This window comes from Gymnogyps californianus, chromosome 5 (assembly GCF_018139145.2).
Source record: "Gymnogyps californianus isolate 813 chromosome 5, ASM1813914v2, whole genome shotgun sequence".
Lineage (NCBI taxonomy): Eukaryota > Metazoa > Chordata > Aves > Accipitriformes > Cathartidae > Gymnogyps > Gymnogyps californianus.
The window spans coordinates 27,856,827-28,088,543 of NC_059475.1; the positions used below are offsets into that span (position 1 = coordinate 27,856,827).

The 231,717-nt window shown below is 43.2% G+C and overlaps 2 protein-coding genes and 1 non-coding gene across 10 annotated transcripts; 2 read left to right on the forward strand and 1 right to left on the reverse strand.

Annotated features, from left to right (window-relative positions):
* Positions 1 to 443: 443 nt before the first annotated feature.
* CREB3L1 (cAMP responsive element binding protein 3 like 1) lies at positions 444 to 46,964 on the reverse strand. 3 transcript variants are annotated; one of them, XM_050897167.1, is made up of 12 exons: positions 46,848 to 46,964; positions 21,965 to 22,193; positions 17,031 to 17,191; positions 15,271 to 15,349; positions 14,159 to 14,316; positions 13,392 to 13,541; positions 12,527 to 12,585; positions 10,560 to 10,628; positions 8,062 to 8,161; positions 3,874 to 3,994; positions 3,159 to 3,405; positions 444 to 2,757 (listed from the first exon to the last, which is right to left on the reverse strand). In XM_050897167.1, exons 1-12 carry the CDS (start codon positions 46,953 to 46,955, stop codon positions 2,721 to 2,723), a joined length of 1,518 nt encoding a protein of 505 aa, XP_050753124.1. In that variant the 5' UTR covers positions 46,956 to 46,964; the 3' UTR covers positions 444 to 2,720. The 3 variants fall into 3 exon arrangements, with proteins under 3 accessions (XP_050753124.1, XP_050753125.1, XP_050753123.1); XM_050897168.1 differs by having other exon boundaries at positions 3,880 to 3,994; positions 14,159 to 14,319; XM_050897166.1 differs by having other exon boundaries at positions 14,159 to 14,319.
* Positions 46,965 to 90,914: 43,950 nt separating this feature from the next.
* On the forward strand, positions 90,915 to 225,903 carry PHF21A (PHD finger protein 21A). Of its 6 annotated transcripts, none has more exons than XM_050898115.1 (20): positions 91,248 to 91,265; positions 103,503 to 103,633; positions 103,710 to 103,929; positions 123,295 to 123,335; positions 127,970 to 128,105; positions 132,759 to 132,791; positions 134,940 to 135,026; positions 196,693 to 196,893; positions 201,197 to 201,451; positions 203,238 to 203,324; positions 205,546 to 205,842; positions 207,649 to 207,747; positions 208,859 to 208,910; positions 209,736 to 209,815; positions 210,274 to 210,334; positions 212,767 to 212,930; positions 220,075 to 220,230; positions 221,863 to 221,938; positions 222,267 to 222,370; positions 224,316 to 225,903. In XM_050898115.1, exons 5-20 carry the CDS (start codon positions 128,052 to 128,054, stop codon positions 224,568 to 224,570), a joined length of 2,061 nt encoding a protein of 686 aa, XP_050754072.1. In that variant the 5' UTR covers positions 91,248 to 91,265; positions 103,503 to 103,633; positions 103,710 to 103,929; positions 123,295 to 123,335; positions 127,970 to 128,051; the 3' UTR covers positions 224,571 to 225,903. The 6 variants fall into 6 exon arrangements, with proteins under 6 accessions (XP_050754073.1, XP_050754072.1, XP_050754076.1 ...); XM_050898119.1 differs by having other exon boundaries at positions 134,961 to 135,026; XM_050898120.1 differs by having other exon boundaries at positions 134,961 to 135,026; positions 203,241 to 203,324.
* Positions 135,348 to 135,510, forward strand: LOC127017455 (U1 spliceosomal RNA). The gene has a single exon (XR_007766589.1). It is a non-coding gene; the product is annotated as a U1 spliceosomal RNA (small nuclear RNA).
* Positions 225,904 to 231,717: the final 5,814 nt, after the last annotated feature.

The following is a 231,717-nucleotide window of genomic DNA, read 5'->3' on the forward strand; positions in this document are numbered from 1 at the left end:
AGCAGCTCTGCTTTTACAGTTAACAGAAGGATTTAAGTATTCTTTCAGACGGGATGGGACCAGAGCCACGGTGCTACTAGCAATGTCTTTGTTATACAGACCCCTGCACAGCCCCTTCATCAGAGGAGCTCATTGCACCTCATAAACTTTCTTCCATGATCTTCTTCCTTCGGAGAGCATGATGTTAGCAGTATTTCGGAGGGGGAGAAGAAACTGAGGCAGAACAGTTCTGACTTGTTCAGAACTGCAGAAGAAATCACAGTGCTGCTGGAAATGAAACACGCAAGTTCGCTTCTAGCCCCTGACACCGAGCATGAGGTCCCAGCACTGAACCAATTCTGCATGCGGCCAGGGAACGGGACAGTCAGGAGCAGGAGGCGAGGAGCTGTGCATGTGGGCTGGCGTGACAACCACGCCTCAATGAAAGGACCCATCAACCCAGGGCTGATGCTGCATCTTTTTATTTTATTTTTATTTTGCTTCACTAAGCAAATGCAGAGCAAGTGATAGGAGGAGGGGAAAAGGTGGCTTGAAAAAAACAAACAAAAAACCCAAACAAAAACCAAACAGGAGGGAAGAGGCAGCTGCTGGAGTATAAGGGGAAAGTGAGCTGCTAACAAGAAAGAAGTTCATAGATGCCAAGCCCGCACTAATTCTTAATAAAATACAATACTGAAAATAGGATCTGAGAGTCTCCAAAATACAATATCTTAAGGGATCGGCAATAATACAAAATAAGGTTCATTATGTACAAACGAGTTCTGCTCTTGGTCTCTGTACAACGGTGGGAGTGGGAGGCACGGGGACATGCTCAGTGGAAGTGTTGGGGTGGCGGAGGGTGTGCTTGGACCCGGCAGTGGTTCTTTGTGCTGGGGTGGAGGCAGAGGATGGGGAATGCAGTGGTATCTGGTGACCAGCGGGTCCTGTGTGAACCTCAAGAAGAGCAGAGCTATGCTGAAGGCTTTCCTCTTCCTCACCCCACTGGCTACGCATGTATGGTTGCAGCTAGCTGTGTCCAAATTCATCCTAAATGGCTTCAGGGGGCAAAACCAGTTTTCAAAAGGGAGAAAAGAGGGATGCGAGGGCCCTTCCCTCAATTCTCCCAGTCATTGAGCAAGAGCCATCCCATCCTTCCTCTTCAGGGAGCCATCTCCACTCCCAGCCTGGGGGGAGAGGAGAGGCTGGGGCAGTGCAGAATGAGTCCAGGGTGCTTGAAGAGAAACAAGCCAAAGAGGAGCCTGCTGTGAGACCTGGCAGAGTGCACAGGGACTCCCATGTACAAACACAGGGCAACCTGCCACATCCCAGATCTCCGACACTCATGTCCCACATTGTCCTTCCATCAAATGGCAGCTGAGGGAATGGAGCAAGGAGACACTTGAGCCTTTCAGCAGGGCTTTTGCCGGGGAGGAAGAAGGGTCAGAAATGGGTGTCTGGGTGCTAAAGAGGATGGCATAGGCTTGAGATGAGGTCATTTCAGCACCAAACTTGGCAAGTCTGGCCTGAAGGGTGGTATGGCAAGAGTTTGCTACCTTTGGTGCCAGCACTTAGAAGGAAGAGGTCTAAACCAGTTTTTGGTGACCCTGGCCAATTCCAACATGCCACCTCTTTCCTGACAGATGTACCTGTCACCAGAGATGCCAGTATGTCCTCAGTGGCTTTCACAACACTGCTGTGCACATGGAGGATGTGAGGGGAATGATGGCTACCTGACAGCCCTCCAATGGGCTGCAGAGCTCTCCTTGGTGGTTCCTAGAAAGACCCCATTTGGCATGAAGCACAACTGGGGATGGAGAGCTGGGATGGGGATCAGGTTATGGGAGCAGGTTTCTCTCACCCACTTTCAAAGGGGGAGGCCTGCAGAATGGAGAGTGAGAAGGCCACTGACCTGGTTAGCACTGCACTGTAGGGCCCAAGCTGGGAACAGAAAGGGAAATACCACCCCTGCCAAAGCAAGGATGCCGAGGGTGAGGAGAAGTGGGTTGTGGGGGAAAGTTGTTCTCTGTTTCAGAGCTCTGGTTGCCCAGAAGTTGCTGGCTAATTTTTACGGTTGTTTATCTGTCTGGGATCTGTCTCCCCCACTCCGTTTGTGTGCAGATCTTTGCAGATAGTTGGCATGGAAGTTATGTAGGCATGTCCATCAAGAGAAAACTAGAGCAAGGAAGAACTAGGTTTTCTCTCAATGGAAGCAGAAGTATACTAACAGATGGAGGGGAAGGAATGAGCTCAAACTCTCCAAGCCATCTCTCCAGCACCATCATCACCCACTCCTAAGCCCCCCAGGCAGGACAGTAAATCCAGCACTCTCTCTCTCTCCTTCAGGTGCATCTGATGTAGCCAAGGGGTACACGCCTGGGGACAGCCCCCTTGGTCTGGAGGCTTTGGGGAGTGAGCTGAATAGTTTGGGGACTTCCCCTGATCTCCCTCCACTCCAAGGTGAGCCCACATCCATAGGGTAGTGCTCATTTAAGCAGGAGGTAAGGCCAGGAGAAGGGGGTGTCTCAGGGCTTCACCAGACATTTATTGCTGGTTCTGGCAGTCCTGCGACTCCCCTCAGAGAGATCAGTACTAATGGGGGGGCATGGGGAAGGGAGGAGCTGAACCCAAGGCCAGTTTAGGAGTGTCTGAATGCAGCGTCCTCTCCCGCCAAGTCCCCTCAGTTGCTCGGTGAGGAGGGAATCCTGCAATCAGACAGATGAGGCCTTGAGGTCCAGCAGCTGCTACAAGTATTCAGCTGTCTCACTGGAGCTTGTCTCCCTGAGGAAAAGAAAAGACAAGGCATCAGTCAAGGTTCATTGCAGCCTCCTATGCAAATTCGCCTCTCTGTGTGTGCAGCTGGTTTGCTCTGACCAGGATGGAGCCCTTCCCCAGGGCACTGAATGACCAGCAAGCCTGGGACCACCTGAATCACCCAGTCCTCCTCAGCTGTATGCCGGTGGGACACTGCTTTATGGAGTCCCAAACTTTTGCTCTAGAAAATAAACTTAGTCTTATGTTCCCTGCCAGCATTGGCCTCCTCCAGCCACTGCTCTGTAGCTAATTGCCTGTCCCGGGCAGCTCTGCTGTCCTTAGCTTGCAGCAGAGGGGACGTGCCTGCTGCTCACTCCCAGATACCATGCTGTGTTTTGGGGCTCGGAGGGTGGCCCCCACCTGCTTACCTCTCATGGAATTGCTCTTTGAGGTGGGCGAGAGTTGGGTCAGTTCGGTTCTGGTCAGGACCCTCCAGCTGGGATTTGCTCAGATATTTGGCCGTCTCATGTGTCCTGGCCAGATGAGGCCTTCCCTCCTCAGACTGCCCTTTTTCAGCCTCCCACCCCTCAGGATGGTCCATGGTTAGGAAGGAGCTATAGCTCTCTTCTAAGGAGCCAGCACCCTCATCATAGAAAAGGAGGCTCCGTGACTGAACTGGAAAAGAGGAGAGCATCAGTTAACAATGAGGACAAGGTCTCTTGCAATAGGTGTGGGTCACAGTGGTGGTTTCAGCACATGCTCACCCCGCTATGGCGTTGTCCATGTGTAACTGTGCAGGAGGCCTGCTCTGCAGGATACCCACCTCCCCCCAGCCTCAGGAGGCAAATGGCCGCCTGGACACACAGCCTCTTCAGAAAATGCTGCCCTGGGACTTTTCCCTCATGTTCCTTCCTTTGACGCTTGTCATGTTTTGGGACAATGGTTAGCAGAGAACGACAACAGGCCCAAACAAGGTGCTGTTATCAGAGTTTGTACCACTGACAGGCCAGGAACTTGTCCTCGCCAGAGCCCAGCATATGGGACAGGCACTGAGGGGAGGAAGCTACCCCTGAACCAGGAGTGTCGAGAGAAGAGCTGGAAATGGTTTGACAGGGTGAAATGGAGAAACCATGTTAGACTCACTCTTACTAGTTGTGTAAATGTCTGGTGCTGGTGTTGCTTTCACTGTCTGTGATGCTGAAGAGAACTCAGGGAGACAGGGCATCAGGGATCCCAGGATCAGAACGAAGCAGAGTGCCAGCACCTAGAGAGGAGATCAGCACAGAGTTAGTGCTGCTAGCCGTGAGGAAACACTCCCCCCGCAGCACACAAACACGAGGCTGTGTGAGAACATGTGGTCAGGCTGACAACTGGGTCGCTGTGGTCCCCCAGGGAGGGAAAGGGCTTGCTCTGCTAATCTCTGCTGCAAATCTAAGAAGAGAAGTCAGAAGCTTCCTCCTGTTGCTTTATTTAAGTATTTCTGGTTCAATGGTGAGAACTTGCCTGTCCAGTTGACGAGAGATGGTGGAAGGCATAGCTGGGGAACAAGCTGAGAAAGAGGGAGACTCAACAGAAGGGATGAACTCTGCCTTGACCAAAGGGAACCTGACCATTTGCTCAGTAGGAGCTGTAGTGGGCTGTAAGAAAACAAGCTCACAGGGAGAAATCTGTGAGGTACCACAGCACATAGCAAAGTAAAGCTACTGTCCATGCGAGGACAGAAATGACTGCAAAACTGCAGCCGCCTAATATCTGATAGCAAGGATGGAGAGTCCAAGGAAAGGGTTAAATTTATGCTTGACATGCATGTATGCAGGACCATGTGTCCGTGCCTTCTGCTGTCAGGCAGACCAGTCAGAGCTACTGGGCAGTGATAAAAGGAGAGAGGCAGATGAAAAATCCCTGGAAATCCCCCTCTGGTAGGTCTACCCCTGTCTGTAAATTCTGCCATAATGGTAAAGCTTCAGAGTGAGATGCCAGTGCTGACCGTAAGGGACTCTATAGAGTTTAGGGAACTACCAGTACAGAGCGAGAGGGGACACATGGGAAATGATACAGAGCCAAATGCTTATTACCTGAATACCCACGTGCCATGGGTGATATATAACTAGCTGCTGCCAGCTCAGTGCTCAGACTAAGCACGTCAAAGAGGCAATGCATCTGTTGGTGATTTCTACTACCTATGTATAAACTAGCGAAGTTTGACCTGTGGGGACAGCCAGCAATTGCTTGACTGCTTTTCAGAATAGCCACCTATTTCAGAATAGCCATCCCTAAGTAATGCACAGAAGCTGGTACATCAAGGTAATTTTCACCACCAGTGGATTCCAGGAGATGTGGAAGATCAAATAATAGCACAGGGATACTACACTATGTAAAGAGGGATTTTAATTGTCCAGACTCTTCATGGCTGGTTTTAAAGTAAGGAAATTAAATGTGGACAGCATAGATGCTGTCTAAGCACATCATATCAGGCACACAAGGCATTTAGAACACTTATTCCACAAAAACAGGGGAAAAAATAAATTCTGAATAGATGTTGCTTGGAATTATCACAGCCAAACACACAAATTCCAGAAAGGGGAGCCAGCCCTGTGAAGCCTGTTCTTCTTTTCTAAAACAAAACAGGCTTTATGGGCTGGGAAAGAGCAGTATACTTAACATCTTGCTTTAACATGGCTTTCAACTGGGGCTTTGCAAACCAGCAGTGTTTTTACTCTGTTTTGTTTCAGGTTAACTCTGATTGATGCTCTGATTCGGTTCCAGTTCAAACTCTGTGACGCTTGATAACAGTAACTCTTGGTTTGACTCTGAGTACCATTCATCTCAGAGCTTTTGACCATCTCACCATTTTGACCTCTTAAAAAGCGAGGGAAACTAAGCTAGAGGAAACTACTGCAAAACCAGTTGGAAAGGTGGAGGCAAAATTAATCAAAAAAAGACGTCCTGAGAGCGTAGTTATCAAATGGTTCACTGTCAAACTGGGAGGAAGTAGCAGATGGAGTAGCAGAGAGATCCGTTATGGCTCTGGCAAGATTCAACATTTTTAAGCCTGACTTGGATGATGGACTGTATCAAATCTGCAGATGGGAGAGACTACAAGCAGACTGGCTTTTGGTCAGGATTCAAATTCAGAATGATCTTGACTATGGGAAGAAGTGGTCCAAGAGAACAGCAGGCAGATCCATACAGACAAATGCCGAGACCTGCTGAGACCTGCGAGGTGGCAGGACTGATTAACAGAGGAAACACGTCAGTGACTATGTGGCCAGGCAGCTGTTCTACAGAAGAGGATCTGGGAGTTAAAATGGAGCACAAGGAGGGCACAGGTCAGTGTCACTTTGCAAAGGGCAAATCTCAGCCTGGGCAGTATGAACAGGCTTTCTGGCTGGCTCTGTACTGGCCTTCAGGTGGAACACTGTGTCCAGCTTTGGGCCTTGTACTTCCAAAAAGATGTGGGGCAATCGGAGAAAGTCTGGAGGAGAGCTCTGGGAACAGCAGTGATTCAGTAACTCAGCCTACAAGGGAAGACTGAAGAAATCATGGTGATTTAGCAGAGCAGACTGAAGGGAGTTGCTTGAAAACAATAGTTTTCAAATATGTAAAAGGCAGCTGCACAAAGGGTGGGCAAACTGATCTTGCTTACAGTGGGCAGAAGAAGTTGTACTAGGCTTAAGCTGTTGCAAGGAAGATTGAGATGAGATAGCAAGAATGGTTTATCTGGGAAAGATAACAAAGCACTGGAATGGTTTGCCTGAGGAGGCTGAGGACTGCTCATTACTGGAGGCCTTCAAGAACTGGCTGGACAAATATCCAGCAGGAATGACACAGGGCTAAAAAGAAGGGTACTCTGCTCCACTCCCCTGCTGCAAGGCATGATGATTCTACACATCTGTCGCGATAAGGAGTGCTGTATTTGAAAATGGAAAATGGGAACTTGGAGGCCTATGAGAGAACTGGCCAAAGATAGAAAAGCAAATTACAAATTCTTGAAATGCTTCAAAGCTAGGAAGCCTGAGAGAGTTGGTGTGTGGGCTGGGATGCTGTGGAATGAAGGGAGCAGCAAGGAGAGATAAGACATTGTTGGGAAGCTAAATTAGGTATTTTATCAGCCTACAGCACAGGGGATGTCTGGAAGCCACCTCTTCTGGACTTGCTCATTCCAGGTAGTAGCGATGAAGAATTGCTGGAGCCAGGGGTGCTCTGATGAGCTGCTGCATTAAGGAGCAATGAGTCACTGGGCCCAGCTGGGTCACACCCAAAAATGTGGAAAGAACTTGGGAATGAAGCCACAGAGCAGCCAATAGAAAAGTCAGTCAGTCATTAAAATCTGGTCTGACATGGGGGCAGCAAAGAGTAGCAAAAGTCTGAGCAGATTTTGAAAGGAGAAAGTGCTGGAAATTACAGAGCAGAGGCTCTGGAACCCAGGAAACTGATTGAACCAAGAGCGAAAAACAACCCCTCAGGACACTGAGGGTGCTGAGAAAGTGGGGCAAGCACCTCACCATCTGTTTGTATTTCATGACTGTTAACAGCACAGAAGTGATAACTAAATATAGGTAACTAACTATGACAAATTTATCACAAGCAGCTACTACGACAATCCTGCAAAGACATCACAGGGTTGAAGGTTATATTTTTACCATGGATCAGAAACTTTCCCCCTGGCAAAAAATGAGATGAAGAATAAGCAATTGACTCTATGGCCACACACTGGCATGCCCCAAAACTCCACAGTGAAGCCAATATTGCTTAACCATGATCCTCCACTATAAGAAATGAGAGGCAAACAGGGATTACCAAAACCAACAGACAACCCCCAATCATTTTGCTTAGTCAAAAGGGCAAATGAAGAGAATTCCAACTGGATTTCACAAAGCCTGATGTGCAGACATAGCAAGAACAGATGCCATTTCTTCCTGATAAACACAAGGTAATGCCCACTAGGAGGAATACTTGAACTGTTCATCTGCCCTGCTGAGTTAAACATTAAGCATTACCAACTCAGCACAAGAAAACTCTACCCATTATGATGGAAGCTCATTGAAGATTTTTGCCGAATGGCTGATAGCTAATGAAAAGCAAATAAAGTGCTGTTTTGTCCAAAGAACAAGACAGTGAAAATGCAGGAATTATTCTAATGCTGTTGCATAAACAACTGACACTACTGATGTATGTATGACACAGGGCCCAGTTCTGGTGACTCTAACACAAAAGGAGAGAGCAGACTGGCAACAGAGCTGGACAGTAGGGAAGAGGGCAGAGACAGGCAATCGACAGAGCTGTCTGGGGAAGCATGGCCAATAAGGAAGATGGAAATGAAGCTTATACCATTAGGCAGGTCCCGGTCTGCGTGGAAGCCATTTTGTAAGGTCTGGAGACTTTCCCAGCTACCAGAGCCTGCAGCTTCTGTAACTGCTGGAGCAGAGTCCTGGGACAGGAAATAACCCAAATCAAAACTTGATAAGGAGGTAGCAGCCAGTAAGTGATGCAAGAATACCACTACCCCCTTCATATTTTACCCTGATTTTCCGTTCTTGTGAAAACAAGTATCTCCCCCTTGCTATATCTTGCCCAAGTTCTCCGACCAAACAGGCTTGGGAAGCAAGAAACAAAAAAGGGTGAGTTTGAGATATAAAGTGTGGAGGAACTGTGGGAGGAATGCCCCAAGGTGCTGTTACGTTGAGGTAACACTCTCCGTCTCCTCACCAGTAGATCCACCACAACCTTCACTGCAACTACCCACCATTATGAATGTCCCATTCATTTAGGACTCCTGGGTGCCTCAAAGCCCAGCCAGTCATCTCCCAGAGCAATGGAGAGGCAGGCTACCATGAAAACCAAGCTCTGGGATGGAGGCTGAACTTTGTAGTCAGGTCAGACCTTGAGCACAAGCCTGCCTGCTCCCACTTCACTCAGACACACACTCTGCAGCTCAACCTGTGCCCTGAACCACATGGTGGAGAGAGAATTAAAAACCAGTTTTGATCCCCTCCAGCTTCTTCAGTCTTGGCAAACTCTGCAGAGGGATGTGGGCAAAGCCAAATCTTGATTTCAGCAATTAATTCATTCTCTGGCTGCCCTGGCTGGAACACGTGCTAAGGTCTCTCTGCCCCATTTAACTGAACATGGGCATCAGCACAAACACAAAACAGTGGTAGGTGTGTCACCAAGAGCCACCGAACCCTTCACTGGGCTGGTGAAGAAATCTGGGATGAGGGAGACTACAGAGCACACAGTTCCCAAGGGCTGCAAATTACTGAAATGCAGACTAGTGTGTGTTTCCCCCTGGGAGCACTGACTGTTTTACACAAATATGTCTGAGCTTTTATAAAATGCCAGGTCCTGGAGCCAGGAGATTGCAGGAGAATCCCAGCTTTATCTCTTTCCAAATCCTCTTCTGCTCCTTGTACATGTGGAGAGAAGCACAGAGCGTCCCACTGGCAGCGCTCAAAAACCAAACCCAATTAGAAAGAACACAATGTGTATTTTGAAAAAAAAAAAAAAAAAAATCTCCTGGCTTTTAGGCCAATCTCGATTTTGCAGGGTGAGGCTCATGCTTTTTCAGCAGCAGGGCTGCCCGCACTCCCAGAGAGGCTGGGCGGCAGGCTGTGCCCCGTGGATGAGAGCAGCTGGGCAGCCGTGTCTCCGGCAGATGGGAGGCTCTGGCCACTTGCACACCTCAGCCAGACCATGCCTGACAGCCCCCGGTCCCAGCAGCAGTGGCTGGCCTGGAAGCCAGGGCCACAGCATTTGTGTCATGGATGGGAGGAAGGAGTGTGGCAGAGCCTCAAGGGGTACTCCATGAGCTGTAGTGGCAGCAGAGGGGTGGGGTGGGGGGACTGGCTCTCTGGCTGTGGTTCTCCCCTTCAATTTGAGCTGGGGGTGATAGAAACAGGGCTATAGAAATGAGCATCCCCCTCACTAGCCCTGCAGCTGACCCTGCCCTTGCTCACACCTGCTGCACCCAGTAAGAGGGAGCAGAGCTGGGCTCTCCTCCAGCTCCTGCTGCCCATCCCCACTGCAGGGGTGGGAGTCTTCATTATTTGCTTCCAAGGAAGCAAATTCCCCTGGTGATCAGTCAGCCAGCTCTGCATATTAGGAGCACAAGCGCTCACCAGATTCTTGGGCGAGGGAGCCAGGGCCCTGCTTTGGGGCTGTGGGAACAGCTTGCTCCTTTCAGGTGAGCAGCAGCAGCAGATGGGAGGGAGATTCTCTGGGCTTGCTTTTCAAGGGGAAGAGGCAGGGCAATGGCCAGGGTACCACATGCACAGGGAGTTGCCCTGGATTTGGTGGGAGCTGGGTTCTCTACCTTTATTAGAGGAATGGGCTTTCCCTGTATTCACCAAGTCTGTTCAGCTCTTTCTCAAGAGAAACCTGAAACAGCCACATTATGCCCGGGGCCTTGTATTCCTCCAAAGAGCCCAAGAGCAGAAACAGTGGGTTTGAGAGGCTGGTGTGAAGGGCCTCCCTCGATGCAGCTGCCCTGGAGACAGCCAGAGGCCTGGAGGGCAATGGGGAGGGCAGCATAAGCCCAAAGGGCTGCAGGGAGAAGGAGGAAGAGACGTGAGAAACGCGCCTTCCCTCCCTCCCCTCGCTGCAGCGCGGCCTGGCCGTCCCAACACAAACATTCCAGGCTCGCTAACCAAACCCAGCTGCCTCGCTGCTGCCACGGGCTGAAAACCAGCGACTCACCGAGCAGCGCCCATCCCACCAGGAGCTGGGGGAGCCTGTCTTTCTCTTCTCGCCCCCCTGCCCCAGCTCTCCCCTGGCTTCCCTTCCTGCCCACCCCGCCCTACCCACAGAGGGTCAGGTCTAGCCCCTCTTACCTGTTTGCGTTTTCTAAGGTCTCCACTTTTTTCCAGAGTTCATTGTTTTCTGTCGTGTATGTCTCAACCCTGCGGGAATAACACCCATAGCCAGTTAGTTACAAAGGCCAGACATAAAGAAAATGTAGTCCTTGCCTCTCTCGGGGTGTGGAGGCTCAGTGGCCTCATCCATCACCTGCAGATATGGTCCTGGAGCCAGATGGTCCTGGCCCGTCTGGTTGTAGCCAGCCCCGACGGACCAGGGATGAGATTGCAGGTGGACAGTTATGTGTGACAGTTCCCAGTTCAGGCTTTCCTGAGGGCTGGGAGAGCCAGTAGCCCCCTTGACAGGCAGGTCAAGTCAGGACAGACCCAAAGTTATGCAGGCATTTCCATCACTTCCAAACCCCCCTAAGGAGCATGGAAGAGGAACAGGGGGACATATTCAAGCCTCTCCCACTCAGACTGAGAACCTGCCCTGGCTGCATGCCTTGCATATGAAAACCAGGCAGTTCTGTGCAAATGCTGAGACAGCTCCGACTGCAGGCACTTGAGGGCAGCAGAGAACCTGCGGGCTCCCTCCCACTGCTTCGGAAGGGAAAGTGGTTAGGCTGCAGTTGGGACGAAGGAAGGGGAACGTCTCCAGGCCCGGAGGAAGGCAGGCCAGGGACACAGCCTGATCCTGCTGGAGGTTTCCAGCACAGCCTCCGAACCAGGCGTTCCGTGTAAAAACTGGGCTTGCAGCAAAGGTGTCAAACTGAATGGTGAAGGGCCCAAGTACAGGTTTTGACAAACCAGCTCTTACAGAAAGCCAAGTTGACCAAAGACTTGTTCCATTAAAAAAATTCACTGAATGCTGCTTTTGGTTCACATTTAAACCTGGCATTGTTTGAAAGCCATCTGTCACAGCAATGTTACTAGCGTAACAAACCGCTGAGTACATACAGGCACCACAGCCACGTCTGGGGAAGAGGCCCCAGCACAAAAAAGCCCTGGACCTGCCACTTGAGCAAGGCCAGCCAACTCCCCAGCCCCGGCTTGAAGGATCTGGCTGTCAATGTGGGACACTAGCTGGAGGTGATGTGCTCTGATGCCTGGACACACACATGCATGCCAAGGTGCTGCTTATGGAAGGGCATGAGAAATTGAAGCTGCCTTGAGTCATCTGTTTTTATTCAGCATTTCTGTGCACTTAGAGAAGATAAATAGCATCAGGGAGAGAGTTAATTAAAAAGTTAGGTTTGTTTTTTTTTTTTTTCCATTTTGCTGATCTCAGGTGGTGTTAATAAGAGGGAAGAAGATGGTATTTAAACAGAAATGTGAATTTGCACCTGGATCCCGGCATTCTTCTTTGCTTGGGAATGCCCATCAGGGGCTGCTACTACAGAGGGGATCACTGGATCAGGCCCTGAAGAGTTATTTGCTACCCTGTCAGTGTCATGTGATGTCACCTTAGGCTTATGCCTGCCATACATGCAGGACCTCAGGGCTGCAAGGAGAAAAACAAAGCTCATGCAGGGAACAGTGGAAAGGGAGGGAGTGTGGGGGATAACTGTAGTGCAAGGTTTTTCTTGCTATCAAATGCTTGTGTGTCCACCCTCATGGGAAGAGAGGGGGAAAAGCTGTGGTCAGTGCCCTCAGAGGGCCTGCTGCTTATGGGACAGACAAAACAGAAGCAACTTCTACTGGGGAAACATGACTCTTACCCAAAATCCCACCTTGCTGGCAGCCAAAATGGCCTGTGTTCTGCAGGGGACTCGCCAATCTAAGCAGTTGGAAACACAAGGCTTCTAGAGCAATCTTTATTCTGCAAGAGGATTTCTAGGAGGGAGGGGAGTAGGGGCAGGATCCCAAAACAAACTTCTGTGCAGCCAGCCTTGCAAGGAATCGTACTCTCTGAGCAACCCAGAGACAAAAGCACTAGAAAGGGGGGCTGTACATGGACAGGACTCCTTTTTCAAAGGTAAGACTGAGAAGAAGAAACTTACTTTTTCTCTAGACACTCCACATATTCTTTCTTCTTCCTGCGACTCTCCTGAGCAGAGATCTGTGAGGGGGGCAGCCATCAGAGAGGAGTCAGTATCATAAGCCTCTAGACATTTCTTTGTGGCTCCCTCATCTTGTCTGTTCCCTGCACACACAGCACCCTAAAGGTAAATGGGGAAGTTGCCTTCCAGTCTGCCATTCCTACTGGTCTCCAGGCCAAAACTGGGAGGGATGGATGCTGTAGGTATGCAGCCTTCTTTGGCCTGTAGGCCACAACCATTTGTTGCAGTATGCCTGACCCCCTCGCTGCTGAGAGCATCTTTAGGGTTGCTTTGAACTCCTCTGACTCACATGGGTATGTGCTGTGGCCATCTGGGCAGATTCTGCCCCAGACCACTTTTGAGTCACTGGGTGACTAATTCAGGGTCTCATCATTTCTCCCATGGGATGCTTTCTAATCACAGTCTAACATCTCCCAGCCTCTGCTTGGCTAATGAGCTCTGTGCATCACCCATCCTGCACCATGCAATGGCTCTTGTTTCCCTGCCCCCACAGCAAGGCCTGACCAGGCTGGTTTGTCTGATCTGTGATGCCTTAGCTTGTGGGCCCCATCCCAGGCCACACACTCCCAGGAGCTGGGGTGGAAGCCACACTTCCCAGATAACGGCTGCATGCACAGCATGCATGTAGAGATGCCCCATGGTACCATTTCTGTGGGTTGGGAGGCTCGTGCCAGTGTACGAAAGGCAGGATCCCACCTTTTCTGAGCTGCTCTGCAGCTGAGGAGGCGAGGGTAACTATAGCACTGGTCAGCTGAGGATGCTCTGGGATCATGGGAACTGCATGGTTACATTTTTTTGCAGTCACCTTGTTCTTGATTTTCCTCCTGACCCTCTTCAGTGCTTTCTCCTCTGCTTTGGTGAGGGGCAGCTTGGTAGGAATGGGGTATCCCTCAGCAATCAAGGTGCGTTTCTCCTCTTCAGTCAAGAGCAGCGGGCCAGAGGTCCCTTGTAACTTCTGAAACACACAGAGAGCAGCTGTCAGCATCAGCAAGGAGTTCTATCACAGTGATCCTCCTTAAAGCCTTGCAGAGGAGCTAGGGGCTCAGTACAAATAGGTGCAGGGCAGTGCTCTTTCCTGCTCTCAACCTGATCCTGGGGGCACAGCTCAGCAGCTGCCTTCCTCTTTTACTTGGCAGGGCATCTGCTCCTTCATGGTGAGACTGGCTACACACTTGCACTGCAGGACCCTGCCAAAGAACTTTTGGGTAATGGCTAAAACACCGTCTGGTTATGGGAATTCTCAGTTATTCCTTTCTCTTCCATTAACCTCCTCAGAAAGTCCTCCAGTGCATAGGCCACTTCCCAAAGTACAGGGTGAAAGACAGCACTTGCTAAAACAAGGTAGCTGCGGGTAGGCATTGTGCAAGACTCATTGCGCCTCTCCTCACTCCTCTGAGCACCATCCTGTCCCCACATTCCTGTGCTAAGACATCACATCATCTCCTTGCAAGAGCATTTCAGCTTGGAGACCTTAACAAGGGCAGGATCCTCCACATGAGCCTCGGAAAGCCTCCAACCCCCTCTGAGCACCAAGGAGCCCTGTGTCCCAGTGACGTCCTGCTGCCTCCTTACGTGTGGTGCTGTGAGGAGAGGTGATGAGGAGATGGCAGTAGAAGAGCGAGCAGCAGGTCGGGCTGGGCTGGAGGGAGGCAGGGACTGGGGGCTCTGAGATCCGTCGCTGTCACTGCCATGGCTGCTGGGTGGAGTTGGAGGCATCTGCACCAGGTCATCTACTGAGAAATAAGGAGATCAAGTCAATGGCTCTCATGTCAGCCTGTTGGTACACGCATAGGGCCCTGAGTAGCAACAGGAAAAGGCACTGCCATAACACAGGACTGAAAGGAGAGGGTGATGACTCTCACAAGACGGGGTGGGTCTGAAAACAAGGCTGGACTGAGCACTGCCCAAGATAGAGGTGAGGCTGACCTCAAATGTGCTAAACTAGGAACTGCAGGAGTCAGAGAGCTGGCAGGGGCTTTGCCAAGACAGTGAAGGTATTTACAAAGCAATAAGGTATTCTGGTGTCAAACAAAATGGAGTACAAAGCCTGTGATGTTTTGCTCCATAGCCTGTTCACAAGTACAGGAAGCTCTGTAAGGGAAGAGCTCTTCCAAAAGCACCGCAGGGCTCACACACTTGCCAGCACACTTGATCCAAAGGGGCTCCGGTCACTCAGTTGGTTTCCAAGCACTTGAAAACTGTCCCCACTTTGTACTGGTGAGCCCTGGGGGCCTTAATGGAGGTGGGAATATGCCTAAGGAATGTCTCTCTGTGGCAGTGGGAGTTCCTATAGTGCTTTCATTTGTGCATCGGCAGATTTTCAGATGCTTGGGTTTCTTTCAAATTAAACTGTATCCTGAATTTCCTGACTTTCAGATGGTTGTTTTTGGATAACGCTACAGTCTCTCTGAGGATTTTAAAGGCACTCTTGCATATTTCCAACTCTGAAGTAGCCTGTTTTGCCTGGGAGTCCCTGTCTGAACAATTCTGTGCATGGCTGCAGGTCCAGACACTGATCTGAGTTGGAACAGTGCAGCACTCACTCCTCTATTGGTCTGTGCCTCAGTGCTACCTTATATGCATGGCTCTGCTGTCAGGTGGTGTCTTTCCTCCCTGTATAGTAATGATCTATATCTGAGTAATATAGAGGGATGTAAGTCAACTAGCAAATTCTATCTTCTTACCTGCAGGTACATTTAGAAACTGGTTCACTTCTTTGGGTTCAGCTTTGATCACAGGTGCTGGAGTCATTTCTATGGGAGCCTGTGGAGGAGAAGCAGAAAGAACTCTTGGGCGTTGCCACCTCCCCTGCCCAGAGGGCTCCCACCAGTTCTGTTCATAGCCGCTGCTCCCCTGCTCTCTGTCCTGCCCCATCTCACAGCTCTGCCCCAAAGCAGCCTCTCACCACACATAACAGAAACCAAGAGTCCAAACATAAGCCCCCTGAAGTCTGTGTTGCTGGGCACACAGAGTGCAAACACATGTTTGCAGAGGAAGAGGCAGTGGCAGATGGATATGCTGCCAAGCAGTGCACTGAGTACCTCCAAAAGGGAGATGACTTTTATCCTTGGCAATTCTTCCCTTGCTAGACCCAGACAGTGCAATTTAAAAACCCTATGCATTACCATGGGAAGTCCCTCTTTGATCTGCCTTCATTAGAAATGGGAGTATAGAGGTTGTACAGAAACAGAAACAGAACAAACCTCCTGTCCTGCTCACATGATTTTCACCAGGGCCGCTGGGCAGCTGTTTCCAATCGGAGGGGACTGAGAGTTAAATAAAGAGTAGATTTATTCCCATCTGGGCTACGCTGCCCCTCAGCTCCCTGGCTCGCCAGCCCCCAGCCCACCATAGGCTGGGGGAGATTTTACACTAAACAGACACATTGCAAACTCCTCCAGACTGTAAACACAGCTGAGAGAGCACCATGGTACAGCTGCTGAGCACACACAGCAGAGCTTCGAGGGCACAGCAAGTTCAAGCTGTGTAAATAATGGAGGAAGTTTGTGCACAGTTTTGGCTGGAAGTACCCATTTGTTTTGGATGGTTGTTTAAATGGGAAGATGCTCAGCATGAGTGAAAAAAGGAAGTGAATCCCAGAGATGCTCTACTGTTATCTACTGAGCTGCTACAAGATAGCCAAGGTCTGTGTGATACTGGTCAGACCTTCCCATCCAACACGGCTGGACTCAAGGCCAGCCGAACTGAGCCCCCAACTTACACCCACGTACCAGTAGCGTAAGTGAGCCTCCTTCAGACAAACAGACTTCTTAAGAACTTAGATATGACCAAAAGACTTGACCCCTTGTTTCTTAGAAATAATAATTCCTGCTGCTTCATAGGAAAAAGCAAGCAGGACCTGGAGTGGGACCTCCATTTCCAGTGAGCAGCTGAGAAAAGTGAGAGGCCATATGATAAGCCCAAGGCCATGAAAAAGACAGTGGCAGAGCAGGGGTCTATACTCAGGAATAGTGGGGTCACTGGCATCACATTAGTTGACACTGTTCTCTGAAAAATGAAAATAAACCAAGACTGGCTATAGAAATACCGGCAGATTGGAGGGGACAGGCCTTCAGCAAGTGCAAGCTTAAAAGCCTTTGGCTTTTGTGCCAAGGAAACATGCTTGTATTTAACCAAGATTGTAAAGCCTCCTGTGCTGGAGAAAACCCTCCTTCCACTGTTTTCTCTGAAAGGATAAGCTGTCTTGTAGCTTCACTGCAGGAATCAAGAACACAGTTCTAGCTAGATCAGGAGTGCTGCTCCTCTGACTGCCATTTCAAGAGAATGACAAATAATGCAGTATCTGGGCTTCATATCACCTTCTCCTGTCTGTCCAGCAGGTAAATCACCTAGCAGGACCCTGCGGTCACATGGCTGGGTCCGCATCACCAGGGGTGCCACTGTGTGAGAGCCCAGCTTCCCAATGGATCTTAGACGGGCTCACCTCCTCGGGGACTGGCAGTCTCTGCAGAGGGTTGAGGTTCAGCACTGGTATGGAGCTGGCAGCTAGCTGGGACTCAGGCAGGTCTAGAGCCAGGTTCTGTTCCTGTTTCACCATGATGGAGCAGAGCTTGGGCCCCAGCGACCACACTCCATTCTCCAGCTCTGAAACATGCACAACGTGAAAGTCAAACTCCAGCAAGAACAGGACAAGAAAAAAAAAAGCCATGCAGACAGCTTCCCCCTGTCTGGGGAGGCTGCCTTTCCAAGTTTAGCACTGTCACCACACAAGCATGTGCAGGCCCACAACACAGAGTACAAAAGGGAACGAACCCCCAGCGTGCGGCGAGCAGACAGGACAGAGCTAGAGGGATTGCGTCTCTGCTCTGCTCTGACTGTGCAGCCCGAGTGCTGGAGGACAGCTGCAGGGTTTTTTCCCCCAGTGATGTCTCAGTCTCGTCCTCTGGAGCTTGTTTATATTTAGAGCTCAGTGAGAGGAGGATGCTGGGCTGTTGCTCCTTAGGCAGCATGGCCAGCATCACAGAGCTGCCAGGTGTGTTACCAAGAATAGCACCATCTCTGTGCTAGAGAGCTGGCGAGAGGGCAAGCACGATGGCAGTGAAAGGCTGACAGTGCTGCTTTGGCCTCCCGCCGATGTTGTACCAAGTACCAGAGCTTTGTTGCATGACAGGAGAGGAGGAAGGTCCATTTCTGTGGAAGGCAGTCCAATGTGGCACCTGCTTGTGAGGCTGCTCTCACGGCTGCTCCCCTCAGTCTCACCTCTGAGGCTCCCTCCTCCACCCCGTGCTGCTCAGGCGGACTGCTGCCTATAGCCATGCCCCACTGCCATTGCTGGCAGGGACAGAAGCAGCAGTGAGGGAAAGGACGTGTCTGAAGAGAACTGAATGGAGCTGTGTGGGCACGCTCCCCTCGCCCCCTGCCTGCTCTGTCCCATGCACATTTGTGGTGTAAGCCTGGCTTATCACTGGAAGTAGAGATCTCAGGAGCTGGGATTCAGGCAGTGGTGGATAAGCTGCAGCTCAGATGGGAAAAAAACATGCTAGGCAGGAGAGCTGCCTGGGCTCTGCTCTGAAGTTTTGGTCCCCTCATTGCTCTTCAAACACTTCAGCCTGCCAAAAAGCTACTCCTAGCTGGCCTGGAGCCTGCATCCTCCTCCCTAATCCTCATCCCTTCCCTTCCCCTTTTTATCTGACAACCAGAAATGCATTTGGCTTGACACAGGACAGACTATGGCTAAGCGTGTCACCAGATAGTGCCCCAGTTGGCTCAACATGAGGCCACAGTCAGGCTCACTCCCCAACCCCTCTGCACTGCTCTCTGCATACAGCACTCACAGACCCAGGGATGTTGCCTAGCTGTCTGCTGCTCAAAGCAGCTCTAGAAGATGTCCTGGCAAGAGGAGAGGGGGAGAAAGGTCCTTCTCAGCTCCAGAAAAGCCTGCACAAAGAAGAGTAGAAGCAAGCAGCTGTTCATGTGGGAGCTGCCATCTGAACCAAACTTAAAGGTAGCTTAGTATCATCTGTGCCGAACTCAGTCTCTGTTGCCCTCAGGAGAGGACAGGGCAGAATCCTGCCTCTGGTTTTTGCTTGGACACGGTGGTGTTAACGCTTGGGCAAGAATTATATCAGTTAACAGTGTTGCCCTTGCCAGTGGAATATGTTGTCTTCCTGTTTTTGATGTAGCACCTCTTATTTTGCTACTTAGATAGGTCTCTCTAGCAGAAGCTCATTCCTTCCAGCTGCCTGTGTGACTGGACACCTTCAAGCACAGACACGAGTTCCTGCGGCTGCTCCCTGTGCTTATCAGCTGTGTGCACTGCTCTCAGTGCTGCTGGATCGCTTGCTAGAGCTTCCCACAATGCACTGGGGCCAACGTCGTCAGGCAGCGTCTCAGGCAGGGGTGCACTGCACAGCCGTGATCGTGGAGAGGCTGCTGAGCAGACACAGACTGAATTGCCTTTTCTCTGTCCTGCTAAGGACACCAAACCCGCAGCTGGTAGTGAAGTCTCAGTTACCCCTGGTATGCAGACAAGCCCTTTCTGATGGAAGGAGGCAAGGTATTACACAGCCACAAGTGTTTGCAGCCAGAAAACTTGGACTGACTTCTTCTGCCTGATCACAGCCTGTCACAGAGATGAGGGACCTTGAGAGGTCTTCCAGTCTATCTCACTGCTCTAGGCAAGTTCAAATAAACCTGTGTCAGTCCCGACAGATGGTTGTCTGCCTTGATCTTACCCCTCTGAAAAGTGACGAAGAGTCCACAGCTTCCCCCGTGACATCTCTTCTATGGTTTCACTATGCCCGCTATGGGAAGGTTTTGCCTACTGACTAATCTGAAGTTCCCTTACTGTGATTTTAAGCCTCATCTTCCTCATCCTCCCTTTCTGTTGCAAAGTTCTGCATTTCTCTTTTTCTCAGAGGCGTGGGGCATCCTCTGCCTGGGAGGGCTGCTGCTGAAGCAAGTTACCAGACAAGAAGAAGCAGACCACCAACGGTACTCCCCGTTCAGACTTGACTCAGCGAGAGAGCAGCACCCAGTGCTGTCAGTCCAGACAGTCCATGGAGCAGACACTCAAGTAAGTATGCAGTGTCCTCCCATTTCCTGTCTACATTCTGACCCTGCTCTCTTTCCCACCCTCGGAGATTTATCTGGGGAGCGATTGGGTTACAGAATCAGAAACACATAAGCCATCAGAGGGTCAATGAGGGGCTGAGGAGGAGGCATTTTGTGTGGACACATCTATGTTCTGCTGCCTGAGAGGATGTTTCAGAGGTATTGCCAGTCTGTAACCACTGCAGATTTCACTGTATGTTGGTGGGTGAGGCATGCCAGGAAGCTCATCCTCTGCTCCAGATACTCTGTACATAATGGGAAGAAGTACGGCTGAGAGATATTTGTAGCTGCCCTGGGTTGAGGAGGTGAGGCAAAGAGCAGTGAGGAAGCAGGACCTGTACAGGAGTTCGGGCACTAGCCCGAGGCTGGTCCAGCATCCGCTATTCTGCACAACCCTGGCTCCCCCTGCTCCTGGCATCAAATCATGCCCTGCAGAACTGAGAACTGGTACTGAGAACTGAAGCAGCCAGTCCGTATGCACAAACCATCTGGAAAGCAGACTCCACTGATAAGCAGGGTCACAATGCACCCAGTGGCTTGCCCTAGCTGACCCATGTTAGTGGGAACAATGTGGGAAGGGGCAGGATTTGGAAGTGTTTTGGAGATCTGCAGAAAAACTGGGAGAAAGCTGTTAAATAGCAAGCCTCAGCCAGCTCCAAGCCTAGACAGAGCCCAGGCATTCCTGAGGAGCTCTGCAGACCAAGCAGAGCTTGCTTAATGTTAAAGAAAAGCTATTCCTGGATAATTAATTTGAAGTGAATGTCTAAAAGGACTGAGACTGGATGGAGCTGTGCCAAAAGGACTGCACAGTGTTGCAAATACTGGACCTGACTCAGGGCTACACTAGAATATGACTCACATCCAATTACGAGCCAAGATAGCCCTGGAAAGATGGGTTGAATTATCCCACTGCAGGACTGGGTGCATAGATACCCCTATACCTGCCACATTACTTCTAGGCCTTACTCCTTGTATAGAGCTGATCTGCACTCTCAGAGTGCAAGTGCCAGGTCCGTCTCAAGCTCCCCTGTGTTATGCGCTGTGCACCCTGTGCTGGCCTCTGCCCAAGGATCAGTGTCACACTCCATTCAGGAGAGTCATGATCTTGCCTTGGAGACACTGCAGCTGAAGCAGTGGCATGTCCAGACACAGAGGACAGGAGCAGAAGTGGTGACAAATGTCTCAGAGAGGAGTCCCTGAAGTAGCTTCACGCAGGCAGACTTCATTTCACTGCTTTCTACAAACTCATGCTTTTTGCTTCTCTCATTCCCAAGCCTTGTCTCCTCCTATTCATTTGCAGGGGCAAAATAAAGATGTGTTTATGCACTCATGCTGGTTTGTTTTTTGTTAGTCGCCCGGTTGCCTGTATGGGCTGAGTGCCCTCCAAGACTGTACTGGGGTTAAAGCTAAGGAAAAAGAAATGTAAATGGAAAGCTTTTTTGATACTAAGGCAGAGCTTGTTTGGCCTGCCATGAGCCTCTCTCCCAGCACCTCTCTGAGTGGGCCCTAAGGAATGTGGCACTGATGGCTGCGCCCTTTGCAGGGACCAAAGAGGCAGTGGAGGCCAGCTCCTTTCCTCCTGCCTTGGCATTTGTACAGAGAGCTGGGATCATTCCTGGCCATGAGAGGGAAGCCTCTGTCCCAGGTCTCACTCTCGCTCAAAGGAATGGCTTTCTTGTGTGTATACTGAGCCTGTGCCACTGCTTTTCCAGGCAGCCTGGTGTCCATCAGCTGTTGGGACACCCACACAGTCCCGCAAATTACAGGACTCTCTGCAAGGATGGCTCTAAAAATATCCAGCCATCATAAATTATCCAGAAATGAATTGTTTTAAAAATAGGTTTTGAAATGACTGTTCCTCTCTGTCTCCTGCGAAAAGATCTGCTGGTAAAGAAGACACTTAGCTTTCGACATGTACCAGCACTGGTTGCAGCCAGAGACTCATGCTTCCTATATTCAAGCCAAAACCCCGCTGCCTGATGCCAAAACAGACCTGGATCTAGGGCATCCACACCCAGGTTTGCAGGGTCCTAAAGAGACATTGCCTATTGCTTGCCAGAAGTGAACCCCAACCAGTTATCATCCTCGTAAATAACAGCCCGGCAAAGGACCAATGTGACTGTCAGAGCACAAACTGAAGGAAAAAATGTGGGCTGTATTTGACAACGGCAGATCAAATTCTTCCCTGGATTAGCCATGCGCATGCCCAAGGAATAGCCAGTGTGTCCTTATATATGGAAGCCAGCCAGAGCCTCTGCTAACAGATGTGCCTGAAGCTGTGCAGTGTGCACATCTCATGCTCACCGTTAGCATTATCTTCAGTCTTGACAGGCACGAGGGGGCTCTGGGGAGCAGAGTCTCCACTGAGGGAGTAGCTGTGCTCTGCCTGGATGCCTGGAGTGGGTGGATCCAGGTCCATGTCCAGCAGCGGGTTCTTCTCAGCCAGTACTGGGTCATCGAAGAAACTGCTGAAGAGGTCATTGGAGAAATCCTCCATGTTGTCGGAGAAGTGATCCAGGTTCTCTGAGAAATGCTGATGAAAGACAAAGGGAGAGAGAGTGTTAGTGTCAACTCCAAGAGGGATCTGAGAGCCTTCCTCTGCACTGAGAGCCAAACCTCAGCAACAGCCCTTTTTGGATGGGAAAAAGCAGTTCCTATCCCTTGCCTGCATCAGTTTGATAAAAACACCTTAAATTAAGATAGAAAGGGCCATGGTGCTGTACATCTTCTCCACCTGTTTATCTATGCCACAAACACTCGTGAAACTCTTCTATATTCTCACATCTCCCCCTTCCTCTGTGGGTACCTATCTTTGGCTTCCTAGCATCATCTCACCGTGACAACAAGCCGAATAGAGCACAAGGCAAGAAATCCCTGTGATGACAAAATGCAAGTGTGGCAGAAAATCACGGTCTTCAGCACCTGTCCTTGGTGACAGACACTTTCTCGTGTTCTCTGCCAGCAGCAATAGGCACTCTGATGCCCCAGAGAACATCAACCCAGCTGCTGATTTCTATCAGAGAAAAAAAGATCAGTTGGATCAACATAACAGGAAGGCCCCCTGTTGTATTTAATTTCCTCTGGGATTTCACAGCCCCTCTGTGGACCATATGAGGCTGTCCTCCAGCCAGATAATGCCTGTGAAATTCGGCTCCCCGATGAAGTTTAAACACTACAGATGGGCTGTTAACAACAAACAATCATTCCACTAATCATTCCAGTAACAGTCAGTAAATCTGGCCAGTGCTGCTGCAGAGCTGGGCTCCTGATGCTACAGGGAACCTGTTTCCTTTGAGGCATATCCTCCTATTCAGAAGTCAAATCACTAACTTTTCCATTTGCTACAACAAAGCATTGGTTAGGCAGGGAGAAAAATGATGGTTGCCAAACACTAGCTGAAAAATTATCCCATTTGTTGGCAGATTGAGGCTTCTGGCTCAGGGAGAGGAAAGAAAAGACAGATACATTCAAGTGACTATATTACACAGACGGAACTGTGTAACTTAAATGAACTGGAGAGAGCTCAGCAGAGTCAGACTGTGTCCCCCCCGCCTGGAAAAGCATCAGGGTGGGCAGAAAGGCATTGAAAGCAGCATATTGAAATATCAAGAGCAACAGGGTATGGATGAGAGAGAGTGGGAAAGAGCACGCAGGTCCTAGAGTGGAGACATGAATGCCAATGAATTCCAGTGTGAGAGCTGAGCTCAGGAAAGAGCCTGGCTCCTAGAGGAGCATGGGGTGCGTGCAGTCCTTTCTTTCCCCAGCACTAGGACTGAGGGAGGAGTTGGCCAGAGGACCCCGGATGCTGGAGCCTGCAGGTTCCTGCTCCTACAGGAAGGTATATTTGTTTTACCTGAGGACAGTATCACTCTGTCAACATTACGCTGGCTGTCAGAGGGTTGGGTCGAGGCTGGGGAGTGAAGTAGGCTCCAGCTGAACAGACCCACGCTTCCCGCCAAGTGGGGGAGGGAGATGGTGAGCTCCAGCAATCTCCAACATGCTAGTGCCCTTCACCCTCCAACATCATCCCTCAGCCACTCAATTTAAAAACTCAGATGCCCACAGAGCATGCTGGAAGTGTGTGGGGGGGGTCCCTTCCGCCTGCATTCTGCCTGACACGGGGTTTCTCTCCCTTCGCTTCCTTCCCCCTTGTCCTGTCCTCCCACTGCCTGGAGTGACAGCCTGACACACCACCATCTGAGGCTCCCCTGGGAGGGCAGACACTGCATGTGCAGGTAAGGTGGAAAAGGCACACTCATGCTAAATCCCAGTGCTGAGGCCCTCCCTGGGATGTCTGGGCTAAAGTTTTCTCCACTTGTTCCCACACTGGAAGCAGAGTTGGCGGGCTAGCTTGGTAAAAATCTACCCAGCCATTTCCAAGCTGCCTCAAAGCATTTCTGCACTTGAATCAAACAACAGAAAACACCTTCCATCTGTGCTGAGCATAACTGGTCTTCAGAGGGAGCTGAGTCAGCAGATGGAACTGGGTTAGATATTTATCTAAAAAGCACTGGAAAACCAGGTTTTGTCCTATCCTACAGCACGGAGGGGTAAAGAGTTTGGAGTCCTGAGCATTAACCCCAGAGAGTGCCTGCTCATGTAACAGCTGTTCTTTGTCTTGCTTTCTCTAAACAACACAAGCAAACACAGGATATGAACACCACAGCCTTACGGTAAGGGTGAGAACATAACCGCAGAAAAGTGAAGGGATTCAGAGTTCTGGCTGCCAACGCACCACAACAGCACAGCAGAGCCGGGATCCAATAGGAGGCCATATATACTGTTGTAACCATCAAAACTAGAACCCTCATGTAACCCTGGAAGAGAAGCAGAGCTGGATGGACAGCTGCAGGGAGAACTGTCTGCGACTCTGCCACGTGCTTCAAATTTCTTTCACAACTGTGCATTAACAAAGGCAGAGGTGGGAGTGAAGAGAGTCAAGAAGATGCATTTATGCAGTAGTTCCACACAATATCTTTTAGTGGCATCCCACTCACGCTTAGAACAAAAATCTCTTGGTCAACAGTCTTCTCATTGTAGGACAAACCTACCCAGAGGGAAGAGGCGGAGATGTGCCTCTGGTTTTATTCTGAAACCAAAAAATCTCCCAGCAGTGGCTAAGGGGTGAGAGATGAGTAATGAGTGCAAGGGACTGAGTATCAGAGCCTTAACACGGGCACCTGTTAAGGTGTAATTGCAGATTGCTGGTTCTTCTTTTAGACACCACACAGCAGGCTTGCTGGAGGAAGTCGCTGCTTGGAAGTGAGGATGAAGGCAACACTGTTCTCCCAGAGATGCAGGAATTCAGGTCCCCAAGAGACCACTCTCTTCCAAGAGACAGAGACCTACTGCACAGTATGGGGAAAACACGGGTGATAAGCAAGAATGAAACTCACACCCTCCCTGGGAATCCAGAAATGTTGGGGCACATACCCCTCTCTGGGCTCCTGGGTCTTATCCTCCAGCACAACTAAATCCTGGCAAAGCCTTCTCATCAAAGCAGCCCCCTTTCAGCTCTCACCAATCATACATACACCAGTCCAACATCTCCAAACACAGACGGTGGAGAGAAGGGAGCTAGACGATGAGACTGGGAATAACTATGGTTATTATCAAAGGAGGCACCAAGGATCAGACACCCTCAAAGAGAGAGAGCACCTAGAGCGGTCACAGAGCTGGAGATTGCTATTTTACTCAAAGAAGGTGGCAAGAGGCAGAGGAAAGGAGAAGAAGGAAGGGTAAAGCAAAGATAATGACATGGCTTTGTAGCTGGCTATATCCACAAAGGAAACTACAGGACAAGCAGGAAGCTAAGCCACCACATCCCAGGAAGACTGCTGTATTTCTTGGGTTGGCTCTGTTCTCTCCTGACGCCAACAGGTATTGTCAACTTTAGATTTCTGATTAGTAAAGACAGCCATGCATGCAACCACATAGTAATAGGAAAAAGTGTCCTCTTGTCCAGATCCAACTGTGATGGGCATAGTCAGGAGCAGCCCAGAGCTTATTTTGGACAGATGCCATCAAAACCACTGCTAATTAGTTTAGATCGAGCCTGCTAACCCAGAATATGCAAACTCTGTCCCACCCAGCCTCGTTGGGGGAGCTGCACCTATCTGGCAAAACTCAGAGAAGGCTTCAGCCGTACTGTTCCTTAACGTGTGTGAGAAAGAAGGCTCCAGGGAACTGCAGGTCCCAGGGTACAGTGTCTCAGGGCTGTGTGGATCATGGCAGAGCATGGCAGGGTCAGTGCTCCAAGTTTCTGAGCGATAAACAGAAGCAGGCTTATCACCTGACCAAATGGATGGTAGCTTTATCCTGGCTGGAAGGTCACATGCCAAAGGAGGCGCTGGGCAGCCACTAGCCCTCCCTTCCCACCCAGAGTGGGGCCAGCACACCTAAAGGCCTTCATGTGCTGGCACTAAATGAAACGACTGTGCTGGGCTTTGGGGAGACTTTTGCTGATGCCGTGGCAGTGAAGATCTCAGCAGACGAGAGGCACGTGTTGATGGAAGGTCCAAGAAAGAGTTCACAGGACTTGGACATGAATGAAGGTGGGATGGACAGAGATGCACGAGCAGAGCAGGCTCATCCTCTCACAGCCTCTTCAAGGCCTAGACTCTCTCCTTGAGAGCACCTTCCAGCCAGGCTGAGATCAGCCAGCTCCCGCTCCTCAGAGAACTGGCCGAGAATTTCTAACTGTGACAATGAAGGACTCTGCAACTCTGCTGAGATTCTCCTTTAAGATATCTCAAGTAGCTTTCACACAGATGGGCGTGGCTCGAGCAAGGGGGACCAGTCAACTGGGAAACGTGAGCCTTACCATCCTGGCCCAGAGGGAGCGGGTGTGAAGTGTACTGGGGGAAAACAGCTTCCAGATGGGATACGAAGCTCGCAGCACAGTCTCATTTTGCATTATTCGCTCCTGCTATCTCCCCCTCCCTTTCACACCCTCCTTCCTTCTCCTTCTAACTATGCTCCAAAGCCAAGAAATAGCACGAGATGTGTTTCCAAAGCTGTATTACCAGTGAGCGGTCAGGGAGGGGGCAGCCAAGGGACAGAAACGCAATGGCGAGGATGTGCTGGATTTCCTGATCCAAGCCCGATTTCTGGCTGCCCGTCCCCCCACCACAGTTCTGGGAGGACGGGGAGGCAGCGCCCAAAGGGGACAAGGCAGTGTGCACAGGTACAGGGGAGGCAATGACCACTGCATCTCCAGGCCCAACAGAGAGCCTTAAGCTGCTCCAGTGCCACAGGAGAATCTGCTCGTGGCAAAGCCACCTCAGCCACGGGAAGAGAGTGCGAATCTGTCAGCTGCTGGCTCCTGCTCGCTCCCACTCCTGGTGACCGACATAGGCCTGACTCTTCCAAACATATTTCCACCACATGTTTTCATCCTGACCTCATGCTTAGGGTTGTCTAAATAGCACACTGTATGTGCGTGCGTGTACTTCTCGTTCGAACACCCTTTCCTGTTGTACAACAGTTATCTTGGGAGCTAATGTAAGGCATCCAGACATCCAAATGCAAGCTCTCTATTTCCCCCCACCCAGAGCTGGTGTTAGACCTCTGGGGGCCGCAAGCAGAGGCATTAAGCCTTTTCCCTGCCTGGTTGCACATGGGATGCCTTAAGGTGCCACTCTTGTAGCCCAGTGGTACCACGCATGGCTGAGGAGGGGACGGTTTTCTCTCCCTGCATCCACTTCTCCTCTGTGGTCACCATGGCTGCATCTGTCCCTCCTCTTCCCTTTCACGCTGTCATCCTTCGACTGTGACTTTCCCCTTCCCACCTCCAGCTGAGTTGTCTGGAGACAATCTCCCTTCAGGATCAGCCTGGTTCTCACAGCCTCCCTGCTCCCACCACAATGGTCTCACTCCAAAGGGAAAGCAGCAAGGGGCTAATCCAGCTGGGCGGCAGCCCAGGCCCAAGAGACGAAGGGCCTTTGCAGGTTGGAGGTTCTGCTCGTGCTGGCAGGCAGTGCAGATGGGGAGGGGATTCTTCTGAGTTTTCTCTTTTCTTTTTGAAAGTATTTTTCCTCTTTGCTTGCCAAGATAAATCTCCTGTCCCAGCTGTGACATCTGCATTTCCCTTCTCTGCTTTCACTAAGGAATGAAGCCCCCTGCACTCCAGCTGCACAGCCGAGGTTTCCTTTACATTCCAGGAAAGAAGAGCCCATACACTCCAGACAGTCCTCCTGCTCTCTTTAAAATGCAGTGAATTTTAGACCTTATGAAAGTGAAGGTCTTGACAGCATTAACAAGATCCAGGCAGGATGGACAGATGCTGCGCACACTTCTCCTCAGAATCTAGTCGGTGCATGTGCATCCCAAGGGCCACAACTGATCATCCAACCACCTCTTGGCTCTCTCAAACCCCTCCGGTGCCCCTCTGTCCTGACCTGTATTGCTCTTGGTCTCTCCCCTCAGGTGGACAGCTGCTCCCCATAGCTCCCTGCTGCTCCATGCCTGGTCTGCCCAGGCCCCTGGTCTGCCTGGATAGCTTGCCACTGACCTGCTAGCCCTTTGCTGTTCCTACTTCTCTGCATGGCATGGCTGAAGCCGTTCAGGCCAAACCATCTGCAAACCCCACTGCTATTTCCCTCCAGCAGCAGGACAGCATCCTGACCAGCAGCAGCACCCCTCAGTCTTTCTCAGAGACTGCCAGCAATGCTCAAGTCACCTGTGATTATTTTCAGCATCACGAGCTTGGACTGTATGGTGAACCAAATGCTTCCCTGACACCCAGCCTCCAAGCAGCGGAGGGTTTGACTGAACCTGATCTGGAACCAGGCCCAGAATTTATTGCTGTCTGTCGAATAATGTAGAATGACAGAAAGAGGGAGGGTTTATGGTCACTGAAAGCAAGGCAGGTGACCTGCTCCCCCATAAGCCAGCTGTGCCACCAGCTCCCTCCCCACAGGGACTGCAGACCCTCAGACCAAAGGTGCTACAAGCCGTTACTCCTCGGCAGCAGAGCCGCAGCCATTTCCCCAGTGCCTTGCGAACTCCCAGCAAGGCTCGGGCACAGCTCGCTGTGGAAACCTCCTTCCACCGCGCATCCGTGCCAAGGACCTGGATTTACAATTTCCAGCACTAGGCGCCACAAGACCGAGGAGGGACGACAGAGGCTCAAGACACAATCAGGGGAAGGCGATTGAGGGAGCGGCGCCAAGGCAAGGCGCTACCCTGAAGCGAGGGAGCAGCACCAATCCGGGCCGCCGAGATCCCCGCCTGGGCCTCGGGTGTCCGCAGCCGCTTCACTCCCCGCCACCCCGTCAGGCGGAACGGCCCGAAGCTCCCGGCTGAGCGGGGCGCCCAGCGCGTCCCCGCTGCCCCCGGGTCCGAGGGGCGGCCGGCGGGTGCGGGGAGCCACCTGCCCCTCCCCCGCCGCCGGCGGTTAACGGTCGCCGCGGCACGCTTCCAACTGCCGGCAGCGGCGGCCGCCCATTGGCCGACGCCGCCGACCGGCGGCCAATGGGAGGCGGCTGCCAGCGGAGCCGTGCGAGGCGGGCGGGAGGAGTGCAGGGTTAGGACGGAGCGGTCCGCGGCCCGCCGCGCCTCACGACCCTGCTCCGCCGGGTACCCGCTGCCGCCCTGTCCCGGCTCTCCCGCGGTGCCCGGCTGCCGCACGGCTCCGCTGGACGCTGAGACCGGAGGGGACGCTGAGGTCGAGGGGCAGAGCCCGCAGGGAGGGGGGCGCAGCGGGCTCTGTCCCGTGAGGAGGCCTCGCCTCTGCCCCTTCATGGCTCTTTCTCATCCTGCGATATCTTAATGAGTGCCTCAGAGGACATCGTCCCAGCCTCTCTGGGAGACTTACTTACCCCTTTGGGTACATACTGCTGCCACGGTTTGCAGTAACCTCCGTGGCAGGCAGAAAGGTTTTGTGTTTCCCCCCCCCCCCCCTCCTCCCCTACAACCCCAGCAGGGGGAAAAAATCAGCTGACAGAATGGGTGATGTTGTTAAAAGCATATGCACAATACAGAGCACATCAAAATTCCGTGGCTGTGATTGTAGCCGTGTAATACCCAGCTCAGAGTTTGCGAGCCTGCTGTTCATTGGGGAGGAATCCTGGGAGGCACCCAGGCACGGGGGGAGTGGGCGAGTTAAGTCTTTAGCTTAAATGTTTTTGCCCCTGAAAGGGAAAAAAAAAAGAGAGAAAAAGGTATGTGGAAAGCTGAAATGTGCCAGCCTCTGGCTGGGTTTCCCAGCGGCCCTGAAGTAGGCACCGAAGGCACCTGCTGCTGCAGTGGTGGAAGAGTCATGGACACTGGTGTACCCACACCTGAGTTTAGTGTGCTCAGCATAAATGGGATTAGCAGCTGGCACAGGCAGTGGTGATGCAGAAGAGACTGGAAGCACCCTGTGAGGGGAACGACTGTGGAGCAGGGCAGAGCCCAGGGCAAGGTGAATCAAAAGACAAGTGGCATCACAGTGTGGCCACGCTGATGTGGCCATCTGTGTGCCCTCAAACCACCTGCAGATGACAGGGTGTGGAGCAGGTATGCGTGTGCTAGGGAGGAGGGGGAACATGTCAGTCTCCTCTAGGGCAAACCAGGCTCCACTGGCTCAGGGTGGAAAGCAGCTACAGTACACAGTTTGCCTGTTGCACGATACTCGCTGAATCTGCAGAGACAGAAGCACCTCTCCTCCCAGCTGCAGCACCCTGGAGGACAAAGAGGAATGCCTCTGCTTTCCAGCGAGCTTTTGCTGCGTGTATGCTACATATGCAATGAATGTCCCAAATTTCCTTTGGCTTACGACTGACTCCCTTGCAGCCGACTCTGATAAAAAAAATTAGACCAGGACTTAAACCATACGCAGAAGTGGACACAACCCTCTCAGGATGAAACATTTAGATCAGCTGCTCTTAACCCTCATTTGGCAGAAGCTTTGGAGGCTATTTCTAGAGTCCGTGAAAAGTAAATAAAAAGTTTGTCCTTCAAGGCCTTTCTTGAGCTCGGAGAACTGAAGACACCTGCTTGCTACAAAACAAAGCCACCTTTATTTCTGAGCCGTTGTGGTGGCAGCTGGGCCGCGTTTGAACGGAGATGCGTGGGAGGTGTTCTCCGTGGGAATGCAGGTACCCCTGGACAAGCTGGCAGGGGTCTCTTCCTCTTCTTTGCTCCTTCCCAAGCCGAGGTCAGTACAGTCTCCGGGCAGAGACTTCACACGAGCAGTAGCTCAGAGAAAGAAGCTGTATCATCATCACTGCTCCCAGGTCTCTGCCCTCCTGACTGAATTGGCGCTTTACCTCTTTGTGTTAACTTGGCAGCCTCAGCTGAGTTTGCAGCAGACTCCCAGTGACACCCTAACTCCACACCATGACTGGGGGCCAGGAGTCTTTCAGCTGCTGTAGCATCAGGGGGAGGGGGTTCATGTGAACTTTATCTCCTTGTGTGTGAAAATATAATCCATCGTCTTTGGGAAGGCCCTATCTGCTATGTTACCCCGATCCACCTCCACCCAGGTGTGCCCTTTGCAGAGCCCAAACACATCCATCCCTTCTCAGTCCCCACAGAGGCACAGCAGCCAGAACACAATTGGGTTTTCATAGACATGCCTGTTGGTGTGCAGCACCCCGGCACAACCTAGGGATGCAGCTCTGGCCCAGCCCTGCAAATCTAGAGGCAAATCTACCCTACATGGAAAAAGCCTACATGGATTTAATAGTGTGTGGCATGTATGCCTGGACAGTTTAGGGAAAAATTCTGTTTGATGAAGAGAGACGCGCGGTGCGATGAAAGGCAGCAGGCAGGTCAAATGAAAGAAAATACTGGTTTACTCTGCGTGACTCTCTGTGAACTATACTGCCATGCTGCAGTGAAGCTGGGTCACAGTATCATCAAAAGACATGAAATACAGCATGAATGTTCAATACAATTAAAAATAAGAGAGGTGCAACTGCTCAAGGCAGTCACCAGCCAGCGGGATGGGGAAATTTATTCAATAACCAAAATAAACTGGAATAAACGCCACTCCAACATTTCTTGATCTTTCTTGGAAGCTTCTGGCCCTGCCCGATGTGGGGTTGGAGCCACCAGAGTTGGCAGATCTCTCCTTTTGCACAGCTTGTCACCCCCATGCCATTATGGGCCTTTTTTCTGCATCTTGCAAGAAATGCAATCTAAGCAACGAGAAAGGCACCCTGGGAGATAGAGGAAATGTGCTTTGGGAGATAACTGGAGAAGGAGGAAAGGTCTGTATTATCTTTACAATCAGCTTCATTTGTCTCATTGAAACTGTTTCTCTTTAGTGCTCAGAGAGCAAAATCAGAGATAATTCACATTTTGTCCCCTGGCAGGTCCCTGGAGACCCATAAAGAAAAGCAGGCCTTGGAAGAGGAAGATAGCTGTACTCTGTTCAAGTCCAAAAGCTGAGGCATGCAGCTAATACCAAACATTACTGGTGGCTTTCATTCCTTGGGCCTTTGTAAAGGGCAATTACAGAGCAACTAAGTCTGGACTAGCTGCTTTGTGACTCAAGGATGTGAGGGATTTTCACCCAAAATATTGAGAGAGCAAGAGCTGGGACTCTCTTCAGTGGCCAGGCTGGGCAAGAGCTGGGTTTTGCAACCAGCAGACTGAATGGGGTCCTGCACCAGGACTGTTTTCAAAGCAATTCAGCTTGGAATGCAGATTTCTGACCTGCTGCCAATATCCCAGCGGAAAATCTGTGCCCTGAGCAGCAGATAGGAAATTAAACTTCAGCTCCAACGCTGAGGGTATCATTTTCACCTCAGCGGTGGCGTTGCAGAAACCAGAGTCTCTGGAGAATGGGGAAATCCTTCCTAGCCTGTGAAGGGCAGTAACACCCCTCGGACCATTCGTCACTACTGGGGCAGCCTGGATTAACACCATCCTGGGGGAGAACGAAGGTGTGATGTTGGTGAACGAAGGGGTCAAAGCCCTGTGTTTCCAAAGACGAGGATGGAGATCTGACTGGTCAGAGATAATGCAGTCATTTCAACCATGGGATGAAAATCAAGGCTGAAGGAGAAAGGCAGCCTGTGAAAATCCTTTCCCAACACCTGGGTCTCCAGCTATCCCCTCTCCAAGCTGGACTTCTCCACGACAAGGCCCAGCAGCTGAGTACCCTGTAGCTGGTGAAAAGAAGTAGAAACGTGAAGATGCCTGGGATTGTGTGCTCAAGTAAAGTCAGAAGCTGCTGGGAAGAAAAGATCCCATGTTCTTTCGAAGACAGGAAATCTGTTATGCCCTGAAAACCTGCCCTGAAAGCTCCTGTGTCTGAGATCAAGCAGGCATCTTCAGCCCAGCATTGGAGGGGTGTCTGCAGAAACCAGTGAATTTGGGAGTCCATTCTCTGGACATCCCTGGAGCGGCACAAGGAGACGATGGATGGCTTCATGGGTTTTAGGGCCTGGAGGAACCAGTCTGGTAATCAAATATGGTTCCTTACATAGCTCAGTGCAGGAGCTATATTCATGCCTCCTGATTCAAACTCATCATCTGCAACTGAGCTTCACAGAAACATCTCATCTCAGTTTCAAGGCTTCAGCTAAATCCACCCCTTTCTAAAAAAAAAACATTGTAGAAGCTAACTACAGTCACCAAACATATGAGTCATTGCAAAGAGGGACTATCTAGCTTAAGCCTCCAAAGTGTTTTCTCAGGCTTTTTGCTCTTAGATGAACAAGTCCTTACTACCAGAGGTCTTTCTGAGAACAAAACCAAGTCACCTTTTAATCTGTGGAGTGTGGTATGGCATGGCCACCTTACTGGGTTATTCTGCAGACAGCAGAAACAACACTGGTCTCATTGCAGGCAGGGAGAACTTGAGGACTTATTTAATGATGGCAGGTTGTAGTCATGTAACTCCACGTTAACAGCAGATTCAAAGATTAAATTGTCTTTCTGTATAATTAATTGCTAGATTTTAACATAATCGAATCACAGGTGGAAGTGAGTGATTCCTGTGGCAAAAGAAGTTACAGCCCTGCCATGGTGGCCAGTGCTGCAAAGCAATAACAAAGGCTGTGCAAGCCCTACAAAATCAAGATAAAATCTACAGTGGTTTGGCTTCTGGGCATCCTTTCAGACATGGCCTTATTACGGAGGTATATAATCCAGGACCAGAAGCAACAATAACCTCTTAGTATCCATCATGGTTTTATGTGCAACAAAAAAGAAAAAGCATCAGTGAGATCTTCCCCTTCTGTCCCTTAATCCCGACACCAGGTGAATTTTCCTAAGTTCTCCGTATACATGAAATCCTTCACAAGTGCCCAGTGTGTGTCCCAGCACAGACGCACCCAGCCCCTGTTCCTGCCTGGATGCTCACAGCACCAGACCTTCTCATGCCATCCTCTTCCCTCATGCCTCTGCCACCTGATTCTCCTCTGCTTTGCTCCTCCAGTGCCTTCCTCCCATCTCCTCTCTCTGAAAGGGTGCACGCATCTGGCTTGCCTTTATTGTGTGATAAATCTCACCCTGCATCTTGGGTTGATTTTCTGAAAGTTTTGAATGGTGTCTTGGAAATGCTGTTGGACAATAGGAGCTCTTTGAACCCAGGCCAGCTGGACGGGACTCCTTGCATTGCAGCTGACATGCAGGCTTTGGCGGTTTTTCTCGACTCTTTCCTCTCTTCTCTTTTCTTTACAGCATTTGAATTGTCCTCAAACTTTATTTTTGGAGTGGGCAGTGTGTTTCTGAATCTTTTCATCATTATATTATTATTAATTATGGTCATGACTATTTCTCTTTCTGCTGGCACTCCTGGGTGGATCTCTCCTCTCTCACTTAATGTCTTGGGTAAGACTACCTTGGCCGCAACCCACTTAAGCAGTGACTCAGAATCCCTGGCCTGCTCCCAGGAGAGATGCAAGAGTTTTGCCAGTCAGTTTATAAAGAGGCCATCGTTTTCCTCAGCTACTCTCTCGCTCAGCAGAGCTGAGTCGGGTGGAAAAGCTCAGCTCTGTGGTTCCAGTGAGTCCATCCCTGGTGGACAAGCCGTCCCTGGGGTATTATGAAAGCAGAGCCGTGCTCCCTCTGGATGCAACCAGGACAACTTCTGAACCAGGCAGTAGGATTCTCCACCGAACAAAATTTTACTCCCTGGGGGTCACTGCACTCAACTTCCCTGTTCCCAAGCCCCTGGAAGAAACAAAGCTAAAAGCGAGGCATGTGGGCAGGATGAGGCATCATGAGGGAGGGAGTACTGTGTGCTCATGTCAAACTGTTGCCTAATGGCTCATCACGCAGCTACCCACATCTCTTGAGTCAGAGTGGAGAATGGCGTACTCTGAAGCAGGCCCCTCGCATCGCTGGGTTTGAGGTTTGCTTGCAGCAGTGGTATGCTGTAGAGAAATCCCATCCTCATCCTCTAGGCATCTCAGACCTTTCCAGCCATGTGGGAGGGTGGGAGTTGCTCTGTTTCTGGAAGCAGGAGGGGACCTATGGCTCTACTGTTTGCCCCTTCACACATTGAATTTATGTCGTGAAGAAGACCACTTTGCTCCTGTGTGGCTCCTGTAACTTAAAGACATTCAAACAGTGTGCTTTTATGGAGGCGGACGTGCAAGCCCTCTTCATTTCATGTGCTGGGAAGGACTCAAGAAAAAAGAGATGGCTGGTCTTGGTGAGGCATGGCTGTCTCCCACAGACCATGGAGGGAACATGAGTCTGAATCCTTCCCAAAAGACTGCACTGCCTCCTGGAAATGGCACTGAGTGATGGAGGGAAGGAGATCACAGGCCTTCCCCTAGCAAGGGTCGGCGCTTGGCAGCGTCGGACCACGTCCTCCCCAGCTCCCCTTCCCACGTGCTGGGAAGCCTACCTGCTTCACAGGGCAGCTGAGAGCCCTAGTGCTCCCCAGTGCTGGCGTTAGCAAGGGAGAGGAACTGAGATCATTGGTTGCTTTTTACTCACATCTACCAAAGGGAAGAATAGGTCTTGGGCCAAATAAAATTCTCCTTCCTCCCGTTCTGCTGCAAGACCCAGCAGGGCAGGGAAGCCCACAAGCGGCCGGGAAGGGTGGTCCTGCAGGCCCTCTCTGTGCTGGTGTTGAAGGCTGAGCTGACTCCTGAGCTCAGCTGCAGTGGCCCAAGCACCAGGCAGAGGTGTCACCCTCTCTCCAGCCGCGGCATGGTGCAAAACACAGCTGGTTCCCCGTGTGGGGCTGCCCCTCCCCGGCCAGCAGGCTGGCCACAGCTGACCTCCACTCTGCACCGGCGGGGTGGCATTGCTTCTTCAGCTTGAGGAATGCAAACTGCCCGAGCTGCTCTTGAGGATCGGCCAGGAAAAGTCCACAAATAGCAACAGGAAATCAAAATGCCCGCTCCAGACATGCACCAGATACGAGGCCATCCAGCGCAAGGAGAAAAATCAAATGCTGGACGATGGAGATTACATCATGCTCTGGATAAACCTGTGAGCCCGTCCAGCTGGGGCCATGCCAACAGGTCCAGATGGCTCAGGAATGCTAACTGCATAGCTACCTCTCTCTTGTCTTTGCTTTTTCTTCCCTCTTTCTTTCCCTATTCTCCATCCCTCCTTGCCTCCTTCCCTCTTCCCTTTCCCAGAAAAAAAAAAAAAAAAAAAAAAATCCTCTGGCAACTGTACATAATCCCATTTCATCGAATATCAGAAAGGCATCTGAGACCAGTGGATGGAGCACTGGTCTGGACATGGATCTCTGGCACTTACTTGTAGATATCGAGGCTGCTGGGTGACCTCACCACACTGCGTAGCTGCTGGGGTTGACATAGCAGTGTGTGCCTTCACCTCACCTGGGACTTCAGCCCGTAGCTACAAAGGAGGAGGTTGCCAGGGCTGCTCCCCTGGAGCCTGAAGCACGCAGGAAAATTAAGAAATGAGCATTGCTCCTGCTCTGCTGCAGCTCACCCCAGCTGCTTACAGCTGCCACTGACTGCTCGCCGTGCCTGCAGTTACAAGGGGAGGGAGAAAACAGTTTTGCTCTCGCAGCTAGCAGCCCCTAGCTACCACCCTGGTACTAATTAGCGACAAAGAAAGGAGTGCAGCACCCTCTGTTCTGTCCCCAGCATTGACCAGAGCAGCATCTGGTACTCGGCTCTCTCCCAGTGTGATAAAAAGAGGGCTCGAAGACATATAAGAAAAGAGTGAAAGGTGTGTACTTTGCTGGGTCTGAAAAAGGGCTGCAGGCCATTTGCTCATTATTTAATGCTAATCCAGCTGCTGGACTGCTGCCAACTATATTTGACAAATCCTGAAGAGCAGGAGAAGCGCCAGAGAATGAGAAAGCAACCTTTGCGTTGCCCTTCCCAGTGGACAATGGCGATCCTAACTCTACAACAGGTCAGGCAGACTTACTGTGGGGAAAAGGCACCTCCAAAGAGAAAGGGAATGAGCAAAACCATGCGCTGAGCAGCAGGAGGGACTGACATGGGTCTTGAATGCCCTGCTAGGGGACTGATAAAGCAAGCCATGGCACTCTGGTACTTTCCGCTTGTTACTTCCTTCTCAGATACAAACCAGATGAGACATAGTTTGGGAGCCTGGGAACTCGGCACAGCCCTGACCATGCAGCAATTTCAGGCAGAAATGTAACGGGGTGCTCTCAGCAAGTTGCGCCAAACCCAGGGAGAAGTTAGGTTTTGCGACTGAGCCAGGATCTGGTTGTGGAGGATGAGGTATGAGTACAGCCCATTCACTGGATTTATAAAGCACAAATTGTTTGGTTTTCAGTAAGGCCCAAAGAGGTCAGGCCAGCAACAGCATGGGCCAAGTACGTTAGTTTAAATCCTGATGCTGACCAACACAGTCATTCAGACTGACACAGAAAGATTACTCTGGATTAGCCTGAAGTATCTGAGGTCAGAATCAGACACGTGCAGTCCCCAGGGATAAGGAACAGGAGAGGGGTGAAGGACAGCTGGGACATCAGTGGAGGATGGACCTGCCAAACTGAAAACGTTGCAAATATCATGTATAGCTGCAAAGTCATTCGAAGAGACTAACGGAGGAAGCAAAGTAATAGCTCCTATGGACCTTTCCTGGCAGATACCTACTAGCAAAACCCCACCCCGGTCTAACTTTTCATTAATCTGCTTCACCCATTGATGGCACTGCCCCATGTCAGTAAGAATAAGGATGTGCGCTACTTTATAGCGAGCAAAAGCTGCATCACTGCAAGTGACACCCTGAGGATCACACGCTAAGTAACTGGCAGAGCTGGGACTAAAATACAGTTCTCCCATTCCCAACAACCTCACTACACCACTGTCCATAAGGAGAGAAAAAACACAACAAAAACAAACCCAACATCATTCAGTTGGCAATTCAATATTTGTGGCTCAACAGCACCTCATCAGCTCTCAGAGTCTGCCACATTTGCTTGGAAAGAAGAGCCAGATTTCCAGCACTCCCTGGGCAAAGAGCTCTCAGATCGAGAGACTGAAAAGGCTTTGAAAGAAACCTTCCATCAACAGTCTTTACAAATGTCAGAGCTGGTTTCCTCCTCCCTGAGCTGCCTGGCTTGCAGTCCCTCCCCAGGGCAGCAGTGAGCTCAGCCAAAAGCACCTGCCCAGCTCCTTCCTTCAACTGTCATGAATTTATGGGACTCATTTAACATGAAGCTGCTATCGAGGCTCTGGACCTGGGTCCTCTTCTTCATCCTGGTCTCCCTCTGCCCCAGCTACCCCTTCTGGAGTGAAAAGTTCTCCTCCCAGCAGAGGGAGGGCTGCAAATACTGAAGAGCCAGGAGCAGGTTCGCAAGGTAGACCCCCTGCGCCTCAGCCAGCAGAGATGTGTTATTCCTGAGCTGCAGTGCTCCCACCTGGACATGCCATGCCATCAGGAGGAGAAGCCAGTGCCCCCGTGACACTGTGTTGGGGAGCTCAGCATGGGGGAAGTTCTTTGGGCATCCGTCTAAGGAAGCTCACCTGCAGGAGGGATGCTGACAATCCAATACAAGTGTCCAAACCTAATGTTGTGTCCAGCTCCCTCCTGTGTAACGTGCTTGGTGTCAGGCCCAAGCTGTATTTCTCCTCCAGCCTCAGCTGCCAGGTTCCTCCCAAGGGAGCCCTGACATTCCTGTTGCAGGGGAACTCCTGACACAGATTGCTGAGCTGAACGCGTTACGTTGCATCTATTCTAGGAAAAATGTTAACTGTGTTTTGAGCAGGCTTTGCTAATCGGGTCAGCCAGACTGACCTAAATGAACATTTTTCCTAATCAAGACAAAGTCACAGTGTAAAGAAGCCAAAAGCAACTTTGCTGAGGTAGTCAGGGGTGAGTTTCCTCTGGAACAGGCTGGACAGGGATGAATGACCTCACATAAGGCATAACCTTTGGGCCCTAAAGATCGTACTAATTACCCCAGCAGTGGTTTAAATTACATACTAGTTTCAGGGAGGACAACCGTGCACATTGCTTCCATCCTGTATGAGGAATTTCTGCAATCTTAGAAAGTGAGAAGATAAAATAGGAAGAGAAAGAAAGGAGTGAAAGAGTGTGGATATCTGCAGTTCCAATCTTCATGAGACCTTGTTCTGGCTGAACAATGTGTCAAGATCAGTGTCAAGCATCTATCACTTGGACACTGACCAGACCAGAGCAGCTCCACATGATTTCAAAGGCAGACAGCCCTGGAGACATTTAAGAAAATAGGAGGAAAAGGAGAGATGCAAAGAAAGAGAAGAGAAGGTGGGTAAAGAAGTCAGAAAGGGGTGGGTGAGAGGGGAAGGCTGGGGTGTTCAGGTCGGCTCAGGAGACTACAAGAAAGGAAAACCTTAAATGATGTGACCCTACAGGAAAGCAGAAGCAAAAAAATTAGTTTTCTTGAGCAGCTGGGAATAAGTTAGATAGATGTAAACACTGCATGGCAGACATGTGGGGAGCAACTGGGTTGAAAGACACAGCCTGCCTTTCAGCATGCTATCTGCAGTCCCCTGCTGCTCTGGCCATGCCCTCGGCTCTTCACAACCTTTCAGCTATTTCTGCTCTGAGGGACAATGCAAAACATGCAGGCACCAACCCAAGAAAACACCTAACAACTCACAACACAAGGTGAGCTCCAAAGACAGGAAAGAGTAAGAAAAGGGCTCCAGGCAAGCACCCACCTTGTCCTATGGCCAGCCTGAAAACAGAATTGATGATTTCAGCCAGAGGATACCAAACTACATTAAAGTTGCATGCACAGAAGTGATCTGCTGCAGCGGGACAGCCGTGGTGCCAGCATGGGGGTCAGCTGAGAAACATGGCTTTGGTTCCACCCTTGCTCTCACTTCTCATCTCCCATGTGGAGACATGAAGTCCCAGCAGTTCAGATGTGTAAAGGAGGATAAATACAGTCCCCAGCAGAAAGCTGGGATCGGTGGGATGTAGTAATCCCGGGACTGAGACTGGCCTGGAAGTGAGGACTAACACCCTTGGCTCCTCCAACAGACACCTCTCCTGAAGAAGAACAATGCTGGCCACAAGGTTGCCTGTGAAGCATAGGTGACTGCACCTGACCTTGCACCTCCACCACAGACCTGGAATTTCCCTGGGAAATCTCCCAGCCAAATCAGGCCAAGAGACAGCTCTTGGCCATTTCTTAGTTGAGCTGTAATGGTCCGCTTCATCCCTGGTGCCCTACCTGTTCCCCTGTAACTCTGCAGCAAGGAGAGTCACCAACTGGCTTTTGCGAACCATCTGGTTTCCTGCAGTGGACTGTCCACAACAGTACAAGGACACACAGGCTTTAGTGGGTTGACTCATGCCTTCCTTGAAATGCACTGGTACAAGTCAGTCTTGAGAATCAAATCTTCATATCAAGCACAATCCTACCTGTGGCTGTGAGAAGAGTACCTGCCATGTGGCCGTCACAAAGACAACTCCAGAGAGTTAAGCATTTTCATTCGCTTCCTTTAACACAGAATTCTTTAAATAGTAAATAAGTAATATACTAAATGCTAATTAAATACTACAGTCTTAAAACCTACAGGGAAGTGCTAAGAAAAAAAGGAGGAAGCACAGGAGTAGACCTTTCTCAGAGGAAACAGGAGTACGTCGCAGAGGTGTCAGCCTATCCATATTTTGAGTAGTGGGGCTGCACCTATGGCTATGAAATCCCTACTTCTAAATTTCCCTTTAAGGGGCTGCTTCAGAAAATGCTCTTCTTTCCAAATTTCCCTCTCTACCAGAGACAGCTCCATTCCAGGCTTCAGCGAGACCAGCGCAGCACCAGATGGGACCAGCACAGTGCTGGATGAGACCAGCACAGTGATGGATGAGACCAGTGCAGCACCAGATGGGCTCCTGGGCAGCAGAATACACTTTGCATCGATGAACCCGACACTTGTCATGGGATTTGGAAGTCACCAGACGCCATGCTTAGGCACTCATACTGGTACCAGGAGGAGGTCCAATGGGCCACTCTCAGAGGCTTTCTACAGTCTCGTCTGTACCAATGAGACTTCAGGTTTCCTCCTCTCTGAAAGTGGTGGTGGCATTGAATGACTGCCTTATGCCAGAGGGGATGGGGATCACCTGGCAGACATGGCCCAAGCTGTACACAACTCCAGCATCTCCCAGCTGGTGCTGCTGACACCCTCCCTCAGTGAGAGCGGACTGTATGCACAGATGTGCTTCCATTTTCTGCCAAACCCTCCCTTTGTTTACTCTGCAAGCACTTCACCAAACTCCTTCCTGCTTCTCCCCACCAAGATGATGGCTCTGTCTCCAGTGTTTAACCCTGTTTTGGACGCATGTCTTCCTGCACTCCTGCTCTGAGATGCAACCTCTCTCCTAGCTCTGGCCTACCAGCGCAGTTAAAGGGTTCTCCCACTTCGGCTGAGATGAGCATTTAGGCCAGTGGATCCCCAGCACATGGAGGCAGTTGTCCAACAGATAGACGTTTTTATTTAGGAAGAGTATCCCAAATGTTTATCAGTTTCTTGGCAGCTAGGAGGGACACACGAATGATCTCCAGTCTCTGTGGAGAAAGTATTGACCTAGAGTCTTCCAAAGGAAGTTCAAGTCTCTCCCCCAATTCGTTACCAAAATGGAAATAATGTTTCCTGGTGATGACCCTGTGATGATGATGCTGTAGGCTCAGAGAGCCCATGAACAACTGTGTTCAGCTCTGGTTTCATCCTGCAGCTAGCACTTCTGCAGGTGTAAGTCCCACTATGAGACAGTAAGGAGCAGCATGGACATGAAATGGAGGAACCGTGAGATGGATCCAAGGAGACTAATGAAATAGGAAAATCTGGGAACTATTATTTTAGGATTCATTCCCATCAGGCTAGGTCTGGTGGCCCCACCAGGTCTCTCTGTATCCGTGCTCCAGATCCCACAGGAATCTCTGACTGGCAAGTTCCAAGAAAAATTTAAAGAAAAAGGTCTTGCCTTACCCAGTACTTGGCTGACTAACCAGGGATGTGTCACTGACCAAATTTTACCAGGCATGGGAATAGAGGGCCAAAATGCTTGCTGCATGTGTCCCCATGAAGGACTACCATCAGTCCCAGAGACCCAGCCTCCCATTACAGCAGAGCTCCCCTGTCTAGCAACTGGAAGGGATGAGAAGTGGATGACCAAATCTGCCTGAGCTCTTCATCCTCACTGCGTGCGGAGATGGTGAGAAGGAGCTTACACAGCATGAAACTCACTCAGACCAAAGGTCAGTCCAAGACCTAAGCACCACTTAAGTGCTATTTATGTCCGTGTAGTAGGCATAAGAGGAAGAGAAGTGTGTACAGGCTTCCTGCAAGAGCGACGGTCATCTATGGTGAATAGCCTCTCTTTATCTTCAGGCAAAGCTCCCCTTACGAGTTGCACCAGCACTGCTCTCAGCCTGTGCACTACATACAGTCCTGCTACTCTCCTCCTTTCTGCGGGCCAGGACAATATTAAAGGAAAGAGCACACGGTAGGCATAAAACCCAGTTTGCACTCAAGAAGCAGCCCACAGAGACAAGCAGTTCTTCTCCCATTCTGCTGTACCCCAGTAGGCTCCAGAAGATGCCGCTTGTCACATTGCCCAGGAATATAGGATCACACAGTGAAAGAGCGCGTTACTGTGCATTCCCCAAAGGAGCTGGGTTAGCCCTACTGAGACAGCCTGAATTGCCATTTTGCAACTTCTAACGGTGGAGACCTCGACTAGCATGTAGGCTATTTTTTTGCCTTGATGTCTCTCTTTTAGAAGGAGGTAAAGAATATGCTTTGAAAAACATAGAGTCAAAATAGAGCTGTGTTTACATGAACATCCAAAGTCACCTTTGAAGGTATTTTTCATACTATAAAATACAGAAACATAGGGAAGAAACAAACCCACTGGGGTACTGGGTTAAAAAGAAACACATGACTCCTGTTTGGCTGGTTTATTCTGGCTTCGTTCTGACACCAGAGTGTCACAAACCCAGTGAAGCACAGTGGTGAATGACTCAAAAGATAAGGCTTTTGAAGAGTTTCACAGCACTGATAAGAGCTGAGAGAGAAAGTAGGAGCTCTCTGAGTGCAGCTGTAATAGACCATAAGTGAATAGATGGATGCTCACAGGAACGACCAGAAATGCTGGACTGGGCAGGAGACAGACAGGTGAAACTGATAAGCAGGCACTGCATGAAGGATTAGCTTGATTTATGGTAGGTCCTTCTGGCAGAAAAAGATGAGCAACGTTGCCTAAGTTCAAGAGCAGTAGGTGGCCTCCTGAGCAAAAGGAGACTGATAATGCTGTTAGTAGTCATCGTATGTAAGTCTGGTTAGCAGAAGCTAAGTGAAGTAAAAAGAAGCATTTTGTGTCCCTTGGAGATTTCCCCTCCAAGTACCAAGCAGACACCACTCTCCTTAAGATTTTCCAAAAAGCCCCAAAACCCATCATATAATCACAGATTCATGCAGGTTGAGCGGGAGCTCAGGAGGTCTCTAATCCGACCTCCTGCTCAGAGCAGGGCCAACACTGAAGTTGCTCAGGGCTTTGTGCAGATAGGTCTTGGAAACCTCCAAGGAAGGAGCTTCCACAGTGTCTCTGGGCAGCCTCATCCATAACTAATTCTCCTCACAGTGAGAAATTGTTTCCTTATACCCAGTCTAAACCTTCCCCGTTCCAATTTATGACCGCTCATCCTCCTGCCGTGCACTTATGGAAAGAGCCTGGCTCCATCTTCTCAGTAACTTCCTCACCAGTGCAGGGAGGCTTCTGCTAGGTCCTCCTGGAGCCGCCTCTTCTCCAGCTGAGCAAGCCCAGCTCCCTCAGCCCCTCCTCACAGGAGAAGTTCTCCAGCCCCCAGCTATCTTGGTGACCATCCCCTCCACACACTCAGATTTATCAACATCTTTCTGGTACCAGGCAGTCCAAAACTGGACACTGTATTTCAGACGTAGTTTTATGATTGTCAAGAAAAGGGGAATAATCACTTCCCTCTGTCTATCTACTGCCAGCCTCCTGTTGCTAGCTGCCTTTGCTACCGGGGCACAGCACTGCCCCATGACCCCTGGTGGGTCAGTCCATCCATCCCAGGGGCAGGAGTTGGTATTTGTCCTTGCTGAATTTCATGAGGTTTCTGTCGACCCATTCCTCCAACCTGGCTAGGTCCCTCTGCATGGCAGCCCCCACATTTATTCAAATTAATTTTTTTTTTTTCTGTTTCAAGCACACAGACCTTTTTGAGGATGCGTCTACAGACGTGCCTCCATTACTTCTTTGTCACAACTTTAGATGAACAATACAGAGAACCATTTTTTAAAGACCAAGATGATTCATTAGGAGCGCCAAGGTTCAGGAAAGGAGAGTAGTTTAGAGACATGTAATTCTTGCCCCAAAGGAGCACAGCCTCTGCAGTAAGGTTCATCCATCTTTTCTTTCCGCCTCCTTTCTGAACAGAAGAAATCATCCTCAGAAAAAGTTTCATACTGGCATTTTATGGCCAAAATTCCTGGCCTGCTCTACGAAAAATGCTTGCTGAACAATATCTGGAAAAGTTTGCCCATCTTTGAAGCAAAGGCACTGGCAACTTTGTAAGCTATTGTGCATGGTGATGCTTTGCACAGTTCTATGTAAAAAGAACTTCTCAACACATCTCAAGATCCCAGGAGGTTTGCTGGATTTAGTAAGAAAATGTAAGTGTATTCCTTCCCCCCATGTTGTCATGCAGAGTGAGAACAAAGAGGGTGATGTATTATGTTCTGGCTCTTGTATCACCAACAGATTTGGTAGGCGAGAAGTGGCTACAGAATCTCTTATATTTGTCATCTGCAGGAAGAGAAGGTATCAGCTTGACTCTCATGCTCCAGCAGAAGCTTGTGGTGCTGGCAGTTGGGAAAAAAATCCACACACAAAAAAATCCTTTCTACTTGTAAGCTGAGCACAACGATGGCTGAGTCACTGCAACCTAGTTAACGTGAAGGCAAGGGTAGGCTACTTCGAGAAGCAGCTCTCCAAGCAGAAGGGCCATTTAAATGAGGCAGGACAGAGCCAGCCTGCACACAGCCACTGCACACTTTAAACACACTGTCCTGTCAGGTGGCACCAGATGGCACTCTTACACAAAAGCTTCTTTTTCACAGGGTCTGCTTGCAGGCAGAAGTTGTATTTAAGCTATAAAGAGGTACCACCTACATGGGTTAGGGGTTTCCTGACTTCTGACAGCAGCCCATGTTGCACCTAGGTAAAAGGGCTGGTGCCAATACATACTATTTTCACTTCGGTAAGGGAATAAACGGTCCTGGCATAAAGCACTTCATATCAGCATAGCTTCATCCACACTGGATGTATATGGACTTAGGGAAAGCACAAGACTCCTAACAACAGGTCTCTCAGATATGAGCAGGTAAGGCCTCACAGTGCGAGCAAGCGCTCCATCTTGGGGTGACGTGCCATTGGAAGGTCTGCCTGAACACAGTGGGACTCTGCTGCCTCCCGTAGAACCTGACCAGAGCCAGTCCTTGAGGCACGGTGGTATCTTTGAAATTAGGCGCTGGCGAGATTTCTGAGAGATGGGGCTGCCTGCATTATCTCTTTCCCAGACCCGGTGTGTCTCCACAACACCAAGTGTGGTGCACTTAACATTTATGCAAATTCTGCATCTCTACTGTCTCCTCCACAAGGGAGGCAGCATAAGAGGCTTTAGATATCTTTTGCGTAGCAAAGCAGAAGTGGATTCATCAGGTGTTTAATGGCTACAGCCCTCCTCTCCCTGTCCCCTCCTTCTGTGTCATGGTCCTGGCATCTCCCCTGCTCCCGTTGCAAGGGTAGTCCTCAGAGACACTCACAGTGCTACACTGGGAACGCAGAAGGTGCCAGTATTGTGACAGGGGAGTAACAAGCCATGGCTAAAATCTCTCTGTCCGGGGCAGGCACACGGCTGCAGCTGCTCAGAGGCCGGTGGAGCCCCGAGTGCAGGCAGTGCCCCGCTGCCCAGCGTTGGATGATGCCCTCACCCCAAACCACCTCTGGGGTGGGGCCCTTCCCCCTTCTGCCTCAGGGCTGGGTCCTCCCTGGCAGAGGGGCTGCAGGATTCGCAGCACAAACTCCCACAGAAAGCTCAGGCAGGACAGCAAAGAGCCTGTAAGCGCTGCTCAGGGAGAGCTGCTGGACTGGGGACTCGCATGACTCCTCGGAGAGGCTGGGCAGTTTCCCTAGAGGTGAACAATGCCCCTTTGGTTTCTTGCGACTGGCAACACATTTTCCTCCCAAGTCACTCTTCCCCCTCACCTTTCTCTCCAAAGTAAATCAGCCCAGCCTTAACGCCAAGCAGGAGATGCTTCATCTCCCAAATGCCACTCTGAGGAAAAGTTACAGGCAAAGGAGAGCAGAGGCGCTGAGCCCAAAGGTCTCCTGATGGCACCCGGCCGTGCCTCCAGCGCTGCCCGAGCCGAGCCACGGCAGGTTGTGCGCTCCCCGCCTGGGACCGCACGCTTCTCCCCCAGCCATCAGTCTCAAAAAAGCGCATTGTAAGAAAAAAACTGTGGTTCCCCAGCGGGGTCGCCTCGGGGTGCCCGCGGCAGGACGCCTGCGGGCGGCGGGGCCGGTCCCGGGGGGCGCTGGCCGTGTGCGGCGAGGGGCACCCGGGTACCTGCACCCCCGGGGCACCCCGCGCTCAGGGGCAGGACCCCGGCACACGCAGCCCCGGGGCAGGCGGGGCGCAGCGGGGGCCGCGGCGCTCCCGCCGGCATGTCCCGGCCCCGCTGCCGGGGCTGCGGCCGCCCGCCCGCCCGGGGCCGCCCGCCGGGGAGCGGGGGGGGGGCTGCCGGCGGTCCCTTACCACATTGCTGAGGAAGTCCGCCTCGCTGAAGTCGCCGAGGTCGAGGAAGCCGGTGCCGGCGGCGGGGAAGAGCCGCTCGGCGGGGAAGGGCTCCAGGATACTGTCCATGGTGCCCGCGGCGCGGGGGCTCGGCCGCCCCCCGCGCTCCGCCGGCCGGGCTCACTGCGGCGGCACGCTCCCGCCCGCCCCCCGGCGGCGGCGGTCCATGGGGCGGCGGGGACCGCGGCGGGGAGCGAGCCGCCTGCCGGGGCCGGGAGCGCCGCGCCGGGTGCCCGCTCGGGGCAGCTGTCAGTGCCCCGCTGCCGAGGGGCCGGGCGGGCGGCGCCGCCGCCGGCCGCGGCACGCCCCCGCCCGCGCACCGGGAGCCGGCGGGGAGGGACTTCCCTCGCCGACACCCCCTTAAGGCAGCGCGGCGGCAGCGGCGGCGGCGGGCAGCGCGCCCGCCTCCCGGGCAGCCCCCCGCACCGCCGGGGAGGAGGAGCCCGGCAGCTGCCCGGGGCTCCCGCGCTCCTCCCGGGGCTGCGGAGGGGGCCCGAGGGTGATGCTGATCCCCGGCAGGGAGATTTCGGTTTGATCCACTGAACAAACCCTCCCTTCGGCAGACGTCCCGGCCGGCTGAAAGGCAGTGGCAGTCTCTGGTGGCCCCTCTGCATCCCTCGGGGAGCAGAGCCGGAAAAGATGGGTCTTCCGAGGGGTCAGTGCCCGAAGGGGAGCCGCGAGCCGGCGGGGAGATCTCCTTGCCCCTGCTCCCCACAGCGGGCTTGCAGGTAGGCCTGGCTGCAGCAGCCCATGTGGCTGCTCTGTAATTAAAGAGTTGGGCACCATTAAAGAGCTTCAGGAAGATTATATGGCTTCAGATAAATAGGATTATGGATCCCTGTCCTCTCTGATCCTTACTCCAACCAACACTCAGGAAAACCACTTATAATAATCCTGTTGAAGAAGCCCTGATGTTTTGTTAATCTGTCCCTGCTTTCATGGCTCCATAGAGAATGGACTGGAGTCCCAGCCCCCAGCAGGGGCTTTCTTGGTCACAGGCATATGGAGAAAAAAACCCCAAAGGCAGTGGTGCATCTCCCCTGGAAGAAACCTGGCTGAAAGTTGCTAACAGTGAGGGTCCTGGTGGAGAAGTGCTGATTTGAGGCTGGCTGGAGCCTGTGCTTGCACCAGACACTGCGTTTCCATCCATCCAGGCTCTTACTCCACGCTCCCCACGGGTCTCAGGACTAACAGCACAACCCAAGGTGCTCCTTGGCTACTCGTTGCACAAGCTCGTTGCACAAGCATGCTACCTCCTGCACACAAAAGCCTTTATACTTGCACACACAATGGGCTCTTTCAGTTACATTTACTTTTACCTTATGTTTCAGTCAAGTGTAAAGAGCCTTTGGGTAAAAGGTCAGAGACATAAATTCAGCCAGGATGGAGTTGTGCTGAGAAAATAATGCTGTTCCTCCTTCCTTAATGGTAAAGAAACCTCTTTGTCAATGTGAGTGCCAGTGGGTTTAAAGGGGGGAACACAGAAACCTTTGCCACTGTAAGATGGGGAGAAGAAATATGTCCAGACCCTTCAGCGAGAAGCGAACCTCTATCTCCAAGCAAGGGGAAAGACGTCTTTCCTTTAATATCCCAGTCAGCAGGGTTCTCAGCTGCGAGGGGTAGAAGGACGGAGCCCTGCGGTAGCAAAGGGGTGACAGCCCAGGGTCACAGAGCACGGGCAGAGCCACAACAGGGGCAGCTTCACCTCCCGCGGCTAACCAAACACGGATATCGCTTCCCTAAGTGCGAAGACTTACTGGTGAAACCAAGAGTTTCTGGTTCAGTGCCTCGCCCAAGTTAACACAAGGAAGCCTCTTCTCAGGACACATGCTGTATTTATCCTCAGCGCCAGGCTGAGGAAGCTGAGATGGTGTCAGCTCCAGCGACTGTTTGCACAGCATGGGTGGCAGTGTCATCAGACAAGGTCAAGCGAAGCAAACCTCACTTGTTTGTCTGCGCTCTGAAGGAAAAATGCTTTGGTACATTCAGATAGGGATTGTGAAGTCCATTTGGAATATTAAAATATGTCGGAAAAAGTGAAATTGCCTGCTCTGAGACCCTGGTTCTATTTAATACTTTTACGACTGAGCATAACTGCCTGGACGCAGCTCCCCTGTCTATTGCTGCTGCACCTCTGCAGGCAAGGAAGGATTATAACAAACTTCCCTTTTTGGTATTGCACTGCAAAGCTGCTCTCTCCCGTTTTGGAGAGCTCTGATAGGGACCCCCATCCCTGGCACTTGTGTAGAGCTTTGAAATGGACATTTTCCCCATGTCAGACACAATTGCAGTCCATTAACAGCAACGCAAACGTTACCTCTGTGTTCAGAGAGTGTCGCTGCTGACCCTCTGGAGCCAAAAAGGAGAGGTATTTCTGCAGGCGAGCAGTTTTGTGCTCCAGAAGAGACCTGGGGACAGGGAAAGTGTTGATGGGGTGAGGAGAGGTGATCGCAATTCAGAACGACTCGGACGTGCTGCTGCAGCTGGCAGGGGGTGTCCGCAGCAAGGGGGGCAAGCACAGGCTGAGCAGCACTGCTGCAGCAGAGGCCTGGCAATGACAGCGCTTGCAACACTTGAATGGTGTTAACAGCATTACATTGGCCGTGAAAAAGGCAAATGCCACACTGGGATACAGATGCAGGAATCCTCTTACAAAACCTTTACGATGCGAAGTTCCCCTTCTGCTCTGCAGAGGACCAGTGCAGAATACGGTGTTAGCCAAAATAGCATGCCTATCTGAGGTGCCACCCCTCGAGCAAGATGGGGGCTAACTGGCCTGGGTCCAGAGAGGGCAGTGGGAACGACTGGAGAAAAAGTGAACCCTAAAAAAGGACTGAGGGAATTGGTCTAAAGAGATGACTCTCACGCCAACAGTCTTTAAGCACTTGAAGAGCTGCAGGAAATAGGAAGGCAAGAATTGCTCTCCGTTGCCACACGGGAGGGGACAAGCAGTAACAGACGAGTGCCTGGGAAGTGGCAATGTCACCCTCACCGGAGCATCTTTAAAACCGAGTTCTGCAGCCATCTCTTGGGACATAGATACGGAAGATCAGGAGGCAACCTTGGGGCAGGGGCTGAATCACATGATCGCTCAAATTCCTTTTCAGCCCTATTTTCTCTGATTTTATATTTAGATTTATTTGCAATCTGATCACAGCAGGAGACTGAAACAGCAACCAAGTGTGTTTAGATTGAACAAGTCTCAAACTGACAGCAGATAAGCCTTCCCGGCCTCACAACATTTGATACTGCAAACGCACATGTATGACCAAGCTCCTTTTATCAGTGTTGAGAAGTGAATCATCAACCCAGTTCTCATAAGAAAGGGATCCCACTCTCCTGTGCTCCATCCTGCCTTGTCTTGCTGCCACTGCCCGCCTTTATACCCATGGAGAGAGAACTGCAAGTCTCAAATCGTACCACTTTGCATTTGCTTTGCCTTCACCCTGCACCATTGTGAGCAAGACATGCAAGACACGGGAAGCAGCCCCTGGGCTTGAACACGTGCACAGCAATCCAGGCCATTTTGCAGCCTGCAAAGCTGAAGCTTTTGGTTCCCCCCCACCAGACTGAGCCAGGAGGTTTCACAAACTCATCGAGGATGAGTGTTTCTTGAGGAATGTGGCGCGAATTGCCTGTGTCGGTGATTTTTGGTTTGCTGTGTGCAGGCTCCGTTGTTACAGGAGGGGTCGTCTGCCTGGGGTTTGCCCTCATTTGCAGCCTAGAGAGCTGGTATGGGAATGATTCACGCTGTTAGAGCTGCTTGCTGTGGGGGTCAGGCTGGCTCTTTAGGACTGCCACCACAGCAGAGCTTTTACTTCAAGTCTGGCAAAAGATAACATTTGTCCTGTTTATTTTTCCAGCTTTGGTATTCATATGGATGGAATAGCTGGTTTCTGCCACAAGCCATCTTCCTAGCCACGAAGGCTTTCTGGAGCCGTGCAGGCTCCATACTTTGGCCCTTCAGTAGCTCTTTATAGCAGTCCTGCCTTTATTTCTCTCCGGCTTTTCTCTGGATTCGATTACCTCTCAGTGTATTGCTTGGGGGTGGTTTTGCTCACTGTTTTGTGCAACACAGACAGAGGGAACAACTGCTGCGTTGTAGGTCCCCTCTGCTCCTGAAGTCCCACTGAGAACAAGGTGAGGATGGAAACGGGACTTTCAGCCTAGTTCGAAGAAGAGGCACTGCAGTCCCCAGACAGTCCCTTAGGAGTCAGGCCATGTGCGATGGCACAAGTAGTTACATATCCAACACTTGGGCTGTGATTTCTTAATTTAGGTTTTGTGGGAGCAATTCAAAACCCATGAAAAAGTCAAGATAGGAGGGGAGGAATCCAGCAAAACGTCCTCTAGCAAAAGGTAACTTTCGAGGAAGGACTTGCAGATGCTGGAGCCTTTCTCTGCCCTCTGCTCCACAGCCCCACCTCATCTGGGAAATCTGGCTCCCTTTTGATTTCCTTCCAGCGGCTGGTTTAAACTCTCTTCTCACACACACTTCTCCCTCCAGCCAGCTTCAGCTGCTTTCCAGTTCCTCCTTCCTCCTGGGTGCTGTCCCCCAGCCAGGTACCCAGCACACCTCCTCCCACCGCCAGTGAGCAGCAGTGGGACAGGGAGAGGAGCCAGCAAGGAGATCACAGCTATCTCAGCTCCCTGCTAAAACCAGAGAAGGGGGGACACCTGTGAAACCAGAGTGTTCATAAATCTGCTGCCACAGCTGAAAGAGGGAATGAGTTGTGTTCTGCGTGTTGCTTTGCGTGCAGCTACACAGAACTGGTGCTGCATCAAATTAAATGTCTGCTTTGCATCAGTAACCACCAAGTCCAGATAGGTGCGAGCCACGCTGGAGCACTCGAGCGAGGTGCACACACGTGTGCGTGTGCTAAGGGAATGTACACCACGACTTGTGCTTTTTTTGCCCCTCTTGCTTGGGAAGTAGAGGGGAAAGTGAAGAGCATATTAATTGCATGTTTGCATATGGCAAGGATCCATGAATGCTGTGGTTTCAGTGAGCACCCTAATGCTATGTGGGGAATGAAAGGGAAGCCGCAGAGCTCAGCGCTGCAATTATTATTCTTTCTGGGGTGAACTTAGGGCCCTCGGATAGATCTAAATTGTCCTTGCAAACAAGGAGGCAAGGCAGGGAAGCGAGGAATGCAAGACCTAGGGAAAGGAAAGCCCTGAATACAAGACACCAGACCCTAGGAACATCCCTCCATGGAACCCCTTCAGCCTCCTGGGAAAGTGGCTGAGCTGCCTGCAGCAGGATTAGGTATGTCAGAAAGCAAAGTCCCAAAATAATAAATGGGTACTATAACACAAGATGAGAACTGAAAACTCACTACTTTGAAGGTAACTGATAAAGGGGGAAAAGTCTCTTTGTACCTCCTTCACTTCTTCATGGTGGGCTAAGAATGTTTCTTTGCCTTGTCACACACAATCTGCCCTCCCTGCTCTGTACCTTGGAAAGAGCAGAGACTCTCCCCCTTTTTTTTTTGCTGGCAATCTCCCTGTAGAACCAGACAACTTTCAAGGTGACTAACTGAATGAAGAGTAACTTCAGTATGAGGGCATCTCCCTCCAGCAGTTTGTTAGCATTTGAAGACACTGTAAATAACTCCCCTTCAGGAAACTCAGGTGGATGGGAAGCTGCAGGACAGCAGAGGAGGGTGGCTGCCTCAGCTTCCCGTGCACTAATTTTTATTTACTCTACTCTACTAGGCTTCTAGCCTGCATAGTTGCAAGGCCAGCTTGCAAAAGGGACCCAGGCAGCCTTCAAGGGTCTGCAGACAACCCAAAGAGTCATTCCGAGGGGGCTGTATTGTCTCATTTCTCTTAACTGTTTCCTACATCTCAAACCTTTTCCTAGGAAGGATGAGTGGTATAGCTGCACACGCCGTTTGACTGAATTTTACCCTAAGAAGATACCTTGCATCAAGGAGCCAGAAGCAGACGGCTTTGGTGCGGGAGGGAGCTGAACAGCCGCCGGAACAGGACTAGCCGAGTTGGGGCAAGGAGACTGCAACAGCTCTGCTTTGACACACTGCATGCGCCATACGGAGTCAACTCCAAAGCCCCAGTTACCCACATGATGACTAGGGGGCAATTCCCGCTGATTTGTGCCACTTGACCCCTTGAGCATGGCGGAAAAGTCGGACACTCACATCTTGGCTACGTCCAACAGGATCTGCCCCGATCACAGCCAAACAGATCCGGCGCACACAGGCTGGTCGGAGGAGTCGGAGGACAGCGTTCCCTGCCGTGCCAAGGGTTAAAAGCAAGGTCCAGATCCACAAGCAGTCCTGCAAGAAGAAAAGCACAACCCAGCAATTCAGGCATGTCTCACCCCCCCGTTCAAATGACATTGTTTCAGTGCTGTCTGCCTCGCCCCTCAGTGGTAATTACAGACTTTCACTACGGGGGAAAGAGAGACACGGTGGAGGAAACCTTCATTACAGACATCTCCTAGAGCAAAAGCAACCCCAGTGTAATGTCTGGGGCACGTTGCCAGGATCAGCCACCAAAGCAAAATGCTTACATTTAGGACAAAAATAAAAGAGGGAGAAGTGTTAAGTGATTTGGGAAGATCAGAAGCCCACCAGGTTGGCTGCTGTACAGCGCTGGGTGTGGGGAGCGCTTTGGAGGAACTGGAAAGCCGCCCTGGTTTTAAGTGGTGTGGTTTGCATCTTACATTCTTCCTTCCTTCCTCCCTCTCCGCGTGCTCGTGTCCCCTGATGTCTGCGTGTGTCCCTTTGTCACCCCTGGCAAACATCAGCGGGCCGGGAAGGAATGGTTTCCCTAGGCTTCCCAGCTTGACTTTCCTCAACGGGGCAGATAAAGCTGTAGGTGTCCTTGGCTGACCCCTCTCTCCTTTGCACACCTAACTTACGATATACACTCAAGAACAGGCTTCTTGTATCCAAAGCTGGGGGCTCCTTCTCACCTTGTCTATATCATGGGAGCCCAAAGTTTGACCTCTGTTAGAAAGGATGCAGGAAGGATGCAGGAGGGTTTTTCTTTCCAGTAGGACACACCTCTGTTACAGCCCACGACCGTTTCGCGTTGCTGTGGTGCATCTCTCAGGGTTGGCGTTGACCTGCCCACAGGTGGCTGACACCTCTGGCAATCATGGTCTCGTTCCCACTGCTTTCTTCCTCATCCCAACTTTCTGTTGGCAACTGACATAGGTTCCAGCTAAGTTGTTCTTCTTACCCCCGGGCATTCACATATGTGAAACTGGGAACCGCTATCGTGGCACCGTTAGCTCAGTGTTTGTGGGAGAGCTCATTTCAGTCACAGAGTTTTCCTGCAGAGCCCATTTTTGCTGCCGATGGTAACACCTTGTCCTTGCAGGATCTGGGGTTTAAGGCTGCATTAGAAAGATCTTCAAACCAATAGGCCTTGTCCCCAGGCAGCTAACGACAGGGATGGGAGAGGACTGGGAGGAGAAAAGCATTCAATCAGATTGCTGTTAAGATGTGTGTAGGGAACTGGCTGAATGTTAATTGTGCTTTCCCACTCGGTGAGCGAGCACAGGAAAAGATTTACCTTCTGGCCTTTCCATTTGGGCATGTTGACATTTCCAAGCAGCACCTTCCTCTGATGGAGAGGTTTGACGTCAGGTGGGCTGATTAAAGCCTGCAGTGCCTCTGACTCATTTGGCTACGGTCTGCGCAAGGGGATTTGTAACATGTCTCTTCTCTTTCTATCACTCGTTATGGTTGGTTTTGAATAAATAAAGCTAAGCTCAATTCACAACTTCAGGGAAGATGCAGCTCTGCTCAGGCTCAAATACGCATTGCCATGGCAACAGATGCTGTCAGGCGCACACAGAAATGTCACTCTAGGCAGCGAACTCCCCTGCCCAGCTCTCCCTGCCCAAGCGGCGCATGGGGCTGGGGCTGGCAGCAGGAAGGCAGGGTGAAGCTGGCACTGCCCACGCCGCTTGGGCACACAGCTGCTCTTGGGAGCAGCCCGGCGCTGGCCTTGCTGCTCTCCCAGCCTCGGGAGAGCTCACCTGCACCAGCCAGCCGCCCTCTCGCTGAGCAAGAACCACTTTGAGGGAAGCCCTGGTAAGCAGGGTTTGCAGAGCTCCCTGCTTGACCGTCATTTCCAGGCTGAAAAGCCCTAGTGTGGCTTTTTCAACCTGCAAAAAGGAAGAGAGGGAATTCCTGGGTCAACAAGTCTCATACAGCTGCAGCCAAGCGTGTAACGCAACCATCGTCATGCACTGATCAAGCTCCGAAATAAAGAGATAAAAATTATCAGCTGCCTTCCAGGAGCCCCACTGAGCAAACCCCTCATGCTTGCTAGATAGAAGCCCAGCAAGGAAACAGAGATGCAGAGAGATGTGGTTTCTCCAGCTGACTGGGGGGTAGATAGTTTAGGCGAGGCGAGGTGAGGCGAGGCGAGGCGAGGCAGTAGAGTCCCTGGCTCCTCTGTCCCAGAGTAGCTGTCTCCTTGGCATGCTGAGCATGGTCCCTTTGGTGCTGCCGTGTCCTGTACACCTCTTGATTCATTGAGAGCTTGAGTATGGCAGCAGCCCAAAACGTGAAGCATGAAACATGCCCAAAGGCAGCAGCACTAAGGAAAAAGCTCTTTGAAGTGCTCAAGAACTCACCGCCCATGGCACTGTGCCCGTGCATCTCTAATGTCCACTGATGTACAAGAGAAATGAGAGGTTCTGGTTTGTGTGGCAAATGGGGCTAACAGCATTGCCAGATCTTTCTTTCTCCAGGCATCTCAGGACATTTAGTGGTTTTCTTAAAGCCTGAGCACCCGGAGTCCTGGGAATGTGGAAGTTTCTCACCTCCCCTGCTCTTTTCTTAGGTGACTTCTGATGGTTACAGGGAAGCAGCTGAAAATGCACCCCCTTGGCTACGACACAGGCGGGCAAACCTAAGAAACCATCAGTTATTGATTTCAATCCTATTATTTTTAGACCACCCCCATTGACTGAGCTCTGAATTATGGTTTTCATTTTGGATTTTGGGTGAGTACAACGCACATGGGGAGGCACTTGGGTGCTCTCCCACTGACCTGAGCTGCACCAAGAGGCAACATATGCCCCATTGGACACTTTGGAAGGGGCAGAAAACAACTTGGGCCAAGAATCCAGTCTTCTCACATAGATCACTAGGATTGGGGAATGGTTTCTAGGTTAATCCTCATTTTGTAGGTTTAATGCTTCCCCAGCTGGGGTGCCAAGTCATTTTTCTACCACAGCTGATTTGAAATTAACCTTACCTCCTACAGTCACTGTACCCTGCCACATCGGGGAAATTAATAGCACGAGAAGAGTTTGAACATGTGAAATGTTTTTATGACTGCATAGATTGAGCCACATTTCCATGACAAATCACTGAAATCTGAGAAATCTAATTTACAACACAAATTCCTTTCTTTTGTGTGTCTTTCCCAACTCAAATTCAAGTCACAAACTCTCTGAGTTCTGCAGTAACTCTAATCTAGCAAAACTGTGGGTGTAAGAGAGATGAAAAACAATTGCATGAGGTCTCCAGGGCTGGTCCACAATGACTCCAAACCCTAAATTGCTCATCCCTTGAGCGTGGTTTACGACTGCAGTGGATCCTGGTGGAGCTGTGTAACCAGCACTTAAATAAAGGGGAGGCAGCAAGCCCTCCTGAATCAGTGGCATCTGTTCTGGGAAGGGCTGACCCAGAGACAGCCACAGCAAGAAGGTACTGAAACCCACTGTCTCCTCCTAGAAACAGAATTGAAGGTCACAAAGTAAAGACCCCTGCAACCAGCGCTGGCCTCTGATTAAAAATAAATCCCTTTCATGTACAGACAGTGGTTTGACAAGGGGAAATACTGAACTGCGGTGAAAGCTTGGAGAGTTGATGGCTGGGCATCTTGGAATGGAAACACAAGTGGCATCGATTCAGGTACAGCTCTATACCCCCAGCCATTGGCATCAATGTACAGGCGTGCTCCCTCCTCTTACACTTAACTTCTTTCACAGTAAAACTGATTTTTATGGTGCTTTCATCTGGGAGCAAATGTGAAAGCAACTCAGTCTTAGGAATGATAGAGATGAAAGGCTGCTTGGTGTCCTACCCGTGCCACCTCTGGAGCCAGGAAAATCATGGTCCTCTGTGGACACTTGATGCTTTGCCCCAGTACAAGAATTAGCATCATTATTGCCAAGTGATGGGGGCTGCCACTGTCTCTCGCCAGAATGATAAACAAAACCAGCACTGTGGTGTGGTCCTCCTACCCCTTGTATTGTACTCTCAGGGCTGGCAGACAGCGGAGATATTTGAGCACTTACGAGGCTCACTTCTTCATTTAAAATGCACTAGAGGAAATACTGGTAAAATACATTATATGACTGGCCCACGTAACTTACTGCTGTCAGTTATAACTGAGAAGGAACTGCGAGGAAAGGATCCGACATTTATAGGGGTGAAAACATCCTCCGTTATACCATGCAAGGGAAGGGCATGGCTTGCAGCCCCATGAACCCTTTGAAGAAGACAGGTTTTCATAAAGTACCTGAAGCAGGGGATTGAAAATGGAGAATCGTTAAAAAACCTCAGCACCCTAAACTCCAGATGAAACCAGAAATGTTCTTCATGAGCAGGTTAATATATAAATATACTTCACATCATGTCTGTATTTCTGTGGAAGACCATTAAATTCCCGGCAAGCACCCAGTGCCAGCCCCTGGCAGAGGCAGGGCTACCGACCAAAGGAGGCTGTGACCCCGAACAGTAGCTCTTATGATCCCATCACAGACAGAAAATCTTGCAGTATCCTACACAAATATTAGTCCTGGTGCCAGCAAGTAGTTTTGCCTGGTCTTTTCCTGTCTGATCAATCCCGTGTAAGTCACTCTTCCCTCACTGCAGGCTGCCATCCTCTCCTCCTTGACCAGATACCCAGTGGATTATTTTTGTCTTGGATCACATAGTCCCAATGTTACAATTACACGCTGACCTCAAAGACTTGCTTTTTAAATTACCCTTCTTTAGCAAACCCTCTGTCTAGTGGGTTGGGTGGTTTTCTTATTTTTTATTTTTATATCTAAATGGTTAAATAGTGGGTGTGGTTGAGGAGAGAGGAAAAGAAGAAAGAGTAAGAAGCAGACAGACCAAACAGTAGGGGGGAGGGTTGTGAGGGTTACAAGTGTCCTCCTCAAGATGGGGAAGTCCATGTGCTCCGGAGAGGAGACACTTGGCTTCCTCTCTTTCTTCAGCAGCATCTTCTTCTGGAGGGTCGGTTCTCCTTGCTGACAAATGTCATTTCACCACAGAGACAGTGGCAGTCCCTCTTCCTCATAGCTACACCTAGGGACTTACTCTTGCAGCTGCTACCTAAACCCAGAGACCAAACAAACCAGCGTCCTTCAAACATGGCGTGAAAATTGGGACTTTCCTGTAGACACTCACTGATGTTAAACACTTTCTAAACAGAAGAGACAGAAAAGCAACTCAGAAGTGCTCTGAAGGGCCTAAAGGCGAACAGGACTAGGACAGGGATAGGCAGCCATGACTGTAGAGATATGTTCACAGTGAAACCCATCTAGGATATGTGTCACCTGTCCATGTTGGTGCTCAGCTGACAGTTCCATCAAATCCATGCAAAACTTCACAGAATGCACAGAAACCTCTTCAGGAGAGATGAGCATCTACTTCAATGATGGAGAGTAGGAGGGAATGGCACACCAGTCTGTCCTAGCGAGGAAAAAAAGGGAAGCAACTCACAGGCTGACAGAAGAAACTTCAAATCTGCAGCAACATCTCACACCCAGGGTGCACACACAACTTCTTCAGTTTGCTACACACTAGGGCTTTCCTTCGATGCTCTAAATCGCTTTAAAGCCCAGCTGAAATGTTTTTAAGGCTGACTGGAGCCACAGTGAATTGGCTCCAAGGGATAACAAGGAGCTTTGGCTGGGCTGGTTGTGAAAGCTGACCTTTTAACAGTCTTCTGTCACCTGGCCAGTGGCTGCTCCTTCAGCCACCTTGTGCTCATAATGGTCTCCTTCGTCTTCAGGCGTGCATATCGCTTCCACACTGTTCTGCATACCTTATCTTCCTGTAGCCTTTTCCACACACTGGCTATGTCTCAGTCCTGACAGGGTAAGCTTCCATCATGTCAAACCTCACCAACAAAAAGCCAAGAGCAGCACTTGCAGACGAGACCTGCAAACAGTGCCCCGAGCTGCAGGTATTTGAGAAAGCGGCATCTGTCACTCAGGTGAGTGAGCCTGAACCCCTGCTCTGGGTGGGAGTTCAATTGCATAAGACAGATCTGAACACCATCAGACTGGAAGTGATCTCAGCATTTTTGGTAAAGTCAATGGTCCAGATGTTTGGGAGAGGACGGTCCTCTTCCCTTCGTTCTTCCTGCGGCTCCCCTTGGACACAACATCTTTTCCCCTTCTCCACTTTCTACACAGTTGTGTTGAGGTGTTGCCCTGTGCTGCCGCAGAGCTGGCCTCACCCACGCCTGCAGTGGCTGCATTTTACGGTGGGTGAACTGATTTTTGGTTTGGTGAGGGTTTTTTTGGTCGATTTTGTGAAATGCTTTTGAAGCTTGTGAAACTGAAATGGATTTGATGATACCCACTGGAACAGACTACAGGCTGGTTAGCACAGCCCAGGCTGGGGCAGAAAGTAATATCAGAGCTCCAGTTAAGTGATACCTATAAATGCTGGCAAGGGACACGATGATGATGAACAGGCATCTGAGGACTCACCACTTCTCTCACTTGGATTTAAAAAGCCAAATCCACCTACCAACATTTGCTGAATAGTGTTTGTTTCACTAGTATCAGTCATCAAGGCATCAGTCAAAGGTATTCATCTCTGAAATAAAGAAATTCAAATTCCAAACTCTGCTCTTTTAATGAGCTCTGGTAAATTTGCTCCCTTTTGCAGTCCTGGGGTCAATCAATTAGTGACTGCCTAGGGAGAAGCTTAATTAAGCTCAAATAACACAACAGAGGTTTCACCCCCTTGCCCTCCCTCTATACACATCCTCCTTTACACATCTGGATAAAAGCTTTGCTGCAAAGCCTGGAGAGAGCAATCGCTTCAAGCAGAGTCTCCGAGAGCACATCTGAGCTCCCGAAAAGCATTGCAAACTCTTGCATCATGCAGAGGCAGGAGAAGCCAGAGCGGCTAGGAAGTGAGAAGATCCACTCTGGCAGCTGCTGCCACGGGGATAGGGTGTCACTGGGAACAACAAAAGGTGTTTTTACTGAGGAAACGTGGTGCCACGAGTTATTAATCTTCTAGCAGAGGCAGGAATCCTAGGGCTGCTCTGATGGGGCTGCTCTTGCAGCAGGAGCGAGCCAGCCATTCAGGACTAGTCTGACAAATCTGGCTCCAGCTGCTCGGCTTTATTAACGACAGAAGCCCTCGAGGGGTGGGATCCAGAGGCATCACAGAGATTTTTTTTCCCCTTTCCTAAGCACAAAAGACAGAAGTGGAATGTAGCTGAGGAATGCTTCGCCCTTGGAAGGGATGTAATAAATCTCCTTGGATGTGATATTTGGTTTATTTTGTGGGAGTCATTCAAAAGGAAAATGCAGATTGTGGGGCTTAGCGCTCAGCCTATGCTGGCAAAGGATCCCTGACAAAGAATGTCCATTGGCAGGGAATTTCCTGACTTTGCAAGTGAGCAAACGCCTCTTTTTCGGTTACTCTAAAAGCTGTCTTGCTATTATGTAAAAGGTTGCTATGAGGCAGACTGTGATCGGTTCTTCTCCAGATCCGCCAGAAGAAGGACAAGTCATAATCGGCCTGATTTGCAGGAGGAAAGATTTGGGCTGCGCTCAAGAAAGTGCTTTTTTCCCAGGAAGGTCTCCTGGGCCGCAGGGGGCTGCTGGGGAGGCTGCGGCATCCCGATCGCTAGAAGCATTTCACGCACGCGTCAGGCACTGCTCCTGGGTGACTCCACCTCAGAGAGGGGGGGATGGCTTCAGAGACTTCCTGAAGTCCCTGCCAGCCCTCTGGTGATTATTACTGTACGATTATTATTTAACAGTGGGAGTGCCGCCTTTGGGATAGGGGCTTAAGGAGGATTCTTCCTGCGCTGGAGGCCACTGGACCTAGGGATAGGTTAGCAGGCAGAGGTCGGGGAAGAAAAAAACAGAAGGGAACAGATGTGCAGATGGACTTGATTTACTGCAGCAGCATGGCAAAGAAAAAGCCCAAAGGTGACTGTGGACCTACCACAGAGCAAGATGAGGCCAGGCTCACTGACAGAGGTGGGCAGGGAGGAGGGAAGGGATTACTTCTGGGGTCTCAGATCTATCAGTGAACTCCTTGGGGAGGTCATGACGGAGGCCAGTCGGATGGCAGTAAGCCATCTGGGAACCCTAAACCAGGTTTAAAGGGGACCTGGTGGCAGAGGAGCAGACTGCATGGAGCCAACCACAGCTGCCTGCAGCGGTTCCACCCTTAAGGGAATCACCACGGTGGAAGGTAGAGGGGGCTATCAGCCATTAGTGGTATACCAGCTATTTGTAAATGATAGAGTCTTAGTTATTGCCAGTGGTGGTAAAGCCCCAGCTATAAAAAGCCCGAAGCCCTTCCACCTGCCTGTTTGGACAGGAGTGGGGTAGCCCGAGCGGGCAGAGCTGCCATTAGAGCTGCAGGACGCCTGGGGAGAGGTGGAAGCATGGTCCCTACACACACTCGGTGACCCCTGCTGTGAACCCCCGAAACTGCCCAGGCTACGCCCTACTGCAAGCAGCTGAGTGGTGGCATCACTGATGGAGGCCAGAGCTCAGAAGGGTCAGCCACACAAGCCGTCATCTCGTCGCTCTGTGCATCCTCCAGGAACGCAGTTTTGCTCACTCCGTCAGGTTAATGGAGATTCCCCTTTCTCGTGTGCTTGTGAGAAGAGATGACAAAAAGGATACCATTAACGAGGAGATGTTTGTTAAGATTTTAATTTCCTAGGAGAGGAAGTGTGTTTGCAGCGCTCAGTGGAGGGGCTAAGGCCCCCACAAGAGATTTTAAGAGTCCTTCAGGTCGTTGCCTGCCTTTGTCACCTGCTGGAAATTACATGTTTTCAGTGTTTCCTTTCTTGTCAGGGAACACAAGTATCTTCTGTTCTGCACCCTGTGTTTTCACATGGAGAGGAGGTGCCCGTGTAAAGCAAGTGACCTTATCAAGAAGTTAGCAGTCTTGGGTTATTATCAGAGCTGGACTAGGCACTTTGCTGCTGTTATCATTGCTATTGATTTTACATTTATAAAAAGCTGCAAATTTACACAGTGCTTAATAAACACAAAGTTTCCTGGACTGCAACTAGTGATAGGAGAATTGGGAGGCCTTTTTTTTTTAAAAACCACAATTTTTTAGAAAACAATTACATGATATTTCTATGTTATTTTTTCCACTACAGTAATAGGCTGAAGATTAGAGGAGTTGCTGCCATGCTCCTGTACAGCCACACACATCAGGACATTGTGACAGCAAATGTATCTAACATCGTCCCAGACAGAGCGGCCATTTTTTATACCACTTATCCCACTGACGTCATCCAAAGTTTTGGACAGACAAGTCCAAATTGTGCTGGGTAACAGTGAACCAGCAGAAGGCCTTGGGTTCTACTCTTGCTGTGCCACTTAAGATTTCACCCAAGTTTTCCAAAGATGCAGCATTTTCCTCCTGCAAGAGTGGGGCTGTGAGTCTCGGTCCGGGATACAACACGGGATATTGCTGGACTGATGTATCTGCGAGCAGGAAAGTCACGTAATATAGGATAGGTGAATGTCATGGTTTAACCCCAGCTGGCAACTAAGCACCACACAGCCGCTCGCTCACTCCCCCCCTGTGGGATGGGGGAGGGAATCAGAAGAGTAAAAGTGAGAAGACTCGTGGGTTGAGATAAAAACAGTTTAATGGGTAAAGCAAAAGCTGCGCACACAAGCAAAGCAAAACAAGGAATTCATTCACCACTTCCCACCGGCAGGCAGGTGTTCAGCCATCTCCAGGAAAGCAGGGCTCCATCACGTGTAATGGTTACTTGGGAAGACCAACGCCATCACTCCGAACGTGTGTGTCCCCCCCCCTTCCTTCTTCTTCCCTGAGCTTTATATTGCTGAGCATGACATCATATGGTATGGAATATCCCTTTGGTCAGCTGGGGTCAGCTGTCCCAGCTGTGTCCCCTCCCAACTTCTTGTGCACCCCCAGCCTACTCGCTGGTGGGGTGGGGTGAGAAGCAGAAAAGGCCTTGACTCCATGTAAGCACTGCTCAGCAGTAACGAAAACATCCCTGTGTTACCAACACTGTTTCCAGCACAAATCCAAAACACAGCCCCATACCAGCTACTGTGAAGAAAATTACCCCAGCCCAAACCAGCAGAGCAAATTAATTCCCTCAAGGCACAGCACCATTATCAGCACCAATATTTTGACTCTGGACAAATTATTTGTTCATCAGCTTAAAAATGAAAACCTTTTGGCTTAAATCTTTGCGGGCATTTAAAGAATGTTTTTTCTAAAGGAACCTCTGAGAGCAGGATTAATGTCCCCTGTCCCCTGTCCCCTCCACCGTACATCCAAAAGTATCACTTTGTGCAACACTTTGTGGCAGAGAAACTCCAAAGAAGGAAAAGGAACAGCGAACAACCATGGGGACAGGGAGGTTGGAAGATGCAAGGGAAGAGTGGAAGTCATGCGGCCTTGAAGAAAGGGAAAGGAGCACACGCTGAATCCAAATAATCTCCGATGAATTGAAGAGGCAGGCTGAACGATTCCTGGATGAAAGCACTGCATTAGGCCTCAGGAGATCCGAGTCATCACATATTGGTGCTCAAAGGGGACTAGAGACAGCAGTAAGGTTGAGCCCAGTGGTTGGGAAGCACTCAGGTAAGGAGAAACAAATACCTGAAGGTGATTTTTGGAAAAAAAAAACAACCCACAGCTTTAAATGCAGAGATGACATGTGCCAAGGCTGTGCTACGGCAGAAACTCTGGCAGGAAACCCCTTGAGATACATGCTCCCTGGAGGTGGGAATATCCTCCAGGAGTCTGGGTCCTCCGCTGCAAGTTCTGTCTTCAGCTCCTCACAAGGAGTTAAAGTTCTGCCACTCTTCACTCACTGCTTTTGCTCTAGAGATCTGGCTGTAAAGCGAAGCGTACTGCTCATGCAGTTTACCTTGGCAGGCTGTGAACGTCCTACCGCTGGCTACAGGGTGCGGCCGAGTGTGCCCAGGCCCTTTCTGCGCAGCTTCTCCATATCCTCTAGAGGCTGGCATGGACGAATGGTCCAGCCTTCGAAAATATTATCGTCTCCCAGAGAACGCTGGTCCTGAGCTGTACCCAAAGGAAGCCAGGCTGCACTCGGGGAAAACTTAATGAACGGCTGGGTGAAACTCCTGGGGCTCTACACATGGAGAGAAGCAGAGACCTCGGCTTTTGAGAAGTTCACCTGAGAATATTCCCTTACATCTTAGCCCTGACACTGTGCTTTCAGCCCACTACCTGCCTATGTACCATAAACATTGTGTCCCCCGATGTATATTTTTGGAGTGCTGGGCATGTGTGGATGTAGCATATTTGTCTGCCTCTTCCACCTGATTATCCCAAAATACCTGACAAGGCATTAAGGGCTTGAGACTCCAAGGTCCCACAGCAGTATCTTCCCACCAAGTATTGCTTCTAGTGAGAAGGACCCTGAAGCAGGTTTGAAGCCCCTTGGCCTTCCTTCAGGCACACCCACGCGCAACTCTGCAAGGCCATCTGTCCAGGTATCTTCCTGAACCTCTCATGTGGAGGCCAAAGGCATTCTGTCCAGTTCTACGTCATGATCACACAGGGAATTGCATATTCTTCTAAATATGAATTTTTCCTCTGTATGCTACTGCAGATCTTAAAAAAATAATCATGAGGGCTAAGCCACGGTGGTTCTGCTGCGTGCAACGTTATTGCAGAGTCCTTGCCAGTGCTCTCCACAGAACATTTCAACTTCACTTTAACCCACCATTGCTCCATCTGTACATCTCAATGCATCTGCCAGGCACACATAATGTGATTCAACTTGATCTTGGAGTTTTTCTACATGGGCCAGTAGATACCAGAGTCTGAGTATATGAGTTATTTTCAGCTCGTCTGTGACATCCAATTCCACCCACCAGGCTTGCAGAGATATATAAATCATGGAGGTGTCTAAAATAACAGGCCCTGAGTAAACATCTGTCACCTCCAGAAGCTTGTGAGGGAGGAGGATGAAGCATTCAATTCAGCAACTTACTGAATTTTCTTTGAGCTCCAAGAAAGCAGAAAGCAGCAAGTCTGACACAGCCCAGATGCCCTGGCAGTTAGATTTTCACGTTGCCTTCACACTGCATTTGACCTGTGAACATAATGCAGGCAATACAGAGATGCTCAGCAATTTGGATGACATTTGTGCCACCTCACCTTTATCTTCAGAAGGAACGGATTGCTTCAATTCCTTTTTGTTTCTGGATTTTTTCCCAAAAATTCACTGGTGGTTGGCCCTTTCCACCCAATCTCTTAATCAAAGGAACACAGAACTTGCCACGCTACAACCTACTGATGGCTGCTCTAGGCCTGCAACCTGCCAGCTCCTGCACTGGTGAAGCATGTGCGCCAGAGCCTTGCATATCCTACAGCTATTAACCTTTTTACATGAAAAATCAGGAAGAGAGCCGAGAAGTTGTATTTTCGCTCTCTCCCTCCTCCCTTTCGAAGCGATCTGATTCTCTCTCTCGGACCCCAACTCCACTCATTCTTTGCTGCTCTTCATAGTGGAGAAAACAGCAATGGAGCAGTGGAAGAATTGGGGAAAAAAAAGCAAATTACACTCTATGGAGTGCTACTTATAGGGCGAATGCTGGCAATTTGTGAAGCATGTAGGTTTTGGAAAAAAGAAAGCAGAAGACAGATGGTGCTGCTCTCCTTATGCTGGCAGAGGCAACCACTGGAGAGGAAACGGGGCCAGGCTCAGCTCACAGGACTGGGCGTACGGCTGGGGGAAGGCAGGATCCATCTTGACTTGCCGCACTCGCCTGCCGCTGCAGCAGGCACCTGTTCTCCCTGCCCCACGGGTGCAAATCGGGGAACGGGCAAACCCACGCCCCTCCCACCTCACCTGCCAAATATTTACGCTACGGTGGGTGGAAGTATCACAGAGGGCGAGTTCCGCGGGACGGATCGCGGCGCAGCTCACGGCCCAGGGGCCTGACCCCTGTCCACAGGCCGCTTCGCCGGGGCGTGAGGGCCGCCGGGCCGGGAGCAAGCGCCGGCACCTCCCCGCTCCCCCTCCTCCCGTCTCGCCTGCCGGGGGCTGTCTCCGGCGAAGCCGCCCGCCGAGGAGCCCCCGCCCGCCCCTCCACAGCCGGCCGCAGAGCCATCGGCCTCCGCCCGCCGCCTCCCTCAGCCCCCGGGCCGCCATGAGGCGACGCGCCGCCCCCGCCCCGCACGCGCCGCTGACGCTACCGAGGCGCCGCGCGCGCAGCGCCCGGCCCCACCCGGCCCAGCCCGGCCCGGCCCGCGGCGGCGCTGCCCCCTGGCGGCGGGCGGGCGGCACTGCCGTGTCCGCGTCCGTGTCCGTGTTCGCGTCCGTGTCCGCGTCCGTGTCCGTGTCCGCGTCCGCGCCGCGGTTGTTTTGGTAGATAAACCTGCAGGAAGGGACCCACTTCCCTGGATGTAAAAGGCAAGCTGAGTATTCCCTCCTCCCGTTTATTCCACGTCCCCAAAGATATTGGTGATTTTTTGGAAAGTTTGCGCAATTTCCAGTAAAACCCGCTGGTATTTAACGTCATTTTATTCAGAACCTCCCCCCCCCCACTTCTCTCTGCGGTACCTCGGGGTGGTGATGACAAACTTGGGGGGGGGGGGGGGGAGACGGCGCCGGGCGGGCCCGGGCAGCACCGGCAGCGCGGGGCCGCCCGCAGCCGGCACGGCCGCCAGGGGGCGTCGCCGCCGCGGCCACGGCGGAGGAGGGCGGGCCCGCGGCCGCCGCCATGAGCCCCGGCCCGCCCGCCCTCGATGGTTGCTGCTGGGATAAAGAAAGAAGGGGGTCGGTTACCATTTTTTTTCCAAGAGGAAAGGATCGGCCACGTAAAGATGCGCCGCCTGCATAAGACTGGGAAGAGCGGTTTTCCCCTAACTGCCCGGAGCGTTTGAGGTTAGCGCCTCGGAGCTGACGAGCCGGGATTAAACCTGCCACGGCCCTCGCCCCAAGTTGGCCATTTCAGCAGAGGGATGCCTCCCCCGGGGATCTCCTTCCCTGCATCTCAAAGCAATGTAGCGGTAGAGCAGTCCTCAAATGTTTGCTCGGGCTTAGAGACCAGCTCTTCAGCTCAAAATTTACTGGTTTTACTCAGCCTTCTGTACTGGGTTTGCACGGCAAGGTTTCCGTAGCTGGGGGGCTGCAGGGGTGCCTTCTCTGAGAAGCTGCTAGAAGCTTCCCCTATGTCTGATAAAGCCAATGCCAGCCGGCTCCAAGACAGACCCGCCACTGGCCAAGGCCAAGCCCATCAACGATGGTGGTAGTGCCTCTGTGATGATAACATATTTAAGAAAGGGGAAAAGTTACTGTGCAGCAGCAATTGCAGCCAAAGAGAGGAGTGAGAATACATGAGAGAAACAACTCTGCAGACACCAAGGTCAGTGAAGAAGGAGGGGGAAGAGGTGCTCCAGGTCCCAGAGCAGAGATTCCCCTGCAGCCCATGGGGAAGACCATGGTGAGGCAGGCTGTCCCCCTGCAGCCCATGGACGTACACGGTGGAGCAGATATCCACCTGCAGCCCGTGGAGGACCCCACGCCGGAGCAGGTGGATGCCCGAAGGAGGCTGTGACCCCGTGGGAAGCCGGTGCTGGAGCAGGCTCCTGGCAGGACCTGTGGACCCGTGGAGAGAGGAGCCCATGCTGGAGCAGGTTTGCTGGCAGGACTTGTGACCCCGCGGGGGACCCACGCTGGAGCAGTCTGTTCCTGAAGGACTGCACCCCGTGGAAAGGACCCACGCTGGAGCAGCTCGTGGAGAACTGCAGCCCGAGGGAAGGACTCACATTGGAGAAGTTCATGGAGGACTGTCTCCTGTGGGAGGGACCCCATGCTGGAGCAGGGGAAGAGTGTGAGGAGTCCTCCCCCTGAGGACGAAGGAGCAGCAGAAACAACGTGTGATGAACTGACCGCAACCCCCATTCCCTGTCCACCTGCGTCGCTTGAGGGGAAGAGGTAGAGAAAATCGGGAGTAAAGTTTAGCCCAGGAAGACGGGAGGGGTGGGGGGAAGGTGTTTTTAAGATTTGGTTTTACTTCTCATTATCCTACTCTGATTTGACTGCTAATAAATTAAATTTTTTTTTTCCACAAGTCGAGTCTGTTTTGCCCGTGACAGTAATTGCTGAGTGATCTCCCTGTCCTTATCTCGACCCACGAGCCTTTCGTTATATTTTCTCTCCCCTGTCCAGCTGAGGAGGGGGAGTGATAGAGCGGCTTTGGTGGGCACCTGGCATCCAGCCAGGGTCAACCCACCACACCATCCAAGAGGGAAATTTTCCTTGGGGGACGTAGGACAGAGGCGATACTAAAGCTGCCTCTCATAGCAAGAGGTCTTTGGATAGGGGATCCTATACACCTTTGTATCACTGCACTGATATATGAGCACCGGCCTCGTCCGAATGCCAAGACAGGTCCAAGATGTAAATAAGGAGGAAGATCTTGAAGGAAGAGGTAACTGAGGATGTAGGTTAGCTGTCCAAGCTGGCTGTTTCCTACTGAATAAAGCTGACTCTATAACTCGGATGTAACAGCAGTTCATATGGTAGAGCTGGTTTTCACTGACAGCTTGGCTGCTACCCGGTATGTTGTGAGCAGCGTGATATTTCATGCCAGCTACAAACTCGCTGAGAGGCTGGGGAAAGACCCGGGCACTGAACCCGCAGTAGCCATGGTAGGAGTTGCTAGCTGGCAGCTGGCTTCAGTCTGTCTCCACTACCCTGGCAGCAAGGTGGCTGTGCAGTGAGAAGCGCTCCTGCTCACTGTGTGCCAGTATGTTGATGGTGTCGTGTCATCTGTTCCCTGCAGGAGCCTGGGGTTGCAGTGCAGAAGGATGGGATAAGTGAGGAATTCATTCTTTCCACTTCTGCAGCCCTTTGCAGACTCATGTTCTGAATTGCATCGAACACCTACCTTTTGCAAAACCACCTAGTATTTAAAACAAAATCCAAACAAAGCTAGGAAACAAAATATAAGTGCAGAGTTAACCCAGGTTAGCTCCCCGCCCTTGTGAAAATTAGGATTTATAAGGGGTTCATAGCACTTGGCTAAAGGGAAAACTCTATATACAAGAAGTGATCAAACTTGTAACAGGTAGTGGATAATTATAAGAACATGGAAACTTTCACAGGCATTAATGTTCTTGGTGACAGCAGACCGAACTGGCAAACATATATACATTTGGCAAAGTGATGTAAATGGTAGCAGATCACCTTAATCAGATGGACGGAAGAAAGAGGTGCGTAAGGACATCCTTACAGATTCTTCACATGTGCAAGAGCTGATCGCCAGTGCCATTGCTGTGTCAGTATCTTTAATGTTTTATCTTTGATGTTGGCTCAGCTCACTCTAGGACCTGCGGTTTCTGCATAGAAGCGGCTCCTTAGGCTGCCTTGGGCTGCCAAGCTGTCTCCAGGTCATGCAGAGGAAGGAACATCCACAGAAACGGGAGTGGAAATAAGTGGAAAATCTATAAAGGGATGCTAACTAATCAAAGATCTGCTAGAAAAAGGGGTTCAAAATGTGCCAGTGAAGCTGAGCACGCTAAGTTTGTGTATTGCATTTGGTAGGAAACTATACAGAAAATTGTCTGTGGACTGAAAGCACAGAAATATAAAGGATTATAAAAGGCATATCAGGGCTGCGCTGTCTGCTTCATGGAGGGAAGGGACAGAGCATTCCCAGCCACAAGGCACTGCAGAGACTGCAGCGAAGTGCAGCAAGCGGAGTATCAGACATGGAAGACTTCAGTCTGAAGTCCAAATCATGGACACATGAGCTGACGATGTGAAAGAAAGAACCAGGAAGCTGCTTGTCCTGGAGCAGTTCACCAAACATCCTGTCCCTTTTAACAGATATTCCACAGGCACTTTCCCTCTCACATGTAGCGCATGCTTATTTAAAGGGGGAAATACCTGGACAATCGGCCAGTTCTTCAAGAGATGGCAAACAAGTTCAAGCAAATTATATACTGAATAAAGATGTAGATTCCACTGAGCTCCTAGTGACTGCAGATTTTGATTTGGTTAAAAAGTAGTCAGAATTAGAGTCTGGAGATATTTAGCCCTGGAAGGTTTTTTTTCTGTCTACCACAGTACCTGATTACTGTTTCTGATATTATCATCGGCTTTAATAAGCAAATTCCCTCAAACAGCAGTTGGCCCTAATATATCCCTCTTCCATTCCCATCTCCTTGGCCACATATTGCTTACTGTGCTAAGTGCTAAATGGCTCTTGGAAAGTGCTAAGAGGGTGTTGTGAAAGGGCTAAGCCGAGTTTCACAAACAATTGCCTGTACAGAGAAATAGTCCCATCGGTAGGGTGGTGCCAGGAGGCCCAGCAGCGGTCTGGTTGAAGACCCTTGTTTTGACAAGGCTGGAGTACTGAACGTCATGGTTGCCTTCTTAAGATAATTTAAATGAGACATTTTCACCTTGTGGAAGTGAAGGTTTTTTGACCCTAACTGAAATGAAACCACGGGATACTTCATCAGGAATATCTGACAAGATCAGTATGTTCCTGCTAACCAGGTCAAGTTCATCCGCTCTGCCTGCTCCACCAGAAACCAGCTCAGCCAGCAATCTCGGCACTCGATAATTCTCAGAAGTGAAGAGCAGTTCCTGGAAGACGATGGGAACAAAGCCCCAGGCCCACCAGCCCTGGCATGAACTTGGCTGCTGAAGCCCCAGCCAAAGTCAGGAAGAAACCCAAAGCATCCATCCTGCAAAGAGGTGCTGAGTCGCCAACACCAATTCAAACGTTCCCCAACTAGTCACCATTGTCCGGCCATGGGCAGAAAATAAAATGGACCAATGTTTTTTATCTTCTCCAACAAGTGGCAGCATCTTGGGGCCACCAACAAGCATTGGCCAGTGTACAAACTTCGACCTGCAAGTAGAGGAGAAGCTTCACCATACGAGAAGCCACTTACTTGCAAGAACGTTTCAAGAAAGGAGAGTGGACGGGGTGTTTTAAGCGAAGCAATTTCCTGGGTGAACCATCTCAGTCTGCGGTCGCAGCTTGTTTATCTGCTTAACTGTTGGAAGATGTGGATCTTGCCCTGCGTGCACATGAATTGGGATCACAAGACACCTCTTTGCCCCGTTAGTCACTGTCACTGGGGGGACCTCTGTTACGCTGGGCTGTGGCACGTGGATTTAATCCAGTGAGTGCTGGCATGGACTGGCTTCCAGCCACTCTGTGACTAATGGGTAAAGTTACTTGTTTTAACTCTAGCCCAAAAGGTGTGCAAAAAACCTGCCATCTTTAGTTAGTGATTATTTTGTTTATTTTATAGGGTGCTTCAGATGCTATCAATTTCTGTATAAAATAGATGTAGTATCATGAACATTGAGGGCTGCCTTGCTAATTGTTTTAATTCTGCAATTAAATTTTTGCAATTAAATTACTGCAGGTTAGATGCTTGCTAATACATTTAAATCAGTCCAATGAATTGGTTTTTTATACTAACAATACATTTTGAAAGCACATTTCCCTTAAGAAGCATAGCATCTGTACTGTTTTACTGAGCTATTTGGGTTCAGAAATATGTCTGTTACAAAAAATGCCACAGAGCCTGTTATGTCCTATGTAGTATTTCCCATGTAAGCTATTTATAAGGCAAGTTATTTATAAGGAAAGTCATTCATAAGGAAAGTTAGTTTGCGTTATTTATAAGGAAAAGCCAGGCTCATTATCTCATTTTATAGTTGAGATGTTGTGGCACAGGGACAGGTGAAACAGTTTCCCCACTGTCATGCAGCAAGTCCGATGAGTCCCAGCTCCCGCTACCCGCCCATCCAGCCCTCTGCCCACTGAGCCACACGCTCCTCTGCGGTGCTATTTGTTCTTCTCCCCCTCACTCCACAGCAAACAGGGTAGTTCAGTTTTGTTGCATCCTTCCAGCTACAGGTCTACTGCAGAGGATACAGCTTCCCGAGTAACGCTGGATCTCCACAGAGCTTCCCAACTTCCCAACTTTTACCAGAACCCTATGTTTCTTGATTGATTTTCAAGACCAATATACATCTGCTGGTCCCATTTAATCCAAAAGAAAGGAGACATTAGTCACTAGATTTGGCTGGTGGAGGTTAGCAAACCCATGTTTGCCACTCACCGTTGGCTGGAATGCTGGAAACAGGGTGAAAAACTCCGTGGGTTCCAGAATTGTTCTGCGGTTTTGGTTGTTTTGTTTCCTCAATGAAATTCAAAGCTCTGGTACTCAAAGCAAGTGCAGCCAAATCTACTGAGAATTGAAAATGCGGAGGAAAATATTGTCAACTTTTTTTTCCCAGTTAAATCACAACAGAAACTAGCAGCTACTGAAACGCAAAATGTCCACATAGATGTAGGCAGACAAGCAGAGACTGCCTGCACTGACAAGAGCTTAGGCACTTTATATTGCCTCCTGGAAGCCTCCCGGGATCTCCTCACCAAGATGTTCAGAAACAGCTCAAAAGGAGAGGCCGGGGACATAATTCATGGCCTTTTTCCATCAGCTGCCACAGGGTTTCTCCATAACTTGGTAGGTAGGAGGAAGTTGCTCTGCTTTCACTGTCAAATTAAATGTTGGCATCTCAGGGGTTTACAGCAAAATAAGTCATTTTGTCTTCATTTCTGGGGTGGCACAGTTCAGCTGTGGCCACCCTGAGCAGATGCCTTGAGCTTGCTTCCATCTGCATCCTACATTCGCTGCCCACTGGCAGGCCTGACCATACCTACAGCACCCCTGGATGAAGTTGGTCACAACATGGTGAAGGACACTGTGCATGGCCACCTCAGTAGCTCCCCAGCTTCGTTCCCTTATGCCTAAATGGCAGGGGTTTTCATATCTTCCCGGGGTCTCTGTTTTGAAGCAGAAACGTCTTCTTGTCCCATTCCCAGCAGTCAGTGAGAACATTTCATCTTTACAAGCCAACAGTTACCACATCATTCTCTAGTCTTGTCCTTCTTAAACAAACCTTCTTCATCTTTCTTCACGGGACGTGCTTTCAAAGCCTCTTCTCAGGTTTGCTGCTCGGCTGTGAAACCTTCAGTTTGTGTCCGGCCTTCCCCGTGCCAGGAAGAGCAAACTGGTCACCTGCTGCGTCCTGCACCCAGCACCCCGCATTAGCTCTGCCTTTTTTTTGGAACAGCATCATTCTGTTGACTCCTATTCAGTTCATGGTTCACACCCCGAGCTGCCTTTCTGCAGCACTGCCGCCTGGCCACTTATTCCTCATTTTCTCTTTGTGCTTTTGATTACGTCCTCTTAAGTGTAGCACTTTGCACTTTTCTTTACTGAGTCGTTGATTTTCTCCAATTTAGCAAGATCATTTTGAATTCTCAGTCCATCCGCCAAACTGTTTGCATCCTCTCCCAGCTAGATGATGTCTGCAGATTTTATGAGTACTCTTTATTCCCTCGTCACAGGTTGTTAATGAAAATACTGCATAAAATGGATTCCACACAGATGTTGGAAGGACCCCGTTCAAAATTCCTCTAAGTCTGACAGAGAACAATTGATAACTGGGTTTTAAAGCTATTTTTTTAACCAGTCGTGCACCTACTTTATGAGGATTTCACCTAAACTATATTTCCTTTGTTTGCTTAGGAGAATGTCGTGTGGAATGGTGTCAAAACCTTGTAAGAATCAAGATGTATGACAACTGTTACTTCCTCCTTACCTGCAAAGAAGGGTTTATAGAGCCCACACTGGCCTAAGCCGAGAAAGGTATTTTTATACAGGCTTGAACTGCTTTATCAGTTTCCAATCTTCAGTTCAATCGCTGCAATTTTGTGTGTAGCCATAGCCTGAGTAATTGTCTCCAGTATCTCAGTGATTAAAGCTCATTCAAAATTCCAGCAAGCTTTAATAAAACATTTTCCTCCCTCACTAGGACAATATATAGTCAGAGATCAGGGATTTTTTTATAATTCCAAATTCAGTGAGGGAGAAGTTGGCACTAATACACACGTAGCAGTGAAAAACTCCTTTGCAAAACCACAAAGACGTAGGTAGATTCTTGAAGATATTTCCTACTTTGTAAAATCCACATTCAAGGAAGCACACTGATGTGCACTAATAGTTGTGTATCCCATCAGTCTAATGATTTTAATTTATGTACTGTTCTGCACTACTATGAAATTCCTGATGCAATCAGTATCATTGCAAGAAAGTAAAGCTGTTCTTACAGATGAGTTACAAATCCTCATTAGCCATCAGATGTTACATTAGACAAGCATTTGCTATATCCTCAATATATTATGCACTTTTTAGTGCTGTTTATTGGTCACCTCAGTACTTAATAGCCTTCATCACCCCAGTATCTAAGCAACTTGATCCTGCATATCCTTGTGTTAAATAGTGGCCCACCTCTCACAGACGCTTTTCTTTTTAGGGAAACTAGTACTTCATCTGAAGGAATGAATGGTTATGATTCTGTAATATTGGAAGTGACTAATCCAGTGTTGTAAATGGGATAAAGGGAAATGGAATGTATTTTGAGAACAAACAGTAATCATTGACACAGTAATTTGCATCCTTAGATGTTATAATAATGACTAAGTATCACTTCCCCTTGTTTGCATAAGGAAGAGTAGGCAGAGAAATCCAGTGATTTGGCTAGCGCACCACCAGCGAGCCACTGAAAAAGAGAAAATCTGAACGGAGATCTCGTTTCTTGCAGCTTGTTTTCCTGTTCTCTGCTACATGTTTGAAATACAGCGTTACAAAAGGTGTGATCCCTTCCAGTACTAAAAACTCTGTAAGGGCTTCACTAGTTCATGCCAGAAATAGCCAACAAGAGTTGGTCAAGACTTGTGGCAGATTTGAGAGAGACAGGGCGCAGTGCATTGCCTTCAGAAGAGCTGGTTTGGATGGGTGACTTGGGATTCCTGACAATTTACATATATTAAGTGCCAACAGCCTCAATCTGTGCTGTCTTGCTGATGGAGCTAACATATTTTTGCTGCCTAAGGAAACTTTCTGCTCTTCAGAAATTGATTGCAATTGTAAGGACCAAAATATATTCAGTGACCCTTCTGCTTCATGACCAACTTACGTGGATTTAAATGGGGAGTACTCGCTACGAGTGGATCCTAAAGGTGTATTTGTACAGTGAGCAGCTCTGCACAAACATTTCTAGACATGCAGTCCCCAGGAAGTCAGAACCACTGCATCAGAGGGATGGAGTGTTCACAAGCTGAAAAGCAAATATGTTTAATGTCTTAATTTTTTTAGAAGAAAATTAAGCACCTGAGGTACGATTTGCTTTGTACTAAATAAAGGGAGTGCAAAATACCATCAGTAGGACCCGTGATAGCATTCTAAATTGTCTTTGAATTTCACACTGGCTGCATACCACAGGACCAGGGCAAATAGCAGTTAATACAACCTTTACTTAGCTTCTCCTGACAAATATAAAGTAAAGGGTGAGGCAGTCTCACACTGACATACGGCCAGATATAGGCAAGATGTACCTAGAAAAGGTAATCGCTCTTTATCATAACTATTTATTTTCATGGGTTATGGGTCCAAAGAGAAGAGCAAAATGGCTAGATCTTACAGACTTCACAGTCTGAGAATATGATAATCTTTAACAAGGGTCAGTCTCGCACTTCTCTCTAGTTCACATATCTAAACACAGGGGTTAGACTTTACCGAATACACAAGGTAAGAGCTATTGGGAGCGTGTAGGGTTCAGTTACAGGAAGCAAAGGGCAGAGGAGCAGAATATCTAGCTGCTGGACATCTCTCAGGCCAAAGAGGAGTACCAGAGCTGGTGAGGGCCAGGCTCTCCTGCCAGAGGGGTCATCCTGGCTCATCTGTGGGCAAGCATCCTCATGTGTTTCAGGTTTGGTGGAAAAAAACCCAAAAAACCCAACCAGTTATTAACCCCCCTGCCTGACACCCGCCTGACAGTTTTACAGGTGTGCTGTACCCTCCTGCTCTTTGCCTTTGCGTTACAGCAAAAGTGCTGCCAGGGTTGTGAGGTCTCTCGTGTGCGAATAACCCTGCTGTGCTGTGGGTTGATTGGCACCCCTTGGGCACCACTGCAATAAAGATGAAGAAATATTTGTTTACATTTGAATAGGAGATCGGAAACTCAGTGATTCTGACTCATTGCCACAGCACCAGATAACTAGGAACACCCTTATCTTTTCTACTGCGTTTTCCAGCTGGTTGTTTTTTGTTTTGTTTTATTTTTTTGGTCTCTCTCTCCCCCTACCACGTCTGAGTGTTTTTGTGACTCTTAGTTCTTCTCTCTGGTTTTGCCTCCCTGGTCTCATTTCCCTTCCTTTACTTTCTTCCTACACACTTCGCTTCCTCTTCACCTTTCCTCGTGGCTTGTTCTTCTCAAGTTCTCATTGTAAGTCCTTCTTTTCAGGCTTGTCCCTCTCACAGGCTATCCCAAGCCTGTCTTCCCACAGGGAGAAGGAGAGACGGAGACATTTGGGTTGGAGGGGGGCATTGGCAGGAAGGGAAAGCTGGGGGCCAGGGGAGTTGCAAGCGAGCAAGGAAGAGGGTGGAGGGAGAGGAAGGCAGGAAGGGACACTCACTGGGATACAGGCAGGAACAAGGAGAGGGAAGAAAAATGTCAAGGAAGGATGGGAGAAAAAAGATGGGAAGCTAGGGAAGAGCATATGCAAGAACAAGGGGAAGAAGGAGGATGTGAGAGAGAATATGCATTAGGAGGCAGGAGAGAAGGGAGATTTCATGGAGGGGAGTAATTAAAGGCAGGATTACACTTGCAATGAGGAAAGCACTTAGGGCTGAAGGGAAAGAAAGGGGGAAAAGAAGGAATGAAAGAAAAAAGAAATTCAAATCCTAAAATAGGTGAGTCCCTGAGAAAAAAAAGGAGCTAGAAAACAAAAGACAACAGTAATCCTAAAACATAGCATGAAAAAAGGTGAAGATTGTTTGAATCTTGGGGGAAGACAGAAATATGGGAGGAAAGGAGAAGAGCCTCTGAGTATTTCAGAATTCCTCCCTAAAACAGCTCTAAACTGAATCTTTATAAAAATATTACAACAACAATATGAACACACACTTTTTTAAGCATTGAAACGTTTTCAAGCACACTCAGTCACCTTTCCTGGTCCCAGCCCTTACCGCCTTTACTTCACTATAAAATCCTTGACATACCATAGAGCCCTTCCCTATACAAAGGACATAATGTAAAGCCACACACTTGTTACTGAAACAGCAGTAGGGAGGCAAGAAGATCCCTCCATGTGTAAACCCCATTATCCTCCCCATTACTTAACATAATTTGCCTCAGGCAGCAAGTCAAATCCTCCAAATATTCACTGCAGTGAGAGATAGGGAGTGAGGAACTCACTTATCTTTTCAGGTGGATTTCACAGTCTGGTTTTCTCTCTTTGTTCTCACTTTCTCCCTGGTTGTGTTGTTTTTCTTTTATCTTTCCCTTTCACGTTTCTCAGCCCAATTTCACTTTCTGCCTACTGTTCTCAAACAACTTGGTTTCAGATTGTATTTTCCTTACCCTATTCTGATGCCCTCTGGGGGTCCTTTTGTTGCCCATGCCTCCTCTTCATCTCTCTCCCTCTCTCTCTCCAGGTGCCCACCTCCAGAAGCCATCTCCTACCTGCCCCTGCCAACACACGTGCCCCGCACATATCACCAAGACTGGGTGCTCTCCCTGATGATCTCATGCAACTTCCCTGGCTACCATCAGTATTTCATTCCTTCTCATCAAAGGGAAATATCTAAAACATTACAGTTCCCCTTTGAACACCAGTAGAAAGGATTATCCCCCTCAACCATGTGTAGGCCCATGACACGTCTATTCTCTATTCGCTTTCAGCACTTGACTTCATGGTCTCTGGTCCCCTCTGCTTCATATTCAAACTTCCCTAATCTCTTTTGACCTGTTCTGATCCAAATATTTGATCTGAATCAGGAAAAGTGCACGTCCGTTTTTCTCTTTTTACCCCGTTATTGTTGGCAGGCCTTCCCCCACCCTGGGGAGCTCTGCCATGCTTTTGAACTGCAACGAATGGTAAGGCTGGAAGATCAGGAGCCAGGCAGGAAGGACAGTGCCTCACCAGGACACTTTCTGAGCCTCACCGTAGCTTGCGATGCAATCCCCCACCTTGCTCTGCAGCACGGGGACTCATGCACAGCAACCACCCTCTTGGCATTGACCATGGAGGTGCTTGCCATACCCAAGAGTGCTGCTCAGCCCTGTATTTCCCACCCCTCGGCCAAGCTCCACTTCTAGGCCTGGGTGTAGGCACGGGAAGCCCATATAAATTTGGACTTCGATATTTTCCTACACTCCTCCCATCAACTGCATAAGGGTTGCCGGAAGTACTGTTTGGACCGGGGGTTTCACAGGGGATGAAGGCACAATGGATCCTCCCAAATTAAGAAGCCAGCGACACAGTGGAGATGGTGCTCAGCACCATGTGTGCCTTCCAGCTGAGTTGCCTGGTACCCTCCCAAATCCAGACACCCAGAGACCTCCAAGCTCTGCTCTTCTGACACCCACCATACTCGGGTATCCCGGCAGCACCATGGAGGTGCCCTTGGCCAACCTCTCCTCCACAAACCTCTCCTCTGGTCCCCTCTATATCACACAGTCCTGCACTCCAAAAACTGGTGTGCCTTGAGCTAACGCCCCATCCAGACGGTTCTATCCTCACCCTCAATATTGGCATATTGAGGCCAATGGACTGAGGTCTGGAGACCTCCCTGAATGTCGAGTGCCCCCTGTGTCGCCCTCACAGAACCAATGCCCTGCAGCGAATCTGAGGTGTCCTGTCAATGCCAAACTGAGATGTCCCATGTCACCCCAAATGGAGACTTAAGGGACACTTCTGAACTGTGGCAGTCTGGAGTCTCTTTCTTGAGGCATCATCCATATCCCTGGGACTGAGGAACCTCAGCTGGTCCCAAACCAAGCATCTCAGTCCCCTTGTAACTGAGGTGACCAGTCCTCACCTTAAAATGCTGGGGAATCTCAGCCTCCACATTACTCTCTTCCGGGCCCCACCGCATGGCAGCACCCTGGACCACTCAGATGCAGGTGTACCCCCCAGGCACCACCCTGCCCCAGCCCACACACTGTTGAGATATCGCAGACCCCCACAGATGAAAGTGTCACAGGGACCTTCCTCACCCCACACCACTTGGAGTCTCCCTCAAAGTGATACCACCTGAGACGCACCCAGCTGAAGTCAACAGAAAGGAGCCTCCTGCGTGCACTAAGCTGTGGCAATGTGGAAAGAAGCAGCCATCAGTTGTAGAGGACTCCTCATTACTGTGTTCAGTTTCTTTTTCCAGGTGAAGATAAGGACCATATCTGAATAATTCTAATGCTGCACACTCTGTTCTGGCATAGGCATATCCCCTCTGCAGATGCTAAGCCCAGGGTTAGGGGTGGCAGTAGCAGGAAGACAGGTAATGGCAAAGGGCACATTTTCTCACTGCATGCAGTTTCAGACTGAGATAAGGGCTGGAGTTTGTTAATGCTGATGCTGTATGTTATGTTTTCAGGGGTGGAAATAGTCAGTCTTTTCCTTAACTGTTTGCACAGCACCGAAAAAACATGATTCTCATCTGAATCAGGTGTTGGTGCTGCTGTACCATGACAAACATTGTACATCTGGGACAATCCCACCTTGCAGTGAAGAATCCTCCTGCTTCCCAGCACAAGCTCCTGCGCCTGTATCATTTCAAAGCACATCTAGGGGGCAGCTGTATCTTGAGCCAGAGGATGCAAAATGACACTATTGTTTATCTATCTAATCACACCATTTTAGCCTCAATATTGAAACAAAGAAGAAGCCTCTAAACTTTTTGTATGTGTAGCAGAGAAGCAGGACAGACTGGCCTCAGAGGCAGATTCCCCACCAAGCAGTTCACACCAGCAACCAAAGGAAGAGACCCAATGAACTAGGAAGCCAAAAAATCAGCAAAAAAAATCTCTGCTGCTTCTGCAGCTGCCTGATGGTGAAAAGGAGCCATCTCGATGCCAGAAGGAGATAATCCGCTGACAGCCTGTTATGCTAGTAAAGATAAATAAACACAAGCTATTCGATCCCCTCTAAGGACTGCACGGTAGAAGGGGTGTAACTTCCTACCCCTTAGCTCTTTACAAACAGCAGAGAAACATTTGTTTCTGGGGAATAATTAATTTCTTTCAGTTCTGGGTGAAAGTAGAATTGCTGAGGGGCGTGGTGGGCTGGAAATGGTCTTTTAGCACCTTTACGTATTTTGACATTTTCCTTGAATTTATCTCTAAATCTGTAGAGGAGGCATTTCTTCTCCATGAGGACAGGCAGAGTTTGAGGTCTCTCATTTTATCCATCAAGGTTAATATTCCTCATACAGTCTTCTCATCTCTGCCAGGAGGGATTCCCTAAAGAATTTTAAACTTTGAGTGAATTCCCCAGAAATACCCATTGATATAATTACTCCCTGGCCCTGTAAGTTCAGTTTTGCTCGTACTGAAGCCCTAGAAAGCAGCAAGCATCCCATGCAAGCGAGGGAAGACATGGTTCATATGAAACTAGGGAGTTAAAAATATATTTTGCCAAGTCTCAGTATTATATTTAGTAGTGCTGTTGTTGCCATGGTCTAAGGATAAAGAAGGGCAAGTCTTGAAGTTAACATATATATATTATGAGATCAACCAGTATCGCTGGAAAACACAAACAAGCTTTTAGGCACACAAGCCTTTCTTTAGGTCCAAACTGAAGCTGCAAATTTCATACGGATATTTGTAAATAGAACTTCATTTTTGTTATAACATGCACTGCTTCCTCCCTGAAGTGCTGTCGCACAGGACATTTCACGTCCCTGACCTCAGATGTCCCCTCAGGAACGAGGGATCCGCTGCTCCTCTAAGTTCACATGGTGCAGGGAGAAGGGTTTGGAAAGAGGGGTGACTTTTCAGTCCCTGCCAGTAACATCTCAGGTGGAAAGGAACCAGCCCCTGCAGCTCCCAGTAGCCATCCCTTTTCTCTTGTGAGCCCCAACAGAAACAGTAGTACTTCATACACATTTGCCAAGCCGTTTACAAACAGATGTCCTCATGCCTGGAAATAAAACCTCAAGACTGTGATGCTTTCTGAACTCTTCCCTCTCCTCTTCCTCTTCCTCCTCCTCCTCTATGTAGCAGTGGCCCCTAGTGGAAGCTGCTGGCTGGGTTGACCCTGGTCTTCATCTCTCCAGGGAAGAGGCTGGCTGGGATGGGAGTGTGCTGGTGGGTGGCTGCAAACCCACCTCAGGGGCCCGGCAGAGCCACACCGGGCACGACTGGGCACCACCGGGCACCACCGGGCAGTCCCCCAGCCGGCTCTTGCCTTGCACCAGCTGCCTGCAAACAGTACTTCAAGCAGCGGAGAGCAAGGATGCTGTTTTGGTTTAGTAGGGACGTGTAGCCCATTTCCTCCATGGCCTTCAAACAGCCCCCTTATGTGATTCCCGTTCCAACAGTGTGTTTTTATTAAAAGATAAACTGCCTCTCATTCCAATAAATGTGATATGAATGACAATGTAAGGCCTGTTTTCATTCTCAGAAGAAAAAAACCCCAACCCACAGTACAAGAAGTTTCACTCTATTCAAGTAAAAAGCAAAGTCTATATACCGTTGGCACACATGAATACAGAAGAAGCCTCTTGCACTGATTTTTTTTTCTCCTCCACCAAAATATTACTACTTCCTTTATTCCTGAACTCATAAAAGTGACAATACTGAAGGAGACCAAAGATGCATCATCTAGCCCAGCCGTTCTCTGATAATGTCCCAACTCGGGTACTTAAGGAGGACTGTAAGAAATGGGGTGCATCCAGAAGGATCTTCCTCCTGGAAGCCTCTGGCAATCAGTGGTAAAAGGGCTTGCTGAGTCAGATGTTGCATCCTTCACTAGATGTTTCATGCCTTTCTGAACACATTTGTACTTTCAAGCTCCATGAAATCTTGCAGCAATGAGTTCCAAATGTAATTATGCAGTGAGCGAAAAAGTATTGCTTTTTGTTTGTTTTAAACATTGTCTAATCATTTCACTCAGTGCCACTTACTCTTGCATCTTGAGGAATGGTGAACAGTCTCTCCCTATTCTCCTTCTCCATGCCGCTCTCCATCTAGCAGGCCTCTTATGTTCCCCCTCAGTTTTCTCTTATTTCAGCTGAAAAGTCCTAGTCCCCACGTTTTTTTTTCTCAAGGTGAAAGTTATTCCCTATCCCTTCTGCTGCCTTTCTAATTCTAGAGTATCTTTTTTGAAACAACGTCCTTCAGCTTGCTCTGAGGGGGTGGGCACGCAATGGCTTCATAAATAGGCAAAACACAAGCTTCCATTGAATTTTATAGACTTCGGATAACTTCCAACTCCTTGTTTAACTATCTGGCTGACGGCAAGCACTGAGTCGACGCTTTCAGGACCCCCACTGATATTACCAGTGAGACTAAGGTGACCTGGAACTTTGCAATGTTTTCAAACTATCATAGGCTTTTATTCAAATCCACTATGGTGTTTCCAAGTCCACTGCGACAGCAACTAATCAAATTATGTCATGTTTCCACTTGATTGCCTAAGAGAGTTTTGAAAGAAACAGCCTTTTCATTCTGTCCCTCCTAGTGAGAGAAAAATATGTTTATGCTTACTTGTACTATTCATATAGGGAAATGATGCCAATGAGATATGTGAATATATTGACATTATCTAACTGTCTTTTAGCTGAAAAGCATAATGGTGGTGTATCTTACTCTTATTAATCAATTTTGAACACAAAGAATGCACAAACAGGCTTAATTGCCGAATTCCCTAACTCTTGAGTGATATATTTTGCAACTTGCCTATCACTCAAACAACAGAAGACTTGAGTGGAAGATGTTAAAATCAATTATAAATAAAATATCTGTGTAGACCTCTCTCTACAGAAACGTGTCTCTGAATTTATGATGTGGTAGCTGTATTGTAAGACATGACTAAGTAAAAAGGGCATCGTCTCGCTGTGCGGATGCCTTCCATGTCCGTCAGGTTTATTGACTCTTTTTTGATCTTTACTTTGCTCCTTCCCATTCCATTCAAAACGCAGCCGCATTCAACTCCGGATTATCCGAGAAAGTGGCAAGACGAGATAACACAGCCAAAGCAGAAACCCAGAAATAGCCAGACCTGCCCAGGAAGCTCGGAGAAGAGGGTGTCACGCCATCGGGAAGGATTGGTGACTCCAGGGGCTGTGAAGGGCAGGGGGCCACAGCTCCTCAGAAGATGTGATGCTGTGTGGCACGGTGCTGCGTGAGCACAGCAGCGCTCCCACAAGCCCACGCTAGTTCAGCATCGGTCACCTCGGGGGTATCTGCACCCACGATACGCTTAATCCCAGATAATCTAGAGTTGACTAACACTATTTATTGTGAGGCCATGAAAACCCACTCTGAATCCCTGCACTGGCACTGACCTCTCTGTCCACTGAGTCATCGTTAACTCTTATTCTCGCATGCAAAGCCAGGCACAGCTCTGCTCCTGGATTCCCCTTCCCCACCCCTCCTTCATAACAGTTGTTTCACAGCTCCTCTTTCCTCCCCTGTCTCTGTGCCTATGCTGGACTACTTTTCAGCACAGTGAAGTCAGGACAACATGTAATAAATACACGGGATTCCAGTAGTTCAATACTTCCCAAAGCTTACTACTTCTGCACTGCTCTCAAACACTGATATTCTTCTTGCTACATCATTCTATAGAAGAAGATGCTGCTCAGCTGGTAGTCCCAAACTGGCGGCTCAAATATATGCCTAGTTAAATACTTACAGAGAAACGAATTGCTTTTTAGGTGCTCCATCCACTCAAACCCCAGGCTCTTTATGTATCTAGTGACACGGAAGGATTTAGGGGCCAAATTTATGCAAATATTTTTGAAAACCACAATCAGTATTTATATTCGAAGTACTTAACATCCTGAAATTATCATCATCACCTAGTTTTCCTAAGGCACCTCGGCTCCCCGCCTCTCCCCTGTAGTGACCTTTTACACTGTATGTTCCTCGGGGCAGGCTCTGCTTCATCACGTCTCTCCTGCGAGGTGCCAAAATGACCATTCACAACTTAAAAGAACTAAAAAGACAAGACATCCTGTCTACTGGTGTTGTACCGTTTATAGGAATGGACTTTTTTTTGTGGACGCTGTTTGCCACAATGTCTGATTTCTGTGCATGTGGGAGATCTACCTGTTAAGACGTCTATATGCCTGCGCTACAACCTGGTAGTTGCTGTCACGGTCTATGGCTTGTGCCCTTGGTTTACCACTCTGCACTTCTATTTGCTTATCAGGTTAGTGACACACTGAAACGCTCTGTTACAAAAGTTGTCATTTCCTTTCAGTGGGTCCCTGAAAACTTGCTCAGCGGTTTCATTTCCATCCACAGCTTTCCAATTCTACTAAACTTTCTCCAGTCCAAGTTCCTCAAAAATAAAAGTGAGAGAATTCTGCTGAAGGCATCTGGAAAAAGGTGTTTTGGTGGAGACTAGATATCCCTGATCACTAGTGGTCCAACAATCTCCAGCTAAAAAATTTACCGGGGTGACCAATGTTACAACAAATCAGCCTGAATTAGGGGGCATTATGTTGTTTAACAAAAAGGGCGATGAGCCAAAAAGAGCTTCTTTTACCTGATAATGGAGCTGCAATTGCTCCTAGGATACTTCATACTGCTGGCTTAAAAATGAGAAACTGTTCCCTGGACTGTTTGCATCTTGGCACACAATTTCTAGCTCATTGTGATTCTAAACAGTGTACGGCATCCGTAAGCGTGCTTAGTCAGCCTGGCCAGCCACCTGAGAGCCATGAGCAATGTCCCCTTTATGACTGCTCACATCTACTTAAAGAAAAAAGATAAAAAAAGGGCACGGAAACCCATTCCTCTTGATACCCAGAGACAGTATCGCTGCTCAGATCTTCCTTCAATCTGGAAGCGGCCAGACCACCAGACTCTCTGAAAGCAGATGCACCTCCAGAAGCAGAGGGCAATGGCTTGTGAAGGGTAAGATACACTCTGGCCTCCCCAAATTGCAGATCTGATACAGAATTACTGGTTGCAATAGGCAGCATTTTGCTGGAGGTCAGATCAGATAAGGAGCCACCAACCTTCCTGACTTTACATACCGAAACCTTAACATGACTGAAACCCTAAGAGAGGAGCCAAGGAAGAAGAGCTCTGGGAGCTGCCGGGAGGTACGAGACGATGGTGGGTCCTCACAGGTCCCCCCTCCTCTCTGGTGCAACAGGCCAGGCTGGACCCTCTCAGCTACAGTCCTCTACCTTCTGTATGAAATAACCGGTATCTCCAGTAAGCAAAGCAGTAACTGATCAGGGGAAGAGAAAGAGAGATGGAGTCATCCTTCCAAGGCTAACCTCGGAAGAGCTCACATTACCAGTGAAATCCCACTACAGACATGATGCTGTGCGGTGCTGACAGGCCTTCCCTGGCTCTGCTGCTGGGGGCAGCCTGGAGAACATGAATTTTGCAGAAGGAACAGGGCAGCCCAAAGGCTGAATTACCTTTCCTGTAATATAGATCCCAGGCAATGCCCTCCTACGACCATTTTTAGCTCACCCAGTCAACTGCTGCCTCCCAGGCAGAGCATCAGAAGAGCGAGATTTGCGGCTGCACCGCTCCCAGCCGGACCGACCTACAGCTGCCGAGTGAGAAAGCCCTTCTGGATGGGCCAGGGTAAGCAGGGGTCTGCTTCATCGGCTGCTATACACAATAGCTCCTATGTAAGGCAATAATTCGTGGTCGAAGTCGGAGGCTGTTGTGTTAAGCAACACAGTTTGTACTTAGGCTGGTGTCCTTAACGGCGAGTGTCTCGTGTGCATCATGTTTTCAGGCTCTGGCCCCAACCAGTGGACTAAACCGTCTGCTTAATTTTCCTTATCGTCTGGAAGTGAGTGATGCCCTATCCTTCCCTGACCCTGGGAAGAGGAAGGTATTTGCTTGTAGAAGGAGCTCTTTGCCTGGATCCTGCTGGAGAGATAACCCCGTGTTCAAACACTGATGAGAAAAACAGGCAGGTTCCTGACAGTTTTCTTAGGCTGGGGTATGTCTTGCCCAAAATGGTCTTACAGCTTTCTCTTTTAAGCACAGCTACACAGGCTATCTCCCCTCTTATTTGCAGCCATCTAGCATCCCTGCCAAAAGCACAGTGAAAAACAGCAATAGGCAAGTAGCTAACTCTTGGTTTATTTTTTAAGGTAGTCTTGTTGCTGAAAACCAGGGGAAGAGAAAGTGCTATGTGGCTACTCTGCTGTCAGCTTAATCTGTGACCTGTAGCTTAGGAGCCTTTGCACTTGCTGCTAATTCCTTTTAACACGAGTTGCTACAAGACTGTTTCTGCATGTTAACTAATGACTTCTTGGATTTTGCTCTAAGTATTCTCAGCAAACAGCACTGTAAGATGGGCTTGCTATAGCAAAGCTAGCACGTTATGATGTAACTTGTTATTTCGAACATTTAGTACAGTAACTGTCAGTAATAACAATTGATTACTCGAGATGCCCCTGCATTAATACTTTACATGGACTGTGCTTCTTTCTCTGAAATTCACCCAAACTGGTGAAGCAACATTGAATGAGAAACATCATCGAGCAGCTGCTTGCGAGTTCTCATCGAAAACCTGTTATTTTTGAGAGTTCTCCACTAACTTTGCAAAGGCTTCGGATTTGCCTTGTAAGTGCTCTTAGGAAACAAACTCGGCAAAGGGGACTGGGTGAGCATCCCGCGTGATGTGATCAAGCAGAAAGTGGAAAGTCTGGACACACCGAACTATGACTTTTGATGAGCAGCACGAACACCACATTTGGAGGCAGAGGTGCGGAGGGCAACTTTGTGCACAAAGACTCAGAAAGCAAAGGAGGGATTTTTTTTCCTAGGCTTCTAGCAAGATTTCCTTTCACTGCAAGGAAAGTATGCTAGATATCTCTGTACGAAGGCAACAAACAAAACCAGCCAGTTTATTCAAGCATTTAGCTGTGCATCTGATGGTACCGTTGCTTCCAATTTTGTACACGAAACCACTTATAATGCTACTAGAAGGTGAATGCTACATATACACCTATGGAGGCCCTTTTTGCTGACATGGAAGTGAAGCTAAGTAGCACGGAGGCTGGGACCATTCCTCTTCATCACTGCAAGTCTGAACGAAGGAGTAGTGCAGGTGCGCTGTTTTTAAAGGAAAAACTTTCAGCATGTCTGTGATAATCAGGATCTGTGGCTTAAACTGCTCATTTCAGGGTATAAAATGGTCTGAGCCACTCTACCCAGCTGTGACCCGAAGATCACTGTGGGTAGCGTGCACTGAATATAACTGGTATCGCGAGATACCCATCATGGTCTGAGCTCTAAGACAAACCATGTAAAATTTCTTTGCACATCTATGGTCACAGCTAATGATTATTTTTTTCTTTGAACGTTGTCCAAAGTTCATCTCTAAAACAAACTTTAGTCAAACTGCGCGTATTGACTCCTCAGCAGAATAAACATGCCGAATCTCTAATAACGCTTAATCACTCGTTCTAGCTTCTTTTAACTTGCTTGTTAACCCGAAAGATAAAAACCAGTGAAATAAACAGGCTTTACTCGGTATTTATTTTTCTGATGCCTCTGTCAAAAACTCTGAAGGACAAAAGCAACTCTGGTCTGATTTTTTTCAGAGTAAGCTGACTCCTCTTCTTGCTTCAAACCCTAACTGAAGGTAAAATTAAAATCCAGGCTGTTGTCTGGGTTGTAACACTCGGCCTCCATGGCTTGAACTGCCGACAGTAAAAGTTTACAGGGAGGGGGAAAAATCTGAGTATCTGGGCTGGTATTTTCAGAGGGGTTTAAAAATTGGTTAGGGAATCGAGACTGGAGGGGTGAGAGGAGGGAGTGAGAGGACAGTCCCCCAGCCCCAGGAGAAATCGCAGTAAACTAATGTGCAGATCTGACAGTAATCAACCTGATCCCAGTATTACTTGATCTATTGAATGGCTGTAGCAGTAGAAAGAAGTATAAAAAGCAAATACATATTAATTAAAAATTGTGTAATATTTTTATTATACTAGCCATAACACTTCTTGTCACAGCTGGACACGTTAGAAAACCTGCTGTGGTGGCTGTTAGATTTTTTGGTAGTCCTGTGCACGTGACCTTACCTGTTAACCCATGAACTGTGCACCTGTCAGTAACTATTTGATGAGCACCCTGATATTTTCTGTGGTTTTATTTTTTTAGTACTCCATCAACCCTGCTGTTCAGAATCATATCCGGCTTGCAAAAAAAAAAAAGGGGGGGGGGTGTAGGAGACATTGCCTCAAAAAGCCGAACAATGTGACATTAAAAAGAAAAAAAAAAAAAGGGGCATTTTTGGATGAGACTATTTGCTTCGTACCTTTTCCATTTTGTGCCTTTAAGGTTTGTGTCTTCAAGCTCGTATCTACAAGCCCACAGGCTAGAAACTTAATTAAAAAAAAATAAACCCGAGTTTCTTGCATAATTGTATGAGTCCAGGAGCTACAGCTTTAAGAAAGGCACCAAATGTTGTAAAGTTCACAATTAAATCACACAGAACTTGGCAACCAACTGATGGAAAAGAAGTGGAAAATTAACAGTAATTAAATAAACAATGGCTTGGTAGCCCAATTTTTTGATAGTTGAGAGGGAACCTTGCTGTAAATCCCCGCTCACATTGAGCACACCAGAATCCTCCAGATGATAAAACTGTGCATTACTGCCCAATTACGATGAGTCCCTGAGTTACTCATCATGACTGCTTTATGGATTTAGTTTCACAACATAATAATGAGTTCATCGTGGTTTCCTGAAGCATCTGCAGAGATAATGCAAACACTTACTTTTCTTCCCAACTTGTGAACATTTTGAAGAAATAAAGCGATGCGAGAGGCTATTAAAAAAAAAAAATCGGTTTTGCATTGCATCAAACCCCGGCTTTCTGTGAGAGCTCATGCAAATCCCGCAGCGTCCAGAACATGTCCCACTGCTTTAGCAATGGTGGCTCCGATACAAAGGCGAGGTTTTAAGTATTTCCGAGACTCTGGAGACTTTCAGAAGCTAGAGACGCACAGGGGGTGCACGCCATGCCTGTAACTTAAGCTAGTTTATCGCAGATAAGGACTGATCCTGCATGGGCTGGCTGCGGGGGTTTGGGCAGCCCCCAGCAGCCTATTGTGCTGTGGCTGGACACGGGGCTGGGGGGGACGGTCCCCGAGCTGCCTTCTCACGCGGACCCAGAAACATACGTGGGTCTGAGCAAGCGAGGAGCCTTGTACGCTCTAATATCTTGATCCTGTTGTTAGCGGCCCCCCCCAAGTCGGATTCACGTCTATTTGCCTCTCACGTCAACAAGGCACCGCAGAAACGTTCGAATTCATGATATGGAACTTCACTGCTTTGAACCTGCCTATGAAACTTTCTGACTCGCCACGATTTTTTTCTTTTGGGAGGGGAATTAAAAGGGGGGGGGGGGGGGGGAAGGCAGGGAAAGCTGATGCGCCGCCGTTCCCCGCTGCTCTCACGAAAGCAAATGGCAGCATCACCCGGCACTGGAGTAGTAAGTTAATAAATAAATAAGCAAACCCCATTGCACGAGCGGCAAGGCGGAAAGCAGCGGCGGAGGCCAGCGGAGAGGCGAGGAGGAGACGAGGGGAAACCCTCCCCGGCCGCACGGCGAGCGGGTGCGCTATTTCTGCGAATAACATGGCAGGGCCGGCGATGCGCCGGGGAGGGAGGGCAGGGGAGGGGGGGGGAAGGAGGGGAGGGCGGCTCTTCCCGGGCGCCCGCGGGCTGCCGTGGGCGCGGGCCCGGGCGGCCCGGCCGCGCACCCGGCCGTGGCGCATCAGCAAAGCCCCTTGCATGGGGATGAGGATGCCGCGCTTCCTCCCGCCCCCCCCCCCGCCGCGGCGGCAGCTTCCTGCGCGCGCCCCCCCACCCCACTCCCCCCCCCCGCGGCCCTGTTGCATCAACTTCCTGTGCGGAGCCCCTCGCGGCGGGGCCCCGCGCGGCTCCTCCCGCCCGCCCCAGCTTCCTGCGCGCGGCCCCGCGCCCGCCCGGCCGCGTGCCCGCCCGGCCGCGCGCCGCCCCCGCTGAGCCCCGCGCGCCGGCCGTCCGGGCGGGGGGAGGGGAGGCGGCGGGGGGGGGAGGGGGGGGTGGCCGCGCGCCGGCCGAGGGCCCCCCTCCCCCCACTCCCTCCCTCATCTGCGCGCCCCCCCCCCCCCCCGTCCGGTATCGGCGGGGCGGCGGTGGCGGTGCGGTGCGGCCGGCTGGTGCCCCCCGCCGCCGCGGCCGGCGGCGCCGCTCCGGCAGAGTTTGGTGCCCTACTTCACTCTACTTTAGTTTCACTCACTTTACATCCGGGCTTTTTCCCTAGGCAATGGGTGCCGCAGCACAGCCCGTTCCTTAGGCAAAGGGAAATAAATTCGCCGCACCGACACGTCAAGTAGTCCCCCTCAGGAGAAGCCGCCGAGCCCGCCCTCCCGGCTCCCCCCCTCCCGGGCCCGGCCGGCGGCGCCCCGCCGCCGTCGCGGGGCGGGGGGGGAGGGGGGCGTGGGCGTGGGTCCGTCGGTCCGGGCTCCCCCCCCCCTTCCCGCGCGGGTCTCCGGCGGCGGGCCGGGCCGGGCCGGGCCGGGGCGGGCGGGGGCGCGCGCGGCGGCGTGTCGGGAGCGCGCCGCAGGCAGGCAGGCAGGCAGGGAGGCCGGCGGCGGAGGGATCCCGGCGAGCGGTGCTGCGGCCGGGCCGGGTGAATGGGATTGAAGAAGAGTTCAGCTTCTCGGCTTGTTTTTGTGTCACAGTTTCTCTCCTCCTGCGCCTCTCCGGCTTCGTGCCTCCCTCCCCGCCCGCCCCCTCCTCCCCGCCGCAGGAGGAGCCCCCGCGGAGAGGGGGAAGGAAAAGGACCCCACAGAGGCGAGAGCGAGCGAAGAGGAGGAGGAGAAGGGAGCAACCTACCATCTTCCACTCCCCGCTTAGCTTAAAGAAAGTGAGAGGAGGAGAGAGAGAGAGGCGCCCAGAAGAGGGGGACAGGGAGGCCCGGAGGAGCGGCGGCGCCGGCACCCTCCCCCTATGAAGAAGAGTCCTCCCCCTCACAGAGAGGTCCTGCCAGGGGGACCCCGGCCGGCCCGCAGCAGCACCGCCGCCGCCAGCAGGGTGTAGTATCCCACCTTTCGGATTCGCCTCCTCCTCCTCCTCCTCCTCCTCCCTGCCCCCCCCCCGCCCCCCGGGCGCCGTCCCCCCCCCCTCCCCCCCGCGCCCCCCGCCGCCGCGGGGCTGGGGGCGCCGAGGATGGCGGCGGCTCGCCCCGCACTCTCCGGCCAACTTGGCGATGAGGAGCAGCAACTTCGCCGCGGCCCCCGGCCCCTCCCTCGGGGGGGTGGGGGGGAAGAGCGGAGCGTCCCGGGGCGCCGCCGCGGCCCCCCGGCCTCCCCGGCGGGCGCCGGCAGAAGTTTGCGAGCGGGAGCGGGAGAGGTGGAGGAGGGTGACACTTGGGGTAAAAGGAGGAGGTGACACATTGGGGTTGGGGGGAGGAGCAGGGGAAGGAGATGACACATTGCACTGGGGATGGGGTGGGGGAGGGAGGCTTATCCCCTCCCCTCCGGTTTCCTTCAGGATGATTATTTCCAGGCCCTTTTCTCTCGGTTGGGTCCTTCGCCGCGATGCTGTCGGGGAAGTTTTATTATTATCTGGGAAATGATGCCGCTTTCGGTGATGGATAATTCGTAGTAAAGCCGCTGCTGCGGTTTTGGTTTGGTGTGGTTTTTTTTTTTTTTTTTTTTTTTTTTTCCTCCTCCTTCCTTTCATTCGTCTTTGTGGCCCGAGCAGCGCCGGGAAAATTCCGTTTCTTCTGCAACTTGTTATTCTGGAGCCGGGCCTGCCCCCCTCGCCCTGGGGCTGCCCTTCCCGCACAGGTACGGAGCTCGGGGCCGGGGCGCTGCCGGGGTTTCCCACTCCTGCTCCGGTACGGCTGCCGGCATTGGGGACGGCTACTTCTTTATTTTTGTTTTTTCCCTCCCTCCTGCGTCTGTGTAGGTGGAGTGGGGCTCTATGTGGGACTCTGCCTTTTGGTCTGGTCCTCTTGTGTATGCTCTTTTCTTCACTTGCCTTCCTGCGGGATTTTTTTTTTTTTTGTGGTGTTGTGTGTTTTGTTTTTTCTTTTCTTTATTATTCCGGGCTTCGCTGTTGGTAGAGCTTTTCCCCCCAACCACCTCTGCAGTTTGGTGGGTGCTGGCGGGATTGTACGCCAAGGTTTTTAGGTGAATTCGTATTGGATTAATGCATGGAGCTCTTCATTCAACTTCTTCTCAAGTGTCAAAAAATGAGGCTATGAACAGATGTGTTTCAATATGGAGAGATTTCCAAGTTCCTAATTCTTGGGGGTGGAGGAAAGAGTGCCATTGGAGAGTGGCTTTTGTTTTCGATTGGTGAACAAATGTCATCACATCTCGGTCACGTGCTGTAATATTCTTTGTTCAGCTATCAAAGTATGATATCTGCTACACCTGTTCCCACTTTTTAATTGTAAGTAACGGTGATTGCCTGCAAATCTTATAATTGTGGATAGGAGCACTTCCCCTCTTTCTCCCCCTCCTACCCCCTGGATGTTTGTTTGGGCCCAAGCGCTGAGCTTGACAATGAACTTTTGTTCACTGTGGAGACTGCGTGTAAGAAGGTCCCACTGGGGGTAATAACTTGCGTGTCACGAGAAAGTTGTGTACTGTGATGTACGGTAGGTCTGAGTGTGGAAAAATCGGGTGGGGATGTGCGCTCAGTAATGGCAAGGCTCTAGTAAGGGGTAGGCTCCTTTGGGCCAGTGAAGTTTTCTTAACTAGATATGCTGTTGCTTGTTATCAGGTAAAGGACAGATACTCCTGTACGCCCATATAGGTAGATAGATAGATACCTGAAAATCTACAGCTAAGCAAAAAAGATGTATCAGAAATAAAAAGGATTTTGGTTGTCTGTTTACCTTTTTTTTTTCCTTTTTTTTTTTTTTTCCCCTCCCCCATTGTGCTCACTTCTAGCAATGAAGACACCTGCTTAGTTTCAGTTTTGTAAGCCAGCTTCCTCTGTCTTTCCTGTGCTTGCCTGGAGCTAGCTGGTGAGGCTGGATATGCTACATAACGGGGGAATGTTTAACTTTGATGTAAAGAGTTTTATTTTGGGGCTTAATTTGTGAAGAAAATAGCATGCTTTTCAAAGCCTTGGAAAAAAAAAAACAACCAACCCTAAAAATCTAAAATTCATGACTTCTACCCGGTTAACGTGTAATGGTAAAACTTTTATATTAAGCTTGTTAGTGATTGTGTATAATATAGCTTTATAGTTTATGTTTAAATAGCGACATTAAATTACTAGTAAGAACAAGATCTTGAAAAAAAGAAACAAAACAATGTGCATAACTACCCATATTAGTTGGAGAAGTTAATTACCACACTTTAGTAGAAAGATCACAGGCTTTGAGAATTTTATTTGTATCTGGGCATGTTTCACGATAGCTAAATGAAACTGTTTCTTTGGGGGCATTTTTTATTATTGTTTTCTAGAAAGGAATTCTGTAGCTTAGTAAATGAAACTTTAAAACTGTATTTAAAAAAATAGATGAAGTGCTTCTCACACGTTTTTAAACCTTTCAACCTTACTGTGGTAGAGAAATTAGATTATTTTATGATAGTTACATCAGCTAGAAGTTTGAGCTGGTACAGAGGGAGTATGAAGCAACCTCTTTATCCATTGATTTTATGTTGCATAGTAGCATGTATAGAGTATCACTTTGAGGTCTTAAGAGACCCGTTGTCCAGCAGAAGGTAGGTGCTTGCTCACTGAGTACTTACCACCAGCTGGATGTCAACTATGTCATACCCCCAGTTTTTAGCCATACTGACCTGAGCAACAAGAAACTTGGAGTGGATCCCATTATGAGTTTTAGTGATTTTTCTGTTAACTAACAAAGCTAACATGGTATATAATTCAGAATGTTGTATTAAGGAATATTTTGTTATTAATAATTATTCTACCATTAGTTGTCATAAGATTTCTACCTGAAAGCTTTTAATCTTTGCTCTTCTCTATGTGCATCCCGAACTGGATTTGTTGTGAGGCGGAAGAAGGCATTTGAAAGTGGTTTTCTTCCTTTAGGGAATGAAAATACAAAACTTTCCTTCAAAGAACTTAATTAAAGCAAAAGTAGGAAACTGAAACTTAGGCTGCTCAGAGAAAAATGCTGTTGTGTTTTCCAGCTTCAACAGTAAGATCATTGCTTTCAGTTTAAGTTTTGTAAAGATCTCTCTTCACCCTAGGCCATTCAGCTTCAGCTATGTTTCAAGTATTGGGCCTAAATAGTTCTTATTCCAACTTTACTTCTCTTTTAGAGATGAGGTTTTGTGTGTGTCTGTTAAACTTCACTGTAGAAATGATAATTAAAAAAAATCCTTGGACTGGATTTGTACAAAGGAGACAATTTTCATGCTTTTTTTTTCTTTTAAAGGAAAATAAAATGTGTTTTAATGGCTTCTTAGAAAGTTGTGAAATTCTGTGTGCAGTTGGAAAGCTTTAATAGCGAGCCTGGCTATCACTTGAGTTGTTCATGCAGTTTGTTTATAATGGTCATAATTGCATATGAACACATCATAGCTGTTTGGTTCCTTTATACTTATTCTTGGAGTGATGAAGAACTTTATTCAGTCAAATGAATTGATACTACTGGAATTTGTTTACAATGGAGATTTCTCTTTCATTTCAATACCAGTTTGTAGGAACCTTGATGGACTGTCTTATTTCATATGTTACGGGCATTTTGCACAGGTACCAGAAACTCAAGATGAAGGTCATGTGAGAAACACATGTTGGTGACTTAACCTTTTTTGTATTGTTTCGGGTTTGTTGGTTGTGCTTAAGATCTTCCAGAAGGAACTTCATAGTGTGATAGGTCTTTACTTTTTTGGAGGGCCATCGCAGAGTCATGTGAGCTGTAAAGCAGACCAGCCTTCAGGAGAGGCTTCTTGTGTAGAAGGGGCAGTGCTAAAAATCTATTAAGCTTCTAATAGTATTTCTTCACTGTCCCCTTCACCCTTTATGCTCACAACTGTGCAGTCACATGCGTAGCTGTATACTGGAAGTGTAATACTCCACAAAAGGCCTGGCTCCTGTACGTTCGTGAATTGCCCTTGTTCAATTACTCTGTGCCAGAAAGCAGCTCACATCCTGTTTCTGATGTATTTTAACTGCACAAAGGGTATTTAGGAACAAACCATATACTGGAAAGGTGGGGCAGTGCGCAGAAGGGTTTTGAGATGTCTGCTGAATGCAAGGGGCAAGATATTTACTTCTGTACCCTGTAAATAGAGGGTGAACTGAAGAATAGTTTTTATAGGTATCTTACATTAATATTTCATGTTCAGTATAGCACAAAGCCAGTGTCTGGCTTGTGCTGGTGGTAGGGATATGCATTATGCAGGCAAAAAAGAAGTTTATTTACATTTGGGGGGGCGGAACTTTGTATTTTCTTATTTTCCTTTCTTTTTTTTCTTTGCAAATACAGTCTCATTAAAAAAAAAAAAAAAAGCCCCTGTGTTTCTTTTATAAGTTTTAAATAATTCATGGCTCCTGCACCTTACCAAGTTCCTCACTGGATTAAAATTGGTAAAGTATGATTTTAAGTTTGTTTCACTCTGCTCTTGTGATGTCAAAACCTCACAAAAGCAAAGTGGCGAGTGTAGATATAGAATGGCTATAAAATGTACAAAAATCAAAAGAGTTTTTAAAAATGTACTTAGTGCTGAAGAAAGGTGCACTCAGGTGACAATCAGACTTTACAATTAGAATCACGTGTCTTTAAAATAATTTTTAAAGCTGTAGAAAGTTCTAAAAGGTCCCTTCCTTCAGCCTGAGAGGATTGCCAGATTGCTACTGCCCTAACAAAGCCCCAACTTTACCACAGAATCTTTTGTTTTAATACTTTGATCATCCTAGGCTTTTGAGGAAAGAATGCGCTACTTGATATAGGCTTCTCTGCAGCATTTATTTTCTATTTTACTGTTTGCATCATTTTAATCTCTCTGCTGGAATTACCAAGTACCCAGTGCCTTAAAAGCTCTTTGCCTAGGTGGTTTGACCTATTATTCATTCCCTCTTACCTGAGATTTCTTGTTCACTGTCATTGCAAACACTCACTCTTTGATTAGAGATTGTATGCTTAAAGCATGCTTTAAAAAACCCACACCAGAAAACAAACACCACCACCCTCAACACTACTACACCTGCCCCCCCCCCCCCCCAAATGTTTGTTGTTACTGGTGGGAATGCATTTATAGATAGTTCATAAGGAGTGAGGCTTTGCTTAACGTGGGCTCTGTTGTAGGCCACGTTCACACAGCTTTTATGCTTTTTTAATGTCACATTTCTTAAAATGTGTTTTCCAGATTCTGCCCTTCCACCTGACAGTACTGTGCTTGTAGGACAAAAGGGAATGTTACCAAGTTCACTTGATACAGAAATTGTGTTGCGTGCCTCTTAAGTGAGGGCCTCTACCATTGCATGTGTGATTAGAAATATGTTTTGAAAACGTAGCCGATGTGTTTCTTGAATGGGAGTACGGGTAGGTGAATGGTTAAAACAAACGAGGGCAGATCTGAGCCTGTGACTCTTAAGATGGCCTGTGCTTGGACTCAGTTTCCAGGCCTGCGAGAGGAGAACTCTAGCAGAGCAGCCGAGCTTATGGTCGGTTCGGTTTTGTTTCTGCCTGTGAAATACAAGCTGTCAGTACAAAAAGGAGAAGGAACATTGATTCCTTCCCTTGTTCCCCTCCAACCCTGCAGATCCATGCATCGTTAACTATGTGGATCCTGAAGGCAGCGTAGTTGCAAACAGTTAATTGAAGAGATCAAGTGGTATCCTATTGAAGCTTTAAACTGTTTTAACAAAACTTCTGAGTAATCACAATAATTATTTTCTGATAAGCTGGCTGATAGTAACTATGGCAACAGCTGTCTTTGGCCTATGGACAGTATTGCTGTATTGACAAAACCTTTAGATGCTCCTGAGGCCTCTTGCCTCTATAGGGAAGTGCATCAGGATGACTTTCAGGTGACTGAAGTGTCACTGTTTGTCTTGCTGTTGCAATGGGATGCTGTCTTTCTCTTGGGTCAGAGTCTTGGTCTTTTTTCTTTTACATGTTTTTGCGGGTGCTGCCTGCTAGCCTGGAAATGCTGCAAAGACTGTCTTGTTGTACAAGGACCAGTGAAACATATAACTAAGTAGATGGAATTATATATGCATATTTTTTTAAATAATAATAATAATCCAGAGCTCGGGGAAAAGGGAGGGAAAAGAAAGGAGGACTTATTCATTTTGATCCCTGGTTGTTTCCTTCCTCAATTAAAACCTTCTTAGAACAGACTGGTAGGGGGAGCTGCCCTTCCCTTTACTGAACTGAAGTACAGCGTATTCTTCTCTGAGGCCTACGCTGAGATACAGCTATTTAATTTTCAGCTAAGCTCTGCTTCTTTTTTGGAAGAGAGGCAAGCTCCTGCTTCAGTATGTTGTAGAAATGGAGGAAGAGAGTAATTTGTTTCCAGATTACTAAATTCTGGGCAGGGAGAATATGCCCCTCACCAAACATACTTTTCCTATTGCTATTCAGAAGAGCGCTCTTTAATGTTAATAAATGTAGCGGTCTTGTGGGGGGGGAAATTCTTACTGCACTTTAGTATAAAGATGTTAAAAAGCTATGGCCCAATCTGTATGTTTGAAAGTAGCTAAACTGCTGATTGTTCTTTGGGAATTATTGATTAGCTGGCATTTATTTTTGCTGAAATCTTTGTCCTCTTAACTTCGACATATGAGAACTGGATATTAATCCAGCTTACCTGATGATTACTAGCAGCAGTCTCCCTGTACGGTATGTGTATGTGGTTTGCTGGCCCGTGGAAGTGTGCAATATGGCCTACATCTGGTCTCATCTTCAGTAAGAATGTGGCTCTTGGAAACTACAGGCCCCAGTATGCAGTGCTGTGTTTTTAGCTGAATAGCCTGCCTGGATTGTGATATACTAGTGCATCCTGGGACTTGTAGTTTTCCTGAGCAGAAGTTGGAGATTCGGGGTGACAAGTGAAAGATGCTACAATGTTCTAGAAACTGAGTCGTCGATACCTTATGCAGTTCTTGGTTGGTCAGCTTAAACCTGTGCCGCTATTACTGTGCAGCAGCATGTATTGTTATTTACAAGTCGAAGACAGTTTATAGTTGTGTAGCATGTTTAGGGAAAAGCAGTCGATGAAAGAAGCCTTCCAACTGCCTGTGTGTTTTTGTACAAAGAATATATGAATAATTACACTAATACCTTGCTTCATCTGTGATTTGCAAGTATCCTGTTTGATATTCTGGAAATTTTTAATCTTTCAAGGCAACATTATGGATGGAAATATTCGGCAGAAGGAGGCTTCCGTTACTGGCAATATGGCTGCCATGTTTTCCTTTCAAACTGCTGCCCAACTGTCACAGTGGGTTTCTCTCAAAGCGAAAGGGGATTTGAATGGCCTTTTACCTGCCGAGATCTCACTTCTCTGCTCTGTTTCTTGAGGTCGAGCAATGATGTAGCCACCTTATGCAGCAGAGCAGGGGAGCCGGTTTGTGTTCCTGCTGTGGGGGTTAGTGACGTCATTGCTGGTTACCAAGGAGACGCAGGGTCTCAAACTCAGGTATTGGCAGGTGCAACCAGAAGCAGAGCGCATCTGGCGGTTTTTGTCCGGTGTGTTTGAGCCCTGACCACTACGCTTGAACTCGCATTGAAGTCGCATCAAAGCAGGTGAAGTGTTTCCAGAGTAGGGGGTAGAGGAATAGTAACTTTCAGAATGCTTATTTTTTTTATATCCATCAGAATTGTGTATTTTCACACAAGACGTTAACTAATAGAGTTCAGTGGGATTTGCTAAAGTTAACATGGACGTTAATTTGATTTCAATTGTTAGGCCAGTAGCAAGTTTAGTATTCGCTGTAGTCTTGTCTGCCGTGTTTTGGATACTGCAGTTGTCTTAATTTTTAAGTAAGCAAACACTTAAGTTTAACTGATCCCAGTCAATTTCTTTGTTCTTCAGTTTGTGTGAGATAATAATAAAAAAAGGTTTATATTGAAGTGGCATACAATATGAAAAAACCTTTTTGATGTTTTTGGAGAAATTAATTAGAGCTCCAGTCTTGCAAAAAGTCATGTGTATTTTACTTTATGTCTGCAGAAGTCAGAGAGAATATCTGAATGCCTAAAATCAGAACCTGTATAAGTAGTAGTAGTGTCAAGACCTCCAAACTTCTAATGTTGGAAAGTAGCTTCTTTGTATTGACCATAATTAGCTCTCGTCTAGGTCTGTGTGGCAAAATTTTTCTTTCAGTAAGCGTCCGGAAATTCCACTCAATATAAATTTAGAGTTCATATTTGCTTCATAGTTGTGCAAAAAAAAAAAAAAAACCAACAAAAAGTTGCTCTCTCCTTCACCTGTACAGATTATAAATATGACAGATATTTAGGTGGTAATAGCTTCTTTGAGGCAGGGAATGTATTTTGTCAGCACTGATGCATTGTACACACTGTACATTGCTGACACTTCTGTTTAAAACTGATACAAAAAGTTAAATCTATACAGAGATTCATCTAAAACCTTACATATGCTGTAACTGTAATAGGGTTTGTAAACAGTTAGTAGTATAGTTTTCTTTAAGTGTTCCCAGCCCCTTTACAGCCCATGTGGAGCAAATTGCTGACAGGACACACGGTTAGCTGAAATAGTTACTATTAGTATATTGACACAATTAGAAAGGCTGTCATTGTTGCTGTGCAAGGATGAAATTCCCTTTCATTGGCTGGCTGGGCCTACACAACAGGCAGGAGAAGAAACCAAGATAAATCTATATGTAGTGGAACGATGATGTATCTTGTCCTTCAAGGACGTTTTACCCTCTGTAGAGAGCCTGCGACAGTGCCCTTTGTAACACTGCTGTATCAGGGTATTCTAGATAAGGAACATGGGTAATAGGGATGTACAAAAGGATTTGATGCATAGTTGTAAAGAAAAACTCTTCTGTAAGTACTTCTTATCTTGTAAGAGCAAATGTGTCCTGATCTGGGAGGAAATCCTGGCCCAGCTCAAGTCGATGGGAAGCTTCCCAGTTGAATCGAGAGTACCAGGATTTCATTCTTTTCCCCCAAAAAGGTAGTTTTAAGTGGATTTTGCAGGGCTGAAGCACTTGACAAAGTTTGAAGAATCTGGCATCTGTTTAAGATGCTGCTGCTGGCCCTTGGGGGATCTCGCACCAGGTACTTCATCTCCTAGTGTCTTTGCTGCTCCTTTAAAAAACGGGTAATATTGAGCTCCTGCAATGCTTTGTAAGAACTTGGAATCTATTTATTCAGGGCTTTTGCTTAATTTGCTAACACAACAAAATCTTACATGAAAGCCAGAAATTAGTCCTTGATGTATCCAAGGAATACTTTTTGTCTCTGTCTCTTCCTTCTTGCCAGTGTGACAAAACTGCCCCAACTGAGATGTTCAGTCTGAAATTTGAATAACCTGACTTGTGATGGATTAAAAAACAAAACAAACAAACAAAACCCCAACAAAAAAACAGCCCCCCCCCCCAACCTTTTTCATAACTTTATAAAGGACTACAATGGCCTAGATTACTAATAATGAAGCTTTTTGCTAATTTGCATCTGGCTGGAGCTCCAGATACCTTACTATTTCACTGCTGCTTAGCTTGCAGTAATTGTCTCTGATAGGCATCTTTATCATGTAAATCTATTGTGTGTAGTATGAATTTGCTGTATTAAGGATGCTCTTGTCAGTGACCCCAAACGGAAAGGATGTGGCTACCTGAGCTTCCCTTATTACCCTTTCAGAGAGTACATTCTGGTCAGGAATAAATTGGGAAGCACTAGCAAGGTTTGCGCTGTTTCTGAACACCAGGTACCTGTCCTTGAGTCAACTGCAATTCTCCCAAGGAGGAATCCCACCATACTATACCTCTTATTTTGTATTCTCAGAGAATCCTACTGAAATCAGTGCATTTGTCTCTGATTCTGAAACAAGTTTCATGGTGACTTAGTTTCTATTTCCCACCTGCATCTTGGCATATTTCACCAGCTCTACTTTTCCTTTGAATTTCATGCTCTAAAGTAAAGGTGGAAGTCTCCCCACTTCACATAATTCTCATCCCTGTATGGCAATTTCTTCTTGGCTTAAAACTTGCAGTGTCTTCTCCCAGCTTACTTCTTGCAGGAATTATATTTGGATGCCTGGCTGTTGATGCAGAACTCTAGTAGATTGTGCAGTGTTTAATTTAATCGAATGGTTTTTCCTGTGATGATGAGCTGCAGTTTTTGCAGTCAGTCAAAACCTGATGTTGTTGGCCTGTTAAATGCATGCTCCAGGTTATTTCCTCAGTGTAGTAACAGTATCTTCTCAGCTGCTGAGTTGATTAGTTCAGCATAGGTCTATGACTGTGTGAATACCAGTACCTCAGATTGTTGTTTTGCATTGACGTTGTCGTTGCTACAAAATTGCATGAGCGAAAATACTGATCTTAGGTTGGCTCCTTCCTGATGTAAGATAAACATGTACGATTCCTCAAAACTTGAGACCTTCTTTCTGCTTTCCCTTTTCTAACTTAATCTACACTTCTCTGCCCATGATTGGTTTTGTCCCAAAATGCTGATTTTTTTCCTTATGCTGAATTTATTGTTAATATAATGGATGATTTCATCATCATGTATATAAGCCACCTTACTCTAAGGCTTTTGAAAACTTAAACTAAGGAAGGGGACAAGTATCTGTTAAACCCCTGTTTGTTTGTGTGTAGAAAGTACTATATATGAGACATGCCTGTATTTTTCTCTCGGGTATATCAGAAACTCGTGCAGCTTCTTCAGAAACTCTTGCATAATACAGGAGAGGTGATAAATACTATCTGCATATTTTTTCCATGATTTTTGCTGTTTTCCCACATGTGCAGGATACATTTTAAGCCTTCAGCTATGACACCTCCATTGTGTTATGATTAGATTTTGTTTTCTCCACATTGCTTTCCATGCTGTGGTCTTTGGTAGTCCAGTAGGCAGTAAGACTCGTATGGGCTTCTTGGGGATCAGAAGTTGTATTAGAAGGGACTTAAAATCACGCAACAAACTTTCATGTATGTGTCTGGTCCTCATATGGCTTTTTTTTCCCCTCTGCTGTGTAATAACCAGAGAATAAATTGAGAGGAGCTGGGATTTTTCTCAAAGGCATTTTAAAAAGAGCAGCAAAAAAAAAAGGCATCCTTGAAACAGCAAGGAGAGGAATATGTAAGGACGATGGAATGAGAAGAGTGCATGAGAATTTCTGTGTGTGTGTGTGGAGAGAGATGTGTTTAAACATCTTTTCTGGCACAGCAATAGGACCATTATTATATTATTATAATAATGCCTGAATCTGGGCATTAATTTTTAGATAACAGAATTTTGTTAAAGAGTAACTTTGCAAAGAAGTTATTGTAATGATGGGCACTACATTGATACCACAGTAGTGCTGTGATTGTAAACATATTATTGTGAGTGTTGGTCTTGATACTACTGTGGCATATGCAGTAGTAGTTTAGCGCCCCGTACCATTTTGTCTCAGCTTAGTCTCTGCTGTTATGGTAAGCTTTCTTGCCATGTGGTGGCTGTCTTCATCTCCTTGGACAATGTTGGAGTGGGACTGTTGTGTATGTGGAATCAGTAGGTCCCAGGAGAGCAGGTGAGGGTTGTGTTGGTGTGAGGGGATGTGAAAGAGGAGTCTCCCTCAGCAGCACATAACTGCCTTCTCCTCTGGGTGAAGCATCCTGGGGATAGGTACTGGCTCCTTGGGAATAAAAATATTTGTGGGAGAGGGAAAATTGACTGCCACCAGCAGCCTCCTTCAAACTGCCGATCCTTTTGTTTAGAAAGCATAATCATACCATGCTCCATGATACCCTTTCAGTCTCTTATCAGTATTGTGAAAGTTGAAAATGGTATTGCCTTTCAGTTGATTATAGTAGCCACTAAAAATAAAATAAATCTACAGTTTAGTCTTCTTATTTTAAGTAAGCAATCATTAAAAATCCATGGCAATCAGCGCGAGTAAAAATGTTTTGGACACTTGGTTTTTCTTGTAGCTGAAGTCTACTTCCATTGTACAGCAGTCTTGCACTCAGCATTTCTTCCATTAAACACTAATTGTATACTTACGTGATTCCATGTTGGATTGGCACAGTGATTGGCCAAAGTGTTACATTTATGTGATATAGTGTGTAAATCTCTTTACTTATATTGAATAATCATGGTTTTGAGAAGAAAGGAACTTCTATTAAGTGTATGGTTACTTGAATTCTTCCTTTCAGATTAGTGACTACCATCAGTACTCCCACACTGAGTGTGACTACCCCAGCTACAAATACCATTCTCCAGATGCTACAGTTCCCGTTTGTGTGCTTTTGAGGAGAAGGAAGAAAAAAAAAAAGGCCTTTAAGGGGTAAGGAGGGAGAATATAATAAAAGGGGAAGGGAAGACAGAATTTGAGGTTGATACCTGTGCCTGTATATTTTCAGGGAGCAGCAAGAGTGCCAGCTGACTGGAATGTAGGGGAAGGAAGATCAGAGCACATCAGTGTAATAGTTTTGGAGTGCTTCCTGTTGACTTGTTAATACTGCGTGGAATTTGGCCCAGGCAGTCTGCTGTTGTGAATCAGCATAGTTTATTCACTTGAGTATAGGTGTGCCTGTTGTTATTGGAGAATCTGCTCACCTTGAAAGATAACAGGTCAGTCTGGTAAGTAGTATTATTCCCATGTTTCGGATTAGAAACTGAGGCAGAGAGAAATTGATTTATTCTGCTTTGCGGTAAATTTATTGAAGACCTTAAGCTAGGAATGAAGGCCCTCACTTGTGTGTTTGATGCAGTAAACTGCCTTCTTCCTTCAAGTCCTGAACGTTGCTACGATGTAAGCAAAAATGAGCCTAAAAATGATTTACTGATTAAGTACGGGTGGTGTACAAATAGGTAGTGCTTGCCCGAAAGGAGGTGAGATTCTTGTAAAACTGGTTGTACAAAATAAATACAGTACTTTGTTTTTGAAGTTTTGGATATTTTTTTTTATTAGGCTGTCTTGGGTTGAAGGAAGAGTAGAGGTTTGCATGGGGATAGGAGACCTTCTGATGCACAGGGGAGATAATGATCAATAAATGTAAATTTGAAATCCAGTGAAATCTGAGTTGCATAGGTAAGCACTGGTGCCAAGAAACAGTCCTGAGTTAAGTTCTGCAGAACCTGAAAAAAATATAGAAGAAAGATGGTGGTGGTCATTGTTGCTGTTGAAATTTTTTTGTCCACCTTTCTAGCTCCGTTGCATTACCCTACAATTAATGCAAGAAATTGCATATTATCGTGTGGGCATGATTATGTTTTTACATATACTGTTACATGGGCACACACCCTAAATGTATCCAGAGGGTCAGAGTTAAGGTTAGTGCTTACATTTAGCAAATTGAAGCATCTCCAGAATGTACTTTGTCTATGACCAGTGTGTGAATGAGGTTCCAGTAACTTTACTGTATGATATCACTGTTTCTGTATCATACTTTCTGAGTCTGGTACAAAGGACTTAACATAGCTAGTTGTGTGGCATGGTTCAATGCACGGTAAGAGTAACACTGAGTACCTAGTGTCGTCAGTGCTGAAGTCTTAACCACTTGTGAAAACTATTTTGTGTACAGCTTATGTGAGCAGAATTCTCCAATCCTCCCAAGTGAGTACTGTTCAGGGACAGATATCTTGTTCTGTTAATTTGGACAAATGCCTTTTCCAAGTGGAAGATCAGCAGAGTCAGCAATACCCAAATTTCTGCATCTGTCCCAGTTGGCTGGGTCCAGTGTTGCTTCCACTAACTCTTTTAGTGCTGCTTAATAAGGACACTATATTCCAATGCAAACATGAAAGGTATGGCTCCCTTTTTGTTATATGCCTCACTGTCTACTGTAAATAGCTCACTTAAAGGTGTGAGTCCGATGCTTAGAACTCCATGTGATTGATTCTGTGACTACCCATGGCATTAGGCTCTTGGGCTCTGGTGGGATATTGAATCATGATCTTTTAAATGCATGTTTCTTGTTCTGGAGTATCTCCATTTACAACCCTTAATGGCACTACTTGTGGTGTCTCCTGGTGTCTTAGAGTATTTGTGGAGCTCAGGAACTTTGACAAATACCCCTCTAATGTTTCATGAGAGTTGTTCAGGTTTTGAGACTCTGGTTCTGCATAAGCCTGGGGTTGACTTTCGGCAGTAAGCTGGTTTAGTACAGCCTCTTTACTGACGTGTTTTTATGTTGTGACATCTTAACTCTGTAACTGTGGAGACGGCTTCAAGGCCAAATACAAGGCAACTTCAGTAACCATCGCGTCTCGTACTCTACAATGTGACTTCTGTGAAGTAGAATTCTGGTTTTGGTGATCTCTTGATTAATAGATGGGTGTAATGAAACTTCCTGGAGTATCTTCTTGTGTTAACAGTTTAGTGATGGGCATGCTTCTCCTGTTCATGTGCATGTGTTCATGTTCATGTAAGTCCCACTTACATCACCACTGCTTAATGAAATGATGTTTCTAAAATAATTCTCAGGTATATTCCCTTGGCATTAAAGGCCTGAGATCCAAAGAGATAGTGTTGGCTGGCACTGCGTTTTTCAGAGAGAAGACTTTCAATTCTTGTTCTCCATGTTGCCAAAGGAAGCAGTTCTGCTTCATATGCAAGTGTCATGGAAATGTGAAGTAAACCAACATGAGAACTGTACTGCACTGGAAGGGTCAGCCTGCATCATCGCTAAGACCAATGGCTTGGAATTGCAGGCAAATGGGCATAAATGTGGAGACATCCATACAGTTGTCCAGTTCTTCCTCTGTCTCCACGCAGCCTAATGTGTGAGAAAAGTAGATGCATCAAAATCATTGCCTGTATTTTGGAATATATCGAAATCAAGTGAGTTTTCCTGTGTAATAGTTGAAGTATCAGCAGATACGGAAGAGAGCAGAAACTCCCCTTGAACTTAGGAGGAGAGCAAGAGGATAAGCATTTGGTTTTTATTGTGAGCAAAAAATGTGAATGAGATTTGAGAGGTTTCTGGTATTGCTTAGAGCTCTTTTATATCTTGCTTAGTACTAGAATTTGCCCTCAGGGAGAGATGGGGCACTTCAGAAGAAAACTTTCCAAGTTATGTATCTGGAAGACAAATTATGCATCTGTGATGGGTGTTACTGGTGGGATGCAGAAGAGAGAAATGTTGCCCCATGGATGATCAGCAGAAGCACTGAAGCATGAATAGACTCAGTACACACCCCCCCCTTATGATTAAATCTTCTTGCGGTTCTCTTGGGGATACCAGCAAATTCAACCTGAAACATTCAGCCTATGCCAGCATGGAGTGAGAAAACATCTAGTAAATCTGAAGTTCCCAACTACAAATAAGAGTGCCAATTTCCTTGAATTGTTAGTTTGTAGTGCTATTTGTTGCCGGTGTAGTTTGCACAAATGATCTTTAGGATGACAAGGGCGTTTTGTTGCTGTTTTCTTTCAGCAGGACCAATTTCAATGCTATTACTGGCCTAGGTAACAACCCCCGCTCCCAAAACAAAACAAAAGAACCCCAAACCAACCTGTGTGACTCTGTAAGCAGAAGGTTATTTAAATAACAAAATGATACTACCCCCTGTGTGAAATGAAAACAAAATGTAGCGCAGCCTGAAATTCTTATTTTGTTGTCTTTTTGTGTGACTTAACGAGATTTCTCATGTAAAATGGATCGTGGTCAGCTTTCTCACCAGTGTAGCTGAGCAATAATTTTATTGAGGCAATGTCTGCATCTTCATGAAACTGATCACAAAGCTTCTGCTCTTTTTTTATACATTTTTATCCTTGATACTTGCTTGTTCCTGATAAGGATGATAAGCTTATTGGGTACATCCATCTTCATCGTACTGCCTACAGCAGTACTGAAAGGTGGTGTATACCGGACACGTGCTTTGTTTTCCAGACCCATTGTAATTTGGGCTCTAGAAAATGAAACTTCTGTGTTTCTCACAGATTGAGACCTGCTTGTTTATCCTACATGGCTTTCAGCTTGGCTATCTTCAAAAGCTCATCTGTCAGAAGAGAAGGAAGCTGACAGTGATGAGAAAGCAGACATTCACCAAATTGTTTAGGCAGTGCTTTCTAGCAGGATTAGCAGTACTTCCTAGCAGAATTCTGTTTGATGTTTGTCCTGGGCCTCAGCTTGAGGTTATGCATTTTCTGCGACAGTAGTACTTCTTCAGCTAGACTTCCTTATTAAAAAGGAGAGCATCCAGTACTGCTCCAGGGTCAGACAGGACCTGATGACTTTGGCAAGTTCAGTTTTCTTGGAGAGGAGTCAGACATTCATCTACATGTCCCCTTTGAATCCATTGGTTCAGGAGACCTTTCCTCTGGTCAGCTGGGAGGAAGCCAAATTGTTGCCAATCTTAAATGGGTCTTGGCAGTTTTTCCAGCAAACATCCATGGCTTATGTTTAGTGCTGCTTTCCAACTTTCTGGGCCTTTCTCGGTTAGGAGAGACTAACTGCCTGGATCTCCTTGGGTTGACATCCTGATTAGTAAGGGGCTTATAGGAGAATTTTTCAGCAGTCTGATGGGTTATATAAAAACAAAAAAACCCCACACCCTTGAATATTTGATCATGTCTTTCAGTGTTGCATTATATTATACAATAAGCGTAAACCAGTTTGATTTCTGCTTCAGAAGTTACAATTTCTGCTTTTAACATTACATGCTTGAATTATAGCCTGGTTTATTTACCAGAAGAACCAACCTCCAAAGCAACCCAAGACATACACTGGTATGGCTGCTCAATGTGATTAAATGTAAGAACTAACATACTGTGCTGGACCAAATGTCCATCTAATCCGGCATCTTGCCTTTATCGGTGGCCAGCAGCAGCAGCTGACTGAACGGCGTAGGAAATGGGTGAATTCTGTCAGCTGCTGAAATATTAACAGTAAATTTCTGACAGACACTTGCTTAGGCGCTGCCTGAGATGGAAGCTACATTTGGGCTATTGCACTGTGAATAGCAACATCAAACTATTTATAGGTGAATTTGTTTGCTGCCTTTTTGAACTCATTTATATCCGTGGCTTCCATAGTGTTCCACAGCAGCAAGTTCCATGCAGTTTAACTGCATTTTCTGTATGCATGATGGATTGATGTGAGAAAAATAGTTTCATTTGTTTTAAACATACTCCCTAGTTGTCATTCCTCTACGTAACATTTCTAGCTCTCCCCTTTTTGAGGTGGAGCAGCCAGAACTACGTGCAGCGTGCATCACAGCAGAATGTTCCCTGTTTGTTCTCTGTTCTGTTTCTAATACCTTCTCAGATATTCTCTGACTTCTTGCTGCTGGGAGTTGAACTGTTTGCTTGCAATAATCTCAACACTTTTTTTGTAAGTAGTAATGCCTAGTTTAGACTCATCATTGTGTACTTATAGCTAGGGTTATTTTTTCCTCTGAGTATGTTACTTTGCACTTGTCGACACAGGACAATAAAATGACAAATGAAAATCAATCATTTGGTATTATCAGATCCCATATAACTCTTTGAAGTTTGCTTTAATTTTAACTATCTGGAATAATGGAAAGCATCATAATGTCTGCAGCCTCCCTTTTTGCCAGATCAGTTAAAATATGTTCACGGACTCAACCCTGATCCTTGTTGTGGTAACTTCCCTGCTTTTTGGCTGTTTAGTGCTTTCTTTCTTTTCAGTCTTTTAATATTCTTAAGAAGGGGAAGGTCCTCTCATTTATTTTGCTCTAAGGTGGTGTGAGGTATACAAATGGGTTCACCTTCCTTTTTGTTTTTGATGCAACATGGTGTATGAACCTTCTGCTGTTCAAGATGTATATATTCCAGTGTCCCTTTTCTTTTGCTTTGAAGTTGGATGTCCAAAAGCTTCATTTCATTAAGATTGCAATCTTCTCTGTGAATGCTTAGAAGAGAGTGTTCCTCAGAGATGTGAATTTTTTTTTTTTTTGAATGATAGTTTAAATGGCCAGTGCTTTGTAAGCTTAGAACCATGAACTATATCACCTCCAGTAGGTAGTGGCATTCCCTGCCTCTTTTTTTCAGTTCTTTCCTCTTCCAGGTTGTGGAAGTCCCTGTCTTGCCTTTTTAACCAAGTCTGTCATGTTTTTGTTATGACCAGCTGTAAGCTTATTTTTTGAATAAATATAAAGAATCCACTGCTTATCTCTTTTTGTCATCTTAGGAGGATTTTCATAGTTTTTATTTGAAACTCTGGTTTGAAAGACAAAACTTCTCACTCACCCAGCATTGATCTCAATGAGGGATATTATGATCAGTTTTAAGGCAGTTTGACTGTCAGGCAAAGGGCAGGTGTTAACTCTCATAGGTTTAATCCTTGTTTAACTAGAACATCTCAGTTTGATTTTTGGGGGAGTTTGTATTAACTAGTTGAATTTTTAGGAAAGTGGGAATAGACACTTCTCAGAGAAGAAATATTGCTAGAAAATAATGCTTTTTATTATTATGCTTCTACATGTGAATTTACCTTTCCCTTGCTGCTTTACGTATTGATTGGGGATTAAATAATTAGAGTGACAGTCATACATGTGTTCTTTCTTATCATATCTGAGGGGTAGAAAGAAGGGCTGCGACAGACACTTCTGTCCAGAAGACTTCTAGCCTGGAGGATAAGACGACTAATGCTTCATGTATGAACATGCAGATGTGAAATCCAGACTGTAACGATTTACCCGTTGTAGGAATTGCATCCTTTACTTCAGCTTTGCTCAATGTGTACAGATTGTACAAATTTTCAGCTATCTAGGTGGTTTAGATTATCGTTGGGGGAATCAGCCCCCTTTCAACTTCCTTGCTATTTGTGCATTTGGTAATTTGAATTATAATTTTACATTATTATATTCAGAAGCTCTTAGGAGCTTTTGCTTTTGTGTGGGTGCATACTTGTGATGCTTCGCAAGTTGTGGAAAAAAATTTTTTTTTTGGTAGGTTAGTATTAATCTCTGGTGGAATTTGGACAGTCTCTAGTGTACTGTGTGACTGCAGCAGGAACTTAATAACTACAAAAAGTTTAATTCATAAAAATTACTGTTATCTTGACTGCTTGTATAAGAACTTTTATGCAGATTTTGAAAAAGTAAGACTGACAGTTTTACATGTTCATGAATGAGAAGTCTCAATAATGTGTTTTGGTTTTGTAGCACATGTGAACTAAGCAGCTGAAGCTTGCCTTGGTTCTGTCTTTACCTGGACAAACCATTGTTTTGTGTATTAGTGAACTTTATTCAGACACTTCTAAAGACATACAAAGCCAAGAAATGAATACTTGCATTGTTATAAACCAGGTATCATTATTGTGTGCTTGTATTTGGAAGATGAAACACTTTAAGTGACTTGACAGAGGCTGTTCAAATGAACTAGTTCTGAAATTGGCAACACATGCTACTGCTGATCCCAGGGTCCTTTGGTCTGTTCACTAAACAACCATCCTGTCCTCTTCAGAAAAAAAGTACTTCTCAGCGTTCTGTCTTCTTCCAGGACTGGAGCCGGTAGTGTGTATGAAAGGATGATATGCAAGCCACTTCCCCCACAGAACATGTGCCAGATATAATGTGCTTGTTAATGCAACTTGAGAAAATAGAAAGGGCTGAAATAATTGAAATTCTTAATGTTTCTCCAATAAATGATTTGAAAATATGCCATTTAGCACAGGTTAAAATGGCAGTAGGAGCTATTATTCACTAGGAGTGACTTCCGAGACATTAAATGCCTCTTGTTTTAGAATTCTTTAAAATGCTTGAGTTTGTTTTGGGAACTTAAATACCTCCTGCCTGGTACGAGGATATATGTTTTCTTGCAGCAGAGGAGGCTGAAAAAGGTGTGGAGAGTGGTGTACTCCTGCTTTTCCTTCCTTCTAGGGCAGGTGTTTCTTGGAAGACAAGGGACTGAAATAAACCTTGTAATTTAGTTCAGGTATATTGTGCAGAATAGACAGGGGCAAACAGCTGCTCAGATTTTGAGATCAGAAAACAAATCTGTAATGGGGAAGAGAAAACAAGTGTTTCCAAGGTGTGTATATAAACTTGTTCTCATTTGTCCATCTTTTTGGTTGTTGTCTAATAGTGAATTCTTTAGGACTCTGTCATAAATGTTTTATGTATCAAGTGTTGTCAGGGTTTCCATTACAATGAGCTAGTTAAATCACTGCTTAAGTAATTACATATTTAAAAAAAAAAAAAGTTGCATATACTCTGGATTGTCTGGGAAATCTTTTGGTTTTGAATTGCTGTGGACCATTCCCTGGAAGGAACAAACTGTGGTGTTTTTTTGGAGGGGTTTGGTTTTGATTTTTTTGTGTGGATTTTTTTTTTTAAAGAAAAAGTACAATGAAACCATTTTTGTCTCCAGTATTCAAGTAAAGTGTATGTTTCTGTACTTACCTCTAAGTCTTGGTGTTCTTTAAAGTGTTTTGGTGTTTTCTGGGGTTTTTTTAGTGCAGTATTCTGATATGTTTGACCTCCAGAATGTTACCCCTTTTTGTTTGGCCTGGTGAAGATGAATTTTGAGACTTCATTATACCTTAGTTCATGCTGTTGTGTTTCCCCAGTAGTTTTGTGTCAGTCTCATGAGACTGTGTTGCATCAAGTACTTTACTCAAAATGTTATTCAGGGTAAAGCTATTAGAAAATGTGGTTTTTGTCTCGGTGTTGTTCCATCTTGTCTGGATGAGAAAGTTCATGCTATATAGAGACAAAAGTGGGGTTTTTTGGTTGTTTTTTTGGTTGTGTGTTTTTGGTTTTTTTTGTCCTGAACCTGGGTGTTGCAAAGCTACAAGGTAGATTAGGAATCCTAAGAGCGGGAAAAATGCTGAATTAGATAAAGTAAAAGGCTTAAAGTAGTTGTCAGAGTGGGATTAACCTGGCAGAGAAATCAAGTTCCCTATAAGAGAACACTTGAGGTACTTGGGCCACCACTTAATTGCACTTTTATTTAATAGCTTTGTATGAAAATAAACAGGGGAGTAAGAAATTGGTGTTGAAAGAGAGAGAAATGTGTGAATATTGAACCAGTGTTGGACTTGTGTATCTGTTGAGAGAATGGAGAAACGTGAATGTTCAGAGAGCCCAGCAGGAAGCAAGTGAGAAGAGGGGATTTTTTTTCCCCTTAGAGGTATGCTGTGAAAACAGTGATGCAGCCCAGCAGACTAAGTCCTGTTGCATTCAAGGAACAAAAAACAACAGCTGCTGATGGCTCAGAAGCTGCAGGGTGGCTGATGCAGTAAAGAAGAAAAAAATTAGGGCCAAATCTTGCACAGTAAATTGTGATTCCCTCATTTTTTTAAATAGAGACACTACAGCTAAAGGAAGCAGAGAAAAAAAGCTGATGCTGGAATGATCTGGTAGTTTATATCTGAAGGGAAATGGGGAGAAGGGGTGGACTCCTGCTCATCTGCAGCAGCACTGCACACAGAGCCTACCTGATTTAGGCCTAGCGACAGTTGCGTTGGAGGCCTTGGGAAGGCAGATAGCTCAGCAAGCGTGTTTTCTCAGTGTGACGTACTTGGGAGTGTGTACAGCCTGCATGCTAAATGCGAGTGGCTGGATTTGACTTCACTTATAACAGTTTTAAGAATGTAATGAAATCCCTTCTCACTCACGCTTTTATTTTGGGATGGAGGGGGAGAGAAAGGAGCTTTCAATATTCTGTTTAGTTCAGAGTTTGAAACGAGCATGTTTTACCTAATACTGTTTACTGCCTTTTTATTTAGACTACTTGTAAAACATGTTGATGCCTTTAAGTGCTCTATCATATCAGTACACAAAACTAGAAACTCATGAAAACCCTAAAGCTGTTTGTTTTCTTTATTTAAACTATACACAGAGCATACTGTACTTACTGTCAGAGGGTCTTAAGCTGGTCTTTTTTTTATTTCTTTTTGGGTTTGTTTTTTTTTTTTTGTGGGTCTCTGCTCAGGAGATCAGGAATGCTGAAATGACAACATAGTATAATGAAATAATAGCTGGTGAAATAAAAAAAGTTTGACTAAAAAGCAAATCAAATTCAAATGTAGAATGAGAATGTTTTTTAGTAAATGTTAGCAGGCTGTACTTAGAACAGGTGTTGTATTTATTCAAGAGGAGAGGAAAATGTGATACCTTTCTGGTAGCAGCAGAGGGTCCCAGCTGCCTTTTACAGGGTTCATAGCACCCAACAGAATCAACAGAAGTCTGAGACTTTTTTTGCATGGAACTGTGTGAAATTAAATTGCCAGTATTCTTTCGAGGAAAAAAAAATCACTTCTAGCAGGTGAGAAGCATTACCTTTTTCATCTTGTTCTTAAAATCTAAAGACAGATTAAGAAACAAGTGATTGTTCTTTGATACTTTTGTCATGTGAACATCTGTTCACTAACAAATCATTTTCATATTGTCTTCTGACAATTATTCAGAGGCCTGTGACATAGTAGAGCCAGTGATCTGTAGTGTTGTAAAGGCAAGAAATTATGTATAGTTTCTCATTTTGAGCCATCTTGCTTCCTGTTAAAACCGAAGTTCTACAAAAGATAAAATGAACTCCTGTATTATTTTAAGTATTTTTCAGTATCATAAAATACAGAACACAAGAATGTCCCTTAGCAGCTAATTTTCAAGTTTATGCTGCTGTACTTTGTATACATGAAATGGCTTATTTTTAATGCATGTGCTAAAATAATTAAATTGAAGAGGCCAGTTTATTACAAGAACTGTGCCAGACAGGAAGTGTGGACCAGTACTTGTTCCAGTATATTGACATGAAAGTTGACCCATAGCAAAACCAGCACAGGTTGGTTTAATTTTAGTGTTTAAAGTACGTCTTAAATGATGATTTTTCTCCTTGACCTTTTTACACAGTCTTTTCCTGGATGATACAGTAAACAAGTAAAGAACTGTTATCCTCTGTGCCATCATGAGGATAAGCAGAAAATAATACTGGTTTCTATTCTGCCTGTGTAACAAGCAGAACAAACAGAATTCAGATACCTGGCAAACTCAGATGCCTCTTTTTCCCCAGTCGTCCTGTAGGTCTTCCAGTTTCAAAATGAAAAGAACGTGTCTACGTGACTGGATCACTGAAAACATAACTCAAAAACCAAACTTCTGACCAGGTGGGGAAAGTGCAAGATGACTCCTTGATGATTGCTTTAGTTAAAAAGAAAAGCAGCAAAGTCCTCGGTCTCTTACCCACTATAGCACACTATGGAACTCAGTGACTGCTGAAGGAAGGAAGGTTGTCTCCCTTCTGCTGCTAGCCCAATGCTCCTGCTGCTTAAGCTTGTGCTTGGTGCTCCCCAGACCTATCTGTGAATCACTTGAACTTTCTGTGGAGTGTGACACCCCCTCACACCCCACTCCCCCCAGAAAAAGTGTGGGGACTGCTGGTGGTAGGACTTCACAGCTGGAAGAGAACATAAAGGGGAGAGCCTTGGTCGGATAGATTAGCTGCCTGTGGGAGTGTTCCAGCTGCAGGATAAATTAAATGAAAGTGGAGAAACTGGAGGCAGAACTATAAACTCTGAGCAGAACTGGGATTTACTTAAACCTCTTGATGTACTGTTAGTCTAATCTTTCCTTGTGCATGCTTGAACAACTATCATTCAGTTAGCAGATTTCATGGACACACTGAGAAAAGAGCTTTTCTGAAAGTACAGCATCTGATTTTGAAAGAGCTTTATAAATACGGAAGTAAAAAGATTACCTGTTGTTGTAAGGTGCCCTACCATATAACCACTAATCACAATTCATCTGCATCTTTAAATGTTTCTTTATTATTACAGGTGTACCTAGCTTCTGTCTGATATTTGTGGGAAGGTAACATCAGTAGAAGCTTGTGTAGCTAATCTCCATAAATCTCTCACTGAAAATCTCCCCGTTGCTCCTTGTGATTCTTAGCCCATGATGCTTTAAACTGAAAGTCCTTGTGATTGCAGGGCTTGTCTTTTTTTCGTTGTAAATGCATGTTAAATTTCTTTGTTCAGCAAATTTTCACATTTTGGTTTTCTATTTCTTAATTTTGAAATGCATTGTGTAATTGTGTCTGTTTCCTGTCTGTTGCATGCAAGTTGCCCTTCATCAAAATATGTTTAACACGGATTTATTGCCTTAACTGATACTCCTTTTAAGTAGTTTTCACTGTACTTTGTAACCATGGAAATGGTGTACAGATAATATTTATAAGGTAGAAGGAAAAACAGGGTGTCTAATGGGACCCCTGCTGTTCTGAAACCTCTTCAGCAAAAAAAAAGTCTAAACTCCTGGGATTCTGTATAAATGTAATGGGAAGTCTTCTGTAATGCAGAATGATTTTCTAGAATATATGTATTCACTTTAAATAAACTAGTTCATACATTCATGTTGGATAGTCCTTTAAAAATTCATATTCTTTCATTTTGGTTCTCTCAGTTGTATAATCACAAAACTTTGCTCTTCATTGAAACGCTAGATTTAAGAAAACTTTAATTGATTTGCAGTTGCTCTGTGCTAACACTGAAACCGAAAGCTTGTTTTTGCTTGCTGGTGCTGTTCTTAAATGCTTATATTTTGGACTAGTACTTTCACTGTTTCCTCTCTAAAGCCTGGAAGAATGAGCAAAATACTCGGTTACTTTGAGTCGTATATACTTCCTTTATCCTGCCTCCCCTCTCCAGGAGCAGAATCTTTCCCTTCCTTAACTGCTGAGGATATGGGGGGGGGGGGGGGGGGGGGGGAATTGGTTTGGTTTGTTTAATTTTATTCCTCATCTTTAGTGTTTTGCTCTTTTAACTTTTTTTCACTTGTTTGGCATTTCCCCCTGCTGGCAGATTGAGTTAATAGCACTTCTTTCTGCTGTGGAAATGGAAGGCCGTAGTTGTCCTTGAATGTCACTGTTTTGTGGTTGAGGCATTGGCTGCTTTTCTGATTTTTTTTTTTTTTGTCCTCTGAACGTCTCTGGTAGATAAAATTCAAAGAATAGTTTGTACAAGCAGGGAATGTGCACATACCTGAAGTTCTCCCCATCAGAAGTGCAGTAGCACTTCCAGTGATAGTCAGATACCTCTAGTTTTGCATTTCATGCCTGCAGTCTTGCAGCACTACCCAGATCATCTCCTTTCGTACTCTGGACCTCTTCCCAAAACTCTTAAGGCACTTCTGCCTCACTAATACATCGTTCCTGCAAGCCAGTTCTTTCCAAGATAAAATGGATTGCTAGAACGGGAAAAATAGTTTGGCACTCAATATGAAATTTCTCCTCATGTTTAAAAGAATAAAACAAGAAATCAGAGATCCCTCCATTTTTAATGGAATTTGAGGGGGGAAAAAATAATCAGTACTGGAGCAGAGTTTTCTTAATTTTTTCTTGTTCCTTGCATCTTCAGTTGCTAAATCAATTACTAGGATTTACTCTGTGTGTTCTTTCTAGTAAGCAGTCTTCTCTTCCTCGCCACTCCTTCTCCTCTATCTCCTTTTCCCCAAATAGTCTTTTGTCTCTGAAGGATGAAAGGAAGGCAGAAACTTCTCAGTGACTGGAATGAGAAATTTACAACACACCTTAAGAACAGTAGAGGTTAATGAACTGATTTTTCTAGGCATGTTATTTAAAAAAAAAAAACCAAACCAAAAAGCCAACCTCCAAATAACTTCCCTTTGCATTTCTTATAAATTTTGAGACAAAACAGTGGGCTAGTACAGCTAGGAGGGGACAACTCCTTCTGTTTTCTATTGACCTTCCATCTGTTTTTCCCTCCCAGCTGTATGCGTACTTTGTTAATAAGTTGAAAATAATTAAAAAAGAAAAATTCCAGTTTTAAGACTTAACAGATTAACTGACATTTTTTGAAGTTTAATTAGTAAACTTTGTTTTCTAAAAAAAAAAAAAAAAACCAACACGTTTCCAGCAACTTTATGGAGTATGGCAGAATGCAGCAAAAATCTTTGGAAACAAACGCCAGACTTTGCTTTCCACTGATTTATATCTTTACATCATGTAAATCTTTTAATTTTTGCAAAAAATTCTCTAGCTCCCTGCTTCAAATATGAAACTTTGCTGTTGCACTGTTAGTAAAGCATAAACTTATAAACTTAATTAGGACCGGGGGTTCCTCTTAGTGTATGTATAGATAAACAGTCCTTCTAAATAACAAAGTAATTCACTAAAATAAAAGTTCAGGTCATCCAGCTTTTTACATGAGCAGGAATTTAGCCATGCTGCATAGAAGGTGGTTTTGTGTTTATCTAAAAACTGGTGAATGGTAACTCGCTGAGCAAAGTGAGGCTTACTGTTCTTGTTCGTATTTCTGTCTGCAGCATCACAACTTTTGAATGCAACAATGCTGTAAAACATCCCCATACACTGGTTTCTGGGTACAAAAAGCAGAATTGTACTGATGGTGATTTTATGAATGTTAGAAGGGGTTAGATGGGGAATACCTTGAGCCCTTGGTGTCAAGTCAGGAAGAACTTCTGCCACGTTTACTAATGGTCATAGGTTAGAGAGGCAGACTTTCTGTAATTTCTTAGTTTAGTTTTTATTTAAAAAAAAAATAAGGCATTCAGGGAAACAATTTTATCATATGGGAATAGAAAAGCAGGGAATTGAATTTGTTGTGTGTTGGTTTTGGGTTTTTTTTAAATGGCAGCACCTTTCTCTTTTTCTTTTAGAAGGAGAGAAGGTATATGTATATAAGAAGTGGGAGGATGAGTGTTTTATTTTAAAGATGGCTTAAAAGGTTAATCCTTGGTGAGTTAAATTATGCAAACTTTTTCCCTTTCAAGTGTAAGTGGCTTTAGGAGGGGCTTCTCTGATTCAAGAAATATACTAAGACTGTTCAAAGAAGAGGGGTTTATGTATGGGTAAAAAGTGCAAAGCCACATACCTTAAATCTGCTGAGGTGAGAGAGGCGATCCTGAGATTTTAAAACATACTTGTGCTAACTTTCCACTAGGCCAAATGTGGTTTTTCATTTTGCTAGTGAGCATGATCTCATCCCCCACCCCACCCCCTAGATGCCAGGAAAGACTGTGTTCAGGAAGAGTTACTAATGCCTATCAGAGCTGTAGTCATAGGACAAGCAGAGCTAAGAGGGTAATCTTCATCTGCTTACATGTGTCTGACTGCCGTGGCGAGTTTTGGTTGGTATTTTAAAAATCAGGTTGTGGAGTGGTTTTGCCTTTACAATAGGGATGGTCTTTTTAGCTACGAGTCTTTTAGCTCATTTTCTATATGTTAAATATAGTACTGCTTCTGCCAAGATGAATGATGGTGTCACACACTTCCATTTAAACTTAGTTTGATGGTTTTATAAACTGTTTTAGAGAAGGTGAAGCAATCTATCCCCAAATGAAATCAGCTTCTGGTGTCTTAAACTCCAAATTGCATCTGTTTCCTGGCTAATCATAGCAGCAGAAGGAACTCGGAGGCAGAACTGAAGTTTGTAGTTTGAATCCTGTAGGTTGTCTGTATGCATCAATAGAAAATCTAAGCTCCTTGACCATTTTAGTGGGAGTTATCTACCAGTATTGTGTGGGGATAAGGAGGAGGAAGAGAGAAGTTAAAAGGAGTTGTGCAGATGGACAAACTGGAAGGCATGACTAGTGTGCTTCAGTGCAGTCTCAGTTATCTTGGGCAATCCTGTTGGTCCCTTTACCACCTGCCTGGCACGTGTTACTGGAGCTGACTGGGAGTTCTCCCAGCTGCAGCACAATGGCAAGATCAGATTCCCTGCACTGGCACACGGGAGGCTTGTTTTTAATCACGGAAGCGACAGCACTGGCACTTCTAAGGATGGTCATTGAAACATGAGCCTTATAATAATGTAATTTGAAATAGCTTGTATACCCCCGTCTGGGCTGTGTTTGGTCTGACTTTGTCTTGAGACTGCAGAAATCCTGTCCTGTTAAGGAATATGAGTTGTTTCATTTCTGACTTGAAAATCACGGTAAAGTAACTGTAATGACTTGTTTTCCTAGAAGATACTGATAGAGTGCTCTCTATATACAGGATGCCTTTCAAATATAGAAAGGAGACCTGGTGCTTTGAGGAGTTCACATCTGAAGACAGAGGTCCGGAGAAAACTGTTAATCCCTTGTGTGTGCAGTGTATTTTGCACCAAAAAAACCCCATTATTTTTAATTAATGCTTTACCCTTAATATTGTAAAGCAATGCTCTGAAATGTGAAACAACGTCAGGCTCACAATTGCCTATGCACAACAATCAGTCCTTTTTCATCTGAGTCCATCCAGTGCACTGAACAAGAACAAGGTCCTATTGGCAAAAAAAATTTACATAATTAAATATTGTAATGTGATATGTACATATAAAGTTCCTGATTAAAGTTACATGGTCTAACAGTAAACATGTGCTAGCTTCTAGAGTTAGGAAAAATGCAAACAAAAAATGGCTAAGCATCACTTTTCATTTCTCCCATTTTTCCAAATGAGTCTCTGGTTACAGTAGCATAAGCTTTATTGTATAACTTAAAGGTAATAGTAAGTATCTGAGTGATGTAACCAAACATCTTAATATATAGATACTTAGCATTTAAATAGACTTAAACCTTCAGGTGCTGTATGCTAAAATGTTTAACCACCATGTGTAGTTCTTCTGATGTCCTCGGGGACTACCAAGCTTTAAACAGGAGTTTTGTGTTTGAGGTCTTCGTTTTCATAACAGCCCCATGAAATGAGTAACTTTTCTCCTTATTTACAAACTTCAACAAAAATTTTAAAGTTGATCTGCAGAATATGATTGTTTTGGTAATGGTGGTGTATTTTTCCTTACTTATGTTGTATAGAATTGTTGTAAAGGTTAAAAGCCTTTATTTTGGGGGGGCGAGGGGTGTATTACTTCTTTAAGTGTATGTATATATCAAACTACCCTTCCTGTTAGTAACACTAACATCAGATTCTCAACAGTCAATCTCACTAAGAAAAATGTATTTCTAAAACTTTAGTGTTTTATTTGGTTAACGCTAATTTTAATTGCTTTTTGTTTTTAGCTTGTAGTAAACATAGGTAAGCATTGCTCAAGCTTTTCTTCTGATCATATGTATGTTTTGGGAAGAAGGTAGTGTTCTTAATAGAAAGCAGAGGTGGATACAGAAATATGACTCCCAGAGCTGGGCTTTTAAAAACCCCCAAATATTGCAGAATATACTGTAATAATCTGAGAGTTAGCCATGCAGACTCATACCTCGGACAGCTTATAGCATGTGTTTCTAGAGCCTTCAAAAGGCAACCTCAGTAAAATGAGTAGCTGATATTTTGTGATACACTTCTACTTGCTGAAGTTTTTGTTAAGAAACCCTGCAAAATGCTAAACTCTTCAGACTTCTTTATTGATATGAGTGAGCGTGAGCTGTCTAATCATGACTTTCTAATGTGTTTTGTAGTGAGAGTGAGAGAGGCAGTGTGAGTTTGTGTATGTACTCTTGCTGTGAACAAGAAATAATCTCATTTCATCTATAGAGTGGATTTTATCTGGTACCTTTTTCATTAATACTATTCCGGGTTAGTTCCCAGTAGCCACAAATGCAGAGAATTGTCAAGAACCAAAGCTACAGATTTAGTTGGTCATAAACTGTTCTCTACTATAAAAACGTTAAGAGCAATGGAAAACGTAAGTATGTTTAGGATGCTTGGAGTTACCAGTCTTGGATGTTTGTTCTTCATTTCTCTGTCTCAGTTCCCTATTTAAGAAAACTTGCCTGTATCAGGCACAAGTTTTTCTGTGGCTCTCGTTAGTGTGCTGCTTATGAGGAAACCAATTCTTTATTTGTTGTAGAGCTTAGATGTTGAATTAAAAAAAGCATGCAAACTGAAAACTCAGGATGAAAAGAAATTACTCAACTGATGCTTCATTCTTTAAGCTTGTCCTCTCTGCTAAATGAGGCAGAGATGCCAGTAAAAATACTATACTTGTATGAGGGCGGAATTAAAGTATTTTGTATTTCCAAAGGCTTGACTTTCAAACATTAACCTGTTCTAAACACTTAAGAAAAAGCCTGTAGTAAATTATGTACAGAAGAGGATGCAAATGTATTTCCATTCCCTGTCTAGGTCCTCTCTAAGTGACTTCTCCAAGGCAACACAGCAAATCACTCGAGGAGTCACAATTAAACTCCTGGTGTTCCTAACTTTGTCCTTGGGAGCCCCTGGGTTCTCAGCCTGGGGTTGCAGCCCTTCAGAGTGGTTAAATGTAATCTGAAGGTTTGTAACTGTGCAGCTTTTTTCTGCACAGTTCAGTCTTGATGAAGCTGGGGTCCTGCTATGGAGGAGAGTCTCTATGTAGGGGGGAAAAAAGGAAGGAAGGAACAGTTAATCATGCTGTTATTTTTAAGTGACAGTTTTCTCTTCAGTTTGTGTGTACTTGTGCTACAATATTTTTCTTTTTTAAATAAAAATCATGCTCTTTTATTCTAAGACTGTATTTGCAGATGTGTAGTACCAACCGTTTTGTTTAGCTTTCCAGAGTCAGTCATCTACAGCAGTGAGATTTTTTTTTTTTTTTTTTTTAGTTTTTTTATTATGGAGATACAGTTGTAGTTGCTTGTTGAAGAGGGGTGGTTAGGGCTTGCATGATGAAAGAGTTTCCTCTATAGATTTTTGGACCAATTAAATAACTGATTGATAGTGGGAGGTGGAGGTGACAACTAAGGTTTTAATATTGAAGAAGAAACAACTAGAGTTTGAGAATCACACCTGTCTCTTCAGCACCCTCAACAATGAGGGTGTTTCAAATTCTGTAGCATCCAGAGCAAATGCACTTACTTTGAATATAGCCTCAAAACAGTCCATACTCCCCAGTTGATAACCTACCATGTTAGCAGTTGGATGTTATTTAAACTAACCTGAAGTTGCTCTAAAATTAATTTGACGGCTTCTGTAATATTTTGTTGTTCAAAATGCACAATAAAATTTGAGACTAGGAGAGCAACAATACTTACAGTCACTACCAGCAGTAGGCTTCCTGTTTTCTTTTCTGTTCTTGGTGTTCATCAGCACCCTGGTTCTGCTGGTTAGTAAATGTAAACTGCTCCACTTGTGCTGGTCTCCACTGAGCGAGAGATGATTATGTGGCTTTCTACTGCTGTAGCTATTTATAAGACTGGGGCTTAAACTTCAGCTCTGCGATGACTTGTGTGTGGATAGAAACATATCTGCAAAGATCTTGTTAGCTGTGGAGCTGAAGCTTAAAATATGCTAATATTCTAGTATTTTACTAGAAAATTGGAGTGTTTTGGAGGCTTTCTTTAGCATCAGGCAAAGTAATTGAGCGAATGAGTTATCATTTATATTTTAGCTATCTTTTTAGGACTCTGACTCACGAGTTTTTTATGATTCATATGAGGATGATTTAAGAGGTACTACCTAGCTCTGCTGCTAAATGTTGTTCCTCCTATGACACAGGCAGTGTAATGGGCAGTGTGTCTTCTTGGCCTCCACAGTCCATGACCTAGCATATTAGCTTAAACTGCCATTGATTTCAGTTTACGTTAGTACTCTGGGATTTGAGCTCTAGTGACTGTGCTGACACACCACCTGCTCTACCATCTTTGGTGTGTTGGTATAACCTCTAGCAGAGGTGGTGGGCAAATGTCTGGGGTGGGTAACCTTGTCATATTTGACTGTGGCAACTGACGGGACTTGTGATTTAGATGTTAATAAATGTGATGGAGAGGAGGTATTTCCCCCAGGGGAGGGGGATACAGGCCTTGCACAGAACTAGAAAAGCTTGTACCTGTAATCTCTTCCCCTAGTGACAGTAATAGTTTGTATTTTAATCCAGATTAGAATTGTAGGTCTCCTTGGCTTTCCCTGCTGTGTCAAACAGATTTTTCTTTCCAAGTGCTATTTTATGGTTTGCTTCTGCATTTAAAAAAAAATGCCAAAAACCAAATGCCCCAAACCCAAAAAACCCCAAACAAAACCCCCCTCCCCCAAACCCAAACAACTCCCCCCCCCGCAACTTTCCAGATCTTTGAATTTTCCTTTTCTGTTTCAAACTGTAGTTAAGCTGTTTGTAATTATCTTTTGTTGTTGTTGTTTTTCTTTTGTAGGAGGGGGTAGAGAGCTGAAGGGAATAACTTTCTTAAAACCGGTAAGTACTTCTTCCCAAGGCTAAGATGGTTTACCTAAGAATATATGATACGAAGAGCTGGCATCCATTCCTGGAAGTTTGATGTTTACTGAAACTGAAATCCTATCTCTTCTTATATTCAGAAATTAAATCTTAAAAAGTAAATGTTACTGATGGAAGCCCCAGTCCTATAAATAAAATCACTGTAGAGCTGAGATTTGGGCCCAAGGGTCTGTAAGTACAGTGGACATTTAAATTAATCTACTCAAAAATAATGTTAAAATTTTTTTTGTATAATGTGAAAAACAAATTTATTTGAAGGGATTTTTACCACAGAAAGACTTCTGTCTAAAATTCCAAGTTATTCAGAGTCCTTCCATACACACAGAAGGCATTCATGGCTTTTGTGTGGGTCCTACCTTTGTTTTTATATATATATACACACCTTGTCAGCTGTGTTTCTAGTGTAGTTTCCAAAATAGCTGTAGTTTAAATAGCTTTGTGATATTTTAGAGGTTGTGATGTGGATTGTATTTAATTGAGATAATAATAGAGAAGTACTAATGCACTTACGTAATTATTGTAGAGTTTAAGGTTTCATTCAGTCTCTGAATATTTATGTAGTATATAAACATCTACTACCTTAACTACAGTGCATTGGGGTACTTATCTGAGTGTGAAATTTTAAGTCTTGAAGCAACCACATAAGAAATAAGGGATTATTTATAACAAATGCATGCCAGCAAGAAATTGAATGGAGGACTGCTGCCTCCAATAGTTGAAATCAATCCAAGGAATGGCAAATTTACCTCTTTCTCTGTGTTCTTTCTGGCTGAGGCTTGGAAGAAGGTCTGGATGTACAAGAGATGCATGTACTCCACAATCCTCTGCTTTCCTTTTGGAAATCATTGATTCTAGCATTGAACAAGGCACTTGCATGTTTTCCTTTAAAAACTAATGGGATGAAGGATGTTTGCAGACCAACCCATCCATGCAATTTCAATCATCTACAAGCTTTTTAATTAAAATAATTCCACTGTCATAAGAGTAAAGTGGAATATACAGTATGTCTTATGATTAATCCAGGGACGGTTTTATACATCTTCGGATGTGGTATTCTAGGTAGTTTATAATGCCACTGGACTTAAGTTTTTAAATCTTCCCTTGAAGTTCAGTCTAAAAGAATAAAAGTTCAAGAATATTGAAGATTTTTGCACTCACAAAATGTGTGACCACTTGCTTATGTAGTTCTGTACCTGCTTTCAAAGGAAATACTAGCAATATTTAACCAGCTGCCTTCATAGATATTTCTAGACATTATTCTACATAAACCAGAAAAATACAGTCTAGGATTTGTTGGATGTAAGGAATGATCACTTTTTTTTTTTAAATTAACATTGGATAAGTGTTTAAGGTACTTCAGGGGAATTTTGGACAGGGGTAACTTTGGATAGTTATTCCTGCTTGGGAAGGGAAGCTGGAAGAGCATGTTCTAGAGTGTTTCAGTTCTAGAGGGGTACCACCAAATAACAACTGTATATATTTCATATTCAGAAATCAGCAACTTGACCAAATTTTTAAATTAACATCTCACTTAATGTGTTTTCCCACCCCACCAATGATTTGGATAATTAGAACACTTCAGGACCTCATAATAAATTCTTCACTGTCCTTTGCCTGTTTCCTTGTCTTTAAAGTGGTGGTGACGCATGCCTCGGCTGGGATGGCATGCCAAATATATGGTATCTTATTTGTAATTTAACAAAGTTCTCATAATTGCTTATCCTGGTTCTTTTTTTACTAAGGAGAACACTGGTGCTGCTAGCTGACAAATACAGCAACTGGCAGAGGTGGTTGCAAAAGATCATTCTTTACTGTGTGGCCTTCGCTGATGAAGCAGTGTTAGTTTCTCTTTCCTTGCATATCAGACACTTAGTTTTTGAAGAGGAGGTTGTTTCCTATGTTTAAAATGTGCTTCAGTGTAACTTTTGCCAGCAGAAGGTAACTGGAAGTAAATGATACTGCAAAGTGAGTTGCTCTGAGGCTATAAAGAGAATGCTGGAGGAGGGGAAGTAGGAAGAAGGAGACAAGAGTTAGAAAACCTACCAAAAAAAAAAAAAAAGGAAGAAAGGTCAAAAGTTTGTTAATCTCTCTTGCATTTCCTTGGAAGCTTCAGTCTTATAAATTGAAATTAATTCTTCAGGATGTTATAGTACGGCACCTATTTCAAATTTATATACACTGAAGGAGTAAATTTTAAGGAATCTTAAAATCTGCTAACTTTTTAAATTACAATGAAAGAAAAATCTGAAGTTGTGACAAATATTTTGGGATGGAACTGAATGATTGGTATGTTACTAGAATTGTTTTGGCTTTTTTACTTGTCACAATGTATGTTCATCAGTACAACAGTGAATTACATTTGTGCATGTCTACACTGCTGTAAACATGGCTAGACTGAGCAACCACTTCTGCAGAGCACTATCACTTTTTTCTTAAACCTCTTAATTTTGAAAAATCTTTCTAGCTGTTCAAGGCATCTATGAAATTAGGTTTGATTAGTTTTTATGAACCATCAATACTACAATTTCTATCTGTCGAATTAAGTTGTGCATTAATAGTAGTTGCTCAATCTTTATATGGTGTGTTTTGTTTGGTTTTTTTTTTTTACAGTACTGTGTCATTTTTCCCATGAACTAGTACTGGCTTTAGTCACGTGTATTAAAATTATGGGTATTGTTTACATTCTCAGTTGAGATAAGTCTCTTCTGCTGTTTTGCACTTAACTTTAAAATTAATATGTAGTTATAGAGTGATACTAGCTATTTGTCATGAGTGCCTTCTCATTCATTGAAGACACACTGAGAAAGAAACTATGGCTGTATCTGCCTGTATCTTTATCCCAAAATCAAATTTCCAAGGCTTATGAAAGACTTTTTGCCTCCGCAGTGAGTTCAAGTTTTCATTAGCCAGTCTCCCACGTGGTGTTCTGAAGCATGGTTTCTTTTGGAACTGCAATGGTAGGGCCTTAATGCAGGCTATAGTTGTTCTTGTCAGTGAGTGGAAGTAATAATCTGGGATTCTGTTTTCTTATTACTGTTTGTGGTAATAGAACAGGGAACTATATGTAATTTCCATGTATCCCTTGATACAAATTACAATTTTATAGAGAGTAGTGCTGCAAAGGCAGCTGTTTTCACTTGTCTGTGTCACATATGGGAGAGGCCCTTGCAGAAGGTCATGTGTTGACTAGAAAGTCTGATCAGGCCTTTGTTATTTAAATAAGTAACTTTAAGCTACCAGCAGACAACACTGACAAAGAATGAGTTTAAATATAATGCTTTTTAAAACCCCTTTATAGTCTTTTTTTGTAACATATTTCTGTTTGGAAAGAGAAACAATTAATTTAAATAAACAAAACAACACACCACCACCTCCCCCCCCCCCCCTTTTTTTTATTTTCAGGAGTTCACAAACTTGTCCAGCACTTCAGTTTACTCTAGTGAGACAACATTAAAATAAAATTCTCTAATTTATGGGAATTATTCTCTTTTTACAGCCTACATGTCTAATCTAAACTGTCAGTATCCTTTTGAAAACAATGAAGTCCCATTACGAAGGCCTCTGAGTTGGCTACAATACCTGTGCAATAATTGTGAGCAATTTTCAAAAAATAAAAAAATAGGAACTATTTTAACACTCCAGCTATTCTTTAATATGTGGTGTCTGGATGGAAGAGTGACTGGAAAGATTGCTATATAATGTTTTCTGATGGCTTTTATGTGTATGTATTTATAGATGTTTTTACACAGGTTCCATTGTGATTTGAGCATACGGGATAGAGACAGGAATCTTAATCCTGTTTCAGAAGCTGATACTTTTAACATTTCTGAACAAAAATCTCTTGTCCAACTTTCAAGGCTTTTAGAAGTATGGCTGATAATGCTTTTCTATGTCAGATATTGGGGGGATTAATTTGTTTGTAGTACAGGTGAAGATGGTAAAGTCATACTCATGTTCTACAAGTAGAATTCCAGGTTTAAAAGGATTTTAAAATTAATGGTTTTGAAAAAGTCTTGTGCTGCTTTATATCAATCTTATGTTCCTTCAGAATAGGTTTCAACTGAAATGACTAACTCAGCACAAACTTTAGGCAGTGGGTTATTAATATATTAATGTTGTTCTGTCAAATTGCATGTAGACCATCCCATCTAAGAACAGCTCTATAGTATCATGGAAGTATGTTAATGCAGGACATTCTGTTTAACAATTTATTGCTGTTTGAGTTGCAGAATTTTAGTCTCCAGGATATTTTCTGATCTACACAGATTTTTAAAACATTCTCAGTAGTTAAATTTTCTAATTTAATATGCAACAGCAATAGGATATTTGTAGGAAATAGCTGCCTGCAAACTAAGATAAGGGACAAGTATGTCAACTTTCGGATATGTGGGAAGTAACAAATTTGGCTAAACAACTCCAAGGCAGGCATTTTGTACAGCTTGTAGATTTCTTGTGTTCAAAAGATTGTCTTTAGGTTAGAAAGCTGTAGTTGAATATAGTTCATTACTGAATTCCTGCTCTGTTACAATCTCCTTTTTTCAAATTGACTTCTCGCCTTCACTAACCGAAACAAAACCTTTATTTTTCTATAGCACTGGTGTTAAAGAGGAAACCAGAAACTAAAGGCACTAGAATCAGCAAAGACACTTCTAGAGAAAGTGGAGAAGGTAGAGAATGGAGCTGCAGACTCTACAGGAGGCTCTGAAAGTGGAAATTCAGGTTCACCAGGTAATTTGTATTCTTTCGTGCTTTATATTTTCAAGTGATAGCAGCTGATAGTATTGCTACTAATGGTAGCATTAAGTAATAGCACTACAACTATAGTAATAATTGTTTTATAAGCTTGAAACTACTTCAGAATTTTATACTCTGCATTTTGACCCCACCACCTGTTGTTTTTTAGCAAATGTGAAAAATCTACATATCAGGCTGTGGGTGGGGCTTTTTTTTTGTTTATATTTTGTGGCAGTGATAAAAACATTCTGAAAACTCTATGTTCAGCAACTTCTGTGTGGAAGGTTTTTCTAATGTTCTGAAGCCAATTTCAGTATTCAGTTGGCAGTGGAAGAATATGGTGGCGGAACTTTCAAGTGAAATGTGCATAGTGCTGCATAGTCTCATCTGGTGCTTCTCTTCTGGCGTGTCTTCTACTTTAGTACCTTCTAAACTTCTAATTGTATAGTTTTGCTAACCAAAATGTTGAGGTGCTTGGGCTCAGAAATCTTTACATGTTGGGTCTTTTTACTGGTAGCCTGTCCAATACTATATGGCAGTAGAGTTGCAGTTTGCCATTCCGTTACAATACAAATGAGAAATATTAATAATAATAATAAAACAACCTAATTTAGCAAATGTAAGAGGATATATGCATATTAAGTCTTGGAACAAAATTGTTACAGCCATAAACACAGAGTAGCTGCCAACTTGAAATGTTAAATTTATCAATGAGACCTTTTCTAAAGACAGTTCTCCAAGTATTTCTGTTGGATATCTGAAACTCACAACTATTACACAGTGGATAAAAGAAATATATGATAGGTTACACTGATCAGTGTAACCCATCATATAAAACTTGGAAAATGTTTCCAAATTACCTGGTGACTTGTCTAAACAAGTGTTCTAGATGACTTGTTCAGTAGTTGCTGCAATGATGAGCATAGTGCAAGAACTTGAATGGATGGATTAGTAAAATGAAGCTATGTCTGCTTTAACAAAATACAACTTTCAGCTAGGGAGAAAAACCTGAAAAAGCTAAAGATGAATTTCCAGAACTACAGGCAAGTATTTTGCTCTCCTCAGAAACTCCAAGGCCCTTGCATTCAAAACTTCAATGAGGTTTTGTTATGGGGGTGAGGAAATTCAGAAATTACCCATGGCATTTTGCTGCAGGCATTAAAATGTTTAAGGCCAGTAAGTGTTTTTTTTCCAAGTGTTACCTGCTGTATGGTGATCAGAACGCTAGTCATACTTGTGTTTGTATAACAACATTTACCTCTTGTGTGTATCTTCATTCCCCTTTATGCCTAAGCTAACCAAAAATTAAGACTGTGAATTTTGAATAAACTTTAGCATCTGTTCATAATGATGATGATGAACAGGGATGAAGACTGGAAAATGTCCAAAAAGACTTTTTTTTTTAACAACTTCAAGGTTTTTTGACTCGGTTTGCCTTAGCTTTGCCCAAACCTCATTAAAAGTGAGCTCTGCACTGAAATCAACTTTAATTAAATTTGGTTTTAGTTAGTGAAACTAGACAAGCCGTTATATCAGAAGGTTGTCTTTTTTTCTTCAAGATACTGTATATTCCCATAATTAAGGCTAAGAACAAGTCTAAATGTTTACAATGGAAAATAACACTTGCAGCAACATGTTGGGTGCTTCAGTAAACTTTTCTTGAACTGTGTGCAAGTGGTTACTGCTGTGCTTGTCAAATGGCCACTGATAGAAATGAAACTGGTTTTGGCACAAAAAAAAAATCTTCAAATGAAATGCTTGAACTGTATTGTATATCTCTGAATTTTGTAACTTAGAGATATGATATATCCCTTCTGTTGGCAGTGCTCAGGATTTGTGGAGAATTGTCTCACTTGTCATCTTTTACTTATCTAATATTTCTTTTTCTGAGGACTCCCTAAAAAAGCTTGCCAACACTCATACAGTCATAGTTTGTCGTCCCCTTGTAAGTGGTGGACAGGTGTCTGATGAGCATACAGAGTTCAGCTCTGCACTGTGAGCAAAGCCTCCCAGCTTCCTGATGCACCGTGTTACCTGTGACTGCTTATACAGCTGTAGAAAGTGATACTTAGTATAACTGTATGTTTGTTTGTTTGTGGAATAGCTCCTTGTTTCCTGCCTATTCCAGTTTCCCGCCAGAACTCTGTCTGAAGCTTTGATGCTGCTGCTTTGGCAAAGTGCATCTTAAAGTACCAGTAAGGACCCAAAGGAGGTGTTTAGTTGTTTAGAAAAAACTACTTTTTTTGTTTCGTTTTGATGATCGAAGAATCCCCCATAAATGAAGTCTGATCAGGTCACTTGGTATATCAGAGTACAACTTGAATATTCAAATATCTTCCATGTCAAAGCTATATTGCTTGTCCTGAGAAGAGATGCATCAAATCTAAGTAGTTCATTCTGCTACTGTGTTGACTTAAGGTTATTTTGAAACAGTCTGCTCTTCGTAGTTTTGATCACAAGAGGTGTTAAGAGTTATATTTAGCTATTCTCACAGAAGGGTTGGGTTTCACGGGTGACTCCTCGAGCTGATGTACGGAAAGAACCTAAAACATCCTTTTCCTTCTCTCATTTCGTAGCAAAAAGATCAGTAGGTTTTAAAATGTCTTAAATTTAGCTTTCATTTGGGGTCAGTGCAAAAGAACTTTTTTCTTATGATTGGATGACGCAGTATTGTGTGATCCATGAATTTAGCAATAGTTTATGAACAGTTTACAGTCACTGACTGTATTGTCTTATGACTGAGTCTATACAAGCACTTGTATAAAAACTAACAGATTTGTTGCTTGTCAAACTGATATGGCAGAAAGCACTGAGGAAAAATAAGCTAAGCATGCAAGCAAAAGGGTAACGTAGCACCTTAGCTCCTGTGACACTGAATGGCAGCATGACGAAACAATAATATTCAGTGTAGACAAATGCCAAGTGATACATGTTGGAAAAATAGTCCTGGTTTTACATCTGCACTAGCAGGCTGTGAATTAGCTGTTAGCACAGTGGAAGGAGTTCTTGCAATACAGAGTACTCAAATGTTGCATGCAGTTTTAAAGTTTGGCTCCAGATGATAGAGATGAACTAGAGAAGTACAGGGAAGAGTGCTAAGAGTGAACAAAGCAATGGAATGATTCATGCATGAGGAGACTTTCAATCTGAAGAAGCAACGACTGATGGGGGATTATGTGGTGTGGGAAACAATGTAGGAAGAAGATGAATAGAGAAACAGTCGTAGAATCATAGAATTTGGAAGAGACCTATAAGGATCACTGAGTCCAACTTCCAACTCCTCTTGACTTGAGTCAAGACTGGTTTTCCATAATCTTACTTGCCCCTCATGCTTGCCTTATCAGGAGGCAGATTCAAAAGAAAAAGGAGGTCCTTTTACATAAGAGTCCTGTAGTTTAACTTTGGAACTTATTGTCACAGAATCTTGAGTCTTTTCCTGAGTTCAAAAAGTAATTAAGGCAGACTAATGGAAGAAAAAGTGTGTTACTAGCTATTAAACCTAAGACATAATCTTTGAAGACATCAGAGATGTAAATTTCTGAAAGATGGGAGATAACACTCTATGCTTGTCCAGCATAGACATGCTGATGCCTCTCTTTACTATTGGTTAGTACTAGAAAGAAAATGCAGCAGAGAAACCTGTGGTCTGACGCAGACTTATCTTTGTTTAAGCTTTTTTTTGATTAATACCATTTTTAGGATGTGAAATAAAATCAGTTTTTAAAGAGAATTAGTTGACAAAGTCTGAATTCTCAGAGCGGTATCAGTGCAGGTGGAATGAAACATATATTTTTCTTGCTTGCTTTGTCCTTCTGTTTCTCACTCCTTTTCCTGATTCTGATGAGCAAATGGGGAAGAAAGTACAGACTTTACATTCTTCTTTGCATGTGTGGAAGAAACATGGCAATGTGGTGAATAAACGTGGCTGTAATGAAAAAAGAAATTGGGAATTTTTGGTTTACATTGCCTCTTCATTCTGGGCTCTGGTTTTCTTTGGTGACAGCCTGGTAACTTTTTCCTTGCTTAGCAATAGACAGCATTCTCCTGCAGCTGCCTGAAGGAAGTGAAGGAGGAAGAACAGTGAATGGTAACCATCTGTCTGCTTTCCCTTGGATGTGGAGGGCATCTATTCTACAATGATCTCAATCTCTCTCTGAGGGAGAAAAGTGGCAAAGATACTTCTGAATGTGGGTCTTCCATGTGGTACCAGTCAAGCCAACACACAGGCAGACCCTTAGGATTTGAAACATTCTGCTCTTGAATATACAAACAGCTTTTGTGCCCACAGTGGTTATCTGTGATTTGTGTTTCTTGTGACTGCAAGCAAAGAAGGCAGCAGTTCTAGAGGAGACACAGCTATTAGATTATCTTACCCAGATGGCTTAAATTGTCCTTAAAAGGCATCACTTGTTCAAGAGCTGTTTAGGAGAAGGAGCAAAAGTGGTGGCTTAGTGTGGTAGTCTTACTATATTAATAAGAATGGATTTGGAAATTATATAATACTGGATTCCAGGCCTTGCTATTGAAATGTTGTAAACTGAATATTTTGCTTTTACAAAGGTTCCTCAGAAATGTTGAATTTTAAACTGTTCAACAAGATCCATAATGAAAATCTTAATTGTATTGTTGCATCTTCTTTCTTTCTAGAAATTGGTTGCTCAAATGAAGCAAGATCCACAGGTAACTATTTATTTTTATATTGCATTATTTACCTTGAAAAATACAGGAAATAACAGTGCATGAAGCTTGAGAATTGTAGATATTTTTTGATCATGTTCTTCCTTGCTAACACAGTGTTTAGAAGAAAACTATTATGAACAAGTCTTTAAACAATGACCGTTGGATAGTTTAAAACAAAACCAAACCTTTTGCCTTTTGGGAGCTTTTTGCCTCATATTCTTGATAGTTTAAATCAAGCGACTCTTGCAGGCTATGGTGCAGTTCCAACATGCAGTAAGTTTCTGACGCTGTTGGAAGCTGCTCTTTATAAAATCTGCCATTACTTGAATTTGCTTTTTTCTTTTTTTGAGTATCAGAAGGTTCACAGTTGTACAAGAAGAGATAGGATATTCTGTCCAAGAAATTTTGTCCAAATAAAGAATGTAGCTTAAGGCTGTGTTCAGATTGCCTGTCTTAGGTATCCAACTTTAGCATTGTAGTGTCCAAAAAGTGGGCATTTGGCCTTGGGATGTTTCAGAGCTACTGAAGTTGGGTAACTAGACTCTTTGCATAGACAGCAGAAGTCATCCCTTTCCCAGTGACTGTGTAAGGAGACTGGGTTATCTTGTACAGCAGTTAAGCACTCTAGTGTGCTGAATGGGGAGTTCCATGGAGTTCTCTAACCAGTCTGAAATGTTGAATAGAGGGATAAAGGCAGCTCACTTGAGGCTTGCTATTAAGTGCTTCCATCTCCATACAATACTAAATGCCCTGTAATTTTCTGAGCATACATTTTTCTGAGCTCAGTGGAGTGGGCAGACAACTTTTTGTAACAGTCAAGTAGTTAGACCCCTGATGGGGAGGGATGAGCAGGGAGTAGGGTGGTATTGGAAAATCTACTTTCTAGAACTTCCTTGTTCTGATGGGATTTGGGTGAGGTCTGCTGCTCTTACTTGCTGGGCAAGTCTGCTAACAATTAGCCTGCAGAGCAGTTTGCTTTCAGTTCATATCTGCTGAAAGCCAGGTCGTGCTGCAAGCGGCCATGCAAAGTTCCTGGAGCCAGGAAGAGTAAATCTGGTCCCTGCTTCCAATGCTCTTAATGCATTTTTATCCCAGATTATTAAGTGGAATCTAGAAGAAGGGAGGATGATTGGTCAATATCTGGTTTTGCTAGAATTGTGTGTATATTGGAGAAAACTATCTGCAAGCTGAGATTGTAAAGCATTTCAAAATTATATGGAGGAATATAAAAACAGGGAAGTTGTCCTGAGCATGAAGTTGCTATAACGATATTAGTCCTATGTTTTAATATTTCTGTGTAGTATGGCAAACCTGCGTAATCTAGTGTAAAGAGTTTACAACATAAACGAGAACAAAAAAGTTGAAAAAGAGAAAAATGCAGGGAAGCTCACTTCCCTGTTGAGTTTCTGCAGAGCTTCACAGGCTTTAAACTGAGGACAGATTTTTTTTTTTTTTTAGTTTTATTTTTAGTAGGAAAGAAATGGTCCTGGTAAAAAAAACTGGTTTTTGACTGCATCTTTATAGTGATGCTTATGGCTTTCAAATCTTAAACTTAAGAAAATACTGTTGTAAGCAACGTGGTGATATGAATGATGTGCTAAGGCAAATGTAATTCTCTTAAATACAGTCTAAGGCAGAAATGTACATAGAAATGAAGACTTAGATATGTTTGCCTTCGACACGTGTGTCAATTAAGATTTAATAGATATGTTTGCTGGTGGTTTACACAGTCAAATGTATGATAATGTCTTTGTGTAAGTAGCATAGGTGAGAATACTTTAGGTAACATACCATAGCATACTATTGTATACAATATGGCACTATTGTATTACATATTAGCAAACATTTCTTGTTTAATTTGTAAGCTTGATGAAATGTACAAGTGTGCTTTATAATGCGGTAAGCACTAATGGATGTTTTAATGAAATCTTCGTTCCAAACTGGGTTGTCTCTGTGAGTGCTAGAAAGGTCCTCTGATTATTGTTGCACTCAGTGACTTAAGTAAGGCTTTGTTGAGCCTCTTGAATTTTATTGGCTGTACATCCAGAGGTGCTGTATTTTTAGTATACTATGAAAACAAAAAACAAACAAAAAAACATACCTTCCTGCTACTACTCTATGTTAACAAATGGAATATCTTTCTCACAGATATTTTTTCTTTCTAATCAGAACGCTGATTTGAAGAAACAGCTTCATGAACTTCAAGCCAAAATCACAGCTCTGAGTGAGAAACAGGTAAGGAAACAGAGATGTATTTTTAACACCCTGTTCTAAAGACGTCTCTTTTCCCAGCTTCCAAGAGAGCTGCTAAATTTTACGTGCAAAAATAAGTGTGGGCAACCAGACATTCTGGATTTTTATTTGGTTTCTCAACAAAAGATAGGATGAGTTATTGCGAGTCTATCAAACAAGCAACTAGTGTAATCAGTGGAAGCTGTATCAATTTTTCTTGTGTTGAAACTGATGTTTTATATTAAGGGAGCTGGGAAAATGAATGAATGCTGTCACTTCATGTATTATTATCTTGAAACTTATTCTAAACCAGACCATTCACCGATACTTACCTGGCAGGGGAGACAGCATGATCAGGCAGGTGGTTTTGCCAGGGCGAGGCTCATCCCCTGCACTCCGGGTGTGTTGACCCTTGCAATTCCCCAAATGCGGGAAACTTGACTGCATAATTTGTGGTAGCGGGGGACTGCGTTCGCACTCTCCCCTGGCGATTCTGTGGGTGGTGGTGCATGACCGTTCTTAGTTGGTGGAGCGATTTGTCTGGTTAAATCAGACCATTCTGGTTTAGGCAAATCTTTAGTTTTTGTCTTAGTTGGTCCACACTGTGCGTCTGGATGAGTATGCTGGAATTTTTCTTCGTGTCTAGACCAAGTAAGTTCATGTCAGTTATGGGTACCTAATAGACAATTTGGAAATTAGTTGTGTGTTTTTACCATGATAAATTACACCACCATTGTCTTACATTTGCCATTTGGTAGGAATTCTCTTTGAGTAGACACGTCTAAAGTATGAGTAATAATTACAACTGAATGCTTAATAGAAAGATTGTGGAATTTGAAGATGCATCTTGTGGGTAACTAAAAGAAAAATAAGTAACACTGAGAGATCTACAAAAATTGTTCTCACTTATGTTTTTAAAAAAATGAAACAGCAACACACACAAAAAACCTCATACACCCCCACCCCTCCCAAAACTAAACTGACTTAAGCAGTCCCTTAATTGTATTGCTATTGTGTCAATAACAGAACCAAATTAGGTCAATAGATAACACCTTTGAAGAAGAGGAACATTTTAGAACGTGTGCATAGGTAAGAATATAGTTACGTGTCAGTGTCACATCTAGATACCTGCATTCATCTGTTATTATCTCCATGCATTCTGAGAATTACCTTTGTTAAGGAAAGGGCAGACAGTGATTAACATTTATCTAGAAATTTTGTTTACTAAAAAATTATAGTATGTTTTAGGAGTGGAATAGTGAGTCTAGGAAGGAACATGTAAAGATGATAAAAAAAAAGATTATTTATTTTAATGAGAATACTAATTCAACAAAAACTGAGGTTTTGCTGATGTGATGGCATGCCTCTCTTGAAGATGATTTATTCCCTAAAACCAGCATGAGCCTCTGCATGTGGCTATGTCTCACAGCAAGCAGCTTCAGAATTCTCTGGTAAGCTCTGGAGGCCCATGGTAACTTCAAAATTAGCTTGCCTTGATGCCACGAAGCAAGTCATATTGACTACCAGATCACATGATCAGCAGGGACAGGCAGTGAGATAGTGAGTGGAAGGTAAGAAAGAAGTAAGTGTATCTTAGTGTAACTTTTAAACTTGGATTCATAACTCTCTAAAATTATGTTACAGAGTGGTCTATACTAACATGCATTTTATATTACCCATCACCAGAAATGCAGCTGTATCTTTTCTGCTGAAAATTACAGCTCAAAGTACTAAAGCGCACTTGTTCATGGCATGAACGTGGGCTAAGTTTCCAAAAGACTTTGAAAAATAAGTTTCTGACTTTACTTCCACCACACAGCAAATATAGTCAATGTGAAGTCATAGTCCAGTGTCCTTCTTTGTATTTTTATGGTTTTGATTATCAGTAGAACAGTGAACTTCTCAATGATTGTTGAAGTTTAAATATTTTGTTATATCTACCACTGGACCACAGATGATAGTGTTGTTAAAGTAGTATGGCTGCTAAAATGCAATGGTCATGGCAAATGTGAGTTCTGGAAAAAAAACCCACAACTTCCCAATGCAGAGAAATGCTCGCTCCCTCTTATTTGTAGGAATCTGTTGTATAGACATCTGTGGCTTAGCAATGCAGAGTTGAGCAGCATTTTAGAGACTACGACAAAGCCCTTTTTTCTGTTCTCACTTTCATTTCTCTTTAGGAAAAATAATTATTATCAGTTGTTTTATGGGGAGAATATTATCCAACAACTTAATTTTCAACAGCATGGAGAAACGTGCAGTTTTGCATAGTAAATAAATGCTTTACATCGTGCAGTGCATTTCTTAAGGAGGAGTGCAACATGTGTTATCCGTACTCTTGTTCAGAGCCAAGTAAGTAGTCTTGATGTCTGATGTCCGATGAATAAACTCTGAGGGCCTAACTCTGCTGTGGACAGTTATGGGAGGCATAATTGTCACTGTTGTGATAAGCTTTTAATGAAGTGTGAAAAACTAAAGTTCCAGCCTGTGTGGTGTCCCTACTCGGAGACAGTGGTGTGGAGCCGAGACCCTCGTCTCATTCCCTGAGAGGCAGAATGCTGAACTATTTCTGGCTTCTGAAATATTATGTCAGCCTAATGTACCCTTTTTTTTTTGCTCTCTTATTTAATGAAGTTGCGTGAAGACTTGTGCAAGAACCAAGTCAGTGGTAGGTTAGCTAAAAGCTTTTAGTTGCTTTAGGACTTCTCTCTGTTTCTGAAGCATTGTGAGAGTAGTGCCAACGCTTGCTGGCAGTTGCTGCAGTGTTTTATAGTGGCTTAGGTTTCTTGCTGAGAATTAATAATGACAGCTCTGTTCAGAAGTTTGTGAAATTGAAGAGATCTGGCAAAGTACAAAAAGAAAGCAAATAGGCTGTGCAGTGTGTAGGCTTAAAGCTAAAGAAATTTGTTAGCTGATGCAGGGTTAAACTGTTACCGTGTAAGGTATGTCATGTATTCGTATGTTTTTTGAAAATGTGAGAGGAGAAGATAAACGCTTTGATTTGTTTCACCTGAGAGATGATGGAGCAATGTATGCTGATTGCGTTATCATATGGAAGAAAAACTTCAAAAAGAGAAAAAACTTACTTGAAGATAACTTGCATTTAAAGGGCAGTAAACATGAATCCTTCAGATTATTATTTTCCTCTGCTAGTCTCTTTATGTTATTACCATGGAGTTCTAAACTGTGCTTACCTTATTTTTCTAATCTATGGGCAATAAGGTGAATCCAGTTTAACAGTCTTGTTCCTCAGCTATAAATGTGAGTGCTGCAGTTTGGAAACCCTGAATGCATTGGTTTTAAAACTGGTTTCCTCTTTCTTCCCCCACCACTGTCTTCAATAAAGAGAAGGCAAGAGTAACTTTTTGCAAAACAGTTTTAATTGCCAAATCTAAGCTTGGGTTGTAAATATGAATTAATTCTGTTGCTGTGTAGCACTGTGTTCTATTACATTTTCACATCTTTGTGAGAAAGTCATAGTCGTAGCACTCTTTCCTTCACTTTGTATTCTATGATAGTGTCTTCCTTTGGCATTCTGTTTTGTAGATTTTTACCCACAATTACCTACCACTACTCAGCTTTTGTCTGGGTTAAATATACTCCTTACAACAAAGAACATAAAGAATGTATTCTTGAATTCTTCCATGAGTAAGTTTACCAGTGTGTACTTTTTTTACTTTAGGGAGGTGGGATGGAGATTGTTACCAGTGACATAGTGAAAGACTGAGGTAGAGCAGGGCTAACATAAAGGAGCAGGAGGGATATAATCTTAAAGTAACACCTTTTTTCTGCTTCTTTCCCTCCATAGTTAATTAAAAAATTATAATATGACCTTGCAGATATGTCATTGAGTGTGTCTCAGTACTTTTTTCCAGTGACAAGGAAGAGGTCATGTTTATTTGACTAAAGAAATGTAAAGAAAGAAGTGGGCAGCAAACAAATGCTTTTTAGCAATGTCATGTCAAATACAGAGGAATTTCTACATCTGTCCTTATCACAATTTCTTGGAAAAGTTGGAGCAACATTCTCTCTTAAATGTGGAAGAAAGCTTACAGGAATACTCTTTTGACCTTATAGTAAAAATGTGATGGTGATAAGCTTATACTAAAGAAATCGCATGGCTCTTTCCACTATATTTGAAAATAAAATGAAAATGTCTCTTACTGCAGTTGCAGTGAAATTCACTGAATCAAGAAAACAGTCTTGTGAAAACTAGACTTGTATTCTAATGCATTTGCTCTTGACATGGAAAGAATAAAGTGGATCCCTTTGTTACTTTGATTTCTGAAGAGCTGTATACACTTGTAGGAAAAAGTACTCAAAAATAGTTGTTAGCATAGGGATACTTGTGTTTTTATTTTTCATGGGGGAAAAAGTTTAACATACTTTACCGTGAAGAATAGTTGAAACTAGAATATCATCAGAAAAAATGCACACTATAAAAGTGAGCATATCTCTAGTATTATGAATAGGCAAATCTAGTGACTTTTGCTTGTATTTAAAGTTTACAGCAAATTGAGGTAGTTGACGTTATTCTAAATCCTGTATGTTGAGGGTGAGACTCCTTTTAACCTTGCCACTACATAGCAGGTAATGGGAAAGGGGATTTGGGGGGGATTTTAAGAATGGTAGTGTAATTTAATCATAGTTTTGTATAGTTGAATAAATGTAAACATGTGGTTTAGACTGACAAAGGAAACTTGTTGTTATTTAAGTCTTCAAAAACTGTCAGGAATAGGTTTAAGCATTAATGTTGCTATATCTGTTACAGGTACCATAACTGAGTAATGAAAAGATTGGTAATGTGCGTAAATTCATCCTGTGAGACTGTTATTCTTGAACACTTGTCAATCATAGTAAAGGTGAATTTTTATGGAGGCTTTTTGAACACATTATCAGAAAATTGTACCCGAAACATGTTTCATCATACTCTGTGGAGAGGAAAGGCAGTGCTTTGCTGAGAGGAAAGTAAGTGCAAGAAAGCTAGAGAGCAGGAGGGAAACAGGGTACAGTTAACAGGTAGGAAGGAGCACTTTGAAATGCTTCTGTGTAAGAAGGTAGGCAAGATATGCCTGTATGTTGTAGATACACCTAATGAACACCATGAGAACTTTAGGGCTCAAAATCTGGAAATAAATAATGAAGTCACTCACTTCTCACTCCTGCCAGTTTTGTCTGGAGTTTCTAATCCCTTCTTTCCCCAAGATCCATCAAGGGTATATTAAAATGCCAGTTATTCTGTCAGTAATGGAGGCAGTGTGCAAATAAGCCATATGAATGTGTAATAACTAATAACTTGAGGTAGGTGATGCTTAATTTCAGTTCCAGTTGTTTATCTGGAACTGTACGTATTATTAAACACCTATCTTTTTTAAGTAAATGGCATGACTGATAAAGATACGCTAATTTCCATGTAACTGCAAGCATCCATTTATGCCAACTGTTTATAAAGCACTCTTAAAATATATGAAAAACAATTTTGCACCTTCCCAGAGTTTGATTTTAATAATGAAACCCTGTAGTAATACACTTAGCTCTGCCTCCTCCCATAACTGACTATTTGTAGATTCCTTTCTTAGATGGTTTGAGGTAGTCACTCTTTTTTCCTGTCAGAAAGATACTGGTCTATCTGGATGTAAGGAGGAGTAAGTTAACTGCCTCTGTGAATTGTCAGACCTTTTTGAACTCTCTGATCAGTGTGAACAGCACCTGTTTAGAAGGTGAATGTTTGTTTGAGAAATCTGCATGAGCTTACTATTTTAATCTTTGGTATTTATTTAATTTGCATCCAAATATTGTGTGAAAATGTGAATATAATGACTTCTCATTAAGTTATCATCTTCCATATTCTCAAGATATACTGGCTGAAGCAGATTTTGAATGCTGTACAGAAGATTGTAGATAGGCAGAGTGCATGCATCTCTCCCTGCTGCCTCTTTTTCCCCGAACTCTTTTGCAAAACTGATGTTATAATCATTTGCATATGACTGAAATATTGCTAAGCTTTCTCAGACCTTTTGCAATGCTTAAATCATGATTAAACCTATACTGGCATCTAAACTTGGATTTCCCATTCTTCTCTTAATGTAACTCCACCTAGACTTCTCACTGTTGGTTGTGAACTTAATTTTTGCATATCTAATATACATTAGCACTGGAGTAAATTAATTTAGGAAATGCAAGTGACCATTTCATGATATCATTAAAAAGAAGAAAAATGCTCCACACCTTCCCCTTGCTACCCTTCCTTTAGCACTGATTTTCTGGTTCAACTTTTGAGTTCATGCTGTTTTTAAGCCAGACTTGGATGCAGCTGGAGAACGTTTTAAATTGAGCCTAGTTGGATACATCTTTCATCTTCATATAAGCCAGGGCATAACTCCAAAATAGCCTGCTCCGCTTGAAAATTAACATTGTAGATAGAAAATGGGCAGTTAAACTACAGTATTTCCTTGAAAATTCCCTACTGATGGCGAGAGTTGGTTATTAGGTGCTCCTGCATGTTTTGACTTGCTGGATAACCTCACATGTCAGTAGTTATTTCAAGGCCTACTATTCCCTTTTCCCTTTCATACTTGAAGGAAAGACAGGCGAAACATCAGATTGTGATGACTGGGATTTAGGATGTTTTGTATAGCACCCTTGAAGGCATCTTAGTTGGAGGCTGGGAAAAGATATTAAATCTACTAGTGAATTTTTATAAGTGAAAACAGATTAAAATAGCCCATTCTGTTCTGCACGCCTCAGTGGAACAACCTCACGGTCACAGAAACAGTATTTTGATTTATTCCAAGTGTATCAATGTTAGAAGGGGAATCAAATCCAGGGATCTGCATTTCAGAGCCTTATGGATCTTTAGTTCCTATTGGAGTTGTTTGGTCCCCAGCTCTTCTGAAAACTGTGTTGAATTTTGGAAGGAAGAAGACAGAAAGACAGTGTGTCTAATGCTTAGACTACAGGCAAAAACTTGTCTTTGCTGTTTGTTCTCTGCTGCCTGGTACTTGATTTGAAAATAAGCCACTTCCTAAGATTGTGCTTTTTTGCACTATGAGTTACTGAATGTAGTACAGCTATGGGCTAAAATATTTTTATTAGTAAAGATTATCTTATCTAATGGTACTATGCCAAGAACAAGACTGACTAGGATAGCCAGCATTAGGTGGTATAGGTTATATACTGGGCATGACATTCCATGGTATGGAATATCCCTTTGGCTAGTTCAGGTCAGCTGTTCTGGCTATGCTCCCTCCCAGCTTCTTGCCCAACTGCTTGCTGGCAGAGCATGGGAAACTGAAAAGTCCTTGGCTTAGGATAAATGCTACTTAGCAACAACTAAACCATCAGTGTGTTATCAACAGTATTCTCACCCTAAATCCAAAACACAGCACTGTACCAGCTATGAAGAAGAGAGTTAACTCTATCCCAGCCGAAACCGGGACACCAACATATAGGTTGTATGTTACACCCTCATGGAGCATTGTGGAACCACTCAGTTCAACTCCTCATGCTTATTTTTGAAAAGGACCGAGGTGAATGTGATATATTACATTGCTTCTGTAGTGCCAGTTTGGAATTGGTTTCTGTTAATTGTACTGGCCTTTACAGGTGGACTGGGGGTCCTTTGTGGTGGACACTGGACAAATAAAGAGAAAATACACCTTTCTGGAAGTGATTTTGAGAGAAGATGGCATACTAAGGAAACATGAGAGGGCCAAATGCATGTACAATTTTTATAAAAGTTTATTTTAGGGTTTGCCTTTTCTGTTTGAATAAATGTTATCTGCCCTTATTGCTCTAGTCACTATGAAGTTTTTTTCTCATTTTATTGTGGAGACTGTGATAGGCTGGGGCCTTGAAGGGCTTAAAGAGGGAACAAACCTTAAGGATTAAAGGGTAAGAATGCCCTTGATGGGGTTTCACTAAATCTCTGTGCTTTCTTTTCTGTTGACACTGTTGTAGGGAGAGAATGCAGTCTTCATCCTTAGGAAGCATCGGTGTTCACTGAAACTATAACCTGGTATACATTTTCTGTCCATAGAAATAATTAAGAGTGTTTTATTTTCTTCGAATGTGGGTCAAGTCAATGTGAATTTACTATTTGTGGGCATTACATATAGTCGGTTTCTTTCAGTATTTTACTCATTTCTGGGTTAACTTTTAAAATATTTATTCTGACTCTTAGAAACTCCAAAAAGTGTGTAATGTCTTTAGAGCAACTTTTCCCCTGCTGTGGCAGTGCAATAACTAGTTAGCAGAGACACCTGACGGGGTGTCAGGAAAGATAGGTGGTGGTGGAGGCCAGATAGCATGTAGGTTTTTTTGGTGTTTTTTTTTGTTTTAATTAGGTCCATTATTCTCTGAGCTTTTCTTATTTCCTCCTTCATGCCAAGTCTGTCAAAACTAGTATTGATGTGCAAGGTGTCTTTCTCAACTTTTCCCCCTCATTGTAACATAACAGGTAGATTTAGGCAGTGGTGAGTGCAGAATTCTAATGGAAATTTTGCTGGAATGAAGTTTGAATTACTGTGGGAATCAATAGAGAGGTGGAGAGAGACTACTTCCCAGGAGTCAATTCAGACAAGGGAACCTAATTCTTACTGTTCTGTGTTGCCTTTGTGAGGGCTCACCCATCACTCCACTGACTGTAGAAAACTTGTAGGAAGATTAGGCTTCAGTTAACTCCTGTGAGTTCATTAACTGTTTTCCCTACAACATTTATCTGATGTATTCTATGGAAAAGAATTCTTGTTCTATTCTTTCTTTTTTTACTAGTGAGAGATTTTAAGTGTCTTCTTACAGTAGACTTTTGAAAGCTAGCAGGGAGAAAGCCCTTGAGTTGTGATGAGCATTTCTTCTTTGTCCTGTAAACTGCCTTCAAGGTTAGGTGAGGCGAGTTAGAAACAGTTAAGTAGTTGTGATTCCTCCACCCCCACCCCCCCGCCCTGTTCTTTCTCAAGATTTCCTCAGTAAAATGTTTGCAGTGTGTCATAGTAAATGGACACTAGTGTGTAAAAGAGTTGGACCCAGGCTGCCCTGTGTAGCAAGGAGAAATGAGCCAGGTTTTCCCTTACCCAATAAGTAAAACCTCAGTGATGGTGTTTGTACTGTTTGTAGAAGGCAGAACTTGTTTATCTTATAAGCCTTTAAAATAAACAGAGAAAAATTACGTAGGAACTCTTAATATGTGATGTGAATTTTTGAGACATATGCTTTACAGCTGCTTAACGTCCTGCAGAACAGCAAGTGGCTATCCTTTTATTTTAGGCTTCCGAAAATTTGAATACTTGGCAGTATTTAAGCCTGTGGAGTCTTGCTCCATATCCATGCACTCTCTTTATAAATTGCTTCATTTTCGTTCTAGTATGGCAGCTTTTCAGAGCAGTGCTTTGTCCTTTAGAGTTGCGGCCAGCCCAGAGCGGTGTGGAAGTGCCTGATTGTCAGCAGCTTTCTAGCGTCAAAAGCTCCACACACGCCTTTGGGCTGGTAACAAATGCTTCAGTGATCAGCTTGGACAAAACTACATTCTCGAATTCTCCAACTCATTTTAAATTTTGTCATATATCTCAAGAAACAGAAATATCCCATTCTCCAAGTAGATCATTTGGGGCAATGATCCTAACATATTTGTCTGCTGGGGCAATTAAAAGTGTGCAGCCTAAAGGTACTATGTGCTCTGTTTGAAACTTGGAAACAGAAGCTTTTCAATTTCTAAGTTTTTTCAAATGAGAACGACTTACTGGCTGTGCAAGATTCAGTTCAACCTGCCATGTAAGAACTACTTTCTCAACATCATGTCTTCTGTAATATGCAGGAATCCTGCACTTGAAGGCTGGTTTGATAGGTGTTTTTTCCATACAGTGAGACTCTTCAGAAATGAGTTATTGGGATGCTTCAGTGCGTCAAAATTGTCCACTTCAAATGGATGAAAAGCAGCAAAATCTTGCTCTTTCTAAACATTAGAATTTCTTCTGCTACCAGACCAGGACTGGTGCTTTAGTATCTTATGGAGAAAATGGCCCTCTGTAGGGAAACTGGGTATCATGTAAGTGTCAAATAATTCTACTATTGTTTAGAGAACTGAATATTATTCCCTTCTTTTGAACTTCTACCCTATTGTTTGGTTACCTATCAAGGTACTGTCATTTGGGACAAAAATTCGTTGTAGGTCTGCTTTTAACATAGCTTTAGGAACTTCAGAAGTTAATGTGTAAAGGATTTTGGTGCACAATACAGTGCTGAAGTGGAGAAGATTAATTAGATACTAGGCTTCTTTTTCAAAAGCAAATGAGACTAATTTATATTTATAGATACAGACAAATGATTTGAAAGATTTTGTCTTTAAATGTAACTTTAGTGTATGTTAATTTCCTCTAAATATTCACTTAGACATGACTATCACAAAATAGATTCGGAGTTTATAACAGTTTTCTTTGTGGAAAACTGGTGAGAGACTTGATAATTTCTCCCAAATTACTTTTAAATGCATTCAAGTAGTTGTGTAGCTTTTGTCTGACAGTTTGAACAGTCAAGAATGAAATTTGTGCAAAGGTCTTAATTTTTGAGCAAAATACAGTACAGCTAGATGAGAAATGCAGATACTACAAATTCAATTTTGATCTGTTAATGGAAAGATCTTTTTGAGAGGATTTTTAGTTATGATGTGAAGTTGTGTTTTTAGGAGCTGTTACGAATTTGTAGATCACTTTGGATACTTGAATATTCTCTACACCCTGGAGTTTAGAGCTATGTGCATTTCCTGTTAACAGGAGCATTGGGTCAGGCCCTCAGTGAGTGTCAATTCAGATGTTAAAATCCAAGGAATCCTATGACTAGAGTCCAGTTAACTTAAAATATGAAGCCATTTTAATTTTTAGCCTTGTCTATTATTCTTCTTAGTTTAGTAATTTGAAGGCCTTTAAATCCCACTTAAATGGAGAACTATAAAGAGAAAACTCTTCAAGAACCCATAGGAATCGAAACTTAGAATGCAAACGTTTCTGGGCACTGCAAGAAGTCAAGCAGATGTGCCAACTGCAGGCAAGCAAAATGGTCTGTTGGGCAAGCTAGCCTGCAAGCAGAATATTTTTTCTGAGGTCACTGAAAATTGCTGGATGTAATGTCAGTCATTAAAGCACTTAAAATAGAGGAAACAAATAGCCAAACATTTTTAGAAACAGCTATGCTACCTGGGTTTACCTTACTGATGCTCTACAATGCATTTTTCCTGGATAAACCAGGTAAAAACACAGCTGATGGTTTTGTTGTGTGTTTGTTTTTGTAGTAAATGCCAAATGCATTGCTTTTATCCTTTGCATTAGGAAGGTGCATTATGGTAATATAAAAATGTGTCAGGTTCTGTATCCCTGAACCTTAATTTTTCTGACAAGAACACAGGCAATAATCAAAGTATTAAGTAGGACAGCCCTGCAGCAGCAGGGGTGTGGCACTACGTGGGACACTAATACAGTGTACCTGCTTATTTTTATGTGGTAACATCACCTTGGACTACAGTATGGCAGTGCTAGGTTTAACTCTATGTATAATATGCTGGGTTTTATATTTGAATAGTAAGAGACAGTTATTGTCTTCATGTTCAAGAAGAAAGTTTAGAACTGGAAATACTGCATTGCTTTTATTCTGTTTTTTAGTTTTGAATATAAATTCTACTTTTAAACTAAATACCTTCAGAACAGCAGTTAGTATTTATTAGGCTTGCACATTCTCTACGATAATCAGGCATGCTCTCAAAGCACTGGCACTAGTGTACAGTGCATATTAAGTAATCTGTGTAGCACTTCTAGAAGGTAAAGGATAAATAAACAGGTTTTGCCCTTTCCTCTTTCTTTATCCTGCTTATCTCTTTCCGCTGTGTTAAGTGATGTAAACACTCTTTATTCCATCATTTCATAATGGGTTTTACATCATTTGGATTTAGCTATGTGGAATTAAACTTGATGTACCCCTTCTCAGAATAATCTTTGTGGGTTCCAAATTATTCAAAAGTTGCTTGAATGAAAATCACTGATCATTTGAAGCCTTGCAGGTGATAGAATCTCCTTCTCCTTCACCTTCATAGTTCACTTATTTATATCTTTGAATGGTGGCTGTTTTGCTAGCTTTTAAAGTATATATAATTTCTCTATTCAGGAATGTGTTTTTTAAACAGTATGTGTATTATGGCGTTTAGCAGATAGTTAGCTTCCCTTCTGACCTCTCTTGAGTTAGCAGGAGACCCACTTAACTGACACACATACAGTCATTTTGAGCCTTAGCTTTCAAAAATATTTTAGTGGGTCAGATGTCTCCAAAATTTCATTACATCCTTTATTTGCTTTTAAAATATTAATGATCTGCTCATGCAATATGCTGATTAAGACTAGAAAATGCTGAGACAAAAAGTTCATTTTACCACTTATGGTACTCAGGGTTTCTCTGTGTTTAGTTACATGTCTCAAACCATATTAAATATTCTAAGACCTCCTGAGTTGAAGTCTGTTCCTTGAAAAGACAAGGTTTGACTAATTGGTCACATAATCTCTCATAAACTTCTGTATGAGAGGAGAAATGGGTTGTGGACTTAAATTTGACCCCAGTCTGAGGCATGCAGGGGGGTGGGTGGTATTTTCTTGTTGTTTTATTTTTTTATTACAATTGCACCTACAACCCATAGGATAGAGTGTCTGTGCTCTCTTGGACTGGTTGGGATAGCCGGTAAATCTGTGAAAACAGAGCCCTTGCCCCCTCCCTCCCCACCTAATATTTTAGAAATTTATACAACTAATTTTCATAAAGTTAAATTCTCCTCTGACGGTGTTTAATAACAGCATCAAATTCTAAGGCCATGTGGAAATGCCAGGCACTGTAATAATCTTGGGCTCACTTGGTAAAACTCTACACTGAGACTTGGTATCATTACTGCCACATCACGCTGAAAGATGAATGCAATTAACTTGGACCAGAACAGGGACAGGAGTGTGTCTGAACCAAAAGTAAGAGGAAGGCAGGACTGCAGAGGCCCTGGGGGAAGCCCTGTTAGCAGCCGGTTCTGAGGAGAAAGGTTGCACTAAGGTTGATGTTGTGTTACTGGGGTATTTTTTCTTATCAGCAGGTTTGGGTATGGGGTATGTGTACTTCTCTTTGAAGATCTGGTAGGAGCTTGGCCCATTCTCAAGCGGTCTTTGTCTGCCTTGCTGGGGCTGGAGGGGAAGAGGCAGCGTTTGTATCTCTGACTGTAGCTTACTCTCCCGTATCGAAGAAGTCATCACATAACATGTTTATTGATGCCAAGAGAAAAGTTTGCCTCTGGTGCATGGATTCAGATTCTAAGAGCAGTTGCACCCAAAAGCACTTTAAACTCTTCAGAACAGTTGCAGTCCTGTTTGCCCACCTAATCTCGATTTGCTCAGTGTTTCCCAGTGTCCATTACTGCTTTCATACCTGCTTTTAAGTGAAGCTGTCCAACTGTGCCATGTGTTTACCTCATCCCTACTTGGACTATTCCTGTTCCCTGGAGGTGAGGCCCTTTTTGCAGCCCACTTGTTTCTGGAGGTCAGCAAAGAGGAGAAACTGCAGAGAGAGGAGCGGGATGCACCACCTGAAAAGATGGTGCAGCTTGTGCGTGTTTGCGCTGATGTACGCTGCGGTGGTTTGCAACTGTGTAATGTCCCCAAAGCAGGCCTGTGCTTTCAATGTGCTGGGAAAGCTGCGGAGACAGTAGACATCAAATGTAGTGTCATAAGAAATAAAAGTTGCCTATTATAAGGCTTTAGGTAATTTAATGTTTGTATTTAAACTGCTTTGGTAAGAAGTCAAATTAAGTCCTATACGAAACAAGGTAATAAGAAAGTATCTTTAAAAGTAATCCCCCCGCCCCCCAATGCATTCTGTTACCTTGCCTGTCTTAAAAATACGGGTTGTTTTGAAACCTTTTATTTTGTAGGGCTGAGCGCATTTCAGTAATCATTTAACCAATTGATGTGTGGCATATAATTTATAGAAAAAGTTAATCTTTATGTTGCCCATTATAAAAGATAAACATTTCTTTAAGAAACTTTTGTACTTTTATTTTTGCAACAGGCCTTTGGTAACTCAGACTAGAGAAGTACCTGCTTTTTTAATAAATATTCATCTTGTACTAAAAATACCCCCCAAACCTGCTTTTTAAAGACTGCTATTTTCTTGGTCTTTTCCTAATGGTCCTTGAAAGACCATAAGCAGGTTGCTGAAGAAATATCTATTTAAGAACATTCTGTGGTTGGGCTGATGATAACACTTTGTAGTGTCATTATCTGGAGTTACTGAAGCCCTGCACAGGAGTGAGGAAGGTCAGGTTGCACTTCTTTACTTTGTCTTCCTCTGGAACCAGTCGTTCCAGTGCTGTGCTTCCAAGGCACCAAATTCACTATGTTTCAGAGGCACAACTGAGTTAGGATCCCATACCTTGTGGTTTTGTAGGCTGTGATTATATGGCTGCTTTGATTACACTTCAAATTAGACTACAGCTGTGAAAGTACTGACCTGCCTTCCTGCCTGGTCTAACTGCTTACTTCTGCCCCTCTCTTGTGCCAGAATTAGTGCTCATGTTGCTGTGCAGTAACTGGAGTCAAAAAGTTGTCTGGCTGAAGGCTAACTCTGAGATGTGCTAGTTTTTGAGCATGATCCAGTTTGCTCACTTGGCTTGTGTGCAGTTGAATGAACACTGCTTTTGGCATAAGGGAAGTGGCAGAAAGGAAGGACTCAAACAAAGGAAGGGTGAAACAGCTTTCATTTGACAGCTGCCTGAATTTATCCAAGACTAAACAGCTGTGTAACCACAGCTTTGAACCCAGTCTGTGGCTTGGTCGTCTCCTTTTTCAGGGATGCAGTTGCGGTAAATGTACCTGCAGCTCCTGAATGGCAGAAAGGAAGGCAGGCTGTGTCTATCTTGCTTCTCCCACTGAAATAGCTAATCCACACAGTAGCCCTATGCATGAAGCAGGCACAACACATGTGACAGTACACCTGAATGACTGCGATTTAAGTATAGAGGACAGAGATTGTTACAGTTGCACATGGAAAATTTCTGTTAAAGCTTTGCATTTTGTTTGTCACCATTGATACTATTTTCAGTATAACCTAACACGAGAAGTATGAAGATGAAGCACAAAAAGAAATCTAAAATGGTTCTTGAGTATTCTTTGAAGAACCAAATTTGTACAACTTGAGTTGTACATAGGAAGAACAGCTGAGAAGGTTTTTTGGAAGCTGTTTGACAGCAGAGAGCAACCTGAATTCTAAGGCATTATGATTTTTGTTTAGCAAATTTCAAACTGAATTAGTCAGAGACAGAACTTTTAAGTTCTGCCTGAGAACTTATATTGCAAGTCCTGAGTGTTTCAATATAGATCATGTACACTGGGGCCAAGCAGAAAGCAATGAGGTGTCTTTGAAATCTCATATAGTCAAAGCCTTTGTTTATGTGTTAATCTCTGGCTTTGAATAAAACTGTTCATGGACTACGGAAAATCAGACCCAAATGATAGTCCACTGTGAGTATCCTCACTCCTGCTGCCCAATTATGAAAAAGGAGGAAACCCCTAAATTCTGTCGAAAAGGATGTGAATTTTCCACAGCTGCTTTTGTTTTCAGTGGTCTTACACAGGCATAGCTACAGTGAGAATTTGTCCTGTACTTGGAGCTTGGTTAAAAAGTGTTGGGTTGTTTTTTATGCATGAATTGGAATAGAAAGAAGGGGTTTTTTCCTTCTAAGTTCTGCAGAGTTGATTCAACATAAATAAAAATTGGTAAAATTATTTGTTTGGTTTTTTGGGTTGGATGGGTTTTTTTAGACTTTAAATGTATGTAGAGATTGAGCTGCTAAGGAAGACAACTGTTCTGCACTCATGTTTCAAAGTGTAGCTGAGTCTGTAACAGAAAGCTAGCGGTATGACTTACACAAAATCACGTTCAGAATCAAGAATTCTAGAGGGTAACTTCAGTCTAATGCTGTAGGGCATCTTTATATTTTTGGATCAATACATAGCAGTTACCCTTAAGACACATTTGATCATTAAAAAAATGCTAAAGAAACTCAAAGAATTCAAAAGCATAAGAATACGGACATTCTGATTTAGTTGGTCACAGGTGTGGATTTAAAAAAAATAAATTAAAAAAATTACCATTTAGGGCAGGCACTTGTAAGAGGTTTTCTGCTTTTTCCAAGCAGGGCAGCCGCTGATTTTTCTGCTCCTCTGCCCTCTGCAACTCCCCCATAATTATTGCTTTATATGGCAGCAGGGTGATGGGTAAGGATGTCTGAGAGGAAAGACATCTGTGAAACTTTAACGTGCTGTTTAATAATTCTTCACTGGTGTGCTGGTGCAGTTAGGTTGGTTCTGGACAAACCAGCAGCCAGGTCAGCCAGAAAGGAATTGTAAATGACAAAGACTAACATAATGGAGCTTAAAAACAAACAAAAAACTCCCTACTGCCCCACCGAGCTATCACAACCACTACAATGAAAAAAATGCCAAGAAAATTGTCTCCTCCTATCATCAACCTAGATCCTCACAGTCTAAAGAGTGAGAAACTCTGAGACACTCACTGACAGTAGGTGGAGGTAGGCTCCTTTACATGGAGGAAGTAGGAAGCATCCTTTGACCCTAGCTTACATTTGTTATATTCTGCCCCTCTCAAAGTGCACTGTTAATAGAGCACGTAGTTCAACTCTAGAGATACAGATACATCCTATAGGATGCTTCTCAGAAGTGAGTTATGCCTCAATGATAACAAATAAGATTGTTATGACACAGGAAAGTGAAAAAGATGGAGAAGTTCAGGCATGCGGTACACTCAAGAGCATATAATGCAAGTTTTATTTTTGTAATGTGCATTCAGGGCTGATACCATAATTGGTGTTTTGATGAGGTATGGTAAATGGAAAACTGTAGGTACAAAGGGAGCTCCAGAGGTTGTCTAGTCCAGCCTCCTGCTCAAAGCACATATGTACTTCATGAATACAAAGTGATACCAGTCTCCCAAAAGGGATTGATAGCCTGGAGTTGCACTATTTGAATAGAAATATAACAGTTGTTTTCCCATTTGTATTACTTAGTATCCCTGTCTGAACTCAATGCATGTGCCATCAGTCTTAGTATGTTCACTCATATATTTGACAATTTTTTTTCATGGGCTGGAAAACTCCCTCCATTGCAGCATTTTAGGAAGATTTTTGAAAACACTGGGGTTTTTTCTAAAACTCTTCCAGAGCATTAACTTTGCTGCAGCTCTGCTGGCACTAACACCAAGAGGAGTGGTGCTGTATGCAAGCAGTTTTTGTTACTGTGTTGTCCGCTAACTCTTAATGTGAAAGTAAGCAACCAGTGCTTTTCTCTTGTGCATCCAGCCATTATTAACTGCAGTTGATCTGAGCAGGTGCTATGACAAGGAGATAAATGGTTTCATTTGTCCATCTGCAAGGTCTTATTCCAGTCTGAAAAGAGTCTTAAACTGTGTTCCAGTGTCAGTGTTTGAGATGAGATCTTTCTTAGTCAAGTCTAGTCTAGAGCTGCTGCTAAACTTGGTTGTTTTTTTTTTTTTTAAATTAGTGTCTTTTTATGAGGAAGTGAGGAGTGCAAAACTTACTGCATTTTCCCTTGAGTGTCAGCTCTGTTTATCTCTCTATACATGTAAAAGATAGCTCTAGAGCTAGCTCTGTCCCTTGTACAGTTAATTAACCCCCCTGCTGTGGGCCTGGATATGTGCTCTTGCTGTTCAATGATGTGTGTGAATTGACTGAAGAACATACACTCCCGTGCAGGCACATGCAGAGAGAGAGAAAACCTCCAAGAAGCACAGAGAAGGATGATGGGGTAGCATGTGGCTTCATAATCTGTCATGCTGAATGCTGGCTAAAGCTTGCAAAAATTGGGGATTTCAGTTAGAACAAGTAACTACAGAAGGGCACAGCTTACCATTGTATGGTGACAACTAGTTAGTTTTTAAGGTGCTACTTTAGGAAGAAACAATAATAGATGATAACATCAATAACCTAGAAATGTTCTTCTGTATTTCAAGCATTTGAAAATTTTTGAGTAACTACATAATCTCATACAAGTAACTGTCAAAGGACTGACTTTGTGCTCTTAAAACACAGATGCATGCAATCCTAAAACAAGACAAGACGCAAACTCTGGGAAATCAGTAAAACTTCACAATAGCAAAGCTGCCTGTGAAGTTTAATGAAAAAGAAATAAAATTGTTCCTTTGGTGTGCATTTTTATTGCAGAATTAACCCGTCTCATTCTCAATTTTCACACTCCTATTTCTATACAAACTTCTATACAAATGCACACACCAAACTTTCACTGAATTTGGCATGGTTTGAAGCTCACCTTTGCTGCTGCAGCTAGGAGTCTGTATTAAGCATGGACAGTATCTTTTTACACTTACCCTTCTAATCAGCCACTTCTGTGGCAGCAGTCATTGCATTGTGATAGTTTTCTAATGGCTTTTTGTAGTTTCTTTCCATCGTGTATCTGGAAGGGTAGGCAAGTTCTAAAACTGGGAAAGACACACCACAATGCATACAACGCAAAAGCAACCTGTGCTAGGGCCTGAAATCCTATCAGCAAATTGTAGGTAGTTTGTTACCTATGAGAAGACGGTAACTGGGATATAGCAATAGTGTCCCTAGTCACACATCAGCTTCAATCTGGATGCCAGTCATTCTAGCAAACTGCAGTGATAACATGCAAGGTGCTTATCTCACGTTCAGGGATGTGGTGGTGTAGAAATTAAAGCCCTTCTTATGTCCAGCTTGAGGTGTGAGTTTTAACCTTGCTTCAAACTCCCACCAAAAACTTTCCCTTTGGTCCCTGCTGTGTTGGTAGTGGCACCACCTGATCATTCATGCTGGGCAGCAATGTCTGCTGATTGTATCAGTTCCTTTGTGTGCCTTTGGCTATAGAGACTGCCTGCTGTAACAGGGCTTGTGACCTAGATGTGGGTTGGCCCTTGAATTTAAAAGTTTATTCTGAGTCCTATTACAGTCCTTGTATATACATCTTATGTGACATAATTTAATTCTTGACTAGGTTGCTCACTGGAGATGTGGATTCAAATGTGAATTTTGCTTAAATGTGAGCTGGCAGATGCCAGTCTGTAGTTAAGGATGCACACTGAATAACATAAGATCTCCAATGTTTTCCTGTAACTTACATGGTTCTCTGTCTCATCTGCAAATGCTTCCAGATTTTGCACAGTTGATTGAGGAGTCAAAAAAGTTTCAGTAAAAAGAGCCAGGAGGTGTTCCCCCAGATGCTGTGAAAGAGGGCATATGAGCACACTATGGCTGTGTAGAGAGGGCACATGGATGCTCTGTAAGGTGGACAACCTTCAGAGCAGGGATACTCACATTTGAAAGTTTGATTTCTAGTGCTGTTGAAATTATAAAAATACAAAGGGAAGTAGTGGGCTTTCTGTTTAACTAGAGTCCCCAAAAGGCTGGTTTAAAATTTAATTACACTTATGATACACTGATCTCTGTTGTTCACCCTGAAGCATCCCAGCTGCTCACAGGATGATTTTCACTTGCTTGGGAGTAGAAAGGAACTGAGAGGGTACTCGTGAAAGCAAGGGGGGAAGGGGGGACTACAGTTTTGGTCATCTTCATTGTGAAGTTTATCAAAAGAGGGAAAAAAAGATGTTTACTGTCTGTATTTTCCCCTTACTATTTCACCATATTCTGTCTTCACAGAACACTTTTACAGCACATTCTGTTCAATGAGTAGGTAAAAAAAAAAAAATCATAGTCTGGAAGTTAGGAACTGCTCTGAATTCTAATTCCTGCTTTCCTGTCATTCACTGGATGTACTTACAAAAGCCTTTTGCTTCTCTGTGCCAGATCCCTGATCAATTAAACATGGCTCAGAGTATTTCATCAAGTGACTAAGTAACTGAAGATACATTAATTTCTGTTTACAAACTACCTAGATTATGCAAAGAACTATGTTACTATTAAATATAAGCGATCTGATACTACACACATGGGCATGGACATGGAAGCACCCTGCTGTCCCTAAAGACTATAGCTATGTATAAACATTACCCTAATATGTTTTCTAATTTTTCAAAAGATTTCTTTTTTAGGATTGCGTTTTTTAAATCCTTCCTGTATGTGGAAAAACTTTCAGATATATTCTGGTCTTCCAAGGGAAAACATGCACAAGGCAATAAAAGCTTTTTCATTAGGCAGTAATATTTGTGCAAGTGCTGTGGAGTGGCATTGCTTAAATAGTGTATTTAAGGAAGGGAAGAAAGAGAACTTCTGCAGGACACCTGCCCCTCTCCCCACAAAAGCAGTTAAAAACAATTCTGAGCTAATTACAAATTTAAACATTGTAAGATGCAACATTTTAGCAGTACGTACTTTGCAAACAAACGTGCCTTACTATTAAACTGGGGGGGTTTAAGCTTGGTTGAAGGTCCCTGCAGCAGGATGATGGGTTCAAAGAAGGCTGATCAAAGACTAGCAGACAGTTTACTTTCTGTTGAATTTAAAGAAGGCATAATCTAGCTAAAAAGAATGTCTTGATGTAAGGGGTTTTTGTGCAGATTTGGGTAGGATGTTTCTCGGCTTATTTTCTTCAAGTATGCTGTATTAAGAGTTGTCAGAATCAATCTGTCCTTGAGCAACTGATCTCAGGTTTGAACTGGATTTCAGTAAGTGTCATCGTGATAAGTTTATGCTGGCCTGAACCATAGTGCCCAATGAGAAAGCTTTGTTAATGTATGGCAAATATAGAAACAGGTTTAAAGCTGTTAACCACAAACCCAAACTTGCCCAGTTCCCTTGATTTACTGCAAATTCAATTATTAAATGGCCTGATGTAAATCATTAAATGCACATTTTAAGGTTGTAAAAGAGATTAATTTTTCATTGTTTTCCTCACACGTAGCCACTCGATCTACAATTTATAGTTCTGAGGGCTAGGAAATTTACTAGAGGATTGTCCTTCAGGATGCCGACGTGAAATGCTTACATCAGTAATCCTGTCTGGAATGTTTGCGTCCGGCATCATCACTTTTAGATGTAAATATTCATATTTCACCTGGAACAAAAAAATACTGATTTTTGGAAGTGGGTCATTTTCTTTAAAAATGAATCTTTTGGCAGTTTTCATTGTGTGTGTATGTAATGCCACATCAAAACCGGGGAATTACGTGGCAGTATTTGTCTGTAGATGTATTCAGCTGAAACTTAGATACCTTGACAGCGCCCTACATGGAGAGGAGAGAGCTTGTTCACAGCCATGTGTAGAAGGCCGCAAATGGGAAAAAGCAACGTATTGTGGTATGGACATCGTTTGCCTTGTTCTGCTGTTTTCTTATTCACTTTAACTAATTCATTCAGAAGTAATTATGCTGGAAGTCACAAAAATGAAGATTTTATTCCCCAGTGTGTGAAATGAAAGCATGAAAATTGTTCTAACATGTAAAGTTGTAGAATGTAGAATTTCTACTGTAGAATTTACTTCTGTAGAATAACTTATAAAAGACTCTCCAGATCAATTTGTTAATGTTTGTGTGGTGCTTTGAAGTATTAAATTGCCTTATAAGCAATAGGGACAAAAGAGTGTTATAACCTACTTTGGTTGCTCATACATAAGGAAGGGCAAATTCTGTTATAATACCGTTGGTTTGGTATAATGCCGTAGTGTCTGGACACCATCTAGATGTGTGTAGGTGGAGAACCATCTGTGTAGACGAGCCTACAAATATAAACACCTATTTAGGACAAGGTCTTAGTGTTCAGTAATTTCACATGTGAATCTGGAACATACTTTCATGCCTCATTTTGCTATGAAATGAAGTGTGGAAGGGAAGAAAATAGAGTCAGATCTACTCCTGGTAATCTTCACTCTGACATATTTACTTAATCTTATTTAGAAAGTTTTGAGCTTCTTCAGAAAAACTTCCAGATTTTTATATCCTCTAGTGGTTCTTTATTTTTGGTTTGTCTGTTTCTCTTTAATGATGGTTTTCCTTTGCTTTGAGAGAAACTCTTAGAAGACAATGGAAATTTAGTAATAGATTTTAGTTATTTGCTAGTGAGAGGGTGCTCTCATCATTTTGTGTCAGAAGGACAGAAAAAGAAAGGTGAGTGGCAACTCTACAGGTAGGGCTCTGCCTTAAAGTAGCCAATGTATTTCTCTGTTGCAAGTTACTGCCCTGTCAGTAGAGGGAAGGAACATATTGCATGCTTAGACTACACCAGTTCAGTCCCGTATCATATCTCAAACTCATGCTAATAAGTTATTATTTACAGCAAAATGGCAGACTGTGAACAGGCATGGTTGAGGAACAGAGTTATCTTCTGTTCTATCAACTGATTTATTTTTCCTAAGCTAAATTCGAAAAAATAATAGGTTAATAGGTGCAGTGCATAGAATGGCTAACTTGCGCATCAGTTTACACTATTCATTCAGGAAATTTCAGCGTACTCCAGACCACTCATGAACATCAGAATAAAAATGGCACAGAAAATGATACTCAAAGTTTTTTTGATTAAAAGCCTGACCTGTTTACCTGTTGGTGTATATGATGGGAGAGCTAAATACACTATACTAAAGTGTCACAATATGGGGGGGGGGGGGGAATTAGTTGCCACAAGCACCGTTGTATTATGCTCTCTCTACTGCCTTTGTGTCATTGGTAACTATTGGACATTCACTCCCAATCAATTGTAAGGATGTCTTTCTGTACAGCTACTGCAGAAATTAAGCTGAGCTAATTTTGCAAAAGGACAGCCTAATTTTTTGTTAAAAACAGTCATCTTAATTTCAATTTAGGAGGAGAAATTCTGGACAAAAAAAAAAGTCTCAACAAATATTTTCCTGCTTTTTAAAGCAGGTTGAGTAAAATAACAGAAGATAAAAAAATTAGATCAGAGTTATTGAACAGTATCTTTCAAAGTTTGTTTGAATTTGATGTGATATGAAGCAGAAATACATAATTTCTATCAAATTCTGCATGGATGGATTCAGCAGTATTTAACAATAAAAGCTCACAAGACTTTTATTTAACTTTTATAACTTATAAAAAGTCAGATCTGTTAAATGGACCAGAATATTTACATTACATTACATAAGTAATGAATCAAAGAGTTTATCTATGGGTATTGCTAATTATTTAGTACAATGTGTAGCAAATTCCAGTCCCTCCCCAGGCTCGACTCTCATCAGTTAAAATCAATAAATTTTCTGGTCACTTGAATTGGTACAGAGTCAAGCCTCCCACAACAAACTCTTTTATTTTCTGAATAATATCACTAAGAAATAAAATAATTGAACTCTCAGTCTCCCTTCATGTTTTAAACAGTAAATTTACCTCCGTTGTCAGAGAAAATGAAACAATAGATCTTGAAATGGAAACAGGCCAGAGGAGAACCCAGAAACATGCTCCATCCAAGCAACCTTCAGGACAGCATTCCCAGCAGTCATTGTGAACAATATTGATAGCTTACTCTTAAAGATACTGAATAGTAGAAAGGTGACAGCATTCATAACACTTATAATCACTATACCAACCACAGAACTTCATGAAAATTTTAAAATTATTATTGTTAATGACCTGATTTAAGATATGCATGTAAGGCATGAATTAACTATGTAGTGTATTTCTTTCATTAATGTAAAAATGCAGGCTCTTAGTGGAAGTGGGTGTGTTCTTAAGCTGTTTTATTGGTCCTGCTCTCAATTTTCACCTATTCAAAAATGAAACTCTCAACCACATTTGGGAAGATGTTTGTTAGAAAACAGAGCCAATTCTTGACCTGCTCTTTGGAGTGAATACCCACTGAATTGGTGAGAAATTGTCTTAGAATATTGGGAATGAGAAACAAGTGAGTAGCTCAGGGATTTAGTCCATATGTAAAAGAGAAAGTAGAAGAAAAATCGTTGAAACACACCATTAACAACAGCCCTGAGAGTAGTTGAACAAGGCAATTTATTAAATAACATTATTTGCTGTATTTTTTGCCAACTTTTGTGTTACATCCTAGTTGTGTAAAGATAATTTATGTTTCTGATCAGCTTTATTGATTCTAATATATGTGTTGCAAACACAGGAATTTCTGTCCAAACAAAACTGCTTTTAATAGTGGGGGGTTTTCACTTGTGGAATGAGTTGTTAATCTTGCTTTTTTTAGGTCTTAGTTCTCTCTCAAATATATTTTATTTGTAGTTAGCCTGGTTTTGTCCATTTAATATTTGAGAGGAGCCATGGAATAAATCTCCAAAATTAGGACTTGCTGACTTCTGTGAAGGTGCAGACTTTGAAGGGCCTACTCACCTTCTGCAAATGGAAAACAGACTTTGTAGTCATTTGGACTATTGTGGAATATTTTTGTCTTTATTTAACTTTCAAATTATTTTTTAAAGATTGCCGCAGGTGTAATGGAGTGTAAAACTATAGCCAATCTCTAGAGTTCTTTGGAATAGAATATAGAGCAGATCTTTTGCAAAATTTTTCAGTGTTCATATTTTAGTTTTTTGTTGGACTGATAGAAATGCAGTCTGGTTTGTTTCTAAACATTGGTAAAATGGGTTAATTGAAACTGAGTAATCCTTCTTTAAATTAGAACGTGAATAGTGAAAATTGTCTGAAGTTTGATACTCCGCTGATGGAAAGCAGAAAAAAAATTTAGCTTCTTTCATAACCTCTCAAATCTCCCCCAGTTATTTAATGAGATGTTACTAATATGAATATGTTTAGAAACTATGTTTTATTCTGCTTCTCCATGATATCTCCAGATCCATTTTCCAGTGTTAGGCAGTCATTCATACAATGTTTGTCAGATATCATGTCATCAGCTGAAAAATGACCAAAAATTATCTCCTTTTGTAAAATCCACATACCAATGAAGCTGGTGTACATTTTGCTATTTATTTCAGTGGGGCCAAAGTTTCATCTCTTGTCCTCTTTCTGTCCCAGATTCTTAGTTTTCTGTCTTTTTCTGCTATTGACAATACAGTCTTCAATTTCTATATTATTCAGGTGTGCAATTTTTAGATTTTTTTTTTTTTTTAGTATGTTCATTCCATTAGTTGTAGTCATCTAGGTCAGCTATAAATCCGGTGCTTGCTTTCTTAGCATCTTAAGACATGGTGGTTTGTTGGGTTTTTTTAATCCCTATGGGCAAGCCTCATTTCATGCCATGTCTTAACCACTGCACTATCTTCAGCTCTGTTCTAGACATGTCTATTATGACAGAAGGAATAGAGACTTCTTTCACTTCCTAACATGTAGCTGTTAAAGTAATCCTTCCTGCTTGCTGATTTAATTGTCACTCTTATTTTTGTATTCCCCCTACTGTTCACCACCCATATTTGCATCAGATTTGAGCTCCTTTCAGTACTTTCAAAGTTCTATATAATTCTGCCCTTCTTTACTTACGTTTCCTTGTTGAGTTTCCTGTCTCTCCCCCACTCGCTCCACTTCTTTAATGTTCCCACACATCCATCTGTTACTTCTTCAGCAGTTGCTTCCATGTCATCTTCCATGTTACCATCTATGCATCCTATGACCTCCCAGGACTCATCTGTAGAAGTGCTTAGCTTGGCCACATTTAAGTCCCATTTAAGAGCACACTCCTTCTCTGCTGCTTTTATGGAGCTGAGTTGGATTTTATTAAAAAAAAAAAAAAAAAAATCTTTCCTGTTTATTATTCCTCCTTCTGTAACTTCTGTTGCTGTATCTATAAACTGTGCGCTGCTCATATTACCAACTCACTTTAAGTGCCTAGACAGATATTCTTTTGCAAAAATGCCTAGAATAATTTAAGACATTACCAGCAGCAGTTACATGTTCTGCACCTCACCTAATCAAATACTTCAAATGTTTTACAAGCTGATAGTGACAAAACTTGGGGCAAAGTGGTCTCAAGTTTTCGTCTGCAGAAGAGTAGAACATAGAAGGAGGAGTGGGGAAAAGTAACTTCTAAAAGGCTTGTAGACAGACTTACAAGATAATATCTGGTGGAGCCCAAGCTGTCTGGAGAGCAACTAGGATGTTGTTTCTGTATCAGTGCTATACAACAGGTTTAAACAGGTATAACTTCAGAACTTGCATTATGCTTGCAAAGATTACTAATGAATTTCTGTATGATGTGCGGTATCAGTAAGCGCCTGGGCAGGAATAGGAATCTGTACATGCTAATACTGACAAAACATGAAGGACAAGTGAAAAGCTCTGCATTTTATTTTTTTACATGTCTGTGTCACCTATATTGATACTGCAGTCATGGTAAAATTTAGGCATCTACTGAAAATTTTAGCTCAGCATGATCTTGCTGACAGGGTATTAAGAGTGCAGGTAGTTGGGTCCTGGGGTTTGCATTTTTTGGGTTTTTTTTAATCTGTACAATGCTGTTTTGGCTCTAGGTGTAGGATCCTGTCTGAAAAAACCTGAAGCAAACAGATCTGTCTTGTGTTGCTCTAAAAGAAGGAAGACATAAGATTAACCCTGATCAATGTCAGTGTTCTCTAGCTTGATGTCTTTTGTTGAGAACATCTGCTTCCAGCTTTCTTGAACTTTACTTTAAGCGCCAGTAGGTGCATTGTACATGTTGATCTCAATACTTTGGAGGAAGTATGCAGTAGGAAAGGTAGTCTTTAATTGATCCCACTGAAAATTCTCAAATACAAGCTGTGTAATAACATATGTTTGTATTGAAATGAAATGATGTGCCTTTGCTGGAAATAGCCACTAAACCAACTGGACTTTGAACTTTTTGGCCAAGGAGCGTGTAGAAGAATTGTGGATGCATTCCCAATTATTTGGAGCGTTACAACCATTAACAGCCCTTCAAGAACATTTTCACTTGTGTACTTCGTCTTAAAAATACCGCTTGTAAGGATATAGTCTGATATAGTGGTATCTGAACATACAGTTTTGCCAATGGGATGAGATAAAACTAATACTTCTCTGACAGAGTAATTTTTCTGTAGTCAAGAGAAAATACTTTAAAGACAGAAAGTAAAAGTGTTCAAGTGGGAACAGTGTCAAGACTTAATGTGTTGCAAATACAAACCCAGAGATCACTTCTTAGAATTTTTGTAATAAGAATTGTACTCTGAGAGTCATCCTTTATATAATCACTCCAGAATATTAATTATGATAAAGTATTTTCATGGCATTTCTGTGCATAGAACAGAAATAAGTTGGTTTTAATTATAATTTTGATTTTTAGTTTGTATGTAGTTTAAAAATGAGCTGGCAGACTTCTGAGCGTGCTTTTCATTATGTTGGTATTTGAGTAAGTACCAATGAGTTGGATAGTTTGTGTTGCTTGCGTGATAGAGGCACAGACTGGACTGTGTCTTGTGGTTGTTGCTGCAGGCTTCAGTGTTCAGGTGCATATATTATTTCCCAATGTCTAGTAAGACAGGCAGTTTAGTTGTTTTTCTCAAGACAGCTGAATTACAATACTAAACATTTAATTTATAACAGACAATGCAAGTGTGCAGGCCAGTTAGTCTGTACACATATATAAATCAGGTAAACAGGAACAGGTTAGTATAGAATTGCGTTCATTGTGAATAATCTTAAAAACAAATGTATTTGTGCTTGTGCCTGTCACACCTATTACAGAGCATGGAGAAAATATGCAGAAATCACTGTATCATGTTAGAAATCTAATAGAAATGGAGGGGGGAAAGCAGAATGATGAGAGGCAGCTGCTGCTGCCACTGCTGCCCGGATTGGCAGCCTATTTATAATTGGGCAGGCTGGTAGCTAGATTACTGTGCTTGGCTGTAACACATCAGATACCAGTGAGGATTGTTTGTATATATACGCTAAGCATTTTATTTTTTAAAGCAATGCATATTTTTCGCATTCTAAAGAAATTAAATAAATGGACCAAACCAAATTTTCAGTATTTTAAATAGTTTTGAATGGTGTAGTACTTTCATATCAGGAAACTCTATTTAACAGTTTGTTACTGAATTTTTGCATGAATCAAACATGTTAAAGTAGTAGGGCTTGTTTACATGTCCTGAATGCCATCTGAAATGATAATGTTAGGTGAGATTGAGCATTGCACAAATCTTGGCTGTGTATGAAAATAAGTCTGTAACAGTTACCAGCCTGTTTCATGTTTTGCTTTTTTTCCTTATTTTTTAATTGACTTTTTAAACACACACAGTGGTATTACCTTAAAATTACCTTTTTAAATATTAGGGCAGTTCCATTCCTAAGTCACATAGGGGAATTATGAAGGCAGGCATTCATTCCACTTGGAGGTGGTTTGTGGCTAGATGTCTGCATAACATGCAAGGGCATAGAGCCTAAGTGACTTGTTTCACTACTCAGATGCAGGAGTTTTACCAATTGATTTGATTTCATGTAAAGGTCAGTTCCCTCCAGCCTCTCACCTTTCCCAGTACCCTTAGCTCCTTTACTCTGTAACTCTGTCAAGCTTCAGAAATCTTTAAAAAATCTTAGATTTTACATTGGGAATTGTTTTATGGTAAGATTATTCTAACCAGGCTGATGCAGAACTAAGCAGTGTAGAGTATTGCATTACATCTTGACCTGATCTGCTGTTTGGAGTATTCCTGACAAGGAAATAGGTAAAATATTTTTACTTGTTGAGATAATGTAGTTAACTTTCCTTCTTTATGAAAATGTGCTATGAGATTGTAATTGATTTGGTACCTTAACCCTTGAGAAAAATTAGATTTTCTGTCTTTTGGGGGAGAAAAGGGGAAATAAAGGGGTAGGAAGAGTCTTTTCTTTACATAATGATGTCCTTACCTAAATAAATATGAATGTAAGACCTTCACCATGCTACATTGTGGCTGTGAGTTCTAAAAGTTATTAAACAAAATTCGTTTATTCCAATCGAAATTGTTTACTTTCAATTTTTTTAATATTCCTTTGCTCTTCAGTTTTTAAAAAGACTAGGAGGACTTTGTTTTTTCTGTAGCATTTATTCACTCATTTCATCTGAATCAATTATATAAGCCTAATTTTTTTTCCCTCACATAAAAATCTTTCTAAGCCTTGTATTTATTTGTGTTGTCTATTACTGAATTAATTATATTTTGGTTGTTTCTGAGAACAGAATTAGGGAGAATACATATTCAGGATCCTAGGCCCACTGCTAATTTATATAGTGCGATATCATTTGTGTATTACATCTTATTTGCTTTGCTTTTTTAAAAATAATTTTTCACATTGTGTAAAACTGAGATTCCAAAAGAAACATTCCAGGTTTTTAATTTCAAATATATTTATCGATTGATTTTGCTATGTCATTGCTGACCAGATTGTCTGTGGTAAGCATTCAAAGTGCCTTACATTGAAGTAAAGCTGGTTCAGCTGTAATTTCTAGGATTTCTTTTTGCATCTTTAAGATAGTCACAGTGTTTACATTTTAATATGCTGGTGTACATAAAATGCCTGTTTCTGTCACTTGCTCAAGTCCTTCATATTAAATTCCTTCATACTTTCAAGATATTTTATATATATTCTCAGTGACTATTTCTCCTGTAATTTTGTCATCTTGATTCCAACATCATCTCTTTGGCATCTCAGTTATCATATCAAGATGTACGAAAAGTAAAGTTATAGGCATATATTCATCTTCTGTGAAAAAGACCTGATACAAAGACATAATTTTGTTTTCCCTGCGAATTTTTGATCTTAGCTGTCCATTGATTCTTCAGCAGCCCAGCAGACTGGTGTCTTCCTGCTTTGATGCATTTCAAGAATGCCTTGGTATTGCTGTTATAGCTCTGTTATTTGCTGTTCACATTTCCTCTCGTGTCTCCTTATTTCCATCTTTCATTTCACCTGTCATAATTGGTATTTCCTGCTATTGGTTTGCTAGGGGTGAGTTTCCCTCTTTTGAAGGATACGTGTTTGCCTCTAATAACCTCTTCAATCACACCATTAATGAAATTGGTTTATTTCTCACTTTTTTGCTTCCTGTTCTGTATGGGTTTTTTTCTTTGCTTGTTTTATGGTTTCTATGAGTCTTTTTCACTTGGTAAAAGGCTTTCTGGTAAGTATTGGGTGTTTAGTTTCCCTGCTATTATTTATAAAGCCTTTTGACCCACGTCATTTTTCTGAAGTTCCAAGTTAGCAGTTAGTGTTTGGAGTTCCAGGTGTACAACACCTGCCCTTTCCCAAAGGGATCCTCTCTGGGCAGTATTCATACACACTTGTGTGTATGTGTCCGGTTAGCTATCTTGTGTGTGTGTAGGAGCTTCCAAGCATAATCAGAGAAACTGGCAGAGCTTGTGAACTGAGCCAGGGGGGTAGTTCTGGATTTTTTTCCTCCCCTTTTGAAACCTAAAGTAACACAATGCAGGCAGCTGTGGCGATGCTTTTACGTTTTTGGCTTAGATTCAAAGGGAGTGCTTTCGATTAGAGCATCCCCTGCCCGACAGTCAGATACCACGGTTAGAGCCAACATCCCCATTTCATGGCCTTCCCCAGTCAGGCTTTCCGCTCCCTTTCCTTTCCTCCGTGCTTCAGTGACCACCACCTTGTGTCGTCTTTCTGCTACTGCACCGTCTTTTCTCGCTGGATTTTGTGTCCCTGGCAGGAATCTCTTCCAGCCCAGGAACAAAGACCAGACCAGCTCTGGGCGAGTACATGTATTTTTCATTTGTGTGTGCTCACGTATGTCAGCTGCATGTTGGAATATATTTCCTTTCACCGCTCCCTAGTCAGCACCCCCGAAGAAGTGTTTCTTCTGTAACTATTTTCACGAACTTTTTGTTTGCGGGGGATGGAATAAGCGAAAGTCTTAATGAAAATGCTGACCCAAAGCATTATCAGGTTTTGTTCTGAAAAATCAAAATGTATGTGTAAGGTATCAGCTGAGAGAAAGTTTGTTCACTGGTTAAGAATTATATTGGAAAAAAATGCCGTGCCCTCAAGGGAAGTGAAGCCGAATTAAGAGCAACAGTGTCCTTCTAGGAAGTTATTTACCTTGAACTGATATGGCATAGTATATACAGTCCGTTTTCCTGTGGTGAATAGTCAGAATAACTGAAGGAGACAATGGTAGTCTTTCTACTTCTGTACGATAGAAATCCATGCAGGAAGGTGTCCTCTCCATCTAAGTTTGGAACCACCTTTGTTCTGCTTCTTGTTAAAACCAAAGCAAAAGTGGGCCCAGGCTGGTGCTTGGTTGCCCTAATTCTGGCGAAGGTAGCATTGACTCAGTGTATGATTCTTCATTCTTCGTAGTATTAAATAAAGGCCTCTCTGTCTTTGTATATCTGAAGAACTAACATGGATTCATAGTTGAAATTAATTATTATAAAAAGGTAGGTAAGATCATAGGCTAGAAGCTGTAACAGGACCTGGCTAATCTCGCTACAGAACTGGACACCCATTTCATTAATTGTGGAAAATAATGTAACAATTTTAAAAATAAAATATAATAAAAATGTTAGCCCAGACTGTCAAATGTCTAATGTTACACTCCTGGAGAAAATTTGTTTTCACAAGCTCAGAGCCCCATCTGCTTTTATTGATTTTAGTGCCTTTAAAATTAGTCTTTTTTTGCTTAGGCCTTGACTTTACATTTGGGGGACGTACACTTGCATTTTTGTTTTTAAATTGGTCTCTCTGTTTCAGTTTTCCCATATGTGAAGTTAAAGAATAATGAATACTTTACTCCCTACCAACATTACAAGGTTATTGTGAAGATTAATTATGCTTGTAAACATTATATAAAGGCCTGAATATTGCCAGCAGTATTACTGTGCTTTATTAGTTATTTGCATGGTTCATCCTATAAATAAATGTGTAATGTTCAATGATAAGTAGTTAGCAGTTGATAGTTTAAAAAAGAAGAAAAAAAGATTGTTCATTTAAATTCCTCCTTTTATTTTAAAATGTACCTACTTGAAATTATTGCAAATCAATGTCATGCCCTGTTTCAATTTGAATAAATCTAATTTTAATAAAGATATTAAACAATACAAGGTTTTTTCTGACATCTTAAAGAACTCAAATGAACTACCTCATGGAAATCACTTGGTACACTGCTGGAATTAGTGTGTGTGTGTTAAATGGAATTACGACAGTAGTGGTCCCTTCTGCAGGTAAAGAGCATATTTCCTCATTTATGTGTATTTAGTTTTATAATTACTTCATAAAGAGCTGAAAAAACAATGATGGAGAAACTGTTTTCTATCTTAATCCATAAGTAAAAAGCAGCTGAAGAAGGGCAAGATATACTAATTCTAAAATCTTGAAGGACATGTTCACTAAAAACAGTTCAATTTTGTCTTATCAGATGGCCCTTCTCTGTTTAATACATCTATTTTAAACGCAAATCATGCCTTGATAAACTTCCATTCCCCTCAGATACACAACACATGCAATATATTTGTACTGATCATCTTTAAAATGTATAGTGTTCTGGTACAATATTGATATTCTTCTTGCCACAAATTATGGTAAGAGATTAAAAGCATAAAATCTAGTAACATGAAATAATCTTTTTTGAACATAGTAATCTATATGTGAATAATTTGAATGAATGTATGTTTAGCTTTATTTTTACTTTAAAATTATATTGATCTGAGCTGCTTTCTGGTTAGCAAAAATAGGTAAAAATTTTAGAGACTGTTTTTGTTACATTGATTTATAGTTTCAGTGCCAGTGAGAACCAGCTTTTTTTCTAAAAAGTTAAAAAGAAATACAAATTCAGAAAAGATTAAAACCCAGCTGTTTAAATGAAGATTTTTCTGTTCAAAGGAAAAATCAAAATCAAAGCTCACTAACTTTCCTGTGCGCCCTAATGGATAAAATGTACCCTTAGATTTTAATTGATTTAATTCACCTGATAATGTAGGAGTACCTGTAGATCTTTGTGTCTAGGAGTCCCAGAGGGCGACAGCATTGTCTGAGTCTTTCTCTTTGTATCCATATGATCTGTTTTGTTTATAGTGTCACTAGTAGATGTTGGCTTCTTTATCTGAGTACCTGGAGAGAGAGGTACGTTAGGAGCAAAGGTCAACAGCATTGTGCTTTTGCTGCAACATCGTAGGTAGCAGTTTCTTGTTACTGTTCTGTTGGTTGTTAGATTACCTCCTTTCCTTCCCTGCACCACAGGTGTGTTTTATTCCGGCCACAGTTGAACCAGCAGGGCTGAAGAAATGAGTAGCCTCCAAAAAGTTTGAGCTTATCAGTAATGTAGTAGTGTGTAATAGTAGCAGGTAACCACAGCCTTGCCATCAGCATCCAGAAGTGAATGTGTAACTATCCACATTTGAATTACACTAACCTGATAGTTTACATTTTGCTGTTTGATTTTTCAAGAGGATGATTCTACAGTGCACGACTTTTAGTGAACAATTCTGCTATTTCAATATGTTCGATAGGTTTTAGTGTCTTTTTTAATGGATGGACTTAAATAAAGACTCTTTTGGGGGCTTGATATGAATTAGAATTTCACATTTTAGTCACAGCATGGTTTTGTCACACCTGTTTGTGCATGCTACCCTGATTAATATTCAGCTGATGTCATTTTGATGTAACTTGATTTGAAGCTGAAGTCCTGAGCTCATCAGAAAGAGCTTCTAGTAGCAAATGAGAATGCTGACACCCCAGAAATGCTTTGGAAGGCTTTAAAAAACATGAGAAGTAGCTTTTCTCTGTATATTCAAGAAGTTAAAGCAAAAGCCATCTATTTAAAATGAGAAATTGCAGGCCCTTGGACAATATAATGTGTATCTCATAGTGTGCATACGAAGGAAATATATTAATTTTTAATCATCAAGGACATAACTGATACCATGTGAAGCACTTCGAAAAAAGGTATTTAAAAATATAATATTGTGTTGAGGTATCCCAGGTCAAACTTCAGAAAATGTTTCGATACCCATTGATAGGCCTAGACTTTCAAAACATCATTATTTCCCTCTAGGAGCTGGCTTTCAAATAGGTAATACTGGCCTCTGTATATTTCTAAAAGTCTGGTTTGAATTACTGCTTAGTCTCCCTGTTCTTTCATAGCTTTAACTGAGATCCTGTCACAGTGAAGGTGTGCTTTTGCTACAGATACATGTGATATGCGTTAGTTTTGTAGTTGTTGTGACAAGTCTCACAACTTTTGCCAGTGCCCTGCACTGAGCTATGTTACTGTAATTTGTCATTTCTGCAAGAAGCAGGCTTGGACGCCTGCAGGTTATTAGAGATGAAGAAAAGGAAAGTGTTAACGTTATCCTGCTGTCATGCATTTGGTTACTGTTCCTATTGCTTTCACATTGTCTACCTGAAGTTACACGGAGCATCTACATAGGTACACAAACATTCATTATTTGGGGAACTGTAGTCATTTCTGCTGCAACAGAAACTAATGATACAGTTTTTACTCTTTCTAGCCTCAGCTGGCAGCAGTTAAACCCAGGTAAAGCTGTTCAAGTCGGTGACAGCATTGGCCAAGTTGACCGTACAGTTGAATCCTTGAGGTTACAGTTTTGTGTGGTATTAGAGCGTGTTTCAGAATCCAAAATGTGCAATAAATGTGTTATAAATTATCAAAAGGCAGCATTTGGATTTTTCCTAGTCCACGTGCATGTTTGGGAGTTTTGTAGCCGATTTAAATGGATTCTGTATGCTGTGCTGTATGGACCTGATACTGGAGTTCACTTTAACGTGGAAATGATCTTGACAAGCTACTTTTAGAAGAGGTTTAAAAAATATTAATGAACATGATAAACATTTCAGAAGTTTTGTACAGATTGAGAAGGGACAGCAGCTGCTGCTCCTCAGCTTGAATGGCAGAGGGAATCGTTGTGACCTGCTAGTCAGCCACCCTGTACAGATAGGCCTCATAATTTTATCAGTAGCTTCTCCTTGAAGCTACTGCTTATACTTTGGGTTTCTGCATTTGGAAAGAAGGTTTTTGGAGGGGGGGAAACAGCAGTTAGTGGCGTGTGTTATGTGAGAGTGCTCAGTGACTCTGTTACAGGCAAAATGCAAATGAGCCTGTTGGACTCATCTGACAGCGCTTATTTGCTGGAAGCTGTCATCTTTTGTAGCATTTTTTCCTCTCCTTAAGAAACGGGGGGAAAAATATTTGTAGAATTGGGGTATAGTTACACCCAAATAACAACCTCATTTTTGTTTTTCTAAGGCAACTGAGGGTAGAAAATGTTTTTAAGGAAAAAGGCTGTAAGACTTATTTGAACAGCTTTAAACAATTTAATGCTGCACATATTGCAACACAGTCATCTTCTGCTTGTAGTTTGTAGAGAGTGGGTTTTGCAGACCAGAATTTCTGAGTTGCGATGTTAGAGAAGAACCCAGTTCTCTTCAGTACACTTTGTACGCATTTTTTTCATTACTTTGTATACAGTGTTTCAAGAGGAAAGTAAAGTAAACATGCCAGAAATATTTGATGCAGAAGCTAATAAATGAATTGAAACAAGACCTAGGAACAATATTGACTTAATTGGTTCTTCTGATGGAGCAGATAGAACCTGTAGGTGATGTAGCTTTTCCAGGTAGAGGCTCAAGACACAGTCCTCCCACTAAATCGAAAGGCGGCAGAAGCCCTTGCGTGTGATTCTCGGTGGAATCTGGGTAGCAGTATGCCCCTGGGATGTGTTGCAAAGCTTTGTTCGCTCCGAGGGAGGAGACGTGGCAGTGACTGAATGATTATAGAAGATGGAATTTTATAGTTCGTGTGCAGTGGAGTGGAAGAGAGGGGGGTCCCGATAAGGCAGACTATATGGGAATACTTCATATGTATGGTCTCTGGTGGTTTCAAACACAAAATTAAAATAAACAGATGCTGGTGCAGGGACCAGCATTCTCTCTCCGGGGAAATCCCTCTGTTTATTCTCCCTCTGCCCTTCTCGCTCCATCCCTGGGAATCTTGGGTTCTCTTCTACATTGTGGCTAAGAAGGGGAGATAAGAAGTGTCTCTAGCCCAACTTCACATACTGCCAGGCACTTAGAAAGTTCTTGGGAAAAAGACATGTACTTTTGTATTATCTTGAGCTGAAAGGGGAAATGAATGTCATCTGTCACTCTTTGGGCAAGTACTCCAACCATAGGGACATGTGCAGCCAAGCACTGCCGGAGTAATGTGGGTAGATGCCTAAGTGCAAAAGAGATGGGATTTTAGGCATTCTTTCTCTTCAGGATTTCCTTTAGGCAGAATTGGGCTAATGGGACTCTAGGTGTTGTAAATCTTTCTTTTGTGTTAACTCTCCCTAAGCACTGGATAAGGTACGGAGGTGCCCCAGCATGGTCCTCTGAGTCTGTGTGTGTGTAGCCAGGATGATGCATTCGGTTCCACAATGTGGAGCTGTGCTGCACTAACCAGTAGGAAAAAAGGTTAAAAAAGAAAGAATGAAGTAACTTGGAACTCAGTAGCTGTGGGAGCTAGAGAAGTGGCTTTTCTTGTAAGACAACTCATTTGGATCCAATTCAGTACTAATGATTACTCCTCACATTTCACATGCAAGTGGTGTCAAGCAGACTTTGCTATTAGGTTTCTGAGGCTTATATACGATGGTTTCACCTCCATTATTTTACTTTCTTATCTTACTTTACTTTCTATTAGTTTAGAGGAATCAAAAGCAAAGAAGGAGATTGGGTTGGTAAATTGCCATTGCTTTTCAATTTCTCATAGGTGTAAAAAGTGAAGGCTGAAAACATCTTTTGTACAGCATTATTACTGTATTACCGAGTATGAAATGTGGAAAGTGAATTTACAAGAAGTAACTTCTTTCTCAAATTAAATGCTTTCTTTCATTTAACTGTTGTGATTAGTGTATTTTTACTGTTTTATTTCCTTTAAAAGTATTAGCTTCCAGGAAGATTTCAGACAAAGTTAATATTAATGAATAATTTTAAAAGAAAAGTTTAATTATTAATAACACCTCAGAAAGTCAGTAATGCACTGGAACAAAAACGGTAACTTCCTGAAACACGACTGTTGGAGTAAGGCTCTTCAGTCAGTGATTTCCAGCAGTATCCAGGAAAACAATTTAGCAGTGTTACGTTCAACATCTGGCATTCTCATTTTTAAAACCTCTATTCTTTCTGTTTCCATGCTTTCTTAAAAAAGTGCTTCTGTTTTAAGCAGAGAGATGTTCTTGACTGGAGATGAGAGAGAAAGATTGTTACATTTCTGTTTGATTCCACATGTTCTGATAATTTTTTTTTTTAATTACTATGTTGTTATTTTTAGCTAAGTTCATCTGTGCACTTTCCTTATTTAAACTTCGTTTTCACTTGATTCTAATTTTATCTCGAATCTTTTGTAGCATATTCCTCCTTAAGTTTTCAGACCCAAGTTGAAGGAAAAAAAGTTTAATGTTTTCAGTCTTTTTGCATTCACCAATATCAGTTTAGCTCAGCTCTTCCAACTGTTAAAGGCTTATTTTTGCTTATTAATGTAAACAGCCAGAAGACCTAGTTAAGATTAAAGTCTTAGTATATTAAACAATGGTACTGACAGTTGTTTTTTTTTCCCTGAAAACAGTGCAAAAATGTCAGGAGAGAGGAAAGAGGAGTTTTTTCAAAGTGTGTGGATACATTTAACTGGTTTTTATCAAGTTTGGGAGCAGCAGATTAATCTCAGAACTATGAAGTTAAGAAAAATCAATTCTTGTTCTCTACAACACTGGAGCTTCTGCTGAAGCCCCTTGGGCTTCTGCTCCCAGAGAGCTGCTGGGACAGTGGAGGGCGGCGTGTCTCAGCCTCCACACACTGCGACATACGGTGTGGGGGACATAATCAAAATACATGAGAAGCGACTGAAATTTCCAACACCTGTCTTCTGTTGTATGTCCTTGTAATTTCGGTTATGGTATTTTTGTCAATGATGATTTTTTTGAGAAAATATTCATGTGGATTAAATCAGGCAGTTATTTATGAAAGAAAACTAGAAAAAAAACCCAGATTTTGCTATTGGCTACCATAATAAATATGCTACTTTCTGTCCTCATGCAAGCAGATTACAGGAAGGTTTGAAACAAGGACCTTTGCTCTCAGCACGGCTCTGTCTTAACTGAGTTAATGGGATAGTGGGAGAAATAACAAAAGCAATTTGTTGGTGTTTTTGCCAAAAACACAGCTATTTTTAAAGTAGCATTTGAATGTGCATTGGATTTCCTAGAATCTCCTCCTATTTTGAGGAGAGGCACCTGATTAGAGCTGTGGTTTTATGCAGAATAGTCAAATACATGGATTTGACATGTCGTCTTAAAGGCTGGACTGGGTGAGTCTTGTTTCTTTTGTATTAGGACTGTGTTTCACGTCTGATATTGCAGAAATACCCTTGTGCAATCTATGTTAATTCATTTATAAGGCAAAAGAAATAATTTGTCACCCTTACAGGTTGAATGGTTTGTGGCCAGGTTCAATAATAAAATGTTAGAACTGAACAAAAACATGAATAGCAGTGAGTGTTCCTTGCCTTATAGTTCACTGCACCTTCCTTAGGGCCATACATTTTGTAGAACACCCTTTTTCTCAACTTCTGCTTAGCAGCGATGCATGTCGAGGAGATTGATTGACTCAAGCTCTGAAACATTGAAATCTGCGATGCTTGAGAGGTCTGGAGTACCTTTCGGACAACTGATACTGGTACACGTCTCTGAACAGTGCTTGTTAGAGGCCTGGCTGTCAGGCCAGCAGTAGAGGTCCCTTTTGTGTACATGGATGTGGCTAGACAGATTGCTGTTAGGGGCATGTGGAAATTAGTATTTGTTTCAGGTATCTCGGACTTTGTGTGTAATGGAGAGCACATTTAAATCACACTCTGCCATAACTCGCAGAAATGCAGAACCAGATTTCTTGCAATATTAGCTTATTCTGTGTGTGTGTGTGTGTGTGTGTCTTGGTTATATTCTTCTCATTTGAGGACAGATGAAACTAGACTAGTTTTTGCTGTAAGTTAGAAGAGCCTGAAAGCCTTTTGCTGGACATCTGCTTGGCTGTAGCTCCACTGGCCACGAGGGCGGTTAAGTCTGAGAGTGGGCGCAAAGTTCTGGTTTGGTTGTGCCTGGCAGCTAGCAGTGCCCGAGCTCGTGTGCCAGCTGTGTCACATCTGGGGAGGGACCCCTGCCTTGGTGGAGTGCCTGGGCTGCTGTTCCCGCTGGCTTTCCAGCTGCCTTGAGCCGCTGGAGCAGCGCACAGCAGCTGGAGTGGGATTGGTGATGGAAGTCTCTAAAGTCTTGTTCGGTCTTCAGCTAGAGCCTTTGCAAATACCGTAATGCGCGTTAGGAGTAAATAATGTCACGCAAGAGAGGTTTAGTGCTAACTGTGGAGTTAAGTCTAGGAACAACTTTGTTAGATTAATGTGAATGAAAACTTCACAGCGTAACTGTAATGCTCAGTTTTACTACAAAGAGATTTAGGTGGTTTTTGAGATCTGAAAAATCTCTTAGGAATTTGAAACAGTGGTGGGTTGTGGTTTTTTTTCTTTTTTTTTCCATCTTGCTGCGAATTTTCATCTGCGCTGATGCCTGATGAGAACCCACGGAGCGAATGAGGCGCGGTCCCAGCCGCCGCGCAGGCCGGCCCGCCGCCCGCCAGCCCCGCTAGATGGCGACCGTTCCCTCCCGGCGCGGCGGGCAGCGCTCCGGGCTCCCGCCTGCCGGGGGGAGGCGAAGCGGGGGGCGCCGGCTCCGGCGCCCCACCGTGACACCGAAGCCCCGGGCGGGCGCGGCTCCCTTCCTCTGTGAGAAGAAGATGGATTTCTGCATCCTCCGCGTTTTGTAACACATGAATGAGAATAGCGTGGTGGTGCACGCCGTACGTACTTACGCTGTGTGTAGACGCTTACAGCAGTGTTAGTATTTTTTAATGATTTATGTGATTGCTAAGCTTCTGATCTCTCTGGTTTGTTACGATTTTACAAAGTGACGGTAGAATGTAGCCGTTCTCTCTTGAAACAGGAATTTTCTCAGTATCTTCCAAGAAAAAGAAAGTTTTATAATAACTGAATTAACAACTAAATGATCTGTTAGCCATTTTGGTGGTTTGGCCACTGGAAAAGTGAAGTGGAAGAGATGCTTCTTATTTATTTGGGGGGGGGGGGGGGTTGCACCGTCCATTATTTTTAATTCTGTGTAAGAAAGATAAATTTGTGAGGTTTTGATTTGGGGTGTTTTGTTTTGTAGCAGTTTCAGCTCATTTTAAAGAATGCAAAACTTTGTGCAAGTTTTTTGTTGGTTGGGGGTGGTGGTGAAGTTAATGTGAAATACCTATTTATGTGCATTAAGTAGGTCATTTCTTGGAAGACCAGTTCTTGAGGATGTCAAGGTTCCTGCTACTAAAACAACTTCCGTGTTCTGTTAAAGTAATTTTTAGCCTGATTGTGCAAACACACTTGATGAGTGCAAATTCTTCCAGATGCACGGAACAACCAGTACTTGGAACAGCATGAGCTTATCTTTAGTGCTTGTTTTGCACTGACAGATTGTTAGTGTTCAGCTTTCTTACTTTTAAAGACCATTCTGACCCTAATTAATTGAAAATTAATACAGAAACATTTGTGGAGGAAAGTTTTTGAGAACATATGTTTTTCCTGTGTGCACATACGTAGTATAAGTGAGTAGATTTGGAAAAAAAGTACAAAAGCAGAAAACAATAGGCAGAAGTGTTTGGTACTGTAATTGGGTTTTGAGCAAAATACAGCAGCAAAAGTATTTAGCTGTCTTACAACAATAATTATTCGCTCACTGTTATTAAGACTTTGCGTAACTGCAAACAAGAACATCAATTTGGTATCAATGTTGTTAAGACTTCACATAACTGAGAACATGAACATTGATTTGATACCTCTGAAAAATGTCAAGTCCAAAAGAAGGATGCATTTTACAGATGCAACCACTTGAATGTTTGGACATGTAAAAGCTTACTTTTAACTATTTTTGGTTTTATAAATGTTAATATCATTTGGTTTTAATCTGTTTGTAAAAAGCCTGTTAGAAGTGGACAAGTTATCTGCTTTTCATCCGCTTTATCCTATTCTGTTCAGCAAACTTTGGTGTATTTAATGTGTTTTTATTGGATGTGAATTTAACAGAGGTCTTCTTATTTACTTCATTGTCTGTGCATCTTCAAGACTGATAATACTGGTTCAGTTCTAAAATTATCATTTACCAGCTGCTAAAAAACATGCTGATTTAGTTTCTTGTGCAGGTGATTTTCTGTATTTCAGTATAGTCATAAAGTCAAGACGATGGAAAAGCTGTAAGTCTAGTGAACCTTGGTAGTTCTCTAGTCTCATGTACTTTAATAATCCAGGAGAGATTATCTACTTTTTCGATTTCCCCCTCTAAGTGTGTCAATTCTGGCTGAAACTCAGTACGTTACGATACATATATTGAAAATATGAACAGTGTTAGAAATTTTAACACGGGTTTCCCAATAGTGTCTTGGGCCCTTGCAGAAAGTTAAGTTCAGCAAAAATCAGTGTTAGGGCTCCTTTGATGCTGGAGCTAGTCTGTAGGAATTATTTGCAAATACTTGAGTTTTAACCTGAAGTCAGTCAAAACAGTATTCAAAGTTAAAAATATTTAGCTGGATCATATGGCAGAGCTGTTTTAAGGGGATTTCCTAGATGCTTTATGAGATAACCCCTTTGTTTCTCCATTGTGTTCGTAACCAACCAAGCAAGATGCATATGTACCCAGGGAGGTCTGCTGTGAATCATTTCACTGTGGCAAAGTTTGTAGGAAGTGGTAATATCTTTGATTCAAAGAAATGATGCCTAATCAGGAACGCAAGCCTTTTATAGTTGCAAAATGGAAAAAGCGCATTTCAAGCGACGAACGCGCTGAGAACAGTCACTCAGAGTTTTAATTTGAAACTGTCAGTCGGAGAGGAAGAGGTGGGTGGTATTTGTGAAGCAGAGTGAATGTCAGCAAGGGCAGAGGTGCTGCATTGTATTGCCTGTGTTAGCATCAGGATACGCATCTGTAAGTGATTGCTGCTGTCAACAACAAAGTGGAGGGTGAGTGTGGTTGCTGTTTTTAATGATGGACGGATTAAGTTATAATATCAAACAGCGGTATATGCATACAAGTAATGGGGCAGTAGAAGAAGGGTCTGTGGAGTGGAGGAAGAGATGTTCTGTCTAGGGAGTCAGCTCAGGGTTTCTAATTTCAGCTGTGTAAAAAGTAGTGTAAACTGTCCAGAATTAGTGAAGACAGGGCACATGCCAAGCATTAGTTATTCAACCCTCCATCTGTCTGTTTCTGTTGACTATACATGGAGGCAAAGGATGATTTATTTTTTAGTTACAGTATTAGAAGAGTTGAATACCATCCTAGGTACACAGTGTAGATGGCTTTTCTGAAAATACCTGTGCTGTGGTCAGCTAAGGTACTGGAAGACTGCAAATACATTCCCTGCTACTTTAAAAAAAAAAAACAAACCAAAACTGAAAACAAAACTGTACTGTGCATATAGTGTTGATGATATCCAGAGCATGCGGATCCCAAGAGGACAAAATTAGTATGCATGGATATGTACCCTGAACACTTTCTTAGTTTCAGATACTTGGGTTTCACTGAGTTTGATAGTCGGCAAGAGCACCAAGCAGCTATAACTCCTTGTTAATAAAGATTTTGATTGCTGAATTTCCTTAAAACGTTGGTGTTTGTCCATGTTCCTTTTTTTTTTTTTTTTTTTTTTTTTTTTTTTTAAAGAAAGAATTCCCTATAGGGATCAGTAATCAGCTATACTGTTGTGGTTGCATGAAATTGATAGTTGAACAATCCGGTGGAATAGTGGATGCTGTGCAATTTGCAAGTACAACTTTCTTCCGTGCCATATCGTTGCAGAGTGGAAGTTCATGCTTTGAAATGTCTGGAGTATGTGACTGGGAATAGCATCCGTGAGAGGGATCCACTGGCCTGGTTATTTGTCCCAGTCTCTTAATACTTACACCAAATTATGATTAGAGTAACTTTAACCATGTGACATGAAGCAGCTTCTTCATTGCTGCATTACCCTCCCTTGCAACTTCCAGCTCCTTCCTGCTGTAATTCCCAGTTCATTCTGTTCTTTCCATTAAACTGTTCTGATTTTAGTAAGCATTAGCACTTTGCAAATTCTCTTCTTCATTGCGCCGTTCCTTGGCTTCCGCTTTATACGCGAAACCTAGGTAGCAGTTATATGATGTGACTGCACCGCCCCAGCTGTACAGCCGAAGTTTAAGCAGTGTAGTCCAAGTTTAAAGCTAATCATGCCTAGCTGTGTCCTTAGTCACGCTTCTCCATCCTAGTTCATCACTTCCAGTTAATTCCCACTACCTGAGCAGAGTCGTCAGGTATTTTAGTTTTTATTACAGATATGTAATTTCAGCCCTCAGCTCTTCACCCCTCAGTACTGAGGCACCCTGGTCATTCTGCAGGAGGTCCTTGCAAATCCCCAGAGCACTCTGCCTGAGGTGCTGATACCATCACCGCAGCATGTCTCCCCAGCTCCACTCACTGTTGCACAGAGTGAGGGAACGCAGCAGAGCAGGCAGCTTTTGTTCACCCTCAGCCTGCCACGCCACATGTCAGCTGTGCTCCTGTCAGCAACGGCGAGAGCCCTCGCAGCATCGGACTGTGATGTTCGCAGGGGAGACAGCTTTGAATGGGAGGGCTTGGGGTGAAGAAGGAAGGAAGAGGAGTGCTGAGGAGGAGGTGACGGTCAGGTGCTAACCTGGGTGTCTCAGTGCCACTGTCCGCCCGCCCCGGGCATGTTCTCTAAATCCATAGTCCCCAGGTCCTAGCTCGTTAAATAGGGGGAGAGGCTCAGGCACCCGCAGGAGGCACGGCCGACCGGTGCAAGGGGTGGTTGTTCTCAGCTGGCAGCGCCGGGGGCTCATGGGTGCTGAGGTGGCACTTCCAAGCCAAGCTGAGGAGTCCTTGTGTAAATAGTATTGGTTAGCGGTGCTGCAAAGGGGAATGACTTACGAAGAGTGAGTGTCTGCAGTTTTTAATAAAGTATTTAAAGATATCTGCACAGACCCAGATTTTAAGACTCTCTGTTCCAATTTTAAATGTTACAGTCCCTCTAATTTTGGATTATTTTGACTAGGCACAGCTGTTAAGCCTTTCTCTCCTCTTCTGCCTCTCCTCTCCCCAAAGAACATAAGCCTCTAAAAGTCCACGGTTATCTGTCTTACTGTGAGCCTTGCCGGCTATCACGTATTTAATGAAGGCTATTAACTACCTGGTGATTAAGTTGAAAGAAAGAAAGGAGAGTAACTTGAAATAGGACAGTGACTAAAAAGAAAGACAATACCTAGCTTGTATCAGAAGATTTAAAAAAATACATGTTTTCAAAATAATGTGCCTTAAAATACACATTTATTAAGAAATTCTTTAACTTGATTTGTTTTGGGAACCACATCTATGTATGTCACATCTGAAAAGCTTACAAAAAGTTTTTACAGGTGTTTCTTCAGAAGGTGTTTTACTCATGTTGCCTAAACTGGCTTGCCTGTTACAGTTACCTGCCTTCCCAGCACATTGAGTCAATGCCTTTGCGAAGTAAGCTCACCTCACCTTTTTAACAACTGACCAGTTAAGTTACTAAGAACACACATTCAATGTTTTTGCAGTTTTGTTAGTGTTACTAAAATCTCTCATTATTACTAATTTCACTTCTTTAGGTAGAATACGGAGTATTTTCTACATCTGAGTGTCTTTTGGAAAATGTCATGGAAGACCAGATCAGGGGTAAACAACAGAAAAACAAACTGTATCGCAAAATATAACTCATGGCATTAAACAAGCCATACAAAACAATGTATGACAGTTTGGGTGGGATGACAAATTTGCCAGTTCATAACGAGTTAAGTAAATTAATAAAATCATGTTATTTTTGGGACCTGTTTTTTGCTTTTAATGTCTGATGGTAATTTTCCAGTAGTCTAGTTTTAATGAAAACATTTACTCATGTAAATGAGAGTTTTGGTTTGTTTGTGTTGACATTATTATTTATTTTTGTAGAGAAAAATCCCTCCTTTCTTTATCATTTACTTTCAGAAATCTTTTGGAATGTACTGAGGAAATGTCATCCTTCCTTTGACATTCATGTTTTGTTTGGGTTTTTTCTTTCATTTTAGTTTCTATGAAGTAGTGTAAACTCTAGCTTAATTTAATCTGGCATCCCCGCAGTTGAACATTTGTAAGTATCTTGTATTGTGGCCCATCTGGGTTGTCATAGAAACCGGAGACCTCCATCCTCCTCCTTGTTGTTGGAAATGGAATGCAAACAGGGCATCAAAGTGACGTTTTTCTAGTACAAGTGAGAGCCCTGTGAAGAGCCAAACAGAAAGGTTTCTTATTGGTTTTATGCTCTTGTGGCCTGTTGTAACAGTTGTTATAGTACACCCTGTTTTCTCTTGAATATCTAGCAGCTGGGTAATAGAAAAAATGTGAGCATCATGAAAAAGCCAGGCTTGTGTGGTTAATCTTGTCCACAGCTTTTTCCTCTCTATCTTTTCTTGATGTATTTGTCTTGGATTGGGCTGCTAACTAGTAAGGAGGTGCGGAGCATGTTACTGCAAATCATTTGCGCTGCAAGGGGCTGAAAGAACCAATTATGTGGCACGTACATGTGGCTTAACGTTTCTCTGCACTGATCCTTTATCCTCTTACAAGAAAAAACAGCCAAATAATTCTGGCAAATGTGTTAAAAGTTTTCACTTGCAAAATAGTAGAAATGCCAAGTGATCATTCTTCAAAACTGTATGGATTTAACAGGTATAATTGCAAAGTCATACACCGTTTCCCTTCCCCCACGTACACTCCAGCTGTGTACTCAGCAGTTCTGCCGGCATGCTGGTGAATGGTCGTATCTCCTCCCCAGGACAAAGAACCTTTGAAATCGCCGCTGAATGCTAACCAACGCAGCCAATTGTACATGATTGTGGATTTCCAAAATAGGTTGAGAAATTATTTTCTAAATAGCGACTTGCTCATCAACCAAGAGACAGGCTCCGTCAGCACAAAGGGGGCACAGGAACAGTTTGGTTTTGTGTGTGGGAGAAAAATCTTAGTACAGTCTGTTCATGCTGAGCATGCTGTTGCTGGCCTAAAAGCAGCTGCCTCTATAGCCTCCGCTGCTGGTGTGGTTTCTCGAGCAATGTGGGTCACTGGGCAGGCTTCTGATCTTCTTTAAATTAATTAAGGAAATCAGTTTCTGCCCCTGTGCAAAAGATGGATCCTCCAGTTTGGAGAGCTACGCAGTGTGAGAATCTGTGCTGAAAGTGTTAAAGGCTTGGAGCAAAAACTCCTCTTTCGTCATTGCTCTGGTAAACTGGAAGAAGACGACGAAGAATGTGGAGGCAAAATGCTACAATCCTGCATTATTTGTCTAGCTCATAATAAATACATTTGAAATGCAGAGCAGGAAAAGGCCACTGAATTATTATTACTATTTACGTAGTACTAGTATGTGTTAAATATTTGAAGAGATTTTTGCAGACTAGGTTTTTGGCCTGCAGAGTGTACAAGCTAATTGTGCAACCTACCAGCAGGGAAACAAAAGAGGAAAAACAATTAAGAATGTGGGTCTGTGGGGTTAAATCAAGCATGGTTTACTGGTCAGGTTTTGCATCTGTGTATATGAAGTATGGACTGACTTTCTTCAATGACATAGTTGTTTCTAATACCTTGGAAAAAATCTCGAAGTGTGCCCTGCACTACTTGTGTCACCTTGGACATCCCTCTGGGCGTAGGCCTGACGTGTCAGTGAGAAGGGACTTTAAAAGGGGCTTGTGTGACCAGAAGTGTGCCCTTTTTTCCAAATCAATCTGATAAAATATAATGCTTTCTCCTGCAAGCCTTGCCTGCCAGTGAGAAAGGATCAATTTTTGCTTGTCAGACTTCACTACTTTTCGGTTCGGCTTTACATAGTCTGTGAGTGCTCTTTGCTTGTGCGAACCTGTTTCTTCTTACTCCTTTCTATGTTTCCTGATTTTTTTTTTTTTTTTTTTTTTTTTTGGAGCTTTTTGTTTTCTTCTGAACTTCCTTGCAATCAATGACAGCTTGACTGTCTTCCTATGCAAACTGACAAATGTGTTTTGGATTAAGTGTATTTTTGATGCGAACATGTTTATATGATCCTCCAAACAATTACCATGAAAATCCTACTCTGCTCGTAATGAATACTGCCTATACGCTGCGAAGTCAAGTATTTCTGTTTGCACATTAAAATCTTTACATTGTTGGTTCCCCCCCTCCCCCCCCCCGCATCACCTATCACACATTGACATTTTTATTACAATTGTTTAATATTTTCTCAGCCTTTGGTCATGGTGTTTCTTTTTTTAAAGTGAAGTTAGATCACTAGTTAGTTACATGCCCTTGCATGTATTTACTGATATAAGTGTGTGAGTGTGTAGTATAGATCTTTTAAAAGCCTCTTTCCTCTGTTTACATCCTTCCCCAACTCCAGATGAAATACAATAGAGGATAGTTTTATCAAAACAAACAAATAAATATGCCCTATTTTCTTGAATATGTGCCCTGCCGTATTTGTTAGAAAACAGAAAGAAACCCTGAAGCTTTTTTCCCCAAAGCATCCCTACATTTCAGCGTCAGCTTGGTTTATTCAGAGGCAATATGAGGGAAAATGTTATCTCAGCTGCTTCTTTCCTCTAATGGCCCCCCTACCTCAGAGGCCCCAGAACCTGCTCCTTAATGTTGAAGCTCCCCTTCTGCTTCTCATTTTGTGGAGGTTATCTGAGAAAGAGGGTTATGTGAGGGGTTATTTGTGTATGAAACCTTAATTAGACTGATTACAAAGACAGTGCAGCTTTAAGGTAGTTCTCCAGGTTAATAATAGAGCTTGAGATCCCAGTATAAGTAAAGTTACCAGACCTAAGGACACAAAGCAAGATGACTTGCTGTAACAGCCTGTGTTTCAGTTGCTAGGTTTCTGTAATCTTTCAGCCTTTCTCAACAGCGCAACATGTGTTTCCTTAAAAAAAAAAAAAAAATCCATCAGTGTGAAACCATGGGGAGGAAAACTACTGTTTTGTGATTTACGGCTCTCAGAGACAGGTGTGATAGGTGTCTTTAGAGATACCCGAGAGAGACCTGCTGATGCTGTTTTTAGAAGTCCGTGCGTTCTGAGCTAATGCTTCCAAACATATTCACAGCTGAATTGTCACGCAAGAAATGCTGAGTGAGGGCCAATGAAATAATACTTCTGAGTTTCACTAAGACTGTCTGATACCTCTGAGTACAGGTTTAGCTGGTCAGACCGGTTTGTAGCATGAAATGTGTTCATCTGGCAGTATATTGCATGTTCTCCGCAATAAGTAGCAAGCCAAGCATATGGTCTGAAAAAAGAACTTGCGCTTCATTATGTGATGAAAATATACAGTAGTTTTTGTTTAATCCTTTTTAAAAAAAAAGTTAATTTGCCTTTTAAATCTAATATGGGCCTGCAGAGGCAAAGAAGAAATCTTGGTCTCCCCTAAAAACACACTTATTATGTATGTTTAGTATTGCATAAAGAGGAATTACAAGAGAGCTTATTTTGTATTTCTTACCTGTCTTTGACAGAGAACTCCTTGGAGAATTATAGAAATTCATCAAAGGTTTCTTCAGAATTCATTTTACATCTGTAGCGTTTACAGTCTGTCTTTGAAAGTTTTAACAAAATACTATTAACAAAAACACTCCCCCTAAAAAACCAAAATACAGAGAGTTTTAGCCAGTTGCACTAGGACTCTTTTCCCACCATTTAAAATGGGGTTTTCACATTTGTATTTGTGATATCAACAGTCCCTCAGTCTTCAAGGATTATTACAACAACAGTATAAAAAGCCTCAGTAGTTCTGTTCCGGGAGTCCTTCACCAGACTGCATATTTCTGTATGTGCTAGGTTAAAAGATCTGTTCACCCACCTCATGGCCCCCCAAAACCCTCACGAGATCTTCTTTATTGACATAATAAAAAAGGAAAGTACTTGCATTATTTTTGACAGGTCTTCTGTAAAAAGAGAATGATGAGCCAGTGTAGAGCAAAATATTTCCTTCTGAAATATTTTCTAAGAGGTGTTGGGAAAAGAACAAACATTGCCAAAAAGTTCAGAAGAGGCACATTTCTCAGGTGATTAGTTAACAAAAAGTCCCATCAACTGCAATGTTGCATTCTTCAGAGGTGAGCTTGGCCCACTTGTCAGAAAACAGTATTCCAAATGGCATTAGCAGCAATGGCTGACTGCTCAAGGAAGTGGAAGCACCTCTGCAATGCTTTCTTCTGAAAGCAGTTTCAACACTCGATGCTTACAGCCAGGAATTTTGGAGCTTTCAGTCATGATTCTAGTACATACTCCAAAAAAGATGAGAGAGCAAGTTATAGAGGCATTACATACAAGTCATATGTACATAAATTCAAAATTCTTTTTTACAGAAGTAAGAGCTAAGTGTGGCACAAAACGGTGGTTCTGTGTTCCTTCACAGTGCTATCCTGACTGTCCTGACAAATTTTAATCCCAGCTCAAACAAGATTTCATTATGTTACAGCATTGAAGCACTGTAGATACATTTTTACAAAACAAGAGATATGGATGCTTTAGATAATTTTATTCAATGTCCCAATCATGTTTGTTTCAAATTTATTAGGTTTGAGAGTGAACATCATCTTTAGTAGAGAAATTATATCTGACAAAATTCATCTTGCGTCTTAGTTGATATCAAATGCATCCCAACAACAGCATTTATTGTTCATCCAAGAAATTATTGTTACAAAGGTACTTGTGTTTCCGCTTTGAGCAAGCCTATCTTAAGAGGGAAAAACTATCTGTCCTCTGACTATTCAGCTTTCCTGAGGCAACCTCAGCAGCTTGACAGTTTTGGAATCACTGTGTTCAGTCACATCCACGAATTCTGAGTTTATGTCATGTATTACAGGCTCAGATGGCACAAGTTAAATTGCATTAAAGACTGAATTGGCATCTTTAGATTAAATATAAGAAAATTTGCAAAAGGACATCCAAAATCTATTAGAAAATTACTTAGATGTAAAAAGTGGGTCTTATGTTAAGGGTCTTTAATGATCACTCTGAAAACCAAGTGTCTTCAGGGTACTTTAGGGGGGTTCAGTTATAAGAGAAGGGCCACCTCCGTTTCCTTTGTACTGGAGGGGATCTTTGACAACATTCACCAGAACTCAAATAAAAGTCCTGTACCATTCTGAACAAGGACAGTGCTGGATTCATAGCTTGGCTTGTAGCACAAACAGATTTTGTTTCAGACACTTCAAAGTTACCAAGACTTAGAAAACAGCAGATCATTTAAAAATATTAGCTGAAGGTTGGGAAACTTAGCGTAGAAGAGAAGTAAGTTATATTTATTTATGGAGATGCATGCAGATGCGAGTATCACAATACGTTAAACAACAGGGGAGGGATGGGAAGGGATAATGGAGGTGATAGCAAAAAGAATATCGCCATCGCTCCGTTGTATAGGCCAGTTCCATACACAACTTTATGTCATGAAGTCATTTGAAACAGTTAAAAATTCCAACGGATAATATAAAATGTCATTTGAAAGTGCAGATTTTGTAGTGTTTCATTTATTTTTAAAATAATTTGGATTCTGTTCCATTTTGTTTACAATCCCTCCTTCCAAATTTGTTTCCCTTTTATCTGTGTAAGCATGTGCCGACACTGTTACTCAGTATACGCAAATGCTAATCTACCTTCATGCACATGGAAAATAGCTTTCCTGGCACTGAGTTTAAAACTCCCATAGAATACATTATTAATTGAAGAAGTCTCTCTTTTTATAAAAGCCTATCATTTATGTGGTCACCGTCGAGAAGGTTATAGATAAATATAATGCTGTTGGTTAACAGTGTGGTCTTCAGAACATACAACAAACAACCCCAGATACTGAAAGTGCATTTAAAAAAGATTTAAATTTCAAAAGTAATTTTCCTTCTCTCTACTCTGGTTGCATACACTAACATGATCTAATTATAATGTAACGACAACTTCTTTTCTATTGCCCTGCATGCTTTAATGCTCTAAATGCATTTCTCTTGGCAGGTCTCTGCAGTGAGGTGAAAGCATGGTAACTATTCAGTTCCCCATAGTGAATAATTCCCTAGTTCTGCATTTGGCTTTCAAATGCTAGATCACATATCTATGAAGTTCAAGGAGTAGAGTTGAGGGAAGTGGGTAGGGTGAGGCTGGTGTCCATCTGTGTATAATTTAGCTGAATATGACTGCAGCTCAGTAACAGAGCTTCAGCCCAGCTTCTGCTAAGTCTGCAGTGCTGAAGTGTTCCTTTAGTTACACGTGCTGGTCTTGCAGACTCTGCTGAGCCTTATCAAACACAGCCAGTTGGTGCTGCTGGTATGAAAGCACAGGGGAGCTCTCATGTGGAAGGTTAATGGAGTGTAATTCGAAAGAAGAATGAACCGCTCAACCACTCTATCTCACTCTACCTGCACTGAGAGTGACAAGTGCTCTGATCTTTTATAAACCCTAGAGCAGAGGTTTAACAGTCTAAAATTATGACAGTATAACTGTCAAACAAGCAAGCACACTGTGAAGAAGTAGTATGAACTTATGGATAGGAATGTTTACATTCCCTTCTGTGGTCTCTGTTAGTAATATTTTTTTTGTGATGGATATTGTCCGTATTGATATAACAGGTCTCAAATGCATTTTCCTGTGAGGTGTCCATCAAAGCCAGAAAGATCATTGTGTTCCATGCATGGCTTCTTCATGTCTGCACCTCACATAACTGTTACCTTGCAGGATGAAGTGATGGCACCATCCTAAGGCATTTTGATACCAAGGAATTAACCTTTCATAGAGAAGAGTTCTGGCGGGAGCAAGAACATTCCAGGAACTAACCAAAGTTTGAAATTACATACATAATTTGAGATTAGATACTAATGCCTGATCCTGTTAATTAAGTTAGGTACTATGTACATCTGTTGAAAACTATCATGTTTGTAAAATGGTTTTTTGTCTTTCATCTAGCATGCAGATTTTTTTTTTTCTTTTAAAAGAATACTGATAAACTTTAGTTGTGAAACTGCATCTAGGAAGTAGAGGGAAGACACCACAAGTCAAATCCAAAAAGGACAAGGAGATTAACCAGTTTAACTCCCTGCATGTTAGAGGCCATTATATTCTACCCTGGTACTCCTGTGTGCTGTCTTCTGACTTCAGGGAGACTAGGACAGTTCGGTTATCAGGGTACTAAGTTTTTCTCTTCCACATCTTTGTGTTCCAGAAAACAGGTGGTGGATTGGTCTGTCAGTTATTCTGAAGGCTCTTGCAATGTCAGCAGGTTGATGAGGGGAAATTTGCCCAGCTAATCCTAGCAGGCAGTCCACATCCTGCATTGCAGTGAAAGGGAAAAAAACAACATCCCAGCAAGTCTGACCTGGGGAAATTTTCTCCCATTCCAAGTCTAAAAGCAATAAGAATCTAAATATGTAAAGAAGGCATACAATAAAAGGCATCAAAAGAAGATAAACTTGCTTTGCTTAGCTTCTTTTCTCTAGCTGTGGCCAATATCTTGTGTTTCAGATGAAGGTGAATAAACAACCATGAGTATATCTGGTTGTTTGTGCCTCTGGACATGTTCATATTCTGTAGAGTAAGGCTGTCTTTATGTGGAGTTTCAGTGCTGGAGAAGCGTGCTGGGAACAGTGCTGGCACTTGCACTGTCCCTGGTAAGGGACGAGAATGAGCGGAGGCTTCCCAGGTCCCAGATCACTCTCCCCCTCACATGCACTATACAATCTCCTCTAAAACTTAGATTAAGCATTTCCTTTAGAAAGCTGTATAACCTTGTCCTAAAGACTTCAAACCGTGGTAGGCCATTACCTTTCATATGCCGTTCCAGCACTTAACCATCTCTGCATCTTATTTCAAGGTTGAACTTGTATACCTTCAACTTGCAGCCACAGAATCATCATTTTACATTTCTCAGAGAAACTAAAAACCCTCTCATCATCAGATTTCTTTTCCATGTATAAATATCTATACTCAGTGAGAAGTCACCTCTCAGTAAATTGGATATGCTGAGCCACAGTAAGCCTCACATTACACAGTGGTGTTTGTTGGGTCCTTGATTATGTTTGTGGTTTTCCTTTGAACTGTCTCCAGTAGTTCTGCATCCATCATGAAAAAGGTAGCTTTCTATTCTTTTGGCAAAATGTCTGTTCTTGGGTGTTTTTAAGAGAGGTGGATGTTCACCAAATCTTCAGTTGTTGAGTAGTTTTAGCCTTACTTAGTGAGGCACTTTTTGCACTGAGATAAAGAAACACAGGGACAAAGTCGTGTCCGTCCCCCGTCCCCCCCCCCCCCCCCCCCCCCCCCCCCCCCCCCCCCCCCCCCCCGTGCCATTTAAATTGGGAGACTAAGGAAGAACCATTGCTTTGTTTTTCAGAGTCACTGTTGACTGATCCACAAACCTTGATACAATTGAAGACAAGCAATTTGGGTCTTCTGCAGTGATTTAATTTGATGTCTTCTCTGTGAAGCAGGCATTTTTCTTTGTTTTGATCGTGCTTGGTTAACTAAAGAGAATAGTACAGCAGGTATATTTAGCTGGACAGAATATCTGTATTTGATATACTGTTCAAGTGACTAGGAAGAAGAGAAAATCTCTCATTTGAGTGAGGTGAAACTATGACTTTTTGCTCTGATAACTCATTCTGCCTATGAAGTGGAGGTCAGCAGTGAATTGCGATGTGATGATGTTAGTGATGGGTTTTAATTGAATTGGCGCTAAACAGTATTTGGTTGACGACATAGGGAAAAAGCCTGTCTGCTGCTGTTAGTTTGTGATGTTTGTAAAGCAACTGTGGAAATGATATATTAGATGCTGTTAACAACATCAGAGTAATGAACAGGTGGTTGTACAATATAGTTTGAGCATCCAGATCTTTCAGTTCACAAAAGAACAAGTTTGCATTCTGTGGTGAAATAAAAGTAGTCATCTTGTGTGATACTTCTGATCATGCATGAAGTGCATGAGCATGAACTGTGTATGTTTCCTTTCATGAGGAGGAGAGGAGGTGTGATTCAGTCATGAGAACAGCTGTAGGATGCACAAGAATCCTGCTGAAGCTGATTCATTTTTAGTCAAGGGACTGTGTTACTGTACAGTAGTATGCTTTAAAATTACTTGATGACTATCCTTTCCACTTGGGTTATTCAAAAACATGAGGAGTTACCAGATTAGAAAGTAGACTTCTATTTAGGTTGATCATTTCTAAAACATGAAATAAGTTTACTAATTTAAATTGCTCTACTGTGCTTGCTTAATTCAGACAAATTCAGTTTAAAGCATGTCACATTATGAGATTAATCAGAGGTAGGAGAAAAGAAGCAGCAGGACTTCCCGGGCAGAAGTGTTTAGCTTAGGCAACTGGCTACCATGTATAGATGTGAATGGCTTTCCCATGGGGGTGGTTGTTCCTGTGTTTTCTCCTGCATAGGAATAATAATCCACAGTATTTTTTGTGCTGAGATTTTATATCCCAAGCTTCGGTCCATGACAGATTTTACAAGATCGCATTATACACTTCTGGAAAACTAGGTTCAGTCAGAGCTCATAGAAACATACTTTATGTTGAAGTACAAAAGAACCCTTGTTTCATTTCTGCACAATCTAGGTGGCTTTTTTTTTTTCCTGAGATTTTTTTTCCCTGAAACAGACAAATGGGGGTAGAACAATACAGAGATGGGCAAGATAAAATTAAAATGAGCGCCTTTTCCGTGGTAGTCAGCAGTTTAATTTTTTCATTTCTTCAGCTTTTTCATTTTGAGGTGATCCCCACATCCTTTTACCAGTTTGTATTTGCACTCGGAAGTATTTCTGGGAAGCAGAAAAACCTAAACCAAAACAAACCTTTTCAAACCTTGTCAAATTTTAAAAAAATTAATTTCATTCTTTTCATTCCATTCCTCCTTAATTACAAAGTACTACACTTAACTGTTTTTCCTGTTCTGTTTTGCCTGTTGTCTTACACTTAATTCTCCACTCATTAATTGCTCATTGTTTAATTATTGTAGCTGTTCTTGCAAGTTTCTTTCTGTTAACATAAGTAGTGGGGTAAAAAGGTAGATGTTAGATTTATTTAATATATACGCTGCAGGAAAACGTTGTATGTGTGCTGCTCCTACTAGTTCAGTCTCTGTTCCCTACTTTGTGCAAGAGTAAAAATTCTAAAACGAGAAGACAGTGATGCATAAGGCATTTCACGGTACAACATTCCCTTCCAAAAATTAATTGGTCTTGTGGTGCTGCAAATGGTAAAAGACACGGTACTGAAAATAAAGCAATCAAGAAGTCACATAAAGCAGAATGGCACAGCAGCTATTTTTGGTCATTTTCATTTATAATTCTAGCTATATTTTTAAATAAAATAAAAAAATTATAAGCATTCTCCCCCGTTAAGAATGAAGGAATGAACATTAGTTTTAGAACTTACATAATTCACTTCTGAATGATTTCTAGCAACTTCAAGCAGTGTTTCTCTGTCATAAAGGAAAAATCCCACTTTCTTTTTCAAAGTCCGTACGTTCTTGTGTGAACTGTGTATTTGTTTCAGAGTCATACCTGTAGTAATTATTTTAAATAGTCTAAAATATAATGAAGTGTAATAAGTTTACCAGCATTTTTAATGACAAAAATACTTTTCACATCATGCCGATGCTATATAACAATATTTATCTGACAAAATGTCAAAGTAGATTTTTACAGAATGAAGGTTTATTTAAATTCCATTTTACACAAGGTACTCTATGCCATATTCAGTAATTGTATTAAAGATATTAAGACTGCAGAGCAAGCTCATGAATTTAGGCCCTACCAAAATTAACTGTACTGTCTTGGTCCATCTCTAGTGCTCATTGGCATCATAAAGTGTATTGCTCAGTTTATCCCATAGGACCATCATGGCAGCGGGAGGAGAAGCATTCAGTTCCCCTAACATGCTCCACAACTCCTTTTAGACATGCAGAAGAAGTCCTTGTATCTTTGTGCAGCTTTTAGCCATGTTTTCTGTGGGCTGAATGCAGCACGTGCTCTTTGGGACAGTTACTGGAGTGTTGGCAATGCAGCCATTGACTGGGTATGGTTAAGATAGCTGTGTATTTAACAAAACCTTAAAAAAAAAAAAAGGTTTTTAAACTATAAAAAGAAGTAGTGCACATTTCAGTAATCATGCCCAGTAAGACATTCAAATATGAGATGGAGGTGGTCTCCCAGTCCCGCTGCTACGTTCCCATTCGGTGCACAAGCACCGCTGCCTCAAGAAAGTCTTTTCCGACTGAAAGATATAGGTACCAGTTTGATCACCTTTAAGAAGTAGGAAATTGTACCACACTTTTTTCTTGGAATAAAATTCTTTCTAATTTAGTTGGTTTAGATTTTTTTGTTGATAAAAAGATCTGGGTATGAGTGAAGCACAGCCAGAAGTGCAAAATTCCACAAAAATACAGGATAACCACAGAAATAGCTGAAAATACTTCTATAGTCCTTTGATCATTCTTTCAATGGAATTTAATTCGGGTTGTTTTGTACAACAGGTTTTTTCCCACACTGGTGTAGATTCTGCATCATCAATTTCTATAATTGGATGTCACTATTTTAAATTTTAGATATTATCTTAAAGCAGTAGATGAGTGTGCAATTATTCTCCTTGCTTGTAATCTTTCCACTCCCAAATTCCACTCCCAAAATGCACCCTCTTTGCAGGTTAAAGACTAACCATGCCAGGGCTCCAAAATATTTTAGCTTCTTTCTGCCACAGAAGTTTTGGTATCTTTCTGTTTTGTCGAAAAGCAGAAGTATTTCACTTCTCTTTGGGTAGCGGCAGGGGATGGGGCTGGCAAGGAGAGGGGAGGGAGGCTGGAAAGGAAGATTGCAGAGCAGTGAAATTCCCTCCATCCTCCCCACTCCCAAGTTGGAGCTTATTTGAAATCAGTACTTTCTCTTACCATTTCATTCGCAGCAGTTGGCAACTTTTACATCCCAGAGAACATTTCTTGGTCATTGGAGGGAACAGGTAACAGAGGATCCGTAATAGCTGACTTCCTGGAATTGGTGGCACAGGAAAACAGGTCACTAGCAGGCAGTTGAGCAATTCAAACTGCATCAGCTTTGGTTTTGTGATATAAAAGGTATGCATTGCAAGGCTGTTTAGTACTTTACTTTTCTCTCTCATTTGTAGAAGATTTTTATATTTTAATTTTTATAGATTTTTGAAGTTTAAAAACAGATTCTTCTTTAGATATGTATGCTTTTCTGAATGTGTTTCCTGGATGAAGTAGAAAATGTGTCACCAAATATAACAAGGGATCTAGTATTTTAAAAATTGCTGTACTCAGAGAACTACTTTGTTATTGATTGATTGATTAAAATGGCAATAATGCTTAGCTAATAATGTTATACTTAAACCTTACTAAGCTTTAAGTTTGCTTGAAGGACTTTCCTTATAGAAACATATTCATGATAGTTTTTAATATGAGCACAGAGAAGACACCTTTTGGCACAGATATATGGCCAACAAGACGTAGAGGCAGATTTTCTGCTTAATCAAACCAAAATAATATTCTGATGCTGTGTTAGGATCTGGCCTGTGGCATGAATGAGAAAGTGGTATAGCTAAATGTCACAATATTGATTACAATTATTACCTTTAAGAAAGGGTCATATATGATGTCTAGGGCTCTGTGAACTCAGTGGTGTGAACCACTAATCACTTGATGAGATTAGTGATAAAGATGTCAAGACAGCAAGAGCTATGAGATTATGTAGTATGCTTACGGAGCACTGTTCGACAAATGGATTTTGAAGTAGCCTGATAGTAACCATTGCAGAGGGCTAGCAGTTACTTTTGGGGTAGAATACAGTTTGGAGGAAAGGATGTGATTACTAATTTCTTTCATGTTCTGGATGTAAAGAGAGGCTTGGCATTTGGCTTTGAGGAAAATTCAGTAAACTTGAAAGACATGCTTTTCATACATTTGTAGTGTTGCAGGAAAAGAAACTATTTTAGGAATATGGGGAGAGTTAAAGCTTTCTGACATGCAGAAAACTATTGTGTTTATGATGATGTGTTTATGATTGAGTTAATCTCAATTTAAAATTTTGAAGTTGTCAGTAAGAATTTAATTGAATTAAATATTCTTAAATAAGAATGGGAAGGAAAAATGGCAATGATTACATTTAAAGAATTAGGAATACTTCTTAAGAGTTCTGTGGTACTTATAGATTACCTCAGTCTCGCTGGCACTCAATCTCTAAGGCACGTAGCTAGGACTTTATACCAGCCTTGGCAAGTTTCAGTCACACAGATTCTGCAGCGCAAACCGCCTTCAAAATTGATTAAGAACAGTCAAATAACTGAAGAACAATTTTAAAATACAGTTTCAATGAAGTATCAAGTATGACAGTAGACAAGAGTTTCTTTCATACTGCCCTCCTGTTTAATCCCCTACAAAATGAGGCTCTGCTAACATTGCTGCAGACAGACACGTGCCGGGGCTCTTGTGCGGCTGCAGAGCAGCGATTCCAGCACAACGCCGTGGAGCAGCCGTACAGTGTCAGACCAACGGCGTAGGTTGAGACCGTGCAGAGGAGGACGCAGCAGAGGGTAGTGCTGAAAACAGGTGTAGATCTGCTCTTAGTTCCTCTGTAGGTGCAACCCCGAGAGTCTCGTCTGGTTTTGCTAATTAAGCTAAGTAACTTTGGAATATGTTGTTCAGTCTCCCTCTTGATGACTACTAATAAACAGATAATCCCAACAGCCTTGCAGACAGTAAAATGATTTCTGTAGTTTCAGTGTGGTATTTTTACTGACAGTTGGTAGAAGCAGCTTAATAAACTGCGTAAGCAATTGGCATGCACTGCAAACTTCAGTTTTACTCTCTGCATCTTAAAAGCATTAGATGTTTCTTCCAATTTAATATCTGCATAATGGATATGGATGGCAGGATATGCTGCTGCCAGGCAGCTCTCAGCAGCCTCTAACAGTCTAGCGTAGACTTCCAGAGCAACGGCGTTTTTCCATTCACGTTATCCATCTTGTGCCAAATATGCTGAGCCTCAGTTTTTGCACAAGGCACTAATAAAAGTTGTGCTTCAGTCCTGTTTTTCCCCAGCTCTGCACACCGTGGTTCGGGCCTGGGGGTGGAACAGGCGGCGTGTGACTGCGATGTGACTCACCTCGCTCCTGCTCCCCTGCTCCCGTCCTTGCTGGCTCTCGCCCTGCAGTAGCAGTATGGCAGAGGAGTCCTCCAGCCTGCCTCCCCCTCTCCTCTCTCTCTCTTTTTATGTTTTTTTAAATCCTTTCGCTGACGTTCTTCCCATTGCAAGTAACAAGATGGAAACAAATTCTTGGGCCATTGCTGCTGATTTCTTCCAGTTAGGGAATCAGTAGAAGAGCACCATTATCACTGAATTTCATACAGGCAGCTGTGGAAGACAAAAACTCCCTTCCTGTTCATGCCGGGTACAGTAATTCTTTAGCCTCCTGTGCAGTGTATGTGCAGTCCATTTTTTGGCAGGTATTCCATAGGCATGTTGCATTATTTCCTCTCCTACTTTGCTCCGTTCTCCTCTCCTCCCCCTCGGATTACTCTCTGGAAATGTGTTTTCAGCTCTTGTATCTGCTTGCTGACATGGCACTTTGGTTTGCATGTTAACGTAGTTGATCTTTTCAGAAAGCAATTTTAAATGATTGTTCCGTTATTACGTATACCAATGAGCTGATAGACACAGGCCATTTAAAACTATGTAAAATACCTGAATTAGAAAAATGCCTTCTACACTCCTATTATTTTCTCCTTGTTGTAGGAGGGAACAAACAATTTACAGCTTTTAGGCTTTGACAGCTTTTAGCACTTTTCTGGATGCAGTGTAAAATAGTTCCTTCATGCTGCCGTCCATTACCAACTCCCTGAATTTTCAGTGAGGTTGGGCCTGTGTTTCTCCTGTTGTCGGAGCTGAGCGTGCATCCCCAGACAGGGCTGTGGGTTTTGTAGAAGCCAGGCAGTCCTCCTTCTGTACACCTCTGAGTCGCTGAATTCACTCTTTTGCAAAAAGCTCAGTCATGTGAGCTCACACATTTCAGCCTTATGAAACACAGGTGGGGTTTTTGTTGTTTTGTGTGTTTTATTGGGCTTTTTAAAGTTCCAGTTCTCAAATCTGCCAGTTTGGGACCCTGCGCCTTTTGTTATCTTCTTCTGGGCTAGAGGTACACATTCAGTGTGTGAGGCGCCGTGCAGTTTTAACTCATCGTAAGCAAGATACTCGGAATCAAAAGTCTGCAGTATGTCCACAAGAACTATTCAGAGAACAGATATTTTGTTAGCTCAGAATTTCATAATCCTGTGTGAAAGAAATTTGAGGGAAAAAATTGTTTCAGTTGGTTGTAAGTAGCTGGATTTTTTTGGTTGGTTTTTTTTTCTCCATCTCTCTGTTTTGTACTGTGTCTTAATACTAATGCTTCAAAACAAAAATCAAAACATTTGATATTGTCAGAATGTTTTTTTTTCTTTTCCTTTCCATGTAAGTGGAACTGCTTGGGGCAGCCCACTGTCTGCACCTGGCTTTGGTAGAGGTTTCCTGACCATTTCTGTTTCCACTAGAGCTTTCTCAGTTGAGCCCCTACCATCTCTGTTGACTTCATTGTCCTCTTCCGAAGACAACCTTGTTGTATAACTGTTTTGGAGTATGCGTATGCTTTTGATCAAGGGGGCTTAAGTATATATCTAAATCTTTTTAAAGCTGTCCTAATTTGGGGGTGGTTGGAGTATAGGAAAAAATGTTCGTTTTCTGTCATGCCTGCAAAAGGTAAAAAAAGTCTCGTGGTGTTTTCACCCTTGTTCACGCTGAAGTATAGTATGAACATAAATTGTGAGCCCTTATTACCCATGTGGCAACATGGTATCTTAACCTGCAGATCACCTGGTCTGCTCTTAAATCTGTTGAGTTACTGTCTAAAGATACACAATGGCTACCAGGAGAAGAAACTTCTTTTTTAAATAATTTCAAACTTTCATGGAAGCTGTAATGTAATAGGAAGCCTTTAAGCTGGGAGAAATAAATCTGTGCCGTTTCCTTCCTACATAGGTAGCCCTATCTGATTTTATTTCAGGCGACAATAATATTGAACAGAATGACCACACATCCATGCCCTTCCTATTCCCAATTTTGCACTCAAACTGGCTGTCTCTCCACTCAGTTTCAATGCCTGGTACAAAATGGCATCCCCATTGCCTTGAAGTCAGCCCTGAGGCTTCAACCTGAAGTCCTTTTTTGTCACTATGTAGGAATGGTGCATGTTTGAAGGAGTCAGAAACTTTGGAATCTGAATGCTAACACGTCTCAAGTGAATATAGGTTAATGAGGTCTTACAGTGGTTTGTGAATAGGCTGAATTTTGGTGCATGGGTTTCTGCAAGGACAGCAAGGTCACCCTGCTGGGCAGCAGTACTCCTTTATGGCCTATTTTGACACTGTGCCTATTAGATAACACCAATATTTAAAATTCCAAAAAGAGAAATCCCACTAAGCTTCTGAGCAGTTCTTTATTTACATTAAATAAATGTAACTTTAGGTGTTATTATCTTCTCTAATATGTGCAGCTAAGTAACTGTTGTCATTTCTGTTTATGTTTTTGTTTATCTGGTAGAAAAGAGTGGTGGAACAGCTTCGAAAGAATTTGATAGTGAAGCAGGAACAGCCAGACAGTAAGTTTCAAATACAGCCACTGGCACAGTCAGAAAACAAACTACAGACACCACAGCCGCAACCACTACAACAGCTACAGCAACATCACCATCAACAGCAGCAGCAGTCTACTGCACCCTCTCCAAACGTGATTGGATCACAGGTAAAAATCTCTACAATAATTCTTTTCCTTGCTGAAGGTGAAGTTCACTAAAAAAAAACATCAAAAAAAAGTGCAGAGAGAAAATTGCAAACTTTCACTTATGCCCATTAGTGTAACAGTATGAATTTCTCCTTCTACGCATATGCAGATATGGGTCTTGTGGGTTTTTTTGGCAGTAACCTCCTATCTGAGTCAAAAAAATCATGTAGTGTTTAAAAGTCGAATCATAACCTCACAGAAAAGAAGGGTAGCAGTATCACCTTTCTTAAAAAAAAAAAAAAAGTTTAGCAAATGAACCTATCTTTTCCATAGGTGCATGAATGATTGTCTGTCCATACCCAGTAGGTCTCAAGAAACAGTAAAGACTTTACACATACTGTATGAGGTGTACGATTAAAATACCTTATTTGTAAAAGACTAACAGAGTGCCCACTTGTTGTGGTTTAACCCCAGCTGGCAACTAAGCACCATGCAGCTGCTCGCTCACTCCTCCCCTGCCCCCCGGTGGGATGGGGAGGAGAATCGGGGGGGAAAAAAAGTAAAACTCGCGGGTTGAGATAAGAACAGTTTAATAATTGAAATAAAATAAAATATAATAATTATAATGATGATGATAATAATAATAATGATGAAAAGGAAAATAACAAAAAGGGAGAAAAATAAAACCCAAGAAAGACAAGTGATGCACAATGCACCCACTGACCAATGCCCAGCCAGTCCCCGAGCAGCGATTGGCTCCTCCTGGCCAACTCCCCGCCATTTATATACTGGGCATGACATTCTATCGTATGGAATATCCCTTTGGCTAGTTCGGGTCAGCTGTCCTGGCTATGCTCCCTGCCAGCTTGGCAGAGCATGGGAAACTGAAAAAAACTTGTCTTAAGATAAGTGCTACTTAGCAACACTTAAAATCTCAGTGCGTTATCAACATTATTCTCACACTAAATCCAAAACACAGCACTGTACCAGCTACTAAGAAAATTAACTCTGTCCCAGCTGAAACCAGGACACCACTGTATCTGTGAACAAAATGTAAGAAAACAGTTCCCTCTTCTTTCTGCTTGGTTCTTTTTAAACAGATGTAACTCATATCAAATAATACTCACCTGAGTTTGCAAGGATTCGTCTAAAAGTGTACACTGTTAATTGCAAAGTTCGAGTTTTAGAAAGTTGTGTCTTTATTGGGAAGGTACACTGAATTTCAGTACAGTATAGGCTTAGGGACGTAATCCCAGAACTCACCAGAGAAAGTGGTCTGCTTCTAATGAGAGGGGAATTCCAAGTTCTCCTGTTCAAATATTTAGAATCCCAAAAGTGTGCTAATAAAACAGCTAGAAAGTGCAGGGAGGTGTTTTGTAAAAAGAAGTGTATGTGAGGTCTTTTTTCCTGTTGATGCAATCTCAGCAGCTCATGTTTACCTGGATAGGCAGATGGCAGAATTCACCCGTGAAATTTACTTCATGCACATTGCAGTGAATCACAACCATAGCTTTGACGGATTGTGATTCTTGTCTTCCCTTTTCCTGGAAGTAGAGGAGGGAGAAATGGTTGGGCTGTTAGTTCTCTCATTAACTCAGAAAGTTGTTTTGGATGCACTCTAAAAATGTATTTGTGAGGCTTAGGTAATTGTATTTTTGAGAAAAGAATATTGAAGAAATGAAGCAAACTTAACTAAGGAAAAGACATTTCTGAGCAGCAACATCAATATCAAAGCTAAAACAGAACAAAGAAGTAAATATTACTGTGTCCTAAAATATTTATAGGGAAAGAATGGATCACTCTTTGCTGTATCACTGATCTCTGTTTTTCAGTCAGGAAACATGACTGCAAAAGCAGTTTCATATGTTTCTCCATATTCCACACTTTACATTCATGCATTAACTTCCAGGTCATCTCCTGAGTTGTAAAAACTGAGGTTTTGTTCAAGGTTAAAGAGCCCTCTAGTGAAACAGTCAAAAAACTGCTACACCCTTCTGACTATCATTGATACAGTTGTACTTGGAAAGTAATTACAAACTGAAAGGCAGGTCGTCCTCTCATTTGAAAAAATAAGCCAGCTTTTATCCTTAACACTTTTCTATTTTTATTTATGTTGGTATGATTTTGAAGTAACCTCATTTGCTTCTGTACATGTCTTACATCTAAGGTTGTGCCTCTGTCCTGTTGCCTTTCAATCTCTTTCAGCAAAGAAAAGTCAAATATTTTGTCTCTCTAGAAAGTTTTTTGGTGCCTAGTTTTGTAAATAATACATTTTTCAAGGCTGTGTCAGTAAAGAGAATGCTTTCAATGGTTATTTTCAGAGTAATTCAATTTAGGAATCAAGGTATATATGCTGCCTTAATAGTGACATTTTAATATATTTAATATAGTCCAGTAAGAAGGGCTTTTTAAATTTTCATAAAGCACCAAGCCTGCTAAAAGGTCATATTATTGCAATGTTATAATGTGAAATAATGCAGACTTACTATGAATGCCACTTCAGTATGAATTCATGCATTGAAAACTTTTTGGAATAACCAAGGTAATTAATGCTCAGCAAAGTAACGGGGATATTCAAGCTGTCTGATCTGCTGACTGAAACTATACTCTTAGTACTTACAGACTTACTAGAACCCCTTGAAAGAGTCACAGTCTTGTGTTACATGATTGATTACACTTTTCTTTAAAATGTTTATGGATGAATGTAATGCTTGTGAAAATGATACCATGTTACATCTCATTGGAAAAGCTTGAATAATGTTACTGCATTAGGGGAATGGAGCCTCTTGCTTTGGAGAAGGTGCAGCAGAGGTCGATAGGCTCTTGAATCTCGGATAAAAAGTTAAGGGAATTGTTCATGTTGCAACAAGTTAATTATGTCTAGGTTTTGTATAAAGGTATAAAATTGAACCATGAATTATCCTTTGATTTGGCATTGTACAGTGTTTGAATTTTTTTCACACTTGTATGTAATTAACAGTTAGGGGATATAATTTAAGCATTATGAAATTACAAATGTGAAGGTAAATTGCGTTTTTGTTTAAGGAAATAATATTGGTGAAAATACCAAAGAATCCAACTAGAAATATATTTATATTATTTTATTAGAAAGAAGAGAAAGGTCTTGTGTGATTAAAATCAAGCAGTCTAAATTAGGCATGTTCAGAACATGAAAAAGACTGCCTGATCCCTGGTTCTCCATTTTTTCCTGTTGTAGAGCCTAGCGCTGACATCAGGAGGGAATGGTGGTTATTTCATACTAAGAGCATTTGATCATGCCAGTAACTGTTTTGAAGATGCAGTGCCATTGGTACAATGGCTTTTTTATACCAAAGAAAAAAGAAATAAGCTTACTTGCCATTCTGTTGAGTGTCACTTGTCATGAGTTTTCTGTGCACATTGTGTTCTGGTTTTATATGGAGACTCTTTTGCCTTGTTGCTTTTTGAACGAGATTTGTAATTGTCCGTTTCCCTTAACATCTTAGAAGACTGTACATTTTAAAACAAAACTATGAAATTATAGTTGTTTGAACTTTGGAATTGGTGGGCATAGTGTATTCAGGCATTTCATATAAATGCTGGCATTAAGTGATTCAAAACCACTCTCTTTAAAACAGGCCAAGAGCAATCATGGCGTCACAGATATGTTCTAAAACCAGCCCATTCCACAGAAGTTAAACTTAATTGACTGCAGCTGGACAGACTAACAGCCAGCTCTTAAAACTTGAGGATAGCCCTACTGATATTCTTAGGAAAGAAAGTTAAGGGCTAAATAACTGTATGTCTGGTGAAAACTGAAATTTGGGATACCCAAAATCAAAATATGGTTTTGTTCTTAAAGAAACCAATTTATGATTGTTTTTTCCCTCTTCCTCTGATTGTGAGGATCTCTGTAAATAAAGTTTCCATTTGAAAATTTGAGTTTTCATTGGTGAGAAGCTAGTTTGCTGGTGTGTTTCATGAACCTCCACCTTATAGGTTTGATATTGACAGTACATGTTTGGAAGTAATACGGAACTAAAAGATCCAAAAATGCATATGCCACTACTAACACTTGATTGTCATTTTCTTGGGAATTTGTTTGGAATCAATCTATAAGGCTGCGGATGATTAAAACAGACCCAACAGGTGCCTCAAATGAGAACCTTTTCTAGCTATACAGTTTTCAGAGGTGTAAGATAATATGCTTGTCTGAACAGTAGGTAGGTAGATTCAGTGCTGCCTTTTCTTTCTCTTACTGTCTGTTGTTTCTGACTAACCAGCCCACGTCCTGTCTGATACAAAGTGTCTCTGTCTCTTACAGTGTATTTTCTGTTTCCCTTAGAAAACTGTAACTACAGCTTCTATGATCACCACTAAGACACTACCTCTCGTCTTGAAAGCAGCAACTGCGACCATGCCTGCCTCTGTTGTGGGTCAGAGACCTACCATTGCCATGGTTACTGCTATCAACAACAATCAGAAAGCAGTCCTCAGCACTGATGCGCAGAATGCACCAGTCAACCTCCAGACAACAAATAAGGTCACTGGGCCAGGAGCTGAGGCAGTCCAAATAGTGGCAAAAAACACAGTAACTTTGGTAAGCGTTTCATGTGTTTGCCCTGCAGATATGTGTGGGTTTGGTTTACAAGAGGGCTATTGGAAAAAAAATAGTCAGGTTTTTGCACAGAAAGGAGAATAATAGGGACATGTCGTGAGTCTTCACTAGTTGACATTGTTAAAATGATAGTCTAAGAGAAAAACATTTACTATCTACAAGGGTTGTTATTACTGTTTTGCTTTATAGAATTAAATCAGTGCTATCATCACCTCTGTGTAAAGTCTCCCCTGTTAGTAATTGTTAGTCATGGGGAAGTAACGATTGTTTCACCCCTACCTAATCTATGTGGCTGTGTTCTGCAGAATTCCTACTCTTTTCTTTGGTAAAGGAGATGTCAGACTTTTTTCATTTGATCAGTTTGGGTTTTCATCTTAGATTTTTTTGAGTCAATCTCTCTCATTCCCTTTGCGTGATAAAGTCTGTGGTGTTAGACACATCACTTAACTCTGCCCGCTACCATGTCTTCACTCACCACTTTTTCATAGACATACACAGATCCTGTTTATTTAAGCATATATTTTGGAAAGTGCTTTGATTACATCACACAGTCTCTTCCAGAATAGTTAGCCACCTAGAAATAAAAGAAGCAATGTTTTAGAATTGGGTTATATAGGCTTCTTGGTCTGGAAACCAGGCATTGTATAGCATCATGACAGGGAAATCTTACTTCCGGAGTAAAGGCTAAGGCTTCACTAACCATAAATCCAATTTATCTTTATTAAAAAATACAGTTTAATAATGCAAATGGAAGTAATTTTACTTCCTAATGAGGCATATGTTTGCAATCAGAATAGAGAAGACTACTTGAGTGGAGTTTTTTCTACTGGTCTCTTTTCCCATGTCATCCCTTGCACCACTCTCATCTGTCCTTTGTGTTTGTGCTTCATTTCTTTGCTGAATAACTTACTTAGGTTTGGGGAGGTGATTCTGTGTTAATAATAGTGCATGATTTATGTTTCCGTAGGAAATTTCATCAAAAATCTCAGAATATTTTCCCAAGCATTAATTAATCAGTACAAGACCTTTTTGAAGTACATTGCAATCTTATGTGGGTGGACAGAAGTACAGAAGGGTGGAAACTAACATGGACATTAATTTCAGAGAATCTCAGCGGGTACTCAACTTAGGATAGCTAGTAGTGCTATTCAGAGGTTAATCATGTGGCAGCTCCATCCAACTGATTTCAGTTAGACAGGGAAGTACTTAGGATGCCTTAAAATCAGATCTTAATTGTTTCAAATGAATGACCTACTTTTGAAAATTTCAAGTTGTGTATTTAAAGCCCCTTGTAGTGTCATTAATATTGCTAAAAGAGTTGTAACTTCCAGATCTTTTCTATTTGCATGAGATGCTCTTTCATTCTTCTGTATGCCATTCAATATGAAAGGACAATGGTTCATATAGCTGGACATCAAAGTCTGTTATTGTTTCCTGTCTGTTGTAAAGCCAATTTTTAACTATTAAAACAAATAGGAGTTTTCATTATCTTCAGATGAAATGGTTTTAGGTTGCAGAGCACAGTAGTTAGTACAGTTGAACTAAAGGGAAAGATACCTGCAATTTATGAAGCAAGGTGTGTAGGAACTGGAAAGTAAGATTAGCTCTGTCTTTAGTACATTTCTAATGAGAAACCTGTTACTGTGAAAAATTATTTACAGAGTAGAAAACCGGGGGCATCAAGTCTGAAAATACATTCCAGATGTTGATTTTGGTGAACAACTTCAAAGCTATTTTCCTCTTACTGAACTCTCTTATGTTCTTATAGCAGGTTCAGGCTACGCCTCAGCCCATAAAAGTGCCGCAGTTCATCCCTCCTCCCAGACTTACTCCTCGTCCAAATTTTCTTCCACAGGTAAGTGTACAGAGAACAAGCAAAGAAGAAGGAACTTAATTATAGCATAGATAGGAGATACTTTCTATGAACATCATTTTTGTCAGTCTTTATTGGTGACCTGGTGGAGGAGACAATTCATCCTCAACAGGTTTGTGGACGATGCCAAATTTGAGGGTGCAGTCAATTAACTCTTGACGGCAGTGCTGACATCTAGACAGGATAGAGACATACGCCAGCAGGAATCTCTTGAGCTTCAGCACAGAAAAAGGCAAAGTCTTGCACTTGGAATGGACTAACTCCCTGCGTAGTACAGGCTGGGAACTGGCTGGCTGGGGAGCAGCACTGCTTAAAAGGTCTTGGTTGCCAGTAGCTAAGCTAGCGGTGTGCCCTGGCAGCAAAGAAGCCTAGCAGCACATGGGGCTGTACCAACAGGACCACAGCCAGTAGATTAAGGGAAGAGATGATCCACCTTTCCTCAGCAGTTGTAAAACTGGATCTGATACACAGCATGCAGTTTTGGACCCCCTGGTTGATAAATTTGAATGAATCCAGGGGAGGAAGGCCACTAAGATAGCTGGGGGGCAGGAATATATGACCTGCAAGGGGAGGCTGAGGGATCTGGGCTTGTTCAGTTTGGAGAAGAGGTTTTGGGGGCACCCTAACAGCAGCCTTATTTCCAATATCAACGAGGAAATTAACAAGAAGATGGAGACATAGGTGCTTGGAGGGGAATTACAGACAATGATCATAAATTGGAACAGGGAAGGTTTAGACTGCGTATAAGGAAACAATTCTCTCTCTAAGGACAATTAGGAGTGGAAGAGGCTTCCTAGAGACATTGTGGAAGCTCCGTCCTTGGAGTTTTACAAGACCTGTCTGGACAAAGCCCTGAGCAACCTGGTCTGCATTTAGTGTTGGCCCTGCTCTGAGCAGGAGGTCAAATTAAAGACCTCCTGAGCTGCCTCCCAACCTGCATGAGTCTGTGATTATGAAATTCGCATATGATGATCATATATGACCCTATTTGCATCAAATGAAATTAACCTATGGAACAGGTGTCAGAAAAATCAAAGTATCACCCAAGGCCTTAAATTGCTCTAATTGTTGTTTGCTGCTCATGAGCAAAAAAGGAAAAATGAGATGTCTCTAGATTGTTCCCAAGTATTTCTGTATTGCAAGAGAGAGTGACCTCTGTTTGCAGCTGAGCAGTAAAACTTGTGTTTTACTTTTTTTTCATGGTTTGGGAAAGACACAGATTGCTTCTTCATTTAAAAAAACATCTTGGAGGAACTATTTCATTTGTAAGAAATACATGGTGCTATGAATAAAAGTCTAAATCTTTTACAAAAGAAAAAAGGAAAGTATAGGCTGGTATCTGATTAAGATTTGGGGATGGTGAGATCTGTTGGAATGTGACCTAGTTTTCCATGATAAAATGCATTATGGAGTATTAAAGGTGGATAGGACAATAGGAATCAAATAAGGAAAAAGACTTTATTTTCAGAGTAATGTATTCTACTTCTGTACTCTGTAATGATGTGATAAGTACAAACTTAACAATGGGCAAGAAATAAGCAAGTATTGGTGGTGGAGTACTGGAAGATTTTTGTGGCTCTTTTCTTTCTTGTAAAAGAAGAAAAGAGTAATGACTGCATTTACCTGTAGCCTTTAGCACTTTCAATGAGGGATTAATGTATAATCTTGACAATTTTTTTGCTTAGCAAGATTGGTTGTGCAGGTGTCTAAATAATATATAGAGTTGACAAGGGTAACAGGGATTTGCTGAAAAATTTAATTATTTCTTTCAGGGCACAATCAACTGTTCATGATTTCTTGGAGGCTCAGTATAAAGCCTGGAGACACACTTTTAACATGAGAGCCTCAGCTGTGCCTGTAAATATTACATGAATTTTTTGGCTTGCAAAACCAGTACGTTGATTTAGATACAGATAAGGCACTTGGCAATAAACATGCAATATAAGTGTCTGTGCATCCAAATACCATTTCAGGGACAATGACTGCATATGCAAATGTTATGGATGGTTTTTATGCAAGTAAGTTTGAAAATGTGGCTTTTCCTTCTCATAGCATACTTAGGACACTCTGCTAAAAATTACATTCTATAAAAAAATCAAGCAACCTTCTGCAGATTATACAGGCTGAATTGAAAGACTTAGTAAAAAAGTTCATCTGAAATACTGATATATGAATCTCTCTTTTTTTTTCTTTTTTTTTGTAGGTTCGACCTAAACCAGTTGCCCAAAATAACATTCCTATTGCCCCAGCACCTCCTCCAATGCTTGCAGCTCCTCAGCTTATTCAGAGGCCTGTGATGTTGACAACAAAGTTCACACCCACTTCTTTACCCAACTCTCAGAACTCCATACATCCAGTTCGTGTAGTTAACGGACAGACAGCAACCATAGCCAAAACTTTCCCTATGGCACAGCTCACCAGCATCGTGATAGCAGCACCGGGTACCAGGCTCGCTGGACCTCAGACTGTACAGATCAGCAAACCAAACATTGAAAAACAGGTACAGATAAGAAAGTGTCTGCTAATGCAACATTTTTATTGTTTATTGCTTTTAAACTTTTAAAGTTTATTGCTTTACTGTGCCGGTTTGGAGAGGATGACAACTGTGGAGAAATTTTCAGTGGGTACTGGGGATACTCATGTTCCAACAACAGTACAAATTATGGAATGACTTGCAGCTCTTGGGGCAGAAGTTACCATCTTCTTTAATATGGGCCATTGGAATCTTTTTCTCATGCTTCAGTGTTTTTATGCTCCCCCTACTGTCTTAACTTCAGTAGTTCATAAGCAAGCTACATTTCAGGGCTGTACTAGTATCTTGGAGAGCAAGTACAAACTGAAATCCATGTCCATATCAAGCCTTTAAGAAACACTGGAAAAATATTTTCTGTGTTTCTGTTTTTCAAAGGGTGGCTACGTGAAAGGCAGAAATTACGCAAAATTATAGGGGTATTTAATATGATAAATGTAGCCATTTCTTCCTTGATCTTGCAGTCTTGTGATTGGAGGCAAAACAGTCTCACTCAGCTTCTGAAGACTCATAGTTCCCCATGACTAAATTGGATTGATTGAGTGGAAAGGAGACCCTCAGAAACAGAGAATTCTAGATGTTTAGTTTTAAAGTGTCTCTCCAGAAAAGACTTTTATGAAATAAAACATTACTTCAGTCAGTGTGGATTGCAACTGAGAGTCCTTGCCATTCAGTTCAAGTAAAGGAATCTTCTGTTTCACTTTTAACTCTTTCATATATTGTATGTCAGTAATAGTATAATATTGTATACTGTATAATACATTATCAATAACATATAATATTTATGTAATACTAGTATATATTTCACTTATAACTCCTTCATAGACTAATGTGCCTTGAAGTTACCTTCTGCTTTGGAAATCACCTATGGAGACTGTGAAAATCACGTGCATGAAAGATATGCTTATGCTCAGTTCTGCTTATGAATTCTCATGAGTAGGTTCTTGCATACCTCAAGGCTGTTCCACAAGTTACTCAGCAATGCGTGCCCTTTTCATATGATTTGAAGTTGTACTTCTACAATACCATACTTTTGATGCCTGTTCCTTTTGATGTCAGCAATATTCGTTTGCTCTTCAAATAATTACTGGCAATTCAACTGTTGAAAAACACACAGAAGAATGGTGATGGTTTAATAATACATGAATTTTTCTATATATCTTCTCCATATCATAAAGGGGAAAAGTTTGTCTCTCTGTAGCTTACTTCACTCAGTTTGTAGCCTCAACAGCTATGCCATGGGCTGAGGATTGTCATGCAGGGTTTATGATACCATTGCAGAAGATTATGACTTCAGAAAAGAAAAAAGCTTCAGAAACGTCTGAGATCATAGGAGTCAGAGAGACAGTTTTTGAGCCATTCATAATTCTATGAAATATGAAGACTGAGGAGTGAGAAGTACAAAATACATGTGCCATGCAGAATGATTTCTACCTGGAAGTCTTCTGTGGGATGCTTTTTCTTAAAGTGTTTGTTAGTTTTCCCATACTGTATAGTGATTTCTGTAATGGAGTTAACTCTTAAGATGACTTTTATTGCTTGTGTGGCTGCATGGGTTAATGGAATGGTGGTAAGGCTGTTTCATCCTTTGTTAAAGGAAAACACTTTATTTAACATTCCTCTCACGTCAGATTCCTCAATTAAGTCTTTGTTAGTACACTGCCAGCTTTAAACTGTTTTTCTCCTGTATCTGCGAAAGTATTTGTTTTGCTTTATTAGTCAAAGTAAAAAAAGTCATTCTTATTGCTGAATGAGAAAAACACTGTTTCTTTTCAGACTATTAAACCACATGTGGAAGCAGAAGAGAAGCAAACAGAAAGTCGTACAGTTACTCCACCTACTGCACCGAAGCCAAAACGAGAAGAAAATCCACAGGTATCAGAACACACCCAGAGCTTTCTTTTAAGAAAAAAAGGAAACACTCTGTCCTTCAGAAAACATTTTTCCCCCTCTGTTCCCTCAAGACTCCTTAACTTTTAACATGCCATACATTCCTGTTGGACAGCAGTGGTTGATAAGGCTACAGAATAAGAAATCTAAATAAATACAATGTATTGCATTTTTCAGTCCTGGAATGCATTTGACTTCTGAATCTTTTGTAAGTTAGAAGATCATAATTTCCCTCTCATAATTCCTTCAACCAGGAGGCTTAGATTACAGTGTTGATTTCCATTCCTTTGAGGTTTTAGACTTCTGGAGTTATTTTTAATGCTGGAGAAATGTCTTTATTTTGCTTTACAAAATAATTCTGCTCTGGTGAGCAGGATGGAAAGAGTCGTGTATGTTCACTTTCTGCCCGGGTTTTATTCCAGTTTAGGTCCAGTTGGTTTTGAGGGAAAAGAGTGACCAGAATGGCTATTTCTTAAAGCCCTTCTGCCATGCAGAGCTTTGGAACTGATTACAGCTAAATGCTCTACTACATTTGTTTTTGTAGATGGATTCAAACGGACTACTGTGTGAGCATTAACTGTTGTCAGTACAAATTCTGATTTTTACATGTCTGTGCACTTCCTGCATTAAAATTAGAATCCTTTAAGAAAGCCATCGCCCTTATCGAACGGCAAATGTAAACCAGAGTTGCTCCTTGTAGTTCGCAATATTTGGAGAATGATCTTCAACTAGCAATATTTTGCTGGCAATTGAACCGTGTTGGTATTTACTAAGAGCCAATCACATAGTTGGTTCAGTGCTGGACTGGAAGTAAAGAAACTGCGTTCTTGTTCCCAGCTCTGCCAACTCTGTGATCATGAGCAATTGGCATTTCCCTGTATCTCAGCCTAGGTTCCCATCTAGAAAATGGGACTATTATCTATCCTCTGTAAAGCAGTTTGACATATATGAATGAAAAGTGATTTATAGAAGCGAAGTATTACTAATAAGATTTTTGTTGCTTAGTTACCTGTTAACTGACTTTAAAGGGCCTAAGTGACATAGCTCATCCTAACAGTTGGACTTGTCATGATCTTTTTTTTCTCCCCCCTCACAGAAACTTGCCTTCATGGTGTCTCTGGGACTAGTTACTCATGACCATCTGGAAGGTAGGAAAAATGTCTTAAGTTGGTTCTTGAGCTCCCTGTTTCATGGCCATTCTGAACTGGAAGTAGGAGTCCAAAATATATGTGTATTAAATGCAGTATTTTCTTGCACAAAAGTACATTTGGGATGTCTGTACTCTTGATCTAACTTAGTTTGTTGTGCATACTTTTTTATTCCTCTTACTACATTGAAACAAAGCAGTTGCTTATGCAGCAGAGATCAGTGGTTGGGAAGAAGGTGTATGCTCTGATGGTAGGAAAGAAATTTGTGACAATCCCATTGCTTTCTGGACAACCCCTGTATCTGCAAAGTTACACCATGGATAATTTTACTGTAACCCACATCTGGATTTTTCATTTATTTCATGATTTCATGGGACTGTAATCTGTAGAGAATGAGTTAATAGATTATAATTGGTTTTATAATTTAAACTCCTTAATCCTATACAGTGAAATACAGCCTAACATTTCAATGGCTTGCATATTTCTGTACTGTATTTATTTTTAAGTATCAACAAGGTTACCAGAGGCTTTTCATTTTAGATCCCAATTACACTGACCATGAGTTTAAATGTCTTAGTTGTGGAGTACTTGGCAAGAAGGTGGCAATCATTTCATTAGTTAGTTGAGCACTGTGTTTGTATTGCTTGTCAGCTCTTAGTTTTCAAACCTTCAGAAATTAGAAGTATAACAAAGTTGCCTATATTCAGCATGATTGGAGTTCTGTGGAAATCTTCACAGCACTCCTCACATGCAAACTGAATTCTGAGGACTTTATATAATTTCTGAGACCCATTGTTTTCTAACCTGAATGCTTTGTTTTACAAGAAATCCAAAGTAAGCGACAAGAGAGGAAAAGAAGAACAACAGCAAATCCAGTGTACAGTGGAGCCGTTTTTGAGCCTGAGGTATTAATTTTTTGCTGGGGGAAGCTGGTATTTTCATTCTGAGCTTGTGTGTCTTTCTGCCATGTTGCTACCTCCTACGCAATCTCAGTCCTAACTAGACAGGCAAGCTATCATTTATAATTCAAAAGGCTATTGCAATGATATTACCCTCAGATTTTTAAATAGTAAATACATTGGGATGTTCTTCTAATACTTACGTCTTTTTCTGCCTTCTCCTATGTAAAGCTGACGTTAAATGGCAGTGTGTGTTAGTCTTACCATTAGGTCAGCTTGCGTATCAGCCTGAAGCAGTCCAGACATCAGAAGTAGTGTAAAAAAGCTAACCTTTCTGAAGCTGTGCTTCAGAAAACAGAACAGCCAGTAATCTCACTTAGTACTACTGTGCTATTCCTCAGCTATTGCATATAGTTGTTGCCAAAAATGTTAGCCAACAAAAATTGCTATATTCTTCCCTGCAGCGCAAGAAGAGTGCAGTCACGTACCTGAACAGCACAATGCATCCCGGGACACGTAAAAGAGGTGAGGTATACTTAGACCTGTCTCCCTGCTGTATGCCTCTTCCTCCATCTTGCATTTGCAGTCCCCTTGTTGATTTGAAGAGCAAAACAAAGAAGGACTCTACAGTACTTCATTTGTCCAGTAAATTTCCATGGTAGACAAAGATCATGACTTCCAGGGATTAGCATAGCAGGTTTTATTAGGCAGCTCAATGTTTCATTTCAGTTTCACTCTCCAAAAAAAAACCCCAAACCAATAGATAGAGCAAAGTGAAAGGTGAGATGTTTGAACATCATTTAGTGGTATAAAGCTGCTGTCAAGATCCTCTTGTTAATAAATAAACTGTATTCTTACTGTCAAGAAGAAGGTGGTTATGGAAGAAATGTCTGTGCCCTGAATAGGAGAGGAAACTTAGTGTGACAAAAGCCTTGTTCCCCACTGGGAGTAGAGATGGGTCCTGCAAAAGAATTTATCTTGAGCAAGAAAGGCTATCGTGCTCATACTGAGCACTTTTATGCAACCAGAGTGCCACTTGTCCTAAAATGAGAGATGATCTTTCATATAGATATGTGGTATTATTCAGTAGAAATCCTTCTGTAGAACAGGTGAAATTTTAAGACTTAGAATATGGTGAAACAGATGAGTCAGAACAGCATAGGAGAGAACGTGATACCATTTTTTGTGCATGGCATCAACCACACATATATTACAATCTTCCCCTGATTTTTGATGATTTTCTGCAGTCCTTAAAGACTCGTAATACCTTCTCTACTCCTGAGTTTGCTGTCTAAAAAAAAGTAATCGATCACATTAAAAAAACCACAGTCCTACCTAGCGCTGACCAGTTCCATTATCTTTGTTTTTTGGCTGCAAGGTCAAATATTCATTTGACATGTGTTCTCCTTGATATACCTCTTCAGTCCAGCAGGCAGTGTGGCAAAGCTGACACTTCTGCAGCTATGCTGTTTCTAAATAAAAGACATCAGTCTCACTGCCATCCTCTAATAACATTAAATGTAGTTTTTAAAATAATATGATGTAGATTTTAGAGAGAGAGAGAGTTTTGCATTTACTCTGTGGATAAGTAAATGTTCCTTCTTCTAGTAATGATTTCTTAATTCTATTTTATAACTCATTGTGAACAATTACTGTATCAATGAAAACGATTTCATGCTTTTGTACTTGATACTCTCTTAGCCTGTTTTTGCACACTGACTGCTATTACACTTTCTGTTTTTTTCTCACACCCTGTTGTGAGCCTATACCTTGCATCAGCACCAAATCAGTAGCACACATTCTCAATTGACAAAAAATGTGGATGTATACATTTGTTTTGTGATTTAGTATAGCAATATATTAGGTAAAAAGCTTATGCAAGCATGTGCCCTTGAGAGCTTTAGTTTAATTCTAGATGGTGCTGAGCATGTCAGAAATTTCCGCCATGGACATCACTATCAGAAATCCGTTTCCAAGGACATACTTAGTTTTGGAACATATCCAGACCTTAAATGCAAGGTTTAGCATGTTAATAGGTATAGACTGACAATCTGTAAACATAAGATCTGGGGAATTATTCCTAGATCCTAACTCCTTTGTGTTTACATATCCATAAATTACCCTGGAGAAGGGAGGCAGAAATGATGGTTACATACTGGTTTTTTTGCTGTCTTGCTTTGCATACATAATTTTATGAAAATTGTTACGAACACATTTTGCACTTCGGCTAGTCTAAAGGAGCTTATAGGAGTTGTGCATGATCAAACATACTTGACAGAGAAAGTCTAAGAAAGAATACAGAATTTGGGGGGATTACAGTGGAACACCAATGGTAGGTTACAACTGGTAGTGCTGGTGTTACAGATCAGACAACAGGACTTGTTCTTGAGGTAGCCTAATTTAAAAAATGTACCAGTAGGGTAGAAAGTGCTGATCTGTGGGTGAGTGGGTTTAAAAAAAGGGGAAGAAAAGGAGGGGGTTGGTGAGTGTTGGCCTTTGATAAAGGACTTAACCTTTGTGTAGATTTATGCTGGCAGCAGAAAGATAGGGAGGTGTGGGATAACAGTAGAAAGGATTTAATAGAGTTATTGTAGCTTCTTTCTAGCTTTGATGCCAACACGTTTTCCCTAAAAACTGAATAGCCTCATTTCTAGGAGTGGCTTTTGTGGGAGTAATTCTTTGACCCTCTACAGAGCTTATTTCTATTTCCTTCTGAAATACATCTTTTAAATGTTCTTTCCTTGCAAAATTCTACTTAAAGATTTCTAAAAAATGTTTAAATCTTTGCTTCTGTCCTTCCACTTGTAACTTTTATATTAACTTCCTCTCTGTGCTACATCATTTCCTTTTTCACGCTAGCCAATGAGGACCACTGGCCAAAGGTATGTAAGATCATTTTTCCTTTTTTTTTTTTTTTTTTTTTTTTTTTTTTTGTGTTCCCTGTTGTTAATATGTAGGTCGTCCACCTAAATACAACACGGTGCTGGGGTTCGGGGCTTTGACTCCCACGTCCCCTCTGTCCAGTTATCCTGACTCCCCCGAAAATGAAAAGACAGAGACCACATTTACTTTTCCCGCAGCTGTTCAGCCTGTGTCCTTGCCTAGCCCCAGCTCCACAGACGTAAGTAACTCTTGGGGAGGGGGTTACTTTTAGAAAGATATGCAGAAACAGCCACAAGGAAAATCTTTGCAGATTTTGTTTCTTTAGTCTCACTCATCATTTGTCCTGATTCAGTGCAGTGAAACAGTCCAGCATTCTTTTAACACCCTTCCTTTTTCCTCCTGCACCTATGTTCTTGTCCTGTGGAGATTTTATTTATAACTCCTTCAGTGGATTGAAACATTGGGAGGCACCAGGCATGCTAGATGAGCTCATTTCCTTTGTGCAGTGTCTGAGATCTTGTCTGACTGAATTGAATCTGTCATCCATGAAAAAGGGGGAAGGGGAGAATGAAAAGTATTACTTACAGACCATAGTAACAAAAAGTTGTGGTGTTTCTGTAATAAGAGAAGAAAGGAAACTGCTTGGGTCACGCAGAACAGCCAGGAGCAGCGTTTGCAGCACTGGTTTGGCAGTTCTGGTGTACTGGCATAGCTAAATACATCGCCCCTGTGGTCAGATCGCAAAATCTGTCTTGAGGGAAATCTGGTCATATTGTTATAATTTATAAAGAAGCGAGTGTCCTTATTTTAAGTTAATTCAAAGATAAGTTTTGCTACTCAAAGCACAACCTTTTTTAAGTTGCTGAGAACTATCCAGTTTTTTCATTGTTTCTATTTCTTGCAAAAACATGATGAAAAAAATTAGAGGTCATGCATAAACTGTAGAAGATAAATAGTGTGGGAAGAATTGGACTGAGTCGCTGTGTAGGTCCAAAATGACATAATGAAGGGGCTGTACACTATAGTTTGTCTGAAAGTGTACTGTGACTGTTCAGTATGGGTGAAACAGTTCATTGCACAAAAATTCTCAGGAGTCGTAGTGTACTTCCCATACAGTGCTTGCGTTTTAATGACTAGTACTTACTGGGCACAGTTTAAAAATAAAAAGGTGCTTGCTTATTTCTTCATACCAGTGCTGCAAACTCCTTCTGCAATCTGAGTCAGAGCAGCCTCTTCCCCCTGCCCCCACCTTTTTTTTTTTTTTAAAAACATATTATCACATACAATTGAGGCCCAACCATTTGAATTGGACTTTAAGGAAGAGTTGGGCCGCTTTATTTTCATCTATGCAGTTGCACCACTGTAAGTACATAGACTGAGAGACCAACTCTACTGGCCACATACAGTAGGGAATAGAAGCCAACTTCTTGCCTCTGAACTGTATTTGTTCTGCAGAGGTAACGGGAATAGAACTAGTACAAGTGTGTCTGAGTCACTGAAATAAATAGATGCAATTCTGATACCCAGGGAATATGTATGTGAAATTAAAAGGTTCTCTTTCATATAGTCATTTTTGAGAGCAGAATAGCACTTGACTGCAAAAACCCTTTCCTGACAGTCAAATGAATGGGACTGTGGAACAGCCCCTCAGGGAGAAGGTGGGGCAGCTCCATCTCTGGGGACTTTTAAAAGTAAGCAGTACAAACAACTAGCAAACATGCTGGAGAGCACATTTTTTACATTGGCCCCAAGAGCAGGACTGGATAATGTGGTTGGGGGTCTTTTCCATCTCTGACTTGTGTGTGTATACTGCCGAGTCTTTTCCCACTGTGTCAGAGCTCTCAAAACAGTATAATGAGTTGTTGCCCTGTTTTCTGCAGTGCCTGGTGGCAGCAAGCTAAATCAAGAATAGTGAATTTCTGTAGCATTCAAATCTAGTTCTGAATCCCTGAATTTTCTGAATTTGGATAGTGTTTAGTTCTAGGTTCTGGGTTGCTTTAATATTCATTAATTAATGAAAATAGAAGTATTTTAAAGGAGACAATGGAAGATTACACAGCAGGTAATTAAAATTCTCTCTTACCTGAGCATATTATAATATAGCACAGTAGCACTCTTTCCCCTTTAGAATCATACATAAATCTCCTTTAACATGTTTCCAGACGAGTTGTTTAGTTTGTACATATGCAACAGCACTAACATATTTGTGGGTTTAATTTTTTGAAAGAATTTTATCCCAAAGTCCCATTCAATGCATATTCTCTATCAATTGGGCTAATTTGGTAGACTTTTCAGAAATATTTGGTATTGAATTCCATATAAAATAAAATACATGTAGAAGTAGAAAATATATTTCAAAGTGCTCATAAAAATATTTTTTTAATTAAAAATAGACTATTAAACAAAATATGAACCTTCAGAGACAGCAAAATATTGGAAAGGAAGTAAATACGAGATCTGTTCTTCTGTCATTACATGTTATAATTCTTACTTGCTAATCATAAAGAGAGGAATGGTTCCCATTGCCATCATGAGCTGCAAGGTAGTCTTCTGTTAATATGTGCTCATAAAATTGCTGTATAAGCTTGTGCAGTCACACCCCTTTTTTGTGATTTGGTTTCCCCCATTTATACATTTGGCATGGTGCTTCCTTTTCCCGTCTGAATTTTGAGAACTTAGCAATACTTGTAAAAACCTTTAGCATCCTTGGCTGGAAAAGTGCTATATAATGCTGGAAAAGTACTATATATTTAAATACCAACAGTATGAGTCATGCTGGAGGTGAAGACAAAGAGGAAAATTAGGTCTTTGGTATTTAAGGAGCTTGCAGCTTAATTAGATGTAGAATACAGAATACACTGAAATGCTCATGCCACAGTTTATGACCGGTGCTACCACTGAGAAGAACTGTCCTGCCTGTCACCAGCAGTCTTTTCTCATCCCTTAAATGCCTCTTATGTTGTTCCAGCACAGATATATCTGAGGCCACATTGTGATCTGCATAAGGGAACTGGCATAGCTAAAAATTCTTAGTCTTAGCCAAGATCATGCCCTAATCCAGTTAATTTTATAGACACAGACGTTCTTGTGCCAGCCTCATGCAGGGGACAGAAATGAGTGTCTGGGCATGTAGAGAAGGCAGGATCACTTCTTTTGGCAGTGAGGCCAGTCCATGTCATGTTGAAGAGGGTCTACACTGTTAGCAGATGATGTGAATATAGAAAGGTCTCTTTATTCTAGATAGGACAGAAAATGTTGTCTGTAGTTACAGCCTCCAGCTTTTGGGGACTTAAAAATGAAAACACGACAAGTGCATGCCTAAGTAAAAGGCTATTTCGGAAGTCTCAGTTAAAACAATTGAGCAGTTCCTCAGACAGATATAGAAGAAAACTGCAGTTTTGCCCATCTTTAAAATATTTTTGCATTAATTTGCTGAGAAGGTCTAATTCCTATGGATGTTAGAATGGAAATTTGATATTTAGCACTTGAGTAATCTTTGTCTTTAGCCAGCCTATGAAAATTACAAATCAGGCCAAGCACTTGGCACCAGGCACCATGGCCCAGAATAGCCTTCTTGCCTTTTTCCTGAATTGACATTCTCTGAATGACAGGGATAAATTTTGAAGGGAGGATGAATCAGGAACTTGAGATGGGATTGGTGATAAGGATGGAGGGGTAGAAAGTAGGAGTGGAACCTGGGAAAAGGAAGGAAGTACTGCAGTAGGCAGGACTGAGCAAAACATCTCTTTTTTTTCCCTCTCTCTCTCTTTTTTTTTTTTCCCTTTTTTCTATTTGGCAATTGGCTGTGAACCACTTGATTATGTGCGATTCTCCCTCACGCAGTAGTGGCATATTCACCTGGAAGATAGCAGTTGCCTTTGAAGGTCAATTACTCAGCAGTAAGAATAGTGCAAAAATCTCTATTCTAGTGATGGTTCAAGTCTGTGGTCACAAAATGCCTTTTTATTAGTAAACTTTTTATATCAAAACAACATTTCAATTGAGAGGAGCATTAGAGAACATTCAGATTGCAAAGTCAAGCCCATAAAAGTTAGGAAATGCCAGAATTATTATTGCTTCTGATAACGTAATTCACTTACATCATACATTATGATAATCTTTATTTATATGGTCATGAACAATTCCTGTTGCAGAATTAGTTTTCCCATGTTGTTCCGGTGAAATGTACATATAAGTATAGATATTACATATTCAAACACACAAACTACATATACTTCTGATTTGATACTGTATTATTCAGTTCTATTGCCTAAAGCCAGGCCCTGCTACCCTAGACACTCTATAAAAATAAAGAAAACTGTTAGCTGTCCAAAGCTTTCATTTATTTTCCTGGTCTCATGGTGCAGAGGAAGTAGAGCAAAAAGTGACGTTAAATCACCTTTTGTCTCTTCAGCCTGTAGCATGTGTTAGAGCAGCCTCAGTGAGCTCTGCTGTAGCCTAAGTTGACTGCCTACAGCCTTCACAGAGCTGGTCCAGAAGCTGAGATTAGTGTGGTGCATGTCACAACATCAAATCCAGGACCCCTTTATGCGTATATTTATTAACTGCCCATAAAACCTGGGGCATTTCTTTGGAATCAAACAGTGGCTGGGATTTTGGTAAGGCCGGTTATTAATTCTGGGGAAATGCCCTGAATTTTGCATTACCAAAAATAGGACTGTGGATTTTGTGCATGTGTGTTGTCATCTCAACGCGTTCAGCCACACTGCACACTGACCAGCTGTGTCACTTCAGGTTTTGCAGCGTTCAGTTGAATTTAGGAGGTTCTGGGTCTAAACTGGTAAATGTCTCCCCCTCAAGAAGCAACTGCATGTGTCTCTTGTGTAGGTCTCTTTCTGCAGGGTGTTAGACAAAACAGGTTTGGTTTTCAACACACCAATAATTTTGCACCTGAGCCAGTTACCAAGTGCCATCGTGTAGTCTGTGGCAACCAAAGCATCTTAACACATGTAATTCTCTAGAATGAGAATTTTCTTCTAAAATGTGAGAATTTTCCTCTTAAATTTTTCCTTAGGTTGCAGAGGATTTTGTTTTAGCTTATATGACATCTCCTGCTGCCGTGGTTTAACCCCAGCCGGCAATTAAGCACCACGCAGCCACTTGCTTACTCCCCCCACCCCGTGGGATCGGGGAGAGAATCAGAAAAAAAAAAAGTAAAACTCGTGGGTTGAGATAAAGACGGTTTAATAGGACAGAAAAGGAAGGGATGATAATCATAATAATAATAGAATATACAAAACAAGTGATGCACAATACAATTGCTCACCGCCTGCTGACCAATGCTCAGCCAATCTCCGAGCCACGGTGCCCCCTGGCCAACTCCCCCCAGTTTATATACTGGGTATGACATCATATGGTATGGAATAACCCTTTGGCTCGTTTGGGTCAGCTGTCCTTGCTGTGTCCCCTCCCAGCTTCTTGTGTACTCCCAGCCTCCGCTGGCAGGGCAGTATGAGAAGCTGAAAAGTCCTTGACTTAGTATAAACAGTGCTTAGCAACAACTAAAACATCAGTGTGTTATCAACATTATTCTCATCCTAAACCCAAAACACAGCACTATACCAGCTACTAGGAAGAAAATTAACTTTATTCCAGCCGAAACCAGGACACCTGCCTGCCTTCTTTTCCTTGTACTCACAGAATGCATGACAGAGGAAAAGAAGTTCTTCCCAGCCTGGTTACACAGATCACTTCACAAGAGGCATGAAGTGTCACTCATTTAATTCTTCATTTAACACTGAGGAACTCTTTGGTGTTAAAGGATGAAGTAATACCATAACCCAGCTCTCAATGATCCCTGAGAGTTACAGAACCAAAACATGGCACTGAAAATTCACTAAAGATTGATCGTTTACAAAGCATGACATCAGTGCTAACCTTGGGAATTAAGAGAAGGATAGCCTTCCCTTCGAACAAAGGCCTCATCAGCAATAGCGTGGGGAAGTAGAAACCTGAGCAGATTGCTTGTGTGTCATTCTTCTAATATATTTAATATTTTATCCATAGTAGAGATTAGTGTCATTTTTCTTGCCTGGCAACTTAATGTGTAAGTGCACGGCCAAATCTGCTATCCCTCCAAATTGATAGAACTTATTCACGCACGTGGAAAGACTGTACAGGTCAAAAAGAAACCTTGCAGACATTGATATTTCATACAGGGGGAGGGTATATGCGCAGTTTGACTCAACACACACATCTTAAGATCGCGATCTTGCAGATCTGTTGTGTGTGTGAAACTTTAACCGAAGGCAATGAGAGGTGCATATTTCAGACTCCAGGTGGGGCCTTGAATATGTTGAGTTGCCAGGACAGCCCACAGGCGGTGAGAGGAGAGGTCTGGGGTGCTCCTCTCCTCCTCTGTGGATGCTGAGCCATCTTTCTTTCATGCCTCTTCATTCGAATATCCAAAAAACAAAGAACAAACAGAAACACCACCACTGCTCCAAGCATGAGATGGGAGTAACCAGGAGGAGAGAGAGAGAAGAAAAAGTGACAAAAATCAGACTTACCTTTCTGGGAAGTTAATGGCTGTAGAAAAAAATTCTCTGTGATGGTGATGCAATAGTAACTAAACCTAGTTTTTTTAGGAGACATGGCCAGTAATGTTTTCAATTCTTTCTTTTAAAAAACCTGTAGTTAGAAAATCTCTCTTGGTATTCCTTCATCCTGGCTCTCAGCCTATGTTAGTGATGAAACATAAACCACTCTCTATAGAGAATGAGAAAATTTTGAGTCACAGCTTTTTTGGTGCAACTTGAGGTAACCTAAGTGAAGTAAAAAGAATTGTCTCAGATCATAATTCATTCTGTTCTTTTTCATTTACAAGCACAACACCCTTTCCTTCCAGTTTCATTTTTAAAGGTGACCTAAATATTTGACAGTGTTCTTTTAAGTCACTCAGTTGGAGTTTCTTACATACTATTACTGGCAAGAGACAGCCTCATAAGCATTCCTGAAGTGGAGTTGTGCTTACATCCAGAAATGAGAAGGGTTAAGAAAGTGAGTAGCTCATCACTTAGGCAAAAAAAAAAGGCAGGGTAAAGGGGGAATCTTAAAGAAGAAAGGCTATGGGGTAGCAGTTGTTAAGAGAAGCTATGGTAATAAGTGTTTCCTGTAACATTTTGCCTTGGGAGCACAGAGGGAGTGTTTGGGAGGACAGATGTCAGTGTTTCTGACATCCTGCCCGGTTTTCCTGTTTCACAGCCTAAAAAGGGCTTGACCATTTGGAATCCCCTTAGAAATAGTTTGTGCTGTACACTTCGCATTCAACTAGGATGTAGATGTCAAAGGTCAAAGTTCACTTTTTGCCTTCTCTCTCTCTCTCTTTCTCTCACCCACACCCCTTCCCCTCAATTTTATAGGGCGATATCCATGAGGATTTTTGCAGTGTTTGCAGAAAAAGTGGGCAGTTGCTGATGTGTGACACATGTTCACGTGTTTATCACCTGGACTGTCTGGACCCGCCTCTGAAAACCATTCCCAAGGGCATGTGGATCTGTCCCAAATGTCAAGACCAGGTATTGTTTGACAGACAGGGAGAGTTATATACAACGCACTATAAAGATTTTTCGGTGTTAAAGAAAATAACCAGATCGTGTGGCTTGCTTACATCAAGACAGCCTGACACTGAACAAATCTATTTGATCTGTAATAAGGCTTATGTGAATTTGATTGAATTACCTCTGTTGGAATGCGTGCAAATACAAAACTGTTAGGTCTTGCTCCCAGATTTGGGGTCTTTATTTGTTACCCTTGTGTTTTTACTCTTTTTCTGGGCCAAAGCACGCAAACTTTTGGGAAAGGTTCTCTATGACCCATAGAAATTTTGCTATTCATCTTAAGCTCGTTGTTTCTTCAAAAGTTATTAGTATATTCTTCTGGACAAATAAAAAAAAACATTTGCACAAGCCTACCTCAATAGGTAGAGCAAATAGAAGCCCCTGTTTGCTCATATAAATCAAACATCAGAGAGGTTGTCTTCAGTGATCTCTTCAATAATATCATCCAGCATCAATATACTGAGGATAGGCAAACAGTTTGGTGGTTCTTCCTTCCAGATCCCTCTCTGAAAGTACACAATTGAAGTGAACAGATTATATTTTAATATTTTGTTTATAATTGCATTGAGATTACAAGACAAAGAAGTAAACTATTGTATTCCTAACCTTACATGGAGCTCCAGAAGTTGCAAAGGATTGCTTATAATAGGCAGCTTGAAGCTGTTAGCATTCTGTCTAATGTAGCATGTTGCTTGGTTGCCCATGTGACCATCGGTTAGCCAGATGGTAATGTAAGAAAACAGCCTGACGTCTGATATGCTGTTCAGAAGAGTGAAAATGCAAAACTCAAGTGACTCGGTCAGTAGTTACAAGAGAGGAGGAAGTGTTACCACTTCCCTATTCCTGTTCTTGCCTACTCTCACCTTACCCCTCCTCTGCATATTTCTGTGATAGGTTCCCACAAAATTAGGGGGGGAAAATCTGATTAATTTCATTGTAAAGTGACCAAGTCCTCTATCTTCTGAGATACCCCTCTGATTCACTTATTAAAAATATGTGTCTTTCCTCTCAAAATTTGTTGGGAAGGAATGTGTAGGAAGGGTCTGAAAGACATAAATGGTGCTTACCCTTATAAAGAGGGTTTGACAACTCTATTGATGGTTCTCATAAGAAGGGGAGATAGGACGGTTTTGTGTTTTACTAGCCAGGAAGTGTGATGTTTGAATGTATGGTGTGGAGACTGTTCTGTGCCATGAACACTTTTCTCCCAGAACAACTAAGATCAGCAATTTGTCTGAACCATGAAATAATGTTTTTGTCTCCTGGCAAGTTTGAGTTCAGCTGTATTATCCTTTCATTCCTCTTTTAAGTTGTTCAGTGTCATTAGTAGACTTTATTTGTGGCTATGGAGGGAATTTGAGAAAATGCTGACATTTGTAAGAAACAGGCCTGCTTTGTGGGAGCCACAATACAGTTGTGAATAATTCCCTCTGTTAAATCTCAGAACAGGTCTGTGAAGCTTCATGTTAACAGGGCTGAGGCTAATGATAGCCATAAAAGAAAATCCTCAGTCTTTCCCTCTTTCTCTCCTTTTTGCTTTCTTAGAGGTAGATAGTGTACCAGCTAAATCTCTAAACACTTTTCTTTCAGATGCTAAAGAAGGAAGAAGCAATCCCATGGCCAGGAACTTTAGCAATTGTTCATTCATATATTGCATATAAAGCAGGTAGGAAAATGGAGAACAACACTTTTGTTTCACTTTTAATAATGGAAGATGTTATTTCGGGAATGGGATAGAATGGTACTTCCTTTACAAAAGGAAATTAAAGGGGAAGAACCTTAATCACTAGTGAAGTGAAAATAGCGGTCTAAATACTTGTTAAGCCTTTTGTGATGCTTGTGTATGTAGGTGAAATTTTGGGGGTGATTTAGTGCACAAGTTGTTGAATTGACTTTAAACACAATTACCCTCTTTACATGAAGCAGTTTAGACCCTCTATCCACTGTTGTAACAGGAACGTTTTAAATATTCTGATTCATACTCTGTTTTGCAGCAAAAGAAGAGGAAAAACAGAAACTACTTAAATGGAGTTCAGATTTAAAACAGGAAAGAGAACAACTAGAGCAGAAGGTCAAACAGCTCAGCAATTCTATAACGGTGAGTATTGCCCTCCCAAATAACTCTGCACCTGTGTTCTGGTGCCAGAATGCAGAGAGAAAACTATAGAGTGACTCCATGTACTAGACCTGTCAATTCCACTGAGAATTGAGTGAGCACTTTCCTTTGCTTTTTAGGACTTTGGGGAGCAGGAATGAAATACAGGCAACATATACTTACATTGAGTCACTTATACGTGATCCATGCTGACCATATATTGTAGACATACAGCGACTTATAATATCAGCAGATGACAAACGTGACCCAGAGCATTATTGTCTGTGGGCAGTAGATTAAGTCAAATTCTCCAGTGGCTAACTTAAATAAGAATGGTTGGGCCTCTGTGTGTAATAAGAGTTACAGTCTTGGTGTGCTTTTCAGACCTTCCTAATACAAAAGTGACTGTTTATTCATGACTGACTCTCAGGCTCTTGACATGTTGCTTTGGCAGTCAGCAGCTGGACACTGTGCATGCCTTTGCATAATATTAATTAGATGACGTCATACTTTGAACCAGAAGCTGTAGTTTGCACGTTAGTTTATCGCAGTAATTGGAGCATACATATTAATTTGCTCTGTCCTCTCACCTTAATATGCAAATCAGGCTCTTGAGTTGCCAGTGAAAAGTTTCAGCCCCTCACTTAGTGTAGCCCTAGTCAGTATCACAGAATGAAAAATACTGAAATCTCTTATGTGGCAGCATATGTAAGGCTGAATACGTCAGTACAGACTTTCCTTTTTAAATACAGATGCACTTTCCGGTCTGCCTGTCTTTACCTATTAGAACAAAAGTAAGTGTCCCATGTTTATAGACCCCTAAATGCTGACGACACAAATAAAACGATTGTGAGCAAACAAGTGGTGAGAGGTGCGGGTTAGCAGTTCTGGAGACTGTCATCTTCTGGTTAGCAGTAGCTGGGCATAACCTGAGCAGCACTAGAGCACTAACACTGTTCCTCAGTGATGTACCCAGGCAGATGCAAGCCCTTAACATGAGGGATTGACAGTAGGTAAGGAGAATGGTTTATTTTCTATGATCAAGTCATTGTTTACACTTTCATTGGAACTGTCAAAAAAAGACACATTAGGTCTAAATTTTGTGGTGTTTTTATGATGCCACGAGCTGCGTGTGAAAATAGTAAAGCTGAAACCAACAGTGTCTGGAGATCAGCGTGGATAAAAGGTTTAAAAAATGTAGGAAGGTTGCCATCTTCATGTAAGAGCCTGAATGTTGCAGACATAGCTACCATCTCCTCCTTTTTGAGAGTTTCAAATATAGATATAAGCAGTTTTTCACCCTTGAAACATCATTTGTGGGCTTTTTTTAAAGTTATCTTACCCTGACTCTTAACTGATGAGCTAGCTAGGTTACTACTGCTTCTAAGAGAAAGAAGTGGCCACAAAATAAGATTTTCAAATGAAGAAGGGCTTGTTTTTCTTTTCAAGTGCCCCTTTATTTATTGAGAGGAGGAAGCGATGTTCCTGCTAAAATGCATGTGAAAGCAAAGGCTGTATCCCATTAGTGGCACGCACACACACTGTCAGCAGTCAGCTGCAGTAGGATGCCTGAGTTTGCAGATCTGAGCTAAAGGAATTTCAGCAATGCAATACTAATAGAAAAAATAATAAGAACATATACTTGGAAGTTTCCCTTCAAAAGGAACACAGAAGGATGGAGCTGTGTTCATTTGCAAAAGACCTTGGGATGAAAGGGGGCCATACCAGGTGACAGCTACGTACTGGCAATTTAATTCCTCAGCCTGCAAATATGAATTCTCCTGTGAACACAGCTCTGAGACTCTTTTTCTTCTAGGCTGGGAAAGTGAAATTGTAGCTGCAGTCTTTTCTGTGTATTTATATTCAGATCTGTGAACATCATATTCCTTCTCTTACCTTCTTTCATTCATAAGCTTGAACTTACTACTGCTTTTCTGTTTTGCTGCAGAAATGCATGGAAATGAAGAATACCATCCTTGCAAAACAGAAGGAGATGCACAGCTCCTTGGAGAAGGTAAAACAGCTGATCCGCCTCATCCAAGGCATCGACCTTTCAAAACCCATAAACTCTGAGGTCAATTCAGTAGCCATCTCCAATGGCATGGACTCCACTAACAATACTAATGCTGCCACCTCCACCTTAGCCCCCTCCCCTTCCCAGAGCTGCATGGTGAACTGTAACAAGGGCGATGAGACTAAATAACACAGTGAAGTCAAGAAGGAGCCAAGGGAGGTGGCGGCGAGGAGGAAGAGCAAAATAACGAAACTCTAGAAAAGCAAAACCGGATTTCTTCTGGAAAGTGCAGAATTCTTTAGTTCTTTGGTTCCAGAGAGAGCGTGAAGATGCTTGTGCCAGGCGGCACCGGAGTTTGCCAATTGATCCTTCTTATTCTGTGTGTACATGCAAAGTTTGGATCATGTTACATGAATAGTGCCAGCTGGGGGTTCTTTGCCAGCACCATGCCAAGTGAAATAATATATTTACTCTCTCTATATTTTACACCAGTGTGTGCCTGCAGCAGCCTCCACAGCCACTATAGGTTTGTTTTATTTTTGTTTGGGGTGAGGAGCAGGGATGAGGGAGGAGAGCAGGTTTCAAATCCTTATTTGCAGAACAGTTCGTTTAGCTAGGGGAAAACAAAAACAAGTCCAAAGAGCCTGTAGGCTTTTCCTGTTTCTAAACTCTCAGTACTATTAAACCAAAAAAACAGAAATATAAATTATCAAATCCCAGTGCCCAGAAGGGACAAGTCTATCAAATAAGCAGTATTTACTATTGTTTAGACAGGAGATGTACAAAAGGAAAGGAGATGGACTTTTCACTGAGTAACCAGCACATGTACAGGCTGAGGATCTACTGTCCCAACAGCTGTGGGTTAATCCTATTTCTTCACATCAAACAACAGACATGCTTTGCAGAATTGGTTTGGGTCCTCACACTCATCCAGAAAGCCTATGTTGGGAATGGGAAAATAGAGGGCCAGAATCCAGGGTCAGCTTGGAGCATTGGACGGAGGTGTCCCAAGAGAAAATGTGCATCGATTACTTGAAAATGAGATTCCAACCCTTTTCTATATTTATAAACAACAAAGGTATCCTGAACAAAGTAGCACATGACCCAGATGTGTGAACTGAACAGAGAAATGTCCTTTACTTTCACTTCCTTTCTCTTCTTTTGGTAACAAGAACTAAATAAGGAATAGAAAAGCTGTTTTTCAGGCTGACAGTCTAATTAAAGAGGTAGATGGGACCTTGCATGGTATAGATTAGAAGTAATAGTGTCAGTGAGATACAGTGAGTCTTTGTGAGTCCTTGTGTCATCGTTTTGGGCACTGTTTTTTTATGCAAGGGCAAAATCTTTGTATCTGGGGGAAAAAAACCAACTTTTTTAAATTAAAAAGGAAAATAAAAGATATTGAGGTCTTCCTAGTGTTACTTAAAATAAGATCAAGGTAAGAAACATTGTAAAAAAGAATTACAAAAGTGCTATTTGTTTCCTAAACAAGTGATTTCTATTAAAAAGGTGTCAGAACTGGAGAAAACGCTGTGTACTTAGAATTTTTTAACACAGACTTTGCTTATTTATGATGACATTCTGCTGTGTTTGTGTTTTAAAATCCAATGGGACAGTTTCCATAGATTATACCATACATGCTACTGGCTAAACTCTAAAGAGAATCGAATCCTGCAGTGCTGGATCTCACCCCACCTGGAGGATCTGCCAGGCTTGTCTCTGCTGTTACCATATCTCCCCCATTCTTTCATGTGTTTGTAACCCAGAGAAAAGCAATTGGCAGTGTGTTTGTTTAAGGCTTTTATAGTTTTGTGATACAGACTGATTAGAACTTGAGAATGAAAGACAGTGAGTTGGCTGGACTGAAATCACCTTCTGTTATATCCTCTTGTTTAAGAAGTTCATCTCTTATGTATAATCTTTTCACTCTAGATAGCAAAGCTTGCCTTGTGCTTCTTGTTATTGTGGGGTCTGTCTCAGTTTAGAGTGGTGATTCTGGTCACTTAGGGTTGTGTCCCAGAGATGCCTAGTTTCACTACTGCATATAAACATTTGGGCAAACCCCGTTTCCACTGGAAGTACTGGAGAAACTCCCTTTACTTCCAGTGGGAGCAGAGTTGAGCCACTACACACACAACGTGAGGCAGACTCCCTGGTGTGGTGCCCTTGAGCGCATGCGTTGGGTGGTGAGGCAGACCTGTTCCACTGTTTCTAGCAGAAGATAGAAAAGCTTTGGATTTCAAGGATGCATTTCTGAGCAAGAAGTGGTGAATACGCCAGACACTACATAGCCTGAGAGAGTCTCTCTGCTGCCACAGCCAAGTATGCTTCTGCAGGATTCTTGGAGCTGTTTTCTTCCCTCTCCTTTAGGTTACCCTTCTGCCCTTTAAGGACTTTTATTCCTTCTGTAGGAGTGTGCGCTATTTTCAGCTCTGAGCTCAGAACTGATATCCTGAGTTCTCACATTTGTCTGTAGTTGGGAAAGTGACTCTTACGTGCACTTCTCAGCTGAACCTGTGATAACCTCGACTCTGTCTTTTGATGTTTGAGTTCTGTTCTGGAACTAGCAGAGCTGGAAGGATAAGTTAGCACAAGTGGCAGGGAGACAGCTGGGCAGATGACGTCAAAACTGATCAAACTAAAAATGTCCTTGCATCAACCCAGTTACTAGTGGGGGTCATTACCATAGGGTAGCACTGAGCCAGCAACCCATAGCATTTAAATAAAGGACCATGTATTTCAAGGTATGAAGGGAAAAAACAAACTGAACATGAGCCTTCTTTCTTTAGAATATGAGCCAGCAGCTAACGGCCAGATACTCAGGAGAAACTGCATTTTTGGCCAGGTTGTTCTCTAGTTGGCCACTTGGGTAATTCTTAATGTCATCTTCTGAAGCATGGAGTACGTTCCTGGTAAAAGACAGTCTCTAGGGATAGGTGCGCTGACTGTTCATGGTTCTCATGTTCTTACTTCTGGTGTTATCTTCTGAGCTCTCTTGGAAGCACTGCACTATTTGGGGGTAGCAAGCTATGCCTGAAGACTTGATAGTCCTTCTGTTTTCTTTGGCAATTCAGGAGGGGATCGAAGTGAAATTCACTCGTAGCCGTATTTAAATTTGCACGCAGTTAACCAGCCAGGAGATGTTAAAACAGCTATTACTGCTTTTCTGAGGCATCTGCTTGTCTCCAGAATCCAAGTAGATAAGTATAAACTTTTATGTCCCTTTTGTTACAGCATTTGTGTTCCAGACTGTATAAGGACACCTTTAGTTAATCATTACCTGGCAGAGAAATGATCTTAACTTAGACTTTTTGATGCTGCTAGGTAGTTTTCTCTCTCTCTCACTGATCCTGTTTGGATGCTTTCCCTCCTGGCTCTGCAGCAGTATTAGTCAATAGGCAAGGAGCATTCCCAGGGCTGCACTGACACTGGCAATGATGCTGCTACACAGACACAAGTAAATTGGGGTTATCTCTGCCCAATTAGCAACAATAGGGTGGAAGGGGAATTGACATTTGCTAAATACAGACAAAAATGGTTTTTTTCCTAGCTGCTCTGAGGGGTTCCAATCAAGGGAGAAATTTAAACTCTTTGACAGCTTAAAGCTCAAGCTTGTCTTCTGGGTTTGGATTGGTTTGGGTTTTTCTCATGTAGTATTTGAGATAGAGTGAGTTTGTACTAAAACTTCTGCTCTTTGGGAAGCTGTCATAATGACTGGCGTTTTGTATTTCCAAACCACCATCAAGATATTAACTAATTCTTATGTCATTGCTTGTCATTGGTGGGAAATAAGTGGCTTTCAAATCTCTGTTATAAAGGAGGAGATGAGACCACAGAGGAAGCTCGTATCAGAAACGGTGCTGGCACTCAGCCCGGTGCTAAGGGCTTTAAGAAGTCACCCTGCTCCTTTGCTCAGAAACAGAGTAAGCATTGCAGAAGTAGTTTTTTCCCTTCTCCTTGCAATCTGTTCTTTAAACAGCTGGAAAGGTGTGTTGTGGTCAGAGTGGGAAAGTGAGCCTGTGACCTGGCTAGAAGAATTAGTATTATCATTAGTATTCTCATTATCTTCACTTAGAGCCAGCAGTGCTTTTAGTGCTGTACAAAACGCAGTAAAGGCAATACTTCTAGGGATGATTGGCAGGTAGGGTGAGTAGCATGGATGATTCTTCAAGGACACCATTAGCCAGGAGTTACCATGTTGGTAGGATGAACTAATGGTTTGCATGAGCAAAACAAGGACTTGCTTCTTTGTTGCAAGCAAGTTTCTGTCGGTGGGGATATGAATTAAAAGCTGCTAACCTAGAAATTAAAGAGGTGATAATTTTATGGGCAGATCTGTTGGTTTTGTTGTTGGTAGGAAAAACAATACTGTATTTTATCCTTCCTAGCTGACCAGGCTTAAGAAAGCAAATCTGTATTCCAGCTGTCTAGAAATGTGAACCCTAACTCTGACTTCCTTGGCTTCAAATCATCTTCTTCCCTGTACTGTTGCAGAGACAGCCCTGAAAAGCAGCATGGTCAGCATTCAGGAGGACCAAGAGTGAAATCTCCCTCTTAGCCCCAGTAAGCTGAGGCAGCCCACAATACAGGGAGTAAACTCTGAAATTTGCTTCCCATGTGGATACAGTGGAAAATATTTGTGAATTTGCAGTGCATATGTTCCACTTTTTTTCCCCAGCTGGGTTGCATCCTGTCCTCTTTGCTTCTGAAGCACTAATGATGACTACGTGTTTTTTAATGAAACATGTTTTTAAAATATCATATTCAGGTGTCAAACCAAAATTCACTCTTTTACTGAGGGCCTCTCTCAGTGAGCTGCTCAGATAACGACTGAAATACCGATATTATACTTCCTTGTGGACCGTGCCCCTTTGGGCAGCATTTGTTGTGTCTTTTCAGAACTGTTTTGACCTTTCTTCACCTCCATTTGTCCTCCCTTGGGATTCTGAAGATCCAGGGCAAGTTCAGCCTTGCTGGGTTACTGCAGAGAGTTTTCTGACAAGTATGTAGAAGAAGAGTCAGGAACCTGGAGAAAGAGGAAGATGTTTTGTCGTGCAGCTAATTCATTTGGCGCTTAGGCTTGCCTGGCCAACAAACTACCTCAGCAAAGGCCATTCCCAAGCACTATGTGGATTCTGTAGTTTCTGGTATTCAGAAGGGAAAAGGTCTCCGAAGAACCCTTCCAACAGCCAGCTAGGTACTGGTCTCTGAGGGCATGCGAGCGAGCCTCGCAGTGACACACTGTTGGATCCTTTTTTTCAGTGGTCAGACCTGGACCAGGGAATGCCCTAAAAATCAGGTGGGATCAGGAAAACACAAGAGCTGCAGACATCTTGTCTCCAGGTTATTGCCGTCTTACTCAGATCCTTCTTTAAGCCTCAGTCCTGTTTGTAACACTTACAGAATGGAATGTAATACTTGAAAAATATGACTCTCTCTATCCTTTACCTTTAGCTCCCATTTCCCCCATGTTTATCTTTTATCTGGGACAAGAACTTTCTGCATCATTGTGTCTTGTATAGGCTGAGCACATAGTTGAAACTTGCCAATAAAGAAAATTATTTATACCATGCACTGGTAAGCTTGGTAATTATAGACCCATGAAAAGACAAACACCTCTCCTAGAGGTTAATTTAAGATGTGGGCTTGTTTCAGAAAACCAAGACCTTACCTGTGTGAGGGTCTGTCTGTATCCCCTGTCAGTATTACTAAACTACGCAAGTAGTGAACGGAAAACAGGCTTGCCGAAAGCATCGGTGCTGTGAAAATCGCTGTGCTGTGCAAGTCCCTGGAGTGTATCACATGAGAACAGCCAGGCCGGGGCTTCTCATCTCCCCGAGCCAGAGGTGGGTGCTGCAGGGACAAAGGAAAGGACAGAAGCCTCTTGAGAAGCAAGGGCAGTGAGAAGGGGTACTGGGCTGGAGACAGGGGAAAGGAAGAGAGGAAGCAAGAGGAGCAAAGGAAACAAAGATTACATGGAGTAAAGCAGAGCAGAGAGAAGAAATGGAAAGAGATGAGAAGGAGGGAAACTGAGGGTAGGAAAAATTCAGGAGTGAAACAGGGCTCCGTTGTGAGGAGACAGGTATTCCTGCAGTTACAGGATTTGAAAGTTCAGTGGAAAGACTAGAACAAAAAGGCTCTTTATCCTACCTCGATTTCTGACTTGGGTTGATCTGTATTCCAAAAGGACCACGTGCGGTGGGAGAAAAGAGCTGCTCAGCTACAGATGGGGAAGGAAGCAGGCACTAAGTCATCCCTAGCTCTGCATCTGCTGCCGAGTGATCCCATCCTGACGAGAGCCTTATTTGACTTCTCTGCTACAACGTGGGATAAGGCAGACCAAGCAGACCTTGGGACAGCCAGAGCCTGCTCTAGTCTGGATGGCATTAATTAAAAATTTTCTTGGCTAGAAATATTCCCAAGACTGGCTAAAGGCTCAGCTCTGCCGGTGTGTTTGCACCTTCCTAGCTCAAGTGTCATGATCGGCCTAGTCGAAACCAATGTCAGATTCCAGAGGTCCTGGGTCCCGAGTGAGGGGAGGAGATGATGCCGGGCAGGACCTGTGACTCAGGTACTTCTCGGCCATCTCTTGGAGTATCTGTGCAAGATTCCTGCTCTCTGGGCTGTCACATCCGGCAGTTCTGTGCCAAAACCCCTCTGTGCAGCAATGCCTCCCTGTTTTCTTAGGATCTGGTTTCTTTAGGGACACATGCAAAGGGGCACAAGCGCAGCTAGACAGGGGCATGTGGTAAGTTTAACGTAACCCTTCAGGAGCTGAGGGCCTGCATCAAGGCTACATTAAGCAGCAGCCCATGGGGCACCTTCCTGGGAGAACGGCTGTCACAGCTCTCGTGTGTTAGCAGGGAGTAAGCTCTGTGTCTGTTCTTCTTCACTCTGTAGTATCCAAGCAGGTGTCAAAGGCTTCAGACAGAGAAACTCAGCCCAGTCCCTGTCTAGGAAGGAAGAAGTACTTAAGGGCATGTTTACTATCAATCAGGAGTGCCTGGGGAACTGAAAAGCCTTGTAAGCTTGGCTCTGTCTGTCCGGGGTGGAGAGGTGGCACAGAAGGGCAGCAGCAGCGAGCAGTATCGGTCTGCTGGCGCTCAGCAGAGTTTTCACCACCTGGGGAATTTGCACTTTTTTCTTTTTCCTAAATTTACACTGACAAATGTAGACCTCGACCAATTCCTGCCCCTGTGTCGCCTGCCTTCTTTTATCTGTGTTGTTGGAAAAGAAATGAGGTATTGTTGCCTCTGAGCTTTGAGAAAGCCCTTTTCTTAGTGAGCAACCAGAATGGCCTTAGGAGTGTAGCTCAGGCTGGGAAGGGAGGCAGTGG

Bases quoted from the DNA above. Each gene is read 5' to 3' on its own strand.
- PHF21A (XM_050898116.1), top strand. From the start codon at position 128,052: ATGGAGCTGCAGACTCTACAGGAGGCTCTGAAAGTGGAAATTCAGGTT. The intron at 201,452-203,237 runs GTAAGCGTTTCA...ATGTTCTTATAG, and splicing joins CAAAAAACACAGTAACTTTG to CAGGTTCAGGCTACGCCTCA. The intron at 210,335-212,766 runs GTGAGGTATACT...GTTAATATGTAG, and splicing joins TCCCGGGACACGTAAAAGAG to GTCGTCCACCTAAATACAAC.
- CREB3L1 (XM_050897166.1), bottom strand. From the start codon at position 46,955: ATGGACAGTATCCTGGAGCCCTTCCCCGCCGAGCGGCTCTTCCCCGCC. The intron at 8,162-10,559 runs GTAAGAGGGGCT...TTCCTGTCCCAG, and splicing joins ACCTTAGAAAACGCAAACAG to GACTCTGCTCCAGCAGTTAC. The intron at 2,758-3,158 runs GTAAGCAGGTGG...TCTTTTCCTCAG, and splicing joins AAAGAGCAATTCCATGAGAG to GGAGACAAGCTCCAGTGAGA.